Here is a 288,358-nt window from a genome sequence, read left to right as displayed (position 1 = left end):
TAACAGGTGCTGCTGCTACCTGCGAATCAATACTTTAGTTATCAACCTGAGATCATTTTGGCTGTAATTGTAGGATGCTGACCAGGCTGATACCTGGGATGGCAGGAATGATGTATGAGGAGAGATTGGGTCGATTGGGCTTATACTCACTGGAGTTTAGAAGAATGAGAGGGGATCTCATTGAAACTTATAAAATTCTAACAGGACTAGACAGACTAGATGCAGGAAGGATGTTCCCGATGGCGGGGGAGTCCAGAACCAGGGGTCACAGTCTAAGGATAAGGAGTAAGCCATTTAGGACTGAGATGAGGAGGAATTTCTTCACCCAGAGAGTGGTGAACCTGTGGAATTCTCTACCACAGAAGGCAGTGGAGGCCAATTCATTAAATATATTCAAGACGGAGTTAGATATATTACTTAAGGCTAAAGGGGTCAAGGGATATGGGGAGAAGGCAGGGACAGGGTATTGAATTTGGATGATCAGCCATGATCTCATTGAATGGCGGAGCAGGCTCGAGGGGCCGAATGGCCTACTCCTGCTCCTATCTGCTATGTTTCTATGAATAAGTATACACAGGGCTCTCCCCCGAAAATTCTCAGGTTTAGTCTGTTCCAATAGTGCTTCAACAACAACTTATAGAATCATAGAACAGTACAACACAGGAGGCCTTTCGGCCCATCATGCCTGTGCTAGCTCTTTGGTAGAGCTATCCAATTAATCCCACTCCCCTGCGCTTTCCCCATAGACCTGTAATTTGTTCATGTTCAGGAAGAAGTCTCAAAGTGCTTTGCATTGAAGAGGACCGAACAGCGAGAGGGAAAAGGGAAAACCGAAGAGGGTTATGACGGGGACAAAAGGCACGGTGGAAGAGAAGGATTTTGAGAGGCTTTTGAAAGCAGTGATGGGAGGCGGCAAGGCAGAGCGTTCCAGAGGGCAGTCGTGTAGCGGCAAATGAACAGGCACCAGTAGGGGAGCGGAGAGAACAGAGGACAAGAAGACGCCCACTGTTAAAGGAGCAGAGGACACAGCCAGGGGCATATGGCAAGTGGAAACCTCTCTAAGGCAAGGTGGAGCAAGGCAATGGAGTGGCCTGAATGTGAGGATGAGATCTTTAAAGTCAACTCACTGGGGCATGGGGTCAACGGAGCTTGGAGCGTGCGGGTGACGTGCTGCAGCATCTTGAATGAAGTGAAGCTTGTGGAGGCTTGAGGCAGGGGGGATGTTGGCAAGGCGGGCATTGGAGATGTTGAGTCTCAAGATGATTACATCATGTATTAGGGTTTTTAGCAGCAGATAGGGGAAGAGGTGGGCAATGTCAAAGAGGTAGAAGAAAGCAGTCTTGGTAATGGAATGAATGTGGGGAAGAAGTTGAGCTCAGGGTCAAGCAGTACGCCAGGGTTTCCCATCACCTGACTCAGCCTGACACGCCATCAGAAAGTTGATGGATTTGAGGCCAGAAGAACATTTTTTTTTTAAATTCGTTTATGGGATGTGGGCGTCGCTGGCAAGGCCAGCATTTATTGCCCATCCCTAATTGCCCTCGAGAAGGTGGTGGTGAGCCACCTTCTTGAACCGCTGCAGTCCGTGTGGTGAAGCTACTCCCACAGTGCTGTTAGGGAGGGAGTTCCAGGATTCTGACCCAGCGACGATGAAGGATCGGCCGATATATTTGCAAGTCGGGATGGTGTGTGACTTGGAGGGGAACTTGGAGGTGGTGGTGTTCCCGTGCGTCTGCTGCCCTTGTCCTTCTAGGTGGTAGAGGTCGCGGGTTTGGGAGGTGCTGTCGAAGAAGCCTTGGCGAGTTGCTGCAGTGCATCTTGTAGCTGGGACACACATAGGTGTTGGCAGCAGCCAAAAATGGTGCCTTTGATTTTGCACCCTGTCAATTTAGCTTTTATTATATGTCATAAATGAAAATACTGGAAATGCACAGTGGATGTGCTTTTTTTTCTCTTCACATTATTGATTGTCCCGAATGGGTTTCAACCTGTTTTTATGACCGCCAAATTATATATTTAAACCAAAGAGGATTTGTTGTTTTATTGTGATTCATAATGAGTGGCACTTGACAGGTCTGCCTTAGACATGAAATTTATGATCACAAAGAATGAGAGAGATTGTGAAGCCTTATAAGAAAGTGCAGCTGTGCTCGTTTCTTTGAGCACCATGCCTTAAGATGGTTACGTTCCCAAACCAAACTGAGCAACTGTCACTCCTAATGATTGAAGCTTAACAAATCTACTTTTCAAATGGCTTTCCCAGAGAGTAAGAAGCCACTGTATTGCCAGGGCCTCTGCATGTTATATACCGTTCCTTAACTGTTTATTTGTGTTATTGGACTTATAAGAAAGAACTTGCATTTATATAGTGCCTTTCACAACCTCAGGACGTCCCAAAGCTCTTCACAGCCAGGAGGTGGTGGCGTAGTGGTTATGTCACTAGACTAGTAAGCCAGAGGCTCAGTCAAATGCTCTGAGGATATGGGTTCAAATCCCACCACGGCAGCTGGTGGAATTTAAATTCAATTCAATTTAATTCTGGAATTAAATGTTAGTCTTAATGGCGACCATGATACCATTGTCGATTGTTGCAAAAACCCATCTGGTTCACTAATGTCCTTTAGGGAAGGAAATCTGCCGTCCTTACCTGGTCTGGCCTACATGTGACTCCAGACCCACATGATGCGCCATCAATTACTCAAAAGACTGAAGTTGAGCGAGTAACAATCAGGCTTTTATTAACTAAAGAATGAAGGTCTTGTCTCGAGTGGTCGACCCGTCCAGAATACTAAGGGACTGGGAGGTAGTCACTTATATACCTGGAATAGTGGGAGGAGTCAGCCGAGGCATGTCCAGACCTGTACCTAGTGGAATACACATACAGACACAGACAGGTATGACAGTGGTTTACCACATTCACCCCTTGTTTAAAAATGAGTCCGGCGGGGTGAAGTGTATTTAAAAGTTCGTGTATTGGAGTCTCTCCGGAGGTCTTGTCTGCCGCTGTGATCGACGTGGCGACGGCAGGGGTGGTGGAGCTTCCGGCGTCGCGTCCCGTGTAGGCTGGGGCCCTGGAGTGTAGTCCTCATGGGTGACGGTCCAAGGCGAGCCGGCTGCTGGGGTTGGATATCGGGTCGTGGGGGGGGGTGGTAATGGGTAGTGGGTTACAGCGGTCCCCGAGGGTGCGAGGTCTCGTATGGAGACTGTGTCCTCCCGCCCGTCCGGGTACGCAATGTAAGCGTACTGGGGGTTGGCGTGGAGGAGGTCGACCCTCTCGACCAGGGGGTCCGTTTTATTGGCCCTCACGTGTCTTCTCAGTAGTACCGGCCCTGGGGACGTCAGCCATGGCGGTAACGATGTCCCCGATGTGGACTTCCTTGGGAAGACAAACATTTTCTCGTGAGGGGTGGCATTGGTGGCAGTGCAGAGAAGTGACCGAATCGAGTGGAGCGCATCGGGGAGCACCTCCTGCCAGCGGGAGGTCGGAAGGCCCCTAGACTTTAAGGCTAGTAGGGCAGCCTTCCAAACAGTTGCATTCTCTCTTTCCACCTGTCCGTTCCCCCGGGGGTTGTAACTGGTGGTCCTGCTTGTGGCTATACCCCTAGCGAGCAGGTACTGGCGGAGTTCGTCGCTCATAAACGATGAGCCCCGGTCGCTATGGATATAGCTGGGGAAACCGAACAGGGTGAAGAGGCTGTTCAGACATTTAATGACCGTGGCACTGGTCATGTCCGGGCAGGGGATAGCGAACGGGAACCGGGAGTACTCGTCAATGATGTTGAGGAAGTACACATTGCGGTCGGAGGAGGGGAGAGGCCCTTTAAAATCGACGCTCAGGCGTTCGAAAGGGCGAGTGGCTTTTATCAGGTGGGCTCTGTCTGGTCTATAAAAGTGCGGTTTGCACTCAGCGCAGACTTGGCAGTTCTTGGTCATGGTCCTGACCTCCTCAATGGAGTAAGGCAGGTTGCGGGCCTTGATGAAGTGGAAGAACCTGGTGACCCCCGGGTGGCAGAGGTCATTGTGGAGGGCCCTCAGCCTATCGATCTGCGCGCTGGCGCAGGTGCCACGCGATAGGGCATCTGGGGGTTCATTGAGCTTCCCAGGCCGGTACAAGATCTCGTAATTGTAGGTGGAAAGTTCGATTCTCCACCTCAAGATCTTGTCATTTTTGATTTTGCCCCTCTGCTTGTTGTTGAACATAAAAGCAACTGAACGCTGGTCAGTGAGCAGGGTAAATCGTTTTCCGGCCAGGTAGTGCCTCCAATGACGCACAGCCTCCACGATAGCCTGGGCCTCCTTCTCGACCGCGGAGTGTCTGGTCTCCGGGCCCTGGAGGGTTCGTGAGAAGAATGCCACAGGTCTCCCCGCCTGATTAAGGGTGGCGGCCAGAGCGAAGTCGGACGCATCGCTTTCCACCTGGAAGGGGATGGATTCGTCCACTGCGTGCATGGTGGCTTTGGCAATGTCTTCCTTGATACGGTGGAAGGCTAAGCGGGCCTCTGCCGTCACGGGAAAAGAGGTGGACTTGATCAGCGGACGGGCTTTGTCTGCATAGTAGGGGACCCACTGAGCGTAGTAGGAAAAAAACCCTAGGCACCTCTTCAGAGCTTTTAGGCAGTGGGGCAGTGGGAGTTCCATAAGGGGACGCATCCGGTCCGGGTCGGGACCGATGACCCCGTGTTCTACAACACAGCCAAGGATGGCGAGGCGGTCTGTGCGGAATATGCACTTCTCCTTGTTATATGTCAGGTTCAGGAGTTGGGCGGTGCGGAGGAATTTCTCGAGGTTTGCGTCATGGTCCTGCAAGTCATGGCCGCAGATGGTCACATTATCTAGGTAAGGGAAAGTGGCCTGCAGCTCGTTTTGATCGACCATCCGGTCCATCTCCCTTTGGAAGACGGAGACCCCGTTGGTAACGCCGAAGGGAACCCTAAGGAAGTGATAGAGGCGGCCGTTTGCCTCAAAAGCAGTATACTGGCGGTCTTCAGGGCTGATGGGGAGCTGGTGGTACGCTGATTTCAGGTCAATGGTCGAAAAGACGCGGTACTGCGCGATCTGGTTGACCATGTCAGCTATGCGGGGGAGTGGGTAGGCGTCCAGCAGGGTGTAGCGGTTTATTGTTTGGCTGTAGTCGATGACCAGGCGTTGTTTCTCGCCGGTCTTAACGACCACAACCTGGGCTCGCCAGGGGCTGGAGCTGCCCTCAATAATCCCCTCCTTCAGGAGCCGTTCCACTTCGGTTTTGATGAAAACCCTGTCCCCGGCACTGTATCGCCTGCTCTTTGTGGCGATGGGCTTACAGTCGGGGGTGAGGTTAGCAAACAGTGGGGGGGGTGGGACTCTGAGTGTGGAGAGGTTGCATCTAGTGCGCGGCGGGCAATTTGGAGGCTGCTGGCTGCGGACTGTGAGTGGGGGGAGGGGGCCACCGTACGCCATCGTAACGCTTTTGAGGTGGCACTGGAAATCCAACCCCAGTAGAACGGCAGCGCAGAGGTCGGGCAGGACCAGGAGTTTAAAATTATTGAACACAGTCCCGTCTACTACTAGTGTCACCACGCAGTAGCCGCCAATGTCCGCTGACTGGGACTCGGAGGCCATAGAAATCCGCTGGTGCGCAGGCAGGACTGGGAGAGAGCAACGCCGCACCGTGTCGGGGTGGATGAAGCTCTCTGTGCTCCCGGAGTCAAAAAGGCAGTTTATTGCATGGCCGTTTACCTTAACGTCCATTTTGGACCGAGCTAGCTGGTGCGGTCTCGTTTGGTCCAGCGTCACAGAGGCCAGCGTAGGGGTCGGTGTGTCGCTGCGAGTATCAGATGGGGGGGGGTTGGCGGTCTGCTGCGTCCCGGCTGGTGTCCAAGATGGCGGCGCCCATGATTCCCATGTGGCTGGAGTCGTCCAAGATGGCTGCTGCTGCGGTGGTTCGCACATGGCTGGGGAGGCCCAAGATGGCGGCTCGCACGGCCCACACGCGGCGCTGCTGGCGTTCGGGGTGGCTTTGGCCTTGCAGACGCTGGCGTAGTGTCCCTTTTTCCCGCAGCCCGAGCAGGTTGCATTCTTCGCCGGGCAGCGCGCTCTGGGGTGTTTGGCCTGGCCACAGAAGTAGCATTTCTGGCCTTGGGATACTGCTGTCTGGCTTTGGGACACTGCTGCGGTAGTTGGGCCGTTGTTGGGCTGTGGCTGGGGTGGCACGGTGCTATGGGGCTGTCCTACCGTGTCCCAGGTTGTCGTTCCCCGCGGCGTCCACGGTGCAGAGGAGTAGGCATCCATGCCCCGGAAGGCTGCGTCCAGCGTTAGTGCGATGTCGGAGGCTTTGTCGAGGGTGAGGTCACTCTGCTCCAGCAGTCGCTGTCTGGTGTAGTTGGACCTGTGGCCCGCTACGAAGGCATCCCGGATCAGTTCCTCCGTGTACTTAGTGGGCGTTACCGCCTTACACCCACAGGCCCGGCCAAGCACGGACAGTGCTTGGAGGTATTCCTCAGTCGATTCCCCAGGTTGTTGCTTGCGACTCCCCAGAAGGTGCCTAGCGTATACTTCGTTCACAGGGCGCGTGTACTGGGTCTTGAGGAGCTGGAGGGCGGCTGTGTACGAGGTCGCATCCCGGATGACTGAGTACACTCGGTGGTTCACCTTGGAGAACAGGACAGACAGTTTGTCCGCATCCGTTTCGACCGCAGTGGAGGCAGTCAGGAATGTCTCGAAGCACGTGAGCCAGTGAGCAAACTTGGTGGAAGCGTCCGCTTCCCGACTGTCCAGGTCCAGGCATGCTGGTGTGAGGATCTTCTCCATTATAAAAAATTTAGTTAATAAAATTGATGCGCCATCAATTACTCAAAAGACTGAAGTTGAGCGAGTAACAATCAGGCTTTTATTAACTAAAGAATGAAGGTCTTGTCTCGAGTGGTCGACCCGTCCAGAATACTAAGGGACTGGGAGGTAGTCACTTATATACCTGGAATAGTGGGAGGAGTCAGCCGAGGCATGTCCAGACCTGTACCTAGTGGAATACACATACAGACACAGACAGGTATGACAGTGGTTTACCACACCACAGCAATGTGGTTGACTCTTAATGCCCTCTGAAATGGCCTAGCAAGCCACTCAGTTGTAAACAACCGCTACGAAAAACAATAAGAATAAAACCGGACGGACCACTCGACAACGACAACGGCAAACCCAGCCCTGTCGACCCTGCAAAGTCCTCCTTACCAACATCTGGGGGCTTGTGCCAAAATTGGGAGAGCTGTCCCACAGACTAGTCAAGCAACAGCCTGACATAGTCATAATTACCGAATCATACCTTACAACCAATGTCCCAGACACCACCATCACCATCCCTGGGTATGTCCTGTCCCACCGGCAGGACAGACCCACCAGAGGTGGCGACACCATGGTATACAGTCGGGAGGGAGTAGCCCTGGGAGTCCTCAACATTGACTCAGGACCCCATGAGGTCTCATGGCATCAAGTCAAACATGGGCAAGGAAACCTCCTGCTAATTACCACCTACTGCCCTCAGCTGATGAATCAGTACTCCTTCATGTTGAACACCAATTGGAAGAAGCACTGAGGGTAGCAAGGGCACAAAATGTCCTCTGGGTGGGGGACTTCAATGTCCATCACCAAAAGTGGCTCGGTAGCACCACAACTGACCAAGCTGGCCGAGTCCTAAAGGACATAGCTGCCAGACTGGGTCTGCGACAGGTGGTGAGGGAAAAACCTACTTGATCTCGTCCTCACCAATTTACCTGTTGCAGATGCATCTGTCCATGACAGCATTGGTGGAAGTGACCACCGCACAGTCCTTGTGGAGACAAAGTCCCGTCTTCATGTTGAGGATACCCTCCACCGTGTTGAGTGGCACTACCACCGTGCTAAATGGGACAGATTTCGAACAGATCTGGCAACTCAAAACTGGGCATCCATGAGGCGCTGTGGGCCATCAGCAGCAGCAGAATTGTATTCAACCACAATCTGTAACCTCATGGCCCGGCATATCCCTCACTCTACCATGACCATCAAGCCGGGAGATCAACCCTGGTTTAACAAAGAGTGCAGGAGAGCATGCCGGGAACAGCACCAGGCATACCGAAAAATGAGGTGTCAACCTGGTGAGGCTACAACACAGGACTACTTGCATGCCAAACAACGGAAGCAACATGCGATAGACAGAGCTAAGTGATCTCACAACCATTGGATCAAATCAAAGCTCTGCAGTCCTGCCACATCCAGTCGTGAGTAGTAGTGGACAATTAAACAGTTAACAGGAGGAGGAGGCTCCAAAAATATCCCCATCCTCAATGATGATGGAGCCCAGCACGTAAGTGCAAAAGACAAGGCTGAAGCATTTGCAACTATCTTCAGCCAGAAGTGCCGAGTGGATGATCCATCTCGGCCTCCTCCTGAGGTCCCCAGCATCACAGATGCCAGTCTTCAGCCCATTCAATTCACTCCACGTGATGTCAAGAAACGGCTGAAGACACTGGATACTGCAAAGGCTATGGGCCCTGACAACATTCCGGCAATAGTACTGAAGACTTGTGCTCCAGAACTAGCTGCGCCCCTAGCCAAGCTGTTCCAGTACAGCTACAACACTGGCATCTACCTGGCAATGTGGAAAATTGCCCAAGTATGTCCTGTCTACAAAAAGCAGGACAGATCCGACCCGGCCAATTACCGTCCCATCAGTCTACTCTCAATCATCAGCAAAGTGATGGAAGGTGTCGTCGACAGTGCTATCAAGCGGCACTTACTCAGCAATAACCTGCTAACTGACGCCCAGTTTGGGTTCCGCCAGGGCCACTCAGCTCCTGACCTCATTACAGCCTTGGTCCAAACATGGACAAAAGAGCTGAACTCAAGAGGTGAGGTGAGAGTGACTGCCCTTGACATCAAGGCAGCATTTGATCGAGTGTGGCATCAAGGAGCCCTAGCAAAACTGAAGTCAATGGGAATCAAGGGGAAAACTCTCCATTGGTTGGAATCTTACCTAGCACAAAGGAAGTTGGCTGTGGTTGTTGGAGGTCATTCATCTCAATCGCATGACTATTGCGTTTGCAAAGATAATCCAGAGACTGTCAGTGAGTTCAGTTCATGCTGCTTTTTATGGGCCAGAAATTCCAGAACGGGGCTTGCAGCGCGTGCAAGCCCCGTATTTGCACTTACCCCGCGCTCCTGCCGATCAGCTCCAGGGACGCCTGCACTTCCAGAAACTAAAGCAAGAATCCCGGGCAGCGTATGACGTCACGCCGCCCAGGAGCGCAGCCAGCGCGGACCCAGGAGCGTGCAGTGTAAGTGAGACACGCCCCTTGAGGTCTCAGTTTCACTGGACACGCCCCCAATGTTTCTGTCAAGCTGCTTTGCTTTTTTACATGCAAAGCAGCAGTTTAAATAGGTTTTTGGAAGCTTTTTGCAGATTTTGGTAACTTTTATAAACTTTTTAAAATGTTTACATTATTTTGAGTAATCTGAAGTAGTTTTAAAGAGAATTAAAGCAATTTAAAGACTTTTAAAAGCCCTAAAAGAATTTTTTTAATTCCATTTATTTATTTAGCAATGTCGTCGCCATACGTGTCTTCACACTGTTCCCTTTGGGGAACTGTATGAAGTGGTGGAAGGATTTATGGCCGTGATTAACGCTCATTCCGTGACCGTAACCATCTTTGAACCAGCCATTAGGGCGGTTAGTCCTATGGCGGGAGGGTTTTACGGGCTCCCACAAGCTATACAAGGAGGGGGGGCCACCCACACCCACGGACGCAAATATCCCACTGGATGTCAACCCAGAATTTAGAGCCGGAGCTCCGACTCCACTTGCCGGGACTGTCTGGAGCGGGGTTCGAAACCCTACCCTGATCTGGCCCAGCGGCAGGGATCCTACCGCTATGACAAAGGCCCAATCCGATTAGCAACGTGAAATGGCAGCATAGGGCTCCAGTCACGGGGAGGGAAAAGGCACAGGAAACGTATGGGTGTCACCTTTTGTGCGGAGTGGGCCTTTTGCGTAGCAGTAAGCATCCCCGCCGCTGGGCCAGAAGGAGTAGGGTTTTGAACCCCACTCCAGACAGTCCCGGCAAGTGGAGTCGGAGCTCCAACTTTAAATTCTGGGTGGACATCCAGCGGGATACTTGCGTCCGTGGGTGTTGGTGGCTGCCCCCCCCCCCTCAGATGGGTTGTGGGAGCCCGTAAAACCCTCCCGCCATAGGACTAACCACCCTAATGGCTGGTTCAAAGATGGTTACGGTCACGGAATGAGCGTTAATCACGGCCATAAATCCTTCCACCACTTCATACAGTTCCCCAAAGGGAACAGTGTGAGGATACGTCCGATGATGACCTCTTGCGCAATGCACCTCCTTGGACCCTCAGTCGCAGGTGCGAGGGGGCAAGTGGTGCAAGTGTTAAATTTTTTACTTTATTGACATGTAAAATGTTGGCCCAATAATTCCCTTCCAAATGCGCTAGTACGGTCGGGGTACTTACGCATCTGGCCGGATGAAATGCCGGTTTTCAGCATGCACAGTGCATGTGGGGAAAACCGGCATTTCCTGTCCTCTGAACGAAGGGGTTCAGAGGCAGAACGCGTGCGACTGCACATGCAGCGCGTGCGCAGTATAATTCGCCGCTTTCATTACTGCTTTCAGTGAGGTCCAGTCATTACAACTTACACATGAAAAAAGCATGGGTACAGTTGCTACAGAGGCTGCGGAGGAAGATATTTCTTATCGTGGAGCTTCTGAAAGTATGTATGTCTGTATATATTCCTTTGCGTGTTATGTATACATTCCTTTACTTATGTGTATGAATGTATTATTTAATTATGACTTTCAGAGAAAGTAACTTATTGGAAAATCATAATTAAAAACATACATTCATAGTAAAGGAATATAAAACATACATACATATACGTAAAGGAATATATGTGGACATACATACATAACTCATTCTCACATTCCATTCACACAGCCACAATTGCTCCTTCTACCTACCGTTCTGAAAACCCTTTTAAAAAAAAAAAAAAATTTTAACTTTAAAACTTACTTAAAATTTCTTAAAATAACTTCCCTCCCTTTCCCAAACAAAAATATTGCATTTCAAAAGCTCCACGATAAAATATATCTTCCTCCGCAGCCAATGAACCACTTTACACTTGCTTTTTTTCAGTGTAAGTTCTGAGGACTTACCCTCACGGATTTCATGAATGAAATCCACGAAGTTCACTGCGCAAGCGCTGCCTGTGCAGTCGCACGCGCTCGAGGTCTGGAAATGCCGGCGTTCCCCGCATGCGCTGTTCCTGCTGAACGCCGGCATTTCCAACGGCCAGAAGCGTGAGTACCCCGAGCGCACTCACGCTTCTGGCCTGGAATTTCTGGCCCAATATGGCTGCCACACACACACACTCCCAGGCACAAGCAATCGAATACCTCTACACAATACAATGATCACAGCACTATCAAACTGCATGTGCTCAGGCCAAGGCAATCGAGTACCTATCACCAGATGTCAGACATAACAATGACATCACTGCAGGAGTTCCTCAGGGCAGTATCCTAGGCCCAACCATCTTCAGCTGTTTCATCAATGACCTTCCCTCCATCATAAGGTCAGAAGTGGGGATGTTCGCTGATGATTGCACACTGTTCAGCACCATTCGAGACTCGTCAGATACTGACGCAGTCTGTGTCCATATGCAGCAAGACCTGGACAACATTCAGACTTGGGCTGACAAGTGGCAAGTAACATTCGTACCACACAAGTGCCAGGCAATGACCATCTCCAACAAGCGAGACTCTAACCATCTCCCCTTGACATTCAATGGCAATACCATTGCTGAATCCCCCACTATCAACATCCTGGGGGTTACCATTGATCAAAAACTGAACTGGACCAGCCATATAAATACTGTGGCTACAAGAGCAGGCCAGAGGCTGGGAATTCTGTGGCGAGTGTCTCACCTCCTGACTCCCCAAAGCCTTTCCACCATCTACAAGGCACAAGTCAGGAGTGTGATGGAATACTCTCCACTTGCCTGGATGAGTGCAGCTCCAACAACACTCAAGAAGCTCAACACCATTCAGGATAAAGCAGCCCGCTTGATTGGCACTCCATCCACCACCTTCAACATTCACTCCCTCCACCACCGGCGCACTGTGGCTGCAGTGTGTACCATCTACAAGATGCACTGCAGCAACTCGCCAAAGCTCCTTCAACAGCACCTTCCAAACCCGCGACCTCTACCACTTAGAAGGACAAGGGCAGCAGACGCATGGGAACATCGCCACCTACAAGTTCCCCTCCAAGCCACACACCATCCTGACTTGGACCTGTATCACCATTCCTTCACTGTCGCTGGGCCAAAATCCTGGAACTTCCTTCCTAACAGCATTGTGGGTGTACCTACACCATATGGACTGCAGCGGTTCAAGAAGGCGGCTCACCACCATCTTCTCAAGGGCAATTAGGGATGGGCACTAAATGCAGGCCTAGCCAGCGATGCCCACATCCCATCAATGAATAAAAAAAAAGTACTTTTGCAGTGTAGTCACTGTAGAAATGTATATAAATTAAAGCCATGATCCCAAGGACTCTGGCTAATAATGGACAACATCATCTATAATGTGTGTATCTCAAAGCTTTTAACTTTGATAAAATAAGAAATAGGTGCAGGAGTAGGCCATTTGGCCCTTCGAGCCGGCTCCACCATTCAATAAGATCATGGCTGATCTTCTACCTCAACTCCACTTTCCCGCGCTATCCCCATGTCCCTTGGTTCCCTTAATATCCAAAAATTTATCCCTATATTAAATATACTCAACGACTAAGCCTCCACTGCCCTCTGGGGTAGAGAATTCCAAAGATTCACTACCCTCTGAGTGAAGAAATTTCTCCTCATCTCAGTCCTAAATGGCCAATCCTAATTCTGAGACTGTGACTCCTGGTTCTAGACTCTCCAGCCAGGGGAAACATCCTCCCTGCATCTACCCTATCAAGGCCTGTAAGAATTTTGTATATTTCAATGAGATCACCTCTCATCCTCCTAAACTCTAGAGAATATAGGCCTAGTCTACTCAATCTCTCCTCATAGGACAATTCCCCCCCCTCCCAGGAATCAGTCTGGTGAACCTTCGTTGCACTCCCTCTAAAGCAAGTATATCCTTCCTTAGCTAAGCAGACCAAGACTGTACACAGTACTCCAGATGTGGTCTCACCAGGGCCCAGGTCACAAGCACTGGCTGACGTAATAAAACTCACTGCGCACTTGGTTTGAGTATAAAGCAAGGCTTTAATCAACTTGTTTCAGAACATGGAGGTCTAGTTGTACTTCACTAATTCCTTGTCTTACAAAATGTCCCTGGAAAGCTGGGCCCACGCCCAAGTATTTATACTCTTTGGACGGCGCCACCAGCTGGCTGTCCAGTGTTATTTCATGAGTAGTTTCTTGATGAATGATGAGATTTATAACACTGGCATTAAAAAAAAATCCAAAATTTAAAAAAAAATCCAAATAGTTCTTGCGCTTTGCTGTTAATTGCAGAGCAACAACAACTGACATTTCTATAGCACTTCTCACACACAAAATGTCTCGGAACACTTTACAAGGGAGACAGGTGGCGCCAAGCAGAAAATGGAGCAATTTAGTGAGGACAAACGGAAAGCACAGTGGAAAAGGTAAGTGTTTTGGGGGGCTTTCAAGGAAGAGAGAGAAAAAGGGGACATTTAAAAATAGAGGTGAGGTTGGAGAGTACAGTGGGGGGAGGTTAGAGGAGGTGGGTCGTGATGGCGAAGAGGAGTTTGAGGTTGTCCTTCCCCGCAGGGTGACTGTAGTGTATGTGCCTTTAAGTCAGAACTACTTTTACAGCTCCTGTATACTGTAGTACCGGCAGTGACCACACCTGTATAGAAGCTTTGCGCATGCCTCTGTACCCCCAGTCTTGAGACTACCCTTCTCCAGTAAAGACCTGTTTATTGTTAATGTACAGCATCCGTGTGATTATTTAATAACACCATATCCACTGAACCACGGATCCAACAGTGGCGACGAGTGTCGATTCGAATCTACCTGCAACATAAAAAAAAAAATAGTCGAGGCCAGGAACACGGGCGTCGACCACGAGCAACCGCCCAGCAGTCAGGCAGAGATTGAACTTCGCAGGGGAGGCTGTGGAGAGCCGGGCTTGGTTCCCCAGCCACGATGAGCAGCAAGAGACCGACGACAGGTCCAGCGCAGACCCTTCCCGAGCAGCGGCGGCTGGAGCCGACCGACGGCGGAGAGAAAGCCGAGCAGCGTCGACGGGGTAAGACAGAGGGTGAAGAGCGCAGGGCGCAGCCGGGGGTTGAACACCGAGCGGCGTCGAGAAAAAGAAAACAAACCGGAGAGAGAGAGGGTAGAGAAACAGCCGGGTTCTAGACTGACCGGCTGAAATAAAGAATAGATTTGCCTTCCAAAGCTAGGCTTTATTAACTTTAAAATCAGCAGCATATCTTTCCACATCCAGTTCCAACTAAGCTAGAAAAGGACTGAATTTAAGGTAGCCACAACACATCATGTGATCATCAACTACCAATGAGATTACAACACATATCCCAAGGCAGTTAACAAACAACGAATCACAATACTTTTACTAATCAAGGAATAATCACCACACCGGCGTCGAAAAATATAAAAAGAAGAACGCGCAGAGCACAGCCAGGGCTTACGGGCTGAACAGGGTCCGCGGGGTGAAGAAAGGGGAGTGCGGGAGATGCCATTGAGCCGCGGCGAAGAAGAAAGAGCGCGGGAGACGCCATTTTTAGAAGCCGCAGCGGAGAAGAAGGGCGAGCGCGGGAAGGAAGGAAAGCGCGGGAGACGCCATTTTGTGCCAGCGGAGAAGAAGGGGAAGCGCGGGAGGCGCCATTTTTGACAGTTAACTCACACCCAAGGATGCCGAAGAGTGGCAGTATCTCTACGTTTGACAATGAAGTCGAAGATTGGGCGACATATGTGGAACGTATTGAGGTGTACTGCAGGGTGAATGAAGTGCCAGATGCTAATAAAGCACTGGTTCTGTTAAATTCCATGGGTGCAAAAACTTATGGGTTACTGCGAAATCTAATAACCCCAGAGAAGCCGGTAAACAAGAATTTTGAAAGCATAGTAGAAATCCTACAGGACCACTTAAACCCCACACCGCTGCTGATAGCAGAAAGATAGGGCGTATAAAATAGCCAAAAAAAGCGCCAGAGCGGAAGATTGGGAACAGTTTAAGATAGAGCAAAGGAGGGCAAAGGGCATGATCAAGAGGGGCAAAATAGCTTACGAAAACAAGCTGGCGGAAAATATAAAAACTAACTCCAAAAGCTTTTATAAATATATCAAAAGGAAAAGACTGGTGAAAACCAAAGTTGGTCCATTGCAGTCAGATACGGGGGAATATATAATGGGAAATAAGGAAATGGCAGATCAACTAAATGCATACTTTGGGTCAGTCTTTACGAAGGAAGACACAAAAAACCTCCCTGGGATATCGGGAAAAATAGGGACATTGGCAAAGGAGGAACTGACGCAAATCAATATCTCTAAGGATATGGTGTTAAGGAAGCTAAAGGGATTGAAGGTGGACAAATCCCCAGGGCCTGATAACATGCATCCTAGGGTACTGAAGGAGGTGGCCCTAGAGATAGCGGATGCACTAAGGATGATTTTTCAGAATTCATTAGACTCGGGAACAGTGCCGATGGATTGGAGGGTAGCTAACGTTACCCCACTATTCAAAAAGGGGGGTAGGGAAAAAGCAGGTAATTACAGACCTGTAAGCCTTACATCAGTTGTGGGCAAAATGCTGGAGTCCATCATTAAGGATGAAATAGCGGAGCACTTAGCAAATGGGGACAGGATAGGACAGAGTCAACATGGATTTACAAAGGGTAAATCGTGCTTGACTAATCTATTGGAATTTTTTGAGGGAGTAACTGGTAGAATAGATGGGGGAGAGCCAGTAGATGTGGTGTACCTGGACTTCCAAAAGGCCTTCGATAAGGTCCCACATAAAAGATTAGCATGGAAAATTGAGGCTCATGGGATAAAGGGGAAAGTTTTGGCGTGGATAGGGAACTGGCTGTCAGATAGAAAACAGAGAGTTGGAATAAACGGCTCATTTTCTGAATGGCAGGCAGTAACAAGTGGGGTACCACAGGGATCTGTCCTGGGCCCCCAGCTGTTCACAATTTACATTAATGACCTGGATCAGGGAGTCGGATGCAGCATTTCCAAATTTGCAGACGACACTAAACTAGGAGGGGGGGTGGGCTCAGAGGAAGAGACCAGGAAGCTCCAGAGCGATTTGGACAGACTGGGCGATTGGGCGGATAAATGGCAGATGCACTATAATGTGGACAAGTGCGAAGTTATCCACCTTGGGTGCAGGAACGGGAGGGCAAATTATTATTTAAATGGCAATAGATTGGGAGAGGGGGAAGTACAGAGAGACCTGGGTGTTCTTGTACACCAGTCACTGAAGGCGAGCATGCAGGTGCAACAGGCGGTCAAGAAGGCAAACGGTATGCTGGCCTTCATAGCAAAAGGGTTAGAATACAGGAACAGGGATACCTTGCTGCAGCTGTACAGGGCACTGGTGAGACCACACCTCGAGTACTGTGTACAGTTTTGGTCGCCTCATCTGAGGAAGGATGTTCTTGCCATGGAGGGGGTGCAGCGGCGATTCACCAGGCTGATACCAGGAATGGCGGGAATGACCTATGAGGAGAGACTATGTAGTTTAGGGATGTACACACTGGAGTTTAGAAGATTGAGAGGGGACCTCATAGAAGTGTATAAAATTCTGACAGGTCTAGACAGACTGGATGCAGAAGGAATGTTTCCCTTGGCGGGTGAGAACAGAACTAGAGGACATAATTTAAGGATAAGGGCTAAACCATTTAGGACAGAGATGAGGGGGAATTTCTTCACTCAGAGAGTGGTGAACCTGTGGAACTCATTGCCACAGAGGGCAGTGTACGCCAGCTCATTAAATATATTTAAGAGGGAATTAGATATATTTCTACGGGCAAAAGGGGTTAAGGGTTACGGAGAGAAGGCGGGGACGGGATACTGAATTAAAGGATCAGCCATGATCTCATCGAATGGCGGAGCAGGCACGAAGGGCCGAATGGCCTACTCCTGCTCCTATCTTCTATGTATCTATGTATCTATGTATAAAAGGAACCAACACAAAGACGAAAGCAATGCTGAGTACCTAACGGAACTGCGCAAGCTATCGAAACACTGCCAGTTTGGAGCGGGACTAGCAGATACGTTAAGGGACAAGTTTGTCTGTGGGCTACAAAGTGAAGGAACCCAGAAACGGCTTCTATCAGAAAAGGACCTTACGTTGGACAAAGCTTTCAGTATGGCAGTATCACACGAAGCAGCCGCAAGGGGCACTGCAGAGATACAATGGAGACCGCAAGAATATGGCACCAATGAAATGTCCTATGGAACAGGGAAGTGCTATCGCTGCGGCAGAACAACACATGACCAGAAAGATTGTTGGTTCAAGGACCAAGTGTGCAGACAGTGTGGGAAAGCAGGACACATAGCAAGAGTCTGCAGGTCTGGGAAGAAAACCAACAGTCAGAAATCTCCACAGGAGAAGTACAAAAAGGTACACCAGGTGATGGACAGTGGTTCAGATGAACAGAAAAGTGACACAGACTCCGGAATCAAGGAGCTGGGTTGTCTGAAACTACATAAGGTAACAGAAATGGAGGATCACCAGACTATCTGGGTTACACTCAAGATAGACGGAGTCCAAGTGAAAATGGAATTGGACACAGGGTCAGCTCTAACAGTCATAAATCAAAGAGACTACAAGCGGCTATTTTCACACATACCCTTGAAAGCTATAGAGATTGTCTTGAAGACGTATACGGGGCAAAAAGTCTACCCCAAAGGAAAAATAAGGGTGAAAGTGACATATAAAGGCCAGGAAATACCTAAAATGGATATATATGTATTGCCAGATGGAGGACCATCACTGCTAGGACGTGAATGGATCCGGAAGATACAATTAGATTGACATTCCATACAGGCACTGAAGGTTGAGGCCAAAAAGGATGACGACGTCACACCTGGACGACTGTCAAAAATGCTAACTGACGCAAAAGAAGTGTTCCAGGAGGGACTAGGAACACTAAAAGGAATAACAGCAATGATTAAAATAGAGGAAAATGCAAGCCCAAAGTTTCTGAAGGCCAGACCAGTGCCTTATGTGATCAGACCAGCTGTTGAAGCAGAGCTGGAAGGGTTGGAACGTTCAGGAGTACTGTCCAAAGTGGACTGGAGCGAGTGGGCTACACCCATCATTCCTGTAATGAAGAGGTCGTTGAGTAATACGCCTGGGGAACCAAAGAAGGTCCGCATCTGTGGGGATTTTAAGGTGACAGTGAACCCAGTCCTTCACACGGTACAATATCCGCTTCCACGAATTGAGGATATTTTCGCCTCGCTATCTGGAGGTAAACGCTTCACCAAAATTGATCTAGCCCAGGCGTACTTGCAAATGGAGGTAGAAGAAGTTTTGAAACAATACCTTACGATCAACACTCATAAAGGTCTCTATCAATACAACCGGCTGGTGTTTGGAGTAGCCTCGGCTCCGGCTATCTGGCAAAGGGTGATGGATCAGGTCCTGCAAGGGATTCCAGGGACCCAGTGTTATTTGGATGACATCTTGGTCACGGGCGAAAATGACGGTGATCACCTCGCCAACTTGGAGAAGGTGCTCACCAGATTAAAGGAATATGGGCTACGAGCTAATCGCCACAAGTGTGAGTTTTTCCAGAAACAGACCTCGTATTGTGGCCACGTCATCGATGAAGAGGGGTTACATAAGACTCCCGACAAGATTGAGGCAGTAGTCAACGCTCCAGCACCGGAAAATGTGTCACAACTGAGGTCATTCCTCAGGCTGGTAAACTACTACCACAAGTTCTTACCAAATTTGTCTACGGTATTACACCCACTGAACACCCTACTGCAAACAGGGGTACTATGGAAGTGGGATGACGAACGTAGACGAGCTTTCCAGAAGTGTAAAGAATTGATCACATCAAAAGAGGTGTTGGCCCATTTCAACCCAGCACTACCAATTCATTTGGCATGTGATGCATCACCCTACAGTGTTGGAGCGGTGCTGTCGCACAAATTCCCTGATGGGTTGGAGAGGCCAGTAGCCTTTGCATCTCGGTCACTAACCTCAGCCGAGCGCAACTACGCCCAGATTGACAGGGAGGCCCTCAGCCTAGTATGGGGAGTAAAAAAATTCAACCACTATCTGCATGGGCAGAAGTTCACCTTGCTGACTGACCACCCACCACTTGTCTCCATCTTTAATCCTAAGAAGGGCATTCCAGTGATGACTGCACAGCGGTTACAAAGATGGTCCCTGTTTCTAGGGGCGAATCAATATGAAATAGAATATAAAGGCACGAAACAGCATGGGAACGCTGATGGGCTATCACGCCTGCCACTGCCTACTGTGGAGGAAGCACCAGCAGTGGACCCTATCGAGATATTTTATTCGTCAATAATTGAACGATTGCCAGTAACGAACGCAGATATAGAGGAGACCCGCAATGATCCGACGCTGTCTCGGGTATATGAATTGACGGTGAGGGGATGGCCAACTCATGGCGACTCACTGTTGCCAGCATTCTCATCCAGAAGAGAACAGCTGTCAGTATGCCAGGGGACAGTGATGTGTGGGTCCAGAGTGGTGATTCCACCCAAGTTAAGGGAGAGAGTGCTAAATGAGCTACATGAAGGTCATCTGGGGGGAGTGAAAATGAAAAGCCTTGCTAGGGCTTATGTGTGGTGGCTGGGAATCGATCAACAAATCGAAGACCTAACTAAGAGCTGCTTAGGATGCCAGAAGGTCCAAAATGCACCACCACATGCCCCTCTACACCCATGGGAGTGGCCCTCCTCTCCATGGCAACGGGTGCATATTGATTTCGCTGGTCCATTCATGGACTCAATGTTCTTAATAGCAGTGGATGCTCATTCAAAGTGGCCTGAGGTTATAAAAATGTCTTCAACCACTACAGAGAAAACGATTGCAGTCCTACGGACCATATTTGCCAGAAACGGTTTGCCAGAGTAGATTTGCTCTGATAATGGACCACAGTTTGTGTCCGACGAGTTCCAAAAGTTTGTGAGAAGGAATGGGGTAAGGCATTACACATCCGCCCCGTATCATCCAGCCACAAATGGATTGGCTGAGAGGTTCGTACAAACCTTTAAGAAGGCGATAAAGGCCATGTGCGACGATGAAATTCCGCTGCAGCATAAGATGGACAATTTCTTATTAGCCAACCGAAACGTGACACATGCAGTTACCAACTGTTGTGTATGTAATATGTGTGCTACTTTGAACCTATGGACAGGACTGCACTACTTGTAGGGCGTAGTGATACGCAGTACCACTCCTGGCCATAGGGGTATAAATAGTACTGTGGGTACTGATCTCCCCTCAGTTCCCGCCTGTGGGCATGAAGTAAAGACCTACGTATAGTCCCTACCTCCAACCAGTAAAGACCTGTTTGAGTTATACGTTTAAGTCTTTGTGTTAATTGTTCAATACAATACACATACTTAACACTGGCGACGAGTCAGGTTCTTACCCTGCGGCAGTTGAAGAGAGGTTTCAAACATCACCACCCCACTAGAAGCGACAGGCTTTAGGACTCTGAAGCCTCCATCAGCGACTGAGCACTGGAGTGCAGCAGCCATCCTGACAGCTTCCAGCGACTGACAGAAGTCTTTCTGCAGTTTCCTTGTTCAACCTAGGTGGTGGGGTAAGCCGTGCAGCGTTGGCTGCAAAGACAGGGCTGGGGAAGTTGGAGAAGATAAGGGCGATCACAATCCCTGATAAGAGCCGCGGTGAAACGCGCGAGCGGGTAAGCCAGAGCCCGGGAGGGAGCGAGCAAGAGCCGCTTCGGTCGGGAGCCACTTCGCGATCCAGCGATCGCATCCGCTGATAAGGGCCGCACTCGGGCGATCGCAGCGAAGATAAGGGCCGCACTCGGGGGCTGAAGGGAGACGGCGTCGGGGGACGGGTGAAGACCGCCAAGCGCGGGAAAACCGCCATTTTGTGGGCGGAGGACGACGGCAAGAGCGGGAAGCCGCCATCTTTGATAACAAGTAAACAAAATAAAATCTGAGAAATTGCAAATCTACAATGCCTAAACACGGGAATATTAGCACCTTTGATAGTGACCTCGAAGATTGGGCCATATATGTTGAAAGAGTAAAAAATTATTGTAAGGCCAATAAAATTCGTGACCAAGATAAAGCTCTAACATTATTAAATTTAATGGGTGCGAAGACATACGGGCAATTGAAACACCTGTTATCACCAGATGAACCGGCGGATAAGACGTTCGATGAGATTGTTACTGTCCTGAAAGATCATCTAAACCCCACGCCGCTGATGCTAGCGGAACGATTTAAATTTTACGACAGAAGGCAGCTACAGCATGAAAGCAATGCTGAATATTTGCTGGAATTGCGTAAATTAGCGAAATATTGCCAGTTTGGAACGGGACTGACAGATGCACTACGAGACAAATTTGTGTGTGGTTTATTTAAACAGGATACACAAAAGCGACTGCTCGAGGAGAATGAGCTGACGCTTGAGAAGGCGGTCACTATGGCAGCAGCACACGAAGCCGCAGCGAGAGGCACGGCAGTAATGCAGCTACGGTCACCGGAGCTCAGTGCACACAAATTGGGTGTGAGTTCTGGCAAATGTTATCGTTGTGGAAAGACAACGCATGATCAGAACCAGTGTTGGTTTAAAAACCAAGAATGTAGAACTTGTGGTAGGCTTGGACATATAGCTAGAGTATGCAGGTCAGGGAAGAAGACCAGCAACAAGAAGTCACCGCAAGGAAAATACGCAAAGGTACACAAGGTGACCGAACAGGAGTCCGATTCAGACGCTAGCAGTAATGAACTGGCTAGCTTAAGCTGTAATGAACTGGCTAGCTTAAGAGTACTCAACGCTGGTAAGGGTGCAGACCTCCAGACAATTTGGGTCACTCTTCAGATAGAAGGAGTCCAAGTAAAACTGGAATTGGACACTGGATCGGCATTGACGGTCATAAATAAGAAAGATTACGGAAAGTTATTCCAACATATTCCCCTACAGGATACGGGGATTATATTGAAAACATACACGGGGCAAAGAGTGTACCCCATCGGGAAAATAGAGGTTGCAGTGGTCCACAAGGGCGAAGACAGTCAAATAATGGACTTATATGTGATATCTGAAGGAGGTTCTCCACTACTAGGACGGGAGTGGATTAGGAAAATGAATATGGACTGGCATTTCCTACAAACAATAACGAGTGAGAACTCGGTGAAGATAGTCGGCCCAGACTCTGGAACGGATGATGGTAAGCCCAACTCTGGTGCAAAAGACAAAGTTTCAGCACAGAATTCCACTGAGCAACAACAACATAGTTTAACTGTGGATTCTGAGTCTGGCAAGTCTACTGATGTGCCCATTTCTGAGGGACACCAGGCTCGAACTCAACTCCATTTCAAACTACAACAGCAATTAGAACAAATGCTTCGCCGTTTTGAGCAAGCGTTGAATGCAACGAAAGAGTTCTTTGATATAGAGTTGGAGAATCTGGAAAGACAACAGAAGCAGCTGATGGAGAAAATGGAGCAGGAGCACACAAAACGTCTGATGTCAGAGGAGTTAACGGTCAGCCAACTCCTGCATATGCTGAAGGACAGGACTCTGAAATGGGAAAAACTTGAACACGAACTTCAATATTCAAACGAAAGGGGTTCGGAGCTCTCAAAGGTTATTGGAAGAGCTGAGGTGGCAACACAGACTGAGATGACTGCAACAGAGCAGCCCTTGGATGCCAAAAGTACGCTGACTCACGTCAACGTAGAACAACAGACCGCTGAAACAGCTGCTCCGGTAGAGGGATTGAATAGTCCGATCAATCAATCTCCAAAAGAAGTTGAAGTAGTAAAATCTCAAATGAGGTCATTAGTAAACGACTTGCTGAAAGCCCAGAAAAAGCTGAATGAAGAGGTACGCATGAAGAAGTCTCTTCAGGAAAGATGTCTGGACTTGGAACAAAAGCTGGCTAACGCCCAGCTGGGTATGGAGGAAATAGAAGACCCTCTCACTGGCCTAGATCAGGACGACACCGAATATTACTATGTCCTGTCCTGCCCAACTTGTAACTTCGACTCCCACCATACAGAAATCATGGAGGAGCACCGAAAGTCTACGGAACATCGGGAGAAGGTGGCTCTACTACGGAAAAAGGAGGAAGAGAAGGAGGAACTGCGCATGCAGCTGGCAGCTGACAGTGGAGCCCAGAGAGTCTCCAAGAAGCAGAAAAGGAAAAGTCGAAACAGAAGATGACCCATCTGAACCATTATTACCTCTACCAGATCACACATGTGGTCCCTCCGAACGGAGCCAATTCAGTTCGGAAGTTCAAACTGTTAAATCCATGGAAGGACTATTGAATGAGTCACTCCAGCAACGTGAACCGACTACACCACAGAGATTGAATCTGTGAACTGTTTTCCGCAGAGACTGAATCTGTGATCTGTTTTGACATGAAGTTATCTATGTATCTATGTTATTCTGTTATGTAAACCTGAAGTTATATATGTATATATGTTATTACGTTATGTTAAATGGGGAGATGACTGTAAAGCTAGGAAGGGAGGAATGTTGTGTATGTAATATGTGTGCTACTTTGAACCTATGGACAGGACTGCACTACTTGTAGGGCGTAGTGATACGCAGTACCACTCCTGGCCATAGGGGTATAAATAGTACTGTGGGTACTGATCTCCCCTCAGTTCCCGCCTGTGGGCATGAAGTAAAGACCTACGTATAGTCCCTACCTCCAACCAGTAAAGACCTGTTTGAGTTATACGTTTAAGTCTTTGTGTTAATTGTTCAATACAATACACATACTTAACACCAACCAGACCCCGGCCATGATGTTCTTTAACCGAAGGTTGAGATCTCGTCTGGACTTGCTCAGACCAAATGTGCGAAGAAATGTTGAGGACAAACAATTCCAGCACATCAATGAGAAGCCGCCAAGGAGCTTCAATGTAGGGCAACCAGTCTTGGCCCGTGACTATCGAACAGAGAAATGGCAACCCGGAACGATATGTACAAGGCAGGGGCCATTAATGTACACAGTGGATGTCGGGGAGAACATTGTGAGACGCCACGTCGATCAGATCTTAGCGTCACAGGAACGCGTCAACCCCATGTCTCGAGTACCTGGGGATGAACCCGACATACCGGTAGCATCTACCTCAGACCCAGTAGCAGTGGAACCCGATGAACTACCCGATGAAAAGGGGTCAGAATCGCCTCTGCACCAAGAACAAGAACCTCCGGAAAGGCGCTATCCCGAAAGGGTCAGGCAGCCGCCCCAAAGACTGAATCTATAAATGGACTTTTGTTGTTTAATGTACATGTTGAAATGTCAATTGTTATTTGAATATTAGGGGTACTACTAATCTAAAAGGGGAGGAATTGTAGTGTATGTGCCTTTAAGTCAGAACTACTTTTACAGCTCCTGTATACTGCAGTACCGGCAGTGACCACACCTGTATATAAGCTTTGCGCATGCCTCTGTACCCCCAGTCTTGAGACTACCCTCCTCCAGTAAAGGCCTGTTTATTTTTAATGTACAGCATCCGTGTGATTATTTAATAACAGCATATCCACTGAACCACGGATCCAACAGTGACCCTGAAGTAGTAGGAGGATTTGATGAGTAGGGGGCGAGGCAGTATTCTCTACAGTCCTATTTGAGATGGTCAAGGCAAAACTGGCAGTGGACAGAACAGTCAGACACATGGAGGTAGCTGTGGTATCAGGACAGCATTGGGAATGGAAGACTATCCCAGATTTGGTGTGACCGAGAGCATCAAATGTTGATCAAAAGTTGACCAGACGGTGTTGATGTCAATGTACAGGAAACTCTCGATTTACCGACACCTAAATAACCGGAAATCTCTGTTGACTGGCAAAATTCAGGAGTAGGTTCAGGTAAGTTTTACTTCATATCCGTGGCCGTTCCTGGATCTGTGGCCATGTAACTGGGGTTCCTGCACTTGTTGCTAAGCAACAGGGACGCTTGGTCTGTGGCCGGAGTTCCTGCACCTGTTGCTAAGCAACAGGGAAGCCTGGATTTGTTGCTGTGTACGGAGCTCTCTACCTTTTACTATACCTCTCTGTAATCCGGACTTTTTGATAAACCGGCACCACGCCGGTCCCGTCGGTGCCGGATAAAAAAGATTTTCCTGTAGATGGTTGGCTGGAGGAGAGAAGCCAGCAATTAGCCAGGATGCTGGTGAGGAGTATGGGGATTTTTATTTCCAGGGTGGAGCTGTTAGAGGCAGGCAGGGAGTGTGAATGGTATAAGAAATGAAGAAGCGATTAGAAATGGTATTATTGTGACGTTGTAGGTGGTGAGTTCTCATGCGATAGCATGGTTGACAGATGATTGTGAATATGGGTGGGAGAGTCATGTGGAGGATGGGGTCGGGGGAGAAGTCATTGGAGATGGGGCATGGTGAGTTCAGGTTGAATCCACCAGGGATGAGGAGTCGCTCGGTGCAAAGACTGAGTGAGTACAGGAAGCAGGATAGGCAGGTCGGTGGGGGGGGGGGGGGGGGGGCGGTGGGGGGCGTGGCCTACTTTAAATTCAAAAGTTGCTGCACCGATGATGTTTTTGGGCCGTGATTTTTGAATTTAAAGTAAGCCCCTGCCTGCCTGTAGTGGGAACCTTGGCCGGCTTGAGAGTCGGCGAAGACAAAATGGCGCCGGGCGGGAATGGAGCAACCTCAGTCTGGTAAATTAACTCAGCCTGTTGAGGCTGCCGCGGAACACGAATGGAGGCCGAACCGATCTGAGGAACACATGGCTTTTATTACATTCTCTTGAGAGATGGCTGCCTCAGCTCCTCTCTCTGCTAAACCCGAAAACAGAATGAGGGCGACGCCCACGCTTTTGAGTACACACTGAGGGCGACGCCCGCTCCTTTGTCATGCCTTAAAGGCAGCATGCTTCTTAAAGGCAAGGTGCCCGATTTATTGTCCACGGACGGAAAAGTGGATTGCGCCCGTTTAGGTGGCGATCCGCCACACAGCTCCCCCCAGAATCCGCTTAGGAGGTGTGGACGAGACGGTGCGGCGGTCTGATGGGCCAGCCGGAGCGGCTCTTGTAGGACGCCGGTGGACGTGGAATGGCCGGGCGTGGAGCAGCCGGGTGTACTGGCTTGAGGGCAGGTCGGCCGCATGGCGGTGGACGAGCTACTGGGACCTGCTCACCGGGCTCCGAGTGTGCTGGCTTGAGTCGGTCAACCGACACTTTTTCAGTCCTGTCGCCCACTTGTAGGTCGAAAAATCTGTCCCCAGCCTGTAGCACTTTGTAGGGCCCGTCGTACGGGGGTTGAAGGGGTCCGCGGTGGGCATCGTGCCAGACAAAAACGAACCGTGCCTGGTGCAAGCTTAGCGGGACGTGTGAGGTGGATTCGCCGTGCCGGGCAATGGGCACCGGGGTGAACTGTAGCGCGGGTGAGGCGAAGTCGTGGCGTTGCTGGTCGGCTGACCAGGGTGTCGTGGCGGTGGGCAGGAACTCGCCGGGTACGCGCAGCAGCTGGCCGTACACGAGCTCTGCTGCCGATGCGTGGAGGTCTTCTTTAACCGCGGAGCGCAGGCCAAGGAGGACCCACGGGAGTTGGTCGGTCCAGGCGCCGTCCTGGAGGCTGGCTCGAAGAGATGCCTTCAAGGATCTGTGGAACCGCTCACACAGTCTGTTGGCTTGGGGGTGGTACGCTGTGGTGCGGTGAATGGTCACCCCGAGATTGCGTGCGATGGTGGTCCAGAGTTCAGAGGTAAATTGCGGACCTCTGTCCGACGTCATGTCGGAGGGGACGCCGAACCGTGCGACCCAGGTGCTGACGAAGGCTCTGGCGATGTCGGCGGTGGTGGTAGAGGTCAGTGGAATTGCCTTGGGCCAGCGCGTGGTGCGGTCGACGATCGTCAGCAAGTGCGTGTGGCCTTGCGACGGCGGCAGGGGCCCGACGATGTCCACGTGGATGTGGTCGAATCTACGTGAAGGGACGGTGAACTCCTCGAGGGGTGCTTTCGTATGTTGCTGCACCTTGGCCCGTTGGCAGGCTTGGCAGGAGTTGGCTCAAGTACGCACATCCTTGCGAAGGCCGCGCCAGACAAAGCGGTTGGCTACCAATTTGATGGATGCACGGGCGCCGGGGTGGGAGAGGTTGTGGAGAATCTCGAATACCCGGCGGCGCCAGGACGCTGGGACGACGGGCCGAGGTTGAGATAGGGATATGTCGCACTTGACCGTGACTGCGGTCGGGCCGCAGGCGACGTCGGCCAGGCGTAGCCCTGGTAGGTTGGTAGGTGCGGAGAGCAGATCAGGGTCCGTGAGCTGGTCTGCTGCGAGTTGAGCATAGTCGACTGCCAGGTGTGCGGCGTGGATGGCGGGGTGGGAGAGGCAGTCGGCTACCACGTTGTCTCGGCCGGAGACGTGTTGGATGTCCGTGGTGAACTCGGACACTGCCGCGAGCTGGCGCTGCTGCCTGGCGGACCAGGGGTCGGTTGTCTTTGCCATTGCGAATGTCAGGGGTTTGTGGTCGACAAACGCAGTGAAGGGGTGGCCCTCCAGCAAAAACCGAAAATGGCGGACCACCAGGTACAGCGCGAGCAGCTCGCGGTCGAAGGTGCTGTACTTGACCTCCGGGGGGCGTAGTTGGCGGCTGAAGAAGGCAAGTGGTTGCCAGGCGCCGTCAACCCACTGCTCGTACACGGCGCCGACCGCGTGGTCGGAGGCGTCCGTGGTGAGCGCTACTCTGGCATTGGGCCGTGGGTGCGCGAGCAGGGTGGCATCGGCTAGCGCGGTCTTGGTGGAGTTGAAGGCGGCTGATACGTCTGCCGTCCATTCGACCGCCATCTTGCCGCTCCTGCCCCGGAGGGCTTCATACAGGGGCCTCATGAGGGACGCTGCTTTGGGGATGAAGCGGTTGTAGAAATTCACCATCCCGAGGAACTCCTGGAGTCCTTTGATGGTGGTGGGGCGGGGAAATTGCTGGACGGCCTGCACCTTGGTGGGCAGGGGAATGGCCCCAGCATGGGTGATGTGGTGGCCGAGGAAGTCGATCTTGTCCAGGCCGAGCTGGCACTTGGCTGGGCTGAGGATGAGCCCGTGGTCGCTGAGGCGCCCGAACAGGATGCGAAGGTGTTCGAGGTGTTCCTGCTTGGAGGAACTGGCTACCAGGATGTCGTCCAGGTAGACGAACAGGAACTTCAGGTCCCAAAGGACCGAGTCCATGAGCCGTTGGAATGCCTGGGCCGCATTTTTGAGGCCGAAGGACATCCGCAGGAACTCAAAAAGCCCGAAGGGGGTGATTACGGCCGTCTTGGGGACGTCCGCGGGGTGGACGGGGACTTGGTGGTAGCCGCACACCAGGTCGACTTTGGAAAAGACTGAGCGGCTGGCCAGCCTAGCCGAGAAGTCCTGAATGTGCGGCACGGGGTACCGATCAGGGGTGGTGGCATCGTTGAGGCGGCGGTAATCCCCGCAGGGGCGCCAACCCCCGCCTGGTTTGGGGGCGATGTGGAGTGGGGAGGCCCAGGGACTGTTGGAGCGGCGGATGATGCTGAGCTGTTCCATAGTGGCAAACTCGGTCCGCGCGATCTCCAGTTTGGCCGGGTCCAGCCTGCGGGCGTGGGCGTACACTGGGGGGCCTGTGGTGGGGATGAAGTGTTCCACCCCGTGTTTGGCGACCTCCGCGGAGAAGGTCGGGTTGGTGAGGGCCGGGAATTTGGCCAGGAGTGCCGAGTAGTCATCCGTGGCCTGGGCGTGGCACTATGACGCCATGTCGGCGGGTTGACGGGGGGCCATGGTGCCCAGGATGGGGGACATGGTGTTCATGTCCACGAGGCGGTGTCGAGGGATGTCTACCAGTAGGCCGTGGGCGCACAGGAAGTCTGCGCCGATGAGAGGGGAGAGTACCTTGGCAGTGATGAACTCCCATCGGTAGCGGCGACCAGCGAGGTCAAGGGTGACTGTGCGGGTGCCGTACGTCCGGATGTCCGAGCCGTTAGCGGCAGCCAGCGCCTGTCCTCGTTCGCCCTTTTGGATGTCGAGGGCGGAGGCCGGGATGATGCTGTGCTGAGCTCCAGTGTCGCACAGGAACCGGCGGCCGGTTTTGTCATCCGTGATGTACAGCAGGGAGCCCGCGTGGCCCACGGCCATCGCGGGGGCTGGTACGGGGGCGGACTTGAAGGAGCAGGGAGGTGTGCACCGTTGTGCCCTGGCGCCGAACCGTGCGTGGTAGTAACAGTAGCCCGGGTTTGTGGGGTGCGAAGGCCCCGTGGGCCCTGTGGCTGGGCCTTGTGGCCGCGTGGTGGCCGGTGAGGGGCGCGCCCAGGCTGTGGCTGCCAGGTCCGGAGCGACGTCGCGGCTGGAGTGAGCGGACAGCAGCTTGTCGGCCTCGTCGGCCAGGGCTTCTAGGTCCGTGAGGCCGGACGCCACGATCGCTGGGTGGATGCTGGGAGGTAGCTGGCGGATGAACAGCGTGCGGAAGAGGGACCCGGGTGGGCTCTCATCGGTGAGTGAGAGCATGTGGGAGAGGAGGTCTGACGGTGAGGCGTCACCGAGGCCTGGTAGGTCGAGGAGGCGGCAGTTTCACTGGTATGTCGAGGTCGTAAATTTTTTAAGGAGCGCGACCTTAAGATGTGCATACTTGCCCTCCTCTGGTGAGTTCTGCAGCGCTATCCAGACCTTCGTGACTGTGGAGCTACCGAGTGATGCGACGAGGTAGTCATACTTCGTCCCATCTGTGGTGATGTGTCGCAGCCGGAATCGGGACTCAGCTTGGAGGAACCAGGCTTCGGGCTGGTTTTCCCAAAACTCCGGCAGTTTCACGGAAACTGCGTTCGTGTCCGCCATTGCAGTGCTCGGAATACATTCTGAGCGTCGGGGTCACCAATGTTGAGGCTGCCGCGGAACACGAATGGAGGCCGAACCGATCTGAGGAACACATGGCTTTTATTACATTCTCTTGAGAGATGGCTGCCTCAGCTCCTCTCTCTGCTAAACCCGAAAACAGAATGAGGGCGACTCCCGCGCTTTTGAGTACACACTGAGGGCGACGCCCGCTCCTTTGTCATGCCTTAAAGGCAGCATGCTTCTTAAAGGCAAGGTGCCCGATTTATTGTCCACGGATGGAAAAGTGGATTGCGCCCGTTTAGGTGGCGATCCGCCACAAGCCTAATCTTGACCCCTCCCATGCACCATTTTCACGGGGTGGGGAGTGGGAGGTGGAGAGGTTACAATCGAGGCCTGTGAGTTCAAATCCCACCATGCAAATTGTGAAATGAAATGTAATAAATCAGCTACTTGAAATGGTGCCAGAGTATTGTTTAAAAACCCACCTGGTTCACGAATGGTCCTCAAGGAAGGGAGCCTACCTCCCCTACTTATCCGGCTTAAGCATGACTTCAGTCCTACGCTGCCGTTAACTCTTAATGCTCCCTGAAGTGGCCAAACAAGATACTTAGTTGTTAATAATCACTACAAAGTTAAAAAATAATGGGGGGGGAAAAAAATCAGACAGCCCTGTCTAACACCGTAGTGGGATCAGCATCACCACAAGGACTGCAGTGGTTCAAGGAGAAAGCCCACAGCCACCTTAGGGCAACTGGAGATGGGCAATAAGTGTGGCCTTGCCCACATCCTGAGAACAAATAATAACATTGACTCAAATGGTATGCCAGTGCTTTGTAATTATCTATAGTGATAATAACTATGCTAAGCACAGATATTAGTAACCATGCCAGCCGTGGCTCAGTGGGCAGCACACTTGCCTCTGAGTCAGAAGGTTGTGGGTTCTAAGTCCCACTCCAGAGACTTGAGCACAAAAAGTCTAGGCTGACTCTCCCAGTGCAGTGCTGAGGGAGTGCTGCACTGTCGGAGGTTCTGTGTTAGATTTCAGGAGATGGTTTTATTCACAGGGATTAGTGGAGACCTCGGGAACAGGCTGCCAGCTAGGAGTCCTTCAAGTCCTTGGCGCGTTGGATCCTAAACTGGCTGAGTGGCAGGAGGCAGAGGGTGATGGTCGAAGGTTGCTTTTGTGACTGGAAGCCTGTGTCCAGTGGGGTACCTCAGGGATCAGTGCTGGGTCCCTTGTTGTTTGTGATCTACATAAATGATTTGGATGAGAATGTAAAAGGTATGATCAGTAAGTTCGCAGATGACACGAAAATTGGTGGGGTGGTAAATTGCGAGGAGGAAAGCCTCAGGCTACAGGACGATATAAACGGGTTGGTCAGATGGGCGGAAAAGTGGCAAATGGAATTTAACCCTGAAAAGTGCGAGGTGATGCATTTTGGACGGACAAATAAGGCAAGGGAATACACAATGAGTGGTAGGACACTAGGAAGTACAGAGGGTCAGAGGGACCTTGGTGTACATGTACATAGATCCCTGAAGGCAGCGGAACAGGTAGATAAGGTGGTTAAAAAGGCATATGGGATACTTGCCTTCATTAGCCGAGGCATAGAATATAAGAGCAGGGAGGCTATGATGGAGCTGTACAAAACGCTGGTGAGGCCACAGCTGGAGTACTGTGTGCAGTTCTGGTCGCCTCACTATAGGAAGGATGTGATTGCTTTGGAGAGGGTGCAGAGAAGATTCACCAGGATGTTACCTGGGATGGAGCGCCTCAGCTATGAAGAGAGGCTGGACAGGCTGGGGTTGTTTTCCTTGGAGCAAAGAAGGCTGAGGGGGGACCTGATTGAGGTGTACAAAATGATGAGGGGCATAGATAGGGTAGATAAAGAGGAACTTTTCCCCTTAGTAGGGGGGTCAATAACAAGGGGGCATAGATTCAGGGTAAGGGGCAGGAGATTTAGAGGGGATTTGAGGAGGAACTTCTTCACCCAGAGGGTGGTTGGAATGTGGAACTCAATGCCTGAAAGGGTGGTAGAGGCAGGAACCCTCACAACATTCAAGAAGCATTTGGATGAGCACTTGAAATGCCATTGCATACAAGGCTATGGACCAAATGCTGGAAAATGGGATTAGACTGGACAGGGATGGATGGGCGGCGCAGACACGATGGGCCGAAGGGCCTCTTTCTGTGCTGTAAAACTCTATGACTCTATGACTCTATGAAGAGTAAATTGGGCCTGTTCCTGGCTGGGGTGGAGATCACCTCTTACAGAAGGTAAGTACTGCAGGAAATACAGGGACAGAGTGATCTCCTGGACGAGTTTCGATCGCCTAGATGGGTCGGAGAGGAATTTCCCAGATTTTTTCTCCCAAATTGGCCATTGGGTTTTTTATCTGGTTTTTCGCCTCTCCCGGGAGACCACATGGGTTCGGGTGGGATGGAGAGTGGAAGTAGATTCGAGGTTAGGATCAGATCAGCCATGATCTTATTGAATGGCGGAGCAGGCCGATTGGCCTACTCCTGCTCCTATTTCTTATGTTCTTATTAGGTGCTGTCTTTTGGATGAGATGTTAAACCGAGGCCCTGCCTCCTCTCTCAGGTGAATGTAAAAGATCCTCCGGCACTATTTTGAAGAAGAGCAGGGGCGTTATCCCCGGTGTCCTGGCCAATATTTATCCCTCAATCAACATCACAAAAAACAGATTATCCAGTCATTATCACATTGCTGTTTGTGGGAGCTTGCTGTGCACAAATTAGCTGCTGCGTTTCCCACATTACAACAGTGACTACACTCCAAAAGTACTTCATTGGCTGTGAAGCGCTTTGAGATGTCTGGTGGTCATGAAAGGTGCTATATAAATGCAAGTCTTTCTTTTTTGAGAAAGTACAAAGGCAAGCAACAAAGATGACTTTGGGTGTCAACAAATTCAAGTTATGAAGAAAGGTTGAGGAGGGTGAACTTGTTTTCTTTGGGAAAGAGGAGGTGATCTCATTGAATTTCGCAGGGTTATAAAGAGGATTACAAAGGTAATCCAGGCAAATTGATCACTATGGTGAAGGGTTCAAATACCAGGTTACACAAGTTAAAAATTAGTAAGTAGGAATAAGTAGGGGAGTCAGGTGGAACCTTTTCACTCAAAAGATAATAAAATTGTTGAATAAGTTACTAGGAAGACTATTCAAGCAGACAGTATAAATAGATCATTGTGAATGAGGTCAGGATCATATTCAGCTGTGATGCCCTTGCAGTCGATTAGCCTGCCAATACTGTGAAGGTTCAGACATGAATATTAGCCACATGACCGAGGTGATTCAGGGCAACTGGCACCCGTGAAACTGTATTCCTGCAAGAAATAAATGGAGGGGAGGAGAGAAAATAATTAGAGCCCACTGCAGCAGAACATGGTAGGCACTGTTAATGGCCACAAGGTGGCACCGTTAACTAAAAACTAGTTGTGCTTTGCTGAAATGTTGCTGCAGTTTAGGAGTAACACGCATGTCGTACAGAGAGATTTTGCTACGCTGACCGGTAGTTGTCTTTTCAAGGTCCTGTTACTGCTTTTTAAAAATTCATTGCTGGCATGTGGGCGTCGCTGGCAAGGCCGGCATTTATTGCCCATCCCTAATTGGCCTCGAGAAGGTGGTGGTGAGCCGCCAATTTCAGTGCATTACCTGGAGTGAGCATTCACATGCATAAGTGTAAGGCACACTGGAACCCCATTGAGTTGCACAGTGTAGAGTTATTTTCAAAGAGTGAGAGATATAGAAAGAAGATTCATTTTTCAAAGTTGAAGTTAGTGAAATTCACTTGCGAGTAGTGTAACTTCCCAATGTTTTGTTTATCAGGAATTTTTAAAAATGTCATTTTTGGGATGTGGGCGTCGCTGGCAAGGCCAGCATTTATTGCCCATCCCTAATTGCCCTTGAGAAGGTGGCGGTGAGCCGCCTTCTTGAACCGCTGCAGTCCGTGTGGTGAAGGTGCTCCCACAGTGCTGTTAGGGAGGGAGTTCCAGGATTTCGACCCAGCGACGATGAAGGAACGGCCGATATATTTCCACGTCAGGATGGTGTGTGACTTGTTTTGCAGGTTGAATTCCACTCATGGACTTATTTTTTGGTTATGCAGTGCAAATAAAAGATGCACTGCATAACCAGAAAAAAATAATTTACGTTTATATAAAGTCCTTTTAAAATGCAGTCACTTTTGTTATGCACCCTCTGGCTGTAAACATGGCAGCCAGTTTGTGCACAGCAAGATCCCACAAACTGCAAATGAGATAAATGACCAGTTAATCTGTTTTGCTGGTGTGTGTTGAGGGAGGAATGTTGGCCCGGACACCAGGAGAACTCATCGAAGAATCATAGAAATTTACAGCACAGAAGGAGGCCATTCGGCCCAGCATGTCTGTGCCAGCCAAAAAAGTTATATCCAGCCTAATCCCACTTTCCAGCTCTTGGTCCGTAGCCCTGTAGGTTACGGCACTTCAAGCGCATAGCCAAGTACTTTTTAAATGTGATGAGGGTTTCTGCCTCTACTGCCCTTTCAGGCAGTGAGTTCCAGACCCCCACCGCCCTCTGGGTGAAAAAAGTTCTCCTCAACTCCCCTCTAATCCTTCTACCAATTACTTTAAATCTGTGCCCCCTGGTTATTGACCTCTCCGCTAAGAGAAATAGGTCCTTCCTATCCACTCTATCTAGGCCCCTCATAATTTTATACACCTCAATTAAATCTCCCCTCAGCCTCCTCTGCTCTAAAGAAAACAACCCCAGCCTAGCCAATTTTTCCACATAACTAAAATGCTCTTCTTCAAATAGTACCAAAGAATCTCTAACCAGACTGATACCTGGGATGGCAGGAATGACGAATGAGGAGAGATTGGGTCGATTGGGCTTATACTCGCTGGAGTTTAGAAGAATGAGAGGGGAGCTCATTGAAACTTATAAAATTCTAACAGGACTAGACAGACTAGATGCAGGAAGGATGTTCCCAATGGTGGGGGAGTCCAGAACCAGGGGTCACAGTCTAAGGATAAGGGGTAAGCCGTTTAGGACAGAGATGAGGAGGAATTTCTTCACCCAGAGAGTGGTGAACCTGTGGAATTCTCTACCACAGAGGGCAGTTGAGGCAATTCATTAAATATATTCAAGAAGGAGTTAGATATATTTCTTAATGCTAAAGGGATCAAGGGATATGGGGAGAAAGCAGGGACAGGGTACTGAATTTGGATGATCAGCCATGATCTCATTGAATGGTGGAGCAGGCTCGAGGAGCCGAATGGCCTACTCCTGCTCCTATCTTCTATGTTTCGATGTTTCTAACATCCACCTGAACAGACAGGTGTTTCACCCAAAAACCAACAGTCCCTCAGTACTGGCCTGAAGGGTCAGCCTTGAGATTATGTGAGTCTTGAACCCACAATCTCCTCACTCGGAGGCAAGACTATGATTATTGAGCTATGGGAAACTTGTGTTACTTCCTTACACAATTGCATTAACTGAAACTCTTGTCTTAATGTGTGTCTCAAAGTAGATGTGTAAGCACCACAGGCTGTCTGACTTTTACGTGAGGAAAATCGTACCATGCATCACGGAAAAACAAGTAAAGAAAGACTTGCATTTATACAGTGCCATTCAAGGCGTCCCAAAGCGCTTTACAGCTAATGCAATATTTTTGAAGTCTAGTCACTGTTGTAAGGTATTCTTTCTTTAATCCTGAAAAGTAAGGGGCTTCGTGTTGTTAGTCACTGCAGTAGAAAAAGAGCATAACTTTTTGTTTTCAAATGATTTCTATCGATAATGAATGATGGCAGGCAGTGGAGGAAATGAAACTCCATTAAAACTACAGTGTTGAGGTCTCATGTGGTTGAACAGTGTAATAGGAGTACTGAAGCAGGATGCCGCATCGTGATGCAGGTGTAATCCCCAGTAATCATGTGATCTAGGTGCAACACCCTGTAATTTTTGTTTGGCAAGGGTGTTAAGGGTTACGGAACCAAGGCCGGTAGATGGAGTTAAGATACAGATCAGCCATGTTCTAACTGAATGGGGACCAGGCTCGAGGGGCTGAATGACCCACTCCTGTTCCCACATTCCACAGGTACCATGTAATGGTTGTTAAATGCCTGTTTTGCAATTGCTGCCTCCTGCTTCACATCTTCATTTCGTTGACTACCGAAATGTTATGAGACCACCCATTGTTATTGCCTCCCTCTTCTCTTCTCATGTGATCTCCCACATTCTTACAATTCTTTGTTGATTGCCCTAAGCCAGTTGTTCATGAGGTCCCTCCTTGGAATAACTAACAATGGTACAGTTTCTTGGAAAGCCCTCCCCATTAGCCTACCCTGGATTTACTATTTGCATAGCCGTCAATTTCAGTGCATTACCTGGAGTGAGCATTCACATGCATAAGTGTAAGACACACTGGAACCCCATTGAGTTGCACAGTGTAGAGTTATTTTCAAAGAGTGAGAGATATAGAAAGAAGATTCATTTTTCAAAGTTGAAGTTAGTGAAATTCAGTTGCGAGTAGTGTAACTTCCCAATGTTTTGTTTATCAGGAATTTTTTTAAATTTCATTCTTGGGATGTGGGCGTCGCTGGCGAGGTCAGCATTTATTGCCCATCCCTAGTTGCCCTTGTGAAGGTGGTGGTGAGCCGCCTTCTTGAACAGCTGCAGTCTGTGCGGTGAAGGTACTCCCACAGTGCTGTTAGGGAGGGAGTTCCAGGACTTTGACCCAGCGATGATGAAGGATCGGCGATATATTTCCAAATCAGGATGGTGTGCGACTTGGAGGGGAACTTGGAGGTGGTGGCGTTCCCGTGCGCCCGCTGCCCTTGTCCTTCTGGATGGTGGAGGTCGCGGGTTTGAGAGGAGCTGTCGAAGAAACCTTGACGAGTTGCTGCAGTGCATCCTGTGGATAGGAGACACTGCAGCCATGGCGCGCCGACGGTGGAGAAACTGGATGTTTAAGGTGGTGGATGGGCTGCCGATCAAGTGGACTGATTTGTCCTGGATGGAGTTGAGCTTCTTGAGTGTTGTTGCAGCTGCACTCATCCAGGCAAGTGGAGAGTGTTCCATCTCAAGTAAGTATGTCCAATATTGTACTGATTAAACAATGAGTTGTTAGTACGGGGAGACTTAATTGCTAAAGAAACTCTTGATAAATGGGGGTAATCATGACATCTACCATATATATCCCAACAATCATTCATTTGTTCTTAAATTTTACAAAAATGTTGGCAATACACAGCAGATCAGTCAGGGTGTGTAAAGAGCAAAGACAAATTATGACATTTTAGGTGTAACCATCAGAAATGATGAATAAGACTGAAGCGCACACAGCCGAAACACCATAATCTCTCTTTGTCTCTTTAAAGGTGCTGACTGAACTGAACTGTTACATTTGCAGTGTTTTCCTTTTAATTTTACGAACCTGTTCTGGCCTTATGAATTTGTGATCTCACGCACTAGTGTATGAAAAAGGGAGGACTCCCCGTCAGTGCATCCTCAAGTGAGGCTTTTATGATAAGTTTTTTTTCTTCCAAGAATGCATGCCTGTACTTGACTTTATTCTTCTTGAGAGGTTGTGCTGCTTTAGGACTTTGAAAATAAAGAATTGCGGCCAAGTCCAAACTGAGTTGGCACAGGCTTATTATTATGTCCAGTTTGATTTAAAACAACTCCATCCCATTTTGAATAATTTTATGCTTTGGTGAGTGCTCGCATCTGGATTCAGGGATGAATTCTCGGCGTGTACGGTGTCTCTCGTTGGTTTTTGAAACTTGTGTCTGCACAATTGATAAACTGATCCAAGGCCATTTTGGACCACGCACGCTTCTGTGATTCATGCTGAAGAATTGAAGTGCAGTGTCGCTGCAGTCATTCTGCCCCGGCAATGTCCCACCAAACTGTGGCCATTTAAACCACTGCGAATGGACAATATTTTATTGCCCGTATTCAGAAGTAAAGGATGAAATAATGAGCCGGATATTGCTGGAAAAATAACGGTGTGTTAACAACGCACGCCGTGATTAATGTGCAATCCGGCCAGCAGGTTCAGGGGATTAAGAGAAAGGGCATGAGTTGCTGGTCGATTTACTCCACTCTGCCCTTAGCTTCCCCCTTATTTTTAAGAACTTGCTGGCTTTGTACATTATTTGCCCATTAAACTCGCCGCGGTAAAGTTAAGTCTGGTAATTAAGAGCGTAAGCACCTTTTTAAGAACGTACTCATTGTTAATGCAATGCCAATCAGCCTCTTTGGCCCAGGAATCGAACAATTTAAATGGTGGGGGTCTCATTCCTTCAGGTGGTAAATTGTTCTTTGAGATTTTTAAAATGTCAAGTTTAATTTAAAAAAAAAATTTTTTTGCTTATTTTTCCTTTGTGTCTCTTTTCTTTCTCTCTCTCTTAATCCAATCTTTCTCTCCCTCTCTTTATTTCTCTTTCTGTACCTGAATTGATTCTAATTCACCCGCCTACTCCGTCGTCACTCTGGTTCTTTCTCAATCCTTAAATCGCATGGGTTATGGAGTTCACTGAGGTCCCCGATGCCCCGCTGCCCTCGGTTGTCAGCTTGCACTTCCAGCAAGTTACAGCACAAATCATTTTTGAACTGAAGGGTGCAAAAAAAAAGTCTACCATACACAGTGAGCTCCGGCCCTGGGAGATGGAAGAAATGTGAGATGCCAACAAGCCCTGCTTTCAGTTTTTTTTGTGTGCAGCTGAAACCTAACTGACAGTGTGATTTATTTCACACCGAGGCAACTGGAATTCACGTCCAGCTCACCATCTTCACTCAGCAACCTTTCTTTGTTATGTTTAGCTGCGGTACCAGTATTGGAAATGGGAGAGGACGAGCGAACTACTGTCACTCTGTGAAAACAGTCTGTGGACAAAACAGCCTGAACACAGTTCAAGGCTTCCTACTTTCCGAATTTAATGAACGCATTTTGGAATGGGGGTGGGGCGGTGGTGTTGCATAAGCACTTATGATTGCCGGCAAGATTGGCCATTCACAGCCTGCCAGAAATGCTTACACCCGTAGGCCGCAGCACCAAGCACAGCTCTGCCCCCTACCCTCACCCAGGAATGCCTAGATTCCCAGGATCCGTCCGCCTACACAAGGAATTCAAACCCCAGTGCTCTGCCATTCCCAGCCTCAACCCCAGGAACACCTGAAACCCAGCCCCAGGAATGCTTCGAACCTGGCCTCAGTACAGAAACACCTCTAACTCCTCGTGTCAGGCCCTGGGATCTCCTTTGCTCTCTCTTTTAGAGCCAAGAATGCCTCTGTTCCAAAACTGGACCTCAGGAACACCTCTGTCTGCTGCCTCAGACCCTGGACTTTGCTGCTCCCATGCGCCAGATAATAGGAAACTTATCTCGCTCCACTCCTGATTCAATGTGCACCTCGTGTCCCACTCCAGCTCCCGGTTTTCCATCCTGCTGTGTCCCATGGTCTGTGTTGCATTCCTGATCGGTGCTCCATTCCTTATCCAACTCCTCTACCCTTCAGTCCTAGGCCCCCAGCGTACCTGTGAGCAACACTACCAGCAGATCTACTAATAGCTAATATATATTCCTGATTCTGAGTTAGGACTTGGCTGTCTGAGTGCATGTTCAGCAACGTCTCTTTGCAATGGTTCCGTACATTGGAACACCACAGTAGAATGGTGGACTGCGGTTTTGATACCCTAACTCACTGAGTTTCTAAATTCTAACAGGACTAGACAAACTAGATGCAGAAAGGATGTTCCCGATGCCGGGGGAGTCCAGAACGAGGGGTCACAGTCTAAGGATAAGGGGTAAGCCATTTAGGACAGAGATGAGGAGGAATTTCTTCACCCAGAGAGTGGTGAACCTGTGGAATTCTCTACCACAGAAGGCAGTGGAGGCCAATTCATTAAATATATTCAAGAAGGAGTTAGATATATTTCTTAAGGCTAAAGGGATCAAGGGATATGGGGAGAAGGCAGGGACAGGGTACTGAATTTGGATGATCAGCCATGATCTCATTGAATGGCGGAGCAGGCTCGAGGGGCCGAATGGCCTACTCCTGCTCCTATCTTCTATGTTTCTATGTTTCTATGAGCTATGCTGTAGCAGTTGGCAAGTCCCCACTGAGTTGCTTTCACACACCTCCTGGGCAACTGTCCAAGAGCAACATTAGTGGCGCCTGGGAACATGTTGCTTGTCCTGTCCTCTCAGACATAGAAGGTGAGCGGAAGTTGGAGACAAGCGAGATGAGAAAACCAGGATCAAAAAGAGAAAAGCAAAGCTTCATAAGCCACAAATAAGCTGTGCGTCTTTCCAACTTCCTTTGCATAGTTTAGGTAGTTTGCTTTTAGACCACCAATTGTAGTCTGTTGATACGTTTACATATTAAATGAAAATGTGGACTATTTTTCACTTTCATGTCTTTTCTATTCTGTGCCCGTTTTTCTGAAACAAGACTGCTTGCATTTGCTTTCATCTTCATGTTACCCGATGGGCCGATATGTTTATCGAGAGAGTAGGTGAGTCATACAAGCTCAGAATGGATAGCAACAGGGGACAGTTGTGATCTCCCTAGGTTAGGGAGATGAAAATAAATCATCAACCTTCCACTCCTGATTAGTATTCAGCAAACTCTGCTGGCGTGTGTGTACATCAGGGTGAGGGTGGGATCGGGCTGCGACGTACCCTGTGGTCAAATAGTTTAACACTCATGTCAAGTCCACCCAAAACAATGACCACTTGGACACAGTACCAGAGTGTGATTGGTACCTGTGTAACCATACCTCAGTAGGGAGTCAACACCTGTAGGATAATAGATGAGGGATGATAATTGGTGAAAAAATGCATCTGCTGTTTTAGTAGGGAAATGTTACCCTTTGCTAAACACCTGGTACTAATGGCGTCTCATGATTTAAAATATACCTCACCATTACTATTCACCACAATACATTGCAGACCCTTTTGCGTAAGAAATTGCAACTGCACGTGTTAAAGTAACTGAAAGTGATTAAGGTGTACTGAATTCATTATCCGGGTTTTTCAAATATTAAGCACTTGTTCTTATCCTTTTATCACAAAATAGTTGTTGCGTTTATCAAATGCTTTGTCATGTCTCCCAACATCTCAAAGTGCTTCCTAGACAATGAATTACTTTGAAGTGCATTGACTGTTACTATATGGCTAAACACAGCAGCCATGTTGCATCTGGCAAGATCCTACAAACAATGATGAGATGAATGGCAAGTTAATCTTTTTCTTTTTTTGAATGCTTTGATTGAGGGAGGATTGTTGGTCATGTTGAACGGTGCCATGAGTCAGAAGGTTATGGGTTCAAGTCCCACTCCAGAGACTTGAGCACCAAAATCTAGGCTGACGCTCCCAGTGCAGTGCTGAGGGAGTGCTGCGCTGTCGGGGGTGCTGTCTTTTGGATGAGACTGACGTATGAAAACTACTAGGCACTTGGTCTAAGCGTTAAACAAAGCTTTAATCAACTGTTTTACAACATGGAGGTCTAGTTGTGTCCTTCACTAGTTCCTGTTAAGAATGTCCTGCGCAAGCTGGGCCCGTGCCCGAGTATTTATACTCTCCCTGGACAGCGCCACCCGCAGGCCGCTCAGTTGATTTATGTCGGAGATGTCAAACCGAGGCCCCATCTGCTCTCTCAGGTGGACTTAAAAGATCCCATGGCACTATTTCGAAGAAGAGCAGGGGAGTTCTCCCCGGTGTCCTGGCCAATATTAATCCCTCAACCAACACATGAAAAACAGATCATCTGGTCATTATTACATTGCTGTTAGTGGGAGCTTGCTGTGCACAAATTGGCTGCCACGTTTCCTACATTACAACAGTGATCACACATCAAAAATACTTTATTGTATGTAAAGCGCTTTGGGACGTGCTGAGGTTGTGAAAGGCGCTATATAAATGCAAGTCTTTCTTTCTTTATGGGATCTTGAACATTCACCGAATAGGCAGAAGTCTCAGTCAAAGGATGCCATATCTGACGTGCACCAGTCTCGTAATACTGCGCTGGAGTATCAACTTAGATTAAATGCTCTCAAGTCCTGGAGTGGGGAGAGTGAACCCACTGCATTCTCAGAGGCGAGAGCACCACCAACAGAGCTACGATAACAAATTTAGAAACTGAATGCAGTGTGTGCTGTCGTTGCTTCGTGATTTTTATCCAGACATTGTGAAAAGGTTTCACGAAATAGAAATATGACGCTCTGGGTGAAGATCAGCTCCTTCCCAGGGATTTCGTTTACCCAAATATTAGGCCTGTATTCACTAGAGCTAGGCCTGTATTCACTCGAGTTTAGAAGAATGAGAGGGGATCTCATTGAAACGTATAAAATACTGACAGGGCTAGACAGACTGGATGCAGGGAGGATGTTTCCTTTGGCTGGGGGGGTTCTAGAACGAGGGGTCACAGTCTCAGGATACGGGGTAGGACATTTAGGACTGAGATGAGGAGAAATTTCTTCACTCAGAGGGTGCTGAACCTGTGGAATTCTCTACCACAGAAGGCTGTGGAGGCCAAGTCACTGAATATATTTAAGAAGGAGATAGATAGATTTCTAGACGCAATATGCATCAAGGGGTATGGGGAGAGAGGGGGAATATGGTATTGAGATAAAGGATCAGCCATGATCATATTGAATGGCGGAGCAGGCTCGAAGGGCCGAATGGCCTACTCCTGCTCCTATTTTTTTTTCTATGTTTCTATTAAGGAAGTGGAGAACTAAAATTAAAGTACATTATGTAAATTTAGAGGCTTAGGACAAATGCACAACAATTGCAACATTACCGAGAGGTTTTTTTGTCAAAAGCATAAACCACTACTCCATGTTCTTTAGAAAAACAACCACATATGCACATAATTTATAAGAGTTTTATAATTATCATCCAGCCTTTGTATTATCCTGTTAAAAAGAATTTTGAGGAAGCTTAGAGGGAATTTGTTTGTGTGGAGTGGTGGATAGGTGGCCTCGAGTCCCAACTAAAGCATATAATGCTGCAATGAATTGACACCTTTAGAAGCGTTTGATGAATATCTGGAGTTGAGGTTGTAAGAATATGTAGAAATAAAGATGATTAAACGCTATGTGAAACGTGACATGTCTGAGTTGCTGGGACCTTGTCGATTCCTTCCCAAGGAAAACATCTAGTCAAGTAAGTCTTTACTGTGAATTGAATTTCTAATGATTATTATTTCTTTAAAATAAAATCAAGGTATTAGTTGTCCATTGCTCTATTTATATAAGGTGTCAGCCGTGGCTCAGTGGGTAGCACTCTCACCTTCTCAGTCACAAGGTTGTGCTTTCAAGTCCCACTCCAGAGACTTGAGCACAAAAATCTAGGCTGTTACTCCCAGTGCAGTACCGAGGGAGCGCTGCACTGTCGGAGGTGCCGTCTTTCAAATGAAATGTTAAACCAGAGCCCTGTCTGCTCTTTCACATAAAAGATCCCATGGGATTATTCGAAGAAGAGCAGGGGAGTTATCCCCAGTGTCCTGGCCCAATATTTATCCCTCAACCAACATCACTAAAACAGATAATCTGGTCATTATCACATTGCTGTTTGTGGGAGCTTGCTGTGCACAAATTGGGTGTTGCATTTCCCTACATTATAACGGTAACTACACTGTACTTCATTGGCTGTAAAGTGCTTTAGGACATCCTGAGGCTGTGAAAGGCGCTAGATAAATGCATGTCTTCCTTTTTATTAATTTCTCCTTTCTCCCTGACGTTTATAATGTTGCACAGTATTATCAATTCAGTGGGTAGCACTCTTGCCTCGGAGTCAGAAGGTTGTGGGTTCAAGTCCCACTCCAGAGACTTGAGCACAAAAATCTAGGCTGACACTCCCAGTGCGGTGCTGAGGGCGTGCTGCACTGTCCGAGGTGCCGTCTTTCGGATAAGACGCTAAACCGAGGCCCCGTCTGCCCTCTCAGGTGGAAGTAAAAGATCCCATGACACTATTTCAAGGAAGAGCAGGGCAGTTACTCCAGTGTCCTGGCCAAAATTTATCCCTCAATCAACATCATTGCAAAAAACAGATTATCTGGTCATTACCACACTGCCGTTTGTAGGAGCTTGTTGCCGTGTTTCCTACATTACAACAGCGACTACACTTCAAAAAGCACTTAATTGGTTGTAAAGCGTTTGGGACGTCCTGTGGTCGTGAAAGGCGCTCTCTAAATGCAAATCTTTCTTTCTTTTTTTTCATTAACAAAGCATCACAAATATTACCATTTATTAACAGACTTATACTGAGTTATCGGGCCAGAAATTCGGGTCCCCACGGGTGAGTACACGCTGGGTACTCACCCGTAGGCCCAACGAAAGTGCCGGTTTTGTGCATGCACTGCGCATGCGCGGGAAACCGGAAATTCCGTTCCCTTAAAGGAAGGGGTTCACAGGTCGAACGCATGCGCTGGAGAGGCAGCGTGTACGCCTGGAACTTCCGTTTTTTTTGCAGCTTTCTCCGGGAGGGTAAGTCTCCAGGAGGGTAAGTCTCCAGGAGCTACGCTTGTAAAAAGCAGTCGCAAGGCCTGCTTTTAACAAGGTAAGTGGTGAATTAAGTTAAATTAAAACATTTTTTCCACAGGTTTATTATTTTTAAATACTTTAAAGAAAGGTAAGTTTATTTTTAGCCCCATTAGAAACTGTAATTAATTTTTTCAAAAATTTAAATTATTGTTTAAAATAGTTATTTTATGTAATTTATAGTTATTTTAAAAATGTGATTTAAAAAAAAATGTATTTGACGTTTTAGTGATGTTTTGGGGCTGAATTGTATTCATAGATTTGACAGGTCTTCCTGTCAAAGCTATGAATAGAGATTACAACAGAAAATGCTGGAAAAACTCAGCAGGTCAGGCAACATCCGTGGAGAGAAATTTGAGTTGACGTTTCGGGTTGGACCCTTCTTCAAAACTGGAAAGAAAAGAAACTAGATCGGAGGCAGGGCTGCGATCGGACAAAAGAGTAAAAGAAACAAAAGAAGTAAAAGAGATTAGGAGCTAGACGGTAATAGGCTGGGATTAGGTGTAAAGTGTACTGGCAGGGATAGAGATTCCCTGCTACCATTGGCTCCCTATGGCCCACGTGATCCCAGGGGACGCTTCGAACTAACTGCGCCCCTGGGATACGCAAGCACTGCGCGCCGGCAGTTGGAGGAGGCCCAGGATCGGAATCCCACGCGGGCCCACAGCACAACGGCCAGCGCGCTAGGTAAGTGCAGGTCGGAGGCTTGCACCCACGGGAAGCCTCCGACCTGAATTTCTGGGCTGAACCTGCAACATTGGACAAACGATCATTATTCTACTTTGGAAGATACTGGTTAGCCACATCTTTTTTGTTTTGACAACCTACGACCACCAGAATGGAAACTGTCTCCAAGGATGACCACATGCTATCTAGACTGATTAACAACTCACATCAGCAGATACACAGACTGTGTGAACTACTAGATCAATATCACACAGAAGACAAATGCTGTCACCTCCATTCTGATTCCATGGCAGCTGCAGTGGAATTGACTCTTTTGTAATGCTGTTTCGAACTCTGTTGCTGATTCAGCTCAATAATGAAACTCCAGATCTCCATACTATAGTTACTAATGAAAACATTCCAATATTGAATTGCAGATAAATCAAATTTTTAAAATTAATTTTAGTTAATTCAATGCTAATAGCAGTTGAGATTATTGTTTACTGTATATTCATTTTAAAGACTTTCTTCCTGTTACTAATTTGGCTAATCCTAATGATTATGGTAATTGATCTTTGACGACTATTAAAATATCTGCGTGGAAATGTCTCCGTTAATATAATCAGTAGAAAATTCTGGAAACACACAGCAGGTCTTCCAGCACCTCAAAGCTCTGCAGAGCAGTAGTGATACCCGCCCTGCTGTATGCCTCAGAGACATGGACTTTGTACAGCAGGCACCTCAAAGCACTGGAGAGGTACCACCAACGCTGCCTCCGCAAGATCCTGCAAATCCATTGGCAGGATAGGCGCACCAACGTCGGTGTTCTCACTCAGGCCAACATCCCCAGCATCGAAGCTCTGACCACGCTCGATCAGCTCCGATGGACGGGTCACATCGTCCGCATGCCCGATACGAGACTCCCAAAACAAGCGCTCTACTCGGAGCTCCGACACAGCAAGAGAGCCCCAGGTGGGCAGAGGAAACGCTTCAAGGACACTCTCAAAGCCTCCTTGAAAAAGTGCAGCATCCCCACCGACACCTGGGAATCCCTGGCCCAAGACCACACAAAGTGGAGGAGAAGCATCCGGGAAGGCGCCGAACACCTCGAGTCTCTTCGCCGGGAGCAAGCGGAAGCCAAGCGCAAGGAGCGCAAGGAGCGCACGTCAACCCAAGCACCCCACCCACCCGCCCCTTCAACCACCGTCTGCCCCACCTGTGACAGAGACTGTAGGTCCCGCATTGGACTCATCAGTCACCTGAGAACTCATTTTTTATGTGGAAGCAAGTCATCCTCGGTTCTGAGGGACTGCCTAAGAAGAGAAGATGACTTCAAAGATAAAAGATAGGTTAACGTATCAGGTGATGCCCCTTTGTCCAGTGTCCTGGCCCAATATTTATGCCTCAACCAACATCACTAAAATAGATTATCTGGTTATTATCACATTGCTGTTTGTGGGTGCTTGCTGTGCGCAATTTGGCTGCCGTGTTTCTTACATTACAACAGTGACCACACTTCAAAAAGTACTGCATTGGCTGCAAAGTGCTTTCGGACAACCTGAGGTCCCGAAAAGGCGTTATAAAATTCAAGTTCTATCTTTTCCTGTCAGAATTGGAATAGGGTGGCCCCCTTTATAGGATGGGCTAAAAGGTGAAACACATTGAATAATATAGAATCAGAGTCAGCCTGTGGAAGACATCAGAAAGACAAAAGCTGAGTAAAACAGCTCTAAAATGGAAGGGAATTCAGTGGGTTTAGTGCAGGAGAATCAAGGGGAGAAACTCAGGAGACAGCTGTTCAAACATGTAGACATTCACACCCACATAGTTACGTGCAACCTTCAGTACTTATTTCTAGCCGGTTTGTAAAACCTTCTCACAATTGCGCTCTATACTCTCAGTGTAAGCAGCTGATTTCTCCGGCCTGATTTAAGGTTTTAATCTCAAGTAAATTAGCACAGTCTCTAGCTATGTTTTTATGACTTGTTAGACCCTTTTGATGAGCACCCTTAAATTCTATTTTAACACACGTATATCCATACACATAATTTTTAAAAATTCATTCACGGGATGTGGGCGTCGCTGGCAAGGCCAGCATTTATTGCCCATCCCTCGTTGCCCTCGAGAAGGTGGTGGTGGTTGTGGTAAACCACTGTTTGTATTCCTGTTTGTCCTGTTTGTATTCCACTGTGTACATGCCTGGACATGCCTCGGCTGACTCCTCCCACAGGTCCTAGTATAAAGGTGACTGCTCCCCAGCCCTTGTATCCTGGACCGGTCGACCACTCGAGGCAGACCTCCATTCTGTTGTTAATAAAAGCCTTTAGTTACTCTTCTAACTCTCAGTCTTTTATGAGTAATTGATAGCGCATCAGTGGTGAGCCGCCTTCTTGAACCACTGCAGTCCATGTGGTGAAGGTACTCCCACAATGCTGTTAGGGAGGGAGTTCCAGGATTTTGACCCAGCGATGATGAAGGAACGGCCGATATACTTCTAAGTCAGAATGGTGTGTGACTTGGAGGGGAACTTGGAGGTGGTGGTGTTCCCATGCGCCTGCTGCCCTTGTCCTTCTAGGTGGAAGAGGTCGCGGGTTTGGGAAGAAGCCTTGGCGAGTTGCTGCAGTGCATCTTGTAGATGGTACACACTGCAGCCACGGTACGCCGGTGGTGGAGGGATTGAATGTTTAAGGTGGTGGGTGGGGTGCCAATCAAGCGGGCTGCTTTGTCCTGGATGGTGTCGAGCTTCTTGAGTGTTGTTGGAGCTGCACTCATCCAGGCAAGTGGAGAGTATTCCATCACACTCCTGACTTGTGCCTTGTAGATGGGGAAAAGACTTTGGGGAGTCAGGAGGTAAGACACTTGCCACAGAATACCTAGCCTCTGACCTGCTCTTGTTGCCACTGTATTTATGTGTCTGGTTCAGTTAAGTTTCTGGTCAATGGTGACCCCCAGGATGTTGATGGTGGGGGTTTCGGCGATGGTAATGTCGTTGAATGTCAAGGGGAGGTGGTTAAACTCTCGCTTGTTGGAGATAGTCATTGCCTGGCACTTGTGTGGCGCGAATGTTACCTGCCACTTACCAGCCCAAGCCTGAACGTCATCCAAGTCTTGTTGCATGCGGGCATGAACTGCTTCATTATCTGAGGAGTTGTGAATGGCGCTGAACACTGTGCAGTCATTAGCAAACATCCCCATTTCTGACCTTATGTTGGAGGGAAGGTCATTGATGAAGCAGCTGAAGATGGTTGGGCCCAGGACACTGCCCTGAGGAACTCCTGCAGTGATGTCCTGGGGCTGTGATGATTGACTTTCAACCACCACAACCATCTTCCTTTGTGCTAGGTATGACTCCAGCCAGTGGAGCGTTTCCCCCCCCCGATTCCCATTGACTTCAGTTTTACTAGGGCTTCTTGATGCCACACTTGGTCAAATGTTGCCTTGACGTCAAGGGCAGTCACTCTCAACCTCACCTCTGGAATTCAGCTCCTTTGTCCATATTTGGACCAAGGCTGTAATGAGGTTGGGAGCCGACTGGTCTTGGCGGAACCCAAACTGGGCATCAGTGAGCAGGTTATTGGTGAGTAAGTGTTGCTTGATAGCACTGTCGATGACACCTTACATCACGTTGCTGATGATTGAGAGTAGATTGATGGGGCAGTAATTGGTCAGGTTGGATTTGTCCTGCTTTTTGTGGACAGGACATACCTGGGCAGTTTTCCACATTGTCGGATAAATGCCAGTGTTGTAGCTGTACTGGAACAGCTTGGCTAGAGGCGCGGCTAGTGCCAAATCAAATCAACTTTTATTGTCATTGTTAGTGCACAAGTGCAGTACAACGAAATGTAGGCTTGCGACTCCCGAGAGTGTACATTTAGATTAAGACATTTAAACATTCAACATACATTTGGCTTGTAATACATTAACATAAACATAACCATAATAAAGTGCATTGGCAGATGTGCAGGCTTTAGGGTTTATTTGTGGAGTTCAGTAGGATGACAGCCCTGGGAAAGAAGCTGTTCCTAAATCTGGTCGTACGGGTGCGAATGCATCTGTAGCGTCTCCCAGATGGCAGGAGGGCAAACAGACTGTGGCTGGGGTGGGTAGGGTCTTTGATGATGGACCATGACCTCCGTAAACAGCGTTTCTGGTATATGTGCTCTATGGTCGGTAGCCGGGTGCCGGTAATGCGTTGGGCAGTTTTGACTACCCGCTTCAGGGCTTTCCGGTCATAGTAGCTACAGCTGCCATACCATACTGTGATACAGTTTGTCAGGATGCTCTCTATTGTGCAGCGGTAAAAGTTAGAGAGGATCAGGGGTGACAGGTTACATCCCTTCAGCCTCCTTAGGAAATATAGGCGCTGCTGGGCCTTCTTCACCAGAGAGGAGGTATTGAGGGACCAGGAGAGGTCTTCATGACCCATAAAAATATCAGGACATACCCAACCAGAAACTCTGGATGAATGGAGAGGTCCGCTCGCTGTTGAAAGCACGCGACGCAGCATTTAAATCTGGAGACGCGGCAGCTTACAGTGCAGCTAGGACCAACCTAAAAAAGGGTATCAGGACTGCCAAAAGGAAACAGACACTGCGGATAAAGGATCATTTCCACAACAACTCGGACCCCCGGCGCATGTGGCAAGGCATCCAGTCCATCACTGACTACAAGGGCAAAAACACCAGCCCCCGGTTAGCGATGCCTCCCTTCCGGAGGAGCTGAACAACTTCTACGCTCGCTTCGACAGGGACAACAGGGAGCCGGCTACCAAAGCCTTGCCACCCCCGGAAGACCAGGTGCTCACTCTGTCGACCTCCGACGTAAGGGGTGTTCTATGCGGAGTGAACACACGAAAGGCTGCTGGACCGGATAGCATCCCTGGACGGGTACTCAAGGAATGTGCTGATCAGCTGGCTGATGTCTTCACCGCCATCTTCAATCTGTCATTGGCCCAGGCAGTAGTCCCTACATGCTTCAAGACCGCTACCATTATTCCTGTGCCAAAACAAACAGCTGTGACGTGCCTGAATGACTATTGACCTGTCGCACTCACACCCATCATAATGAAGTGTTTCGAGAGACTGGTCCTGGCTCACATCAAAGCCAGTGTTCCCGCCTCTCTTGACCAACACCAGTTTGCCTATCGTGCAAACAGATCAACGGAGGATGCAATCACAACTGCTCTACACTCAGCACTGAATCACTTAGATGGTAAAGAGACCTACATCAGAATGCTGTTCATAGACTACAGCTCAGCATTCAACACTCGTCCCCAACAAGCTGGCCACCAAACTCCAAACTCTTGGCCTGAACACTTCCCTCTGCAACTGGACCCTGGACTTCCTAACAAACAGACCCCAGTCTGTCAAATTAGGTAACCACACCTCCGCCCCCCCCCCCGACCCTGAACACGGGGGCCCCACAAGGATGTGTGCTGAGACCCCTCCTCTACTCCCTCTTCACCCACGACTGTGTGGCTGTTCATGGTTCCAACACCATCATCAAGTTTGCGGATGATACCACGGTAGTAGGCCAGATCACCAACAACGATGAGTCAGCCTACAGGGAGGAGGTCCAGCATCTCGTGAAGTGGTGCGCCGATAACAACCTGGCCCTTAACATCAAGAAAAACAAAGAAATCATTGTGGACTTCAGGAAGTCTAAAGGCGGAAGTCACACCCCCATCCACATCAATGGGGCTGTGGTGGAAAGGGTGGACAGCTTTAAGTTCCTCGGAGTCCACATCACGGAAGATGTGGACTCCGAGGAACTTAAAGCTGTCCACCCTTTCCTGATGTTCTAGAGCACAAGTCTTCAGCACGATAGCCGGGATGTTGTCGGGGCCCACAGCCTTTGCCATATCCAGTACGCTCAGTTGTTTCTTGATATCACGTTGAGTGAATCGAATTGGCTGAAGACTGGCTTCTGTGATGGTGGGGACCTCAGGAGTAGGCCGATATGGATCATCCACTCGGCACTTCTGGCTGAAGATGGTTGCAAACGCTTCAGCCTTGTCTTTAGCACTCACTTGCTGGGCTCCACCATCATTGAGGATGGGGATATTCATGGAGCTTCCTCCTCCCGTTAGTTGTTTAATGGTCCACCACCATTCACGACTGGATGTGGCAGGACTGCAGAGCTTTGATCTGATCCGTTGATTGTGGAATTGTATTCCACCATAATCTGTAACCTCATGGCCCGGCATATCCCTCACTCTACCATTACCATCAAGCCAGGGGACCAACCCTGGTTTCAATAAGGAGTGTAGAAGAGCATGCCAGGAGCAGCATCAGGCGTACCTAAAAAATGAGGTGGGATCGCTTAGCCCTGTCTATAGCATGCTGCTTCTGCTTTTTAGCATGCATGTAGTCCTGTGTTGCAACTTCCCCGGGTTAGCACCTCATTTTTTAGGTACGCCTGATGCTGCTCCTGGCATGCTCTTCTACACTCCTTATTGAACCAGGGTTGGTCCCCTGGCTTGATGGTAATGGTAGAGTGAGCGATATCACACACAGAATCACACAGAAACCCCACAGTGCAGATAGAGGCCATTTCGGCCCATCGAGCCTGCACCGACACATATCCCACCCGATCCCTGTAACCCCTACACCAACACATATCCCACCCTATCCCCGTAACCCCACGCATTTAATCCCCCTAACACTAAGGGTCAATTTATCATAGCCAATCAACCTAACCTGCACATCTTTGGACTGTGGGAGGAAACCGGAGCACCCGGAGGAAACCCACGCAAACATGGGGAGAATGTGCAAACTCCACACAGACAGTCGCCGAGGCTGGATTCGAACCCGGGTCCCTGGCGCTGTGAGGCAACAGTGCTAACCACTATGCCACCGTGATATGCCGGGTCATGAGGTTACAGATTATGGTGGAATACAATTCTGCTGCTGCTGATGGCCTACAGCGCCTCATCGATGCCCAGTTTTGAGCTGCTAGATCTGTTCTGAATCTATCCCATTTAGCACGGTGGTAGTGCCACACAACACGATGGAGGGTGTCCTCAGTGTGAATAGAGGACTTCATCTCCACAATGACTGTGCAGTGGTCACTGCTACCAATGCTGTCATGGACAGATGCATCTGCGACAGGTAGATTGGTGAGGACGAGGTCAAGTGGGTTTTTCCCTCGTGTTGGTTCTCTCACCACCTGTCGCAGGCCCAGACTGGCAGTTATGTCCTTCAGGACTCGGCCAGCTCGGTCAGTAGTGGTGCTACCGAGCCACTCTTGGTGATGGACCTTGAAGTCCCCCACCCAGAGTACATTGTGTCCTTGCTACTCTCAGTGCTTCTTCCAAATGGCGTTCAACATAGAGGAGTACTGATTCATCAGCTGAGGGAGGTTGGTTGTACGTTCCTTTGTTTGATCATGTTGATGAAAGTAGGCATGAGTATAAAATAGTGAATTAAAATGAGAAAACTGAGGAGCTGGGTTATTTGTTATGATTGCACCTTTGAGATATTGTTGGACATTTTGAAAATATCATACCTACCCCAAAGCTAAACAGCTCGCCCACTGGGAATCCCAGAACAGCCATCTTTGGTGATCTATACATAATTGAAAGGCCTTTATAGATAAATCTTGGCCTTGTGTGTGTATATAACCATTTCAGAATATAATAAGGTATTGTATTTGTCACAAATAAGAAAAAAACAAAAATAATTCAAGATAAGACTCGTGATGGGCATGAACACTAAGTCTGCTAAATTTCTAAGCCCAGAAGCAATTCTGTTCTGGAACACAGTAAAATACATAATTATGCCAGGAGCAAAGTTTCCATCCTGTATCAAATAGAGAAAGTTTCAATGGGCCATATTTTCCGATCGGAGGCTTCCTGCGTGCGGAGGCCTCCGATCTGGAAAAAATCTATGCCCTTACCTGAGGGCTCCCGAGGTGCATATACTTCCGCTCCTGGGCCTCTCCAAACTCGAAATGCGCAGGGCCCACGTATCCCAGAGGCGCAGGCGGTTCGCAAGTGTCCCTGGAATCACGTGGGCCACGGGGAGCCAATAGGAGTAGGGAATCTCCAATCATACGCTTGACAGATAGACTTGTCAAATATATGAATGGAGATCACCCCAAAAACACAGTAAAACATTTTTAAAATTTTAAATCACTTTTTAAAAATGAGTTGAAATTACAATAAATTAAATATGTTAAACAAAAATTTAATTTTTTGAAAAGAATAAAGTTTTTTACGGGGCTAAAAATAAACTTACCTATTTTTAAATTATTTTTAAATGATAAATGAGTGAATTTTTAAAAAACTTTTTTCAACTCTTATGCTGGTAAAAGCAGGCCTCTCACCTGCTTTTACCAGGCGTAAGATTTCTAAGGGTTTTCTGCGGGCAGAGGTTCTGCAGAAAGCGGAACTATCCCCCCGCAGAGGCCCTTCTCCAGGGCAGGCGACCGATCTGTCAAGAGCATTCTTGACAGATCGGAAATGCCGGTTTTCAGCACATGCGCTTCACATGCCTGAGACCGGCATTTCCGATGTCCCTACGGGTGTGTACACAGCTTATACACACCCGTAGGCATCGGAATATACGGCCCATTATTTTTTTGAAGAAATAGAGTTAAGGTGGAAGCTGTCTTTCCTTGTTAAATTACAAGATGGAAATTGGAGCCCAGCTGTCTGCTAGAACATAGGCAAGTACTTTGGTCCATAGACTAGCCAGGAAGTGGATGCTTTGTCCTTTGGGTGCTAATCTTCAAAGCATTAAATGGATATGTGAAGCTTGGTCGAGGCATGAATGCTTCAAGTGATTTTATGCATAGGATGCAAAATTGTATCTTTGAACTTGATCTGTGAGCAGCTCATTATTCAGAGGTGCTCTGGTCTGAAATGCGCTGCCGACTTACCTCAACATCTTTCTATCAGTTTGGCTGAGCTTCTAAAATGGACATTTGGACTCAATAGGAATTGTATCATCCATGTACAAACATCACATTAAGAGGTCGACATAAGACTGTTTCCTCTGAAAGTTTTCCAGATTATCAGACTGTTTAAAGAAATGCATTCTGAAAAAGATTTTTAAGCACATCATTGTTTTTTGCACTACCAATGCCATCAGTAACGTACGTTGTCTTTATGCTTCTGTGTAATTATTTTATTTGTAAATAAATCAGATTATTAGTTTTAGCCTGAATAGACAGCAGCATTGCAGCCATCCCACATGGTCTCCAGTGCATTATATGATAATTAAAGGCTAATTGTTGGTGCTGTGTCATGCTGTCCCATTCACTCCATGAATAAAGTTGCAGGTTTTGGTTACTAAGTCTGCTTACGGAAATACTTTTCTATCATGGACGTAAATAAAAAGTACAAAAAGAAAATACTGCAGATGCTGGAAATCTGAAATAAAAACAGAAAATGCTGGAGATACTCAGCAGGTCAGGCAGCATCTGTGGAGAGAGAAACAGAGTTAACGTTTCAGGTCGATGGCCCTTCGTCAGAACTGGAAAAAAGCAGGAAATGGAACAGATTTTTAAGCAAGTGTAGGGGCTGGGAAAGGGGGGAGGGGATGAAAGAACAAAAGGGAAGGTCTGTGATAGGATAGAAGACAGGAGAGGTTAAGAGACATTAAGAGATATTCAAGGCAAGCGGAGATGGTAATGGGACAGGTAAAGAAACAAAAGATGGCTCTAGATGAAGTGTAAATTGCGCTGGCAGAATGAAAGACAGCTGCCGTGTGGGAGAGAAGAAAAGAAAACACAAACAAAAAAAAAAGTGTGGAAAAAAATATATATGATAGGGGCCGAGGTTATGATCTGAATTTGTTGAACTCTATGTTGAGTTCAGAAGGCTGTAAAGTGCCTAATCGAAAGATGAGGTGCTGTTCCTCGAGCTTACATTGAGCTTCAGTGGAACAGTGTAAGAGGCCGAGGAAATAAAAAGTGTTGGGAGGAAGCCTAATTGTAATAGTCATCTGAACAAAAAGTATGCAATTTATGGTAATTATTACTGAGTGATTAAGGGGATATAGAGCTATTGCATTGTTCCAATGAAGCTCAACGTAAGCTCGAGGAACAGCACCTCATCTTTCGATTGAGCACTTTACAGTCTGCCGGACTCAACATTGAGTTCAACAATTTCAGATAATTATCCCTGCCCCCATTTTTCATGTCGTATGATTTTTGCCACTCCCATTTGCAACATTTTATCTTTCCTGCCTCTTACAAAAGTACAGGATGTTCTTTCTATTTCTTCCTCCCCTCCTAACCCCCCCCCCCCCCCCCCACTGTCTTTGCACCTGCTTAATATCTGTTACATCTCCAGCTTTTTCCAGTTCTGATGAAGGGTCCCAGACCTGAAACGTTAACTCTGTTTCTCTCTCCACAGATGCTGCCTGGCCTGCTGAGTATTTCCAGCATTTTCTGTTGCTTTTTCAGATTTCCAGCATCCACATTATTTTGCAATTATATAGATATAAAATGGTTTTACTTCTGAATTTTCTATTCAGTTTGTATAAATATTTATTGTATTAGTTATAAATGGTCAATTTGACAGTGATATCAATAGGCTGCCATCCTACAAGGTTGACCTTGTTCTCCTGACAACGTAGGTATCAAATGCAAACACAAGTGGTGGTGATTAATGCACTTCATGATATTGCTTCATTCAGACTTGGTTTCCAGGAACCCTCCCTACCTAAGAAGTGACAATGATGGCTGAGTGCAGAAACGTCACCACCAGTTAATAGGCTTTTAAAAAAAAACTTGCCTTTTCAAAATTAATATATTGTAAAGTTTGATCCTGCTGTATTAATTTAAAAACAAAATTTGCAACCATATTTGTTACCCTACCAGGACCCAAGTCTCCTTTAATTATAAATTAATTTTCTCTCTGCCATCTGCATAATTTTTGGTGTAGTCTTATTGTGCAAGCCAATAACTAGAATTCAGGTAGTAGAATTATTCCACAATTTGTTTTCCTATTTTTGGAATTGGATTCTGAAGAAAGTATTGACGTAAGAAAACTACTAAGCACTTGGTTTGAGTATAAAACAAGGCTTTAATCAACTGTTTCACAACCATGAGCTCTAGTTACATCACTAGTTCCTGGTTACAATAACGCCCTGAGCAAGCTGGGCCCACGCCCGAGTATTTATACTTTCCTTGGATGGCGCCACCAGCTGGCCGCCCAGTGTTATCTCATGAGTCATTGCGACATGAATGGTAAGATTCATGACAAGTATATTCACATTTTATGAAGCCACTACACATACGGGTGTTTATACACACATGTATACTTTATGAGACCACAATATTTCAACATATATTGCCACCACTGATGACGTTTCCTTTTGCCAATAACAGTTCTGTTAGAATAAAATTTTGCTGGACAAGATTTTGCTGGAAAAGACACAAACAACAAATTCGCTGACTGGGACTAATTGAATCACTGCACAGTGAGACATGTCACGCTTACGCATGGCTGGAACAAAGTTCATCTCATGTCCTGACTGGGACTAATTGAATCACTGAGGACTAACAAGGTTCACTGGTATCCTATTATCGAACTAATCACTTGTATCCTATTATCGAACTAATCACATTCCGCCGGGGAACAAGACGGAATGAAGACCTGAAGAGGCAGAATTGGCAACACAAGTGTGTAAACTCCTGGCTGGAGGAAAATAACGATATGCGCTAATAAACGAATTGATTGGATGAATGTAAATGATCTAAAACCAACTTCTTGGAATTGTATATAAGCTCGGCACGTACGACAATCGGGGAGAAGGTGCTCTCGCAGACCGCGTGGTTGCAGACGCTTCTCCCAGAGCTCTGTCATTTAATAAAGTTGTCTCTCTTACTCAAAGTCTAGTTTCCGAGGAATCATTCTTCCTACAACAGTTCTATACCCAGGTAACTTGCTGGAACTCAAACCTCCCATCCTTCTTTTTCCCAACTGTACCTAATATACATAAACATTTTTTTTTATTGCTTTATTCACAGGATCCAACCAAGGAGGGAAATATTGCATTACAGGATAGACATTATAAGCTTCCATTTCAATTACAACTTTTAAAATCACAAACTTATAAAAAGAATGTTATTCCAGTAGCACCTTTAAGTTAAAATCTTTTACAATTTCCTAAACAAACCACATTATATTTAATACAATATCAAAATACTGTGGATGCTGGAAATTTGAAATAACAACAGAAAATGCTGGAAATACTCAGCAGGCCAGGCAACATCCGTGGAGAGAGAAACAGAGTTAATGTTTCAGGTCTGGGACCCTTCATCAGAACTGGAAAAAGCTGGAGATGTAACAGATATTAAGCAGCTGCAGAGACAGGGAGGGGTTTGGGGGGAGGGGGGTGGCGGTGGGTAGGAATTGAAGGAATATTCTGTGCTAAGGTAAGAGGCAGGAAAGATAAAATGTTGCAAATGGGGATGGCAAAATCATACAGCATGAAAAATGGGGGCAGAGGCTATGATCTGAAATTGTTGAACTCAATGTTGAGTCCAGAAGGCTGTAAAGTGCCTAATCGAAAGATGAGGTGCTGTTCTTCGAGCTTACGTTGAGCTTCGTTGGAACAGTGTAAGAGGCCGAGGACAGAGAGATCAGAGTGGGAGTGAAGCGGTGAATTAAAGTGACAGGCAACCGGAAGCTCAGGGTCACCCTTACGGACTGAATGGAGGTGTTCCGCAAAGCGGTCGCCCAATCTACGTTTGGTCTCCCCAATGTAGAGGAGACTGCATCGTGAGCAGCGAATACAGTATACTAGATTGCAAGAAGTACAAATAAACCGCTGTTTCACCTGGAAGGGGTGTTTGGGGCCCTGGACAGTGGGAAGGGAAGAGGTAAAAGGGCAGGTGTTGCATCTCCTGCGCTTGCACGGGAAGGTGCCGGGCGAAGGGGAAGAGGTGTTGGGAGTGATTGAGGAGTGGACTAGGGTGTCGCGGAGGGAGCAGTCCCTTCGGAATACTGAAAGGAGAGGTGAGGGGAAGGTGCGTTTGGTGGTGGGATCACGTTGGAGGTGGCGGAAATGGTGGAGGATGATCCATTGAATGTGGAGGCTGGTGGGGTGAAAGGTGAGGACAAGGGGAACCCTATTGTGGTTCTGGGAGGGAGGGGAAGGGATGAGAGCAGAAGTGCGGGAGATAGAACGGACATGGTCAAGGGCCGTGTCAACCACAGTAGAGGGGAATCCTCGGTTGAAGAAAAAGGAATACATGTCGGAAGCACTGGTATGGAAGGTGGCATCGTCAGAACAGACGCGGCGGAGATGGAGAAACTGGGAGAATGGAATAGAGTCCTTACAGGAAGCGGGGTGGGAGGAAGTGTAGTCCAAGTAGCTGTGGGAGTCAGTGGGCTTGTAGTGGATGTTTGTCGATAGCCTATCGCCAGAAATGGAGACAGAGAAGTCAAGGAAGGGAAGAGAAGAGTCGGAGATGGACCATGTGAAGGTGAGGGAAGGGGGGAAATTGGAAGTAAAGTGAATGAACTTTTCTAGTTCAGGGCGAGAGCAGGAAATGGCACCGATACAGTCATCAATGTACCGGAAAAAGAGGTGAGGGAGGGGACCTGAGTAGGACTGGAACAAAGAATGTTCCACATATCCCATGAAACGGCAGGCATAGCTAGGGCCCATGCGGGTTCATCTCCAGCTTTTTTCAGTTCTGATGAAGGGTCACAGACCTGAAACGTTAACTCTGTTTCTCACTCCACAGATGCTGCCTGGCCTGCTGAGTGCTTCCAGCATTTTCTGTTGTTATTTCACGTTATATTTAAGTTGTTTTAACTTGGAGGGTTGATTGGATGGGAAGCTTTGTGGCTTCTTATCCAAAGTATCAGTTCTGAGGAGTCTGTATGTATGTATTTGTAATTAAAAAAAGAAGTTTAACATTTACGTGTCAGCTGTGACTCAGTGGGTAGCACCCTCACCTCTGAGTCAGGATAATAATAATAATAATCAACTTTATTGTCATTGTTAGTGCACAAGTGCAGTACAACGAAATGTAGGCTTACGGCTCCCGAGTGTGTACATTTAGATTAAGACATTTAAACATTCAACATACATTTGGCTTGTAATACATTAACATAACCATAATAAAGTGCATTGGCAGATGTGCAGGCTTTAGAGTTTATTTGTGGAGTTCAGTAGGATGACAGCCCTGGGAAAGAAGCTGTTCCTAAATCTGGTCGTTCGGGTGCGAATGCATCTGTAGCGTCTCCCAGATGGCAGGAGGGCGAACAGACTGTGGCTGGGGTGGGTAGGGTCTTTGATGATGGTCCGTGACCTCCGTAAACAGCATTTCTGGTATATGTGCTCTATGGTCGGTAGCCGGGTGCCGGTAATGCGTTGGGCAGTTTTGACTACCCGCTGCAGGGCTTTCCGGTCATAGTAGGTACAGCTGCCATACCATACTGTGATACAGTTCGTCAGGATGCTCTCTATTGTGCAGCGGTAAAAGTTAGAGAGGATCAGGGGTGACAGGTTACATCCCTTCAGCCTCCTTAGGAAATATAGGCGCTGCTGGGCCTTCTTCACCAGAGAGGAGGTATTGAGGGACCAGGAGAGGTCTTCCGTGATGTGGACGCCGAGGAACTTAAAGCTGTTCACCCTTTCCACCACAGCCCCATTGATGTGGATGGGGGTGTGACTTCCGCCTTTAGACTTCCTGAAGTCCACAATGATTTCTTTGGTTTTCTTGATGTTGAGGGTCAGTTTGTTATCGGCGCACCACTTCACGAGATGCTGGACCTCCTCCCTGTAGGCTGACTCATCGTTGTTGGTGATCTGGCCTACCACCGTGGTATCATCCGCAAACTTGATGATGGTGTTGGAACCATGAACAGCCACACAGTCGTGGGTGAAGAGGGAGTAGAGGAGGGGGTTCAAGTTGTGGGTTCAAGTCCCACTCCAGAGACTTGAGCACAAAAATCTAGGCTCACTCCAGTGCAGTGCTGAGGGAGTGCTGCAATGTCGGAGGTACCATCTTTTGGATGAGATGTTAAACCGAGGCCCCGTCTGCTCTCTTGGGTGGATGTAAAAGATCCCACGGCACTATTAAAAGAATTGGAGAATTCTCCCCGGTGTCCTGGCCAATATTTATCCCTCAATCAACATCACTGAAAAACAGATTATCTGGTCATTATCACATTGCTGTTTGTGGGAACTTGCTGTGCACAAATTGGCTGCCGCGTTTCCTACATTACAACAGTGACTACACTTCAAAAAGTACTTCATTGGCTGTAAAGCGCTTTGGGACATCTGGTGATTGTGAAAGGCGCTATGGAAATGTAAGTCTTTTCTTTCTTTATTTAGGGCCGAATAATGATGCAGGGGGGGTTAGCATACTGCTTTCACCTCAGCTGAATTTGAATACAGTACATGCTGATTTTGGTTTTGACCATCTATAGAAACCGATTACAGTACCATGTCTGATTCTCAAGTTACTGAGAAATTCACATAAACAGAGTTTCTTTGCCCAACATGGAGTACACACTATTTTCTCACTTACCTAAAGCCAGAGAGCTTAGGCACAGGTTGACCAGAGCCAAGACTTGGGGCTCCCAAGTGTGTGTGCAAAGATACTGTTGTTGAGCCAATTAAAACTGTGCAGCTTACCAGCACAGAGCACTAATAAGTTTCCTATTGCTTGTCTAACCAAGTGAGAAGATTCCCAACTCCCAGCAACAGGTTCCATTAACAAACCAGGCTGGCTGGTCAATCATTAGCACTGTTCTGGAGTGCTTCCTTGGCTGCAGTATTGGATTACTGAGTCTCCCACAGAAGGTATTCTCGGTTCTGATCTTCCATTGCCAGGTGTGCCATCGTGGAGCCACTTTGACCCCAAAGAGACCTACTTGGCTCCCCCAGCCTTCAGGTAGGATAGTTAGGAGTCGATCTGCCCATATGCATGGTTAGAAAACATCCTCTATATGCTGGCTGTAAAGACTTTGTGCACAACGAACAGCCTGAACTCCATTCATAGTGAGCATGGGTCCACAGCACAATACTATTCCTAATTTCATAGCAATCTCACTCAGAGGGACCATAGGACTGCTTGTGTGGGAGAAGAAAGTAAGACTTGCGTGTATTTGCGCCTTTCACGACCTCAGGACGTCCCAAAGCGCTTTACAGACAATGAAGTGGAGTCACTGTTGTAATGTAGGAAACATAGCAGCCAATCTGCACACAGCAAGCTCCCGCAAACAGCAATGTGATAATGACCAGATAATCTGTTTTAGTGATGTTGATTGTGGGATAAATATTGGCCAGGACACTGGGGATAACTCACCTGCTCTTCTTCGAAATAGTGCCGTGGGATCTTTTACATCCACCCGAGAGAGCAGACAGGGCCTCAGTTTAATGTCTCATCTAAAAGACGGCACCTCCGAAAGTGCAACACTCCCTCAGTACTGCCTTGAAGTGTCGAGTCTAGATTTTTGTGCTGAAGTCTGATGGAGTGAGACTTGAACCCACAACCTTCTAGACTCGGAGGGCAAGCGTGCTGCCCACTGAGCCACGGCTAACACTGTGGAAAGTATGACTCTATTGCAGTAGTGAGTGCCCTTCTGTGGTTGAGTTTAAGACAGTCTGTAACAGACAGAGCAAAGGTAGCTTTACTTTACATTTATTCGTGTGGTCCTTAATTTGAGAGTGCATACTGTTGACACTAGGCCCAGTAGTGATAACATTCGTCACCTTGACAAACACCAATTCAAAAAAAAAGTGGAGTGATTTAAAATGGTGGATAGAGCACCTGCAGTACATTAAAATGATGAATGCTTTGCCCTCTGGACCCAAATATATAATCATTGAACATTCTAAAGAATTTTATCACCCTAAAGAAATGCTTCAGATAAAATACTGCAACATATTTGCTTATATCTGAAGTTGAAGTAATGATCTAAGTTACATTTTGATCTCTCTGTTCCTAAAGACTGTTGGATTAAGGTCGCACACATGTCAGTTGGCCTCTTGAACATTGCCGAAGTAACCGTTTTCTTTCATGGGCAAGCCTTAATAGCAAGTGTCGGCAGAGTGTTTGACTGGAAGAGGCAGCAGGGATCACAGCCCAAGCTCGATTGTGTTCTGACCCACTGAACCACACCATAAGTCACTGGATTGTGATTAGGAACAGGATCAGGATCCCCTACCTTAGTTTTCCTCTCCTGAAGGAGAGGGGACGGCTCGGGGGGGGGGGTGGGGGTGCTGCGGCCAATCGTAGTGCCCCTACCAATACCCAGCTGAGATCAGCTAGTGCAGCATCCAACCTGGGACCTTCCTACTCTATTGTATCACAGTTATTATGTTTACTCCTACAAAGCCACCCCTTTTTTTTGCATAACAACAGTCATTGCACGTCAAAGTAATTAATTTTAGCTAAAACCATTGAGATGTTTCAGATCGACTTGATAAGGCGATGAATGTATGCAAGCAATGTTTCCTTTAAGCTGCGCAGCTGCTCTCTGGACCTCCCGTGCAGCAGGCTCGCCAGCTTTTCAATGTATTTTGAATGGGCCGCGCACCCAAAAACATTGTATGCAAGCCTCTTAAATGTGTAGGCACTGCTATATAGGCCCACTTTCGTCGTTCACCTCGCGTACAGACTTTTAGTGGGCTTGTCAGCGGAAACTTCCAATCATCATCCACCGTTTGTTTAAATTTGGCACCCTCTACAGGGAATCTGTGGCGTCCGTGAGCAGGTCAAGCAGCAGGGAGTCTTCTCAACCAATCGGATCGAAGAATTCTCAGAGAGAGACACACAGACAGCAAAGCAGGAAGTAAAAAACAGGAATTATAAATTACATTTAAATCATTGTACAGACAGCGAAATAAAGATTGGGACATACACATGGCATTAAAGGAGAAACATTAAATAGGAAAACAGAAAAACTTTAAAAAAATTATTTACATTTAAAAAAAACTGCAACATTAATTTCTTCTGAGGCAATGAGACTCCACACTTGAGAAATTACATTTTCAAGACGAGAGAGGTTGTTCAGCAGTAATTCTCATTTACTATGCCGTTAAAAACGCAGTTACTCCTGATTCTACAAGCGCTAACTTTTCCATCTATCTGTAGAACGAGAATAGTGGGCAATTAGCCTAAGTTCATGCCATAACATTAATCTCTGTGCAGATTCCTTCATCGAGGATTGCAACAGCGTAGCCTGAGGAGGAGCAGCGTATCACCGATTGCAACGTCCGGATTTCTGCCTTTAGCTGCGCATGTGCGGATGCCAGAAGCTGCTGTCAGTTTTAAAACCCGGGCTGAAAGTGGAAACGGGCTTGTCTCTTTAAACTCTCAGGGATATATGGATGGGGTTAATTGCGCTAGGCACTGGCGGGGTTCAGTTTGGAGACGAGTGGTCTGGAGGTTCCGCAACTTAGCGACCGCGCAAGAGGCAGCGGCTGAGTGGGAGTTGACATGAGGGGTAGAACCAGAGAGCGTTAGGAGCATAGAAACATAGAAGATAGGAGCAGGAGTAGGCCATTCGGCCCCTCGAGCCTGCTCCGCCATTCAATGAGATCATGGCTGATCATCCAAACTCAGTACCCTGTCCCTGCCTTCTCCCCATATCCCTTGATCCCTTTAGCCTTAAGAACAATATCTAACTCCTTCTTGAATATATTTAATGAATTGGCCTCCACTGCCTTCTGTGGTAGAGAATTCCACAGGTTCACCACTCTCTGGGTGAAGAAATTCCTCCTCATCTCAGTCCTAAATGGTTTACCCCTTATCCTTAGACTGTGACCCCTGATTCTGGACACCCCAACCATCGGGAACATCCTTCCAGCATCTAGTCTGTCTAGTCCTGTTAGAATTTGATAAGTTTCAATGAGATCCCCTCTCATTCTTCTAAACTCCAGCGAGTACAAGACCAATCGACCCAATCTCTCCTCATAAGTCATTCCTGCCATCCCAGGTATCAGTCTGGTGAATCTCCGCTGCAGAGTGAGGGGGAGAATCAGAGAGCGTTAGGAGTCGCACAAGGGGGGGAAACTAAAAGAAAAAGACATGCATTTTTACAGTGCCTTTCATAACCAATGGACTTCCCAAAGCGCTTTACAGCCAATGAAGTACTGTTGTAACGCAGCAGCCAATTTGCGCACAGCAAGCTCCCACAAAACAGCAATGTGATAATGATCAGATAATCTGTTTTTTTAGGGATAAATATTACCAGATAATCTTTTTTAGTGATATTGATTGAAGGATAAATATTGGCCAGGACACTAATGACTCTTCTCTGAAATAGTGGCATGGGATCTTTTATGTGCACCTGAGAGGGTAGACGGGACCTCGTTTAAATGTGTCGATAACCGCACTGCGCTGGAGTGTCAGCCAAGATTTTTGTTCCGAGGTCTCTGGAGTGGGACTCGAACTCACAACCTTCTGGCCCTGGAGGTGGGAGAGCTACTGCGAGTCTGATTGGAGAGCGTTGAGAGCGAATCAGAGCGAGCGGAGGCCCGGGGCCGGCAGCGAATCAGAGCGAGCGGGGGCCCGGGGGCCGGCAGCGAATCAGAGCGAGCGGGGGCCCGGGAGCCCGGGAGGTCTCTGGAGTGGGACTCGAACTCACAACCTTCTGGCCCTGGAGGTGGGAGAGCTACTGCGAGTCTGATTGGAGAGCGTTGAGAGCGAATCAGAGCGAGCGGCAGCCCGGACCGGCAGCGAATCCGAGCGAGCGACAGCCCGGGCCGGCAGCGAATGAACGAGTGGCAGCCCGGGCCGGCAGCGAATGAGCGAGTGGCAGCCCGGGCCGGCAGCGAATGAGCGAGCGGCAGCCCGGGCCGGCAGCGAATCAGAGCGAGCGGCAGCCCACGGGCCGACAGCGAATCAGAGCGAGCGGCAGCCCGGGTCCGGCCAGCAGCGAATCAGAGCGAGCAGCAGCCCGGAGGGAGGGGGGCCGGCAGCGAATCAGAGCGAGCGGCAGCCCGGGTCCGGCCAGCAGCGAATCAGAGCGAACCAAACAGCAGCGGGTGGGCGGGAGCTCGAGAGGAGCTGAAAGACAAGAACAACCTGACGCCTCGTTCGGCCTGAGCCGAGCTGAGAAGACGCTTTGAGTTTTAAACGGGGCTGGGAGAAGTCGCCTAGGCGAAGGGACACTCGGCGCATAGTCAGCCAAAGCGGCAGGACAAGTCGATAGCCCGGCGGCCTGTGCCCGTACCCCCGGAGCGATGGAGGAGTTGCGGCCTAGCGGCTCGGGTATCGCCGCGCTGCTGCCCCCGGGTCTGCGCGCCATCTACCAGGAGTGCAGGAGGCTTTACTCGGACCAGCCCAATCCACTCCAAGTCACCGCCATCGTCAAGTACTGGTACGTTACCCTCGACATCAACATCTCTTCCACTTCGGGTCGAGCCCGTGTCTCCGAGGCCCCACATCCGACAAGCATTAAGTTACTTCAAATCAAGGCAACGCAACGGTTTTGATTTGAGGAATTTAAATGCAGACTTTTACTTTTTTTTGTGGCTTGCAAGGTCGTTCTTTACATCAGATTTTTCCCCCAATTTATTCCTTTTTGTAGTGTACAGATTTCTTTCGATTCCCTTTTTTAAGTGCACAGATTTATTTCAATTCCTTTATTTTTTAACTGCACAAATTTCTTTGTTAAAGTTTATCGCTGCTTCTAAAAGTTTGCAACTTTTAGTTAGTTTCTGAACGCATCACTAGTCTGATATGGGGGCGGGAATTCATGATGTTTACCTTTTTTTTAGTTTCAATTATTTACATCTAGACGAAAGTTCCTACAACCATCAATTTGAAAGGAATGTGGATCTTTACCATCGCCACGGGGCTTTACATCAAACACGCACTTCTATTTGTTTATAAACAAGCTGTTGTAATGTTACATAAGTATCTGAAGCATATTATAAAATTTGATTAAAAAAAAAAATTATTTGGAAGAACTTTCGTTTGCACCATTTGAATTTATTTCGACGTGAAGTAATCTTGTAAAGCAATAGTATCCTAATAACCAAAAGGGCTATGGGATTTTCTAGCCAATTTTTCTATAATAACAGTGCTTTCAATGAGTGGATAAAGTGACTTTTCTGTGTTGTTAAATTTTTAACCACCATCCTAATTGTAACAAAAATAAGTAATTTGTAAATTAGTAGTTTAAATATGGATAATTGTTAGTAATTAAAAACAATCCTCTTCTAAAGAAGTTAGTCCCAGTTTAAGAACTTTCAGTCAAAACTGGTAAAATTACAGCAAAGATCACTAATAGTTTTATGTTTTTAAATGGCAGATTCATATCACAAAATTTAACCTGCTTGAATTAAGATTATTGGGCAATGTGCCTATTTACCTGGTGTGGTAGTAATTTGGTCATTTTTAATTCTATTGGATTCAGTTATAATCTGGAATCCATTCACAGGATTAAGAATAAATTGAGATTTCATAAAATTGGTTTTGAATTCTAAACTGCCGTGTATTTTCACTGACACTGCAGTTGTATAGATGTTATTTTAACACCAATTTATACAACATTATTATTAGAAAATAGCATACCCATATAGTATATTATACTGCACTTTTGAAGTTGACAGGGAAAGGTTCTGATGCATTTGAATAGGTTGACTTTTAGTGTAAGGGATCACTTCTGGGTTTAGGTTTGGGACACATCTCCCTATGCAGGTCAACAAAGGCATGTCCATGTGATGATAATCTGGATCTCTTGAGGCATTCCATTTTGAATTTCATTGTTCTCATAATAAGACTTTCTATGCAGCACATTTCTTACTCCTGTAGTTTTGGGTAGTCTTGCCTTTTATAGACAGGAGTGTGAATACAACCAAAAAAGGTTGGGAGATTTTGATTATTTTGGAAACATGCTGTTTTCACAACGTTATTGTTGAATGTATACAAGAAATATTGTGATGGAAGGTTCTAACCTAGTAACTTTTTTTTTACATGTTTTTGCATCAATTCTTTTCTATCTGATTTTCCTCTTGCTGCTAGTGTCTGCTTTGTCTTTATCTTTAATGCTCTGTTTCCTTTTTCTCTTACCTCAAGGCCTAGAATGAGCACCTAGCTGCCAGACACCAAGGTCTTCCAGGTAGGGTAGCATAGATGAAAACCTTTCTCATTCAAGAGATAGTTAGATGACATTATGGGGCATTGTAAGTTTTTCTGGATGGATGAGCTAAGATGGGCTGAATGACCTTCCTGGTCTTATTCTTCCTGTGTTGGGTGTGCAATCTGTATGCGGCTACAAGCTGCTGAGATTTTTGAGCAGAAATGAGCAAGATCATGAATTTCCTTAGAAGTTTTGCTGTTTATGTATGGAGAGGTCTTAGAAAGGCCACACCAAAAAATGTGTTGCAATATCCAATTAACTACCTCGTTTTAAAAGGGAGAATAATGGAAAGCACAAGTTTGCCAGTCTGGTGAGCCATTTCTTAAGGGAGGGGAATGGGTGGCAAGAAAGAGGTTATTAAAGGCCAGTAACACCAAAAATGCATTGCTAGCTTTCATGGACAACGGATAGGTTAACTTACCCGCAGCCACACTGCAAAATGGCAATCTAGAGGATACAATACAATCACAATGCAACTCAAGGAAAGACATGATGAATGGTTAGGAGGAGGCAGTTTGAACTATCGTTTATGTCCAAGGGTTTTAATTTTTTTTTTTAGATTTTCTTAATTGAGGAATCGGGGTATGGCCATAGTGCAGAACACCAAGGTTAAAAAGAGTAAAAGGTGAGGTAACTTGGGAAATAGTGATCAGGTGATGCCAAGCTTATGTTTTAAAAGGCTAAAGATTGTAAGAGGAACGATGGTCTGAGGGACGTGAGGAGTTTCACAGTTTTGACGTCTTTGAGAAGAATGAGTGAGTAGAAGACTGTGATGAGTAATATCAACACAGTGATGATTTAGGGAGAAGGAAGCGCATGATTGATGCTTCGAATGAACGAGAAAGGAAAGCTCAGAGGATTACTAACTATATAATGAGGATTTTGAAGTTCAGTATTCATGTTGCTGATCTGTACTAGTGAGAAGTGTTGTTCTACAAGGATTGGCACTGTTCACCATTTACATAAACAATTTGGACTCTGGAATCAGAAGTACAATTTCAAAATTTGCAGATGACACCAAATTAGGGGGTTATAGTTAATACTAAGGAAGACTGTGACAAAATACAAGAACACAAGTTGCAGAATGGGTGTACAATTGGCAAATTAATTTAAATATAGATAAGTATGAGGTGGTTCATTTTGGTAGGAAGAATAAGGAGGCCACATACTCCTTGGAAAATACGAGTCTAAATGGAGCAGAGGAGCAAAGGGATCTAGGGGTACAGATACGCAAATCACTAAAAGCAGTGACGCAGGTTAATAAGGCCATTCAAAAAAGCAAACAAAGCGCTGGGGTTAATTTCTAGAGGGTTAGAATTGAAAAGCTGGGAAGTTGTGTCAAACCTGTATTGAACCTTGGTAAGACCACACTTGGAGTACGGTGCACAGCTCTGGTCTCCACATAATGAAAAGGATACAGAGGCACTGGAGAAGTTGCAAAAAAGATTTGCAAGGATGATCGCAGAACTGAGAGGTTATAACTGTCAGGAAAGATTGACCTGATGGCGGTCTTCAAGATTATGAAAGCATTTGATAGGGTAGACATAGATGAAGTTTCCACTTGTCGGGGAGACCAGAACTAGGATATAAATATAAGATAGTCACTAATAAATCCAATAGGGAATTCAGGAGCAACCACTTTACCCAGAGGATGGTTAGAATGTGGGACTCGCTACCACAAGGAGTAGTTGAGGCGAATAGTATAGATGCATTTAAAGGGAAGCTAGATAAACACGAGGGAGAAAGGAGTAAAAGGTTATGTTGATGGGGTTAAATGAGGGGACGGGAGGAGGTTCACGTGGAGCATAAACACTGGCGTGGGGCAGTTGGGCCGAATGGCCTGTTTCTGTGCCATACATTCAATGTAATTCTAAGTCTTCGCAGTCGTCCCGCCTTTTACTTTTCTTAGTTGGGTTAGAGAGGTGATTTGGTAAGGAGGAAGGGGAGCATCACAAACCTGCCATGAGTGAACACTATGATGAAGGGCCCAGGAGGACGTTGCTCTTTAAATCTTGCATGCAGACAGGAAAGCCAGAGCTGGCAGCTGTTCAAGGACAATTTAAAAATAAAAACGTAATTACTATTTGTGCAATTTGTCTGTTGAGTAAATGTTGCAAACCACAGCAGTGAGGCCCAGAACCAAATCTTGTGCATTGAAGTTTGAACAAAAAGTGGCAATTTTCAGATTAAAGTCAAAATAGTTTATAAAAAAAATAATAATAATAATGTAGACACATGGCTGATGATGGGGTGGGGGAGAGAAGAACCAGTAGAACAATTGAACAATTAATACCTAGATTGGTTCAGATCTACATTCAAGTCGATCTTCCTTAATGTTTGTTATTTGGTATGTTGTGCCACCTTTTAATGCAGAGTATAGTTTATTTACTTTTATCTCATCTTGGAGCAAGGGAAAAACTTTTAATTCATTGTATGGTCTTAATTTATGAATGCTATACTTTAGTTTTGTAACTTTTATTTATGTGCATTATTAGAACTAAGTTTTTAAGCTATAAATCACTCATTTTACCTTGTTATAGATGAAACACATGGTAGCGCCTGCTTCATAATCTCAGGCTATTTGATTTGTATGAGTGGTTTCTGCAGAATACATGTCTTCAATTAAGACTGTTTATTTTTCTATGCAATTTTTCAGCAATTAAAATCTTACTAGTATTTCTGTCATAATTCTGGGCACTTGATAAAACTGGTTATTGTGGTTCCAAAGATAGTTGTGCAATCAGTGAAGTCTCTAACTCAAATTAAATTTGCAAGCACGGATTTCAAATCGCAAGCACAGATCTGAGATTTTTAGATGCAAGTTTTGCGGTTTGATATTTTAATAAAACTGTAATTTACATCTGCTCACTATTGGCCTTTACAGATTCCATCAGTACTAATGAAAACCAAAGTGATGCAGCATTTACGTTGAATTTTTTTTTATAGTTTCGGCATAAACCAATCAACATGTGTGGCCATGTCCAGCAATGAATTGATTCAGAGTGGCAGCTCTTTGGATTCTGTCATTCCAGCCTCATTGAGAAGCTAGCATTGTATGGTGCTTGTGATTAATTTTGTGTACGTGTCAGTCTGGTGTAATACATTATCAGATCACGATAAATCCATGCTGATCCAATTCTCCACCTGTTCAAGAATCTCTGATTTCCATTATTTAATGGAAAAAGTGATTTTTCTTGCTGATAACCCCATCCCCTCCTGTGCGGTTAATTCCATAACGTGACCATTGACTCATTGGCAAGAGTGTTCTCCAAAGACTATCTGTATTTTACGTATGTTCCTGATGTTGATGCAGTTAAAGCTGTGCAGACCATTAGATCAGATGAAGATTGTCTATTCTACACCAGATTCCAGGTTTTCCTGCTTTTATTCAACAATCTATAACATTTGAGGGATGTACAGGAAACTCTCTTTCTTAACCGGCGCCTAAATAACCGGAAATCTCTTAACCGGCAAAATTCAGGAGTAGGTTCAGGTAAGTTTTACTTCATATTAGTGGCAGTTCCTGGATCTGTGGTTGTGTAACTGGGGTTCGTGCACTTGTTGCTAAGCAACAGGGACGCTTGGTCTGTGGCCGGAGTTCCTGCACATGTTGCTAAGCAACAGGAAAGCCTGGATTTGTTGCTGTGTACGCAGCTCTCGTACCTTTTAACTATACCTCTCTGTAATCCGGACTTTTTGATAAACCGGCACCACGCCGGTCCCGTTGGTGCCGGATAATAGAGTTTCCTATAGTTAGACTATTAGTGCTCCACAACAGGGATGTCCTACAAGTTGGAACAGTGGACTGGATGTGTCTTCCACACCTAGTAAGTGGACGACGTGGGACTGATTTTGGTTTCAAGCACCGAATGAAATTGAGGCTCCCACTTCCCATGGTCAACTGTATTCATGTTAAAGTCCACTTCAGTCATAGCTCACGACACCAAAGCAAACACTTTCTAGGGTGTAGTTAGCGAAGGAGGGAGGGTACCTGTGCAAGATTGGTACATGATGATTGGGCTTACGAATAATGCAATACCAAGTCATCAGAATGTTTAATTGTAGTCTACTTTTGTAGAATTTGTAAAATTGCCAAGAAGCTACTTTTTCCTGTTCGTTTTTGTGTTCTGTTGTTTTAAGACTTTCAATCGGTAAAATGAAGAAAAGTTTACTTTGTTTTGGTATTACGTTTGTATAATCAAGTTATTTTGTTGTAAAGTTAGCAAAATGAACTTAGGAAGTACTCAATGCTGTGTTGGAGCAGATCCATATCTTAACCAAGCTCGATTGGGGAAAACCGGCCAGTGCCATATCTCATCATGGCAGCGTGCAATCCTGCTTCGTTGCAGCCTATTGCCCCACATTCTCCATCATGGGGAAAGAAATTGCACCCTTCTACATACAGGAAACTCTCGAATTACCGGCACCGAAATAACCGGAAATCTCTGTTAACCGGCAAAATTCAGGAGTAGGTTCAGGTAAGTTTTACTTCATATTAGTGGCAGTTCCTGGATCTGTGGCTGTGTAACTGGGGTTCCTGCACTTGTTGCTAAGCAACAGGGACGCTTGGTCTGTGGCTGGAGTTCCTGCACCTGTTGCTAAGCAACAGGGAAGCCTGGATTTGTTGCTGTGTACGGAGCTCTCGTACCTTTTAACTATACCTCTCTGTAATCCGGACTTTTTGATAAATCGGCACCACGTCGGTGCTCGATAATAGAGTTTCCTGTATTTATTCAGTTGTAATACAAATAAATGGCCATAAGGGGTCACATAGCTCAGAAAACACCTGCTTGCTCTCTCCTGTATTGGCGTTTGTGAATGAAGAGTGAAATACTTCAGGGGCCAGTCTGATGTCCAGCACGAGTCTGCTCTTGTATCCAAGTGGAGAAGCAGCAGTGGGACTTTGTGTGTGTGTCTGTGGAAAAACAGTGGGACTGGTGAGAAGAATTGAAAACTTGAATATGCCACTACCTCTATCGCTGCCCAGTTCAAACTGCAGCCTCATCAGCTGGTGTGTGTAACGGGCTGAGAGAGTACGGTGTGGTGGGGGGCGGGGGAGCAATTTGTTGGGAGTGAGGACCCGTGGGCTGCTTTGTCTAAGGCAACAGCAGTCCAGCTGAAATAGCCAAGTGGAGTGAATTGGACCTGCGGGCTGCTGCTGCACCTGAACATTCTGCAGTAATCAAATAATTCAATGTTGAAAAACAAATGTCAAAGTTCTGCAATAGTTTTTCTGTTTCTGGAACACTTCCAGACAGCCTCATCATCTGAAACTCTACCACTTTGCATTTTGAAGTTCTTATTTAACTACAGTTGTTGAAGCAGCAATGGCATGTGTCCAAACTAAGGCTTGTGATTCCCTTGTGCTCTGGCCTATGTAGCCCAGGGAGCTCATTTGTTATTTGAACGTATTTCTTGATCACTGGTTTGTCTTGTTTGAATGTTGAGCCTGGAGGATTGGAACAGGCAGCTGTTAATGCAATTGTCTCATTAGTGGAGCATATCCTAAATCAGAACACCAAAATCTGTTGCCTGCAGTTAAATACATATATAAATTAGTGGGATATTTTACGTGGTCTGAGAGGTTCTGTAGTCGGCATGTAAGTGGCCCATGAAAGCGAAAAGCTTTAACACATCTCCGCCACCCCCCATATCTGCAGGATATTTCTAGTATGGCTTTTGGTGTCTTTATGGCATTTCATTGTGCTTCTGGATTGAAAATGTATCTGGGTTAAACTGATGTTATTACAGTTGCTTCTTGCTGTAACCTATATGTTAGAATTTTTTTGTATACAATAGCTATCAAAATAAGTACTTCTGGGGCAGATTTTTTTCTCCTCTTCCTTTCCCCAGCATTATGAATTTAGTGTTGGGTGCAAATCTTACTGAATAATTAATCTATTATATAGACTAATTGAAACTATTACATAATAATGTGTTATTCACAGAATCACAGAAACCCCACAGTGCAGATAGAGGCCATTTCGGCCCATCGAGCCTGCACCGACACATATCCCACCCGATCCCCGTAACCCCTACACCAACACATATCCCACCCTATCCCCGTAACCCCACGTATTTAATCCCCCTAACACTAAGGGTCAATTTATCATCGCCAATCAACCTAGCCCGCACATCTTTGGACTGTGGGAGGAAACCGGAGCACCCGGAGGAAACCCACGCAAACACGGGGAGAATGTGCAAACTCCACACAGACAGTCGCCCGAGGCCGGATTCGAACCCGGGTCCCTGGCGCTGTGAGGCAGCAGAGGGGCTATTGTGATTTCGTTAAGCTTTGACCTTCATAAAATTTGCCTGAATAGGCATAACCTCAGCATAAATTACTTTCTATTCACCCCCGAGCCAGTCTCTTTTTTTGGTCCTGGTCTCTTTCTCGGCCCCCCCCCCCCACTTCCCAACCACATCAGCAATCAGTCAACATTTAAACTTGAAAATTGTGTCTACTGCTACAAAAAAACATTCTCATGTGTTTTTTTTTTCCTCTGTAGGTTGGGCGGACCAGACCCACTGGACTACATCAGTATGTACAGAAATCCAGGCAGCCTAACACAGGACGTTCCAGAGCACTGGCATTATATCAGCTTTGGTTTGAGTGACCTGTACGGTGACAATAGAGTCCACGAGTAAGTACCATAAAAGAAAAATCGCAAATACTAGAAATCTAAAATAAAGGGAAAATTATTGCGGGTCCGATCCAAAACATTAGCTCATCTTGCAGCTGCTGACTAACCTGTTGTCCCGTTCCAGTATTTGCTATTCTTGTTTAAGTGCCATGATGGATTAGAAATAGGGAAATTTTGCAACTGATTCTTTTTTGGAAGAACAATCCTGCATACATACTTTAAAGATGGTCAGTAACACAAATGTATTTTTGACACAAACTAATTTGATATTGATGATGTGTATGCAGCTATGAAAGATCCCAAAAGTGATTAAGCAGATTGGCATATTTGGTTGTTCTATCAAAAGTTGCTCCAGTGAAAAGACTTCAAATCTGATTTGTACGTTGCTGATTTATGAGGAAGTGACAACTTGAATGTAACCTGAGCATCAGCTCCTCATGTCTGAGGTGACTTATGGAATGGGCTGCCGCCAAGTACAGTGGATGTGACCTCTAGAGGGGCTCAAAAACAAATGGATCAAGACTTAGTGTAACTCAGACTTGACATACTGGATAGGAGGAAGATGAAAACGGTCTGAGTATAGATTCACTCGGGGTGGTGAACCTGTGGAATTCTCTACCACAGAAGGCAGTTGAGGCCAAGTCACTGAATATATTTAAAAAGGAGATACAGGAAACTTTGTGTTATCCGGAGGCTAAGTGTCCGGCAAGCTCGAGCCACCGGCAAAAATCAGGAGCCGTTTTGTTAGGTTTTTTTTTTCTTCTCGTGGCTTTTTTTTTCAACAGTCAGGCTCTTGAAAGTCTCTCTGAAGCTGTTGCTAAGCTACAGAGACGCTTCCAAGGTACGGGCCGACTGTTTAGAAGCTGTTGCTAAGCAACAGTGTTTGTTGTCAGATACGGAGATGAAAAGCTCCGTATGCTTCAACATTAACGCTGGTGTGTCTGGCAGTTTTGAGGGAACGGCAACAGCTCGGTCCCGTCGCTGCCGGATAGCGCAAAGTTTCCTGTAGTTAGATTTCTAGACACAAAAGGCATCAAGGGGTATGGGGAGAGAGCAGGAATATGGTATTGAGCTAGAGGATCAGCCATGATCATATTGAATGGTGGAGCAGGCTACTCCTATTTTTCCATGTTTCTATCACGCATGAAGTTGAAAACGTGCTCCGATAAAGGGCCTCCTTTTGTCTGTACATTCTTATATTGGCTCCTCTGGCCTAATGAAATGTGTGTTGTGATACAGGAAGGAGAAATTAGAGGTTACTGTTGGATGGTTTTTAGTTTGTCTTTCCTAGCTCCCCCACCCCCAATACCCCCAAAAACTCTGCTTAGATGAGGCCAGAAATTTACTTTTAATTTTTTTTTTCTCCGCTTCTCTGCCAAACAGACAAGTATTCCGGTTATCAAAACATACTAAATTCCCTAGTGTGTGTGACACAGTTTCAGCCGTCTTATTGCCTTGTGCCTGTTTGTTTGGTTTTGAAACTCATTTCCGATAACCCCATTAGGATTCCTTTTTGAGCCAGAGAGATTTGCAATTGGGTGTCGTCACAAATTAAAAATCTAACGGTATAACGACGACAATACGTATTCAGTTGTGTTTCTGCGAATTTTGCTGCAATCCATACGGCTATGAGTGAGATCATTGACTTTTCTACTTGCGTTGGTAATTCATGGCCGCCCTGAATTGCAACGCTTTTAACAATTTGATCACTTTCTTCTCTCCAGAAGAGGCTGATTCTTGCTGAAATCTAGTTCCATGACTGTGTTAGGTCTTTGGGTACCCACATAACATTTTTTCACGAGTGAGTCTGGACAGTGACTGTTGGAAAGCTGATTCACTGCAAAGGGTATTATGGCTGACCCGGATTCTATCCCAATCTGACGATCACATGCACGCATTTTCCAAGAGGAGTCACAGGTTAGCAGTCTGGAATGGGAAATTTTTTAAACTCCCCTGTCCCCTCCAATTCCCTTTCTTAATAAGGGGCACTGAAGCAAATACAGGGTTCCCAATTGAAATCAGCAAAGCAGGGAAAGTTAGAAACATTAATAACTATGATGTTGTGGCAAAACCACTAAGTGACTTACATAATTGTCTGTAACCAATGTTATTACCTCTAGCATTAATTGTCTGTAACCAATGTTATTACCTTTCAAGTTGGCTCTGGTTAAACAGAGCTAGATCGACAACATCGCGATCTGACGCGATGACGTCATCACGTGGGTCACGTGACGTCCCCTTCGGCGGGAGACGTGATGATGCCATGACATCAGAGGTAGAGGGCGGGACCAGCCAGTCCTCGTGTGGATTGAAAGAGAAAAGACCTGTTTTGAGCTTCTCCTGTAGTTTCTTGTTTTGTAAAGTTCTTAGACAATAAATTCAGTTGTTAACTTCCAGTAAGTTATAGATTCTTTGTTAGGAGTGCAGAGACTCCTACAATGTAATATAATATAACTATAACAGACATGTCTTCAGTTTGGGCAGGGAACTTAATATTCCTACCTATAACATTTTCAGGGCCAATAGGTAGGTAGGGAAAACAAAGTGGGACGGTGTGGTAGTAGTGGTCTAGGATTCGAACAAAAGGATAGAACATAAGGATGTGTTAAAACTGAATCCATACAGAATCATAGCACAGAAAGAGGCCATCGTGCCTGTGCCAGCTCTTTGAAAGAGCTCTCCAATTAGTCCCACTCCCTTATGGTTTCCCCATAGCCCTGCAAATATTTCCTTTCAAGTATATATCCAATTCTCTCAAGTTACTATTGAATCTGCTTCTACCACCCTTTCAGGCAGTGCATTTCAGATCATCATAACTCGGCATTAAAAAAAAAAAAAAATTCTTATCTCCCCTCTGGTTCTTTTGCTAATTACCTTAAATCTGTGTCCTCTGGTTACTGGCTCTCCTGTCAGTGGAGCCTGTTTCTCCTTGTTTACTCTGTCAAAAAACCTGTCATAATTTTGAACACCTCTATATTAAATCTCCCATTAACCGTCTCTGCTCAAAGGAGAACAATCCCAGTTTCTCTAGTCTCGCCAGATAACTGAAGTCCCTCATCCCTGGTAATCATTCTACTAAATCTCCTCTGCACCCTCTCCAAGACCTTGACATGGAATGGATTTAGTTAACAAAAAGGAAGGTAAATGGTACAGTTTTTGGTGAGTATTATAGGCTGCCAAACACTGGAGATGAAGTAGAGGTGGCGATCTGCAGATAGTTGAGAGATATGGAAAAAGACTTTAATTATCTCAAAATCGACTGAAGTAAAGATAATGCAATAAAAACAGAAAATGCTGGAAATACTCAGGAGGTCAGGAAGCATCTGTGGAGAGAGAAACGGATGACGAAAAGTCATCGACCTGAAACGTTAACTCTTTCTCTCTCCACAGATGCTGCCTGACCTGAATATTTCCAGCATTTTTTGTTACTTCAAATTTCCAGCATCTGCAGTATTTTGCTTTTCTAAAGGTAATAATGCATATGGTCAAAGTAAGGATTTTTTTTTTTTAGATAGCTTCCCAGATCATTGTTTCCAGCTCAACAAGGAAAGGAACATTGCTTGATTTAGCTCTAAGAAATGAAGTGGGGCAAATAATTGAGAGGAGGAGAATGGGGGAATATTGACCACAATGTAAGTTCGTTATAAGAATAGAAAAGGATAATGAAGAGTTAAAAGGTCACTGCGCCATCGGTGTTGGCTAGAGTTGGACTGTGCACTTTAGATGCTAAAGTCTGCTTTTTGATGCCAGTTTCAGAACCACCGTGTGCAGTAGCGCTCAGCACGCTTAAGTACATAAATTTGGTTCTGCTGCTCTTTTGTGCTTTAAGGGGCGATGGGGGAAGGCTAAATCAGGTGCTTGATTTAGATGCTACTTAGCAGTGCATGTGTTTAACTTAGTAGAAAATTAGGCTAGATGAAGTAACTTTGTATTTAATGAAATGCTGCTGTTGGTGATATGCCATTTCCTATGCCTCTAGTGCAACTATGTGATTACTGAAAGCAGCAATTAGTTGGGACAGGGAGTAATGCAGAGGTGACCTTATTTCCTTCGTAACCTATCCTTCTGAATCCAAATGCTGTGATTCTTGCGAGATCCCAGTTTACAATATTGATGTTGCGTGATCAGATTTAACTTGTGATCGGAGTCAAAATCTGTACTTTGTGCCATTTAAACCAAAGAACAAATTTGAGCCAAATAAAAAATGTGGAGTATTGGTTGGGGCTGCCATGATGTATGCAAAATGGCGAAGATTCAGTGGTGCCTAAACACTGGTCAAAAGCTGGCCTAATCTTGTTCCCCGCAATCTGTTCATAACAGACAAAGCATCCAAGTTATAATATGAAGACGAGCAAATTCTTCATGGCTTTGTAGCTGCAGAGTGGGTTAATTGAAGTCACTTCAGTTTTGATTACAGTATAAAATTGCAATGACCTGCCAACCATTCATTTAACGGCATAGTTGTAACAGAAGTCTTTTGTGATTGTCCTATTGATCCAGACTCTGGGGGTGAGCTGTATGACAGTCCTATTTTGCATTAAACGATTGTAAGAAACCATTGAACAGAATATAACTTACATTTTTAAGAGTGTAAAATATGTAATGATCTAAATCTTTGTCTTTCATTATAAAATAATTGCATATTTAAATGTATCTTTTTGGATTATTAAGTTTCAAGTTAAAATATTCAAGTTAAATATGCATTCGTGGGAATTTGTTTGTATCTACTGAAAGAAGAGGCACACATTTGGGTTATGTTCTTCCAGGATGTTTGTTCATTGCCAAACTAATAATTGGGAGACGTAAGAATATATTTTAATCTTGCTTGTGTGCCATCAAAGTGAGACCAAATCACTGAAAAAGGATTTAAACAATTCCATTAAAACATTCTGTAATTTACCCACACAGCAGGCTCAATGACCAGTACAATTACATTTCTGGATGACAAAGATACAGAAGGAATGTCGGCTTGTGGGTTATTTTGACTTTTTATAGTGTTCTTGTTCATGACAAAATCGTGCAGTTTTTTTAACTACTAGCTGTAATAATTATAATAGTTGCAGTTTAAGAATTTTTTGTGTTACCTTCAATGCCAGGATTGTGGTAATTTAAAAAAAAAAAAAAAAAAAAAAAAATTCCCCTGGTTTCCTTTTTAAGTAAACTTTCTCACTGATTGCAGTAATGTGCCTGTTGCACTGTACACCCTAGAGATCTTGAAAGGATGTGCACCTGCTTAGTGTCTTTCTTTGCAGCTTTGTTGGATGTACATCTGCCTTGCAAAGTTTTTCATTATATTGAATCCCATGTGGAAGGTGTTTTGTTTGAGTAGTTTGACGAACCTGTTAATGGTATATTGTGATGTATGGGTGAAATTCAGCTTCCCACAAAGTAGCTTGCATTGAACAATACATTTCGAACCTTAAAATCATAGAATGGTTACAGCATAGGAGAAGGCCATTCGGCCTGTTGAGCCCGTGCCAGCTCTCTGCAAGAGCACTGCAGCTAGTCCCACTCCCACTCCCTCGCCCTTTCCCCGTAGCTCTGCAATTTTTTTTCCTTCGGGTACTTATCCAATTCCCTTTTGAAAGCCACAATTGAATCTGCCTCCACCGCCCTTTCTGGCAGTGCATTCCAGATCCTAACCACTTTCTGCGTTTAAAAAAAAAAAAAAGTTTTTCCTCATGTCGCCTTTTGGTTCTTTTGCCAACCACCTTAAATCTGTGTCCTCTGGTTCTCGATCCTTCCGCCAATGGGAGCAGTTTCCCCCTATCTACTCTGTCTAGACCCCTCATGATTTTGAACACCTCTATCAAATCTCCTCTCAGCCTTCTCTGCTCCAAGGAGAACAACCCCAGCTTCTCCAGTACGATAGCAAAATACTGCAGATGCTGGAAATCCGAAATAACAGATAATGCTGGAAAAACTGAGCAGGCCAGGCAACATCTGTGAAGAGAGAAATAGAGTCAACGTTTCAGGTCGAAACCCTTCATCAAGACTGAAGAAGCACAGGAAATGAAACAGAGATTAAAAGGCCAGTTTGGGGGCTGGGAGAGAACAAAAGAGAAGTGAAGAGACATTAAGAGGTATTCAAAACCAGACGAGATGGTAATAGGACTAGTGGAGACAAAAGACGGCTCTAGATTAGGTGTGAAATGCGCTGGCAGAATGGGAGACAGCTGCCATGTGGGAGAGAGAAAAAGGGGAGGGCCAAAACAAAGGTGTGGATAAAAAATATATAAAAATGTAATGGGGGCCGAGGTTATGATCTGAAATTGTTGAACTCAATATTGAGTCCGGAAGGCTGCAACGTGCCTAATCGGAAGATGAGGTGCTGTTCCTTGAGCTTACGCTGAGCTTCCGTGGAACAATGCAAGGGCCCGAGTACGGTGAGGTCTGAGTGGGAATGGGGCGGTGAATTAAAATGCCAGGCAACCGGAAGCTCGGGGGTCAACCGTACGGACTGAACGGAGGTGTTCCACAAAGCGGTCTCCCCAATGTAGAGGAGACCACATCGTGAACAGTGAATACAGTGTACTAGATTGCAAGAAGTACACGTAAATCGCTGTTTCACCTGGAAGGGGTGTTTGGGGCCCTGGACAGTGGGAAGGGGGGAGGTATAAGGGCAGGTGTTGCATCTCCTGCGCTTGCACGGGAAGGTGCCGGGGGAAGGGGTGCTGGGGGTGATTGAGGAGTGGACTAGGGTGCCTCAGAGGGAGCTGTCCCTACGGAATGCTGAAAGGGGAGGGGAAGATGCATTTGGTGGTGGGATCACGTTGGAGGTGGCGGAAATGGCGGAGGCTGATCCGTTGAATGTGGAGGCTGGTGGGGTGAAAGGTGATGACAAGGGGGAACCTTATTGTGGTCCCGGGAGGGAGGGGCAGGGGTGAGGGCAGAGGTGCGGGAGATAGAACGGACACGGTCGAGGGCTGTGTCAACCATGGTAGAGGGGAATCCTCAGTTGAGGAAAAAGGAAGACGTGTCGGAAGCACTGGTGTGCAAGGTGGCATCGTCGGAGCAGATGCGGCGGAGACGGAGAAACTGGGAGAATGGAATAGAGTCCTTACAGGAGGCGGGGTGGGAGGAAGTGTAGTTCAGGTAGCTGCGGGAGTCAGTGGGCTTGTGAATGTTGGTCAATAATCTATCCCCAGAGATGGAGACGGAGAAGTCGAGGAAGGGAAGAGTCAGAGATGGACCATGTGATGGTGAGGGAAGGGTGGAAATTGGAGGCAAAGTGAATGAAATTGTCTAGTTCAGGGCGAGAGCAGGAAATGGCACCGATACAGTCATCAATGTACTGGGAAAAAAAGTGAGGGAGGGGACCCGAGTAGGACTGGAACAAAGAGTGTTCCACATATCCCACAAAAAGGCAGGCATAGCTAGGACCCATGCGGGTACCCATAGCAACACCTTTGATTTGGAGGAAATGAGTGGCGTCAAAGGAGAAGTTGTTCAATGTGAGAACAAGTTCAGCCAGGCGGAGGAGGGTGGTGGTGGATGGGGACTGGTCAGGCCTCTGTTCAAGGAAGAAGTGGAGTGCCCTCAGGCCATCCTGGTGGGGGATGGAGGTGTAGAGGGATTGTACGTCCATGGTGAAAAGGAGGCGGTTGGGGCCAGGAAACTGGAAACTGTTAAAGTGGCGGAGGGCGTCCGAAGAGTCGCGGATGTAGGTGGGAAGAGACTGGACAAGGGCAGACAGCTTCTCCAGTCTATCCAAGTAACTGAAGTCCCTCATCCCTAGAGCCATTCTCGTAAATCTTCTCTGCACCCTCTCTAAGGCCTTCACATCCTAAAGTGTGGTGCCCAGAATTGGACACAATACTCCAGTTGAGGCTGAACCAGTGTTTTATAAAGGTTCATCATAACTTCCTTGCTTTTTGTAGTCTATTTATGAAACCCAGGATCCTGTATACTTTTTTTAACCACTTTCTCAACCTGCCTGGCACGCCACCATCAACGATTTGTGCACATATACCCTCAGGCCTTTCTGTTCATGCACCCCCTTTAGGATTGTACCCTTTAGTTTATATTGCCTCTCCTCGTTCTTCCTACTAAAATGTATCACTTCGCACCTTTCTACATTAAACTTCATCTGCCACCTGTCCGCCCATTCCACCAGCCTGTCTGTCGTCTTGAAGTCTATCGCCGTTCACTATACAGTACTTTCAAGTTTTGTCATCTGCAAACTTTGAAATTGTGCCCTATACACCCAAATCCAAGTCATTAATATATATCAAGAAAAGCAGTGGTCCCAGTATCGATCCCTGGGGAACACCACTGCGTACCTTCCTCCAGTCTGAAAACCAATCGTTCACCACGAGTCTTGTTTCCTGTCACTTAGCCAATTTCATATCCATATTTGTAGCCTATAATACTTAAAACAAGATATATATAATCATGATCCACGTTTTTGCAACTGTAAATGTGTGGAGAGATCGTACTTGACGACTGTACATCAGTCTGTACTATTCATCTGATTTGGCACTATTTTCCCTGTAATTAGTTTAATCAAGACTGATTTTAGATCAGATTCCTTGTGTTTGATGACTTGTTAAAGCAACAAAATAAATTATAGTTCAGAACTGAATCTTTGGAATTTTTATTGCATGCCACTTAAAACAAGATTGCTTGATTTTATTTTTAAAGTCTAAATTACTTTTGGATGATTTACTAAAGTTTTTTTTTCAGTTGTCTTTGTCTTCAAAAGTACTGGCCAGAAAAGGATCACATTTTTGGATCAAAATATCTCACTGCATTATGTATACTGTGCGAACAACAAAAATCGCTGGGATTTTTAGCCCATTAAGCATCATTTTAAGGGAACCAGTTCTGTGCTCGATGTGCCCTTACTATGCACGTCGATTAAATGCCAATAGCTGTTCTCTTATTTTTGAATAGAACTGTTAAATGGGTATCCTCTACGTTGTGCTGGAGCATAATGTTCTGGGGAAATTGCTGGTAAAATGGCAGCACATGGGTTCACTCTGTGGTCCCATACGGCTGAGTCCTTTATCTTAGGAAAAAACAGCTTTCCTACGGAGAGGAAGGAGCATTGTTGCGGATCTGTGCTCAAATACTACTTGGAGGTTTTGAAGGACTCCCAGCTGATCTCTTTTGTTTGTTTGCTGAGGCTAAGGGAAAAGAAAGGAGAAAAACTGAGCAGTAATAAATACCCTTTCCACCCCATCCTATTTAAATACAAAAAAAACCCAAGTTGTTGTATTTAAGGGCTGAATCAGGAAGTCGTGAACAGGTAACGCTTAGCTTAGCTTTTAAAAGCCTGAAGATTGTAGGAGGAAGGAAAGGCTTAGGGTAGTAATGAGTTCCACAGTTTTGAGGTTGTGGGAAAGAATGAGTTAGATTAACGAGACTGATTCTTGACTTCAACACCATGTGGATCTAAGGAGGCAGAGGAGTGTGTAGAATTAATAGTTGGTGCTTGGGAGGAATGAGGGGCAAGTTCAGAGGAGCATTGACAATAGCAGTCACTTGGAGGTTAGAACAAAATAAAATAGCCTCATTGGTTTCAAATATTTGCAAATAATTTTACAAAAATGTTATGCCATTAAGTACTTAAATATATTGAAAGTATTTGGGGGATTCCTAGGTTTATAAGACCTTGTGTTAAGAGGTAACATTTTGAATTGTATGAGGGCTTTGGACACTTCAGTGCGACTCTTTTAAAATTTAATTTGTTTAAAGGACTCATTATTTTGACTAATGAGAGCATATTTCAAATAGAATACAAATTTTCTATTCTACTGATGGGGGAAAGACTTTCCAATCATGCAATTGTCCACTTTGTTGTGTATTGTAGTTACCAAGTTGTTCTAGCTGGCTCTACTACTTCAAGGAAGCCTACTTAGAATCAAGTTTTTCCACAACAGTGACTACAGGAGGAAGGAAAGATTTTCCTGACCCTGCCCCCTTTTTAGGAAAAAAAGAAAGACAGACTTGCATTTATATAGCGCCTTTCACAACCACTGGATGTCTCTAAGCGCTTTACAGCCAATGCAGTACTTTTTGGAGAGGAGTCACTGTTGCAACGTAGGAAACACACACGGCAGCCAGTTTGTGCACAGCAAGCTCCCACAAACAGCAAAGTGATAATGACCAGATAATCTGTTTTAATGATGTTGATTGAGGGATAAATATTGGCCAGGACACCGGGGATAACTCCCCTGCTCCTCTTCGAAATAGTGCCATGGGATCTTTTGCGTCCATCTGAGAGAGCAGACGGGGCCTCGGTTTAACGTCTCATCCGAAAGACGGCATCTCCTACAGTGCAGCACTCCCTCAGTACTGCACTGGGAGTGTCGGCCTAGATTTGTGCTCAAGTCCCTGGAGTGGGACTTGAACCCACAACCTTCTGACTGAGGCGAGGATGCCACCACAGGAAGAAACTGATGGTTACCTTGGAACTTTTTGAGATTTTGGCAAATGTTAATTTTCTTGTTCACATGGATGCTGTCAAACAGGGTTGTCCTCCCTGCTGGTTTGCTGTGGTGATGTCTGTTATGGGGAGCTTTGATTGAGTGACTGAACTGCCTTTATTAAAAAATAGTGGGGGAAGTACAACATCAAACCAGCCAAGTGCTGCTTCAGAGCTACCTGTGCCCAGGAAATTGTTACAGCTGGAAATTCAAATTTCACAGTTTGTAGTATAGTTTCCTGGGTTCAGGTGACACGGAGTGGTTTCAAGTCATGTTTGCATTGGAGTAATAGCAGGATGCTCCCTGTAATTGATACAATTGAAGCAGCTTTGCAGGGAGGAAAACCTGGTTTAATGATTCCCATGTTAACCAGAAAACGAACGAGTCACAAACATTAAGGTAGGTATCATTTTCCTTTATGAAAAGAGTACTTTAAATAATGTAAATCTTCTTCATTTTTGAGTCTCTATAACTACAAACGGTAACGAGTTGTATTTTGATTCTTTTGTGGAATCTGTGTGTATGTAGTTGATTTAAATTTGAAAAAACTTTCATTATTAAAACATTTGAGAAAAATCTGAAAATGAGTGTGACAAGAAAGCTGCAAATGACATTAAGGCTTGAAAAGGTTAGCTTTAGTTTGTGTTCTGGAAAAGGAACAGCTCATCAGTTAGATGCAGATAATTTTCCAGGTCTTGCTTCGTACTCTAATACTGACTTGTGCCTTAGATTCGTGCTGTTCAGGTTAGGGGGTGAGGAAATAGTTTGAAGAACCAGTTTCTTCCATTACAACCAATGGAACCCAATCACATTTTCATCGTTACAAGGGGGCACATTTGAGCAACATATAAATTAATTAAGAAAGAGAAACTTTCCTTTTTTAATATTTTTATGATGATAATTTGAGAGCCTTGAGTCGTCTGGGTTTAATTGTAAACTGTCGGTATATCTGGATAAATTGTGTCCTGGTTTTCTGTCTCTATAGTCACCTGACATTCGATTACTGCATTTTGATAAATTTAGGCGGTTATTGGGGAGGCAGTGCTTTAACTCCTCACTTGGTGAGGGAGAAGGAATGGCAAATATTTTTTTAATAAAGAACTTCCCTCTGAGCCCCAAAGTAACTTTTTGAAGCAGATACATTTTAGATTTATACAATGGCTTTTCATTGTCCTTGGTGTTTTCTCCGATGGTATATTGGAATTAATTTTATGTTTTGTGGTTTGTCTTTTTATGTATTCGGTTGTCTGAGTGGATTGACAGCTGCCCAACCACAGCCTATCCTTATGTTCTGTAGTAGGCTTGAGTGTGGCGACATAATCTATTGCTTTGCCGATCGGGGATGAAGCAAGACTACTACAGGAAACTTTTTTTTTTATCCGGCACCGACGGGACCGGCGTGGTGTCAGTTAATCAAAGTCCGGATTACAGAGAGTTAGAGTTAAAAGGTACGAGAGCTCCGTACACAGCAACAAATCCAGGCTTCCCTGTTGCTTAGCAACAGGTGCAAGAACATAAGAACATAAGAAATAGGAGCAGGAGTAGGCCAATCGGCCCCTCGAGCCTGCTCCACCATTCAATAAGATCATGGCTGATCTGATCCTAACCTCAAATCTTCTATCACTCTGCATCCACCCGAACCCATGTGATCTCCCGGGAGAGGCGAAAAACCAGATAAAGACCCAATGGCCAATTTGGGAGAAAAAAATCTGGGAAATTCCTCTCCGACCCATCTAGGCGATCGAAATTCTTCCAGGAGATCACTCTGTCCCTATATTTTCTACAGTACTTACCTTCTGTAAATGCGATCTCCACCCCAGCCAGGAACAGGAATAAAACCATCTCCTGAAATCTAACACAGAATTAGAACACAGTAGGAGCAGAACAAGGCTACACGGCCCCTGGGCCCACTCCACTACCCACAGGGCCATGACCATTCCGAACCTAGACTCGTGTCCAATTTCCTGCCCGCTCCCCATAACCTTTAATTCCCTTTACTTCTAGGAAACTATCTATTTCTGTTTTAAATTTATTTAATGATGTAGCTTCCACAGCTTTCTGGGGCAGCAAATTCCACAAACCTACCACCCTCTGAGTGAAGAAGTTTCTCCTCATCTCAGTTTTGAATGAGCAGCCCCTTATTTTAAGATTATGCCCCCTAGTTCTAGTTTCACCCATCATTGGGAACATCCTCACCGCATCCACCCGATCAAGCCCCTTCACAATCTTATATGTTTCAATAAGATCGCCTCTCATTCTTCTGAACTCCAATGAGTAGAGTCCCAATCTACTCAATCTCTCCTCATATGACCACCCCCTCATCCCCGGGATTAACCGAGTGAACCTTCTTTGTACTGACTCGAGAGCAAGTATGTCTTTTCTTAAGTATGGACACCAAAACTGTATGCAGTATTCCAGGTGCGGTCTCACCAATACCTTGTACAACTGCAGCAATACCTCCCTGTTTTTATATTCCAACCCCCTAGCAATAAAAGCCAACATTCCATTGGCCTTCTTGATCACTTGCTGCACCTGCATACTAACTTTTTGAGTTTCGTGCACCAGGACCCCCAGATCCCTTTGTACTACAGTACTTTCCAGTTTCTTGCCATTAAGATAATAACTTGCTCTATGATTTTTCCTGCCAAAGTGCATAACCTCACACTTTCCAGTATTGTATTCCATCTGCCAAATCTCTGCCCACTTACTTAGCCTGTCTATGTCCCTTTGCAGGTTTTTTATGTCCTCCTCACTACTTTCCGTCCCATCTTTGTATCATCTGCAAACTTTGATATGTTACACTCGGTCCCCTCCTCCAAATCGTTAATATAGATTGTAAAGAGTTGGGGACCCAGCACTGACCCCTGCGGCACACCACTAGTTACTGGTTGCCAATCTGAGAACGAACCATTTATCCCAACTCTCTCTGCTTTCTGTTAGAGAGCCAATCCTCCACCACGCCAGAATATTACCCCCAATCCCGTGATTTTTTATCTTGAGCAATAATCTTTTGTGTGGCACCTTGTCAAATGCCTTTTGGAAGTCTAAATACACTACGTCCACTGGTTCCCCTTTATCCACCCTGTATGTTACTTCCTCAAAAAACTCAAGCAAATTTGTTAAACATGACTTCCCCTTCATGAAACCATGCTGAGTTTGTCCTATTAAATTATGTTTATCCAAATGTCCCATTACTGTCTCCTTAATAATGGACTCTAACATTTTCCCAACCACAGATGTTAGGCTAACAGGTCTATAGTTTCCAGCCTTCTGCCTACTACCCTTTTTAAATAAGGGTGTTACATTAGCAGTTTTCCAATCTGCCGGGACCTTTGCTGAGTCCAGTGAGTTTTGGAAAATTATTACCAATGCATCCACAATCCCTATCGCTACTTCCCTCAAGACCCTAGGATGCAAGCCATCAGGTCCAGGGGATTTATCCGCCTTGAGTCCCATTATTTTACCAAGTACCACTTCCTTAGTGATTTTAATCGTATTTAGTTCCTCCCCCCCCTAGAGCCCCCTGTTTGTCCAGTGTTGGGATATTCTTAGTGTCCTCTACTGTAAAGACTGATACAAAATAATTGTTCAGTGTTTTTTCCATCTCCATGTTTCCCACCATTAATTTCCCGGTCTCATCCTCTAAGGGACCAACATTTACTTTAGCCACCCTTTTTCTTTTTATATAACTATAGAAACTTTTACTGTCTGTTTTTATATTTTTTGCTAATTTACTTTCATAATCTATCTTCCCTTTCTTAATCAATCTTTTTGTTATTTTTTGCTGTCTTTTAAAGACTTCCCAATCTTCCATCCTCCCACTAGATTTGGATACCTTATATGCCCTTGTTTTTAGTCGGATACTATCCTTAATTACTTTACTTAGCCACGGATGGCTATCTTTTCTTTTACACCCTTTTTTCCTCAGTGGAATATATTTATTTTGGAAGTTGTAAAATAACTCCTTAAATGTACACCACTGGCCATGTACCGTCTTACCCTTTAATCTATTTTCCCAGTCCACTCTAATTAATTCCGCTCTCATACCTTCATAGTCTCCTTCCAACCTTCTCACCCTCTAATTGAATATGGAATTCAACCATGTTATGGTCACTCATTCCAAGGGGATCCTTTACTAGGACATTTTTAATTAATCCTGTCTCATTACACAGGACCAAATCTAAGGTTGCTTGCCCCCTGGTCGGTTCAGTTACATACTGCTCAAGAAACCCATCCCTAATACACTCAATGAACTCTTCCTCAAGGCTGCTCTGCCCAATTTGATTTGTCCAGTTAATATGATAATTAAAATCCCCCATAATTATAGCTGTTCCCTTATTACAAGCCTCAACTATTTCCTGATTAATACTCCGTCCAACAGAGTTGCAACTGTTCGGAGGCCTATGGACTACACCCACTAGTGTTTTTTTCCCCTTATTATTCCTTATCTCCACCCAAACTGTTTCACTATCCTGCTCCTTTGACCCAATATCGTTTCTCTGTATTATAGTGATTCCTTCCTTTATTAACATAGCCACCCCACCTCCTCTCCCTTCCTGCCTGTCCTTCCTGATTGTTAAATAACCTGGTATGTTTAATTCCCAGTCATGGTCACCCTGCAGCCATGTTTCTGTAATGGCCACAAGATCATACCCATATGTCATTATTTGTGCCGTTAACTCATTCATTTTGTTACGAATGCTACGTGCATTCAGATAAAGAACTTTCAAATATGTTTTGTAACACTTAGTTCCTGTTTTTTCCTTTTTTAGTACTTTACTTTTTACTCCATACCTTCTGTCCCTTCCTGACACATTCTGTTTTTTAATTCCCCCACTGCTACCTAAGTCTATGACCTCTGTTTTCATTTCTATTATTTGCTCTCTAGAAACCTCCCCCCCACTAATTAGTTTAAAGCCCTCTCTACAGCCCTAGTTATATGATTCGCCAGGACTCTAGTCCCAGCACTGGCCAAGTGGAGTCCGTCCCAACAGAACAGCTCCCTCCTGTCCCAGTACTGGTGCCAGTGTCCCAAGAAGCAAAACCCATTTCTCCCACACCAGTCTTTGAGCCACGCATTTAACTCTTCAATTTTATTTATCCTAGCCAAATTCGCTCGTGGCTCAGGTAATAACCCAGAGATTATTACCCCGGTTACACAGCCACAGATCCAGGAACGGCCACTAATATGAAGTAAAACTTACCTGAACCTACTCCTGAATTTTGCCGGTTAAGAGATTTCCGGTTATTTAGGTGCCGGTAAATCGAGAGTTTCCTTTACTTGTATTGTTCTGTTTCACCTAACTTAAACTGTGGTAGTCTTTTGAAGAAAAAACCCTGATCTTGAGTTAAGTATAGCATATGTTTTGTACTGTTGTGTTGTCAATACAGGTACACTATCCCTTATCCGAAAACCTTGGGACCAGCCGTGTTTCGGTTTTTGGAAATTTTCGGATTTCAGAAGGTATTATTTCAGACTGGGAAACTCTGAACATTAAATTAATTTGGTAATTAGTATTTGTATTTAATATAAATTTTAAAAGTTCAGGCTACCTCTTGCGACTGTTCCGTGTCTCATTCCCCTTCCTGCTTCTCTGCTGCCGCTCCCAGTCTGTTTACAGCTCCCCCTGCTCTGTATCTGAATTCCTTGACTTAGCGGGGGTCTGGGGCTCGACTACCGCCGCCAGTTGTGGGAAAGCCGGATATCGGCTGACTCCTACGCTAAGCTGGCCCGCAAATCAGGTCAGAAAAGCATCGGCCGCGTCGGGTCATGTTTGGCGCCACTTGGGTTATGTCGTACGCACGACTTACGCTCCACAAAAAAACTTTCGGTTTTCAGAGGTTTTTGGTTTTCAGAAGTGCGGATAAAGGATAGTCTACCTGTATATGTATGTATAAATGTGTACGGTGTGCTGGCCACATGTGAATTACCCACCGTAAGTTTCTTAAGTTGAGCAGAGATTTGATTCGGGACATGTTTTTTAAGCCACTTTCTTAGTTGTGACTCTAGTTTGAAATATTTGCATATCCATGCTTTTAACTGTTATTGTTGAGCATCACGAATGCAGAAATTCAAATTGGAGCAGCCTGGTTGAGCTGTCTCCCAGTGTACGTAAATGTTTTCTTTCCAGAAGTTGCTTGTTCAGTTGCATTTTTGTGCGGGTTGCCCTGAGGAGCAAGGTATGTACATAGTCTGAAGAAAATTTCTCGAACCAAATTAGTTACACTGAAAGCAATTTTGGTGCTGATTATGTAGATGTATATTTTTCACATTTGTGGATAACTAGTTTCCATGAGTGGAATATTTCACAAGGCAAGACTTGTGTTTTTGCAATCATTTTCACGTTGAAGATATTTGTCCAGACCATCTAAGCTTACGCAAGTTTACATTATCAGTTCATGGTTTAGGTTTTGTGTTTTGCACTCGGAATTAGAAATGTAATCATCATGTGTGGGATTAAATTAAAAACAGAATATGAATTTGGCAGTGTTCGAATCTTTGTTATTTGGGCATCTTGTGTGTTCTGCATGAGGCTCATGCCACGATGGTCTTTATTTTTGGAGCAGGAAATGTGTAATTTTTGGATTTTGCTGCAAGCCTGTAGGTTTTTTAGATTCAAAATCTAGAAATTATTTTGCCAAGTATTTGTAGCAATAGAAAGGTTTGCAAACTAACCTTTTTACAACTGGTATTTGGAAAAATGTAATTTTTAATACAAAAATGAACACATTCCAGTACACTACTACTGCTGTCCACTACTATATACAGGAAACTCTCTTTACCGGCACCTAAATAACCGGAAATCTCTCTTAATCGGCAAAATTCAGGAGTAGGTTCAGGTAAGTTTTATTTCATATTAGTGGCCGTGTAACCGGGGTTCCTGCACCTGTTGCCATGCAACAGGGACGCCTGGATCTGTGGCTGTGTACGGGGCTCTTGTACCTTAGTAATTATACCTCTCTGTAATCCGGACTTTCTGATCAACCGGCACCACGTCGGTGCCGGATAAGAGTTTCCTGTATCTGCTTTATATGCAGTAATAATGTTGCTGAGTGTGATGGGCACCAAGCACAAATTTTATCCTTTTGCAGAATGCAGGGTCAAACCAAACTCTTCAGTGAGAAGTTCCATTCCAAGGAGTATGACATTGCTTCTGTTCTTTTCTTGACATTTTCTCAGCCCAAGGTTAAATTACACTTAATAAAGCCAACTTGTTCTTTACATATTAACTTGGAATGTTCTCATCATCTTGTAATCAACATTCAGTAATGTTGGATCAGATTCTTCCCCTGCCTCAAGATGGGCAAGTGGGCTTATTTCAATGACCTATCAAGTTTCTTCTTCAGCCATATTTGAATTGTGTTAAACAGTTAAGTTCTCAAAGAATTTGATCATCTTTCCCCTGATGCTGTACCATCTTTTTGTGTTTCTAATCGGCCTTTTTTTTATATCGGTCCTAACATTTGGCAACCCTGCCTTGGGTCTGAAGCAGTGTGATCCCCCTCCATTTCCGAACTATACCATTTTTGGTAGTATCTGCCAAACTGTTCAGTAATGTACAGTATATGAATCTGATTGATGTGTAATGAACATTTTTTCCATTCCCTTGTCCTGAAACCAGTAACTCATCCTGGCTTACAGTTCCACAGATGGCAATTATTGAGCCGACACTTTGAAAGCTCTCTGTTGCTCATCTGTGGAGCGGGGACCCATGGGTGACACAGATTGCGTCTATGCACCTGCATTTTTCAGCTCTGATCACTTGCTCAGGATCTGAAGGACGAGGAACCCAGTGTTTTTCTACTGCCTCAGGATCACCAAACCAAAACTGTAGGGTGCCATTTCGATCAGTAAACTCAGCACAAACCAGGAATTGAATGACCAGAGCCACAATTATCCTTCAAGTTATCAGAGGGATTGTTATTTCCTGGGATCATGGTGGCAGTCTTCGAATATATACATAGCTGCTAAATTTTTGCTGAAAAGTTTCTTCTTCCCTGAATGAAGCTGCATGACCTACTTAGTGCAGACCCTATTCCGTCAGTACTTTACACCCAGTATTTATTTCATTAATTTTTAAAATACTATGCTTTGTTAAACTGTGCGGACCCTATTCCGTCAGTACTTTACACCCAGTATTTATTTCATTAACAAAGCATAGTATTTTAAAAATTAATGAAATAATTACTGGGCGTAAAGTACTGACGGAATAGGGTCCGCACAGTTTAACAAAACATAGTATTTTAAAAATTAAACTGCGGACCCTATTCTGTCAGCACTTTACACCCAGTATTTATTTCATTAATTTTTAAAATACTATGCTTTGTTAAACTGTCAGTTTCAATCTTAACTGATGGTCTGACCACCTGCTGTTTTTCAGAAAACAATGGAGTTCTCCGAGGTGTCATTCTGGGTCAGCTGGTCAGACAGAAAGACGGCAAGTTGGGTTAGGTGAGGCAGAGAGTCTGAATGTGGCAGAGCAGGAGAGAGTGATCCGTGTGTGTGTATATAAAAAAAAAGGGAAGAGAGCTAAAAAATAAAAAGTAGAAAATGGGGCTGTCAAGCGCATAAAAATAATCGTGGTCGACGTGGCCCAATAGTCAACAGAAAGCAATCGAAAGAAGAAAAGGTACCGGTAAACTGAAGGACTTGTGAATGTTGTTTTTAAAGCTGTTTAGTTCATTGGATAGATAGAAAGACAATTAATTGTAACTGTCAAACTGAGCTCCAATTTCACAGAAGTACTTCATCATAAACCGTTCAGTTTGAGTTTTTCTATATAATTCTGTGTAATATCAGTGTAAAATAAACTTGAATTAGAATGATGCAGTAATCTCATCAATTAAATATGCAAATAAAACCAAGTTTCCTACATTACAGCAGTGACTACACTTCAAAAACTACTTCATTGGCTGTAAAGCACTTTGGGGTGTCTTTTTTCTTTTATTAACTCTGCTTGAAATTTTGAATCAAGAAATTAATCGGGATTAATATTTTAATTGTTTGACAGCTCGTGTGCGCGTGCGCAGATGTTGCTGTGATGCCCTCCACAGTTGGGAGACCGGCGCCAAGGGAACTACATAGTTTGGGAGTCCATGCCAAGAGGATAAAATGGGAATGGGAAAAGAAAAGGGAGGAAAAAGTTGTGTATGTTGTCAATTCAACTGATAGTTGGGAAAGATGTTAAACCTTTCGTTTCATATGCCTCCGCACATTGCTGTCCTGGACCACTTATTATTATTTCCTGATCTGAAAATGCCAGCAGCTTGAAAAATGGCTACAGGGATTCACATGGAGACACTTTATGCTGTAATGTACTGGGGTAAAAATTTCTGCTAAAATGTTTGCTGACCATTGAATAATATGTTTTTTAAGTTGCGTTCTTTAGGGCCATGTTCTCGCCTATTTTTCATGCTGTAATTTCTCCTTTTCAATTCTAAATATTTCCCTACGCAATGGTTTCTGCTTTATTCTCCTCCTCCCTGCCCTTCCTCTGTTATTAAAACCAGGCAAAGTAGTGTTGTTTCCAATACTGGTTCATGCAATTTGGCCATATGGATTCTGCTCTTTCCTATTGTACAGCTGTGCTGTGAAGCCAGGCACTGACTGGCCTGTGACTGCCTAATAAAAACCCCAGAGATGCAAGAGGAGAAGTGCCTTCCTTGTCGGGGCTTTTTTTCTGCTCAGTTTATTTGGTCTGACTTTTGCTTTAGCCTATATTCATTCAATCGTAATCTTGTGGTTTAGAGTTAAGCTTGTGAGTTTAAAAAATGTTTTAATGAAGTACAATGTCTGTAGCCTCAGGAACGCTAAGGCTTTGGAGCCATCAGTCACGATGTCTTGTGACTTCCCATCCCAAAATAGTAACTTGGGGAAGGATAAAAAGAACTGTTCTGGGTTTCACGGAGATTTTGTAAGTTTGAAAATTTCACTGCTTAAACTTCAGTAAATTGTTTTTGGAAATCATCTAATTTTCAGAAGCATTGTGGGAGTATTCCTTCGACAACATGCACTTGGGAGATCTCTACAAATTTTTTGGAAAAATGCCAGGAACACTCATTTATTCTTCACTTCCATGTGGTCTACCTTTCTTGCAGTTTCCCCTATTCTATGAGTCGCACAATCTCTGATTTTAGTTTTTACATTTTCATTGGTTTTGCTTGGGGCACGAAATAAACTGAAGTAACATAACCCAGTGGACCAACTCATTGAGCAGCTGCACAGTACAGACCAGAAAGGTCCCAGGTTGAATCTTCGATGTGTGCCAAGTTAGCTGATCTCAAAAGTTGATGGTATATCCATAACATTTTGCTTCAGTATGACGGGAAAAGCTTCTAATGGGATGTCTTGTTTGGCTATCCATTCAATGGCCTCCGGAGATGCTGAGTGGATAAATTAGGTGCCTCCCGCAACAGATCTTCGTGGGCAGGCTGATGTGATGTGTTCCACGGTCTGGGACTCCTGGCCACAGTCTCACCTTTGGGTCGTCCCACATCTTCCACTGTGGAGCAGATGGCCGCATCGTCTGTGCCCTGGGCGGATTCGGTTGAGCGCTGTCCAATGTCTTCGAGGGCGGATGTTGGGTCAGTGATGAGATGTTGGTTCTTTATGTTGCATGGATCCCACGATTCCGTCCATCTGGATCGTGGGTTGATACCAGCTGCTTGAATAGTGGCTGCTGTTTCCCAGAATAGCTGGCGTGATTTTAAGTACTTTTGTGGTGGGTTTTTCAAGCCTTCATGAATGGGAAGGTCGATGTTGCTCATGATTTTTTGCATTTTACAGAGCACAGTGAGTCGCTCCTGGGTTAGGGAGGTGAAAATTGGCCAGGATTTCCGCTTCTGATCACAATGCAGTGACCCCCCCCCCCCTGCTGTTTTGTGGGAATTTCCTCCATTAGGTGTACAGTCTACTCAATTCATAGGATATACGGTACGGAAACAGGCCATTCGGCCCAACCAGTCCATGCCGGCATTTATGCTCCACTCGAGCCTCCTCCCGTCTTTCCTCATCTAACTGTCGCATCACCCTCCCTATTCCCCTCTCCCTCATGTTTATCTAGCCTCCCCTTAAATGCATCTATCCTAATTGCCTCAACCACTCCCTGTGGTAGCGAGTTCCACATTCTCACCACCCTCTGAATAAAGAAGTTTCTTCTGAATTCCCTATTTGATTTCTTGCTGACTATCTTATATTGATGGCCTCCAGTTATGCTCTTCCCCACAAGTGGAAACACTCTCTCTGTATCCACTCTATCAAAACCTTTCTTAATTTTAAAGACCTCTATCTATTAGGTCACCCCTCAACCTTTTTTCAAGCGAAAAGAGACCCAGCCTGTTCATCCTTTGCTGATGGGTATAACCTCGCATTTCTGGTATCATCCTTGTAAATCTCTGCACCTTCTCCAGTGCCTCTATATCCTTTCAATAATATGGCGTAAGAGGCCATCCAAAACTTGGCTACTCGCACCAAGTCCCGTTCACCCATCACCCCCTGTGCTCGCTGGCCTACTTTGGCTCCCGGTCTGGCAATGCCTAGATTTTAAAATTCTCATCCTTGTTTACAAATCCCTCCATGACCTCACCCCTCCCTATCTCTGTCACCTCCTCCAGCCCTAAAACCTCCTGAGATCTCTGCGCCCCTCCAATTCTGGCCTCTTGTGCATCCCCAATTTTAATCCCTTCAGCTGCCTGGGCCCCAAGCTCTGGAATTCCCTCCCTAAACCTCCACCTTGTGCTCCCCCTCTCCTCCTTTAAGATGCTCCTTAAAACCTACCGCTTTGACCAAGCTTTTGGTCACCTGTCCTAACACCTCCTTAGGTGGCTCAGTGTCAAATTTTGTTTGATAAAGATCCTGTGAAGTGCCTTGGGAGATTTTACTACGTTAAAGGCGCTATATAAATGCAAGTTGTTTTAACATAGCTTGATGTATCTCACAAGATCGCTGCAGATGAGGAAGGCCTTGTTTTGTTTTCATCCTCCCAGAATACCAGCCCTACTGCTTTGTAACGGAGTCTAGAGCTCTGACACAGATTTAACACAAAATAACACATTTTTTGACACCGTGTATAGTTGTGATCTGGAATGCACTGCCTGAAAGTTAGGGAACGGGCAGCAGAGTTTTGGATGAGCTCAAGTTGGTGGAAGGTAGGAGGCTGACCACGAGAACATTGGAATAGTCAGGTCCAGAGGTAACAACGGCATGGACGAGGGTCTCAGCAGCAAATGACGAGGCAAGGGCCGAGACTAGCAATGTTACAGCTTAGATTAAACATGGCTCCACCTTGGACTGCTTTGCTTAAGACAGTCCTTTCATGTCTATTAGGAAATAACTAAAGATGTAAATACTCCTTCATTATATAATAATACATTGTGTTCTACATGGCTTAATGCCCGTCATTGCACAACACTGCATCCTGCAACTTACTGTGAGCAACTCTATGATCATTCTGCTAGTAATTTGTAATTACGTTCTGTGTCAGGCATGCCTCATGATACAACTATTTGAATCTAGCAACGTCTTGCCTATAAGGTGTCTCGTTCCCCTCAATTCTGTTGCAGAGTCTTTATGACCTAGGATCATAAAGAGAATGAAGTTGGTACAAGGATTCTCCCATATTTACAGAAGGGGGAGGTGGGCATGTCGGAGGACCACCTTGTGTGGGTCTGCTCCTGGGCAAAAACAACCACCCCCAGGTCCAGGGTGCGTGGGACCCATGGGGGAGGGTTAATTCAAAGGTGCTTAATTAAAATTAACAATCCAATTTATTAAAATACAAAATTCACAGTTTGCTGCTTGTGTTGCACATTGTGGTTCCAGGAAGACTTGACTAGTGGGCATTATGAATTTGTACTTTACAAATTGGTTTACAATTTCTCTATTAGCACATAGAGAAAATCATCTTTTTCTCTGCATCCCCAAAGGTATGGAGAGTATCTTGCTCAGCTGGGATGCAACCCTGCAGTTGAATATCTGACTGCCACTCAATCTTTGCGTCACCATGGAACCATGTACTAGCAAAAAAGTTATATTTTTGGGAGGGTAGCTGAGAAAGTTGTGGGTAAAAAGAAAAATGGTTTTGTGAAGAAAATGCTTTTTTTTTTTGGATTGTTCAAATAGTTGAAGAAACAAGACCCTGTATACCTTAAGAAAATGGCTGTTTTGGGACCTCGCCTACTTTCATGATGTGAATTACTGGCAGGGTCAGGAGATTTCTATGGTGATTTCCTTCACTGAGAAGTGTTGCAGGCTGGCTTTGTGGCCAATCTAGCACTGCCCAACCCTAGATAAGTGCACAGCTTTTGGAATTGACAGCTTGGCTCAGTTGGCAGCACTATTATATATGTGTGTGTGTATATATAAGTATAATGGCAAGGGATTTGGATAATGAGCCATCACAGTTAGTGATTTTTTTGAAAGGAAACTAGATAATGCTATTCTGCTTTGGGAGGCCATTTGATGGTAACATGTTCAGAAGAGGTCCAGACCTATCAAGTTTTGGAGATGTCCAAAGTGGAATTCGAGGTGTGTATCAAGGCAAAGATGATCATCAGTGGAATGGCCAAGCTGAAAATGATACTGGCTATGGAGTCGGCTGTAACTCTTAACTCCATCACTTTGATTATTAACAACAGCTTCCATACAATTAGAAAGCACCTACATAAGGACGTAGGGTGGAAAGTATAAATAGGATTACTTTGCTTAGAGATAGGGTGCATATTTACAAAGAGAAGGAAGTATGGACCAGGAGTAAGAAATGGAACTGGATCGGGCAAAGTTTGGAGGCACACATTTTGAAGACAAAGGGAGCGATACTATCAGGGCCAGAAGTTGGAGTCTGGTGAACAGACAGATCCTGTAGGGATAAAACTTTATGTTGGTCAGGCAGTATTTTACTGAAGTTGAGAAAAATGAACCAAAAAGGACAGTTTTTGTTGGAAGAGCTAGCAACTGTACTAGCAGGAGGAGATTGGGGGTGAAAAGGAGGATCCATGTAAGTTATGAGACTCTGCTGTGGCAAGAGACCAGAGAGAATGGCTGTTCGAGGAGCAGAAAGGTAGTAGGTGACTTTTTTCTTTTCAATATTTGCATTCAGTGAGCCTAATGGTATATTTACAGAATTTATAAACTGAGTTAGTTAGCTCTGGATGCTGCAGATTCATTTTTGGTTGCGATGAACAGAGGTTTTGAGACGGCAGAATGATTTGAAAGCATCAGATCTGTCGAGAGGGAAAGAGTGAAGTGTGAATTCTTGCATTCCAGCTACAATAACACGTTACTTCAGAAGAATGAAAGCAGCCGTTGGCTGATATACTAAGCAAGGTGGAGTTGGCTTGCAGTGCATGGTTTGTTGCAGAATATCGCCTAAAATGAATATGGAAACAGTGGTCAGAAGAGGTTAGTGTTGATGAGACAGATGATAGTGGAGGTTTGGAGGCGAAGAAAAGGTCTAGAATTACTAGAATAATCGAGGATATGGGTAAGCTGATTGCTATCCTAAATTATCTGAAACAACTTGGCCAAGAACTTGACATTAATGCTGGCCTAATCTGTGGGAGAGCATCGGAAATAACTCAACCTATAAACATTTGAAGTTCCAAGAATGGTGAGTTCAGCAGAAGGGAAGTTGAGAGTTGATTTAATTAAATTTTGCTTGACAAACAATTCATTCTGAAGAATGATTAAGGTTGGATAGACGCCAAAGGAATTTAGTGAGGTGAGGTGGAAAGATTTTTTGGCCACCAGAGATTGAAGTCAAGTGACTCAATGAGTTAAAGCAGCTGGAAGGGATGTTAAAACAAACAAACGTATACCTCCTTTGGATGTCGTTGTGAAGCTTCAGGTTATACTTTCATGTTGATGGAAGAAAATCACTGGCACCATGCAACACGAGAGAGAGAAATTGACTGATACTATATATTCCATGTAGAATCATAGAATTTTTACAGTATGGAAGGAGGCAATTAAAGTCACTGTGTCTTTGCTGGCTCTTTGAAAGTGCTACCAGTTAGTACCATTACCCTACCCTTTTCTCATGCCCTTTTAAATTTTTCTTCAAATATTTATTTACTTCCCTCTTAAAATCTATGGATTTGGCTTCTACCACTTTGTGGTAGTGCATTCCATAAGCTAATAACCCTCAGTGTAAAAATAAATACATTTCTCCTAATAAAACAAGAAACAAAACACTGGCCAGTGAAAATAATTTTTCCCTTATCATTCAAAACCCTTCATAATTCTCAACACCTCTATTGGATCTTCTCTTCACTTGCCTCATGAAAAGACCGAGTTTCTCCTCATAACTAAAGCATTTTATCGCCGCTTTCATCCGAGTGAATTTCTTCTGTAGCCTTGGACATGTTTACATGGTGAAGAGACGAATCTAGCTGTGGACCGGCTGAGAGTCGGGATAAATGGGTCATTTTCTGGTTGGCAAACAGTAACTAGTGGGGTGCCACAAGGATCAGTGCTGGGGCCCCAACTATTTACAATCTACATTAATGACTTGGATGAAGGGACCGCCATCGGGAACATCCTTCCTGCATCTAGTCTGTCTAGTCCTGTTAGAATTTTATACGTTTCAATGAGATCCCCCCTCATTCTTAACTCCAGCGAGTATAAGCCCAATCGACCCAATCTCTCCTCATACGTCATTCCTGCCATCCCAGGTATCAGTCTGGTGAATCTTCACTGCACTCCCTCCATGGCAAGAACATTCTTCCTCAGATAAGGCGTCCAAAACTGCACGCAATACTCGAGGTGTGGTCTCACCAAGGCCCTGTACAACTGCAGCAAGACATCCTTGCTCCTGTACTTGAATCCTCTCGCTATGAAGGCCAACATACCATTTGCCTTCTTAACCGCCTGCTGCACCTGCATGCTTACTTTCAGCGACTGGTGCACTTCCCCTTCTCCCAATCTATTGCCGTTCAGATAATCTACCTTCCTGTTTTTGCCACCAAGTGGATAACCTCACATTTACCCACATTATACTGCATCTGCCCAATCACCCAACCTGTCCAAATCATACTGGAGTTTCTCTGCATCCTCCTCACAGCATGCATGCCCACCCAGCTTTGTGTCGTCTGCAAACTTGGAGATATTACATCTAGTTCCCTCGTCTAGATCATTAATATATATTGTGAATAGCTGGGGTCCTAGGACCGATCCCTGCGGTACCCCACTAGTCACTGCCTGCCACTCGGAAAAAGAGCCGTTTATTCCAACTCTCTTTGCTTCCTGTCTGCCAGCCAGTTCTCTATCCAAGTCAGTACCTTGCCCCCAATCCCATGTGCTTTAACTTTACACGCTAATCTCTTATGCGGGACCTTATCGAAAGCCTTCTGAAAGTCCAAATCCACCACATCCACTGGTTCTCCCTTATCTATTCTACCAGTTACATCCTCAAAAAATTCCAGTAGATTAGTCAAGCATGATTTACCTTTTGTAAATCCATGTTGACTTTGTCCGATCCTGTCACTGTTTTCCAAGTGCTCTGCTATTATATCTTTCATAATGGATTCTAGCATTTTCCCCACTACCGATATCCGGCTTACCGGTCTATAATTCCCCGTTTTCTCTCTACCACCGTTTTTAAATAGTGGGGTTACATTAGCCATCCTCCAATCCATGGGCATTGTTCCAGAGTCTATAGAATTTTGGAATGTGAACAGCAATGCATCTACTATTTCTAGGGCCACTTCCTTAAGTACCCTAGGATGTAGATTATCAGGCCCTGGGGATTTATCGGCCTTCAATCCTGTCAATTTCCCTAACGCTATTTCCCTACAAATATTGATTTCTTTCAGTTCTCCTCTCTCATTAGACCCTATGTTCCCTGACATCTCTGGGAGGTTATTTGTGTCCTCCTTTGTAAAGACAGAGCCAAAGTATGTGTTTAATTGGTCTGCCATTTCTTTGTTCCCCATTATAAATTCCCCTGATTTTGACTGCAAGGGACATACGCTTGACTTCACCAATCTTTTTCTCTTCACATATCTATAGAAGCTTTTACAGTCAGTTTTTATGTTCCCTGCAAGCTTACTCTCATACTCTATTTCCCCCCCTCTTAATAAATCCCTTTGTCCTCCTTTGCTGAATCCTAAACTGCTCCCAATCCTGAGGTTTGCTGCTTTTTCTGTCCAATTTATATGTCCTCTCCTTGGATCTTATGCTATCCCTAATTTCCCCTGTTAGCCACGGTTGAGTCACCTTTTTTGTTTTATTTTAATGCCAAACCGGGATGAACAAATTCTGTAGTTCATGCAGTCTTTAAATATTTGCCATTGCCTATCCACAGTCAACCCTTTAAGTAACATTCCCCAATCGATCCTAGTGTACTCGTGCCTCATACCATCGTAGTTTCCTTTATTTAAATTCAGGTCCCTAGTCTCTGAGTCAACTACTTCGAATTCTTCATTAAAATGGAGTGATATCATATTATGATCGCTCCTCCCCAAGGGGCCTTGCACAACAAGATTGCTAATTATTCCTTTCTCATTACATAATATCCAGTCTAAGATGGCCTGATCTCTAGTTGGTTCCTCGACATATTAGTCCAGGAAACCATCCCGTATACACTCCAGGAATTCCTCTTCCACAGTATTGTTACTAATTTGGTTAACCCAATCTCTATGTAGATTTAAGTCACCCATGTTAACTGCTGTGCCCTTATTGCACGCGTCTCTAATTTCCCGTTTAATGCCATCCCCAACCTCAGCATTACTGTTTGGGGGTCTGTGTATACGACTCCCACTAACGTTTTCTGCCCCTTGGTATTTCTCAGCTCTGCCCATACAGATTCCACATCATCAGAGCTAATATCCTTCTTACTATTGTGTTAATCTCCTCTTTAACCAGCAATGCTACCCCACCTCCTTTTCCTCTTTTCCTGTCCTTCCTGAATATTGAATACTCCTGGATGTTGAATTCCCAGCCTTGGTCATCCTGGAGTCATGCCTCCGTCATCCCAATGATATCATATCCGTTTACATCTATTTGCGCAGCTAATTCATCCACCTTATTATGAATGCTCCTCGCATTAAGACACAAAGGCTTCAGGCTTGATTTTTTAACACTTAGTCCTTTTAGAATTATTATTTACTGAAGCCCTGTTTGATTTACACCCTTGATTTCTCTGCCTTCCAATTTTGCTTTTCTCTTTCCTGTCTTTTGTTTTTATCCTTGCCTCCCTTTCTTTTGTCTCCCTGCACAGGTTCCCAACCCCCTGCCATTTTAGTTTAAACCCTCCCCAACAGCACTAGCAAACACTCCCCCTAGGACATCGGTCCTGGTCCCGCCCAGGTGCAAACAGTCCAGTTTTTACTGGTTCCACCTCCCCCAGAACTGGTTCCAATGTCCCAGGAATTTGAATCCCTCCCCCTTGCACCATTCCCCCAGCCATGTATTCAGCTGGAATATCCTCCTATTTCTACTAGCACATGGCACTGGTAGCAATCCTGAGATACTACCTTTTGAGGTCCTATTTTTTAAATTTACCTCCTAACTCCCTATATTCAGCTTTTAGGATCTCATCCTGTTTTTTACCTATATCGTTGGTACCTATATGCACCACGACAACTGGCTGTTCACCCTCCCCTTCCAGAATGCCCTGCAGCCGCCCCGAGACATCCGTGACCCTTGCACCATGGAGGCAACATACCATCCTGGAGTCTCATTTGCTGCCGCAGAAACGCCTATCTATTCCCCTTACAATAGAATCCCATATCACTATAGCTCTCCCGCTCTTTTTCCTCCCGTCCTGTGCAGCAGGACCACCCATGATGTCAGGAAGTTCTGCTGCTGCCTTCCCCTGATAAGCCACCTCCCCCAACAATATCCAAAGTGGTATATTTGTTTGAGGGGGATGGCCACAAGGGACCCCTGCACTACCTGTCTGCGCCTACTACTCTGCCTGGCGGTCACTCATTCCCTTCCTGCCTGTGTAGCCTTTACCTGCGGTGTGACCAACTCCCTAAACGTGCTATCCACGATGTCTTCAGCATCGCAAATGCTCCAATATGTATCCATTCGCAGCTACAGTGCCGCAATGTGGTCTGCCAGTAGCTGCAGCTGGATACACTTCCCGCACACATGGTCGTCGGGGACACAGGAAGTGTCTCTGATTTCCCACATTGTGCAGGAGGAGCATGCCACGGGGCCGAGCTGTGCTGTCATGACTTACCTTTTAATTAATTCAAATTAAATTAAATCAATACCACCAATTACACTACAATTAAATATACTCAAGGGCCCTTGTTTACTAGCACACCCCGCTACACAACAGAGACCGTACAAACTATAACCACAAAAATTAAGACCGTCTAATCTTTATAATCTATTAATCTTAACTGTCAAACTATAGAGTAGTATAAATACTCACCTGGCCGTACTCACCCAATCAGCTGCTTCCTCTTGCCCGCGTCACTTTTTGAATCGTGGCGTGGCTCTAGAACGCTGCCGCCGGTCTGAGAGATTGGCAAGCCTCTGAGAAAAGCCCGTGAAAGTGAGTTTAAATACTCACCGGCTTCTCCCGACATGGCCTTGTTTTGTGTCTGTCTTCACGGAAGAAGACGCAAAAAACTTCCCGGAAATAGTGGAGAACCAAGGGTCTAGCGAGAATGAGGAACTGAGAGAAATGAGTATTTGTGATAAAGTAGTACTGTACAAATTAATGGGACTGAGAGCCAATAAATTCCCTGGACCTGATGCCCTACATCCTAGGGTTTTGAAGGAGTTAGCAATAGAGATCGTGGCTGTATTAGTTGTCATTTTCCAAAATTCTATCGCTTCTAGAACGGTTCCCGCGGATTGGAAAGTGGCAAGTGTAACCCCACTATTTAAGAAAGGAGGGAGAGAGAAAGCGGAGAACTACAGACCAGTTAGCTTGACATTAGTAGGGAAAATGCCAGAATCTGTTAAGGGCGTGGTAACAGGGCACTTAGAAAATAAGATTGGGCAGAGTCAACACTGATTTATGAAAGGGCAATCATGTTTGTCTAATCTGTTTTTGAGGTTGTAACTAGCAGAAAAGATAAGGGGGAACCAGTGGATGTGGTGTATTTGGATTTTCAGAGGGCATTCGATATGGTGCCACACAAGAGGTTATTAAACAAAATTAGGGCTCATGGGATTGGGGCAATATACTAGCATGGATTGAGGATTCGCAAACAGTAGGAATAAACAGGTCATTTTTGGGTTGGCAGGCTGTAACTAGTGGGGTACCATAAGGATCTATGCTTGGTCCTCAGCTGTTCACAATCTACATCAATGATTTGGATGAGGCGACCAAATGTAATATATCCAAGTTTGCTGATGATACAAAGTTGGGTGGTAATGTAAGTTGTGAGGAGGATGCAAGGAGGCTTCAGGGGGATATAGACAGGCTAAGTGAGTGGGCAAGAACATGGCAAATGGAATATAATGTGGAAAAATGTGAAGTTATCCACTTTGGTAGGAAAAATAGAAAAGCAGAGTATTTTTTAAATGGTGAGATTTTGGGAAATGTTGGTGTTCAGAGGGACCTGGGTGTCCTTGTACACAAATCACTGAAAGTTAACATGCAGGTACAGCAAGCAATTAGGAAAGCAAATGGTATGTTGGCCTTTATTATAAGAGGATTTGAGTTTAAGAGTAAAGACGTCTTACTGCAATTATATAGGGCCCTATTGAGACCACACCTGGAGTATTGTGTACAGTTTTGATCTCCTTACTCAAGGAAGGATATACTTGTCATAGAGGGAGTGCAACGAAGGTTCACCAGACTGGTTTCTGGGATGGGGGGATTGTCCCATGAGGAGAGATTGAGTTGACTCGGCCTATATTCTCTGGAGTTTAGAAGAATGAGAGGTGATCTCATTGAAGCATAGAAAATTCTTACAAGGCTTGACAGGGCAGATGTCGGGAGGATGTTTCCCTTGGCTGGGGAGTCTAGAACCAGGGGTCACAGTCTCAGAATAAGGGGTCAGCCATTTAGGATTGAGATGAGGAGAAATTTCTTCACTCAGAGGGTGGTGAATCTTTGGAATACTCCACCCCAGAGGGCTGTGGAGGCTCAGTCGTTGAGTATATTCAAGATAGAGTTCGATAGATATTTGAATATTAAGGGAATCAAGGGATATGGGGATAGTGCAGGAGAGGTAGAAGATCAGCTATGATCTTATTGAATGGCGGAGTAGGCTCGAAGGGCCAAATGGCTTACTGCTGCTCCTATTTCTTATGTTCTAATCCTTGTGTGTCAGAAGTGAACAGAATTAGCCTGGTAAGGCCATTAAAGTTTAAATATTTGCTTGGATTTCATAACTTTATTTTTAACGCCAAAAGTGGGAATATTTTTAACGCCAAAAGTGGGAATAGCACAAGTGGAAAAATGGCCAAACATTAAAAATTGTCAAAAGAAAATGTTGGCCAGTCTAGTTATAGTTTATAGCTGCGACAGGATGGGTACTGCCAAATTCAGTTACAACAAAGATTTCCTGTAATCATTTTGCTTTAGATTTCAGTTGTCTACCCATATACCAGAACAGCTGAGTATTCTGAAACATGTGTGTGTTTTTTGTGCTGAAGTGCTGCAAAGAAATTTTAAAACTGCATATTGCCCACTGATTTTTCATTTTCAAGGTCTCTCTTGACACAAGTCGTAAGATTGAAAGTCTGCTGCCAACCTTCTACTTATGCCACACTGTTGGAATGTGACATGACTGGTTATGATTTTCTTTCCTCTCCATAACATCATGGCTAATGAAAACTCAAGAATGGGGGATTGAACCTGTGTCTGACGACTACTATTGCAGTTAGCATGTTGAAGAACCAATGGCTGTGTTGTCAAGAATATGAATATAGTATTTTTATAAGCTGTTGTTTCTTTTCTCATTATTAGTGAGATACAACTGGTCATGGTCCATTAAATACTGTTCACTTGCTTTCTGATTTGCTTGATTTTTTTTGTATTCGATTTCCACCCCCTCTTTTCCCCCCCCCCCCCCCCCCCCCACATATTGTAGTTTTATTTGGAGCGGAGATGTTTCATGCCATATTTTGCCTGTGCAGAGATAACATGGTTGACTAGCTCGCTAGGACAATAGGAGGCACATGGCCAGGATCTTTCTGGAAATTACTGTGAAGTGCTTGTGTAATTTGCCACGCCTTGACTAAAGGGTTCGGATATTCACAGTTCATGCTATCTAATGACTTTTGAAGTGTTCTAATGATCCTGCTTCGTCGTCATCACATTATTCAACTAAATGATATGGTTTTCTTCCTTTATCTTTCTATTCTTGTATAGACTGAGCGTCCAAAATCCGGAATGTTCTGCAATCCGGACTCCGGAACGATTGGTGGCAGGGTCGTCCGGAACCATAAAATGTTCCAGAATCTGGACACCCTGAGGGAGGCTTACCAAAAACCGGAAATATCGCAACCTGGGCCCAGACATTTCCGGACTCGGAACGTGTTTCTGATGTCCGAAGACTGGAAATATCGCAACCTGGGCTCGGGCGTTTCCAGACTTCTGACATCAGAAACACATTCCAAAGTCCGGGAAAACCGGCTCGGCCTCTGTCCCGAGGTTGTCTGATTTGGGATGCTCAACCTGTACCTTTTCCTGATGGTCTTGATGCATCTAGTCTCCAGACCAAGGTGGGTGAGTCTCGCTGGAGGAGGGAATCTCCCTCCCCTTCAATCCAGAGTCGGGCTGAGCCTAGAATGTAGTATAACTTGGCATTGGTGCAAAATAAAACCGCCTCGCACCAACACTGCAGTTCTAGTGTAAATGTGGTATTTTTGGGTTCTTTTTCAGTAGGTTAGCAAGATTGTTGGAGTATTAGACAGTATAGGCATATGCTTTATATACATGATGAAGCGCAGTGATGATCTCATTCTTCCCTCCTTTTAATTCTAATTCACTCCTTGAAGAGAAAGACAACATATGGTGAATAATACTGTGATGGCTTTTGCATATTTTTTGAGTGCAAACCAGTAGACTTGACTGTACTTGTTTTGACAATAAATGTTACAGAAGAGATTACCATATGGTACTTAGCTGCCAAATACTTCTGTTTTAAGATGATGAGGTAGAAGTTTTCTAAGAAGCATTTTGGCTAATACAGTATTAGTTCCTGAAACCTGTAATTGGTGTAAAAATAGAGTTGGAAAGTGAGAGCTTTCCCTCAAATTAACTAGCGTATTAAGGAATTGACGATGTGAATATTCAGTCGCATCTTGCTGGAAAAATAATGGTACGTTAACTATGCAAGCTGTTATTAATGCACAAATCGGCCAGCACATTCAGGGAATTAAGAAGTACGCTATGAGTTGTAATTCTCCAGAACTTGCTGGTTGATTTACATTGCTCCACTGTTTGCTTCGCACAAGCGGCATCTTGCCCTTAGCCTCTGTTATTTTTAAGAACTTGCTGGATTTGCACATTAATTGGCCATTAAACTTGCTGCAGAAAGTTAGGGCTGGAACTTAACAGAGTAAGCACCTGTTTAATGACTTGATAATGCAATGCCAATCAACCTTTCTCGCCCAGAAAGGGAACAATTTAAACTGTTCAATCTCATTCCTGCAAGTAGTAAATAGTTGTTAGAGATTTTTTAAATGTCAATTTTTAATTTTTTTTTCTTGCTTTTCCTTTCTGACACTCTCGCTCTCTCTCTCGCGTGCGCTCTCTCGTGCTCTCTCGTGCTCTCTCGTGCTCTCTCGTGCTCTCTCGTGCTCTCTCGTGCTCTCTCGTGCTCTCTCGTGCTCTCTCGTGCTCTCTCGTGCTCTCTCGCGCTCTCTCGCGCTCTCTCTAGCTCTCTTGCGCTCTCTCGCTCTCTCGAATCTTTATTTCAGTCTTTATATTTCTCTTTCTGTACCTGATTTGACTCTAATTCACTCGCCGTTTCTTTCTCAATCCTTAAATCTCATTGGTTAAGGAGATGCGCTGTTGGTCTCGTCGTTCACCAAGGTCCCAGATGCCCCTTTGTCCTCTCCACGCCGTTAGAAACTCTCACTTCGGACAAATTGTGCAAAAAAATTTCGAGTTGCAGAATGCAGGAAAAATTCTAACAAATGGCATGCGCCACGAGATTCCCTGCTCCAGCAAGACTTCAGTGGGGAAGAGGAAATAGTGGTGATTAGCGTGAAGGGGAAACAGAAAAGATATTGCAGTGGGGAAAAGGAAAGCAAGCGACCAATTATACACAGTAATACTTCATTTTATATTCTTGACACATAGGTTAGGACACGGCAGAGTTTTTTGTAACTAAAGCTGTTGGAACTTGTTTCACAACTGGGAGTGAATTGACCTTGAATAAACAGAATAGCGTATAACCCCGCAAGGAAAAAATATTAAGAACATATGTAATTGCATTTGAATTTTGGTTTTGGAATCTGCTTCGGGGCAGGAACTTGGTTGGCTATCGCTTGCGTACCACTGAAATTATATTTCAAACTGGCAGAAATGTTGTTGTTGGAGAAGTAATTTCAGGGCAGTGGGATTAGTTTAGGATTGCTGTAGCGTAGGGCTGGCACAGCCACACTGGGCCAAATGGCATCCTCCTTTGCTGTTGATTTCAGTGATTCCAATTCATATGTGAAATCTGGCAGCAAGACAGCAGAACTTGAGGCTGGTCAGGTTTCATGTCCCTTATCGTAATCGTCATTAGCATCAACCTGTATTTATATAGCGCCTTTAACGTAGAAAAACATCCCAATGTGCTTCAGAGGTGTAATCAGAAAAATGGATTCTGAACTAGAGGAGGAGATAATGGGAAGGGTGACCAAAATGGTTGGTCAAAGAAGTGGGTTTTAAGCAGGGTCTTGCAGGAGGAGGGAGTGTTTTAGGGAGGGAATTCCAGAGCGTGGGATCTAGACGGCTGAAGGTCCAGCTGCCATTGATGGGGTGAAGGGAGGTGGCCAAAATTGGAGGAGTGAAGGGTGGTTGTAGGCCTAGAGCAGATTAGAGACCGTGATGTGCTGAGCTAAGCCATGAAATTATTTAAAGAGGAAAAAAATATTAAATTTGAGGTATTGGGAGACTGGTAACCAATGTAGTTCAGCAAGGGAGTGATGGGTGAGTGAGATTTGATGTGGGATAAGAACTGGGCAGCAGAGCTTCGCATGAGCTGAGGTTTATGTAGTGTGGAGGATGGGGAGTTCACCCCAAGAGAGCATTGGTCACCTGCAGATGCAACAGTACTTCAATGTATGGATGAGAGTTTCAGCAGCTAGTATTCTTTTCTGTTAATAGCAAGGTCTGATTTGAACTGTTCGGCTCTTCATCCACTTCAGCATGTGGACGTCCCAACCCGCTAAAGGCATGTTCCTCATGACCATGGAATTTTTTTTCTGGGTTAGTGGCAGAGGATGGAGTGGATGCATCCCAGCACACATGCTGGGAAGCACCCCTTCTTGACTCACTGCCACCCCCCCCCCCCCCCCCCCCCCAACCACCACCACCACTGATGTTTCAGGATCCTGGCACAGGAAACTTTGTGCTATCCGGCACCGACGGGACCGAGCTGTTGCCGTTCCCTCAAAACTGCCGGACACACCAGCGTTAATGTTGAAAGATACAGAAGCTTCTGAGCTCCGTATCTGTCAACAAACCCTGTTGACAGCTTCTAAACAGTCCAAGCGTCTCTGTAGCTTAGCAACAGCTTCAGCAGACCTTGCAGAGCTTGACTGTTAAGGAAAAAAGCAACGAGGAAAAAAAAAAACTAACGAAAACGGCACCTGATTTTTGCCGGTGGCTCGAGCATTCCGGACAGTTAGCCTCCGGATAACAGTTTCCTGGTATTTAGCAGCACTGGTGGGTGGGAATGGGCTTTGCTGCACATGGAGGCAGCAGTCCTTGGTATTAATAGTGCTGGGAGATGTTCCTGGGCTTTGTTGGCATTGAGGAGTTAGGGTTTGGTAGAACTGTGGCAGGTGAGCCCAGGGTTTGGCACAACTGGGGGTTGAATGTGAGGTTTGGCTCTCTAGTGGGTTCCTGGTATCTGTCAGCAATGAGGAGTGGGGCAAAGCATGGGGCTGACAGTTTGAGGAGAGGGGGTGTGTCATGTCTAACACTTATAAATTTTGAAATTTTCTGTAAACATTTAATTTGGTGCTTTGGTTCCTATATGTCTGTTATACGAAAATATAAATAGTCTAATTACTATGGCAAAACACAGGTGGTAATTAGAGCATTCAATTACCTTGTTTGTTTTTGGAAATTTAAATGGTTTCCCATCTGTTTCTGATAGCTGTCAGAAAATGTAAACATTGCTAAGTGCTAACAGTCCACATAACCGGCGACATGATTAGAGACCAATGTTCCCTGTAATTGTTTTTGGTGCACAGCCCATTCAAATTTTTGCACATGCGTGATTTCTTGCATTGAAGAACCGGTGAGTGGCCTGCGCGGGACCTCCAGACCGTGGCTGCGCAGCTTAGCGGGAACCTTGTTGGAGACTGCTCCAAAATGCAACTTTTTTTCTTTGCAAACATGAACTCCAGTACAATGAGGAAAATGCTGCAGTTAACGGTAGTTTATAGAACAAAAGAACAGAAGCAGCAGCTGTTAGCTGTATTTTTTCTCTCTCAGCCTCTGCTTTAAAATTTAATTAAAATTTTTCCTCTAGCTTTTCTTCAAATACATTTTGAGCTGAAATATTCCATCAGTGTAGCTGACTGGTGCTAATGCATCCTATGAAATCAGGTGCACTGCAACTGCTCCGACTGCAAAGTCTAAATGAAGCTCACAGTCACCGCTCGTGGCAAAAGCCCAAGCTTTTGGAAGAGGCTGAGGACTTCAAGTAAACTCATTAATAACGGCATTAAAAGAAACACTGGCAATTCAGTGGATACGTTTAATCATGTTACAGGAAACTCTCGTTTAAGCAGCACCGAAATATCCGGAATTCTCTATTAACCGGCAAAATTCTCACTCCGAAAACACCTCAATAACCGGCAATGTTGCCGAGTCAGAGTCTCCCGCGGTGGCCGAGTTAGTCGTTGGGGGTAGTTCTCCAAACTGCCACTACTCGGTTTCTTGGCGCTGTCGGAAGTCGGAACACCTCAATACCCCTGTAACAGGAGTCTGACTCTCCCGCGCTGCCGGTAGTCTCTTCTGATCCGCCATTTTACAGGGGCACTGTGTGTCTCCCACGCTGCTGGTAGCCATTGCATTGCATTACCCTCAACTGGCAGTACTGTACTTAATCCAGCATCTTCCACCATCCATTTAACACAATATTCTGTAGGTGAGTACCCAATTACTGTATACTGCACATTTCTTGATTTTTTAAAATTTTTCTTTGTTAAAAATAGCCTCGGTAGATAACCCTCTCCGTCATCCGGAATTTTTGATCAACCGGCAACACGTCGGTGCCGGATACCAAAGAGTTTCCTGTATTGTGAAATATGCAGTTGAATTTTTCTTCTTTTGTAAACCTATATTTTGTATACTAGAAATTTCAGTTACTGAGGTGGGGGGAAAAATATGAGGAAGCATTTTGAGCTACTTCTAGGAACCCAGTGACCAAATTGTTATACTCTCACTATAAAATAGCAGCTAGTGTCAGTCGGTTTCCACATGTAAGCTGACGACACCCAACTTTACCTCCCCACCACCTCTCGCGACCCCTCCACTGTTATCTAAATTGTCGGACTGCTTGTCTGACATCCAGCACTGGATGACCTGAAATTTCCTCCCAACTAAATATTGGGAAGACCGAAGTCATTATCTTTGATTCCCCCCGCCACAAACTTTGTTCCCTAGCCACCGACTCCATCCCTCTCCCTGGCAGTTGTCTGAGGCTGAACCAGACCGTTCGCAACCTTGGTGTCACATTTGACCCCTAGGTGAGCTTCCGACCACATATCTGCGCCATCACTAAGACTGCCTATTTCAACCTCTGGAACTTCGGCGGACTCTGTCTGTGCTTCAGCTCATCTGCTGAAACCCTCATCCATGCCTTTGTTATCTCCAGACTTGACTATTCCAACACACTCCTGGCCGGCCTCCCACGTTCTACCCTCCGTAAACTTGAGGTCATCCAAAACTCTGCTGCCCGTGTCTGAACTTGCACCAAGTTCCTTCTCTCTCCATGGATGCTGCCCTGACCTGCTGAGTATTTCCAGCATTTTCTGTTGTTGTTTCAGATTTCCAGCATCCGCAGTATTTTGCTATTATACCATTCATCTATCACTGTGCTCACTGAACTACATTGGCTCCCGGTTAAGCAATGCCTTGATATTATAATTCTCTTTTTTTTTTTTCCAAATCCCTCCATGGCCTTGCCCCTCCCTATCTCTGTAACCTCCCCCAGCCCTACAACCCTCCCGAGATATCTGTGCTCCTCTAATTCTGGCCTCTTGAGCATCCCCAATTTCAATCACTTCGCCATTGGCGGCGGTGCCTTCAGCTGCCTAGGCCTTAAGCTCTGGAATTCCCTCCCTAAACCTCTCCGCCTCTCTCTCTCCTCCTTTAAAACGCTTCTTAAAACCTACCTCTTTGACCAAGCTTTTGGTCACCTGTCCTAATCTCCTATGTGGCTCGGTGTCAAATTTTGTTTTATAATGCCCCTGTGAAGCGCTTTGGGACGTTTTACTGCATGTTGTTCTTGTGCGATGGGGAGTTGTGACACCTTTAACATTGAAAATCCTGTAACAGTGCCACCTACATGCATAATGGGCACTTCCGGTATTTATAATGACTTCAATGCAAGGTGCACCCTATGTACCAGATTTAATTTTTAACTGATTTATACGTGCACAATAAAGACATTTTAATCTATTTTGGAGATTGCTAGCTGGATTCTGGATAACGTGTGTTTTTTTTATGGCTTCCTGTGGCCAATTTGGGACGTTCGAGGGTTGCCTATTTGTTGAAATATAACCCTGACTTTGTTTTCTTATTTATTTCTTTGACACACTCTCCACCTTGTAACTCAGCTGAGTTCAGCAAATTGTAGCCTGGCGCCTTTCCTACCTCAACTCTTACACAAATGCCAGCAGCGCCTCGGTGTTAATTGACTTTCTCTTCCTCCCTTCCAGCCCCGGTTATAACAAACTTTGCGATATTGGGACAGTTGGAACTTGAGAACATTCACTCGGCGGATATTGGAAAATATAAACACTGACTGGCCAATAATTCTCACGCCCAATTATTGACTGTCAGTTTATTTTTCATTAAAATCACTCTACCAATCTCTGTGGTATAAAACGAGAAACACTGATTTTTATAGGTTAAAGTTAATTCCAAGATCGCATCATGGCTTTGTTCTATTCGGGAGAGTGGCTACCATGACAGAGAACTGCATACACCATGGTTGCTGTACATTTTGAGCTCTCAATGCAGACAAATGCCCAGGACTTGATGGCCTACATCGTAGGGTTTTAAGAGGTGGCAACAGAGATAGTGGTTGCATTGGCTTTGATCTTCCAGAATTCCCTGGATTCGAGAACGGTCCCTGCGGATTGGAAGGTAGTAAATGTAACCCTGCTACTCAAGAAAGGAGGGAACGAGAAAAGAGGGAACTATAAGCCAGTTAGCCTGACATCAGTAGTAGGGTGAAATGCTGGAATCTATTATTAGGGACCTGGTAATGGGGCACTTAAATCATAATCTGATTGGGCAGAGTCAACACTGATAGGGAAATGGTGTTTGACAAATCTTAGTTTTTTGAGGTTGTAACTAGCTGGGTAGATAAGGGGGAACCAGTGGATGTAGTGTATTTGGATTTTCAAAAAGGATTTGATAAGGTGCCACACAAGGATATTACGCAAAATTAGGGCTCATGGGATTGGGGGTGATATATTACAGGAAACTTTCTGATATCCGGCACTGACGGGACCGAGCTGGTGCCGTAACATCAAAAGTGCCGGACATACCAGAGTTAATGTTTAAACATACGGAACCGAGAAGCTCCGTGTGAATCAACAAACCCTGTTGCTTAGCAACAGCTTCAAAACAGTCGGCTGCAGCTGCAAGCGTCTGTAGCTGAAGCTGTTGTTATAGCTGCAGACCTTGCAGTGCTTGACTGGGGGGAAAAAAAGCAACGAGAACTTAAAAAAAAAAAAAAAAAAAGAAAACGGCTCCTGATTTTTGCCGTTAGATCGAGTATTCCGGACATATAACCTCCGGATAAACCAAAGTTTCCTGTAACATGGATTGAGGATTGGTTAACGGACAGAAAACAGAGTAGGAATAAATGGGTCATTTTCAGGTTGGTAGACTGTAACTAGTAGGGTACTGCAAGGATCAATTGTATCCAAGTTTGCTGATGATACCAAGTTAGGTGGGAAAGTAAGTTGTGAGGAGGACACAGAGGCTGCAAAGGGATATAGACAAGTAAATGGTGAGATTGGAAATTGTTGCTATTCAGAGGGACCTTGGTATCCTTGTACATGAATCTCAAAGTTAACATGCAGGTACAGTAAGCAATTAGGAAAGCAAATGGTATGTTAGCCTTTATTACAAAAGGTTTGGAGTACCACACAGATTGCAGCAGTTCAAGAAGGCGGCTCATCACCTTCTCTAGGGCAATTAGGGATGGGTAATACATGCAGGCTTTGCTAGTGATGCCCACATCCATGAACAAATTCAAAAAAGAAAATAAGGAAGTGGGCCTTGGTGAGACCACACCTATGGTATGGTGCACAGTTTTGGTCTCCTTGCTGAGGAAGGATATACTTGCCTTAGAGGGAGTGCAACGAAGGTTCACTTGATTGATTCCTGGGATGGGGGGATTGTCCTAGGAGGAGAGATTGAGTAGACTAGGCCTATATTCGCTGGAGTTTAGAAGACTGAGGGGTGATCTCATTGAAATGTATAAGATTCTTAAGGGACTTGACAGGGTAGATGCAGGGAGGATGTTTCCCCTGGCTGGGGAGTCCAGAACCAGGGGTCACAGTATCGGAATAAGGGGTCGGCCATTTAGGACTGAGATGAGATTTATTCACTCAAGGGTTGTGAATCTTCGGCATTCTCTACCTCAGAGGGCTGTGGATGCTCAGCTGTTGAGTATATTCAAGACCGATCGATGTATTTTGGCAAACAAATGAAATTTTTGAAGTATCTTTAAAAAAAAAAAAAAGGTTTTTCTCATTAGCAATTCTATATGAACAGTTATTCTTGGTATTGTCTGCTGAGAAGCAGTTATATCGTTTCACCAATGTCTGTAGATTGCAGTTAAACAGCACTACTATGAGATTTGCTATTATTTGGTGTTTTTGTAGACATGTAAATTTGGAAATTCACTGCTGGGCTGATCTGGTGATAAAACAAACTGAGAGTATCCCCATGCACCCTGGAGTGGCTCCATAGTGCAAGGGTAACCAGCTTTTGTCTTTATGGGCTATATAGCTGCATACTGAGAAGCCTCAAGGATCCTGTGCACAGGGTCAATCAGTGCTCACATTAACTGTTGCTGATAATGAAGCTTGTTCTCATTTAGGATTTATTCACCAATGAGGTAATGACATTTAAAAGCAGCCCTTTCCCAATTTCTAGATCCAAAAAATTGAATACGAATAAGAAATACAAACACAAACACGACTGAGTTGCCTGGGATTTGGGGGTTGGATTTCCAGAACTCATTCCTACTATCTCGAGCAGTTTAAAGTGTGATTTCTTTACAATGCCGGTCATTCCCTATCCCCGTAAGAAATTCCAAACCAGTTGATAACAAGTCTCGAGTAAGTATTTGAACAGGGTCACTAAGTTGTGAATGTCATAGGCTTCCAGGCTCCAAGCGTAGACATTGGCATGTGTAATTCCCTTCATCTCTCAGCACTGCCTTAAAAGAAAAATGGGTCTCGCACTGTCCTTGTGATGGGACACTGACAGTGGCAACTCAAGGTTACTGTCTCTCTGTTTAGAAATAAGGTTGGCTTTGATAAACCATCCGTGTAAACACTGTACACCGAAAACGCACCCATGCCACAATAGCAAGAGTGTCAGACAACGGTCTCTGCTTTAACCACTCAAATAAGTAACATGCAAATTGTGGCAGTTAAGCTTTAACTATTTAGATGAGCTTTTGAATGGTTCCACATTTTTGGAATTAACGTGCAATATTTAACTGCTGTTAATGGATTTCTTGTCCCGCACCGCATTGCTGGCCCGCTCTAGGATCCTGGCTGTCAGGTTACAATGGCCTCCCCCTATAGTGGGCAGATTGCATTCGCATGAATGCACCCACTATAACCGGTGGGGACTGTATTAAAATGGGCATCATTTTCCCTGGATGCCACTGTGATTACAAGCAGAAATGTTGCAATATTACTTCACTGGCATTTGTTATTTGTTCCCTCTTCCTGGGAAGAGAATATTGTACGATGTGCACACTTGTAGTGGAATCGCCACCGTTAAATTTAGTGCGCTTTTACTGATGTAAAAGGTGTTTTTAAAAAAATAATAAAATGAAGCCGCGCCTAACATAGTTCAAATGATCAGTCCATTTTTCTTAAGCTCATCGAGCCCACTACACCTCAAATGTAACCATAAAAATAATGGTTTCTGTAACTATCACTGTTTCAGGATCTTTGTGTTAAATACAGGGAAATTTTGTCTTGGGTAGCATGTATTTTTTTAAAGCTTTCAGATGTCTTTGAATACAACTTGGTGAATGTCCATATTATCTTTATAATGTAGTAGTCGTAATGAGCAGATGCGTGGTACAGAGAGAATTAAGGATTTTTTTTCAAGACCGTTTTTGTTGTTGTCTAGATTTACAGGTCTGGAAGGACCAAGCGGCTTTGGTTTTGAACTGACCTTCCGGCTAAGACGAGAAACTGGGGAAACCGCACCACCGACGTGGCCAGCTGAGCTGATGCAGGGTCTGGCCAGATATGTATTCCAGTCAGGTAAAGTTCTTATTATTGTTCATTTACTAAATTCTGTGTAGAAATTAAGCCAGATTTTGCTTCTGACAAAAAAGCCATCTTCTACAGCTTTGACCGCTTGTATTGCATTGACGACCCAATGCAGTACTATGTGGCAATCTTTTGAACCACATTGCATTTTTTTCCCTTGGTATTTCCTATGGATGGGTCTTTAACATTATGTGGTCTGCTTTCTCCTGTAAGAAATGAAACCGGGATGAGGAATGTAGAATAGTGAGAAGTGACATTGAAGTGGGGCTTGTAAGAGAGAAGCATTTCTGGCAGACGAGGAAGCATTATAGTTTGGTGTCTTCTAGCAGTAGATATACTTGTACATTCAGCTGTTTGACATTTTGTTTGCCCGATGCAGGGTTACAGTCCTGCCTTCTGCCTCTCCACAGCCTGCCACAGTACTCCCATGATCTCCTCGTCAAACTACGGAGCCATTTGCCTTCCTCCTAGTTGTTGCCATCCTCTCCTGCCAGAGGAGCAGAAAATTAATATTAAAAACAACAAAGAGCACTTAAATGCCAGGGCAAACTTCACAGCAGTTTTAACAAGGCTTTCAGGCACTTTTTAAAAAATGTTGAAGACTTTAAAAGTATTAAAAGCAGCCAAAACACACGCACTCGCTTTCTTCCAGGAACTTAAGGCCGTGAACAACAATTTTGCTGCAGTTCTTTGAATTTAGCTTCCTGATGCTCCATGCCTCTAAGAAGCCTTGAAGGCCCAATGTGCTCCTGAACTTCGTCATCTGGGTGCTCTCCACCACATACGCGCCTCGATATGCGCTTGATGTCTTCCCTCTGTGTTATCGGGAAATCCTGACGACGCCATTTTGCCCAAGGCTCCAAGCCCTTCCAACACGCTGAGTACACAATGTACCTGATCACCTGCACAGAAAAATCAACTTTTATTTAATTATCTCAATTGTTGCTACTTGGATTAATTAGTTTTACATTTTTCATTCTATCCCATAAAACCAAAGATGTTTACAACACAGAAGGAGGCCATGTGGCCCATCTGGTCTGTGCTGGCTTTTTGCTAGAGCAATCCAAAACTAAGCCGTCTGCCCTAGATTCTCTTGCCTTGTATCTTCCTCTTTCAAATATTTATCCAGTTTTCTCTTGAAACAAGCAATGGTCTGGGCTTCAACCACTCAATGTGGCAAAGCATACTGGGCTCCAAGAACCCTATGTGCAAAGAAATTTGTTCTAACCTCTCTCCTCACACATGGTGATTTTAAATTGATGACACTCGTTACTGTCTCCCCAACCAAATGAAATTGTCTTTCCCTATTCACTCTGTCAAACTCTTCCTAATTTTAAAACCCTCCATTTAAATATTCTCTTGGCCTTCTCTGCTCCAGTGGGCATAGTCCCAGTGTCTCGAGTCTCTCCTCATAGCTATTTTCCCGTTCCCTGGCATTATCCTGGTGAAACCATGTTGAATGCACTTTATGGCTGTAATTTCCTTTCTATAATGGCGTGCGCAAAACTATACACAGTACTCTGCAGCCTAATGAATGTTTTATATAAATTCATCATTACTTTTTTACTTTTGTACTCCAGACCATATTTATAAAAACATCTTGGGCCGTAAGTTGCGGCTCCAATGGTGCGTACAAGGTGCGCAGGCGCCCAAAGGGGCCGCGCAAGTTCCAGGTTTAGACCGGCGAAGTGCATGCGCTAAAACCCAGAACGTGCGATCTGTCGAGTATTCTCTTGACCGATCGCACATATCCCCAGGAGCAGGGCCTCCGCGGGCGGATAGTTGTGCTATTTGCCCAGTGAATGACCGTGAAATTCTTACGCCTGGTAAAATATTGTTTTTATTTTATTATGTTAAATGTATTTTTAATGTCATCCCCATTCATGCTTACGGAGGACCCGTACAAACGGAATCCCCATAAGCATGAATGGGGATTCCCTTCAGTTGGTTGGGCCAGCCCACGTGATCCCAGGAGCGCCTGCGAACCGCATGCGCCCCTGGGATACATGGGCCTCTATGCAGGCCTACGCGGAGAGGCCCAAGAGCGCAAGTCTCCGTGGATCCCGTGGCAGAAGGTAAGTTTGCAGATTTTTTGCTGGTCGGAGGCATTCGTCCGCGGGAACCCTCCGACCGCAAATTCAGGCCCATTGTATTTTGTGATTTTTGGATGTTTTTTGACTTTGTTGTGTCTACTGTAGCTCTGGCAAAACTGATTCATTTTTTTTGATATTGTATTTTTAACCTTGTCTTTTTGTATTGCTGGAATCAGCATGTAAGGGGGTAAAAATAGCATCGTGCAGATATTTCACAAAGGGAAACGGATCAATTCCAGTGAAGCTGTCTCTGGGGTTCTTAAATTCAAATTGGTAAACCTGAGAATAGGAGAATGTTCCAGGTGCCTATTGACGGGAATTGCTACATTCAGTAAGTAGCATCTTGGGCCATCAACAGAGATTGCCTTCATTCAATATTGCTGAATTGGCACGTGGTTAAATCGTGAGGTTTATTGTCTGCTGCCTTTTTGTTTCAGGGTCTGCGGGGGTGGCGGCGGTGTTGATAAACTATTTGGCCACAGTTCAAGAGGGTAGTCCCTAACCTGAGGTAGTTACTTTGACAGCTGTTGCTGAGACCAGTGGGCTAAAAGGGCTGGAGCCCTCTATGATGGCTCTGTGTCGGCTGAAACTTCATGCTACAGATTTAGACTGGCAGTCCGTAGTCAAGCAGCGAGAGTCAGTGTTTAAAATTCACAGCCCAAAAGCTGCCAACTTAGCTTGTAGCGATTGCTCGAGCATGTTTACAGCAAGTGGTCATCTGTTTAAAGGTCCAGGTTGCATCGTTCTGACAGTAGCATTGAACTATAACTAAGTCATATTTAGTGACACATTTGGTGGTTTTGAATGATGCATTTTCTTTGCAATCTTAATTATAAATGATTATAACAATATATCAAATTAAGCTGTAAACTTGTAATGCTGAATACTAAGTTATAAAGTTAGAGAATAGATTTCCTCAATGATACTGTCCTCAAGTGAATAATTGTAACCCGTTCAACTCTTGGTTTTTGTAGCAAAATTAAGTGTTAAAATACTCCAACCATTTACTTAAAAAAAAAATGTCACCTGCATGCTGCCAGACCTGGGTATTGTTTTCAATATCTTTAAAATGGTGGCATGCGACTGATCAGTTTCCTTAAGGATTCAGTGATTAAAATTAATCTACTGTCAATTCTTTTCAAAAAGAGTTGCTTGCTTGCAGCAATCTGTTTTCTGATAAGAAGTAACCTTTTTGTCTTAGCTCGATCCAGTTTCTGTTTGTGTGAATGTTTTGAGTGTCCTAGCAGGTATTTCATTTTGCATGTTTCCAGCTCAGATTTTACTTTTGTCTGACACTTGTGGTGGGGGGCAGGGCTGGAATCCAGGCACCTCTGTTAAGTATCTTAAATAATTTACTTCTCACTATGTGATCTTTGATGTTAGAAGTGTTGTGTTTTTTGCCATTTCTGGATATGCAAACTGACTACCAACAATTCTTAAATTAGTGCACGCAGTTCCAACAGTATATGTATGGGCTATGCAGTTCCAACAGTATATGAGCTTAGTAAAACTGTGCATCTTTCCTGTAGAATTGCTTTTAAAATCAACTGATCTAATGTTCCTTCCATCCAGCCATTAGTACATTAAAATCATCATCCAAACAGCTAATCTTTGAATTGTTCATGATGCACAGAGAAAATAATTGCATTAGAATTTGTTCTGGTAAGAAGAACTCGGATAGTATAAAGCAATTATAATCAAATAACAACAGAAAATGCTGGAAAAACTCAGCAGGCCAGGCAACATCTGTGGAGAAAGAAATAGTCAACGTTTCGGGTCGAAACCCTTCGTCAGGATAATCAAATGCCTGGCTTCAGATTGTTAGGAATCTGGTGGACTGCAACTAGTATCCGTTCAGCCCGTAAGGATGACCCCGAGCTTCCGGTCGCCCGTCATTTTAATTCACCGTCCCATTCCCACTCTGACCTCACTGTACTCGGGCTCTTGCATTGTTCCACAGAAGCTCAGTGTAAGCTTGAGGAACAGCACCTCATCTTCCGATTAGGCACTTTACAGCCTTCCGGACTCAATATCAAGTTCAACAATTTCAGATCATAACCTTGGCCCCCATTACATTTTTATTTTTTATCCCCACTTTTGTTTTGGCCCTTTTTCCCCCCCCCCTTTTTTTTCTCCCACATGGCAGCTGTCTCCCATTCTGCCAGCACATTTCACACCTAATCTAGAGCCGTCTTTTGTCTCCACTAGTCCTATCACCATCTTGTCTCGTTTTGAATACCTCTTAATGTCGCTTCACTTCTCTTTTTTGTTTTCTCCCAGCCTGGCCTCTTAATCTATTTCATTTCCTGTGCTTTTCCAGTCTTGACAAAGGGTTTCAACCCGAAACGTTGACTCTATTTTCTCTCCACGGATGTTGCCTGGCCTGCTGAGTTTTTCCAGCATTTTCTGTTGTTATTTTGGATTTCCAGCATCTGCAGTATTTTGCTATCGTACTAGTATCTCTTGGAATTTGCCAAACTACAGTTGCAGGGATACAAAAGTGAATTTTTCCAGCTTGCTTAAGTTCACAACTGCAGCAGTGTGCATAGGACAGCACAGTATGTTTTTCTGCAATGTTCTGTATCCTTTGAGTGGTAAGATGTGGGTGTGACAGAAACAGAGCCTCAAACGGAAGGTTTTCTGTATATAGATTTATGATTTTTGGTGGACAGGGTAATTGTGAATTTAAAATTGACTCCAGTTAGCTGACACAGAATTTGCTTGTCTTGTCAGGAGGAAAGTCATATCAACTGTGGGTGCATTTGGGCTATCGGCTTTGTAATTAGGTTGGTTAGGAATACCTTTTACATTCTAACGAGTATTTGATGAGCATTTGCACAGTTGATAAATAGTCACTGCCCATGGAACAAAATTACTCAATACATGGAAATGTGAATTGATTGTATCATACGTAAGGACACACTCATAAAGGACTTGCACTGGATACCTGTAATGGCCAGACTCCAGTGAATTTTTGTTATACGGGTTGAACCCCGGTAATCCGACACCCGACGGTCCGGCACCTTCAGTGGTCCGGCACGAGGAAGGTCCTGCTGTCACATTCCCTCCCTGGGATGGGTCCGGCTCGGGTCCCGGGACCGCCGCCGGGTCGGGATCAGCGCCTGGACCGCGCAGCATCACCGACGGCTCGGCAGAGCGATCGAGTCCGAGCAGCCCATGGGCAGCGGGGTCGGTGGCGGCACAGGGAGGGCAGCAGCAGGAAGAGGAGGAGCAGGTGGTGGCGGTGTTTGTGGTGACTTTCGACACCTTCAGTGGTTCGGAATTTTCAATGGTCCAGGTCCCGAGGGTGCTGGATTACCGGGGTCCAACCTGTATGACCATTTAGCCAGTGAAAATAAAAATTGACCATCCAACACAAATCTGTTAAGTATTCTGTTTAATCTATTTTTAAATGATTGGTGTTAATTGTAAGATGGGTAAATGGAGATCATCAGTGTGAAAGTGGTTATTTCCACATTCTTGGACTGCATGGATGTTGCAAAAAAAATACTTTTCACTTGAGAAATGAGACTACTGAGATGGAGAGTGTGTGAACCTTCCAGAGAAAGTGGTTACAAGATTTAACTGTTGGCGCTAGTGGAGTGATTCTTCATTAACTATCGATCTCCCTAAGGGGGAGATTTATGTATTTTGCTGCCCCACTCTCTCGTTTCCTTACAGCTGGGATCATTCAAGATCCAAACAGTGGACTGGTTATTCTTGGTAATGCACTATTGGCTAAGGAAGATGTGATCTAGTGTTTGTTAACTACCGGATCTACAGACTCTGGTGTAGATCCAAATATAGCACAGCGTTCCCAAGAACATTCAGCTGATGGGATACCTGTTCAGAGGGAAAGCTTGGTGAAATAAGGTTTACGGCAAACATTTGTAACTATACTTTGCCCAGAAGTTTCTGACTGCTTATAATATTGGATAAACGAGCTTGGTATATTGGTGCTGGAATATCCCAATTATTCTGTTATAATATTGCCAGTTCAAGAGCGCCACCCTTCTTGTTGCAGATTCATACTGAGATGTTCTCCTTTTGGCAAGAGTGGCATTTGGGCAAATCTGTATAGTACAGGTAGACTACCTTTTATCCGAACTTCCGAAAACCGAAACCCTCTTAAAAACCGAAGGTTTTTTTGTTCAGCGTAAGTCGTGCGCACGACATGACCAGAGTGGCGCACGACCCCAACCCCCGCCGCCGACCCACCCCCGACAAATTTCCCAGTCTTATAAAATACCTTCCGAAATCCGAAATTTTCCGAAAACCGAAACACGGCTGGTCCTGAGGTTTTCGGATAAAGGATAGTCTACCTGTATTTTCCTATGTAGCTGGGTCTAAAAGTTTGCAATCTAGGCACTGTTTCTGTGAGAAAACAGTGATTAAACCTGTTACTAAACAGTTTGTGAATTGAGCAGTAAAATCCATCCCCTGAGGTCTTGGAGGTGGAATCCGATGGGAAAACCAGAGTCTCTTCTACAGAATATTGACTCCTTCTTGAACTATCATGGTGCGTCTCCTATCTGTAGGGCAGCTACCTGAAGTAATTTGCAAACTTTTGCTAAGCATTGTCTTCGTATTGTGCCTCCAAATAATACTCAAAGTACAAACGACATGTGTTGTCTTTTTTTTGCTGTTCAGCGTATCACTACCTGTATTAATTCTGCTTTCTAACATGGAATCTCTTCTTCAAGGCATTCTTGGCATTGACACTAAAGTTTGCTTGAGGTATGACAATCAAAATGGAAGTGTTTCCGCAACATGGTTGATCTTTATATTGAGTTGGGATGCCATTATTAATGCAGTATTGAATAATACTGTTCATCAAAAGCTTGCTCGGGCATTGTTGAGAAAGTGGAAATACATTCCTTGAGCAGGTATAAAAAGTTAACTACAGAGAAAATAATGTAAATAGGAAAAGTGATATCTCGTCTATCTTCATAGAAATTGGACAATTTTGTGTGGCAGTCTGAAATTTGTATATCCCTGCACAGGAGTAGTGTAGCTTGAGTAGTTTTGGGTTTCTGCTAACTTGTCTGAAATGTGAGGACTGCTGACAGCTGTCAAAGTTCTGGAGCCATTGCCTGAATAGAAAGAACATTTCAATTATTCTACATAGTCCACATTGTGCCATCTGTTGGAATTTGATGACTTGGAACTCTGCAAGACTTGGAGACTGTCATATTTCAGAATTTGCTAATCTGATCTGTATGCATTTGTACCAGAATATTGATTTCAACTCTCCCATTATTTTGTCTTAAACATTTGGTGTTCTGCATCAAACATTACCTGGCAGCTGCATTTACTGCAGCACTTCTCCACTTCGATGCGTGACCAAAATGACAAGTGATTAAAGTGCACATAAATGTGTAAAGTCACTTGTTTACAGATTCATAATGGATTATCTGCTCATCGAAGGCTGAATCTTTATAACTGAAAATAGATGTTAGAATCTTAGATTCATTTAGTGCACAAAAATACTTCCCACAGTTCTTTACAATATATTTTATTTTAAATCTAATATACAGCAGTGGAGAACCCAACAAAATGAAGTCCTCTATTCTTATTGAACACAAACTGTATGATAACTGTGATACTTGTGACTGATTTGACAAGCCTTTCTCAATTAAAACTGCTTTAATATCCTCTCGTAAATCAGATTCCAGGAGCCAACTCCCACGATTTCAACTGTTAAATTTAGTCTCCATAGATTAGCAGCAATTTTATAACAGTTTTTCACTGTCAGCCACCAGTCTATGGAAACTGGATTCAGCAGTTTAAACTCTGAGCGGCTCCAGAATCTGACCTAAAAAAAATCAGTAACTTCTTTTTGTTTTGTGGAATTTATTTTCCTTCCTACTAGACATCAGTACGGAACAAAATTAATAGGACAATTATAATTGCTTGGCTTCTAGATATTATTTCTGGAAACTTTAGAAATTTTAATCTTGTGACAATAAGTGGATGGGCACAGGGACATTCTATAGAGTCAGCTTACTTTATAGCACCTTTTGCACAGATGATTGCTAAATTATATACTTGGACTTTATCATTCAATGCCCTAAGGTTTGAAACTGAACCTGTGTTATCCGTGGCTCAGTGGATAGCGGAGGAGTGGTCTTTTGGATGAGACGTTAAACCGAGGCCCTGTCTGCCCCCTTCAGGCGGATGTAAAAGATCCCATGGCGCTCTTTTGAAGAACAACAGGGGAGTCCTCCCCAGTGTCCTGTCCCAATATTTATCCCTCAACCAACATCACGAAAACCGATTATCTGGTCATTATCTCATTGCTGTTTTGTGGGAGCTTGCTGTGTGAAAATTGACTGTCGAGTTTTCATTGTTTGTGAAGCGTTTGGGATGTCCAGAGGTCGAGAAAGCCGCTGTATAAGTCTTTTTTCTCTTTTTCTTTTCTCTTTTTTTCTTTTCTCCCTCTTTCCCGCATTGCAACAGTGACTCCATTTCACAAGTACTTAATCGGCTGTAAAGCGCTTTGAGACATCTGGTGGTTGTGAAAGGCACTGTATAAATGCAAGTCAGTCTCTCTCTCTCTCTCTCTCTCTCTCTCTCTCTCTCCCTCTCTCCCCCCTTTTGCCTTTCCTTTGTTTTGCTTTCCTTTCCCTTTCCTTCCCTCCATTGGACCTACTAGCAACTGGCTTTGGTCACTACGGGCAGGAGCTTTGGAGCATGTAGCCTACTGGGCTAGCAAGATTGTCAAGTTATACTTAAACTACTTGACTTCGAGCTGTGCTAGCAATGTATTACTGGTGAGTGGATGCTGGCTAGCAAAACTGAAACTGGCCAGCTAGCTAACAAACATCAAATTTGTGTCTTGCTTTTGGAATTGTGGAAGGTGGCAGCCTCCCTGCTCGCAGTCACATTCAGTATACTCGTAAAATGTTGGGATGCATCAGAAATGTGTTATAAGAACATCAGGAGCAGGCCATTTGGCCCAGAGAGCCTGCTCTGCCATTCCATGAGATCATGGCTGATCCAATTTTGCCTCAACTCCACTTTCCTGCCCGCTCCCCATAATCCTTGACTCCCCTGTTGCTCAAATATCTGTCTATCTCGGCCTTGAATATATTCAATGACTCAGCTTCCACAGCTCTCTGGGTAAAGAATTCCAAAGATTCACAACCCTCAGAGAAGGGGGGTGCAGTAGTGCATTGCAGGGATCAGTCACCATAGAATCAAGTTAACGTTTGACGTGCATAATATCCTGGCATAAAGACAGGAGCCAAGAATGGACTCTGTTGCTTTACATTTCATGATAGCGAGCTGTCAGGGCTATTTTATCAAGTGTACAATTTTTTTTTTATTTTTTATAAAAAGGCTGTAGTTAGGTTGATTTGCTGTACAAGGCATGAGAGAGGAATATTCATCATTCTTTTGGACTGTGCTTGTTAGGCTGCTGTTGACTGACATTGCTATTTCTATTTGTGAACTTTGTGCTATTCCCCAGCTTTAAGAATGTAATGAGAACGGTTACCCCATAGCCTTTTAATATTCTAGTATGCTTAACTGGAACAGATTTTGTTTTTGTTGGTCTTCAAATTTTCTGAGCACTAAAACCTGGTGAACTCATTAACAACATTAATTAGGTATACTTGGAGCTTTTCCTTTGATCTTAGCCTGTCTTGTTGTAAGTATTCTACCCAGCCATTTAAAAAAAAAAAAAAAAAATATGCACTTGTACAGTAGATGGATGCTGAGAAAGCATTTGACAAAGTGCCACACAGGAGGCTTATTAAGAAGATGGAAACCCATGGAATTAAGGGAAATGGGGTGGTGGTATGGATGCAAAATTGGATCAGTGACAGGAAGGAAAGGATGGTGGTGGATGGATGTTTTTCAGATTGGGAGATGCTTTGCAGTGGTGTTCCCCAATGGTCAGTTTTGGGTCCATTACTCTTTGCAATTTTTATCAATGATCTAGACTCTGGTGTAGGGAACAGCATTATAAAGTTTGCAGATGATGCAATACTTAACAAAGTAGTAGATAGTGATGAGGATAGTTATAGGCTTCAGGATGACGGACAGGATGGTGAAATGGGCAGAAGCATGGCAGATGGAGTTCAATGCAGGGAAGTGTGAAGTGATGCAATTTGGGAGAACTAATCTGGAAAGACAGTATACTATGAATGGCACGATTTTGAAAAGTGTAGATGAGCAGAGGGACCTTGGTGTTCATATACACAAATTCTTAAAGGTGGCAGGGCAAATTGATAAGATGGTTAAAAAAGCATAGGGTTACTTGGTTTATAAATAGAGGAATGGAATATAAAAGCAGAGATCATGCTAGAACTTTATAAATCACTGGTTAGGCCTCAGCTGGAGAATTCCAGACAATTCTGGATATCACACTTCATAAAGATGTAAAAGCCTTCGAAGGGTGCAGAGGAGGTTTACCAGGGATGAGGGACTTCAGTTCTGAGAAGAGGTTGGAAAAGTTCGGACTGTTCTCCTTGGAACAGAGACGGTTAAGAGGCGACCTAATCGAGGTTTTCAAGATGATGAGCGGTTTTGATAGAGGAAAAAATATTCCCTCTGGCTAGTGGGTCAATAACTAGAGATCATCGATTTAAAATCATTGGCAAAAGATCTAGAGGGGAGACGAGAATCTTTTTCACTGAGTTGTCAGGGCCTGGAACGCTCGACCTGAAAAGGTGGTGGTAGCTGATTCCATCAATAATTTTAAAAGGGAGTTGGGCAGATACTTGACGATGGGGGACTTACAGGGTTATGGACAAAAAAACGGGGATGTGGGGCTAAGCAAGACTGCTCTTTTCAAAGAGCTAGCACAGGCACGCGGACTGAATGGCCTCCTTCAGTGCTGTAAATTTCTATGATTCTATGTTCTCATGTTTGGACAAAAATGTGTTTCTAAAACCCCTTATGGTAAACAGGTGCTTTAGAATGGCTGAATCCATTGTGCAATCGAAGTACAGGAAACTTTGTGCTATCCGGAGGTGAGCTATCGGGCAATCTGGAGCCACCGGCAAAAATCAGCAGTTTTTTATTCTTTTTGTTTGTTTTTTTTGCTTTGTTTGAACAGTCAAGCTGTGCAAGGTCTGTAGCTATCGCAACAGCTTCAGCTACAGAGCTTTAGGACCACACCCGAGTGTTTAGAAGCTGTTGCTAAGCAAGTGTTTGTTGTCAAATACGGAGATAAGAATCTCCGTATCTCTCAACATTAACTCTGGAGAGTACGGCACTTTTTAGGCAACGGCAGCAGCTCGGTCCTGTGGGTGCCGGATAGCACAAAGTTTCCTGTAATAGAGAACAAGATTGTCTTTTACAGGAACTCTCTTTTAACCGGCACTTAAATAACCGGAAATCTCACTTAACTAGCAAAATTCAGGAGTAGGTTCAGGTAAGTTTTACTATATATTAGTGGCCGTGTAACCGGGGTTCCTGCACCTGTTGCCGTGCAACAGGGACTCCTGGATCTGTGGCCGTGTAACCGGGACTCCTGCATCTGTGGCCGTGTAACCGGGACTCCTGGATCTGTGGCCATGTAACAGGGACTCCTGCATCTGTGGCCGTGTAACCGGGACTCCTGCACAAGTGCTGTGTAACCGGGGCTCCTGCACCTGTGGCTGTGTACGGGGCTCTCGTACCTTAGTAAGTATACTTCTCTGTAATCCGGGCTTTTTGATCAACCGGCACCACGCTGGTCCCGTCGGTGCCGGATAAAAGAGATAAGGGAAGAGAAGAAGTATTTCCACTTGCAACTCAGTGACCACATTAAACACTCAAGTTGTTTTATAATATGTGCTGCTGACTCCTAACTTGCAGGCCTTGTGCAGCTAGTGACAACCACAAGCTAAAGTTATTGAGGTGGCTAAGAAAACCCATTAATTTTTTTAGCACTGTTGCCTCACAGCGCCAGGGACCCGGGTTCGAATCCGGCCTCGGGTGACTATCTGTGTGGAGTTTGCACATTCTCACCGTGTTTGCGTGGGTTTCCTCCGGGTGCTCCGGTTTCCTCCCACAGTCCAAAGATGTGCGGGTTAGGTTGGTTGGCCATGATAAATTGACCCTTAGTGTTAGGGGGATTAAATACGTGGGGTTACGGGGATAGGGTGGGATATGTGTTGGTATAGGGGTTACGGGGATCGGGTGGGATATGTGTCGGTGCAGGCTCGATGGGCCGAAATGGCCTCTATCTGCACTGTGGGGTTTCTGTGATTCTGTGATCACAACTGCTGCCAGTCTTCCTGGGTTCAATAAATGTGCTGATCCAATGCAAAATCACATCAGTCTATAGAAACAAACAGTGGCTCATTGTTATGACTTGATGGTACAGTACAATGTAATGAAGTCAGCACGTGCTGCAACACCAGTCTACACATGCGTTATATGTTAGAATTTACTTTGCAGCAGGTTCACAGGGACCGGGTTTCTCATTCTAACAAATACGGGAAAGGAGTGCATTTTTGGCTCTCCCAAAACATGGGTTACACTATAGAAGTTAAATCAAGGATGATGACTGTAGTCATTGTTAGTTATAAGATTCAGATTTTAGGAGTCCAGCACTGGATTCAAGGAGTCACAGCAGAAGATAAAGTCAGTAGAGTAATGTTCTGCCCCTAAATGAAATATATTGTGAATTAAATAAGCTTTAGTGTTTACTATATGTGTTTGTAGTAGAATATTTTGTATTGTGCCTAATGAAAATGATTATAGGATGCCTGTTTTAGACACCTACTGATCCCTACTGTGGTACCTAGTTAAAATATCAACTGTCTATTGGACACTTGAACATATGGCTAGATATAACACTTTGCAATTACTTTTTGTGGCAATAATCTAATTTAAGAAGGTTCAGGTTATATTCTAACTATCAAGAGCCAACCTACTGCTAAGGGACATGAAGGTGTGATGAGTTTGTATGCTGGCCTTTCACTTTTGTGACCTGATCTAGATTGATTCCAATACCACTATTACAGAATATTCTGCCATCAGCATCTTGGAAGTCAACGTTGACTAGAAAGGGATCTGGATCTGGGCAGAGACTCTACTCTGCGATGAGTGACTCCCCTTCTCGCCCCGCAAAGCCTCTCCACCATCTACATGGCTCAAATGAGTGATGATTATATACTTGCTACTCTTTTAGACATGCAGCTGCAACAATGCTTAAAGCTTGACCCCATCAACTGAGCAGTTGACTTGATTGACACCCCTGCCACTGGACTTGGTATCCACCTCCTCCATTGTGGGTTCATTTTGGCAACAGTATGCATGATCACAGAATGTAGTTATTTGGACAGCACCTCCTTCTCCCTCAACCTTTAGTGTGTCTGATGTATACTGTTATATATAGGTATACTGTTTCATCCCTTTTCCACCTTTCAAAACCTATATTATTTAAAAGAAAAATAATTAGGGTTAAGATGGCACGTAAGCATACAAGTTCTTTAAAGCATTAATTTAGTCTCTGGGTTATGCTAATATTCATAAACTACTTAGTTTACCTTTTTGAGTTTCTTCTCTGGTTTTGGTCATCTGTCCTAATATATCCTTATGCGGCTGTGTCCGATTTTGTTTGATAACCCACCTGTGAAGCGTCTTGGGACATTTTACTACGTTAAAGGAGTTGTATAAATGCAGGTGGTTGTTGTTTTAATTTAAACAACATGGGTGTTTGTTTGCGTATCTGTGCAACACATACCTGCAGAGCATGCTCACTGAGTCGACCATTGTTTCTAGTATGAGAGTATTTGTAACTGCGTGTAGAATTTGATTTTACATTGCTAAATACTGTTTTAAAACAATACATCCAAAGCTGCGTGAGAATTTCCTTGGACAACTAGGACATATATTCTTACAGTCCGAATTGTTTTTCAGTTTTCAAAGGGTTAAATTATTGTGACAGCATGTACCAGGAGGTTTGGTTCCTGGCATTCAGTCTTCTAATTAATGAAAGCTATTTTTCGTTGCATGCTTTAATGCAATTCTGTCTCGCTATGTTGCATCTGCTCTGCATAGATTCAAAGTGTTACAGAAACTATTTCTGTGTCCTGTTGAGATAAAATTGCTTCAAGTCTAGCCAATGATTCATGGGAGCCAGATTTTCAATTTGGCCTGAAATCAGCAAAAAGGATTGAAAATATTAGGTTGCAGAACAGCATTGTTATATTTTTGAGTTTCATTTTACTTTTTTTTATTTTACTCTGGATATTTTTAGCTCCAGACTATTCTCATAGTTAGCTACCTATGGCCTTCATTTGCCCTGATCTAAGTTCATCGTGTAAGAATGCTGGGTTTCAGTAGCCTGACAAATATGCCTCGAACCAGACAGATCCTTAATTTGCCCGCTTTAACTTCTCACTAAGGGATTGTCTGGAGTTTTACCTCCCAACAAAGGTCTAGGGATGAATGATGCCTGACTTGGCACGCCAAACTGTCTTGCATTAAACCCAATTCAGATCAAAATGAATTAAATTTATTAACCCTCGGTTAGGTTGCTCTCAAGCTGCTGAGTGAGTGAGTTAACTCTTCCTTGCCAAATCATTGAGGAAGAAGCCATGCACTAAACACTATTTATTGGCTACAAATCGCAACTTCAAGGTGGGTACACAAACGCATAATAGACATAAGTGTAATCAGAGTTATCTAGCAACAAATCATTAATGGACAATTACTTAATAAAACGAGTAGCAACGGTTACACTGGCAATTCAGTGTATCACTAAATCGGCACAAAGGGATGCTGAGCATTAACTATAGCAGCGACCAGAGTCTGATGTGATCAATTGGTGAGATTACTTTAAGAGTAATTCCTCAGATAGCTGACAAGTTAATGGCTTTGAACAACCAGCCTATCAAATAGCTCAAGGTTATGTATGTGATCAGCAACTTTCAGAGCTTAACTACCTCATCTTTGAGTGGCATGGTTGCCAATCTCCTTCTCTGGGTCACAGGCGATGGCTTCTTGAGTGTTGAGCTGACTATCCCCCCTTTTGGCTTTGGGGGCTACTCCTTCCACTTGGATCTTCGATTCTAACTGAACCCACCTTGTGCTCTAGTGATCATATCCGAGCTGGCTTCACTTTCACCCTTCTCTGATCTCAGGCACTTCTAAAGTTAAGTGACGCTTTTTTTCAGCCTGCAATTCGCTGCAGCAGCCTCAAAAGCTAATTTGTCATTTTATTCTCCTTCCTAATATGCAGTAAGGCACCTTTCTGCATCTGCTAGGTAAAGATTCTTCTAGATTGAAGGTTGTGAATCTTTGGAATTCTCTGCCGCAAAGCGCTGTGGATGCTCAGTCGTTGAGTATATTCAAGGCTGTGATAGATTTTTGGACTCGAGGGATTAAGGGATATGTGGATAAGGCAGGAAAGTGGAGTTGAGGTTGAAGATCAGTCATGATCTTGAATGGCGGAGCAGGCTCGAGGGGGTCGTATGGCCGCCTCCTCCTAATTCTTGTGTTCTTAAAGAGGACCTAATTGAAGAGGACTTAAGTGAACTAACAGAGACTACTACTACTTCTAAGACACAGACAGCTTGCTCTCTAGAAAAAGGTTACGACAGACTGTCTACTGCTATTGACTTGCAATTGTCTTAACACTGATCGACCTGAGGGGTGCAGTGCACTCTATTTTTATACCTTAATTTTTTAAAGGAAGGACTTCCTACATTCATGTGCCAATCAGGATGAAGCTGGTGCCAGAAAGTCTCAATCCCCCTTCCCTACCCCAGAAATATTTTTTTCCTCAATTGTGAGAGACTTGGTGCTATGGAGGAGCAAAGGGATTTAGGTGTGCATGTACACAACTCGCAAAGCTACAAAAAGGATAATGGAATGTTGGCCTTTATCTCATTCAGAATCAATCCTTCAGTTCTACAGAGCCTTGGCCAGACCCCACCTGGCGTACTGCGATCAGTTTTGGGTACCGAACCTCAGGAAAGAAACATTGGCTTTGGAATTGGAACATCGCAAATTCACCAGAATGATACCAGAGCTTAAAGGGTAAAATTGTGAGAATAGGTTGCATATTCTTAGCTTGTATTCTCTTGAGTTTAGAAGGTTGAGCGGTGATCTAACCAAGGTGTTTGAAGTGATAAAGGGACTTGATACAGTAGATATAGAGAAACTATTTCCTCTAGTGGGGTACAGGAAACTTTCGATTTTACCGGCACCTAAATAACCGGAAATCTCGGTTAACCGGCAAAATTCAGGAGTAGGTTTTACTTCATATTGTATTTGCCTCCTTCCATCTGTTGCTGTGCAAGGGTGTGGCTGCAGCTGTTGCTAAGCTACAGAGACGCTTGGAACTTGTGGCCACTGTTCTACAGTTGTTGCTAAGCAACAGGGTTTGTTGCTTTATACGGAGCTGTCAGCTCTCCCTATCTTTTACTATAGCGTTCGGTTATCCGGAATTTTTGATGAACCGGCATCACGTCAGTCCCGTCCGTGCCGGATAAAAAAAAGTTTCCTGTAATCCAGAACAAGGGAGCATAATCTTTAAACTTAGAACTAGGCCATTTAGGAGTAAAATCAGGAAGCACTTTTTCATGCAAAGGGTAGTGGAAATCTGGAACTCTTTTTTTCTCTTCCTCCTCCCACCACCACCTTTCTTCCCTTCCACCCCCCCCCCCCCCCCCCCCAACAAAAGGCAGTGGATGCTGGGTCAGTTGAAATTTTCAAGACTGAGATGATGTGAGATCGATATAGTTTTGTTAGGTAAGGGTGTCAGAGATGGGTAAATGCAGTTGAGGTACAGATCAGCCATGATCTAATTGAATGGCAGAACGGGCTGAATGGCCCACTTGTTCCCGAGTTTCTACGTTCCATGGAAGTCCATTCTTACAGATTGAAATAATCTGTAAAAGCTGCTGAAAATTCTGCAAACACCATATGAATTTTCCTTTCAAACTTGGCATGTCTTTGTGTCGCAATGTTTCTAAGAGTTGTGATAATTGAGTCTTGCTTTTCAGTTACTTCAAGCCACTTATCCTGATTGTCTTCTACCACTACATATGTAGCCTGGCGAAATGGAGCAGCACAGGACACGAACTTTCGTTTTTGGGTTTTTTTATTCTGTATTAATAACTTGGGTCTAGGTTTAGGATGAAATTGTAAATACATAAAACACAGTCGACAAAATACGGCAGTGGCTTGCTGCAAAACAGAACATGAGGCAAACCACAGGTGAAGGCAGTTAATTAACTAACAATCATTATACAAAACAAAACATATCATACCATACATTCGTATGTCCCGTTATCACTTGTCACCTCTTACAAGCAAACAGAAAGTATTAAACTCGTTCGAAACGTAGCCCCAAGGACTCAACAACAATTTTAACAAAGGTTAACACCAGCACATGGTGGGACAATCTACAAGCATCCCCGTGATATCGAGTGATTTGGGAAACAATATCACTTTAAAACTATGTCTGGCTGCACTAAATGCTGTTTTAGTTGTACTTTACGCAGACTAAGTTCATTTCAAAAGTCATATTCACCCCAACTCTCCTCAGAGCACACCCCCCACGCTGGATCTAGAAAATGGAGGCTGTGAAGAAAGGGGAGGTTCCTTTGGCATCACATGGCCTTACCCATAACCCTTTTCTCCTTTTTTCAAATTCTAAAGGGGAAAATGAACCGCGCCATCTAGTGGACTTAAATATTCACTGCATTTTCCCACTTGGCTACACATAGAAGATAACATTGTATTGTTCCAAAAAAAAATTAAGCTTCAGACTCCAATAAACCAAAACATGCTACTCAATATTATTGGGATGCCGATTGATGTTTAGAACCAGCCAATTGAAGGTACAGCTCTCAAAAATCAGGCACCAGTTTTCAGCTGTACCTGCCACCTCTGCCTGAACTCATATTTATGTTATGGTCATCTAATTTAGCTGTCTTTTGGATGCCATTAAATAAGTGACTGGAATGGATTCTAAAGTGCTGAATTGTAAAAGCACCAATCTTTGTAGTAAAGGCTCCATTTGAAATCTTGGGTTTAATTCATTGTGGAAAAATAATAAAACAATGGGATTAAATCATTTAATACAATAGCAAAATACTGCGGATGCTGCCTGGCCTGCTGAGTTTTTCCAGCGTTTTCTGTTATTTGGGATTAAATCATTATTTTGTGTTTCCAAACTCCATGCTCATGAGCCTCCTCTTCAAGCATTACTCACTGAAAGCTGTCAGCATTTTGAGGCTGAGGATGTGTTGAATGCCAAATCTACTGCTTCACTGTCTAGTTATTGAAATGCAGCGAAGATAATGGTGCTGATCAGGAAGGGCCAGGCACTTTTTTTTTTGAATTACATTTTGAAGCAAACTTTTTCAGATAAATAATTTGGAAGAGGCAGAGGGATAGTTCAGGCTCTCCTGAGTGTGTGTGTATATATATTTCTTTAAAAAATCTGAATGTTACCTGCTACTCATGCATACAATCAACCAAGAGCAATAGAAAATGAAGTATAATGTGTTTCACTTTGAACTCTTTTTGTTACCAGAGAACACATTATGCAGTGGTGACCATGTCTCGTGGCACAGTCCCTTGGACAACAGTGAATCCAGAATCCAACATATGCTGCTGACAGAGGATCCACAGCTGCAACCTGTGCATACACCCTTTGGAACAGTTGCATTCCTCCAGGTACTGGCTCAACCAAATAATTTGTTCTAATATTGGCCCAGAAATTCAGGTCCCCACGGGTGAGTACGCACTGGGTACCCACGCGTAGGCCCAACGAAAGTGCCGGTTTCGTGCATGCATGCACGGGAAACCGGCACTTCCGTTCCCCTGAAAGAAGGGGTTGACAGGTGGAACGCGTGCGCCGGAGAGGCAGCGTGTGCGCATCGAACTTACGTTTTTTTTGCAGGTTTCTCCGGGAGGGTAAGTCTCCAGCAGTCACACTTTTTTAAAAAGCAGGCGCAAGGCCTGCTTTTAACAAGGTAAGTGGTGAATTAATTAAAATTAAAACATTTTTCCACAGGTTTATTATTTTTAAATACTTAAAGAAAAGTAAGTTTATTTTAAGCCCCGTTAGAAAAGGTAATTAAAAAAAAATTTACATTTTAAATTATTGTTTAAAATAGTTATTTCATGTAATTTAGTTATTTTAAAAATGTGATTTAAAAAAAAAAAAAAAATGTATTTGAAGTTTGTGTTGTTTTGGGGCTTATAGTATTTATAGGTTTGACAGCTCTTCCTGTCAAACTTATGAATGAAGCATTCCCTGCTACCATTGGCTCTCCATGGCCCACGTGATCCCAGGGGACGCATCGAACTAACTGCGCCCCTGGGATACGCAAGCACTGTGCGCTGGCAGTTGGAGGAGGCCCAGGATCGGAATCCCACGCGGGCCCACAGCTCAACGGCCGGCGCGCTAGGTAAGTGCAGGTTGGGGGCTTGCACCCGCGGGAAGCCCCCGACCCGAATTTCTGGGCCAATGACTCTGCAGCTCCAAATAGCTGTAGATGTTTTAATAACATACAGGTAGACTACCTTTTATCCGAACTTCCGAAAACCGAAACCCTCTAAAAACCGAAGGTTTTTCGTTCAGCGTAAGTCGTGCGCACGACATGACCAGAGTGGCGCACGACTTACGCTGAGCAGAGGGTCAGCGTAAGTCGTGCGCACGACCCCGACCCCCCTGCCGACCCCGACTCCTGCCGACCCCCACCCCCGACAAATTTCCCAGTCTTATAAAATACCTTCCGAAATCCGAAATTTTCCGAAAACCGAAACACGGCTGGTCCCGAGGTTTTCGGATAAAGGATAGTCTACCTGTAGTATGTCTTCAAGAAGATTATGAATGATTTTTATATACTCCTTTCTTCACCCCACCCCACCCCTGTGTGGTTGCAATACTTAAACTTCTTTTTGAATTTGAAGTTCATGCTTCAGTTGAATGCTTTGTATGAAACCAATTGTGCCAAAACATGTGACTTTCCAAAAATTTGAGAAAGCTGGAACAGCTGCCAGCATTGCGTTTCTGAGATCACTGAGATTCTGTCCATTCTTTTCTGTGTTCCCTTCCCTTCTCGCCATCAACTTTCAGAAAGAACCTGGCGATTTGAATTGTATAAAATAATTATCAGAACAAAAGCTTTTGGTTTCCGAAACGTCTCACGGAGGAATATTGATCTGAGTTCTAATTGACGTTCATTGTGGTGGTTAACTAATGTGTTCAGTTATAGAATCCTAGATATTTGTTTTCCTTTATTTGCCACTTTGATATATATTTTAAAAGCCAAGCTTTTTTGTCAATTTTCTTGCTGTGGTGTATTCCACTCCACACCCAGATGGTGTGCAGATAGCCTAATGACAATAACTTGGATTAATATACTATTTTTAATATAGATAACGTCCCACGGTGACGTGGGGTATTGGGAATAAATAAATGGAATAACTGAACTGACACTAAAGTATGGTAGATGACCAAAAACTTGATCAAAAAGACCCCTGGCACCTTCCTGTGCAAGTGCAGGAGGTGCAACACCTGCCCTTATACCTTCCCACTGTCCAGGGCCCCAAACACCCCTTCCAGGTGAAACAGCGATTTACTTGTACTACTTGCAATCTAGTATACTGTATTCGCTGCTCACAATGTGGTCTCCTCTACATTGGGGAGACCAAACGCAGATTGGGTGACTGCTTTGCGGAACACCTCTGTTCAGTCCGTAAGGGGGACCCTGAGCTTCCGGTCGCCTGTCACTTTAATTCACCGCACCACTCCCCCTCAGACTTCACTGTCCTCGGCCTCTTGTACTGTTCCACGGAAGCTCAGCGTAAGCTCGAGGAACAGCACCTCATCTTTCGATTAGGCACTTTACAGCCCTCTGGACTCAACATAGATCATAACCTCGGCCCCTATCACATAAATATATATTCTTTTTTTATCCACAATTTTTGTTTGCCTTTTTTCTTTCTTTCTTCTTCCCTCCCACATGGCAGCTGTCCTTCATTCTGCCAGCGCAATTCACACCCCATCTAGAGCCATCCTTTGTTTCTTAACCTGTCCCATTACCACCGCCTCTCGCCTTGATATCTCTTAATGTCTCTCAATCTCTCCTGCTTTCTATCCTATCACTGACCTTCCCTTTTGTTCTTTCATCCCCTCCCCCTTTTCCCAGCCCCTAAACCTGCTTTCCATTTCCTACTTTTTCCAGTTCTGACGAAAGGTCATCGACCTGAAATGTTAACTCTGTTTCTCTCTTCACGGATGCTGCCCTGTCCTGCTGAGTTTTTCCAGCATTTTCTGTTACTTCTGTAATCTGTCACCTTACTGATTTCTGGTGCTGAAAATATTTCATTCATAAAGCCTCTCAAACGTCAGGAATAGCTTTATTACACACTATTAACCCAAAACTGTTGAATTAAACACTTAAAACATAACTTTACATAATAACCTGCCCTTTTTTCCCCTTCCCTATCGTCTTTAATTTTACTATTTCTTCATCTAACTCCCTCTTTATTCAGCAGGAACAATACATATATTTTAAGTTACTACAGTTTTATTGCATTGTACTAGTACATATTGTTGTCCATTTGGTTGAGCACATGCTGGGAAGTAAGCACTTTTGGGGATCATGATGGTTTGGAGGCACCCCTGGGTTCTCTTGATCATTGAGGTTGTCATGGAATTTTACAACATAGAAGGAGTCTATTTCACCTGTGCTGGCTCTCTGGAAAAACTCATCCACAGTCTCGTTTAAGAGTTATACCAAAATAGGGATCGAGCAGGGTTTGGGTCATTGTGGGTTTTTTTGCATTCCTTTGACAGAAGAAAATTCTTATTGGATTGTGGCCATGTTCTAGAGTTGGCCTTTTCTTGCTTTTGGAGACCGTTTGGGGTAATGTCGGCTTCTAGGTAAGGACTCGGATCTGCTGGTCAGAATGAGTAATGTACAGCATAGAATATGTACATTCTGATTAACATGTCCCAGATGTTGTGGGGACGGAAACACTTCGCTGGCTCAGTGATTAATGCATTAGCTTAATGTTGCCATAAGGCCATGTGCTGTAGTGGATATTTTCAGGAGGCACGTGGCTAGGTCTGCAGCACGGAGAGTGCCATTATGTACTTTGTGGCTTTTAGGACTGGTCTCCAAGTTTCCAAGACTAGGGACATATTAGGAGAGGTGACCAAAAACTTGGTGAAAGAGGTAGATTTTAAGGAGTATTTTAAAGGAGGGGAGCGAGGTAGAAAGGCAGATGGGTTTAGGGAGGGATTTCCAGAGCCTAGGGCCTAGGCAGCTGAAGGCACGACTGCCAATGGTGGAGCGATGAAAATCGGGGATGCTTAAGAGGCACCTCCTCCAGACCTACAACCCTACGAGATCTCTCCACGCCTCCATTTCTGACCTCTTGCGCATCCCCGCTTTTCATCGTTCCACCATTGGGGTCTCCCCAATATAGTTGGAGGAAATTTCTGCTCATCCAGGACTGGAAGTGTGACCAATCAGAAACAGGGGAGGGGTTGAGCGAGGCAGTGATGAGGTAGACCTGGCATATAATAATGTTGGAAACGTATAGCCGGTGAGTCTGGATCTGAAAGAGAATTCTAACCAAAAATCTACACATGAAATTGTAACCTATCTTTTCTATCTGTATGGACAATTGTAAGAAGTCACACAACACCAGGTTATAGTCCAACAGTTTTATTTGAAATCACAAGCTTTCGGAGCGCTGCTCCTTCGTCAGGTGAAGTGAAGAGATGCATAAAGACACAGCTTATATAGTCAGAGAATAATGCCAGATGATTACAGAACATACAGACCCCAGCATCTGCAACATTTGACCCCTTGTGACCCCACCTCATTGTTCTTTGATGTAATGTTTTCCTGACTAACTTGTTTGGACACCATTCACACCTTTGATTGCTGTGATTATCTCTCTGCCGAGGTGTGATAAATGGCAGTTAGAAAGATTACCTGTAATCATCTGGCATTATTCTCTGACTATATAAGCTGTGTCTTTATGCATCTCTCCACTTCACCTGACGAAGGAGCAGCGCTCCGAAAGCTTGTGATTTCAAATAAAACTGTTGGACTATAACCTGGTGTTGTGTGACTTCTTACATTTGTCCACCCCAGTCCAACACCGGCATCTCCACACCATGTATAGATAATGGTAGGCCTGCTGTATATTTTCAGGATATCTACTTTTGGGTAGTCTGCTAACTCGTGCATGGATTTTAACTTTCAAGTGAAGCCAGGCAGTATGGGAATAACAATCAAAGCTGTAAACTTACCATTGGTTTTCTGCCCCGGTGCCATCTTTCTGCCATTAGTTTGTTAGGTGGTGGAGGTGCCCACCTGACTTGGTGGGAGCCTCGTAAATATATTTTGCTGGGTGGCCTCCAGGCTCCTCTAAATTGCACTGGTCCGAATCCGGCGAGCTGCATTGGGATTCCCGTTTGGGACAGACGTGGTTCTATGTAAATGAGATCTGGCACTCGAAATAGTCCAGGCCTCCTGTGCGGTGGGCTGTTCTGTTGGCCGTCTGCTCAAATGATAAAAGACCCCCCTGCAGTGTCGAGCGTTTTAGGAAGCTTACTAAACTTTCCGGCCTAATTGATATTCCTATGTCCGGTTGCCAGGTACCAAAACTACATGGAAACTCTACTATTGGCTTAAAATTTAAGTGAAAGATGCTTTGTGGCTGAGGGTTTAACGTGAGCATATTGTGAACTTGTGGGATTAAGCGTGTTTTGGCTCCTTTTTCTGTAAGGTTTATTTTGTTGGTTTGCGTGATCAAGCATATGAGGGAGAAGGGAATAGAGGGTTATGCTGATAGTTAGATGAGGATGGGAGGAGGCTCGAGTGGAGCATAAACGCAGGCATGGACTGGTTGGGCCACATGTCCTGTTTCTGTGCTGTATATTCTGTGTAGTTCAGAGTGTTGAAGCAGTAATGCATAGCACCACAGAGTGGTGAGATGTGGGTTTTACATCTGTGACCTTGTGTTAATACAGGGAAGCAGACAGAGATCAGAGGCTCACTTGGAGGGGAGTGGGAGCCAGAATGGTTCTCAAACACCCAACTGCTGACAAATTTTGATGCTTGTATTTGGATGGAGCAGCAGAGGTTTATTACCAGTTTCTATTATTGGTATGCTTTCAGGAGTTGTCTTTGTTGAAAATGTCCTTTTGCACTTTATGGGAGGCTATATTAAAAAAAAATGCAAATATGAATTTAAAAACTGTAAATTTTAATCTTTAAGTTCCTTTTGTTGAATTTTCTTTTGTTTTAAAAAAACTAAGTAACTGGATTAAGCTGTACTTAGTAAGAAATGGTTATGGTGTAGCTAAAACCTTTGGAGCTGTGCTAATCTAAGTGATGAGAAATTCTTAGCTCCATCTGCTGTTTTAAGAGTTGTGAAACAAGGACTGTCTTTTTAATTCCTAATAAATGTAATTATTTTTAAATAGCCACATTTGATCACCTGTCTGTTTGAGCAAAATGTTGATTGCTCCAATCCCATAATGCCCTCAATTGCATGCAAATTAACTCCTCTCTCTCTCTCCTCTCTCCTCTCTCCTCTCTCCTCTCTTCCCCTTCTCCCTCCCCCCCCCCCCCCCCCCCCCCCCCCCCACCCACTTCCTCACCTTCCCTCCCCCAATTGAGGGAAACAGTTTGGTTTACTAGTGGTGCAATTGTCCTGATTTAATACTTTGTAAGTGATGACCTAGTTAGGGGTTCACATATCTTTGGGCCAAAGTCCAATTTACTGATTGTAGCACTCTACTGTGTGCTGTACACAACATGTATTTTTTTTAAAGAGTTCTAATGAGTGTTCTGTAGGTACTGTAACAACCTGCTGCAATTTGCAATCTTCCTGAAGGTACAGGGAAAGGAAAAATTTATTACTGTACATGACTTATTTTAAAGGTTGCTTCTGACTCTGGAAATATATAATTTCATAAGAGCATTATAAAAATTAGTTTTAAAAATAGTGAAACATTATGCTTTTAATTAAATTGTTCTACTGTTACCAAATAGTTTGAATTTTTTTTCAGCTGCCTATGTTTTTGGCATGTCATTCATGTCAGTCTGTGGTCAAAAATCAGTCACCTATCTACAAGTGTAATTCTACACTACACTTTGAGTTTTTAAAAAAGAGCATTATGATCCAAGATACTGATTCTCAAGAGCATTTTTGAAATTGAAGTCTTTTTGTTTTCCGAGAATTTTCTTCAAATGGTCTTCAGTCTCACAAAGTCTATATAATTATTTTTGCTAAAGAGCCCAGTCAGATTGTCTGGGAGCAAGACTGATGACATTGCTGGGGTTGAATTTCCTCAATGTATTGTTAGTGAAATTTGAGTGTATTTAAATGTTTGCTACAGCCTCCCATGTTGCACTTCTTGGATTAAAAAAAAAGTATGTTTATAGGCCTAATGTTGCAACAAGTGGCAGATTTGCTTAAATTTAGATTAGGAGGTAAAAATTCAAAATATTCTTATTTGTTGTTAGCAATGGCCATTCCAGAAATGTTCCTGCTAATGTCCAGCAATTGATTAGCATTTTGGTCATTCTGATTTGAGAATATAATTTAATTTTGCCTTATTTATATGTTCTTGTACAATGACGTGCTTGTCTCATACAATTTCTCAGTAAATAATTTAAAAAAAATTTCCAATCCTCATCAGATTGTTGGAGTTTGCACAGAAGAACTTCAAGCAGCACAGCAGTGGAATGGCCAAGGGATCTTGGAGCTGCTCCGGACTGTTCCTGTGTAAGTGACATTGTAAAACTTACTTGCAAAATATACTATACTGAGCCAGAGAAAAGTGAAATGGCTTCATGTTGGATCAATAGATAGGAGCAGGAGTAGGCCATTCAGTCCCTCGAGCCTGCTCCGCCATTCAGTGAGATCATGGCTGATCTGCAACCTAACTCCACATACCTGCCTTTGGCCCATACCCCTTTATACCTTTGGTTAACAAAAAGCTATCAATCTCCGATTTAAAGTTAACAATTGATCTAGCATCAATTGCTGTTTGCAGAAGAGTTCCAAACTTCTACCACGATTTCAAGATTATTTTATTGCCATATGTAACTGGTACAATGGAATGCTTACTCCCCACTCACTCCCACAATATAAGTATAATAAATATAAAAAGCAAAAGTAAAAACAAGTCTAAATATAGAAACAATAAGCAAATAAGTGTAGAAGTGTTTGTGTGTAGAAGTGTTTCCTAATTTCACTCCTGAAAGGTCTGGCTCTAATTTTTAGACTATGCCCCCTAGTCCTAGAATCCCCAACCAGCGGAAATAGTTTCTCTCTATCTACCCTATCTGTTCCCCTTAATATCTTGAAACCTTCGATCAGATCACCCCTTAACCGTCTAAATTTTAGGGAATACAGCCCTAATTTGTGTAATCTCTGCTCGTAACTTAACCCTTGAAGTCCGGGTATCATTCTGGTAAACCTACGCTGCACTCCCTCCAAAGCCAATATATCCTTCCTAAGGTGTGGTGCCCAGAATTGCTCACAGCACTCCAGGTGTGGTCTAACCAGGGTTTTGTATCGCTGCAGCATAACTTCGACCCCCTTGTATTCTAGCCCTCTAGATAATACAGGCCAGCATCCCATTAGCCTTTTTCATTATTTTCTGTACCTGTTCATGACATTTTAATGATCTGTGTACCTGGACTCCCAAGTCTCTTTGGACCTCCACTGTTTTTAGCCTTTCACCATTTAGAAAGCACCCTGTTCTATCCTTTTTTAGGTCCAAAGTGGATGACCTCACATTTGCTTACATTGAAATCCATTTGCCACAGTTTTTCCCATTCACTTAAAATTACAAAGGGATATTGATAGATTATGCTTCTTTCTACACTGCCTACAATTCCACCGATCTTTGTGTCATTGGGAAATTTGGATATATGATTTTCTATGCCATCATCTAAGTCGTTAATAAGTACTGTGAATAGTTGAGGCCCCAACACCAACCCCTGCGAGACACCACTCGTCACCTCCTGCCAATTTCAGTACCTGCCCATTATCCCTACTCTGTCTCCTGCCGCTCAGCCAATTTCCTAACCAGGTCAATAATTTGCCCTCAATTCCCTAGGCTTCTACCTTAGTTAAAGTCTCAAATGCCACTGAGATCAACAATGTTTTGGACACCGAGAATCGAGGGCTATGGAGATCGGGCGGGAAAGTGGAGTTGAGATAGAAGATCAGCCATGATCTTATTGAATGGCGGAGCAGGCTTGAGGGGCTACTCCTGCTCCCATTTCTTATGTTCATTGAAAAGTGTCAGTGATTTTTAGAAAGCACGTTTACATATTCTACATATTTTGTGCCAAAATAAATTTGGTTCCGTATTTTTATTTAAGTAAATTCTGTAAACAAATTTGTTGTATGCGTATTCTTTTTTTAGCTTCTACCTACGGTTCACCATCTGTAAAGGAGGTGGGTGACCAGAAGAATGCGTTTCATATAACGCTCTCCTTTAAAGAACCTTGTGAATTTTGAGCACACTCCCACTCTTGTATATGAGGCCTTGTTCTCAAGAGCACCATTCCATTTATACACACTTTTTTCCCACTGTTTTTGATCTATTTCTGTGCTGTAAATCTAGCAGTTTTAAAGTGTACAATTCTGGGAATTCTGTAAACAATTTTGAAATTTGATTTATATTAATTTAATATGTTACTGCCATCTTCTTGGATGATGCAGATTTTATGGGCTAAAAATTGAGTTGCGCCCCATTTGGGGTGCTAACTTTGACGGGGCGCTACTTTTGGCGTCCCCGCGCCGGAAATTGAGTGGTTGCGTCCCAAGAGGGAAGCGGGGTGCTACTGGAAGCGCCCCGCATCCCTCTTGGGGCGCTGAGTCCATATCGTGGCGCTGTATTGCAGGCCTTCCTCCGCTTCTTAAAGGGTGTGGGGCGTTCAGGAGGCCGGGGATGGGAGCGCAGGCAGGTGCTGGTAGGCGGCCAGCAACAAAAATGGCTGCCCCGCACCTCGCCTTTAAATTGCGCCTCCCCAGCCGCAGGTAGGGCCCGTCAGACATGGCATCCAGCGGTAAGTCGGGGCACGCAATTTAAAGGCTGAATTTCGCAGGAGGCATGGGCGGCGACGCGCCTGGGCGCTAGTTGCTTTGCGCCCCATTAGGGCGCTAATGAGAGGCGCAAAGCAACCCAATTTTTCCCCTTCTATTTATTGGCACCTCATTATTGGCCCACTGGGCGGATCTGTGACAGTGGGCGGATCTTTGCCTTCAGTGGATACCAGCTCCCAGATTCAAGATCTATATTGAATATCCTGCATCCTTCCCAGTGACAAATCAGCACAACACCTGTTAGTGTTATCTTTCTCTATCCCGGTGCTGAATGCAGCTATTAGTTTCAAATTCATGCAGGTAATATTTCTGTCATTGCCATATCTTGTCAGAAAACTTCAGAAATAATGTAACCAAGTGGAGTGACCATAATAGTGCAAATGGTGCCAACTTCATGAAGGGATTATGTTCTTCAATGATTTTTCCCTGTTTAAAATTCTCATCTTTTGTGTTTAAATCCCTTTTTATGGCCTTGCTCCTCCCTAACCTCCTCCAGCCCTACAACCAGCCTCTTTCTTCCCCTCCCCCCACCCTGAACTCTGCATTTCTCTTGTGCATACGCTCCCTCCCTTCGCCCCCACCACTGACTAGGTCCTACGCTCTGGAATTCCCTCCTTTAACCACTCTACCTCCTTTAAAACCCTTCTTAAGACCCATCTATTTGACCAAGCTTTTAGGAACCCCTCCTAATATCTCTCTCAAAAGCTCAACAACCATCTCTGTCTGATTATGCAACTTATGAAGTGCCTTGAGATTTTTATGTTAAAGATGCTATACAAATGCAAGTTGTTGCTATGATAACATATCCTGATTTTATGAAGAGATCATACTTCTTTCAAAGAATGAAGAACACCATATCTATATTGGATAATCTAACATTCTGTATGATTTTCTACATATCTTTAATTTCAAATCACTCATTCAGTGCCTATTACATTCACCAATTTGCTCTTATTTAACTAATACTGATGCCAGTATGAGGAATATATACTTTGGTTTTCTTTCATTAAGACGTTCAACCTAGTGGCTCATACAGCCCTCAAGAAGAAGCTGTAAATTATGGGTTTACATGGCCAAATCTTGCATTTCAACTATTGGGTGTCCACCAGCTCCAAGGCTAGATGAGGCATTCACTGAACTTCTTTGAAAGAAGAGGCGAGGTGAAGTTGTCTATCACCCATCCTAATCCATGTCTTTATCAGTGATGTATTGGACAGCATTTTAAGGGGCAGGGAGCCTGTTTTTGGAAGTTCTGAATTATTGATACTGTGGTACTGGTGGACTCGCCTGAGAATCTAGTGCACTCTTGACAATCTTGATCAATGAGCAAACCAGTGGGATCTGGTGGTGAAAGCAGTACTGTACTACTGATTTACACAGCTGAAGATGGGATCTTGAAGTCATTCATTGGATGACGCAAGGGGCATTTGTCTCAATTGTTTCATTTCTGGTGGTTGCTAGCTTCAGCCTGGACATTCTCCTACAAAATCCATCTGTTTTTCTCTTTTTGCAACAATATATTGCATTGTGTTAAGTGCTTTGTCAATTTTGTGCTATGCTAAAGGGTTACCGTCAATATATAAGAGCACAGCCAACAGCAAACCTACAGTATAACCAATTCAACGCTTTTGCCCTCCGAGTCAGCAGCAACTTCCTAGAACAGGATTTTCACTTATCACCTTCAACTGAAAGTGGCAATGGTAGCAAATATAAACCGTGCCATGTAGGCCATGTTTACCCTTTTTGGGGTCTAGCTGTAGTTGGACTGAATTTGTCAACTGGAAGATCTGTGGCTAGACTGGCAAAAAATGTATTTACAAATCTAACACATGCAGTTCCCTTTCGTTGCCAAATATGCAGCATAAATGGCGCAAACTGAGCTGCTTCCATTGGAGGGGGTATAACGTACTGTATTGGCATGAACAGAAATATTTTTTGAATTGGTTTTTAATTTACTAAGATGTAAAATGGAGCTTTGGGAATACGTACTATTTATACTGGCATTCTGGTTTAGTTTACCATTCTTTCATCATATCAGGGACGTGAGCACATAAATCTAGGTTGACACTCCAGTGCAGTGCTGAGGGAGTGCTGCCCTGTCTGAGGTGCTGTCTTTTGGATGAGACGTTAAACCGAGGCCCCGTCTGCGCGCTCAGGTGGACGTAAAAGATCCCATGGCCACTATTTCGAGAGAAGAGCAGGGGAGTTATCCCTGGTGTCCTGGCCAATATTTATCCCTCAATCAACATCACTAAAAAGCAGATTATCTGGTCATTATCACATTGCTGTTTGTGGGAGCTTGCTGTGTGCAAATTGGCTGCTGCGTTTCCCACATTACAACAGTGACTACACTCCAAAAAAGTACTTATTGGCTTTAATGCACTGTGAAAGTCGCTATATAAATGCAAGTCTGTCTGTCTTAAAATTGAGGGCAATCCAATCTTTTATTAACATTCTGAAGTTTAACATGTAATAGATCACATTTTGGTATTTCTAGTGTGAAAATTAACAATCACTTTTTGATGGCCTGATAGCTAAAGTATTTTAACCCCAATAAATCAGTGTGTTAATGAAGTTGATAGGCTCATGCTGAGGTCCGGGCAGTTTACACTGTTGCAGATCTTGGACTCTTGAAAATGCAATGATTATTGGACAAAGGACACCACTGCCTTGATTGTGTCAACAAAATGATGTCCCATGGAGTTGTCTGGGGACATTACTTAAGAGATTGTGGTGATTCTGTCCAATCATGGTTCTATTTATACTATTATCCTATCCTAGCTCATAGCCAAATTGGTGAGTGTTTATATGATGGTGCCAGTATGAGAAGTGGGCAATCAGATGTGGGACAGGCTGCATACTGGAGTCATTGCAATATGCACTTGATATAGTACAGTATAAAGGCAGGTTTTACAAAGTGATTTGAAAAACTTCACATTGTAATTGTTATATTTTGCTGTTTCACTGAATCAGTTTTAATTAATTTGTTAATTTGTCTGCTTTTGAGTATTGCAATAAACATGGGATAGATACCAAGAGATTCAGTATGGATGCCCTAAAGTATTATGTATTGTCTTACAGAGCAGGTGGCTCTTGGCTAATCACAGACATGCGAAGAGGAGAGACTATATTTGAATCTGATCCCCACCTTCAGGTAACTACTCGCTTGTACCGGTTCTATTTTTCCTCTTTCTCTGCTGCTACACCTGCCCAAAAAAACGTTTGTTTGTTTGTTTGTGTGTAAGCTCTTTAATTCAGAGCTAGTATACACTACCCCCATTTAAAGTGGCAATTTAGTTTTATTTTTTAACTTGTGAATCCAGGTGTGCAACCATAATTTGTTGAGAAATCCTACCTCTGACCAAAACTGTTCTCAACAGAAATAGTAACATTCCTTTATTTAAGTGGTAAATATGCTTTATTGGCATTGCTTTGTTTCCACTCATTGTTTACCTACAACAGCTTAAAAAAAAAACAGATGGCAAGCTCTCCACTGTCTCCCTGTACTGGTACAGTTCCGATGGGAAGAATTGTGGGGAATCACGGGAGCCATTCTGTGTTCATCATTTCGTGATGCAGTATGTTGGATCCGAGCATCAACCATAAATTTATGCTTTTAATTGGGATTTATTTTTATGATTTTATTAAGTAATCCATCCAGATGATTCACTAAATCAGCAAAGGATATTGTATTCAATCTGATTAACTTTTTTCTTTTGGGGGAAAAAACTAGGTTGTTTTCACTTTCTAAATGTGACCATAATTTGGATAAAATACTCACTTTTTATTTAGGAGTAAAATACACTGATGTGCAACAAATTTAATATGTAACCAATAACTTTTCAGAGCCATTGTTTTGTAATGAATCATCTTAACTCAAAACACATTAGAACTTTTATGATTCCTGTAACTAATATTATGAAACATCTGACTGAAATTCAGTTATTGTGATTCATATGATTAGAAACACATATATATTTTGCTGCTTATATTAATCTAAAATTTCTTTTGACTTCTTTTTCTTCCCCTTTTGTAGGAAAGAGTGGACAAAGGCATAGAGACAGATGGATCAAACCTGAGTGGCGTGAGTGCAAAATGTGCATGGGTGGATCTAAGCCGCCCCCCAGAAGACGAAGAAGATAGCAGGAGTATTTATCTCGAGATGCAGCCACGCCGTTTGTCAGATAAAGGTAAATCTTGAGGTAGCATTATCTTACTTTAGCAAGGTGCACAAATGTTTCACGTTGGACAAGATCCAAAGTTGGCGTACTTTTCTTTCCACCTTTCATTCTTGGGATGAGGAAGAAAAAGCTCCAGAAGTTTTGGCTAATTTCACACTTTCCCTTTTGACTTATGCCACATGTTGCAGTCTCCATTTGCTAAAAAAAACACCATGAATGTTTTTTGTTGAGATGTATTTTTGCTTCTGAACTCTTGCAATTTATTAATTCGAAGGGTCTTGCTGTTTTGTAATATGCGAGTGTTGCATATCTTGCAGCTATTTAACAGCATACGATGCAAAGATGTGATTTGCCATACCTGACATTGTTTCCTATTTCTCCATGGCCCCTGGGTTCGTCTCTCTGAAGTGTACCTTAAATTAAGCATGCGATTAGAATAGTAGATTTATCAGCTCGTTGCAGACTTTTTTTTAAAAAAAAAGTGTACATATTGCAGGAAGACGACTTGCTAGATTGACTCAAAGCTGAGCAATTTCAGGTACGATAGATTTACATCGTCTACTTTGGATAATTCAGAGTTAATTCTTGTTAAATAATTGGATAATTCAACTTTTTTTAAATTAAGATAAAATAACAAGATGGAAATTTAGTGCTTAAAGAAATTGTATCATTAGATCATTTTAATGAATTTAATGAGTAAACTGTGTAACAGTCACTGAGTGACTGGGAGCAGTGAAGTGAATGAGTCAGTAGGTTCTTGTAAATAAAGTTGCCATTTGGTTGGCACACAACTGAGACTTCTTGATTACCCAGAAAGGAAAAACCACATGTAAATTGAGTACTGTGTTTTTGAACTGTATCTCTGCATATAGTTTTAAAAAGGTGCCGAAACAAAAACCTTCTGTGTTTTGCTCAGCCAGAAAGGAGAAGAAAAGATTTAAAGCAATATTTTATGTTCAAAGTACTCGCTTGGGGAAAAAAATATATTGGCCCAGAAATTCGGGTCGGGGGCTTCCCGCGGGTGCAAGCCCCTGACCTGCACTTACCTAGCGTGCCGGCCGTTGAGCTGTGGGCCCGCGTGGGATTCCGATCCTGGGCCTGCTCCAACTGCCGGCGCGCAGTGCTTGCGTATCCCAGGGGCGCAGTTAGTTCGATGCGTCCCCTGGGATCACGTGGGCCATGGGGAGCCAATCGTAGCAGGGAATGCTTCATTCATAAGTTTGACAGGAAGAGCTGTCAAACCTATAAATACTATAAGCCCCAAAACATCACTAAAACTTCAAATACATTTTTTTAAAAATCACATTTTTAAAATAACTAAATTACATGAAATAACTATTTTAAACAATTTCAATTTTTGAAAAAATTAATTGCATTTTCTAACTGGGCTAAAAATAAACTTACCTTTCTTTAAAGTATTTAAAAATAATAAACCTGTGGGGGAAAAAATGTTTTAATTTTAATTAATTCACCACTTACCTTGTTAAAAGCAGGCCTTGCGCCTGCTTTTTAAACGTGTAACTGCTGGAGACTTGCCCTCCCGGAGAACCCTGCAAAAAAAAAACGTAAGTTCGATGCACACGCGCTGCCTCTCCCACGCACGCGTTCGACTTCTGAACCCCTTTCAGGGGAATGGAAGTGCCGGTTTCCCGCGCATACGCAGCGCATGCACGAAACCGGCACTTACATTGGACCTACGGGTGAGTACCCCGTGCGCACTCACCCGTGGAGACCCGAATTTCTGGGCCAGTAACATTTATATCTGTTACCGGTGGTGGTACCATGATCCAGGTAGATGCATTAAAGTAGTAGCTTTGGATCCTAATGTCATCTCTTGATAGAAATCACCCCCACAGAGCCCAGCAAGTTGAGTTCTGGGGCCTAGGAGGCTTCATTGTTTCCCCATCTCCTTGCTTGTGGCCCACTTCTCAAACCCACCAGCACAGAGTTTCCTGCTGCAGTCTCCATCAGCAACCCTGCGCAAGGAAAATAAAGTAAGTGCAAAATCGCCAATGGTATTGCACTTGCCCCCTTCACATAAGCCACAGGATCTTCCAGTGAGTAAACACACAAACTTGCTGCTTGATATGTGGACAGAACTTTCAGTGGTGTTGGCAGGAGTGCTGATTGAAGCACTCGCTCTGCTTGCCTTACCTGCCTACTGTGCCTTGCATTTAGAGAGATGAATGCTACTGCTGGCATGTGCTCAGCCAGGAGGATCCAACCTGCAGCTCCAAAGGTTCCTTGGAAATTGAGCTTCTGACTGCTCTTCTACTAAGCAACAGCAACAACTTGCATTTATATAGCACCTTTTTAATGTAGTAAAACATCCCAAGGCACTAACAGGAGCGTGATCAAACAAAATTTGACAACAAGCCACATGAGATATTTGAACAAGCAGAGGTAGGTTTTAAGGAGCGTCTTAAAAGGGGAGAGAGGTAGCGAGGTGGAGTGGTTTAGGGATGGAATTCCAGAGCTTAGGGCCTCGACAGCTGAAGGCACGGCTGTCAATGGTGGAGCCATGAAAATCGGGGATGTACAAGAGGCCAGAATTGGAGGAGTGCCGAGATGTTGTAGGACTGGAGGAGATTACAGAGCTAGGGAGGGGCGAGGCCATGGAGGGATTTGAAAACCGGGATGAGAATTTTTAAAACGCGCTGTTGCTGGACTGGGAGCCATTATAGGTCAGCGAGCACAGGGGCGATGGGTGAATGGGACTTGGTGCGAGTTAGGAAACGGACAGCAGTTTACGTAGGGTAGAAGGAGCTGAAGGGGTACTTCTGCAACTGGAAATAAAACACATGGTCGTTCCCCCCTGTTGTGTATGTAACCGTTTACCTTTAAGGGAACTATAGAATGTAACCGTTCGCCTTTAAGAGCACTACTTTAGGGTGGCACTATCTATTGGCTCATGTATACTGTAATACCGATAGTGACCACACCAGTATATAAGGGTTGTGATACGTTAACTAGGGCAGAATCGCCCGAGCCTCTGAATAGTAAAGACGTGTTTTATTTTGTTAACAGTGGAGTCTGTGATTATTTATAATACAACCCACAGACTTAACATTGGCGACGAGTCAGGATTCGAACCCTGCGGCAGTTGTTCCACGGCGGCTTCGTCCGAAGACAGGACGTTGAAGAGAGGTTTCAATCCTCACCAGTCTGGAACCGACAGGCTGGAAGCGACAGGCATTAGGACCCTGAAGCCTCCATAACCTCGTGGGTAAGCCGCAGCGTTGGCTGCAAAGACAGGGCGATCGCAATCCCTGATAAGAGCCGCGGTGAAACGCGCGAGCGGGTAAGCCAGAGCCCGGGAGGGAGCGAGCAAGAGCCGCGCGAGCGGGTGAGCCAGAGGCCGGGGGCCGCTTTCAAGTGCGAGGCGCAGCCGGGCCATCGATCGCATCCGCTGATAAGGCCCGCACTCGGCCTGAAAGTCAGCGTCGGGGAACGGGTGATAACCGCCATTGAAGTGGGCGGAGAGCGCCGAGAAGCGCGGGAAAACCGCCATCGAAGTGGGCGGGGAGAGCGAGAAGCGCGGGAAAGCCGCCATTTTTCGCGGGGAAACCGCTGAAGAAGAAGGAAGAAGCGGGAAACCGCCATCTTGGAAATTATTAAGAATTTCAGGAAAGTAATAAGATTTTTCAGAAAGGCTGGTGTGTTCTCAAGAAGAGAGGGAAAATAAGTATAAGTACAGCAATACTTGTGGTGTTCTCAAGAAGAGAGAAGAAAATTAATTAGAATTTTCAGAAACAAGAAATAAGTAAAGCAATACTTGTGGTGTTCTCAAGAAGAGAGAAGAAAATTAATTAGAATTTTCAGAAACAAGAAATAAGTAAAGCAATACTTGTGGTGTTCTCAAGAAGAGAGAAGAAAATTAATTAGAATTTTCAGAAACAAGAAATAAGTAAAGCAATACTTGTGGTGTTCTCAAGAAGAGAAGAAAATTAATAATAAGTAAAGAAATACTTGTGCTGTTCTCGGAAAGAGAAGAAGATGCCTAAGCGAGGAAATATTAATGATTGTAATGCTGAAATAGAAGACAGGGCCACGTATGGGGAACGCATAGGAATATATTGCGTAGCCATATACGCCAAGGCAATAACTTTGTTAAATTCGATGGGAGCAAAAACATACGGGCTCTTGAAACATCTAATAGCACCAGTTAAACCAGTGGACCAGACCTTCGAAGAGATCGTAGCAGTGCTGAAGGATCAAATTACTGCAAGCATTTCCAAATGCTACCGTTGTGGAAAGACAACGCACGACCAGAATCAGTGCTGGTTTAAGAATCAAGAGTGCAGGAAATGTGGCAAACTGGGTCACATCGCGAAGGTATGCAGGTCCAGAAAGAAGACCAACAAACAAAGGAAGCCACCACCACAAGAAAAGTACAACAAGGTGCATCAGGTGGCTGAAAAGAGTTCAGACGAACAAAATTCAGACTCAGACCCAAACAGCCAGGAGTTGGATAGTCTGAGAATCCACAATGTGGGTGAAGTAACTGATCTACAGACGATCTGGGTCACACTAAAAATAGCTGGAGTCCAAGTACGAATGGAGCTGGACACGGGATCAGCTGTATCAGTCATTAACCAAAAGGACTACCACCGACTATTCTCTCACATACCCTTAAGAAATACCAAGTTCGTATTACAGACATACACGGGGCATCGCGTATACCCTATGGGGAAAATAAGAGTCAAGGTGAGAGATAGGGGTAAAGTACACCCAAGAATGAATTTGTACGTACTACCTGAGGGAGGACCACCACTTCTCGGACGGGAGTGGATCAAGAAAATAGACATGGAATGGCACTACCGACAAGCAATGACGAGTGAGGACTCGGTGCAGACAAGCAGCTCAGACTCTGAGCCGGAAGACGATAAGTCCAGCTTATGTATGAAAAACAAGGTTAACATTAACTCACGGACTAAGGTTGGAAAATCGATGGCGTGCATAAAGACAGAGAATTCTGAGTCTGTTCAAGCTACAGACATATGCATTACGGAGGAACACCGGGCTCGAACTCAACGCTATTTCAAAGTACAACAACAATTAGAACAATTAAGTTACCGCCTCGTACAAGAGATGAAAACAATGAAAAAGTTCTATGACACCGAATGGGAGAGTCTGGAAAGACAACAGAACCTACTGGCTCAAGCAGAGAGCGACCGTAGAGCCATCGTGACCAATTACCGATCACATCTCCCTGATGATGTTCAGGGGTTAGAATATTTGCATGATCTAGAGATACAGCAGAAGGGCAAATCACGCTGCACTGAGGATTTTGTTCTGCAATTAGAGACGGAGCTAGTGCAGGCAAAGTTAAGAGAAGTTGAATCACAGGGTGCTCTTAAGGAGATGCAGAAACAAATCTTGGACATGGAAAAGAGAAACGCTTCTTTACCTGATGAGAATAATGTGGCCATGTTGCAAGAGGAGCTTATAGGGGCGAAACTGAAAGAAGTTAAGCAAAGGATGTTGGAACTTGAAGCGCAGAACCAAATCAGCGGTAATCAGCTATGTCAAGCAGAGAAGGAGTGCAAGGGTCTACATGAGAAGGTGCAATATCTCTCAGCCCAAAATAAGGGACTACTCACTCAGTTAAATGAAAGTAAACGGGAAATGGCTGAGATGGACTGCAAGAATAAAGAAGAGTTGATGGCAGAGAGACTTCGAGAGGCAGATAGCATAGCAGCCTTGGCTGAACTCCAACAGGAAATTGCGAAAGAAACAAATGAAGAGGAATCTTCAGGAAGCCAGGATTTTATTCCAGTTCTTCTCTACGACTCCTTACAAGCAGAGTGCGAGAAGTTGAAAAAACAGTATGAACAGGCCCAGACTACAATTCTGGAGGGGGTTAACTCAGCAACCTCCGAAAAGCTAGTTTCGTTGGAAGTATATGAGCAACTAAAGGTTGAACATGAGCAAGAAGTCCAAAGGCTGCAGGAAATTCTTGAGGAGCTCCGGGCCAAGACAGACTCATCGGTAGAAGTTCCATACATAGATGAGGATGTAGAGGTGAAAGACATGGCAGAACTCATAAAAATATGGAAGGAAGCCCAAGACAAATATGAGGCGGCAATTACCGAGGTTGACCGACTTGAAGAACAGTTTCAACTGGGAATGGGCCCTGAACATGAGCTAGAGAGCATCGAGGCGCAACTTCTCCAAGCACTGGAAGCCAAAGTACAAGAGGAAGAGAAGATGAAAGCATTGGAGAAAATGATGGATGAAATGGAGGAGTACGCTGAATTACGTCCAGGGGAACAGGAGAATGGGGAAACAGCTACTTCAGTAGAAGGATTAAATAGCCTGATAACGAAATCCCTGAAGGAAGGGAAAGGATTGAACGCACAAATGAGGCCAGGAGGGAAGGAAGGGCAGACATCCGAGGAAGAGCAGGATGAATATGATTGCTTGAAGAAGGGTTTTGACCTGTTGAGTGACACCGAATGTTATGAGGATGTGGTCTGCCCAAATTGTGATGGGAACTCCCAAAGTGCTGAAATCCTGAGGAAGCACTTAAGGTCTAAGGAACATAGAGAGTTGGTGGCGCTACAGATGGCAGCCGGGAAAAGAGCTCGGAGAGTTTCAAAAAGGCAGAAAAGAAAAAGAAGAAGCAGAAAATAATAACTGTTTAAAATATTATTACTTCTACTACCTCAGTCCGAACACTGCTGGTTCAACAGGACGAAAGTACAAGCTGTTAAAAAAAAAAAAAGCTATGGAGGATGCTGTCTGGAACGAATTAATACCAGAGACTGAATTTATGAACTGTTCCCACAGAGACTGAACCTGTAAACTGATTCCACTGAGAGTATGTTTGTAAACTGTTATATGACGTTGACTCCATTGAGAGTATATCTGTAAATTGTTATATGACGTTGACTCCATCGAGAGTATATCTGCAAACTGTTTATATAAAGTTGAAGATTGTATGTTTAACGGGATTCTGTAAGTAATAAGCTAGGAAGGGAGGAGTGTTGTGTATGTAACCGTTTACCTTTAAGGGAACTATAGAATGTAACCGTTCGCCTTTAAGAGCACTACTTTAGGGTGGCACTATCTATTGGCTCATGTATACTGTAATACCGATAGTGACCACACCAGTATATAAGGGTTGTGATACGTTAACTAGGGCAGAATCGCCCGAGCCTCTGAATAGTAAAGACGTGTTTTATTTTGTTAACAGTGGAGTCTGTGATTATTTATAATACAACCCACAGACTTAACACCCCCCACCCCCCATCAAAGCTTTAGTACAAGACCCCACAATCACAGCCTATGTAGAGGTATTCTCTTTCTCCTCTTCCCCCCCCCCCCCCCCCAATCTCCCATAGAGCACCTCATAGCGCACAGAGTGACAAACTCATAATTTAGCACCAACACCCTCAACTTTCCAATGCCTGTACAAGCAGCCACAATGGCACAAAGCCCAACATTGCCCATAGGCAACTAGGCCCTGACATCATTTAAAAGATGACAAACCTGAAGGCAGCGACAGAACAGTGTAGCTGCCTAACAAAACTGCCTCCAATCAAAATCCGACACCCACAAAATACCACTGACCTAAAGACGAGTCAGAAAACTGAAAATTCTGTGACCGCCATCCAAGCTATATGTATAGAGTTCTGCAGCACAACCTCCCAAATGCAGCAGGAAATAAAACAACTGGGTTTCTGCTTTGTTGAAGGCAATGAAGTGTAAGCTTAAATGGCCCATCAACTAGGGAGGGGCTGGGATATAGCCAGCAAAATTGACAACTGGGAATACTGCAATAAATCTGTATTTTTAGCATTTTCGAAGGTGCGGCGAGCAACAGTTTATGGGAAGGGGTCCTGTGTCCCTGAGGGGCTCGGTTCACTGCAGTGGAGGCCCATGTTTTGGTTCTAGCAGCGACTTGATTATGGGTCTAGTACATGCATCAACAAGCTAGACCGACTCAATGGTTCCATACTTTTTCACCCACCCCTTGACAAAATGGCAGTGTTATGCTGCTAATTGCAGCCTAATGGCTTTGTTTGAATACTGCTCGAGAGAAGCAGCCAAAATCATTAGTCAATTCCTTCACCTTTTTTTTCCCAAAGTGATAAGGTGCAGCCTAACCACAGTAGGTTATGTTTTATCTAATCCTATATACAACATAGAACATCTAGAAACCAAAAATATAATAATGAATAGTCAGCATGGATTTCAAAAGGGAAAATCTTGCTTGACCAACCTTATTGAATTTTTTGAAGAGGTAACAGAGAGTTGACTGGTAATGCAGTAGATGTAATTTATCTGTATTTTCAAAGACCTTCGATAAGGTACCCCATGATGGACTGATGAACAAGGTCAGAAAATGCGGTGTCAGGGGGCAAGTAACACAATGGATTGCTGGCTGGCTGGCAAGCCTACATTTCATTGTACTGCACTTGTGCACTAACAATGACACTAAAGTTGATTATGATTATGAGTAAAGGGTAGCTATTCACAGTGGCAGAAGGTGGGTAGTGGTGTTCCACGAGGATCAGTGTTGGAACCACTGCTGTTCACAATTTACATTAACGATTTAGACTTTGGAATCAAAAACACAATTTCTAAATTTGCGGACGACACCAAATTGGGGGAAATAGTCGATACTGAGAGGACTGCAACAAATTACAGGAAGAAATGAATGAACTTGCAGAATGGGCATAAAATTGACAAGTGAAGTTCAGAACAGATAAATGTGAGGTATTACATTTTGGTAGGAACAATAGGGAGGTCACTTATCACTTGGAGGGTGCGATCTCGGTGGGGTACAGGAACAAAGGGATCTCGGAGTACAAATACACAAATCACTAAAGGTTGCGACACAGGTTAGCAAGGCCATAAAAAAGGCAAACCAAGCACTCGGGTTTATTTCTAGAGGTATAGAATTGAAAAGTAGGGAAGTTATGCTAAACCCGTATCGAACCTTGGTTAGACCACACTTGGAGTACTGCGTACAGTTCTGGTCGCCATATAAAAAGGATATAGAGGCACTGGAGAGGGTGCAGAGAAGATTTACAAGGATGATACCAGAAATGCGAGGGTATACATATCAGGGAAGGATGAACAGGTTGGGGGCCTCTTTTTTTTTTCCTCTCGCAAAAAGGCTGAGGGGTGACCTAATAGAGGTTTTTAAAATTATGAAAGGTTTTGATAGAGTGGATACAGAGAGAATGTTTCCACTTGTGGAGAAGAGCATAACTAGAGACCATCAATATAAGATAGTCACCAAGAAGTCCAATAGGGAATTCAGAAGAAACTTCTTTACCGAGAGAGTGGTGAGAATGTGGAACTCGCTACCACAGGGAGTGGTTGAAGCGAATAGTATAGATGCATTTAAGGGGAGGCTGGACAAGCATATGAGGGAGAAGGGAATAGAGGGTTATGCTGATGGAGTTACATGAGGAAAGACAGGAGGAGGCTCGAGTGGAGCATAAACGTCGGCATGGACTGGTTGGGCCGAATGGCCTGTTTCTGTGCTGTATATCCTATATGTAACATAATCTTGCGCCGTCAATGATTAGAAACTGGTAATCTCGCTCTTCAGGATTCCAACCTCTGATGATCACTTGAAGCAGGGTCTTTTTCTAATTTCAGATACGGAGCAGATCAGGGAGGTTTTGCGCAGGGGCCTTGAAATGAACACCAAGCCAATCTTGCCACCAATCAGCTCCCAGAAACCACAGCAACAGAATGGAATGAATCATGACCGAGCACCGTAAGTTCTTTTACAACTTGCATGAATTTGTCTTTCAAGCAGTCCACAGTCATTGACGATTGTATGAGTTTTTTGGGGTGGGGAGGGAATGAGTGTACTGCATTGTTAAAATTGTTGAAACCTCCCATTTGACATTCCTCAATCCTGATTCTGCTTAGTTTTTCTTTCTGAAGCTTTGGTCCCTAAAATAAAAAGTATTTCTGCTTTTAAGATCGATTTATTAGTGCAATATGTACTGTTTACAACATTAGCAAAAGCTTAAATAGAGACAAATCTTTGGGGATAATGTAACTAAAGCTGGTTTAATGGTAAACTAGAATGAGCAAATTGCCTTGTAAACAAGACTAGGTGGGGAATGAAAGCTAAATTCTATTTAAAACAGTTTTGATTTCCTTTTCTTAAATATACCAACTATGTGGACTTCACAACAACCTGATTCACCGTGGTGCCCCATACAAGGGGAATGCACTCATCTGAATTAGCACATAATGCACACTGTTATGAAGGACTATGTGTGCCTATCGGAGGCAGCTGGGAAGCAGATGTTACAAAAATCCCTTCTTCAGTGACCTTATGAAGTCAAGAGAATTTTCCACAGGCTTCCATCTCCAGTTGTGATGATAGATGGGGGATTCAGTAAAGAAAATCTGCTCTTGGGCTGCTGCCTCTCGAGCAGTATTCAAACGATAAAATAGTAGAACGAGGTAAAATTAAAAAGCTCCAATAAGTTTTTAGGTAAAGGAATTGTGTGGCTCATGCAGAGGGGCCCTTTTTTATGGTGAATTATTTCCAGAACAAAGTTACTGTTTCACCTATTTGACAGAGCATCATCAATAATTTATAATGGAGAAGTTAGTGCATTGTTGGCCCAACTGCCGGACGTGTTATACCAATGCATGATGCTGTGGGACATTAAAACGTGGGCTTGTATTTTCTGTTCTTTTCACAACAAGCTGTTGATTTTTTAAAAGAAAATGTGTTAAAATAAAACAGAAGCTGTTGGTTAAACGCAGCAAGCCAAGAGTAACTTGAAGACTTGCATTTATATAGCGCCTTTCACGACCCCTGGACCTCCCAAGGCGTTTACAGCCAACGAAGTACTTTTTTTTGAAGTGTAGTCACTGTTGTAATGTGGGAAACGCAGCAGCCAATTTGCACACAGCATGTTCTCACAAACCGCAACGTGATAATGACCAGATAATCTGATTTTTAGTGATGTTGATTGAGGGATAAATATTGGCCCAGGACACCAGGGAGAACTCCCCTGCTCCTCTTCAAAATAGTGCCAAGAATCTTTACGTCCACCAGAGAGAGCAGACGTCTCGGTTTAGCGTCTATCCGAAAGAGAAAGAGAGGTAAACATTGTGCTGCAACGCTTAGCAGAACGTGTGCTCTTTCAGGTGCTGGTCAAGCCTACTGTGCACTTCCAGCATTTAAAATTCTCAATCTTGCAAGCGACTTGGACAAGAAGCTTCTTTGGAGGGAAGGGAGGAAAAATCAGAAAGCAAATTAATCCTTGGTGCACATCCTACCAGCCAGTTCTCATTATATTGTCAGCTTCAGGTTGTTTGATCTGAATCTGAATTCGTACTTTCAAAAGGAGTCTGGTCTAAAGACTTGTTTTCTTCAGTTTTATTTCAATGTTGGCATTTGAAGGACTTGAGGGTTCCAATCCATGCTCAGGCAGGTTTAAGCACATTTTAGAATACTGTAGTTTCTGTCTGGGCCTTATTCCACTATTATTTATGGGTTTAACTATGTGAACAGAGAGTTTCACTGTTGCAAGGGTGGTAGTCTATTCAGTTATATGGTAAATCTAATTAGGGCACTGGATATGTTTCCACTATGTCTTGAATTTGCACTTTATATAGCAACTTTCACAACTTCCAGATGTCCCAAAGCACTTCAAAGACAAGAAGTACTTTTTGATGTTGTAATGTATGGAAACAGGGCAGCTAATTTTCCCTTGGCAAGGTCCCACAAACAGCAGTGAAATAATGACCAGATAATCTGTTCTATTGATGGTTGCTGAATAAATGTTTGCCAGGACACTGGAAGAAATCTCCTCTTCGAGCAGTGCCATGGGATCTTTTACATCTACCTGAGGTCTGGGATAGGATACAGGCAGCAGAGTTTTAGATGAGCTGGTCTAGAGGGTGGAGGATGAGAGGCTGGTCATGAGAACATTGGAATAGTCGAGTCTGGAGGTGACGAAGGCGTGGATAAGGGTTTCAACAGCAGATGGACTAAAGTAGGTGCAGAGTCGGGTATTCTGCATGTTGAAGTAGGCGGTTTTTCTGATGGAGTGGCTATGTGGTAGTAATCTCCGCTCGGCGTCGAATAGCACGCCAAGGATGCAAACAGTCTGGTTCAGCTCTGGACTTTGGCTGGGGAGGAGGATGGAATTTGTGGCAAGGGGATGGAGTTTATGGAGGGCGCTGAAGATGATGGTTACGGTCTTTCCAATGTTTAGCTGAAGGAAATTGTGTCCAACATCCAGCCTCCGATGAGCCAAACCGTCTTGACAGCGTGGAGGCAGTGAAGCAGTTGAGAGAGAGGTAGAGCAGGGTTTTGTCGGCGCCCCATGTAGAAGCTGGCCCTAAGGACATCTTCTGACTGATAGTGGTGTAATAGCCCTCCTCTACCTTTTTGCAGCCTTTGTCACTGTCGACTAAAGAAACAAACAACTTGCATTTGTGTAGCACCTTTCGCGACCTCAGGACATTTCGAAGCACTTTACAGCCAATGGCGAACTTTGAAGTGTAGTCACTATTCTAATGTAGGGAACCGTGGTAGCTAATTTGCACACAGCAAAGTCCCACAAACAGCAATGCTATAACTGGCCAGATAATCGGTTTTAGCAAAATTGGTTGAGGGATAAATGTTGGCCAGGACACTGGGCGAACTCCCCTGCTCGTCCTCATGGTGCCTGGGATCTTTTACATCCAACTGAGAAGAGCAGATGGAGCCTTGGTTTAACATCCCATCCAAAATACATGCAAGGAGAATTCAAGGCTGGGGTTTCAGCAGGAGAGTAGGAAAGCAGGGGGTTAGGGTCGGGATTGGGATGAAAAGAGCCAGAGAGGGGAGAAATGAAAGGTGGCATAGCTGGGTAACAGGAATGGGAGGACAGAGGAGTGAAGAAACATAGAAACATAGAAGCTAGGAGCAGGAGTAAGCCATTCGGCCCCTCGAGCCTGCTCCGCCATTCAGTGAGATCATGGCTGATCATCCAAACTCAGTTCCCTGTCTTCTCCCCATATCCCTTGATCCCTTTAGCCTTAAGAAATATATCTAAATCCTTCTTGAATATATTTAATGAATTGGCCTCAACTGCCTTCTGTGGTAGAGAATTCCACAGGTTCACCACTCTCTGGGTGAAGAAATTCCTCCTCATCTCTGTCCTAAATGGCTTACCCCTTATCTTTAGACTGTGACCCCTGGTTCTGGACTCCCCTGCCATCGGGGACATCCTTCCTGCATCTAGTCTGTCTAGTCCTGTTAGAATTTTATAAGTTTCAATGAGATCCCCTTTCATTCTTCTAAACTCCAGCGAGTATAAGCCCAATCGACCCAATCTCTCCTCATACGTCATTCCTGCCATCCCAGGTATCAGTCTGGTGAATCTTCGCTGCACTCCCTCCATGGCAAGAACATCCTTCCTCAGATAAGGCGACCAAAACTGCACACTATACTCAAGATGTGGTCTCACCAAGGCCCTATACAACTGCAGCAAGACATCCTTGCTCCTGTACTTGAATCCTCTTGCTACGAAGGCCAACATACCATTTGCCTTCTTAACCGCCTGCTGCACCTGCATGCTTACCTTCAGCGACTGGTGCACAAGGACACCCAGGTCTCGTTGCACTCCCCCTTCTCCTAATCTATTGCCGTTCAGATAATCTGCCTTCCTGTTTTTGCCACCAGTGGATAACCTTGCATTTATCCACATTATACTGCATCTGCCCAATCACCCAACCTGTCCAAATCATACTGGAGTTTCTCGGCATCCTCCTCGAAGCACACACACCCACCCAGCTTTGTGTCTGCAAACTTGGAGATATTAGATCTAGTTTCCTCGTCTAGATCATTAATATATATTGGGAATAACTGGGGTCCTAGCACCGATCCCTGCGGTACCCCGCTAGTCACTGCCTGCCACTCGGAAAAAGAGCCGTTTATTCCAAATCTTTGCTTCCTGTCTGCCAACCAGTTCTCTATCCAAGTCAGTACCTTGCCCCCAATCCCATGTGCTTTAACTTTACATGCTAATCTCTTATGCGGGACCTGATCGAAAGCCTTCTGAAAGTCCAAATACACCACATCCACTGGTTCTCCCTTATCTATTCTACCAGTTACATCCTCAAAATTCCAGTAGATTAGTCAAGCATGATTTACCTTTTGTAAATCCATGTTGACTTTGTCCGATCCTGTCACTGTTTTCCAAGTGCTCTGCCATTACATCTTTTATAATGGACTCTAGCATTTTCCCCACTACTGATGCCAGGATTACCGGTCTGTAATTCCCTGTTTTCTCTCTACCACCTTTTTTGAATAGCGGGGTAACATTAGCTACCCTCCAATCCATGGGAACTGTTCCAGAATCTATAGAATTTGGAAGATGACCAAGCAATGCATCTACTCTTTATAGAGCTACTTCCTTAAGTACCCTAGGATGTAGATAATCAGGCCCTGGGGATTTATCGGCCTTCAATCGCGTCAATTTCCCTAACCCCATTTCCCTACAAATACTGATTTCATTCAGTTCCTCCCTCTCATTAGACCCTATGTTCCCCGACATCTCTGGGAGGTTATTTGTGTCCTCCTTTGTGAAGACAGAACCAAAGCACAGGAAACTTTGGTTTATCCGGAGGTTAACTGTCCGGAATGCTTGAGCCACTGGCAAAAATCAGGAGCCGTTTCGTTAGTTTTTTTTTCTTTTCGTTGCTTTTTTTTCACCAGTCAGGCTCTGCAAGGTCTCTCTGAAGCTGTTGCTAAGCTACAGAGATGCTTGCAAGGTACGGCCGACTGTTTAGAAGCTGCAACAGGGTTTGTTGCCAGATACGGAGCTCAAAATCTCCGTATGTTTCAACATTAGCGCTGGTTTGTCCGGCAGTTTTGATGGGACGGCAACAGCTCGGTGCCGGATAGCACAAAGTTTCCTGTATGTATTTAATTGGTCAGCCATTTCTTTGTTCCCCATTATAAATTCCCCTGATTCTGACTGCAAGGGACCTACGCTTGACTTCACCAATCTTTTTCTCTTCACATATCTATAGAAGCTTTTACAGTCAGTTTTTATGTTCCCTGCAAGCTTACTCTCATACTCTATTTTCCCCCTCTTAATTAATCCCTTTGTCCTCCTTTGCTGAATCCTAAACTGCTCCCAATCCTCAGGTTTGCTGCTTTTTCTGGCCAATTTATATGTCCTCTCCTTGGACCTTATGCTATCCCTAATTTCCCTTGTTAGCCACGGTTGAGTCACCTTTGTTTTATTTTTATGCCAAACAGAGACGAACACATTCTGTAGCTCATCCATGCGATCTTTAAACGTTTGCCATTGCCTATCCACCGTCAACCCTTTAAGTAACATTCCCCAATCCATCCTACCCAACTCGCGCCTCATACCATCGTAGTTTCCTTTATTTAAATTCAGGAAGAGTCCAAAGGGCACCAAAAATGGGGGCTAGCATAATCGGCTCAGATCTGGAGCAGCAGCCAAAATGGGCACGTGAATGGACATAAGAATTTGGGTTACATAGGCATGACCGAGATTAAGGGAGACCTTTCCAGGTGACGTTATGAAACAAAGCTAACATCTGAGGTCATGTGGTTGGATGGTCAATTTGTAGATAGTGTGGCGTCAGCTTTGAGCGTCCATGAACCATTGTGGGGAGAGGGGGATGGATCCAGGAGTCCTTCTGTGAGGCGATGTATCAGCTGGTGTGTCAGCAGAGGTTGTCCAGAGGGCCAAGGAGTGAAGCGCCGACAATCAGCCAGCTAAGGTTGACCCTAGGCTCTAGTGGAGGTGCATAGTGTCCTCTGATGTTGGCATTGCACTTCAGCGGCTCCAGTAGACGAGCCGAGGAGGAATGAGAGGAGTGGAGTATGGTATAAGCAAGTGGAGTATAGAAAATGTAGAGGAGAAGCAAAATTGGAAATTAGAAAAGTTGAGAGGGTATGAAGAAAGACTGGCAGGGAACATGAAAAATAATACATTTTGTATTTCCCTCGTCTTAGGCAGTCCCTCGGAACCGAGGATGACTTGCTTCCACATTAAAAATGAGTTCTCGGGTGACTGATGAGTCCAATGTGGGACCTACAGTCTCTGTCACAGGCGGGGCAGACAATGGTTGAAGGGGCGGGTGGGTGGGGTGCTTGGGTAGACGTGTGCTGCCTGCGCTTGGCTTCCGCTTGCTCCCGGCGAAGAGACTCGATGTTCGGCGCCTTCCCGGATGCTTCTCCTCCACTTTGTGCGGTCTTGGGCTGGGGATGTTGCACTTTTTCAAGGCGGCTTTGAGGATGTCCTTGAAGCATCTCCTCTGCCCATTTGCCTAACAAGTAAAAGACTGGCTAAAGAAAGGGAATTGTCCAATTAAACAGAAGAGGAAATCTCATTAAGGTATAGCTGAGGTGCTAAATGAGTACTTTGCCTCTCCTTTCACAAAAGTAGGAATAAAAGGGAACCAGGAGAAGTACAATTAGATATGATAATTAGAAGAGATGCTAGATTTTGTAAATGGTTGCTAAAGGAAAGTAATGCCGACCTATATAAATCCTTGATTCGCCCTAAGTTAGAACATGGCTGCCATACTTCAGGACAGATGTCCATGCATTGGAAGAGATTTAGTAAGGTGATACCAGGGATGAAAGGCTTTGCTTATGAGGAGAGACTAGAGAACCTGGGGCTCTTTTCATTGGGTTAGGAGCTCTGATAGGTGTTTAAAATGATGAATGATTTTAAAGTAAATGGGGGAAAAACTATTTCCACTGGTTAGTGAGTTAGTAATTAAAGGTCTTGTGTTTAAGATCATCACCAAAGCAACAAAATTAAAGTTTAGGAAAAAAATTTACGGCAGAGTTGTTAACTGCATGGAATGCCCCATCAGAAACTGCACCAGAAGCAGCTAGAGGTAATGGCTTTTAAAAGTGAAGTGGATAAATATTTGAAGAAGAAAAAAATTATAAGGAAAAGGCCGTGGAATGGGATGGAGAGTAGTTCCTGGAGTGCTAGCACATGCACAGTGGACCGAATGGCTATCTTCTGGGCTGTAAAATTCGGATGAGGTGGAACGTTACATGACCTAGTGGCAATATATTTTGTGACATTATTAAAGTCTTTTTTGTGTGGCCCTGTAATGCAGCCTGCCGCAAGAGTTACAAGGCCACTTACATTGTATAAAATGAATTTGGATTAAATGTTGTGCACTATCCACATTGTTTCAAGGCAGAAACACATTAAAAGAAAGACTTACATTTATACATCGCCTTCCACGACCGGGTGCTCCGGTTTCCTCCCACAGTCCAAAGATGTGCGGGTTAGGTTGATTGGCCATGATAAAAATTGACCCTTGGTGTTCGGGGGGATTAAATACGTGGGGTTACAGGGTTACGGGGATAGGGCTTGGGTGGGATGGCTGTCAGTGTAGGGACCGGGTGCTAGGGTTTGGATGATCAGCCATGATCTCGTTGAATGGCGGAGCAGGCTCGAAGGGCCGAATGGCCTACTCCTGCTCCTATCTTCTATGTTTCTATGTAAAGCAACTTACAGCCAATGAAGTACTTTTTGAAGTGTAGTAATGTAGGAAAATCAGCAGCCAATTTGCACACCGCAAATCCCACAAACAGCAATGTGATGATGGCACCTCCAACAGTGCAGCACTCCCTCGGTACTCCACTGAGAACTCATCCTCTCCACCACCCCTCGATCCCTCAACTACCTCCATCAGCTTTACTATCTTGTACCGCAAACTCTGTCCCCTGCCACTGATTCTATCCCCCTCCTTGGCTACTGTCTCGGGCTGAGCCAGACAGTTAGTAACCTCGGCATCCTTTTCTACCCTGGACTGCACTTCAGCTGTCTTACCCTCTCTATCATAAACACCATTTACTTCTACTTCTGCAACGTTGCCTGCCTCTGTCCCTATCGCTGAATCCATTATACCTGCCTTTGTCACCTCCAGATGTGACTAATCCATTGCTCTTTGCTGGCCTCCTGCTGTCTATCCTCTAAACTCTAACTTGTCCAAACCTCTTCTGCAAGTATTTTGATCCACTCACTGATCTGCATTGACTCCCTGCCCCCAACATCTTAAATTTAAATCCTTGTCTTTAAATTCTTCCTTGGCCTTGCCCAACCTTATCTTGACAACCTTGTGCAGCCCTATGCCCCTCCCCCTCTAATATTATGTTCCTCTGATTCTGGCCTTTTATGCACTCCCCCTCTTGCCTTCACTACCACCATTGGCAGTAGAACTTTCGGTTGAAACATAGAAGATAGGAGCAGGAGTCGGCCATTCGGCCCCTCGAGCCTGCTCTGCCATTCAATGCGATCATGGCTGATCATCCAAATTCAGTACCCGGTCCCTGCTTTCTCCCCATACCCCTTGATTCCTTTGCCTGGGTCATGCTCTCTGAAATTTCCTCTCCACCTCTTCTCTCCTTTTTTAAAAACCTCCGCAAAACTTCTTTCATTGACCAAGCTTTTGGACACCCCTGCTCATCTCTCGGTTTCTGGCTTTGCATCCATTTTCCATATGCCTGTCTGTGAAGCACTTTGGGACATTTTTAAAATTAAGTGCAATATGTAAATGGAAGTTGTTAGATTGTGGTTGGACATTCTGGCTGTTATTTCACTACATTGATCTTATCCTCTTTAGGGCAGAGGGCTGTATGGAGAAGCTGCTTAGTGAAGATCCTTCTTTAAAGGAGGAAATTCAAGGGGTAGATCAGTCCTTGCTACTCTTATATACCCCCTAGTGGCTACAGGGCAACATCAGCCAAGGACTGGGAATAGATTACTTATCTGTTCTTATATTTTGTGCATGGGGAAACCTTTCCTAAATTTTTTTTGAAAGGGTATAAATGGGATTTTAAGAATTGACAAGATGGCATGGATGTACTGTAACAATATGTAACATGCCTCTTAAAATTGTGATCTCCAAACAGTAAATACCAAATACAGGTGCCTTTTGTAGACACTTGCTTTGCATACTTGTCAAGATAGCCTTTTAGAACGAGCTTCTCCTCGCTGCTTATGAGACACCATGTTCAATATTGCTACTTTTTTTCTAATCTTGAAGTGAGGGTCAGAGAATGCTACTGGGAGTTGCAGCCAATCAGCCTTTCTGGTGATGAGAAACTACTCTATTCTGTTTCCAATTCCTGCATCAGACATCCTTTCGGGTTGCTTATTTATATCAAATTACGGGTAATTCTGTGTTATGGACACGTGGCCTCCAGGAACTCATTTGCGAAGGCCTTAAACTCATTTTGTATAGCACCCATCCAATTGTCCAAGTAAGGTGACATTTATCCCATTAGTTTGGACAGAATCCAATCCCAGATCCTAATGTGCAATCCTGCTATGGTGCTTCATGCCCTTATCCACTCATTCAGGCACGTGGAACTATTGAGCTGTCAAAGGGCATGTGCTCCAAAATGTTTAATGTGCCTTAAATGGGTGAGCTGTCTTGGGAAACCGGTAAGTATGGGAAGAATGTGGGCTTAACAATGAACGAGTGTGGCCTTGGGTAAGTCGCCACATTTTTATTGTGAGCTTGGTAAAAGAAAATACTTGTTTTAAAAAAATGTTTTAAATGCAAGAATTGGTTAACCTGGGCTTCAAATGGCTTGAAGCAATTTCTCATTTGCATCTACTTGAATATCTTTTAAGGCTCTGAAACAAATATGATCTGTGCTAGCTAATAGTAATTTGGCTGAAAGAAGTTAAAATTTAGCTAGTAAAACAAATGTTATAATGGTAGGTTTTGCCGGCAAAGTCGGAGCTCTTTAAAGGTTAAGAGATCAGGTTTTTCAATGGGCTAATCAAATTCATTCTTTACATAAGCTCCTTTCCTCTTAAATGTTTGTTCCTGCTTTCATAAGGCTTTCAAAGTTCAATTTTAGAGAGATTTTTGTTTTTAAAAAAACATGCTTGCTTGGCTTCTCAGAAGAGAAGTTAAGTGTTTGGGGAATTAATACTTTCATTATTGTACTCTTTTCCTAAAATATCTACCGTTAGAAGATATTTGCTGTTCAGTTATATTTCCCAGTTACATGTAAATCCACCATATTGGATTTTCAGACTTGCTACAGAGTTGCTTCATTGATGTCTTCAGGCTTGGGTGCTCCCTGATTTGTGATCTTTCTGGTCTTGAATGTAGCTACTTGCTGACTGGGCAGATAGCTTATCTTGGCTGAGTGATTCTGCCATGAGTTCAGAGATTAGAAAGGGCAGGTCTCTATGGAGCTGGGGGAAATTGTACTAAATTGCAAATAGACTTAAAAAAATAACAACTGGAGGGGAGGGAGAAGTTACTCCATCTACATTTTCGTTTTCCTTTTAAGTTTGCATTAATTATTGCTGAACATTTGTTCTTTTTACTGCAATTTGGTTGCCAGTGAATTTCAAAAGGGGTGTTTTGATTAAAAATATTTGTCTTAATCACTGTTGATAATACTCCATATTAAAAGGGTGCCAAGTGTTCTAATTTGGGTCTTAGAATTCACTCCTTTAACTTACTAGCTAAATTATTGGCTTTGCTCATAAGTTACTAAAATTTGTGTTTGAATGCTACCATTATCTGAACTCTTATTAGAGTGTAGTTATTTAGCATGGGGCGCGCTCACTTGTTACACCAACTAAGGATATCTGCCGCACAACACAAGTGGGTTATAACAATATTCTAGAATCAGTCTAGTGTTGCAATGAACTAACTAACATTAAAGTTTAAAATATCTTTGATATCAAAATGTGCCAAGGAATGCAGTTTTGCAATTTGTTCCAATTAAACATTAAGACCAGAGCCATTGTCTTCAGCTCCCGCATGGGTATTGTGGTGTAGTGGTTATGTTACTGGACAGAGGCCTGCACTAATCCAGGCGTGATTTCAAATTCCACCATGGCAGTTTCAGAATTTTTAATTCAGTTTATATTTTAAAAAAAAAAAAATAATAATCTGGAAATAAAAAGCTGTCAGATTGTCGTAAAAACCCAACTGGTTCACTTTAGGGAAGGAAACTTGCCGTCCTTACACGGTCTGGCCTATATGTGACACCAGTCCCAGACCAACATGGTTGACTCTTAACTGCCCCCTAAAGCGACAGTTGTACAAGGGCAACTCGATGGGCAATAAATGCCGGCCTTGACAGTGAAGCCCACATTATTTGAGAATAAATGAGCAGAAAAAAATCTGTTGCCACACCACTGATTCCATGGCCACTGTTTTTGGCTGAATCGGACTGTTCACAACCTCGGCGTTTGATTTGACTCTGAGCTGAGTTTGGAACATCATAACCTCTCCCATTACAAAGACCGCCTATTTCCACCTCTGCTCGTCTCTGCCCCGCTTCAGCCCATCTGTTGCTGAAACCCTCATCCATGCTTTTGTTACCTCCAGGCTTAACGATTCCAACGCTCTCTTGGCTGGAATCCCAACTTCCACCCTCGATAAACTTGAGTTCATCCAAAACTCTACTGCCTGGCTCCTAATCTGCAGCAAGTCCCGCTTGCCCATTAACCCTCTGCTCGCTGACCTATATTGGCTCCCGATCCACCAGTGCCTCGAATGTAAAATTCTTATCCTCGTGTTCAAAATCCCTCCTTGGCCTTGCCCCTCCCTATCTCTGTAACCACCTCCAGCCCTACAACCCTCCAAATTCTCTGCATTCCTCCAACTGTGGTGTCCCTTCTGCACACCATTGGCCGTGCCTTCAGCCACCTAAGCTCTGGAAGTCTCTCCTTCTGCCTCTCCACACCGCTCTCCTCCAAGACCCTCTTATTTATATTAAAAAAAAAAAAAACTACTTTTGATGAGCTTTTTGTCACCCCTCCTAATATCTTATCCTTTGGCTTGGTGTCAGTTTTTTGCTGTTTACATTCATGTGAAGTGTCTTGGAACATTTTCCTACATTAAAGGCGCTATCTAAATGCAAGGATTCAAGGGAAAGCCTTGATGAGGTCTGTCTTGTTTGAAGATGTATGCTGGCCTTGTAACCCCATTTCCTGACACTTTTCACGTCTTTGTAGTTAAGTGAAATTGTTACTGAAACCATAAAATTGCATTCAAAGTAGGCATAGTGTCATGATGTTTGTACATGGTAGAAGTGAGGAAAAAAGGGGCATAGATATGATTTAAATGTAAGAAGTTTAAGACAGAGCAGGCGAATCTTTGTATGGAGAGGACTGAGACTAAACATACAAGGGTATTTGACAATTGGGAAGGACAGACAGGAAGGAAAGGGAGGTGGGGTTGCTGTGTTAATCAAGGATGGAATCACTGCAATAGTCAGAAATGATATTGGGTCAAAGGATCAGGATAGTGAAACAGTTTGGGTGGAGATAAGGAATAAGAAGGGGAAAAAGTCACTAGTGGGCGTAGTCTATAGGCCTCCTAACAGTTGCAACTCTGTTGGTCGGAGTATAAATCAGGAAATAGTTGGGGCTTGTAATAAGGGAACAGCTATAATCATGGGGGATTTTAACTTTCATATTGACTGGACTAATCAAATTGGGCATGGCAGCCTTGAGGAAGAGTTCATAGAGTGTATTAGGGATGGGTTCCTTGAGCAGTATGTAACTGAACCAACCAGGGGGCAGGCAATCTTAGATCTGGTCCTGTGTAATGAGACAGGATTAATAAAAAATGTCCTAGTAAAGGATCCCCTTGGAATGAGTGACCATAATATGGTTGAATTCCAAATTCAGTTTGAGGGTGAGAGTTGGATCTCAAACCAGCATACTAAGCTTAAATAAAGGAGACTATGAAGGTATGAGAGTAGAATTGACTAAAGTGGACTGGGAAAACAGATTAAAGTGTAAGACGGTACAAGAGCAGTGGTCTACATTCAAGGAGATATTTCACATCTTTCAAGATAAAGATATTCCACTGAGGAAAAAGGGGAGTAAAAGAAAAGACAGCCACCCGTGGCTTAGTAAAGTAATAAAGGATAGTATTCGACTGAAAACAAGGGCATATAAATTAGCCAAATCTAGTGGGAGGATAGAAGATTGGGAAGCATTTAAAAGCCAGCAAACAATAACTAAAAGATTAATTAAGAAAGGGAAGATAGATTATGAAAGTAAACTAGCAAAAAATATAAAAACAGATAGCAAGAGTTTCTACAGCTATATAAAAAGAAAAAGGGTGGCTAAAGTGAACGTTGGTCCCTTAGAGGATGGGACTGGGAAACTAGTGGTGGGGAACATGGAGATGGCAAAGACGCTGAACAAATATTTTGTATCAGTCTTTACAGTAGAGGACACTAAAAATATCCCAACACTGGACAAACAGGGGGCAATTTGGGGGGGAGGAGCTAAACACGATTAAAATCACTAAGGAGATGGTACTCGGTAAAATAATGGGACTTAAGGCGGATAAATCCCCTGGACCTGATGGCCTACATCCTAGGGCCTTGAGAGAAGTGGCGGTAGGGATTGTGGATGCATTGGTGATCATTTTCCAGAACTCCCTGGACTCAGGAAAGGTCCCGGCAGATTGGAAAACTGCTAATGTAACACCCTTATTTAAGAAGGGAAGCAGACAAAAAGCTGGAAACTATAGACCAGTTAGCCTAACATCTGTGGTTGGCAAAATGTTGGAGTCCATTATTAAGGAAACAGTATCAGAGCATTTGGATAAACATAATTTAATAGGACAGAGTCAGCATGGTTTTACGAAGGGGAAGTCATGTTTGACAAATTTGCTCGAATTCTTTGAGGATGTAACATACAGGGTGGATAAAGGGGAACCAGTGGATGTAGTGTATTTGGACTTCCAAAAGGCATTTGACAAGGTTCCACACAAAAGATTACTGATCAAGATAAAAAATCACGGGATTGGGGGTAATATACTGGCATGGGTGGAAGATTGGCTGTCTAACAGAAAACAAAGAGTTGGGATAAATGGTTCGTTCTCGGGCTGGCAATCAGTAACTAGTGGTGTCCCACAGGGATCAGTGCTGGGACCCCAACTCTTTACAATCTATATTAACAATTTGGAGGAAGGGACCGAGTGCAACATATCCAAGTTTGCCGACGATACAAAGATGGGAGGGAAAGCAGTGAGTGAGGAGGACATAAAAAACCTGCAGAAGGACATAGACAGGCTAACTGGGCAGAGATTTGGCAGATGCAATATAATGTTGGAAAGTGTGAGGTTATGCACTTTGGCAGAAAAAATCAAAGAGCAAGTTATTATCTAAATGGAGAGAAACTGCAAAGTGCTACAGTACAAAGGGATCTGGGGGTCCTGGTACATGAAACACAAAAAGTTAGTATGCAGGTGATCAGGAAGGCCAATGGAATCTTGGCTTTTAGTGCAAGGGGGATGGAGTATAAAAGCAGGGAAGTCTTGCTGCAGTTATACAGGGTATTGGTGAGGCCACACCTGGAATACTGCGTGCAGTTTTGGTTTCCATATTTGAGAAAAGGTATACTTGCTCTCGAGGCGGTTCAGAGAAGGTTCACTCGGTTGATTCCAGAGATGAGGGAGTTGACGTATGAGGAAAGGTTGAGTAGATTGGGACTCTACTCATTGGAGTTCAGAAGAATGAGAGGCGATCTTATCGAAACATATAAGATTGTGAGGGGGCTTGATCGGGTGGATGCGGTGAGGATGTTTCCACTGATGGGTGAGACTAGAACTAGGGGCTGCCCTTTCAAAACTGAGATGAGGAGAAACTTCTTCACTCAGAGGGTAGTAAATCTATGGAATTTGCTACCCCAGAGAGGTGTGGAAGCTGCAACATTAAATAAATTTAAAATGGAGATAGACATTGTCCTAGCAGATAAGGGAATTAGGGGTTACGGGGAGAGGGCAGGGAAGTGGACGTGAGTCTAGATTCGGATCAGCCATGATCCTATTGAATGGCAGAGCAGGCCCGCGGGGCCGTATGGCCTACTCCTGCTCCTATTTCTTATGTTCTTACGTAGAATGCACTACCAGGATTAATGATTGCAGCAGAGACCATGTCGACATTTAAGATAGGTGGTTGAAGGAAAGGGGAATATGGGAACAGAACGCACACGAGATTAGGAATACTACTCCATGGCGGATAAACACCAACACGGATTGGTTGGACTGCATGGTCTGTTTCCATGTTGTAATTTCATCACACTAAACATCTCCATGATTGTAAAGTGTATCTTGCCCCTGCTTATGCTGTTCTTGTGCCTTTTTCCACAAAATGTATTCCCCAAAACTGACGTATCCACCAAGAATGTAGAAAAATATGGTCTTTATTTTCTATTTTCATTCCCCAAAACCTCTTCCATGTAATGTGTCCCTTGGTTTCTATTAAGCTAATAATTTTCTCAAAAGAGCAAGGAAACTATAGTCCAGTATCTAATCTATCTAAGTGTATATAAACTAGCTGTGTTTCTTCTCCCCCCCCCCCCCCCCTCCAAAACCTTTTGTATTCCACTACTTTGACCTCATGCAATGTAACATTCTGTAAATTAGGTTATTTAGGAATCTTCCTGTACTGGTATGAATAAGAGGCTGCATTCAGTTACTCTCTCATGCCATTCATATGGAGACCAACCATAATATTGTGGATGAGATGTATATTGTAATCAAACATGAAAATGTTACTGCGTTTCTGTAATTTTTGGCACGTGATGGTCAGTGCCACGGTTTACGATTATGCTGCATTTGGTTTACCTGCTTATTTGCCAAAAATTCCTACCTTCACTTCATTTTAATATTAAGCTGTAAAGATAATAATGGCTAAACTATGCAGAATTTTGAAAGGATGGGGATGTCGGTGTGTGGGGTTCAGGTTCTATTGATATTGTGAATGCAGTTCATTGGGGAGGGAGAGAGAGAATATATTTGTTTTAAAAAGTTGTGTAGGAAGAAATGTGATCTCTGCTGGATGTGGGGGTGCCACTGTTCTGAAATCTGTAGAAATATATTGCTCTCATTTTCCTGAAAAGCTTTTTGATATACTAATGACCTCAATTAACCCCAAGTGAAATGAGAACTTCTCCCATGAATTGTTCCTGCTTGTTGAAGTACAGCTTTTCATTTTGTATTTTTATTGGATATATATTGCAGTATACATGCCTAATGTTGTCTTGAAATTTACCATCCACTCCCAACATTGCATTTAACAGTTCTGTAAAATAAATATTGCACTGCATGAATCATGTTTTTATCCTTTTTTTTTTCTTTCAGGATTTAAGGCTGATTATCTAAATTCAAATAATCTTAAGGGAAAAAAAATAGAAAATGTTTTAATCCCTGGTAATGTTTTGGCACTCAAATCTACAGAGTAAAGTCAAATTGAAAATACCAAGTCTGAGACTCAACTCCAAGATTATAATTCTGTTTGTAAATCTGAGTCGTTTTGTTTTTAAATTATGATGATTGTGATATTTTTGGTACAAATCTACCCATAATTTCTCCATAGACTAGTGCAATCAGTGGGCCATTTCCAGAGCAAGCAGTCTGAAAGGTAAGAATATCATGCACCGTTCATCTTACCCCTTCCTGGTCTCGATGGGTTCGTGAAGCCCAGATTGTACTTCTATGAAAATTCCTCTCTCTTGTGTCTGTATAACTCCTGGCTAAAATGAAAACTACTAAATTGAGAACTTTCAAATCGGTTTTTTGCAGGGTGCACGTACATTTCCTGTAAGAATTCTGTATTACTAAGCCAATAAGGAACATTTTTTTAAAATGTAATAAAGCATTGTCCGCAGAGTTGAATTAGAAATAGCGAAAGGCTTGCCATTCTAGCCCATTTCACACTGCTGCAATTGACAAGTCAGCCCGTTGAATTTGCTTGCAGTTTCGGTGCAGTCGTCATTTCAGTGGTTCTGCTTGTAAAATTAGATTGGCTGCAGTTATTGCTGCATAGTTTGTGCCCACTCTGTAAATGCCACCCGATAGACGGCATCTTTTTATTGGTAATTTGAACTGACTTTTAATGATGTTCAATAGTGGCTATTTACCCATGTCTCAGGAACACTTTTGAGATGTTGCTAATATTTGAAGTATGACTACATTTTAAGTTAGCAATGCAAAGTCTTCAAACCATTTTAGAAGAAGCTGTTGCCAAGTGTGATGTTTGCTTTACTCCCATTGTGATAGAAAGCTAGAATGATTACTCTGGGCCAGAGGTATATAAAAAAAAATTACAGTTGTAATGAATGGAACAGACTTTGTGGCACCCTTAACATTCTTTAACTATTCCTTTACAATTGTACGTATGAATAAAAGGTAGGTTCAGTATTTTTACAGCAGTTTTTAAATTTTAACTTGTTTGCTTTAATTTATTTAGCATATAAGTGGGCCACTGCAAGGTTCCCTCAGTGGGGAAAAATGCACTGTTATTTGCAGTGGAGTCATACAGACCAAGATGATCCCTGGTTTGCACTGAGTAAGCTGATAGTCATTGTAGCAATGGGAATGCTGGAGTTTACCTCAGCCTCCCTGGTTTAGGAAGGTGAATGCTTAGTTTGTACTTTTAATTAGGGTTAGTGCATTAGAAAATCAAGTGATACCACGTGATACCATCAGAGAACCTGCAACACTCCAATCACACTCACATTTAAAGAGTGGAATAAAGTGGAATTGGATAGAAAATAAACACTCTGCACTAGTCCTAATTGTGTGATTGTGTTTATACACTGAGATGAGTGTGGTATCCTCCTATTTCCACATGTCTCTGTTTAAAGCGCAGGCTTAAAATTGGAATTTCAAGCTCCTGGTGCAAACTCTAATGACATAGATTCATTTAGACTCATAGACTGATGCAGCACAGAAGGAGGCCATTCGACCCATTGTGCCTGTGCAGCTATTTGGTTGAGCTATCCAACTAGTCCCACCACACTGCTCTTTCCTCATAGCCCTGCAAATATTTTCTCTCCAAGTATTTATCCAATTCCCTTTTGAAAGTAACTATTGAATCTGTTTCCATCACCCTTTCAGGCAGCACATTACATAGAAACATAGAAGATAGGAGCAGGAGTAGGCCCTTCGAGCCTGCTCCGCCATTCAAGGAGATCATGGCTGATCATCCAAATTCAGTACCCTGTCCCTGCCTTCTCCCCATATCCCTTGATCCCTTTAGCCTTAAGAAATATATCCAACTCTTTCTTGAATATATTTAATGAACTGGCCTCCACCGCCCTCTGTGGCAGAGAATTCCACAGGTTCACCACTCTCTGGGTGAAGAAATTCCTCCTCATTTTCAGTCCTAAATGGCTTACCCCTTATCCTTAAGACTATGATCCCTGGTTCTGGACTCCCCGGCCATCAGAAACATCCTTCCTGCATCTAGTCTGTCCAGGCCTGACAGAATTTTATAGGTTTCGATGAGACCCCCTCTCAATCTTCTAAACTTCAGTGAGTATAAGCCCAATCGACACAATCTCCTCATATGTCATTCCTGCCATCCCAGGTATCAGCCTGGTGAATCTTCGCTGCACTCCCTCCATGGCAAGAACGTCCTTCCTCAGGTAAGGTGACCAAAACTGCACACAATACTCAAGGTGCGGTCTCACCAAGGCCCTGTACAACTGCAGCACGACATCCTTGTTCCTGTACTCGAACCCTCTTGCTACGAAGGCCAACATACCATTTGCCTTCTTAACCGCCTGCTGCACCTGCATGCTTACCTTCAGCGACTGGTGCACAAGGACACCCAGGTAAGTCCGGAGAGCCAAGGAAGATTCGCATCTGTGGGGATTTCAAGGTGATGGTGAACCCTGTCCTTCACACAGTACAATATCCTCTTCCAAGGATAGAAGACATCTTCGCCTCACTGTCTGGAGGGAAGCGTTTTACAAAAATTGACCTAGCACAAGCATATTTGCAGATGGAGGTTGAAGAGTCCTCTTGAAAGTATCTCACGATAATCACTCACAAAGGTCTTTACCAGTATCATCGATTGGTATTCGGAGTAGCATCGGCTCCGGCGATATGGCAAAGAGCGATGGAACAAGTCCTGCAAGGGATTCCCGGGACTCAGTGTTACTTGGACGACATCCTTGTAACAGGTGAAGATGACAGTGAACACCTTAACAACCTAGAACAGGTGCTCACTAGACTACGGGAACATGGGCTGCGAGCCAACCGCCCCAAGTGCGAATTTTTTAAGAAACAGATATTGTATTGTGGCCACGTGATTGAAGAGGGGTTACATAAGTCCCCTGACACAATTGAAGCGGTTGTTAAGGCCCCAGCGCCTGAAAATGTGTCGCAACTGAGGTCATTCCTCGGATTGGTGAATTACTATCATAAGTTTTTGCCGAATTTGTTGACAATTTTGCACCCACTGAACGCCCTGCTACGAACGGGGGTAGCATGGAAATGGAGCGATGATTGTAAGCGTGCGTTTCAGAAGAGTAAGGACTTAATCACTTCAAGGGAAGTATTGCCTCACTACAACCCAGCACTGCCGATCAGACTGGCGTGTGATGCGTCTCCCTACGGCATTGGGGCGGTACTGTCACATAAGTTCCTTGATGGGTTAGAGAGGCCGATAGCTTTTGCGTCACGCTCGTTAACTTCTGCCGAGCGTAACTACGCTCAGATTGACAGAGGCCCTCAGCCTAGTGTGGGGGGTGAAGAAGTTCAATCACGACCTGCACGGTCAAAAATTTACTCTACTAACCGATCATCAACCTCTTGTCTCCATTTTCAACCCTCAGAAGGGCGTACCGATAATGATGGCACAACGGCTGCAGAGATGGTCCCTTTTCCTAGGGGCACACCAATATGACATCGAGTACAAAGGAACTAAACAGCATGGAAATGCTGATGGATTGTCACGCCTACCGTTGCCGACGGTGGAAGAAGAAGACCTTGCAGTGGATCCAATGGAGTTATTCCACTCGACCAGAGTCGAATGTCTCCCTGTGACGAATGCAAACATAGAAAAGGAAACACGGAATGACCCGACACTATCACGGGTCTATGATTTAACGGTGAAGGGATGGCCAGCACATGGCGAACCACTGCTGCCAGCATTCTCACCGAGAAGAGAACAGCTGTCAGTGTGCAGAGGGACCTTGATGTGTGGATCCAGAGTAGTAATTCCACCTAAGTTGACGGATAGACTGCTCAATGAGCTTCATGAGGGTCATCTGGGTGGGGTAAAAATGAAGAACTTAGCCAGAGCATTTGTGTGGTGGCCGGGAATCGATAGAGAAATCGAAGAGATGACCAAGAGCTGTGCAGGATGCCAGAAGGTCCAAAACGCCCCACCACAAGCTCCTCTGCATCCATGGGCGTGGCCCTCATCTCCATGGCAACAGGTGCACATTGATTTTGCTGGTCCCTTCATGGACTCGATGTTTTTAATTGCAGTGGATGCATATTCAAAGTGGCCAGAGGTAATAAAAATGTCCTCAACCACCACAGAAAAAATTATCACAGTTTTGCGAACCATATTCGCCAGGAATGGGCTGCCTGAACAGATTTGCTCTGACAATGGACCACAGTTTGTGTCTGAAGAGTTCCGGAGGTTCTTAAAGAACAATGGTGTTAAGCATTACACATCTGCATCATATCATCCAGCCACTAATGGATTGGCCGAGAGGTTTGTCCAAACATTCAAGAAGGCTATCAAGGCAATGTGTAATGAAGATATACCCCTACAACACAAGGTGGACAACTTCTTGTTTGCCTACTGGAATGCGACACATGCGGTTACCAACCAAACTCCAGCCATGATCTTCAATCGAAGACTACGATGCCGCTTGGATTTGGTTAAGCCAAACGTCCGAAGAGATGTGGAGAACAGGCAGTTTCAGAATATGAATGAAAGGCCGACCAGGAGTTTTAAGATAGGTCAACCAGTTTTGGCCCGCGACTACCGCACTGAGAAATGGCAGCCAGGAACGATTTGTACACGACAAGGACCTCATGTATACCGTGGACGTTGGGGAGAGCATTATAAGACGCCATGCTGACCAGATTCTAGAGTCACTGGAAAATGTCAACTCTACACCTGGTAATGAAATTGACGTTCCAATTGCAGCTACCGCAGAACCGGTAATATTGGAAGCAGATGAACCAAACAAAGACATTGATCCCGACGCAACATTGCCAGAAGAACCTGATACCCCAAAGAGGCGTTATCCAGACAGAATCAGGAAGCCTCCTCAAAGACTGAATTTATAATTGATTAACTTCAGCTAATGTATATAGCAACTGTAATTGTGATTGTAATTCGTTATCATTTAGTTGTTAAATGAATGTTATGTACTGTTTATCTAAAAGGGGAGGAATTGTTGTGTATGTACCTTTAAGAGAATAACTGGTCTTGGACTGCAGTACCGGCAGTGACCACCCCTGTATAAAAGGCGCTAGAGAGCCTCTGTTTGTTAGTTTCACTATTGACTTCCACCAGTAAAGACTTGTTTGTTTTCTCTCCTGCTGGTCCGTGTCTTAATCATTCACGGACGTAACAGACACAATCTTCTCTCGTACGTCATTCCTGCCATCCCAGGTATCAGCCTGGTGAATCTTCACTGCACTCCTTCCATGGCAAGAACGTCCTTCCTCGGGTAAGGCGACCAAAACTGCACAAAATACTCAAGGTGCGGTCTCACCAAGGCCCTGTACAACTGTAGCAAGACATCCTTGTTCCTGTACTCGAACCCTCTTGCTACGAAGGCCAACATGCCATTTGCTGCCTTAACCGCCTGCTGCACCTGCATGCTTACCTTCAGCAACTAGTGCACAAGAACACCCAGGTCTCTTTGTACTTCCCCTTCTCCCAATCTATTGCCATTCAAATAACCTGCCTTCCTGTTTTTGCCACCAAAGTGGATAACCTCACATTTATCCACATTTTAGTGCATTTGCCATGTTTCTGCCCAGTCACCCAACCTGTCCAAATCGTACTGGAGTTTCACGACATCCTCCTCACAGCATACCCTCCCACCCAGCTTTGTGTCGTCTGCAAATTTGGAGATATTACATCCAATTCCCTCGTCCAGATCATTAATATATATTGTGGACAGCTGGGGCCCAAGGACCGATCCTTGCGGTACCCCACTAGTCACTGCCTGCCACTCGGAAAATGACCCGTTTATTCCAACTCTCTGCTTTCTGTCTGCCAACCAGTTCTCTATCCAAGTCGATACCTTGCCCCCAATCCCATGTGCCTTAATTTTGCACGCTAATCTCTTATGCGGGACCTTATCGAAAGCCTTCTGAAAGTCCAAATACACCACATCCACTGGTTCTCCCTTATCTATTTTACCAGTTACATCTTCAAAAAATTCCAGTAGATTAGTCAAGCATGATTTACCTTTTGTAAATCCATGTTGACTTTGTCCAATCCTGTCACTGCTTTCCAAGTGCTCTGCTATTACACCTTTTATAATGGACTCTAGCATTTTTCCCACTACCGATGTCAGGCTTACCGGTCTATAATTCCCTGCTTTTTCTCTACCACCTTTTTTGAATAGTGGGGTAACATTAGCTACCCTCCAATCCATGGGTACTGTTCCAGAGTCTATCGAGTTCTGGAATATGACCAGCAATGCATCTACTATTTCTAGGGCCACTTCCTTAAGTACCCTGGGATGTAGATTATCAGGCCCTGGGGATTTATCGGCCTTCAGTCCCATCAATTTTCCTAACACCATTTCCCTACAAATACTGATTTATTTCAGTTCCACCCTTTCATCAGACCCGATGTTCCTCGGCATCTCTGGGAGGCTATTTGTGTCCTCCTTTGTGAAGACAGAACCAAAATATGTATTTAGTTGGTCTGCCATTTCTTTGTTCCCCATTATAAATTCCCCTGATTCTGACTGCAAGGGACCTACGCTTGACTTCACCAACCTTTTTCTCTTCACATATCTATAAAAGCTTTTACAGTCAGTTTTTATGTTCCCTGCAAGCTTACTCTCATATTCTATTTTCCCTTTCTTAATTAATCCCTTTGTCCTTCTTTGTTGAATCCTGAACTGCTCCCAATCCTCAGGATTATTGCTTTTTCTGGCCAATTTATATGTCCTCTCCTTGGATCTTATGCTATCCCTAATTTCCCTTGGTGGCCACGGTTGAGTCACCTTTTTTAAATTTTTATGCCAAACTGGGATGAACAAATTCTGTAGCTCATCCATTCGGTCTTTGAATGTTTGCCATTGCCTATCCATTGTCAACCTTTGAGTGCCATTCCCCAATCAAACCTACGCAACTCGCTCCTCAGACCATCGTAGTTTCTTTTATTTAAATTGAGGACCCTAGTCTCTGAGTCAACTACTTCATTCTCCATTTTAATGAAGAATTCGATCATATTATGATCGCTCTGACCCAAGGGGCCTCGTACAACAAGATTGCTAATTAATCCTTTCTCGTTAAATAATACCCAGCCTAAGATGACCTGATCTCTGGTTGGTTCCTTGACATATTGGTCCAGGAAACCATCCCGTAAACACTCCAGGAATTCCTCCTCCACAGTATTGTTACTAATTTGGTTGGCCCAATCTATATGTAGATTAAAGTCACCCATGATGACTGCTGTGCCCTTATTGCACGCTGCTTTACTTTCCCTTTTAATGCCATCCCCAACCTCCGCCTTACTGTTTGGAGGTCTATATACCACCCCCACTAACATTTTTTTCCCCTTGGTATTTCTCCATTCTAACCATACAGATTCCACATCATCAGAGCTAATATCCTTCATTACAATTGTGTTAATCCCTTCTTTAACCAGTAATGCTACCCCACCTCCCTTTCCTTTTTGCCTATCTTTCCTGAATATCGAATACCCCTGGATGTTGAGTTCCCAGTCTTGGCCATCCTTGAGCCACGTTTCTGTAATCCCAACCAAATCATATTCATTTACCTCTATTTGCGCAGCCAATTCATCCACCTTATTACAAATGCTCCTCGCATTAAGACACAAAGACTTCAGGCTTGTTTTTTTTAACGCTCTTAGACCTATTAGAATTATTATTTACTGTGGCCACGTTTGATTTAAACCGTTGATTTCTCTGACTGCCACTTTTGTTTTTCTCCTTCCTGTGGCGACACGCCACCACTGGACATAATCCGCTCACGGCGGCACGGACAGTTTAAGCAGACGCCCCCAGCCGGGGGCCCTTTCCTCCAGCAACTTGTTTCCCGCAGGGACAGGCTGCCGGGAGCACTTCCTGTCTGGGGAGTATTTAAGTGGTTGCGCGGGCTTTTCCAGTTCCTCTTTGCCATGAGGTTGATTAAAGCAGTTGTGTTTCACTAACTCTGGTCTCGACTCCCACGTTTGCCGCGGTATCTCAACACTGGTGACCCCGACGCTCAGGACGAATCCTAAGCTAGCATGGCGGATACAAACGCAGTCACGGTTAAACTACCGGACTTCTGGGAGAACCTGGCCGAAGCCTGGTTTCTTGAAGCCGAGTCCAGATTCCGGCTGAAAAACATTACAGTCGACGCCACGAAGTACGACTACCTCGTCGCCTCTCTCACCTACGCCACAGTCCCCAAGGTTTGGGCAGCGCTGCAGGAGCCACCAGTGGAAGGCAAGTACGAACATCTGAAGGCTGCGCTCCTTAAAAAATTTCAAACGTCCTCTTAGCAGCGCAACTGCCAACTCCTCGACCTCCCCGGCCTTGGTGACGCTTCACCGTCAGATCTGCTTTCCCACATGCTGTCCCTCTCGGACGACAAAAACACCGGTGCCCTCTTTCGCACGCTTTTCATTCGGCAGCTCCCCGCCAGCATCCGCCCGCTCATTGTGGAATCTGGCTCCACGGACCTGAATGAGATAGCCGAAAAGGCCGACCGGCTGCTCTCTGCGCAGTCCGCCCGCGACATCGCGCCCGACCTCACGGCAACGACCACGCAGTCTTCCCGGCCCACTAGGCCCGACCGCACTACCACTCCGGGTCACTGCTACTACCACACCAGTTTTGGCACTAGGGCCCAACGCTGCACGCCACCGCGCACTTTCAAAGCCCCCCCCCCCCCCCCCCCGCACCGGCCCCCACGATGGCCGCGGGGCAAAAGGGGCCTCTACTGTACGTCACCGACGACAGCACCAACCGCCAATTTCTGTGCGACACGGGCCCAGCACAGCATCACCCCCGCCTCCGCCCTCGAAATCCAACGCGGCGCACGGGGTATCACGCTGGCCGCAGCCAATGGCTCTGACATCCGCACATATGGCACCCGCATTGTCACGCTCGACCTCGCAGGCCGCCGCTACCGCTGGGAGTTCCTCACAGCCAGGGTCCTCTGCCCACTCATCAGCGCCGACTTCCTATGCGCCCGCGGCCTCCTTGTCATTCCGAGGCACCGCCTCGTCGACATCAACACTATGGCCCCCATCCCTGGCGCATTCACCCCGGCCCGTTCGGCCGGCCTGACGACCTACTGCCTCGCCAGAGCCACGGACGACTACTCGGCACTTCTAGCCGAGTTTCCCGCCCTCACTAACCCGACCTTTTCGGCCAAAGCCGCCAAACACGGTGTGGAGCACTATATCCCCACCACCGGCCCCCCCGGTTTCTGCCCACGCCCGCAGACTCAACCCGGCCAAGCTGGAAATCGCGCGGGCCGAGTTCACCACCATGGAACAACTCGGCATCATCCGCCGCTCCAGCAGCCCTTGGGCCTCGCCCCTCCACATCGCCCCCAAGCCCGGCGGAGGCTGGCGCCCTTGCGGGGACTACCGCCGCCTCAACGACGCCACCACCCCCGACCGATACCCGGTGCCACACATCCAGGACTTCTCGGCCCGACTGGCCGGACGAACCGTCTTTTCCAAGGTCGACCTGGTGCGCGGTTACCACCAAGTCCCCGTACACCCCGCGGACATCCCCAAAACGGCCGTCATCACCCCATTCGGCCTGTTCGAGTTCCTGAGGATGCCCTTCGGCCTCAAGAATGCAGCCCAGGCTTTCCAGCGCCTTATGGACTCAGTCCTTCGGGACCTGAACTTCCTATTCGTCTATCTAGACGACATTCTCGTGGCCAGCTCCTCCTAACAGGAACACCTCGAACACCTTCGCATCCTGTTTGGGCGCCTAGCCCAACACTGGCTCATCCTCAGCCCGGCGAAGTGCCAATTCGGCCTAACCGAGATCGATTTTCTCGGTCACCACATCACCCCTGCTGGGGCCGTTCCCCTGCCCAACAAGGTGTAGGCCGTCCAGCAATTCCCCCGCCCCAAAACCATCAAGGGCCTCCAGGAGTTCCTCGGGATGGTGAACTTCGACAACAGGTTCATCCCCAGAGCTGCAGCCCTCATGAAGCCCCTATACGACTCCCTCCGAGGTAAACCCGGCAAGATGGCCGTAGCCTGGACCACTGACACGTCAGCCGCCTTCGACGCCATCAAAAACGCGCTCGCCGACGCCACCCTGCTCGCGCACCCGAGGGCCGATGCCCAGGTCGCGCTCACCACCGACGCCTCCGACCACGCGGTCGGAGCCGTGTTCGAGCAGTGGGTCAATGGCGCGTGGCAGCCACTTGCCTTCCACAGCCGCCAACTGCGCCCTCCAGAGGTCAAATACTCTACTTTCGACCGCGAGCTCCTCGCGCTCCACCTGTCGGTCTGCCATTTCAAGTTCCTCCTGGAGGGCCGCCCCTTCACCGCGTACGTGGACCACAAGCCGCTCACATACGCGATGGCCAAGCACACCGAACCCTGGTCCGCTAGGCAGCAACGCCAGCTCACGGCCGTGTCTGAGTTTACTACGGACATCCAGCACGGCTCCGGTAGAGACAACGTTGTCGACGACTGCCTTTCCCGTCCCGCCATCTGCGCGAATCACCTCGCGGTCGACTACGCGCAACTAGCAGCGGCCCAGCTCACGGACCCAGACCTCCTCTCGGCGGCTACCAGCCTGCCAGGGCTATGCCTAGCCAAGGTCGCGCACGGGCCCGAAGCCACGGCAGTCACTTGCGACGTCTCACTCGGCCAACCCAGGCTGGTCGTCCCTGCAACCTGGCGCCGCCGCATCTTCGCGCTACACGCGCTCTCCCATCCAGGTGCCCGCGCATCCGTCAAACTCCTCTCCCAGCGTTTCGTCTGGCGTGGCCTCCGCAAAGATGTTCGGACTTGGGCCACCTCCTGCCTCGCCTGCCAACGGGCTAAGGTACAGCTACACAAAAAAGCACCCCATGGAGACTTCAAGGCACCCAGCCGCCGCTTCGACCACGTACACGTCGACATCGCAAGGCCAAACTTATCTCCTCACGATCGTCGACCACTACACACGCTGGCTCGAGGCAGTGCCGCTGCCCTCCACCACCACAGCCGACATCGCCAGGGCGTTTGTTAACACCTGGGTCGCAAGGTTCGGCGTACCAGCCGACATAACCTCCGACAGAGGCGCCCAGTTCACCTCCGAACTCTGGACGGCCACAGCACGCAACCCTCTGGGTGACGCTCCACCGAACCACGGCGTACCACCCGCAGGCCAATGGGCTCTGTGAACGCTTCCACAGGTCACTCAAGGCCTTACTCCGCGCCGGCCTGCAGGACAGTACCTGGACTGACCGCCTACCATGGGTGCTACTAGGCCTACACACCGCGGTCAAGGAAGACCTCCAGTCCTCGGCAGCGGAGTTACTCTACGGACAACCGCTGCGCGTCCCAGGCGAATTCCTTCCGGAGGCTACCACGCCTTGGTCGGCCGAACAGCAGCGGCTCAACTCTTTTTTTTCTCTTCCGCTCAACAGTTCGCCCCACTTCCGGTCAACCGACACGGCGAACTCGCACCTCACGTCCCGCCAAACTTACAGCAGGCACGCTTCATCTTCGTGCGACACGACGCAGACCCCTGCGACCCCCGTACGACGGACCGTACGAGGTACTACAAACCGGGGACAAGGTCTTCAAGCTGCGACTCGGTGACAGGGTCGACACAGTCTCCATCGACCGGCTCAAACCAGCACACACAGAACCAGGGGAACAGGTCCCCGTGGCCCGACCTCCAACTAGAGGCCGTCCTGCCAGCAAGCCAGCACAGCTGGCGGCGAACCGCCCAGCCCCACCAACTAGACCGGCGACCACTAAGAGCCGCTCCGGCAGAACCGTTAGACCACCGTCACGACTCGTCCACTCCTCCAAAGCGGATTCTGGGGGGAGCTCTGTGGCGACACGTCACCACTGGACATAATCCGCTCACGGCGGCACGGACAGTTTAAGCAGACGCCCCCAGCCGGGGGCCCTTTCCTCCAGCAACTTGTTTCCCGCAGGGACAGGCTGCCGGGAGCACTTCTTGTCTGGGGAGTATTTAAGTGGTTGCGTGGGCTTTTCCAGTTCCTCTTTGCCATGAGGTTGATTAAAGCAGTTGTGTTTCACTAACTCTGGTCTCGACTCCCACGTTTGCCGCAGTATCTCAACACCTATCTTTTGCTTTTATCCTTGTTTCCCTTTCCTCTGTCTCCCTGCTCAGGTTCCCAACCCCCCTGCCATTTTAGTTTAAACACTCCCCCACAGCACTAGCAAACACCCCCCCCAGGACATCGGTTCCAGCCCTGCCCAGGTGCAAACCGTCCGGTTTGAACTGGTCTCGCCTCCCCCAGAACCGGTTCCAATGTCCCAGGAACTTGAATCCCTCCCCCTGGCACCATTCCTCAAGCCACGTATTCATCTGAAGTATCCTTCTTCTATTTCTACTCTGACTAGCACGTGGCACTGGTAGCAATCCTGAGATTACTACCTTTTGAGGTCCTGTTTTTTAATTTATCTCCTAACTCCCTATATTCCACTTTTAGGACCTCATCCTACTTTTTACCTATATTGTTGGTGCCTATATGCACCACGACAACTGGCTGTTCACCCTCCCCTTCCAAGATGTTCTGCAGCCGCTCGGAGACATCCTTGACCCTTGCACCAGGGAGGCAACACACCATCCTGGAGTCTTGTTTGCGGCCGCAGAAACGCCTATCTATTCCCCTTACAATAGAATCCCCTATTACTATAGCTCTATCCCTCTTTTTCCTCCCGTGCTGTGCAGCAGAGTCACCCCTGGTGCCAGGAAGTTGGCGGCTGCTGCTGCCTTCCTCTGATAAGCCACCGCCCCCCCCCCCCCCCCCCCCCCCAAACAGTACTCAGTGGTGTATCTGTTGGAGGGGGGGATGGCCACAGGGGACCCCTGCACTACCTGCCTGCGCCTAGTACTGTGCCTGTTGGTCACCTGTTCCCTTTCTTCCTGTCCAACCTCTACCTGCGGTGTGTCCAACTCTCTAAACGTGCTATTCACGATGTCCTGAGCATCGTGAACGCTCCAGTATGCATCCAATCGCAGCTCCAGTGCCGCAATGCGGTCTGTCAGTAGCTGCAGCTGGATGCACTTCCTGCATGTGTTTTAAAAAAAGTTCTCCTATCACCTCTGGTTCTTTTGCCAATCACCTTAAATCTGTGTCCTCTGGTCACCGACCCTTCTGCCACTGGAAACAGTTTCTCCTTATTTACTGTATCAAAACCATTCAAGATTTTGAACACCTCTCTCAAATCTCCTCTTAACCTTCTCTGCTCGAAGGAGAACAACCCCAGTTTCTCCACATAACTGAAGTCCTTCATCCCTGTTACCATTCTAGCAAATCTCTTCTGCACCCTCTCCCAAGGCCTTGACATCTTAACTAAAGTGTGGTGCCCAGAATTGAACACAATACTCCTGCTGAGGCCTAACCCATGTTTTATGAAGGTTTAGCGTAACTTCCTTGCTTTTTGTCGTTGGAAATATATTGGTATGGGCTGTAGAAGAGTGGCCCCAGTTGACGGCTCTTGGCTTACTCTCTTCCCTTCTCCCAGATATGGGATGGCTCAAGTAGTATTCTGTATCATTGTATGAAAAATCCATCATTGTGGATCAATGTCCTACTGCTCCTTAGTGTGGTACATTTCCATTTTAACATCCTTAGCTGCTAAGGGTGCTAAAATGTGGCTTTCCTTGTTCTATTTTTTTCCCCAGGTTGCACTCCCTCTTCATTATCCATTTTAACTTTGCACATTTCCAGTCACTAAGATGCTTTAGATTCTGAAGCCAAACATAAAGGAATTGGTAGTTGGCTGGAAATTCTTGACCTGAAAGAGGGATTTTAGTGTGATCCTTATGTCCTGTATGTGTTAATTGTAGTAGATCTTAAAACAACTGGGAAGATGCTGCTTACTGAAATAATGTGGGTTGTGAAAGGAGTGGCAATAATCGTAACGGGGTGACGGTAACTTCCTAACGTGGTAATCAGTCACTGCTCCGATATCTTTTGAGAAATAGTATATTTATATATTATGACATGCATGTGGTTTGAGAAAATAGGATTCATTTGTATTTTGTGTTCTTGAAAGTAGTACTGATTTATATTATGATTTTATGTCGTTTTGGATCATGGACATGATCAGCGTTTCTGCTACTTTTGATTACAAAACTCGAGTAATTATTTATTGCAGTGATAAACGTGTGAAGTAAATTTCCACTCATTGATTTAACATGTTGATTTTCTGGCTACCATGGAAACAAAATCCATGTGACCCACCTACTTATTTTCCCCCTCAGCTCAGTTATAGATCAGATATATTTAATACCTCACAGATGTAGGATGTTTCAATTCAAATTGACAGCATATTGAAAGCTTTCACAATTCTTGATTTCTACTCACCAGTGAATTTAACAGAATCAGCTAGGGTGCAGTGTTTAATGTCTCTATCTTCACTTTACAGACCACTGTTTAGAATATTGGCCCTGATGCTGTAACATTTACCAATGAAGCTCAGCATATTATTATCTCTCTCTCTCTCTCTCTCTCTCTCTCTCTCTCTCTCTCTCTCATTCATTCTCTCTCCCTCTCCTCTCCTCCCTCTCCCTCTCTCCCTCCCTCTCTCCCTCTCCCTCTCTCCTCTCTCTCATTCTCTCTCTCTCTCTCTCTCTCTCTCTCTCTCTCTCTCTCTCATTCTCTCTCTCTCATTCTCTCTCGTTCTCTCTCTCTCTCTCTCGTTCTCTCTCGTTCTCTCTCTCTCGTTCTCTCCCTCTCTCCTCTCTCTCATTCTCTCTCTCTCATTCTCTCTCTCTCATTCTCTCTCTCTCATTCTCTCTCTCTCATTCTCTCTCGTTCTCTCTCTCTCTCTCTCGTTCTCTCTCGTTCTCTCTCTCTCGTTCTCTCCCTCTCTCCTCTCTCTCATTCTCTCTCTCTCGTTCTCTCTCTCTCGTTCTCTCTCTCTCGTTCTCTCTCTCTCGTTCTCTCTCTCTCGTTCTCTCTCTCTCGTTCTCTCTCTCTCGTTCTCTCTCTCTCGTTCTCTCTCTCTCGTTCTCTCTCTCTCGTTCTCTCTCTCTCATTCTCTCTCTCTCTCGTTCTCTCTCTCGTTCTCTCTCTCGTTCTCTCTCTCGTTCTCTCTCTCTCTCTCGTTCTCTCTCTCGTTCTCTCTCTCGTTCTCTCTCTCGTTCTCTCTCTCGTTCTCTCTCTCGTTCTCTCTCTCGTTCTCTCTCTCGTTCTCTCTCTCGTTCTCTCTCTCGTTCTCTCGTTCTCTCTCTCGTTCTCTCTCTCGTTCTCTCTCTCGTTCTCTCTCTCGTTCTCTCTCTCGTTCTCTCTCTCGTTCTCTCTCTCGTTCTCTCTCTCGTTCTCTCTCTCGTTCTCTCTCTCGTGTTCTCTCTCGTTCTCTCTCTCGTGTTCTCTCTCTCGTTCTCTCTCTCGTGTTCTCTCTCTCGTGTTCTCTCTCTCGTGTTCTCTCTCTCGTGTTCTCTCTCTCGTGTTCTCTCTCTCTCGTTCTCTCTCTCTCGTTCTCTCTCTCTCGTTCTCTCTCTCTCGTTCTCTCTCTCTCGTTCTCTCTCTCTCGTTCTCTCTCTCTCGTTCTCTCTCTCTCGTTCTCTCTCTCTCGTTCTCTCTCTCTCGTTCTCTCTCTCTCGTTCTCTCTCTCTCTCGTTCTCTCTCTCTCTCGTTCTCTCTCTCTCTCGTTCTCTCTCTCGTTCTCTCTCTCTCTCTCGTTCTCTCTCTCTCTCTCGTTCTCTCTCTCTCTCTCGTTCTCTCTCTCTCTCTCGTTCTCTCTCTCTCTCTCGTTCTCTCTCTCTCTCTCGTTCTCTCTCTCTCTCGTTCTCGCGCGCTCTCGCTCTCGTTCTCTCTCCCTCTCTCGCATACACACGGAAGGATATTGTCCACTTTCATGTGTATCTGACCTTTCCACTGCCACCCTTGATTGTCCTGCTGTTGGACAGGCATCAAGTTGTGGATGAGCAAGACCAAAGTCATCCTTTCAGCCCCACCAGAAACTACGTGCTCTTGCTTCTGGTCTCATCCTCCTTCCCAGATGGTGCAACCTGAGGGCACACGAGCTCTGTCCTCCTTGACCCTGAGCTTTATTCCAAACTCCAGATCCATTCCATCTCCTGAAACTTTGCCCGTCTCCACCCCTACCTATCTACCACAGATGCTGAATCCCTCCTGTATACCTTTGTCACCTCTTGACTCACATTTTCCACGCTCCTCTTCACTGTCCTCCCAAGCTCCACCTTGCATTAAAAAAAAAAGCCAATTCATTCAGATTTTTCTGCTCACGTGCTATCTGCTCAAATGTTGCCCTAATCCTTGATGATCTCCAATCTTTCAACACTTTGCTTTCAGTATCTTTATCCCTGACTTCAAATTCTTCCATACCTTGTTTGTCTGCTCCTGCTTTTACCATCTCCTCCAATCCTATGACCCTACCTGTACCTTCCACTCTTTCAGTTGTGGTCTACTGTGTTTTCCCCCTCCCTGTGATCTGCCATTAGTGGCAGAGCGTCTAATAACTATGCCTTCACACTGTGGAGCTCCCTAAATCTCTTCATATTGCCACATTTGTCCCCCACCTTCAAAAGCCTCCTTTAAAACGCAACTCTGCATCTATACTTGGTGGTCTCCTCTAACCACCCCCTTCCTTCCTTTCTTCCTCCTCCTGCCCACATCTGATGACGAGCCTTGTGACATTTTACTACAAAAAAGGCACTATATAAATGCAAGCTGCAGTGGTATGGCAGTTGGGGTACGACAGAGGGCCTCATCTGCCTAGGTTGGGGCTAGAAAAGTCAGCCAAGATTGCTAGTTCTGATCAATACCCAGCTGGACCCGCTGAAAATGTATATTGGGGATAGAATTGGGTTTGGTTACGATGCTTCCTGACGTAATAAAGACTCACTACGCACTTGGTTGTACATAAAGCAAGGCTTTAATCGACTTGTAACAAAACATGGAGGTCTAGTTAGTAGTCACTAGCTTCCTGTTTCCAGACTGTCTCTGGCCAAGCTGGGCCCACGCCCAAGTATTTATACTCCTCGGGTGGCGCCCTCAGCTGGCCGTTCAGTAGTACTTCCTGAGTTACTTCTTGTAGAAGTTGCGATTTATGACACTTCCCATGGTAAAACAGCCCAATGACAACAACTGCCAAGCACACAAATGAATAATGTACCAGAGGAAATGGTGCTTTCAGGAGAGGAACGGGAGAAAATAGTAACAAATGAGAGCACTGACCAGTTTAAATAGGAAGGTAGGGCAGTCAGTTCAGAGTAAGGATGTTAATGCATTGAATCCTTTTTTAAAAGAAATTATTTGGGACAGATTACTTTAGAATTGTTGCCTCCGAGAAGTAGCTACCAAGGCCTTTTAAATGTTTTATAATTGTATTATGAATAATAAAATTTGTCACACTGACCTAATTCATATTATCGTATTGCAGTCTTTGCATTCAACATTGCACATGCAGCTGGTTATTTTGTTTGCGCTCCCACTTCAAAATGACCCCAATCTTCCATAAAGAACAATGTAATAAACTGACTCTTAATAACCGGCATGTTTTGTGTTTTGCTGTTCTCTTTGTGGGAGGGGGGGGGGCAAGAGATTATTCAATTTAGGTTGGCATTTCAGTTCTGTTAAATTTGGCCATTTTTATTTCTCTTCCCGCCCCCCCCCCCCCCAAATTTATCCAAATATAGCAATATGGTAGTACACGTGACACTTCAGGCAAACCATCTAAAGCACATTTCTGTATTTGACTCGCACGGTGGCGTTCTGCATAAGCTTTCATAATCTAGTTGCCCATGAGGTTAAGTGCTGATTCTGATTCCTGACTCTTAATTCCTGTAAATGTGTAAACTGAGCCTGTTAGTGAGACATGAGCTGGAAACTTGAGGTTTGGTTTGGCAGAATTCAGTTTATCACGCCTAGCAGTTTATTTAAAAAAAAAAAAAAAATGTTACTCAAGGGAAGTGAGAAATTTATGTATTTAACACTCAATTACATATCAGAACGCGTGCTTTTTCAGGTAGATGTTATGCAGCGCATTAAACCAGTGAGAATTGTGTTCTGCACTCCAACTGCTCTAATTGAGTAACTGCTGGACAGAGTTTGGTTATTTGGAGGTGATATCCACATGCACTGCAGTCCAGAAACTTCTCGTTTTAGTAAGTTGTTTCTGGTCTTCTGCCACTGAATGCATGTCAGAACCCCAGAATGTCTGAAATATAATTGGGCTCAGTTCAAAGTTTAGACTTGTAGCAAATTGAAATGAGTTTTTAATATTTTCTTTAAGTTTTTGTTTTTTCTTTAAATGTTTCTCATGAGTTTTAATTTGTTTCCCTGTTCTGTTTTCTAGGACTAGGAAAGATAGTTTGGAGAGTGAAAGTTCTGCTGCTATTGTTCCTCACGAATTGATCCGTACCAGGCAGCTGGAGAGTGTACACCTTAAATTCAACCAGGAATCTGGAACTCTTATTCCACTGTCACTGAGGTGAACAGTTATTAAGTTTTGCTGGAAAAAATGAAATCCAGAAAGCCTTAGTTGTGAAAATATGAATCTTCTTTGTGCTAGTAATGACCAGGATCAGAGGAAATATCGGTAATAAATGCGTAGAAGTATTAAAATGCCAGACTGTAGCAACAAAGTGTGATCAGATGTTAGTTCTCAATTCCAGCCATTCTGAGGTGGAGGCTTTTCCCCACAGGCTGGGAAAATTGGAGGACCAGTCACTCTCGTAACTAGTTGTATAGTGACTAGGCAAAGACTTTCCAGTCTATTATCTACATCCCAGAGAGCTGTGGATGCTCAGTCGTTGAGTATATTCAAGGCAGATCGATCGATTTTTGGCTACTAAGAGAACCGAGGGATATGGGGATAGTGCGGGAAGGTGGAGTTGAGGTAGATCAGCCTTGATCTCTTTGAATGGCGGAGCAGGCTTGAAGGGCCGAATGACCTACTCCTGCTCCTAATTCTTATGTTGTTATTATTTCTACTCGGACAAGGTATGTTGCATGGGGACAGTCCAACAACATAAAAGGAAAAGAAAATGGCATTTACAAAGTGTAAGTGGAGAAGATAAAAGCTCAAACGCTGGAAATGCACAGCAGATCAGCATCTGAAAGGAATTAATGTTTCAGCGATGTGATCCTTTCTCTGAGCTCCCAACACATTAACCGTTCTTTCTCTCTTCGCTGCTAATTGACTCTGCATTTCCAGCATTTTTTTTATTTACAGGATAGTAATTTGACTAATGTACTACTTCATGAGCCACACTAACATGCATTCTACCTTCAGTGAAGCAATAAAGAATCATTTTAATTAATCTTAGCACTTCCTGTTACATAATGGATCGGACGGTGATTTGTTGGTCTGTCTGCTACTTTTTATAGAATATTGACGACAATGGTATAGAACTTTTAAAAAACGCATTAATACAATTGGCTGATGATCACGATGACCATTTTAACTTTCCTTTTAGATCTAAAGTAATTGGTAGAAGGATTAGAGGGGAGATGAGAAATTTTTTCACCCAGAGGGCGGTGGGGGTCTGGAATTCACTGCCTGAAAGGGTGGTAGAGGCAGAAACCCCCATCACATTTTAAAAAGTACTTGGATATGCACTTGAAGTGCCGTAACCTACAGGGCTACGGAACAAGAGCTGGAAAGTGGGATTAGGCCGGAGAGCTTTTTTTTGGGCTGGCACAAACATGATGGGTCAAATGGCCTCCTCCTGTGCTGTAAATTTGTATCATTTGGAGAGGAGAGGTACAATGTGACAATTAAGGTAATTAGACATAATTGCAAAGCAGCAAGTCTGATTTTTGCTGCAGGTTTCATTCTGAAAATGTAAGAATTATAAGGAGTGAAAACATGCTGGTTAATATAACATTTGATTTATGAAATTAGTTTCTTCCCTATTTTAACAAGTGTTAACAGTCTGAAGTAGCATTTGTCTGTTGCTATTGGGTAGCACAGTCTTGCCTCACAGGATTTTAATGAGATTTGCATAATACTTGTATGCATTCAGAGTTACACACAATCCTTGAAGGTTCTGCTCTACTGGATTTCCATTGACCCAAGCCATTGCTGTGCTCTGCGTTTTCCAAAATTAGGTTAGAATGTTAGTGGCTCCGTATGCTTTGTAATATATAGCATTCAGCCTTAAGTTGTTGAATTCCATCCTTCCGGAAAAAGTAGTGTAATTCCTGTTTTTTTTTTTTTTAAATACAATTTGATCCAGAAAGGTTCAAACATATTCCATTAGACTGTTGGTAAGCATGGTTAATTGTTCTGTGATTTTTCAGCTCATTCACTGTGATGCTGAAAGTACGAGCATCACACAGTACTAAAGCTACTCGAACATCAAATACCTTTCTTGCTGTAATACAATGCTAAAAAAATGAAAACACTGTTTTATTTAAAATTAAACACTTCACCTATGTTTGCCATATCATCCAGTTCTTCCCTTTTTTAATTTTACTTTTCTCTACCCAATATAGCTTTCTCTCCCTTCCCTTGGAAGCAAAATGTTCAATCATTTTACTCCCTGGTTTACTTCTAACTCCCGTCCACCCCTTGGAAATGGAAGCAAGGTTTTTTTTTCCACCCAAAAGGATTTTTATTGGCTGAAGATTGGCCTTTAATGTAAAGGTTGGCCTGGTAATAATCAGCAAGGTCTGCCAATGTGTGCACTTGTCATCGGCTCCCAAGGCCTGACAGCTCATCCACAACACTAAAAGAATTAAATGCAGAGACCTGTTTTCCAATCCCAAGGGAAACGGGTCAGTGTGCTTGTGCGAGTGCTCCACAATTGTTTGAACTTGAGAAACTTGTCTATTTGAAAACAAATGCAGTGAGAGCCAGTGATGTTGAAGAAGAAATATGCTTGTTCTTTTAGAGGTAGATTGTTACACGGAAGGCACTTTACTTACAAAAGCATCACAGGAGATACAGCAATTACATTTGTTTCCACTGGAGTTGAAGGAGCGTTTGCGACAGAGGAGCACCCATACGCAGCTCATGGTCCATGGCTACAGGTGGGCACCTGCTTTCATTGCCTTGTCTTCGTTTTGCTCAGTATGGGCAAGCAACTCACCAGCTGCTAGCATGCAAATAGTACAAAATGGGTAAATTGCTTTCTTTTTGAAAAGAAAGCAAACTATCAACAGTGTTCTTAAGTGTGTCTGCTCAAGTGCATTAGTGAAGAATATTCAATTTCAGAATCTTAAAATCTAAAGAACCCCCTCAAATGTTTTCTGGAGTGATTTATTGTGTTTCCTTCTAAATGAACATTCTAAAATCTCTTGTATTTTTGCGTTCCCCTTACACCAAAGTGCTGCTGTAACTTTTTGCTGGGCGGCTTACTTCAAGCTGCTCCATTAATGCAAGTGCTGTGTTTTTTTTTAAAAAAACACAAAGCAATGTTTAATTACAAAAAATGGTCTTCACAGATCATATGTCCTTAACCTTCTGACATATCAGGCAACATCTATAGTACAACATTTATGAATGTGTTTTTAGAATCCTGTTCATTTCCATTTTTTAAAATTTGATAAATGTTACATTCCCCTAAGAAACTCTTATTAGAAATTGCAGCACAGGAAGAGGCCATTCAGGCCGTCACACCTTTGCCAGTGCTAGCTCTCCAAATAGAGCTATCTGCTCTAATACTCTTTCCCCCTATTCTTTTATATTCTTCCTTTCAAATCCATATCAAATTCCCTTAATTTCTGCCTCGGTGGGTACTTGTGGCAAAGCATTCCATGTCTAAAAAAAACCTCTGAATTTTTTTTCGAACCTCCCCTTCAATCTTCTAGTGATAATCCTGAATCTATGCCCCCAAGTTGCTAAGCTGGCAACTGGTGGAAGCAATCCCTCACTATTTACTGTCTCAAAAGTATTTTGGTTTGAAAATTTCCATTTAGATCCTGTTTAATCTTCTCTGTTCAGGGAAAAAAACCCATAATGTTTTAACTAGCCTGGTGTCATTCTAGTGAACCTTCATTGTACTACAGCCGAAGCAATGTCTTCAATCTCTTATACATGTTATCATCCCCTCCCCCTTGCAAAACTGTAATGCAAACTTTAACTAAAAATGTAAACTTATTTGTTTTATTCTTGTTCTATTCTCCTTTTTCAGCTATTTTATCCCATAACCTCTGGAACTCCCTCCCATGTTTTACTGCCTTAGTATCTGTGTGAAAGTGGCACTGTCACATCTACATCAGAAGGTATTGGTTCAAGTTCCATCACTGGCTTGAGCACGTCATCTAGGCTGACACTTCAGTGCAGGACTGAGAGTGTGCTACATTGTTAGAAGTGCCATCTTTCAGATGACACATTAAACAGCGACCCCCCCCCCAAACACATCTGCCTACTTGGGGTGGAAATAAGCGATCCCATGGCACTACTCAAAGACCAGAAGGTCTCCCGTGCAGTGGCCACCATTCCTTCAACTATTGCAATCAAAAACAGATTATCTGGTGATTCATTTGTTTGCTGTGAGTGGGATCTTGCTGTGCCCAAAATATGCTGCTCCATTTGACTATGCAATGGTGATTACATTTCAGAAGCAGTTCACTGCTTGTAAAGTACCTTGGGACATTGATGATATAATGTACTATATAAATGATTTCTCTCTTTCTTGAGTTTTGTCAAAACTCTCTTGTTCAACTATGCTTTTGCCCTGCCCCCGTCCCTTCTGTTTACTCTTTTTCTCCTCCTTGCTTCTTGTCTCTTTCTTCTCCCCGTCCAAACTGCTCTTTCTGTACATGAGCATGATACAACACTGTCCTAATTTACAGTTTTATGTGAAAAGTTACTGCCATCTAGTTTAATTCGCATCAGCTGTTTTCTAGTTTTATAAATCATGGATAACTTCAGACCTGATCAGGCAGATGCTTCTACCTGTGTTTAAAAATAGGATTACATGCTCGTAGCTGAGAATCGCACAATTCTGCTAGCAACTGAAGCCACTTTTTAGAGGAGGGAAATTAATTTAATTTTTTTTGGTATTTTTAGTGGAAGTGATGTGTCAATTCAGCAGTGACTCATGCTGAGAATTGGTTTAAGAGGTGTCAGTACCACACATGTATTCTTCTTGAGAGTCTAGACAGTGAGCATTAGTAAACTATTCCTCTGTAGAAGGCCTTGCCTAACCCAATGCTGTTCTTGCCCAATCCTATTGTCATCTCGCATCCACACATCCAGATTTGCCGGCAGTTCCAGTGGATGGTGATCAGTGGGAGTCCCTGATTTCACCCCGTCCCGTCCTGCCCCATTCCAGTAGAAACCCCAGCTGTAACACCCAACTGCTTCTCCAACTGGGATCAGCTTACACTCCCATGAACCTGGAGCCTTCTGACTTTATGCTATAGCAGGCAGTGCCTTTAACCAGTAGGCCAATGGGGAAACGAATCTGTAACTTCTATCACCTTCATTACTCGTGGAGTCAAATGTCCCCCCCCCCCGCCAAAGTTACACCTGCCCTTGAAGGCATGTAACTTTCTAAACTATATTCTTTTGTTTTTTCCTCATTAGTCATGCCCCTCCAGCAGCTGAAGAGGGGGGGGGGGGTTTGTGACCTTCTCGGCCTTTTCCTAACTATTTGCTTCCAGTGAATAATTTGCTTTCCTATTGTAAACATAGACTGGAAGGTGCAACTTATACACCCGCCCTTGAAATAAAAAGATGGATAAAATATCTTTAACATTGGCTAATTGTCCAGGCCTCTTTTTTAATATAAGTAGAGAATAGCCTGACTTCGGCAAGTATGTGCTTGTGTTAATTATGCTAAAAGATATGCCGTAGTATTGCTCATTTTTGGAATGGCTAATACCTTGATGTACAGAAATGGTTAGTTTACATAGGCAATGTCCAATGATTGGGTCAGTGGAGAATGATGTCCAGTTTTATCTCTGTTGCCAAAGTTGTTGCACACTCTCCATATAAACTATTCCATTGGTTGATGTCCTAAATTGAGCAAAATAGTGAGTGGGCAACTGGCTGAGGTTCAATCCATTACACCAGTGGAACAATCTATTTAGAAAACAGGGTATCGTGTAAACTTGGCATATCAATGGTATTGATTTGGGATAGTTATGGGGCTATCACTGTCTGGATGTAAAGGGAAAAACAATCTACTGCTAACTTAAATTAAGGATTTACTTGAAAGTCCTGCTGTATTATTGTGCTTAGTTGCCAAAAAGAAAGTACGCAGGAAGAATTCCAATGGTAGAACTTTGAATGCTTTAGCGCTCCTTGTATTTTTAGGTTAGCTGTTGTGTGTCTTTGTTTTTAACATTTAATGTTTATTGAATTAGTTACATGCAGGAGGACTGTGGGGTGGGGTTTCAAACGAGCATCTTTTGCAGAAGTGTGTGGGAAGATTTAAGGGTGTTCTTTGTTACAAGAGATCAGTAATAAATAACCATTACTAGACTTGGATAAATATTCTGTTCCAAAGGTGTTCATGATGTTCACTAAATTGTTTCCGTTATATAGAATTCAGCTTTCAGTTAATTTCGGAAGTAGACATTATAAACATTTTCCTTTGGGCTTTGGGGAAATTCCAAATACTTGGTGATGCTGAAGAAATAAAATTGATACGGAAAGTTTTGTAAATGTTTTCATTATGCTGGGAAAGTCTCTTGTATTGTGTACTGTCCTCCCTACGTGTATGTGCCTGTACGCAGTTAGACAGCCAGCCAAACTCCTTTCAATAACGACATGGGAGTCAGGATGTAGCGTCCAAGCTCCGGTGTTTAATAATGCCACACTTGCATGAGGTCAATGAAACAATACAAATCAGTTGCATTGGGTTGGAGTAAAACTGAGAAAGAAAAAAGAAAGAAATGCACCATGTCACATACATGAGATATAACTAACATCTAAACATGAATATGTAATGAAACCATTCAACTCGCAGGCAATGCTTTCGAAGGCGTAACAATGTAAGATTACAGCAGATTAACTTGCAGCACGCTCCATGCTGATGTGACCTCTTTGTTTGCTATCACTATACTACTTCCTGTTGAGTGACCCTACTGGCCATTTCCATTTACTGCCACCTACTGGCAGCAACAAAACAAAACTCCTGCAATTGTAAGGCAGAACACTCCCCGCCTGGCGTCTATTAGATGCCACTACTTATAAAACATACAGAACTGTGGAATCAATAACACTCAGTCCTCCTTAGGTAAGAGGAGTACGACCTCTGAGATGGGTCTGAAGAACTTTTTGACCGTCCCTTGAACAGTGGCCTTCACCTCTATCTTTCGCACCCTGTCGTCTTTGCTGGGGAAGACAGAGGTGACACGACCCACAGGCCGCTCATTGCGGGATACTTGGCTTTCTTTCAGTAAGACGATGTCACCTTCTCGGAGACTCCGACGAGCCTCATTTCACTTCCGCCGGCTTTGCAAAGTGGGAAGGTACTCGGTGCGCCAGCGGCTCCAGAACTTACTGGCCAAGGCTTGTACTCTTCTCCACTGGCTCTTCAGGAGGTCTTTGTCAGTGAAGTCTCCAGGAGGAGTGGGCACACAGCCCTTCTGTGTGAGTAACATGTTTGGAGTCAAAAGGAATGCTGAATCTGGATCGGAAGAAACAGGAACAAGGGGCCTCGCATTAATGATTGCTGACACTTCAGCCATGAAGGTGCACAGCACTTCGTGCGTCAGCTGAGGTGGTCTGTTCTGTCGCAACATTGAGTCCAGAATGCGCCGCGACACTCCAATCATGCGCTCCCACGCACCACCCATGTGTGAAGCATGTGGAGGATTAAATTCCCATGTGCAACCTTGCTGGCTTAGGTATGTCAGGATGCTTGGCCTTTGGTTGTGTTCGTTCCCTAACTCTAGCTCTTGACAGGCTCCAATGAAATTTGTTCCACAGTTGGATCTTAACTGCTTTGCTGGCCCGCGGATGGCGAAGAATCTTCGTAATGCATTAATGCAGCTGGATGTGTCCATGGACTCGATCACTTCTATATGCACAGCTCTTGTGCTCATACAAGTGAATAGCATAGCCCAGCGTTTGCTATGAGCGGCGCCTCCTCTGGTGCGGCGAGTAGTGATAGCACAAGGGCCAAAAACATCCAGGCCAACGTATGAAAATGGTGGCGATGAACTAAGTCGTTCCGGAGGCAGATCAGCCATCTTCTGCTCCTCCGTTCTCCATCTGAGCTTTCTGCATGTGACGCATTGGTGTAAGACAGATCCAATCAACCGTTTGCCGCTGACAGTCCACAAGCCGGCTGCTCTAATGGCTCCCTCAGTGAACTGGCGGCCCTGGTGTTCTATCAGTTCATGGTGGTGTCTTGTGAGCAATGTTGTGATGTGGCTTTGATGTGGCAGGACAACAGGACTCCTTTCTTGCAAGTTCAGTTCTGCATGCATCAGCCGTCCTCCAATTCTGATGAGGCCGTCATTCAAAACTGGATTCAGTTTCCACAGTGAACTGGTCTTGGTAATGGTTCTTTTTTCAGCAAGTGCTCTGTACTCCTCAGAATACGCCTGAACTTGAACTGACCTGATGATAATGTTCTCAGCTGCAGCCAACTCGTCTGGGGAACGAGGCTTCCTGCACCAGTGCCAACCTCTGCATTTGTTTGATGAGCTGCCAGGATCGGACTTGAGAGCGAGCCACATGGATTAAGAAAGCTATGGCTCTAATGAGCGATCGCCAGGTTGAAAAGCGTTCAAAGCTCTCACAGGTAAGTAGGCTCCCTTGGGTGTGAGTCATTAAGCTGATCACATGAGGACGGACCTCCACATCTGGATCTGGGCTGACGAGCTTGAATGATTCTTGTGCCGTATGGTCAGGTTTGTGTAAGAAAGGTGGCCCGGTAAACCACATTGTATTGGAGAGCTGGGAGGCAGGCACTGACCTGGTGGCGAGGTCAGCTGGATTCAGCTCTGTGGGCACATAGTGCCACTGGTCGGGGCATGTTGATTGTCTTATTCGCTGAACTCTGTTGTGTACATATATGAAGAATCTCTTTGACTCATTGGCGATGTAACCAAGCACAACTTTGCTGTCACAGTAGAATTTCACTGCATCAAGCTTGAAATCTATCTCATCCAGGATGAGATCCGCTATCTCCACCGCCAATACTGCAGCGCATAACTCCAGGCGTGGTATGGTGGGCTCTGGTCGGGGTGTCAACTTCGCCTTTCCCAGGACAAATCCCACGTTGCTTTGGCCCTCATCATCTAGGGATCTCAGGTAGGCTACTGCGCCAATAGCTTTCTCGGACGCATCTGAGAATACACACAACTCGGTGCGTTTGGATTTGGAGTGTGTGTCTGGTGAGTAGGTGCATGGGATATGAAGATTTTTTAGATTTTTGAGAGACTTTCTCCATGGCTCCCATTCTGTTAACCTGCTTTTGGGGAGTGGAGAGTCCCAGTCGCTCGTGTCTGTGCAGAGTTCTCGTAGTAGGGCTCTTCCCTGAATAGTCACGGGCGCCACCATGCCGAGAGGGTCAAAGAGCGAGTTGACCGTTGACAGCACTCCACGGCGTGTAAATGGCTTGTCACCTACAGACACTGCAAAGGTGAAGGTGTCCGATTCAATTTCCCAACGTAAACCAAGGCTTAGCTGGGCTGGCATGGTTTCGTCGCTGAGGTCTAAGTCTTTAATGCCCTTGGCGAGATCCTCAGCTGGAAAGGCCTTCATCACTGCTACACTGAGGCAATTTTGTGCAGCCTCAGGTTGGACTGTGCTCATGAAGCTTAAGTTCGCTTCAGCAGGTTGATGGCTTCTGCTTCTGAAGGTAAGGATATGAGGCCGTCATCAACATAATGTCTCTCCACAAACTGTCTTGTGTCTTTTCCATGTTCGTGTTCTCCCTCTTTGGCTGCACTTCTGAGCCCATAGATGGAGACTGCAGAGGAGGGGCTGTTACCAAAAACGTGGACCCGCATCCTGTATTCAGTGATGTCCTTTGACATGTTGTTGTCGCGATACCAGAAGAACCTCGGATAGTTCCTATGGTCCTCTCTCGCCACAAAGCAATAGAACATCGGTTGGATGTCTGCGGTTACTGCTACGAGCTCTTTCCTAAAGCGAATCAGCACGCCAAGGAGGGTGTTGTTTCGGTCTGGACCCGTGAGCAGAACGTTGTTGAGTGAGATGCCACAGTGCTGAGCGCTGGAGTCGAAAACTACTCTTATTTGACTAGGTTTCTGGGGGTGATAAACTCCAAAAATCGGGAGATACCAGCACTCTTTTCTTCTTTGAGTGGAGGTGCTAATTCAGCATGGTTACTCTCGAAAACCTTTTCCATGAAGGCAATGAACTGTTCCTTCATTTCGGGCTTTCTATCTAATGTGCGCCGCAGTGATGCGAGGCGTGACAGTGCCTGCTCGTGATTGTTAGGCAGAAGAAGCCGGGGTACCTTGAAGGGGAGAGGCGCAACCCAGCTCTTCGCCTCATCTTTGTGAAATTCTTTCTCCATAATATTCATGAAAGCTTCGTCTTCGAAGGAGAGAGCACCTTTATTGTCATCTTTTGTCTTTTCAAACACGGTGTGCCCCAGTTTGTCGACAGCTCTGGTGTCAGCCGAGCACCCCCATGCTGTGTGCGAGAAATCACCTTGTTGCTCCCCGCCATAGTTCGCGCTCTCTTTCAGGTGGATGTGACTTGGGCAGGGAGTGAGGAAAGAGGGTCGTCCGCTTTCTAACACGTTGGTCTTAAAGGTGCTTACGTTGGGCTTGTGAGCTTGGCCTAGGCACACTTTTCTCCCACGAGCACCCAGCCTAAGTCGAGTCTTTGGGCAAAGGGGGCATCGTGTGGTCCATTAACTTGCTCTCTCACCTTATGCACCCTCACCACATCTCTCCCGAGCAGGAGGAGAATCTGGGCCTTTGGATCCAATGCTGGGACGCGTGATGCTATGGACTTTAGGTGGGCATGGTGAAGTGCTGTCTCGGGCATTGGTATCTCTGATCAGTTGTTCGGGATTTCACTGCACTCTATCAGTGGCGGTAAGTCTATGCTCACCCCTTCACTCACTACCTCGGCACAGAACCCGTCTGCTTTCCTTCCTGCCATCTCCAAGAGTCCGGCACAGGTTCTCGGTGAGTAAGGGACTGGGCTACTCTCGACGCCAAATATGTCAAAAAAGTCTGATCGTGCGAGTGACCGGTTACTTTGGTCATCGAGTATTGCGTATATGTTAACTGAGCGGTCGCGCTGTCCTTGTGGGTAGACTCTTACAAGGCATATTTTGGAACACTATGTCCTGTGAGGCCTTGGCCACACACCTCAGTGCATATGGAGCTCACCGTTGGTGCAGTGGTAAGGGTTCCCTTTCTCTCGTCTCCGGGCTCAGAGTCTTTGATGGTTGGCTTTTCCGTTGTAGGGGTAGGACCTGGGTGCATAGCTGTGCTGTGGCGGTCACTCTCGCACTCCCTGCATCTCAAGGCTATCCTACAGTCTCTTGCAGTGTGGGAAACGGAGGCGCAACAACTAAAACATATCCCATTATCTTTGAGGTAGGCTCTGCGTTCATCTATGGTCTTGTTTCTGAAGCCTCTACATTTTGCGAGCGGATGAGGCTTATGATGGATGGGGCAGTGTTTTCCGGGATCGTCTTCATTCTTTGCTGATGTCGGTCTTTGCAGTGACATCCGTCTTATGCACAGATATAGGCATTCTTGTGCCTACGTACTTTGACATGGGCTTCTCATACTTTGAGGGTCCACTACAGTAGCTGGACAGGGCAAAGCTTGGATCATTTCTAATTCTGGCCTCTCTGCAGATAAAGTTCACAAAGAAGGAAAATGGGGGAAACCACATGTGGTTGTCTTCTTTGAATTTTGAGCCTACGTTGATCCATTTTTCTTGGAGAGGGTGGGGCAACTTCTCCACTATTGGGTTGATGCCGCGAGCAGTATCTAAATAGGAGAGCCCAGGTAAGTATCCGTCTGTTTTGGCTGCCAGTAACTCCATTAAAAGGTCTCCGAGTTCTCTAAGCTTAAGGTAGTCTCTGTTACCTATTTTAGGAAAGTTTTCCAGCTTACTGAAGAGGGCTTTCTCTATCACCTCAGAGCGCAGTAACACTCCCTGAGTCTTGCCCAGACCATTCTAAGGGCTGTGCTTGGGTCATTTGTGTACACAAACCGGATCCTATGGGCATGTTCTGACGATTCTTTGCCCAGCCATGATGACAATAAATCCAACTCCTCACTAGCACTCAGGCTCAAGTCGCCAGTGGCATTAAGGAAGGATGACTGCCATGCTCTAAAACTCTCTGGCTTGTCGTCAAATTTTGTGAGACCTGTCCTTACAAGTTCTCTACGTGCCAAATATTGGGCAATGCCTGTCATATTAGGAGTCTGTGCATGGGTTGCCAGAGTATGATCGCATCGGAAGGGCTGCGATTGGATGGGAGACTGCCATGCCGGGTGACCTGTTCTAACCTTTGAAAAGGGTTCTTTTTTGATGTGTGGAACTTTGGCATAGTACCTTCCAAGTGGTTGGGAGCGGCGGATTGAGGCACAGGTTTCTTCGGGAGCGCTGCAAACTCTCCTTCGTGTGACCAGTCGTCAATAACAAGGAAGGGGTCGTCATCAGTGTAGCGTGAATGATCCACCTGAGTGACCTCATGTTGGGCTGGTGATGGCGATTCCGTGTTCTCGTGCAATGGCTCAAAGTTTGGGAAGGAGGAGATGTCTGTGCGTGTCCTAGCCTGCTCCTGGACATAGTCGCTTGTCTGCCTCTCGGTGCTTTGAAGTGATGCAGGACGAGCAATGCTGCGGTGCTCTCCCACCTCTGCTTCTAGTGCTGCTTCCCATATCTCCGCCTCAGCAGTAGCAGCAGCTGCTTCTTTCTCAATGTGTAGTGCTTCCAGCGTGGCGTCCAATGTAGTAGCCTCTGCTTGTAGGCGGACCTTCTCTTTCTTCACAGCCAGTTCCTGTTTAGCAAAGGTCACGCGAGCCTGTGCCGCTTTAGCTTTAGCCCAGGCTCTAGCTGCTGCTACACTGGCTGTTGATGATCTAGATGAGCGTGTACTTCTTGAGCTGGTCACAGATCTCTGCTCGTCTTGGAAGCTCTTACCGTCCATGATTGCACCGTGCTGCACTGCGAATGTTGCTTGTTGCGCTAGCTGATAACTTGCCTTTTTATTGGACTGTCCTCCCTACGTGTATGTGTCTGTACGCAGTTAGACAGCCAGCCAAACTCCTTTCAATAACGACATGGGAGTCAGGATGTAGCGTCCAAGCTCCGGTGTTTAAAAGTGCCACACTTGCATGAGGTCAATGAAACAATACAAATCAGTTGCATTGGGTTGGAGTAAAACTGAGAAAGAAAAAAGAAAGAAATGCACCATGTCACATACATGAGCTATAACTGACATCTAAACATGAATATGTAATGAAACCATTCAGCTCACAAGCAATGCTTTCGAAGGCGTAACAATGTAAGATTACAGCGGATTAACTTGCAGCACGCTCCATGCTGATGTGACCTCTTTGTTTGCTATCACTACTACTTCCTGTTGAGTGACCCTACTGGCCATTTCCATTTACTGCCACCTACTGGTGGCAACAAAACGAAACTCCTGCAATTATAAGGCAGAACATATTGCTTTAATTTAAAATGTATACATTTGTTCTTGAAACTCTTAAGCATTTCCAAGAACTGAAAGTGTTAATGAACTGTTGTATTCTCAGCTTGGTGGAAAAATTCTGTATGTAGCCAGTTCACGAACTATTGACGTGCCTTTAAAAGAGAGTTATTGCTATTTTATAGAATGAGCCTAGAAGAGCTCAGTGTCGCTTCAGTCACAACGTTCTTGTAGTGCTGAGATGTTGCCCTGGCTTGAAGGATGGATAATAATGGCTTAATTGTAAAGAGCAGAAAAAAATCTCCCCAACCACTTTACAGGTGTAATGATACCCATTTTAAGGAAAATAACATCTAGCGGGAGTCCCGTAAACTTGCTCAATGCGCTGTGGTATGACGAGTGGTGTAGAATACAGTCCAAAAATGACATCTGCGCAGCATAAATAATTTTTTTTAACCATCCTCAGATTCTGCTGAATGAAGAGTTTGTGGAAAAAATGCTAGAGGATTTAGAAGACCTGACCTCTCCAGAAGAAGTAAGATTTCTCAAACAAGTTATCAGGAATTCAGAGAAGCTTGTTCTTCAGATTTTTATATGCGTGTGTGTGTGTATAGAGAGAGATGTATGTCTTCCTTGAAGGCCCAATTAGTAGCGTAGGAATTTTGCAATATATGACACCCAAGAGTCACCATTATGTTCCATTTTGGTTGTTTAATATATTTGCTATTTTGGAATAGTGTGTGTATAGTGGGTGTAAATGAGTAGCACAATCCAATAAGGTATTTGGGCTTACAATTGCAATTTTCTTTGGCCACTTAAACTTTGCTTTCATTTGCACCAGTTAGTCAATATTGGCACTAGCGCTAAGTAACCAGGCCTTGAACAATTTTATTAAATCTTTGTTTTATGAGCATTTTCTTCCTTTACACTGCAAATTTACATTTAGGAGCTGAAATTGACCTGTGTGCTGATTACTACTGTAAATAACGTATTACTTTGCAGTAATAAAAATACTCTTTTTAAATCTAAGGAGTAAATAGGGAAGAAAAGTCTTTTTTTCTAGCTCTAAGTAATTGTAGCAGCCTCTTCACTTTACATTTGTGCTCAAAGCAGTTTTTAAAAATGGTACTTTAGGGAAATTAGGTGATGCAGCAAGTTAAACACTGGCCTTTCATCTCTGGAAGCTGAGATCAGATCCACCCAGACTCATGGGATTAAAATGTTCTCTGTTCTCTCCCGCTGGGAAATGGTCTCACAGCACTAGTATTAATTGGCAATCAAGAGGTTTCAGTAAACTAGTGTGGGAAATGGATTTATTAAAGGTGTACTTCTGAGGTCAAGACTGAGTTGTTGGGGTAGAGAAGAATCATCTTTGCTCTAACTATTATATCTGAGCTGGGAGTGCGTGATGCTAACTTAAATGCCAGAAATAAGAGAGCGGTCCATTTTCCAGCACTTATGTCCCTTGCTGTGATTACAAAATTCACCAAAAAAAAGGCATTAGCTGGTTATGATGTTTGTTATAATAATACGTCTGTGTTCTGGTTTTATAAGTGAACCATAGTTATAATTGTGAACAAAAGTAAGATATATATATATATATAATGACTATTACAATCAAAAGTGAAAGAAATTGCTTCCCTGTCGTATTATTTTTGCAAGATGTGCAGTACTGCCCATAAGTATGATATTAAAGCAGTTAAATGATCAGACTGGAGTGATGGTCCTGCTAAACTTTCTCTGTTCTGCTAAAACAGTTTTGTATCACACAAATGTTTTTGTATTTAATTGTTTTCCCGTGATGTTGCACATGGGGAGTCACGACTGAGTGTAGTCTTCAGGTGAAGTTGGGTTATAAGGCAGGTGATAATCAGACCAGAACATGCGGATGTAATTAACTCCCATTTAAAAGTGATGCATTCTGCCCTTATCTTTGTCTTTCCATTCCCATGTCCATATTTATAACGGGAAGTGCCAGCACCTCCCTGGGGAGAGGATGTAATTATAGCCTGTACAGTTTGCCTAGGCAGTCCCCATTATAAATGTGGATACAGGAATTTATAATGGCAAAAGTTAGCAGGAAGTACATGCAGACGCAAGATTTTATATCGGAATGCACCGTAGGTCCTTCAGGATCTGAAAAGAGAGGAGATGCATTATTCTATCTGATGTAAACCTTTTTTGTCAGAACAGCTCGCCCTCTTAAGCATTGGCCCAGAATTTGCTGGTGTGAGGCATCACATGGCGCGTTCCGTTAGTCAGACTTGTTCCTGCCCCCTTCAGCTCAAAAATATTTTTGCTCACAAAGCTGCTGGAAGTGCGAGCTGACGACGGCGCGGCGAGAGCAACAGGGCACCTGGGACCTTGGTGAACAACGGGACAAACAGTGTACCTCCTTAACCAACGAGATTTAAGGATTGAGAAATAAACAGAGGAAGAACTGAGAACGAGGGTGAATTAGAGTGGGTGAATTCAATGCCACATCAGGTATTGAAAGAAATAAAGAGCGAAAGATTGGATTAAGAGGGAGAAAAAAGACAAAGGAAAAGTAAGAAAGAAAAAAAAATGCATTTTAAAAAGCTCCAACAATTCACTACCTGAAGGAATGAGACTCCACACTGTTAATTGTTCACTTTCTGGGCAAGAGCGGTTGATTTGCAGACATTAACAATTATCATGTTGTTGGAAGGGTACTTGCGCTATTAATTACTAGACTTAAATTTCTGTGGCGAGATTATTGGGCAATTAATGTGCAAATACAGTAACTTTGTGAAAATCATGAGGCGGTTAAGGACGAGATGCCGTTTTCGCGAAGCAGATGGCGGAGCGACGCAAATTGGCCAGCAACTGCTGGTGTTTTGCAATTCACAGGGTATCTCTTCCTCCCCCAGTTGCTGGCCAAATTGCACATTAATAATGGTGTGCATCATTCACATGCCGTTATATTTTTTCAGCACGTTCTGGACCATTTACATTGCAGTTCTCGCTTCATATGCTAATGGATCTACTATTTGTGGAATTTTATATTTTTATGCCATTTACAGTTTGTTTTTATCTCTGAATATATATTTACTGTTTAACTTTTTTATTTTAGGTGAAACTGCCAAAGGAGTACAGCTGGCCAGAGAAAAAACTGAAAATCACAATATTACCCGAATCAGCATTTGACAGTCCTCTGCAGTAGCCAAGAATACTAAGATTAAATGTTATCTATGTAAAAATATCTTGCATTTACGTTCCACTTCTAAGCTTGCAAAAGGAATTTTGCAGTACATAACAGTTTTAGAAAGGCTGGCTACATAGTCGTCGTAGCTTAAAGCTGTACAAGAAGTAACACTTATATTAAATCCATTCCAATTAAACTGGAGACTGTGTATTTTAGCTCACCATACCTAGTATATTAAAGTCAGTATTGAGGGGGGAAAATCAGTTGCACATACTTTCAGTGTTTTTTTTTGTAGCTTATCGTGCCTGTCTTATCTCTGTTGACTGAAGTACTGACCGAGTACTGCGTGCCTAGAATTGTATTTGTCCTGTTGATGTGAGGATCATGCCAAAGATGTATTCCACTGGCAGGTAACTTATTTTCTGTTGGTTCAAATTAGTTTTGTACTTTTGTATCTTTTCCCCAGAAGATCGATTTTTTTATTTTTATTAAACAGACGGGTGGGGAGCAGGGGGGTGGGAAGGCAAGGAGGTAACTGTTTAAAAGGGAGATGTTCAGATATTTATGCTGTTTTAACATTTTCCTTTCATGTCGGTGGCAAATCAACTTTATAATTGTTGCTCTGTTTAAATACACATTTGGAAGTATTTTGCATTAGCTGCTTTTGTTTACATGTATGAAATGGTAGTTTTCTAAAGGTTAATTATTAGCAGTTTCAATCTTTGATATTTAATTTTCCCCACTGCATAGAATCCTAGAATTTAACAGCACAAAAAGAGGCCATTCGGCCCATCGTGTCAGTGCCGGCTCTTTGAAAGAGCTCTCCAATTAGTGCCACTCTTCACCTCCTCTTCCCCCCCCCCCACCCCCCTGCTCTTTCCCCATAGCCCTGCAAATTACTCATTTTCAAGTACAGGAAACTTTGGTTTATCCGGAGGTTGAATGTCCGGAAACCTCGATCCACCGGCAGAAATCAGGAGCCGTTTTGTTAGGTTTTTTTTCTTCTCGTGGCTTTTTTTTTCAACAGTCAGGCTCTGCAAAGTCTCTCTGAAGCTGTTGCTAAGCTACAGAGACGCTTCCAAGGTACGGGCTGACTGTTTAGAAGCTGTTGCTAAGCAACGGTGTTTGTTGCCAGATACGGAGCTGAAAACCTCCATATGCTTCAACATTAGCGCTGGTATGTCAGGCAGTTTTGATGGATCGGCAACAGCTCGGTCCCGTCTGTGCCAGATATCTCAAAGTTTCTTGTATATATCCAATTCCCTTTTGAAAGTTACTGTTCAATCTGCTTCCACCGCCCTTTCAGGCAGTGCATTCCAGATCATCATAACTTGCCGAGTAAAAAAAATTCTCCTAATCTTGTCACTGGTTCTTTTGCCAATTATCTTCAATCTATGCCCTGTGGTTACCGACTCTCCTGACTCTGGAAACAGTTTCTTCTTTATTATTCGATTAAAAGCCCATCATAATTTTGAACACGTTTATTAAATCTCCCCTTAGCTTTCCCTGCTCTAAGGAGAACAAACCCAGTTTCTCTAGTCTGTCCAAATAACTGAAGTCCCTCATCCCCGGTGTAATTCTGGTAAATGTCCTCTGCAGGGCCTTGACATCTTTCCGAAAGTGTAGTGTCCAGAATTGGACACAATGCTCTAGCTGAGGTCTAACTAGTGATTTATAAAGGTTTAGCATTAGCAAGACTCAAGTTTCTGAAATAATTGGGAAATAGTTGAAAAAAATAGGGCAAAGGATGAAACGTGTCTTTCTAGCCATTTTGATTTAGTGGCTATTTCTTTTTTAGTAACCGGCTATTTTTTTAAAAAAAGACACATGTTCTGCTAAACGGAACACTCGCCTAAGATGGTTAGTCAGTAAAATTGTCAGGTCATGGTTGAGTATACACCTATGTCTGTCTTCAGTCACTATTAACTGCCTTAATCATTTAAAGAGTACGTTGCCTTGAATGATCTTTTCAGGACAAAAGCCTATTTGTAAATACAGATGTACAGGATGATCCTGTATCAGTTGACCACTGTTTGAGCAACAGTTTTAACAGTTCTCCTGAACAAAACAACGTGGAAGCTGGTGTGATGTTATCATGATAAGTGGCAGTTCAAACTGCACTTCAGCGGGTTATTGTGGCTCTGTTTCTGTAACTGATTTACCCCATGGCAGTCCTTGATATGCAGTCTTTTAAAGATTAGGTTGATGACAAAATCCAGTATTGTCACCTGCATTCAAAAGGCGATTTGCTTCAGGATCACAACTGAGAAATGAATTTAGTCACCAGTATCAAAGGAAGTTTTGATCAGTCCTGTATTTAATGTGAGTTTGCTGGCGTTGAGGAAAAACCCCGACACTATCCTGCCACTAGAACATAAGACTTAGGAGCAGGAGTAGGTCATTTGGCCCCTCAAGCCTGCTCCGCCATTCAATAAGATCATGGCTGCTCTGATCTTGGCCTCAACTCCACTTCCCTGCCCGCTCCACATAACCCTTGACTCCCTTATCGTTCAAAAATCTGTATCTCCACCTTAAATCTATTCATTGACCCAGCCTCCACATCTCTCTGGGGAAGAGAATTCCAAAGATTCACAACCCTCTGAGAAGAAATTCCTCCTCATTTCTGTTTTAAATGGGTGCCCCCTTATTCTGAAATTATGCCCCCTAGTTCTAGATTCCCCCACGAGGGGAAACATCCTCTCTGCATCTACCCTGTTAAGCCCCTTCAAAATCTTGCATGTTTCAATAAGATCCCTTCTCATTCTTCTAAACCCCAATGAGTATAGGCCCAACCTTTCTTCCTAAGACAACCCCTTCACCCCTGGCATCAACCTCGTGAACCTTCTCTGAACTGCCTCCAATGCAAGTATATCCTTCAATAAGGAGACCAAAACTACACACAGAAGTGGTTAAAGCCAGTTCTCACAACAGGCTAGTTGAAAATACAAGACTTCAATTCACTACGATAGTAGCATGCAATCAACATTCTAGGTGAACATTTTTGTAGTTCATCTTTTCTTTTTGTGTGCAGTGTTTGTTTTCATAGAATCTTGAGTCACTCTACAGATTTGATTTGAAGACCCCTTCAGAACTGCGGTGTAACGCATGGTTTTTAGATACTTTTTTAAAATGAAGATTGCTAGCACAGGTTTTTTAAAGTTTTTATTGTAGTTGTCTAATGTAAATTTTTTACCTTGTGTGTAGTGCGGCTTGGCTTGCACTTGACTTCTGTAATATTTTTGTGAATCACTAAACTGTTCCATCATTAATCTCTAAGTGCATTAAAATAATTTACTTGATAATTCAAGCAGTTTGATTTGTTTTCTGTGTATATGTTAATCCATTTACCTACAAATAAAGGTTTACTCTACATAACCATATTTAACACCTTTCTCACTCCCTGAACCTTTGCATTGAGGATTTTTATCTGATCAGTGCACGGAGTGGAGTTTTGCTTTTCATCTGTAGAATTACTACTTCCACCGCTACTAAAACACAAATTCTAGTTTGGCCTGTTTTCATTTTTTTTTTCCCCCTCTCATTCTGAGAACAGAATTAGGATTTCTTGCTCACTGTATGCTTATGCCAATGGCAGTCAGAAGAGCCTGGATTGCTGCCCTGGGGCTATTTTATGTGCAGTTCATGATGAAATTCCCCCCTGAGATCTCTCGTAAAAGAGCAAGACATGACCATCTATCTCTTTCTCTCATCTACTTGGCATGGTAACCTTACAGGTGGAGTCGTAAACCTTGATATTTAAGAATAATGACTACTAGACTTAGAAGTCAGTATCTGCATTTTTCACCTTGTGATGGCACCCAGTTACCATCTTGTGTTGGGTTATTTCAGTTACACACTGCAGCAGTTTGGCTCTTATTTTTGTTTTGTATGCTCTAACCTAGTGGAAACTAGAATCCAACTCCTGGAAATAATTTCCCTCAATAGATATCATATAGGAGAACTAGGTCTTCGGACTGCTGACTGAGCCACCCATTGTGGTGACTTAGCACCTTTTTTAATGATTTAAAAAAAAATTTAAACCTTTGTTCTGAATGGATTTGTTTTCTTTTTATTTAACGGAAATAAAAATGTTTCCAGCACTTTTCAGCTGGACGGTTTTACAGCTTGACTTCTTTACCACATGGTTCACACAATCTGTCTTGAAAGTGTTACAAGTTATGAAACATTTACAAAGCATTTGTTTACAGGGCAAAATTAATCTCTCTACCATACATAATTATCCCATTTTTGAAGTCGAAGGCCAACCACATTCAAACCACTGTACCTCTTCCTTTGTTCTTCCTATCCTTAGAACTTAATGCGGTTTTGATCCTCCCTCTTTTCAACCTCTCAAATGTTTGTCTGCACAATTTCCCCGTCCCCCCCACCCCATCTGCCTGTTTATTTCGCTAATAGCTGCATCTATATATGCAAATGTTTTTAAGGCAGTAAACCTGTTTGTAGCAGTAGAATTCTACAAGCCATTCAGGTCAGAATAGTAATGTGCAGTTGTCTGTCCTGCCTTAATCTCATGTCCTGCTATTCCTTGTGTACAATGCAACATAATTTATAACAAAAACAGAAGTACTGTAGCTGGAAACACCTGGAGTCAACATCTGTGGAGAGAACACGGCCTACATTTTGGTGCGCACACTTCAGAACTGAAAAATACTCTATTGTGCCTCTCAATTTCTTAATAGACTGTGCATCCAAAATGGGGGCTCATCTAAAAGTCACGTGCATGTGAAATCACAACCTCGTCAGTTGGTAGGCGTGTGAATCACGAGTATAAAACTGTTGACAAAAATCTTATTTTAAAAAGTAGATGCATAAAGGCCGTGATAGTTGACATGAATCAGTCATTCGTGAAAGAAAGACTTATGAAATAATACTGAGCGGCCTACGGGTGGCGCTGTCCAGGGAGAGTATAAATACTCGGGCACGGGCCCAGCTTGTGAAGGACACAACTAGAGCTCCATGTTGTAAGACAGTTGATTAAAGCTTTGTTTAACGCTTAGGCCAAGTGCCTAGTAGTTTTCTTACATCAACAGTAATGTAATTAAGCATGCATTATTCTTCTGTGTCAAATAACGATTCATCATTCAACAACAAACAAACTTTGCTTCCCCCACTTTGATCACTCTTTGAGCCAAGATTTTCGAGATATTTGTTAAATTTATTCTTCATTAATTTTATTTGTCCTCTGGTAACAACGTGCTGTGCTTACTTTACCTGTGCCATTTAATATTTTCTATACTACATGTGTTCAATGTACCAGCAGTGGCGAGAAAGTGCCAACAATTACTGATGGTCCAACGAGTACAGGCTGCCATGGAGTAGTACTAAGTCATATAAGTGCACGGGTTTGTGTTCGCTTATCGCAGGAAGGTAGTTTTGGAGGGGGTGACTAATGGGCCTGACGTGCCTGGACTAGGAAGGGCAGGGGGAAGCTAGTCATTGTTTCCACTCCTGATTGCAATCCAGTAAACTGGGAAGAGTATGTGCGAGAACAATTGAGCTCAGCTGTGATCCTCTCCACAGCCGAATGGCCTGTCCTTTGTTTAAAATCACCCTGCAGAACGGCCAATTGTAAGGTACCAGAGGGCTGACACGCTCATTGAACCATATTCTTGCACAGGATGTCCAAGCTGCAGTCTCGTGATCCACCTAGGTGCCTAAAAGGAGCCTCAAGGGTCACACACACAGCTTGAATCAATGTTCCCATTAATTTGCCTATATCACAAATTGGTGATACGAATGGATCTTAGTGGTGTGATTTAGAACTTATCCACAAATAAGAACAGCCTTTTCCAAACACACAAATTTAAAACCGCGCAAACCAGCAAATATGAAATGCAAGCACAAATAGAACTTCGTTACTTGCACTTCGAGGGATTGCCAGAGCTCAGGCAGCTGCAGGTTGGGCACCCAAGCCGCAACAGGAGTTGGCACATTCAGGAGAATAGGGGAGAAAGGATACAATCAGAAGGGAAGAAAAATGAACGTATAATGTTATGTGGCCAGGACTCGTCCACTGGACTGCTGGAACTGATTCTCTCCTGCAGCTCCAAAAACCATCAATGTTGGAGAAGGGTTAGGGCTGAGATTTACTGTATAATAATGAATGTGGTAGTTTGATTTATGGTGCTTTTTCTTTGACTGATGTGAAAATAAATTACATTCTTACTCCACAGGATGGCATGGAACTGATGAAAGCGCTTTGTGCCCCGGTTCCACTTTTATTTTTAAAGTGAGGAAAGGGAATTCAGTTTGTTGCTTTGGCTCCAACCATAAACGGTTGCCACTTGCTTGACACGAAACAGGAGATGGCACATGTGCAGGCAGAAAGTCGTTTTTACCTCTCCGCCAACAAAAAATCGTTTGAGTCAGCGTGCTCTTTTGCAAATAAATCATTCAGGTATTTGCAGATTATCTAAATTGCTCACCAGGTTTTAATTTAAAATCCTACTGTTAATCTGGGTATTTAAATTGCATTTTGTATGTTTTGCTCCCCTCTTTACCTGGAGTTTTTTGGGTTTTAGTGCTGCTGGTCAGAGATGGTGTGGGACTGACGGTTTGTGTAGAATTTCCCTTCTGGATGACATCAACAGGGAGACCTGAATCCAGCTAACTGTGCCAAAGTGAGTTCCAATACTCATTTGTGCCAAGCAGGGGCAATTCTATGCATTTGATCAGCAGTTTCTAAGCGTAAAACTCTAATAAGGAAGGATTAATAAGTGTAATAAATGTGTATATATATTCCGCCTTTAACATTTAGCATTGCGTGGCAATTTGAGTGACTCCCCTTCCTTTTTCATCTGCATTGCACTGGTGCAGATGACGTGTATGCAAAACAAAGGGGTAATCGCACTTCAAATCGATTATTCATTTAACAAGTTTGTCATGTGATGTGCATTACCTGCCGTGTAGGAATAAGAGGATCTGAAAGAATCCATTTTTTTTTTTACAGTTCTCTATGAAAGCAGATGTAACTTTTTTTAATATAAATTGTTTCCCATCACGCGATGTACTGTCCCCAGCCAAGAATACCTAGCAGACACCTGCTGCCAGGATTCTGTTGATACGTGCTGCAGCTGGCAGCTGGAAGTTGGATGAGAACAGTGTGACCTCCCCTTCCTCCGCCAGCCTTCCAACGTTTTAAAACCCGTCCTGGTATCTGCTCAGTTTTTCTCTTTTTTCCCCCCCCCGCCCCTGCCGTCCCACTTCCCGTTCCCTGCCTCTTTATTCAGTACCATGGCCAAAATCAGAGCCTCACTGTGTTGGAAGTCATCTTTGTAATTGGAGTACCATGACTGCCCAAAGATGCCCATTTATACACAAATGTCCAGTTTATGAAGAGCTTCGTAAGAAAAAAGTAAAGAACTTATAGTGCCTTTCAGGACATGCCAAAGTGCTTCACAGCCAATTAACTACTTTTTGGAGTGTGACCTAGGGAAATGCGGTAGCAAAGTTGGTGCATGGAAAGGTCCCACAGAAAGCAATTTGATAAATGAAGCAGTTTTACTCGTGTTGATTGAGGGCTAAATGTTGGCCAGGATACCTGGAAAACTCCCCTGCTCCTCTTCAAATAGTGCCCCGGGATCTTTTACGTCCATCTGAGAGGGCTGGTCGGACCTCACTTTAAGGTCCCATCTGAAAGGCACCTCTGAGAATGCGACACTCCTTGATTTTTTGCACAAGTCCTGGGGTGTGGGCTTGAATGTACAACCTGCTGACTCGAGCGAGACCGAGTGCGCCATCACAGCCAAGTGACACCCATCTTTGTCGTAACAGCCATTAAAAGTTGAGACAACTCATCAGGGGCTTGATGGGGTGGCAGCATGATTTGTACTCGTCGCAATCCATTTGAGATTAATGGGACCCTCATTTGGTTCTGTTGTCCACAGTCATAGAAACATAGATACATAGATACATAGAGATAGGAACAGGAGTAGGCCATTCGGCCCTTCGAGCCTGCTCCGCCATTCAATGAGATCATGGCTGATCTTCGTCTGAGATCATAGCTGATCTTACCAGTTCAGTACCCCGTCCCCGCCTTTTCTCCGTAACCCTTAATCCCCTTAGCCTTCAGAAATATATCCAATTCTCTCTTGAAAATATTTATTGAATTAGCCTTCACAGCCCTCTGTGGCAGGGAATTCCACAGGCTCACCACTCTTTGAGTGAAGAAATTCTTCCTCATCTCTGTTTTAAATGATTTGCCCGCTATTTTTAGACTGTGGCCCCTGGTTCTGTGCTCCCCGGCCATTGGAAACATTCTCTCTGAATTCAGCCTGTCCAGGCCTGCCATAATTTTATATGTTTCGATGAGATCCCCTCTCAATCTTCTAAACTCCAGTGAGTACAAGCCCAAACTATTTAATCTCTCTTCGTAGGTCATTCCCGCCATTCCAGGTATCAGCCTGGTGAATCGCCGTTGCACTCTTTCCATGGCAAGAACATCCTTCCGCAGATGGGGCGACCAAAACTGTACACAATACTCCAGATGCGGTCTCACCAGCACCTTGTACAGCTGTAGTAAGGTATCCCTATTCCTATACTCGAACCCCCTTGATATGAAGGCCAACATACCATTTGCCTTCTTAATCGCCTGTTGCACCTGCATGCTCTCCTTCAGTGACTGGTGCACAAGAACACCCAGGTCCCTCTGCACTTCCCCATCTCCCAATCTATTGCCATTTAGATAATAATCTACCCTCCTGTTTTTACCCCCAAAGTGGATAACCTCGCATTTATCCACATTATAGTGCATCTGCCACGTATCCGCCCATTCCCCCAACCTGTCCAAATCACACTGTAGCCTCCTGACATCCTCATCAGAGCCCACCCCTCCTCCTAGTTTAGTGTCGTCAGCGAATTTGGAAATATTGCATCCAATTCCCTGATCCAGATCATTTATATATATTGTGAACAGCTGGGGTCCCAGGACAGATCCTTGTGGCACCCCGCTGGTCACTGCCTGCCACTCCGAAAACGAGCCGTTTATTCCAACTCTCTGTTTTCTATCCGCCAGCCAGTTCTCTATCCACGTTAATACTTTGCCCCCAATCCCATGAGCCTTAATTTTGCATGATAATCTTTTGTGTGGAACCTTATCGAAGGCTTTCTGGAAGTCAAGGTACACCACATCCACTGGCTCTCCCCCATCTATTCTACCAGTTACCTCCTCAAAAAATTCCAGCAGATTAGTCAAACACGATTTACCCTTTGTAAATCCATGTTGACTCTGTCCGATCCTTTCCCCATTTGTCAAGTGCTCCGCTATTTTATCCTTAATAATGGACTCTAGCATTTTGCCCACAACCGATGTAAGGCTTACTGGTCTATAATTCCCTGCTTTCTCTCTACCCCCCTTTTTAAATATTGGGGTAACATTAGCTACCCTCCAATCCACGGGTACTGTTCCCGAGTCAATGGAGTTCCGGAAGATGATCCTTAGAGCATCTGCTATCTCCAGGGCCACCTCCTTAAGTACCCTAGGATGTAGTTTATCAGGCCCTGGGGATTTGTCGGCCTTCAGTCCCCTCAACTTACCCAACACCATATCCCTAGAGATACTAATTTCTGTCAGCTCCTCCCTCTCATTAGTCCCTATGTTTGCCGATATTCCTGGGAGGTTATTTGTGTCCTCCTTTGTGAATACAGAACCAAAGTATGAGTTTAATTGGTCTGCCATTTCCTTATTCTCCATTATATATTCTCCCGAATCGGACTGCAAGGGACCGACTTGGGATTTTACCAGTCTTTTCCTCCTGATATACCGATAAAAGCTTTTGCAGTCTGTCTTTATGTTTGCTGCAAGTTTACTTTCGTATTCTATTTTCCCCTTCCTGATTAATCCCTTTGTCCTCTTTTGCTGTATCCTGTACTGCCCCCAATCTTCCGGTCTGGTGCTTTTTTTTGCCAGTTGATATGCCCTTTTTTTTGATTTTATGCTGTCCCTAATTTCCCTCGTTATCCACGGTTGAGTCACCTTTTTAGGTTTATTTTTATGCCAAACCGGTATAAACATGTTCTGGAATTCTTCCATTCTATCTTTGAATGCTTGCCATTGTCTATCCACTGTCAATCCCCCCAGAAACACCACCCAATCAATCTTACCCAATTCCCGTCTCATACCCTCGTAATTCCCTTTATTTAAGTTCTGGACCTTAGTCTCTGATTCAATTTCCTCACTCTCCATCTCGACTGAGAGCTCGATCATATTATGATCGCTCTGACCCAAGGGGCCTCGTACAAGAAGATTGCTGATAAGTCCCTTCTCATTGCACAATACCCAGTCTAAAATGGCCTGATCTCGAGTCGGCTCCTTGACATATTGGTCCAGATAACCGTCCCGAAAACATTCCAGGAATTCCTCCTCCTCAGAATTTTTACTAATTTGGGTAGTCCAATCAATATGTAAATTAAAGTCACCCATGATGACAGCTGTGCTCTTATCGCACGCTTCTCTAATTTCCCTTTTTATGCCTTCCCTCACCTCCATATTACTATTTGGAGGCCTATATATCACACCCACTAACGTTTTCCTCCCCTTGCTATTTCTCATTTCTACCCATAACATAGAAGATAGGAGCAGGAGTAGGCCATTCGGCCCTTCGAGCCTGCTCCGCCATTCAACGAGATCATGGCACTAAGGGCCAATTTTTTATCATGGCCATTAAACACCCCCTACTTAACCTCCACTCATCTCAGCCCCTCCAATGCTGAAACCCTTGTACATGCCTTTGTAACCTCCAAACTCAACTTTGCTAGCCACCCCCATTCTGCACCTCCATGAAATGTAACATCTCAAACTCTGCAGCATATGTTCTGTCCTGCCTGCCCATAGCCCCAGGTCTTGTTGACCTGCATTGGATCCCCGTTCCCTGAGGCCACAGGTTTAAAATCCTCACTTTGTTTTTGTTAAATCCCTCCATGGCCGCACCCCATCCTATCTCTGCACCCTCCTCCAGCCTTAAACCGCACCCCCATCCCTCCCCCAGCAAACTCTCTGTTCCATTGAATCTGGCTTCCCTTTGCCCCATCATTGGAAACAGAACCTCTTGCTGCCTGGATTTTACTTTCTGTAATTCTGACTCTTAAACCCGTCTCGCCTTCTCTCTTCAGTCCACATCTCCTGAAATTCAAACAAGTGGTAAAAGCATATAGATTACAGAATATAATGCTCTCAGATTATTAATCTAATTTTTGATAATTGCAGGATTATCATTTGTTCAACCGGGCAAAGGTTAAGCTGTTTCTGTATTAGTTGCACATTTTTTTGGTATAAATCGGAGGTAGCAGAACTCATGGCACTCGGTGGGTGTAATTAGTCATGTTAGTTACTTAGAGTGTAACTTCACGTGAAATTCCAAAGTGTTGGGTGTGCACAGCAGCACTTTGTGGCTGAGCATTGTGTTCTATCTGAGATTTCCCGAGGGTTGTACTAACTGGAAAAATGGTGTAGATAAGTTATTGGTAAGAGATTATTTATTCTGTACTACGAGGATGCACAGATACAGAATAATACAAAAGCAAAGTACTGCGGGTGCTGGAAATCTGAAATAATACAGAATACAGCTGTACTTAAAAGCAAAACTAGAGTTCGCACTGGTGCAGTAGGGGAGCACCCCTTTTGCGTTTTGGGGCTAAATCAGGTTTTTTGAGACAGAGCAGAGGGAACTTCAGTGCGACTAACCCAGGATTTCTCAAAACTGAGGATGGTGAAATGTGTTCAGTTACCTGGTGCTGATCGTTGCTCACGTTCAACGTCAAAATGAAGGGAAGAGCAGCAACTTGCTGTGCCACCGAGAAGTCTGTAGGTTTGTGACTGCATTTCTCTGCACAGAGAGTCCCTGGTATCAGTGGGGGGGAGGCCTCATTTGCAGGCCAGAATCTGCTCTATTTAGAGAGTGAGCAAGTCACTCCTTGCACATCTGGCTTCCAGGTTTTAAAAGGCTAGGAGCAGGCTGCTTGGCGTCTCGGCAGCGAGTGGCACTTGGCAGGAGAAAAGCCCAAAGCGGGGAGTAGAAGTGACAATCCACATAATTGATAAAACCAGGCAAACTATTCCAGCAGGCAGCTATATCTGGGAAAGTCTTCTATTGTACAGGAGAGGAAAACTGGCCTGCCTTACTGCTTTGTAATGTGTCTGAAACATTTGCATTCCTTCTCATGTGAGAGACCATTATAACTGTGCACGAGTTAGGGGGGTTCACACTCAAAAAGACTTGCCATCATCGGCAAAATATGCTCTATTTAAATAGCAAGGCACTTACACTATGTGCAAGAATTTTATTTTTAAGTAGCTTTTGAATATTGCAAAAATAGACTCATGACTAAAAATTATCGTGATTTATTAAAAATTCATCATTCACTGCACTGTACAGTTTGGTGTGGAATATATACCGAGGTGAAAGATACTCAGCAAGTGACTTGTAAATTAGATTTTCCATTATAATCCATCAGCCTTTAATGATGAGACATTAGTGGGCATGTTCATCAGTGGTACTGTACTTGTAAAGAAATTCCAAATGCAGAGAGGGGGGCGGAATTGAAAATAAAATTCAGGTTCCTATGGCCAGTACCAGAAGCGAAATCATTAATCAAAGGATATTTTATTTGCTGAAATTACTCCTTGCAGTAGCCTTCCAACTCCATTGTTGCCGTTTAAGCACTTCACTAAATTTGTGGACTTGTATAAACAGTATAGTAGAACAATATAAATAGCATAGCGGTCAGTTCAAATCTCACCATGGCAAGTTGTGAAATTAAATTCAATAAGCTAGCACCAGGATAACTTGCCATAAAGGCTGCTGATTGTCATAAAAGCCCAACTCGTTCATTCATGTACTTCAAGGTTGAATCTTGATGCTCTTTGAAGTGGCCTGGCAAGCCATTCAGTTGTACAAACATATCTGCGCCATCAATAAGAACGCCTATTTCCACCTCCGCAACATTGCCCAACTCTGCCCCTGTCTCGGCTCCTCTGCTGCTGAAACCCTCATCCATGCCTTTGTTACCTCTAGACCTAACTATTCCAAAGCGCTCCTGGCTAGCCTCTCACATTCCACCCTCCGTAAACTTGAGGTCATCCAAAACTCTGCTGCCCGTGTCCTAACTCGCACCAAGTCCTGTTCACCCATCACCCCTGTGCCCGCTGACCTACATTGGCTCCCGGTTAAGCAGCGCCTCGATTTTAAAATTCCCATCCTTGTTTTCAAATCCCTCCACGGACTCGCCCCCTCCCTATCTCTGTAATCTCCTCCAGCCCGACAATCCCCCCCACCCCGCCCGAGATATCTGCACTCCTCTAATTCTGCCCTCTTGAACATCCCCGATTTTAATCTCTCCACCATTGGTGGCAGTGGCTTCAGCTGCCAAGGCCCTAATCTCTGGAATTCCTTCCCTAAACCCCTCTACACCTCTTTCCTCCTTTTAAAACAGTCCTTAAAACCTATCTCTTTGACCAAGCTTTTGGTCATCTGCCCTAATATCTCCTTATGTGGCTTGGTGTCAAATTTTGTGCGATAACGCGCCTGTGAAGCACCTTGGGACGTTTTACTACGTTAAAGGCGCTATTTAAATTGTGGTTGCTCAAAAAGATGCCTTGCCACCTTCTCAATGTCGCCTTGTCATCCTGAGAATAAAAAATTCATATTCGGGCATATAAATTGGAAATTGATCATTCTTGGGTACCTTTTTACTAACTTCTGATTGATCATGTAGATGCCATCAATTTTAGATTGAGTGACATTTCCTGTGCACCAAGAATAACCTTCATTATGGCCACTAATTATGGAACAGTATCCTGGTGTAAACAATATAGAAATGAGCAGTGCCACTCATCTTGCTCATCTCCCAGGCCCGGTTTTGGACGACTTTCAATTTTCTCCTGCTTCAAATTTACATCTCTTCACTCTTAGGAATCGGGGATTGATCTAAAAAATTTTTTCGATGCTTCAATTCAGTCCGTATTTACTGTACTAGTTGGTAGTCTGCACCACAAGTCAGTGAATCTGCATGTGAAGAAACTTGTTCCTGAGGAGAGATTCCTGTGGTTTCTTTGGCTTTATAGTCATGTCCCAGTTCTTCTATTGTTGCCAAAAAAATACATTATGGATTCCTTTTGTTTTTTTAAATCTGGATTGGGTGTGTATCAGTATCACTTTGTTTGAATTGTATTCTGTGGGCCAACTTTTGCACCCCAATATTTTATTTGTCTTTTGACGTTATGCTTTCAATATTTGGTCGACTATTACATCGCGATCCATTTCTTGATTCAAGTTACTTGACAATATGTTAACATTTTTAAGGCCAATTTGCTCCTAGATTTTTAAATATGAAATTGTCTTTCTGATTCACCTTCCAAGTTGCTCAGTCTCTCCAGATCTCTGCGTGTTAGCCCTTTCCTCTATCCTGCTTCCTGCACAAGTTGGTGTCGAATGCGACCTCGTACATTCTCTCAACATCTTGGATTATTTAGACAGACAAGCCGATCTCGCATGGTGAGTCAAATGATGCTGGTGCAGAAATGCCCATCTCCAATGAGAGGATGTAGAAAGTTTGTGAAGGTTCACTCCAGATACAATGATGTAAGTTTTTTTTTGATTATTCAATTTACTGAAACCAATGTTTTCCTTATCAACTGCAGGTAGATAAAATAAATACCACCATGTAAATAAATCCCTGCAGATAATATGAAGGAGCACTTCTTTATTGGCCATCTTTTTAGGATGTGACTTTTTAATACTGATAACTTTAATCTTATTTGCAACTTTCCTTCTGTACCAAATATCTCTGCAACAATGCTTGGTGTATTTAAGCTGAATCTTTCAGTAAAACATTTTAAATTCAAAACTTCCTTTCAAATGTGATGAAAGGTACAGTAGTTTCAGAAGTTGTTACCTGTTTATATGAATAATCATTGTTTCGGAGTTTAATATATATGAATCTGAGAGGCTGCTGCTGTAGTCATTTAGAATGCAGAATATAAAGTTTCACTTTGAACTTTATCATTGTTTAAAGATTCACATGTTACACGTAGAGTTGCCAACTCTGGTCGGACGCATTCCTGGAGGTTCGATCACATGACGTTTGATCACACATCTGATCGCGTCACACTTTTCCACGGTTTGCAAATGTTTTTGCATTTACCTTGTAAAGGTTGGGTGCCCTGCAATGTTCCCTGTCAGCTGTGCTTTGTTCTGCATGGCCTGTTTCTTTTACTGCGCGATCCCTTTGCATTTCTGCTCATGCTCAGACTTGAGCACAAAAATCTAGGCTGAGGGAGTGCTGCACTGTCTTAGGTGCTGTCTTTCGGCTTAGACATTAAACCGAGGCCCTGTCTGCCCCCTCCGGTGGACGTAGATGATCCCATGGCACTACTTTGAAGAAGAGCTGGGGCGTTATTCTTGGTGTCCTGGTCAATATTTATCCCTCAATCAACATCACTAAATCAGATTATCTGGTCATTATCACATTGCTGTTTGTGGGAGCTTGCTGTGAGCAAATTGGCTGCTGCGTTTCCTACTTTACAACAGTGACGACACTTCAAAAGTACCTCCGGCATTTCCGCTACCTCCAAAGTGACCCCACCACCAAACGTATCTTCCCCTCCCCTCCCCTTTCAGCATTCCGCAGGGACCGCTCCCTCCGAGACACCCTAGTTCACTCCTCTATCACCCCAAACAGCCCTTCCCCTTCGCCTGGCACCTTCCCGTGCAAGCGGAGGAGATGTAACACCTGCCCCTATACCTCCCCCCTTCCCACTGTCCAGGGCCCCAAACACCCCTTCCAGGTGAAACAGCGATTTACTTGTACTTCTCGCAATCTAGTATACTGTATTCGCTGCTCACGATGCGGTCTCCTCTACATTGGGGAGACCAAACGCAGATTGGGTGACCGCTTTGCGGAACACCTCCGTTCAGTCCGTAAGGGTGACCCCGAGCTTCCGGTCGCCTGTCATTTTAATTCACCGCTCCATTCCCACTCGGACCTCACCGTCCTTGGCCTCTTGTATTGTTCCACGGAAGCTCAACGTAAACTCAAGGAACAGCACCTCATCTTCCGATTAGGCACTCTGCAGCCTTCCGGACTCGATATCGAGTTCAACAATTTCAGATCATACGCTCGGCCCCTATTTCATTTTTTCTTGTAATTTTTCCACTCCTTCCCCCCACCCCCCCCCCCCCCTTTCCTTTTGTTTCTCTCTCACACCTGGCAGCTATCTCTTGTCCTGCCAGTACACTTTACACCTAATCTCAGCCTATTACCATCTCGTCTAGCTTCTAATCTCTTTAACTTCTTTTGTTTCTTTTATTCTTTTGTCCGATCGCAGCCCTGCCTTCGATCTAGTTTCTTTTCTTTCCAGTTTTGAAGAAGGGTTCGACCCGAAACGTCAACTCAAATTTCTCTCCACGGATGTTGCCTGACCTGCTGAGTTTTTCCAGCATTTTCTGTTGTTACTTCAAAAGTACTTCATTGGCTGTAAAGTGCTTTGGGACGTCTGGTGGTCATGAAAGGCGCTATATAAATGCAAGCCTTTCTTTCATTAATGGCTTCAGGTCAAGCACAGACAAGGAAACCTCCTGCTCATTACCACCGACTGCCCTCCCTCAACTGATGAATCAATACTCCTCCATGTTGAACACCACTTGGAAGAAGCACTGAGTAGCAAGGGCACAGAATGTACTCTGGGTGGGGGACCTCAATGTCCATCACCAAGAGTGGCTCGGTAACACCACTACTGACCGAGCTGGCCGAGTCCTGAAGGGCATAGCTGCCAGTCTGGGCCTGCGACAGGTGGTGAGCGAACCAGCATGAGGAAAAACCTACTTGACCTCATCCTCGCCAATCTACCTTTCGCAGATGCATCTGTCCATGACCGTATTGGTAACAGTGACCACCGCACAGTCCTTGTGGAGATGAAGTCCCATCTTCACTGAGGACACCCTCCATCGTGTTGTGTGGCACTACCATCGTATTAAATGGGATAGATCCAGAACAGATCTAGCAGCTCAAATCTGGGCATCCATGAGGCGCTGTGGGCCATCGGCAGCAGCAGAATTGTATTCCACCACAATCTATAACCTCATGGCCCAGCATATCCCTCACTCTACCCTTACCATCAAGCCAGGGGACCAATCCTGGTTCACTAAGGAGTGCAGAAGAGCATGCCAGGAGCATCACCAGGTGTACCTAAAAATGAGGTGCCAACCTGGGGAAGCTGCAACACAGGACTACATGCATGCTAAAAAGCGGAAGCAGCATGCTATAGACAGGGCTAAGCAATCCCACAATCAACGGATCAGATCAAAGCTCTGCAGTCCTGCCACATCCAGTCATGAATGGTGGTGAACCATTAAACAACTAACTGGAGAAGGAGGCTCTATGAATATCCCCATCCTCAATGATGGTGGAGCCCAGCATGTGAGTGCAAAAGACGAGGCTGAAGCGTTTACAACCATCTTCAGCCAGAAGTGCCGAATGGATGATCCATATCAGCCTACTCCAGAGGCCCCCACCATCACAGAAGCCAGTCCAGCCAATTCGATTCACTCAACGTGATATCAAGAAACGGCTGAGCACACTGGATACAGCAAAGGGTATGGGCCCCGACAACATCCCGGCTATTGTGCTGAAGACTTGTGCTCCAGAACTAGCCGCACTTCTAGCCAAGCTGTTCCAGTACAACTACAACACTGGCATCTATCCGACTGTGGAAAACTGCCCAAGTATGTCCTGTCCCCACAAAGCAGGACAAATCCAATCTGGCCAATTACTGTCCCAACAGTCCACTCTCAATCATCAGCAAAATGATGGAAGGTGTCATCAACAGTGCTATCAAGCGACACTTACCAATAACCTGCTCACTGATGCCCAGTTTGGGTTCCGCCAAGACTACTCGGCTTCCGACCTCATTACAGCCTTGGTCCAAACCTGGACAAAGGAGCTGAATTTCAGAGGTGGGGTGAGAGTGATTGCCCTTGACATCAAGGCAGCATTTGACCGAGTGTGGCATCAAGGAGCCCTAGTAAAACTGATGTCAATAGGAATCGGGGGTGGGGGGGAGAAATCTCCACTGGTTGGAGTTATACCTAGCACAAAGGAAGATGGTTGTGGAGGTTGAAGGTCAATCATCACAGCCCCAGGACATTGCTGCAGGAGTTCCTCAGGGCAGCGAACTAGGCCCAACAGTCTTCAGCTGCTTCATCAATGACCTTCCCTCCAACATAAGGTCAGAAATGGGGATGTTCGCTGATGACTATAGTGTTCAGTGCCATTCGCAACTCCTCAGATAATGAAGCAGTCCATGCCCGCATGCAACAAGACCTGGACGACGTAACATTCAGGCCACACAAGTGCCAGGTAATGACTATCTCCAACAAGCGAGAGTCTAATCACCGCCCCTTGACAATCAATGGCATTACCATTGCCGAGTCCCCCACCATCAACATCCTGGGGTCACCATTGACCAGAAACTTAACTGGACCAGCAACATAAATACTATGGCAACAAGAGCAGGTCAGAGGCTGTGTATTCTGTGGCGAGTGTCTCACCTCCTAACTCCCCAAAGTCTTTTCCCCATCTACAAGGCACAAGCCAGGAGTGTGATGGAATACTCTCCACTTGCCTGGATGAGTGCAGCTCCAACAACACTCAAGAAGCTCGACACCATCCAGGACAAAGCAGCCCGCTTGATTGGCACCCCATCCACCACCTTAAACATTCACTCCCTCCACCACCGGCGTACCGTGGCTGCAGTGTGTACCATCTACAAGATGCACTGCAGCAACTCGCCAAGGCTTCTTCGGCAGCACCTCCCAAACCCGCGACCTCTTCCACCTAGAAGGACAAGGGCAACAGGTGCATGGGGAACACCACTGATGTAAGAAAAAGGAGTCTTACCATCAAGTAACTTTAAAGTAAGCTTTAAGTAACTTATAAACACACTATATACAAGAGAGGTCTTTACCATGCCTCTGGTAGAAGCCTCTTACAATACTGAACAGACCAGTATTTATACCAGTCCAACAGGAAGTGACATATGACAGGAAGTGAGGTATGTACACAGTTCATAGTTCACAGTTCACAGGAAGTGATGACATAACTTCCCGGAAGTTATTATTATTATCACAACCACCATCTCCAAGTTCCCCTCCAAGTCACACATCATCCTGACTTCGAAGTATATCTCTGTTCCTTCATCGTCGCTGGGTCAAAATCCTGGAACTCCCTCCCTAACAGCACTGTGGGAGCACCTTCACCACATGGACTGCAGCGGTTCAAGAAGGCGGCTCACCACCACCTTCTCAAGGGCAATTAGGGATGGGCAATAAATGCTGGCCTTGCCAGCAACGCCCACATCCCATGAACGAATTTTAAAAAAAATTAAAAAATTGGTAATGAACTATGTTGCCAGTAAACCTGTATTCTAGCATTTCCCTGTCATACATTTTGTTTTATTCTAAACTCTCAGCTCAGTGGCAGACACTGCTCCAACATGTCATAGCAACCAGTGCTCTCTCGTGTATAAATGCGGACACAATTTATAATGGGGGGGAAAAAACCTGACAGAAAAAATATGCCAAAAAAGTGATAACAGGAAGTAAGGTTTTGTGGGCAGGAAGTGCAGGTAGAGGTGAGATTTTGAATATAGATTGTGAATAGCAGAGGTGGCGGGAGTCGGGACTGATCCCTGGGGAGCTCCGCCTGTCTCATTTGTCCAATGTTGATCATTACCCTTTGTTTCCTGTTGTTCAGCCAAGTTATTACCCATTGTAAAACTCAACCCTGCATACCAAGTGCTTTCACTTCAGCCACAGGTCTCTTGTGAGGCATTTTGTCAAATGTCTTTTAAAAGTGAAGACTCCACATCCACCACATTATCATCATTTAGCAATTCTGTTCTATCCCCAGCTACCAGTGAGTTGTTGCAAGTACTTTGCCTTTTATGCATTTATGTTGACACGAAATTACTGTCTCTTGCTGTTGAATTACTTCCTTTATAATCAGACTCTAATGTTTTTCCTATTATATGCTAAGGTAACAGGACTATAATTTTTCAGGATTATGCACCTGAACATTTTTTTTTCAACCACCCCCCCCCCCCCCCCCAAAAAATATCAGCTACTTTTCAATCATCCTGGTCCTATCCCTGTAATGTAAGTTTAAAGATGTATCGCCACCCTTCATTTTGTTCAGTGTTCTTGGATGCTTTCCATCTGTTCCTGCCACCTTATTATTATTGAAACCCTGTTTTAATTGACCATTTCATTACGTACTTCGGTTTTCTGTATGATCTGCACTGCACAAAGGATAGATTGCTCTTCTGTAGTGAAAGCACTTTTTGTAAAGGGATGTTTCAGCACTCTCATTTCCCTCATTATTTCATCTCTCTGATCTTGCAAGGTGCTTTACTTGATCTTCAATAACTTGCCAATCATCACCACACCTCCCAATACTTTTTGTAATTCCTCATTATTCATTTGAGTTTCCCTGTTTCAATTCAACCAGCACTGCAGGGTTGGAGAAAATAAGAACGTATGAAATAGGAGCAGGAGTCGGCCATACGGCCCCTCGAGCCTGCTCCGCCATTCAGTAAGATCATGGCTGAACTTCTACCTCATCTGCCCTATCCCCACATCCCTTAATTCCCTTAGTGCCCAAGAATCTATCGCTCTTTGTCTTGAATATACTCCATGACTGAGCATCCACTGGGGTAGAGAATTCCAAAGATTCACAACCCTCACATAATCTAGGCTGATGTTCCAGGGCAGTACTTAAGATATTGCTGGAGATGCTGTCCCTTTGGCTGAGACGTTAAACCAAAGTTATGCCTTGCCTGTTCAGGTGGACATTCAAGATCCCACGGCACTATTCAAAGAGGAGCAGGGGGTTCTCCTGGTATCCTGTCCCACATTTATTCCTCAACCATTTCCTTGCCTTTTGTGGGATCTTGCTGTGCACAACATCGTTGCTGAGTTTACCTGCATAACAGACACTGCACTTCAAAGTAATTGAATGCGCAACACTTCAAGACATCGTGAGGCGCTGTATAACTTGAAAGTATTTCTTCATTCTTTGTGGCTGGGGTAATTCGCTGGATTTAGTTGCAACAGTATGAAATAGGGAGTTTATAAATCCTGAACACACACGTTATACGCTCAATTAAAAATTAGTGTTTAGGTGGGCAGGGTGAGGCCATGAAGGGATTTGAAAATGAGGAGGCGGATTTTCAAGTCGCTATACTGGGTGACGGAAAACACCGTTGGAGGTGATGAGGCTGAAACTTTCTGTAGACTTGTATTCTGCTATTCTATTAGCTTTTTAATTTTTTAACTACATTGGATATTGAAAGTGACGTAACTAATACTCACAGGTCCCTTTCACCCTATAATAATTCAATTCCACTCATTGTATACTTATGACTTGTAATTTGTAAACCTATGTGAAATAATTTACACTCATCAATATTAAATTTCTTTTCAAAAATCATTCTCTGGAAAAGCCAGGAATTATTGTCCATCCCTAATTGCCCTTGAGAAGGTGGTGGTAGGCCGCAGCCTTGAACCACTGCAGTCTGTGTGGTGAAGGTACTCCCACAGTGCTGTTGGGGAGGGAGTTCCAGGTTTTTGACCCAGTGACGATGAAGGAACGGCAATATATTTACAAGTCAGGATGGTGTGTGACTTGGAGGGGAACTTGGAGGTGGTGGTGTTCCCATGCACCTGCTACCCTTGTCCTTCTAGGTGGAAGAGGTCACGGGTTTGGGAGGTGCTGCTGAAGAAGCCTTGGCGAGTTGCTGCAGTGCATCTTGTAGATGGTACACACTATAGCCACGGTGCACCGGTGGTGGAGGGAATGAATGCTTAAGGTGGTGGATGGGGTGCCAATCAAGCGGGCTGCTTTGACCTGGATGGTGTCGAGCTTCTTGATGTTGTTGGAGCTGTACTCATCCAGGTAAGTGGAGAGTATTCCATCACACTCCTGACTTGTGCCTTGTAAAAGTGATCTAAGTCCTTTTGCAAACCTCTTGTGTCCTCTGCCTCTACTGCCCTCCCTTTTTTTTTAAATGTCTCCCACAAATTGACACCTCCTACTCTTGAAGTCTATGAATTATGCTTGTGTATTGCTCTATAATGCCAGCAGCTGGGTACTTCACCCAAGTAACCGTTCTTCACGTGTGAGTCTCAACAATGAGTGGCAGTGGGCTATTCCACCATTGGGGTTTCACATTTAGAATCATAGAAATTTACAGCACAGAAGGTGGCCGTTCGGCCCATTGTGTCTGTGCCGGCCGAAAAAGAGCTCTCCAGCCTAATCCCACTTTCCAGCTCTCGGTCCGTAGCCCTGTAGGTTACGGCACTTCAAGTGCATGTCCAAGTACTTTTTAAATGTGATGAGGGTTTCTGCCTCTACCACCCTTTCAGGCAGTGAGTTCCAGACCCCCACCACCCTCTGGGTGAAAAAAGTTCTCCTCAACTCCCCTCTAATCCTTCTACCAATTACTTTAAATCTATGACCTCTGGTTATTGACCTCTCTGCCAAGGGAAATGGGTCCTTCCTAGCCATTCTATCTAGGCCCCTCATAATTTTATACACCTCAATTAAGTCTCCCCTCAGCCTCCTCTGCTCCAAAGAAAACAACCCCAGCCTATCCAATCTTTCCTCATTGCTAAAATTCTCCAGTCCTGGCAACATCCTCGTAAATCTCCTCTGGTACCCTCTCTCGTGCGATCACATCTTTCCTGCAATGTGGTGACCAGGACTGTATGCAGACAGGTCCTGCCCTCACTGGACATCCAGGTGGAATTGTTTCAGATTTTTCCCACAACTGAAGCATCATTTCCAGCTCCTTCTTGTGACAATTTTTGAAACACATACAGGTAAGTGAAGATCAGAGCTTTATTTCTTGCCTTTATAGAAAGCAGAAGAACTTCCTTCATTAATGATTAACATGGTCTGGAAGTATCTCTAATGCTTGATAAGTAGGAGCAAATACTTAATTCCGGACATTAATTTTAATTCAACTTCCCCTCCAGTTCAGCAGAGGAAGTCGATTATGTTGAGTCTCTCCATTATGAGTGAATCTCTTCAATAGGCTGCTAAAGCTGTATTGCATCACAGTTTTTCATTAAAAATTATTTCTCCTGACAGACTACTAGGAGTTAAAGATCACAACCTTTTTAAAAAAAAAAAAAAAAATTTAAAAAATCTTTTAACTGGCCTGAACCCTTCGAGATACTTATTGTAAGAGGATCAAAGGCCGAGATGTGAAAATCCCAATTTGTGCCCTTGTACCGTGGAATTCTGATCTTCACTCCTAAAATTCAGCCACCCTCCTTGAGAGAGCGCTCTATGTAGCTGAATTGATGTCCAGTACAAAAAGGGTTTTAGATTGACTGTTGGTAGGTGGAAAAGGCATTGGCCTAGAAATTCAGTGGGCTGCGCCACCCGTTAGCGCCTTAAGAGGGCGCTAAGTGGGTCAGAAGCCACTGGCCACGCCTCCCGCTAAACTCAGCGGGACGCTAATGGCGGCGCTAGCCGTTAGCGCTGCGCCGCTACCAATGACGTCATCGGTGTGCGCAGTGCCCCGCTGACGCCCCGATCGCGATATTTAGATGCGCCCCCTGCTTTAACGCCGGACGCTATGTGCGGCCGGTTCAGGGGGGCCTACCTGCGGCGGTAGAGGCGCTAATTAAAGGAGAGGTGCGGGGCGGCCATTTTTGTTGCTGGCTGCCTGCCAGCACCTCTGTGCGCTGCCGTCCCCGGCCTCCTGAGCCCCCCCCCCCGCGGAGTGCCGACTGCGTTCCAAGAGCCCGGCACTTCTCCTCGGTGCCGGGCTCTTTTGCCGGCACTCGCGATCCTCGGGGGCCCAGCTGGGCCCCAGATCACGCTGCACAAGGCCCCTCCCCTTTAAGAAGGGGAGGAAGGCCTGCAGTACCGCAGCGCGCCATGTCGCAGCGCGTCGTGCCGCAGCGTGTGGCACTGCGGCACGTTGCGCAGCGATATTCAGTTGCAGCGCCCCAAGAGGGATGCGGGGCGCCTCCACTTGCGCCGCGCTTCCCTCTGGGGCGCTCCAGCTGAATTTCCGGCGGGCGGCCGCGACTGCTTCCGGGGCACTACTTTTAGCGCCCTGGCGAGGCTGGTGCCCCAAACGGGGCTATAGTGAATTTCTAGGCCATTGTTCTTTTCTCTCTAAAGAGAACTTTGAAGAGAACTAATTTGCAGGGTTGTGGGGAGAAAGCTGGGGTGTTGGGACTAAATTAGAGAGTTTTTCAAAGAGCCGGCACAGGCACGGCAGCCCAAATGGCCCCTTTCTGTGCTGCAAGATTCAATGATAATCTCTCCTACTCTGCTAAAGACACACCACCTAATGCTGGGGTACAGTCCCATGGGTGCCTGCCATCCTCCAATACCTCGCCCAAGTTGACTGCTACATTGAACTACAGAGGCAGTGAATGGCAGCGGGCTAATTGAAAGTGAAACATGTCACGGTTGAGCGCCTGATCATAGGAGGACGAGTATTCACTGATTATTCTTTGGTTGCCTGGTGATGCTGAGGTGGATTTTGGGGGGGCGGATCACAGACCAGTTGACTGGGTTGAACCTGGGTCTTCCTTGGTCTTTATGGCTCAGTGCCACACCTTAACCAACTGCGACATCGGGAGCAAGAGAAAAGAAAAAAATTCATTAACCACTACCATTACCTTCAACTGAGATGTCAGAAAAATGTACGGTGGGAGCATTGAAAGCCTTAACCTCTTCAGTGTCCAGAGTGGGCACTACTTATATCTCCAAGTGTTTCATTTCCTTCTAATAAAAGAAAGAAAGACTTGCATTTATATAGCGCCTTTCACGACCACCGGACGTCTCAAAGCGCTTTACAGCCAATAAAGTAAAGTCACTGTTGTAATGTGGGAAATGCAGCAGCCAATTTGCGCATGGCAAGGTCCCACAAACGGCAATGTGCTAATGACCAAATAATCTGTTTTTTTGTTATGTTAGTTGAGGGTTAAGTATTGGCCAGGACACCGGGAAGAACACCCCTGCTCCTCTTCGAATTAGTGCCATGGGATCTTCTACGTCCACCTGAGAGAGCAGACGGGGCCTCGGTTTAACGTCTCATCCGAAAGACGGCACCTTCGACAGTGCAGCACTCCCTCAGCACTGCACTGGTGCATCAGCCTAGCTTTGTGCTCAAGTCTCTGGAGTGGGACTTGAACCCACAACCTTCTCACTCAGAGGCGAGTATGCTACCCACTGAGCCACAGCTGACGCAGTCCATTTTAAGTCAATAAAGGCCACTTATTTTCCACTGAGAAAAGAATGGATGTGTTCTGAACATTGTTAAAAAAAATCCTGCAATTCCATGTAGTAATAATGGAATTTAGCACATTCACTCACTTGTAGCAGTGACCCTGCTCGTGGATTACAAGTTACTTTGATGGTAATGCCTTCTTTATTTCATGCTGAGAGCAGGAGCCAGGGCGAGAGAGAGCCGGAGGATGGAGTCAGGGAGTGGAGACCTGGAGTAATACACAGGTTATCAACGCTTCACAAGATGGCGGCCAGTGACCCAGCTCACCCAGGCAGTCACTGACCGGGCCTGTAACAGGGGCAAACACTGGGCCTGTGGGCTCTTATTCAGGGCTTCAGGCCTACACCAGGTGTTTGAGACTCAAGAGTGAGGACGGGGGCAAGGACGGGGCCCGGGGGTGAGGACGGGGCCTGGGGGCGGGGCCCAGGGGCGGGGGCGGGGCCCAGGAGCGGCGCAGCGTGGACCAGCAGCGAGGTCGGGGCCCAAGGAAAGTTCAGCACGGGCCAACAGCGAGGTCGGGAGGACCACACTGCATCCTATATGAAACCCAGGCAGAGAAGACCTGCGGGAAGGAGGGGAGGTGTGTGTGTGTCGACCAGGAAATACCAAGTCTGGTTCGATAAGAATGACCAGGAGATCCAGGAGCTAATAAGCCGCAAGCGCAAGGCATTCCTGATCTGGAAACGGCATCACAACTCTAGAGCAAGAAAGCCGCTCTACAGACGCCTGAAGGCCGAGGTCCAACAAAGAACAGATGGTGGGTGGAGAAAGCGCAGGAGATCCAGCAGCTAACCGACAACCACGACGTGCGTGGATTCTTTAGCGCAGTCAAGACCATTTACGGCCCAAGCACCCAAAGTCCTACCTCACTGCGGGCCAAGAACGGAGAGGTACTCATCAAGGACAGAGAGGCAGTCAGTGCCCACTGGAAGGAGCACTTCGAAGATCTCAACCAAGACTTCATCTTCGACGCGAGTGTCCTCAACTCCATCCCGCAGCATGCTACCCCGCCACCACCTCAGCACAACCCCAGCCCGACATAAGGTTGAAAAAGCCATCCGACAACTGAAGAACAACAAGGCCTCAGGAGCAGATGGAATCCCCGTCGAGGCGCTAAAACATGGCGGAGAAGCACTACTGGTGCGAATACATGAACTAATTTCTCTTATTTGGAAGGAGGAGAGCATGCCAGGGGATCTCAGACACCGTAATCGTGACCATCTTCAAGAAAGGTGACAAGTCCAATTGCGGTAATTACAGAGGAGTCTCCCTGCTGTCTGACACGGAAAGCCATCACAAGAATCCTCCTCAATCGCCTTCTCCCAGTAACTGAAGAGCTCCTCCCAGAGTCGCAATGCAGATTCCGCCCACTAAGGGGCACAATAGATATGAACTTCACCGCGCGTCAATTGCAAGAGAAATGCAGGGAACAGCACCAACTGCTGTACATGCCACCTTTGACCTCACAAAGGCCTTCGACACTCGACCTTGAGGGATTATGGAGTGTCCTCCTCAAATTTGGCTGCCCTCAAAAGTTTGTCACCATCCTCTGCCTGCTTCACGACGACATGCAAGCCATGATCCTGACCAATGGATCCACCACAGACCCAATTAACATACGGACCGGGGTCAAGCAAGGCTGTGTCATCGCACCAACGCTCTTCTCGATCTTCCTGGCTGCAATGCTCCATCTCGCTCTCAGTAAGCTCCCCGCTGGAGTGGAGCTAATCTACAGAACAAACGGGAAACTGCTTAACCTCTGTCGCTTCCAGTCCAGATCCAAGGTCGTCCCATCCTCTGTCGTCGAATTACAGTATGCAGACGACGCTTGCGTCTGCACTCACTCGGAGGTCGAACTCCAAACCATCGTCAACATCTTCACCAAAGCATACAAGAGCATGGGCCTTACATTAAACATCCGTAAGACAAAGATCCTCTACCAACCTACCCCCGCCACATAATACTGCTCCCCAATTATCAAAATGCATGACGAGGCTTTGGACAACGTGGACCACATTCCATACCTCGGGAGTCCACTGTCAACAAGGGCAGACGTCTGACTAAGTCCAACACCGTCTTCAGTGTGCCAGTGCAGCCTTCGGTCGCCTGAGAAAGAGTGTGTTTGAAGACCAGGACCTCAAACCCAGCACCATGCTCATGGTCTACAGAGCAGTAGAGATACCTGCCCTCCCGTATGCTTCAGAGACATGGACTATGTACAGCAGGCACCTCAAAGCACTGGAGAGGTACCACCATCAAAGCACAAGATCCTGCCAATCCATTGGCAGGATCGGCGCACCAACGTCAGTGTTCTTGCTCAGGCTAGCATCGAAGCTTTGACCACGCTCGATCAGCTCCGATGGACGGGCCACATCGTCCGCATGCCCGATACGAGACTCCCAAAGCAAGAGCTCTACTCGGAGCTCCGACGTGGCAAGAGAGCCCCAGGTGGGCAGAGGAAACGCTTCAAGGACACCCTCAAAGCCTCCTTGAAAAAGCGCAACATCCCCACCGACGCCTGGGAATCCCTGGCCCAAGACCGCACAAAGTGGAGGAGAAGCATCCGGGAAGGCACTGAACACCTCGAGTCTCTTCGCCGGGAACAAGCGAAAGCTAAGCGCACGTCAACCCAAGCACCCCACCCGCCCGCCCCTTCAACCACCATCTGCCCCACCTGTGACAGAGACTGCAGGTCCCGCATTGGACTCATCAGTCACCTGAGAACTCATTTTTAGTGTGGAAGCAAGTCATCCTCGGTTCCAAGGGACTGCCTAAGAAGAAGAGATGATTTCATGCTGCATCTCCCATATACAGATATATAACCAAAATCATAAAAATCAGTGGGACTGAGCTCAATAGCTTACCTATTAATAATAAGCCATCAATTTTTGAGATGGTGCCTGACACTTTGGGGCAATCCATTTTTTTTTTCCCCTGTAAAATGTTACAGGGATTCAGGCAGTCAGTTGTGTTTAACGGGCTTTGTTGACAGGTCCGGGTGATTTTCATTGTATAAATAGTTTATTCTTATTTCCAAAGTTAAATTAACTCCTGGGTCTCTGGATTGGGATAAAAAAAAGAGGAAAAAATTGACTCTTCAAACTGCACAACTTCCCAAACCCGCGACCTCTACCACATAGAAGGACATGGGGCATGGGAACACCGCCACCTCCAAGTCTCACACCATCCTGACTTGGAAATATATCGTCCGTTCCTTCATCGTCGCTGGGTCAAAATCCTGGAACTCCTTCCCTAACAGCACTGTGGGAGTACCTTCACCACATGGACTGCAGCGGTTCAAGAAGGCGGCTCACCACCACCTTCTCAAGGGCAACTAGGGATGGGCAATAAATGCTGGCCTTGCCAGCGACGCACATATCCATGAATGAATTTTAAAAAATTATCCCAACTGTTGGCAGGTGGAAAAGGCAATATTCATTCGTGCTGTCGTGCCTGTGTTGAGTCTTTGAAAGAGCTGTCCAATTTCGTCCCTAAATTGAGGCCTTTAGGCTTCTTAAGACACGTTTACACTGAGCAAACCCTGTCAATACCAAAGGCTTGATCTCTTGTCGGCCTGACCTGGCCCAATGGCATCAGACAGCCACAACTCCATGTGTCTCACCAGCCCGGGAGAAGCAGGCCACCACACGTGGAGCCGAGCCGGCAACAGTGAGGAGGAGGAGGCCGCAGTGACTAAGAGGACGGAGCGGCTGAGAAACATCGTGCTCCCACTGCCACTGGATGCCAAAGAATTGACTTTCTGAACACGGCGCTGTAAAAATAGCTGACGTGTCCCAACGGGGAGTAAGCATTCCATTGTACTAGTACATATGGCAAATAAAATTGAATTGAATATGCGGAGTTGGATTCCTTCTCTTTTTTTCAGCTACGGCAATTAGGGTGGGTCCACACTCCAGCCTCCAACAGGTCTTGATTGGAGCAGTGGCAGGAAGTGAGTTAAATCAGGGAGAGTGGTGTGCAGAGGTCACAGGTCTTTGCGCGCGCTTCCCCGAGTCCACTTAGGGCAATGTAAACTGCCTTTTGTGGCCTGTAGCAAATTGCTTTTACACAGGGACTTGGAAACATAAAGCCTGGCTGTAGAAGCTTCTATTTATACGCGGTAATCCTTTCCTATAACAAATTCACAGCCTCTGATATAACCTGCATTGTTCTGGCTTCCTGTTTGACAGAGAATGCACACAAAGAACCTTCATTAAGCTGCCTTTCACTAAAATCTGGTTTCATATAACTCCTGAATGGAAGGTTGGAATGAAGGGTTATGGGTTTCTGTTTTACATGCATATATAAGAAAAAAATCAGCCTTGAATAGCTATGGTGTGATGCTGATTTCAGTTTACTTCCACTAAATGTTCGAAATGGGTAATATACTAACATGGATTGAGGATTGATTAACAGACAGAAAACAGAGAGTAGGAATAAACGGGTCATTTTTGGGCTGGCAGGCTGTAACTAGTGGGGTACCACAAGGATCAGTGCGTGGGCCTCAGCTATTTACAATTTATATCCATGATTTGGATGAGGGGACCAAATGTAATATATCCAGGTTTGCTGCTGACACAAAGCTAGGTGGGAATGTAAGTTGTGAAGAGGCTGCAAAAGGATATAGACAGGTTAAGTGAGTGGACAAGAACATGACAAATGGAATATAATGTGGAGAAATGTGTAGTTATCCACTTTGGTAGGAAAAATAAAAAAGCAGAGTATTTTTTAAATGGTGAGAGATTGGGAAATGTTGGTGTTCAGAGGGACCTGGGTGTCCTTGTACACGAATCACTGAAAGTTAACATGCTGGTACAGCAAGTAATTAGGAAAGCAAATGGTATGTTGGCCTTTATTACAAGAGGATTTGAGTATAAGAGTAAAGACGTCTTACTACAATTATATAGGGCCCTGGTGAGACCACACCTGGAGTATTGTGTACAGTTTTGGTCTCCTTACCTAAGGAAGGATATACTTACCATAGAGGGAGTGCAACAAAGGTTCACCAGACTGATTCCTGGGATGGGGGTATTGTCCTATGAGGAGAGGTTGAGTAGACTAGGCCTACATTCTCTAGAGTTTAGAAGAATGAGAGGTGATCTCATTGAAACACACAAAATTCTTACAGGGCTTGACAGGGTAGATGCAGGGAGGATGTTTCCCCTGACTGGGGAGTCTAGAACCAGGGGTCACAGTCTCAGAATAAGGGGTCGGCCATTTAGGACTGAGATGAGGAGAAACTTCTTCACTCAGGGTGGTGAATCTCTGGAATTCTCTACCCCAGAGGGCTGTGGAGGCTCAGTCGTTGAGTATATTCAAGACGGAGATCGATAGATTTTTGGATATTAAGGGAATCGAGGGCTATGGGGATAGTGCGGGAAAGTGGAGTTGAGGTAGAAGATCAGCCATGATCTTGTTGAATGACCGACCTCCTCCTATTTCTTATGTTCTTAAGCATAATTTTAAAATGCACTTTTCTTCACTGTCTGCAGTTAGCTTGTACTGTAGTGGTTTTTATTGGCGTCACAACGGAAAAAGGTTTTGTGGCTGAAGGGAATTACGTCTTAAGTATGTATTTTCAGTAGTCATTAGCCAATAGAAATCCTTGTTTAAGGGCAGTGTATTGGCACAGTGTATTGATATAGCACTGCACCATGGAATGAGTTTTACAGCTGATGATTCCTTATGCGGCAAGTTCCTGTTTTCAACCAGATCATATGGGGAAATGCTTGCTGACTATATGTGACGGGAAGGGAGAAAGTCAGTTCAAGAGACAACCTAGCTCATGTTTCCATCTCCTAGACTTTGATGATGCGTCTGGGGTGTCATAGAGAAGGGTGTGCAGCATGGGGACTATCTAAAAGAGGGGTGGAAAACTAACAGCAAAAAAAAATGGTGCATGTAAGGAAGAAATTGTTTTTATGGAGTACAAACGCAAGGAAGTTATGCTAAACCTTTATAAATCGCTGGTTAGACTTCAGCTAGATTATTGTGTCTAATTCTGGTCACCACACTTTAGAAAGGATGTCAAGGCCGTGCAGAGGAGATTTACTAGAATGGTACCAGGGATAAGGGAATTCAGTTATGTGGAGAGACTAGAGAAACAGGGATTGTTCTCCTTAGAGCAGAGAAGGTTAAGGGGAGATTCAATAGAGGTGTTCAAAATTATGAGGGGTTTTGATAGAGAGAATCTGTTTGCACTGGAAGGATTGTCAGTAACCAAAGGACACAGATTTAATGTCATTGGCAAAAAAGCCAGGGGGGAGATGAGAATTTTTTTTAGTCAGCAAGTTGTTATGATCTGGAATGTGCTGCCTGAAAGGGTGGTGGAAGCAGATTCAACAGTAACTTTCAAAGGAAATTGGATAGCTCTGAGAACCAGCACAGGCACGATGGGCCGAATGACCTCCTCCTGCACTGTACGAGTCAATCTAATTTGCATTAAACACTTCCTTTGTGATGCTCCTTGTTTAGCTGGGTTTCCAGCCTCTCAGGTGTTCCTTTGTTGAGACCAATTGCCATTGTTAAGTCTGATCATGTCACAAACCGCTCTTGCTGACTAATCCACAGGGGCAGTGCGGGTGTGCCAGAAATGGGAGAATCTGGACTCAAGTGGGTTCTCTTCCTCGCTAGAGTGGAACAGAATATCGTGGCGATTTCAGCTGTCTAAGAGACATTTCTTTTAAAGAATGGTAACAAATAGTAGTAACATTTTAAAAACGTTGTCCGCATTACAACAGTGACTGCACTTCCAAAACAGTACTTCATTGGCTGCAAAGCGCTTTGTGATGTCCTGAGATCGTGAAAGGTGCCGTATAAATCCAAGTCTTTCTTTAAAATGAGAAGAACCAAGCAAGTCTTCCCTCGGGCACGTGCATGCGCAGTGGTCGGGAGGTCCTGCGCAGGGCGCGCACCAGCTGTTCCGCTGGCAAAGATGACGCGCATGCGCAGCCTCGCACTGAACATAAAAACTGGAGAAAACATTGGAACCAAGGTGTTCATAGAAATAGGAGCAGGAGTAGGCCATTCGGCCCTTCGAGCCTGCTCTGCCATTCAATATGATCATTGCTGATCCTTTATCTCAATATACCATATTCCTGCGCTCTCCCCATACCCCTTGATGCCTTTTGTGTCTAGAAATCTATCCATCTCCTTCTTAGATATATTCAGTGACTTGGCCTCCACAGCCTTCTGTGGTAGAGAATTCCACAGGTTCACCACCCTCTGAGTGAAGAAATTTCTCCTCATCTCAGTACTAAATGTCCTAACCCGTATCCTGAGATTGTGACCCCTCGTTCTAGACCCCCCCCCCCCAGCCAGGGGAAACATCCTCCCTGCATCCAGTCTGTCTAGCCCTGTCAGAATGTTATACGTTTCAATGAGATCCCCTCTCATACACCTTTATTACATGTAATGCATTCATGCTTACATTCCTAGCTTTACAAATCTTGGGAGTGGATTACAAAGTTAGCGTGTGGTAATTAATTTACAGGAATGGCTCTTGAAAATATATTTTATGGTGCATTGTTTGTGTTGCTTCTCTCCCACAGTTTTTCAATGTAGAAGGTGGGCAGGCAGCCTTGTACCTTAACCAACCAGTTCACTAATACCAATCTGCAACTGACACTAGAAGGTTGGCTGGGGAGGGAACGAGGGAAACAGGAGTGCAAAACTTTCCCCTTACATTTTTTGTTTTTCTTTTATTTTCTCGCCATGTTAGCGAAGTGCTTAGCTCTTCCTGATCACTTCCCTTGATTCCAGGTCATGATCAGGAATTCCCAGCATGGAGAAGCATTGGCAGCAAACAGGTCAGTGGGCATGGGGGGGGTGGGGGGCAGTGTCCTGCTCACTCACGCCATTTGCTAAAACCTGCAGCTTCATGACCATGATGCACAATGCTGCATAACATATTCTGACTACAGGAAACTCTCTTTTTACCGGCACCTAAATAACCGGAAATCTCTCTTAACCAGCAAGATTCAGGAGTAGGTTCAGGTAAGTTTTACTTCATATTAGTGGCCGTGTAACCGGGGTTCCTGTATCTGTGGCCATGTAACTGGGGTTCCTGCACCTGTTGCTATGCAACAGGGACGCCTGGATCTGTGGCCGTGTAACCGGGGCTCTCGTACCTTAGTAAGTATACCTCGCTGTAATCCGGACTTTTTGATCAACCGGCACCATGCCGGTCCCGTCGGTGCCGGTAAAAAGAGAGTTTCCTGTATTTTGAGCTGCGGTATGTTGCTGATGACCAACCCAGCCACCAGTACGTGCATTAACTATTCCACATTCTTAAATCCTAGTGACTTGGTGCGGCCTTAGTAGGGGTAAATTCCTCTTTGAATTGAGAATTAATTTTTGTCCGTGCTCTTACACTTCTTTACAGGTCGGAGCAATTTTAATGCATAACAACAACAACTTGTATTTATACTTGTATTAACGTAGTAGAAACATCCCAAGGCACTTCACAGGAGTGTCATCGGACAAAAATTAACAACAAGCCAAAGAAGGAAATGGGCAGTTGACCAAACATTTGGTCAAAGAGGTAGGTTTTAAGCAGAGTCTTAAAGGGGGTGAGAGAGAGGTGGAGATGCAACGAGGTTTGGGCCGGGAATTCCAGAGCTTAGGGATTAGACAACTGAAGGCACGGCCGCCAATGGTGGAGTGAAGGAAGTGGGAGATGCACAAGAAGCCAGAGTTGGAGGAACGCAGAGTTCTCCGAGGGTTGTGGGGCTGGAGGAGGTTACAGAGATGGGGATGGGACGAGGCGAGGCCAAAGAGGGATTTGAACATGTAGCTCCTGCATCAGTGGTGCTTTTGATTGTTAAGGATCTTTGGCCTAAATAGCTTCACCTTGACATTTAATGGAAAAGATGCATATGGCTTCTGTTCAAGAGCTGCTGTTGGAACAGTGGAAGGAATAGAGTCATAGAGTAATACAGCACGGATAGAGGCCCTTCGGCCCATCGTGTCCGCGCCAGCCATCAAGCCCTGTCTAATCTAATCCCATATTCCAGCATTTGGCCCGTAGCCTTGTATGCTATGGCATTTCAAGTGCACATCCAAATGCTTCTTAAATGTTGTGAGGGTTTCTGCCTCCACAACCCTTTCAGGCAGTGAGTTCCAGACTCCAACCACCCTCTGGGTGAAAAAGTTCTTTCTCAAATCCCCTCTAAACCTCCCGCCCTTTACCTTGAATCTATGCCCCCTAGTTATTGACCCCTCTACTAAGGGAAAAAGCTCCTCAGCATCCATCCTATCTATGCCCCTCATAATTTTGTACACCTCAATCATGTCCCCCCTCAGCCTCCTCTGCTCCAAGGAAAACAAAACCAATCTGCCCAGTCTCTCTTAGCTGAAGCGCTCCAGCCCTGGTAACATCCTGGTGAACCTCCTCTGCACCCTCTCTAACGCGATCACATCCTTCCTGTAGTGTGGCGACCAGAACTGCACACAGTATTCCAGCTGTGGCCTAACCAGTGTTTTATACAGCTCCATCATAACCTCCTTGCTCTTATATTCAATGCCTCGGCTAATGAAGGCAAGTATCCTATATGCCTTTTTTACCACCTTATCCACCTGTTCCGCCGCCTTCAGGGATCTGTGTACTTGCACACCCAGATCCCTCTGACCCTCCGTCTTGCCTAGGGTCTTTCCATTCATTGTGTATTCCTTTGCCTTGTTAGTCCCCCCAAAGTGCATCACCTCGCACTTTTCCGGGTTAAATTCCATTTGCCACTGTTCCGCCCATCTGACCAACCCATCTATATCGTCCTGCAGACTGAGGCTACCCTCCTCGCTATTTACCACCCTACCAATTTTTGTATCATCCGCGAACTTACTGATCATACCCTTTACATTCATATCCAAGTCATTAATGTAGACCACAAACAGCAAGGGACCCAGCACCGATCCCTGTGGTACCCCACTGGCCACAGGCTTCCAGTCACAAAAACAACCTTCGACCATCACCCTCTGCCTTCTGCCACTAAGCCAGTTTTGTATCCAACGTGCCAAGGCACCCTGGATTCCATGGGCTCTTACCTTCTTGACCAGTCTCCTGTGCGGGACTTTATCGAAGGCCTTACTGAAATCCATGTATACCACATCCACTGCGTTACCCTCATCCACACACCTAGTCACCCCCTCAAAAAATTCAATCAAATTAGTCAGACATGATCTTCCCTTGACAAAGCCATGTTGACTATCCCTGATTAATCCTTGCCTCTCCAAGTGGAGACAAATTTTGTCCCTCAGGATTTTTTCCAATAATTTTCCTACCACTGATGTTAGGCTCACTGGCCTGTAGTTCTCCGGTTTTTCCCTACTACCCTTCTTGAATAATGGTACTACATTAGCGGTTCTCCAGTCCTCTGGCACATCCCCTGTGGCCAGAGAGGTCCTGAATATATGTGTTAGAGCCCCCGCAATCTCCTCCTTTGCCTCACACAGCAGCCTGGGATACATTTCATCCGGGCCTGGGGATTTATCCATTTTTAGGCCAGCTAAAACCGCCAATACCTCCTCCCTCTCGATGTTAATATGTTCGAGCATATCACAGTCCCCCCCGCCCTATTTCTATGTCTACATCGTCCTTCTCCATGGTGAAAACGGATGCAAAAAATTCATTTAGAACCCCTCCTACATCTTCCGGCTCCACACACTGATTGCCACTTTTGTCCCTAATGGGCCCTATTTTTTCCCTAGTTATCCTCTTACCCTTAATATACTTATAAAACATCTTTGGATTTTCCTTTATTTTGCTCGCCAGTGTTATTTCATGGCCCCTCCTTGATCTCCTAATTTCTTTTTTAAGTATCCCCCTGCACTTTTTGTACTCCTCTAGGGCTTCCTCCGTCTTTAGCCTTTTGTATCTACCAAAAGCCCTCCTTTTTTTCCTAATCCATTCTCGTATATCCCCTGACATCCACGGTTCCCTGTGGTTTTTGGAACCACTCTTGACCTTTACGGGAACATGTTGCCATTGTATGATCTCAATCTCCCTTCTGAAAGCCTCCCATTGCTCCGATGTGGATTTTCCTACAAGTAGCTGATCCCAGTCCATTTTGGCCAGATCCTGCCTTATCCTATTAAAATCGGCCTTCCCCCAATTTAGAACCTTTATTTCCAGCCCATCCCTGTCCTTTTCCATGACCACCTTAAATCTTACCATATTATGGTCACTATCACCAAAGTGCTCACCTACTAGCACTTTTTCCACTTGGCCGGCCACATTCCCTAGAATTAGGTCCAGTACCGCCCCCTCTCTTGTAGGACTTTCTACATGCTGGCTCAAAAAGCTCTCCTGGATGCACTTTAAGAATTCTACACCCTCTGAGCCTTTCACACTCTGACTATCCCAGTTAATATTGGGGAAGTTGAAATCCCCCATTATTATTACCCTATTATTTGCACATTTCTCTGAGATTTGCCAACATATCTGTTCCTCTATCTCCCCCTGGCTGTTTGGAGGCCTATAGTACACTCCCAGCAAAGTGCTTGCCCCCTTTTTGTTTTTAAGCTCCACCCATATGGCCTCATTAGAGGACCCTGCTAATATATCATCCCTCCTTACTGCAGTAATTGACTCCTTAATTAATATTGCGACACCCCCTCCTCTTATACCTCCCCCTCTGTCTCGCCTGAAGATTCTGTACCCCGGAATATTGAGCTGCCAGTCTTGCCCCTCCCTCAACCATGTCTCTGTGATAGCAACAATATCATACTCCCATGTGTTTATCAACACCTTCAGTTCATCCACCTTATTTGCAAGACTCCTTGCATTAAAATAGATGCCATCCAGCCTTGCCCTTATATATTTGCCCTGTCTACCAAGCTGACTTGTTTTTTTCTCTATAATTGGCAGCACATCCCCCCCCCATTTCAGCTCCCCTCTGTATCCCATCCCCCTGCCAAGTTAGTTTAAACCCCCCCCCCCAACAGTGCTAGCAAACCTCCCCGCAAGGATATTTGTCCCGCTCTGGTTCAGGTGCAACCTGTCCGACTTGTACAAGTCCCACCCTTCCCAGAAGCAGGCCCAGTGATCCAGGAAAGTAAAACCCTCCCCCCTACACCAACTCTTTAGCCACGCATTCATCTGCTCTATCCTCCCATTCCTATACTTACTAGCACGTGGCACTGGGAGTAATCCAGAGATTACAACCTTTGAGGTCCTGCTCTTTAATCTGTTACCTAGCTCCCTAAATTATTGATGCAGGACCTCATCCCTCTTTTTACCTATGTCGTTGGTACCAATGTGGACCACGACCACTGGCTGTTCACCCTCCCCCTCCAGAATGCCCTGCAGCCGCTCAGTGACATCCTTGACCCTGGCACCAGGGAGGCAACAAACCATCCTGGATTCACGTCTACGGCCACAGAAACGCCTATCTGTTCCCCTTACTATAGAATCCCCTACCACTATTGCTCTCCCACTCTTTTTCCCCCCTTCCTGGGCAGCAGGAGCACCCCCAGTGCCAGGAAGTTGGCTGCTGCTGCCTTCCCCTGGTGAGTCATCCCCCTCAACAGTATCCAAAGCGGTATACTTGTTTGAAAGGGGGATGTCCGCAGGGGTTCCCTGCACTACCTGCCTGCCTTTGTTGCTCCGCCTGATGGTCACCCCCTGTGCTGCCCTACCCTGAGGCGTGAACAACTTGCTAAACGTGCTATCCACGAGCCTCTCAGCATCGCGCATGCTCCAAAATTCATCCACCCGCAGCTCGAGCGCCGCAATGCGGTCTACAAGTAGCTGCAGCTGGATGCATTTCCCGCACACATGGTCGTCAGGGACACTGGCAGCGTCCCTGATTTCCCACATGGAGCAAGAGGAGCAGAACACGGGTCTGAGCTCTCCTGCCATGACTCACTCCTTTAATTAATTTAAAAATTTATTCAATACCCCAGTTACAGGTATACTCTAGGGCGCTTCATTTACCAACTGTCCCCACTACACCAGAGACCCTAGAAATTTAACACCACAGAAGTCAAGCTTGTATTGAAAAGAGAGAAATACTCACCAACCAATCACTTACCTGCTCCCTGGTGACGTCACACTCTGATTACTTTTTACCTCTCTCCTCTGCTGTTGATTTGGTATGCCTCGGCCTTCACGCCGGTTTTTAAGCCGGGCTCCTCCTCCGCTGCTGCTCTCCCCCGAACTGGTCGGGCCTCGGCCTTCACGCCGGTTTTTAAGCCGGGCTCCTCCTCCGCTGCTGCTCTCCCCCGAACTGGTCGGGCCTCGGCCTTCGCGCCGGTTTTTAAGCCGGGCTCCTCCTCCGCTGCTGCTCTCCCCCGAACTGGTCGGGCCTCTGCCTTCACGCCGGTTTTTAAGCTGGGCTCCTCCTCCGCTGCTGCTCTCCCCCGAACTGGTCGGGCCTCTGCCTTCACGCCGGTTTTTAAGCCGGGCTCCTCCTCCGCTGCTGCTCTCCCCCGAACTGGTCGGGCCTCGGCCTTCGCGCCGGTTTTTAAGCCGGGCTCCTCCTCCGCTGCTGCTCTCCCCCGAACTGGTCGGGCCTCTGCCTTCACGCCGGTTTTTAAGCCGGGCTCCTCCTCCGCTGCTGCTCTTCCCCCGAACTGGTCGGGCCTCTGCCTTCACGCCGGTTTTTAAGCCGGCTCCTCCTCCGCTGCTGCTCTCCCCCGAACTGGTCGGGCCTCTGCCTTCACGCCGGTTTTTAAGCCGGGCTCCTCCTCCGCTGCTGCTCTCCCCCGAACTGGTCGGGCCTCTGCCTTCACGCCGGTTTTTAAGCCGGGCTCCTCCTCCGCTGCTGCTCTCCCCCGAACTGGTCGGGCCTCTGCCTTCACGCCGGTTTTTAAGCCGGGCTCCTCCTCCGCTGCTGCTCTCCCCCGAACTGGTCGGGCCTCTGCCTTCACGCCGGTTTTTAAGCCGGGCTCCTCCTCCGCTGCTGCTCTCCCCCGAACTGGTCGGGCCTCTGCCTTCACGCCGGTTTTTAAGCCGGGCTCCTCCTCCGCTGCTGCTCTCCCCCGAACTGGTCGGGCCTCTGCCTTCACGCCGGTTTTTAAGCCGGGCTCCTCCTCCGCTGCTGCTCTCCCCCGAACTGGTCGGGCCTCTGCCTTCGCGCCGGTTTTTAAGCCGGGCTCCTCCTCCGCTGCTGCTCTCCCCCGAACTGGTCGGGCCTCTGCCTTCGCGCCGGTTTTTAAGCCGGGCTCCTCCTCCGCTGCTGCTCTCCCCCGAACTGGTCGGGCCTCTGCCTTCGCGCTGGTTTTTAAGCCGGGCTACTCCTCCGCTGCTGCTCTCCCCCGAACTGGTCGGGCCTCTGCCTTCGCGCCGGTTTTTAAGCCGGGGGGCGGGGGGGTGGGGGGAGGGAGTTATTAAAGTGAGCTGACAAGCTAAAGATGTGGGTTGAAAGAAATGCATAGAGCAGCAAAGAGATTGTAGAAAATCCCAGACTGTTCTGTTGGGAAAGTGCTGCATGTGCCACCAATACCCCTTGTGAGGGCCTAGGGCATGGGCTACCATTGACGTTAAGACCATCATTTGTGTTCCTGCAGTGCACCATATTGGCACGTGGAAAGGCAGAACTGAAGGGTGAGTAGAGCACAAAACTATGTGACAATGTTAACTTTGGATCGAATGGTTGCATACACAGGTTCAACATGGGTACAGTAGTGCAGTGGTTATGTTACTGGACTAATAATCCAGAGAATGCTGAGTTCAAATCCCACTATGGCAGTTTGAGAATTTGAATTTAGTTTAAAAAATCTGAAAAAATAAGAAAAACCAGAGGAGGCTGAAGAGAGACTTAATTGAGGTGTATAAAATTGAGGGACCTAGATAGAGTGGACAGGAAGGACCTATTTCTCTTAGCGGAGAGGTCAATAACCAGGGGGCTTAGATTTAAAGTAATTGGTAGAAGGTTTAGAGGGGAGTTGAGAAGAACTTTTTTCACCCAGAGGGTGGTGGGGGTCTGGAACTCACTGCCTGAAAGGGTGGTCGAGGCAGAAACCCTCATCACATTTAAGAAGTACTTGGATATGCACTTGAAGTGCCGTAACCTACAGGGCTACGGACCAAGAGCTGGAAAGTGGGATTAGGCTGGAGAGCTCTTTTTCAACCGGCGCAGACACGATGGGCCGAATGGCCGCCTTCTGTGCCGTAAATTTCTATGAAAGCTGGTATCAGTAAAAAGTGACCATGAAGCTGTTGGATTGTCGTAAAAACCTAACTGGTTCACTGATATCCTTTAGGGAAGGAAACCTGCCGTCCTTACCCAGTCTGGCCTATATGTGACTCCAGTCCCAGGCCAACATGGTTGACTCTGAAGTGCCCTAACAAGCCACTTAGTTGTATAAGAAATAGGAGCAGGAGTAGGCCATACGGCCCCTCGGGCCTGCTCCGCCATTCAATAGGATCATGGCTGATCTGAATCTAGACTCGCGTCCACTTCCCTGCCCTCTCCCCATAACCCCTAATTCCCTTCTCTGCTAGGAAAATGTCTATCTCCATTTTAAATTTATTTAATGTTGCAGCTTCCACAGCTCTCTGAGGTAGCAAATTCCATAGATTTACTACCCTTTGAGTGAAGAAGTTTCTCCTCATCTCAGTTTTGAAAGGGCAGCCCCTTATTCTAAGATTATGCCCCCTAGTTCTAGTCTCGCCCTAGTTCTAATCTCACCCATCAGTGGAAACATCCTCACCGCATCCACCCGATCAAGCCCCCTCACAATCTTATATGTTTCGATAAGATCTTTTCTTAAATATGGAAATCAGAGCAACTTGGGGTGGACAATAAATGTCAACCTTGCCAGTAACGCCCAGGATGAATAAGGAAAAATGCCACTAACTAGTCGGCTGAAATTGACTGCACCAGTTGCCATTCTACCTATTGGCACAACACGGTTGAATTTTACTTTTCCATACATTGCAGCCATAAAAATGGTGGACCCAAAAGGTTTGCCTGAACGTCAGGTTGTGATTTGTCAAGATGACTGCCTTTGAACTGAGCACTGCAGCTGGCTGTTAGTACTGCAAGTTCGGGAATACTTGAATTCTCTCACTTTTTCATTACTTTTTATATTAAAATAACAGATTTATAATTATCAAGATTATCCAAAGCTGATATGGCATGCCCCTATGGTATTATTTAATTACATTTCCTGTGAATAGTGCTGTATCATTTTGTACTAACACATCCCTTCTGTTGAGGCATGTTTTATGATTTCATTCTGATGGGTCTGTAAAATTGTACAACTGTTCTATCAATTGATGTGAATATATCTTGTAGATGATGGGACCCATATGAAAAAGGCAGTAAGGTGCATTATTTAATTAAATTATTATTTTACCACAAGGTAACAATTTTTATATATGAGAAATGAAATGATTGCCATGACAGCTTTGAGCTTCTCGCTTCAGCTACTTGTGTTCTGGAGAGACTGGAGAATCTGGTGTTCTCCTTAAAGCACAGAAGGTTAAGGGGAGATTCAATAGAGGTGTTCAAAATCATGAAGGGTTTTGATAGAGCAAATAGGGAGAAACTCTATCCATTGGCAGGAGGGTCAGCAACCAGAGGACACAGATTTAAGGTATTTGGCAAAAGAACCAGAGGGGAGATGATTTTTTTTTTTACGCAGCGAGTCGTTGTGATCTGGAATGCGCTGCCTGAAAGGGCGGTGGAAGCAGATTCAATAGTAACTTTCAAAAGGGGAATTGGATAAATACTTGAAGGGGAAAAATTTGCAGGGCTATGGGGAAAGAGCTGGAGAGAGTGGGACTAATTGGATCACTCCTTCAAAGAGCCGGCACAGGCATGATGGGCTGAATGGCCTCCTTCCGTGCTGTATCATTCTATGATTCTGTGATACCTCTGCTTTTGACAGAGCCAATCCAAGGGAAAAGCATTAGCAGTATGGGCACTGCACATATGAGCCTTTTCAGGTTTGAGCCCACTGAGTGCGTGGTCAGTAGCTTAACAAGTGGCTCAGCAGCATTAGTGCCGGTGTGTTCTGAATCGCTCCTCGGTTGTACATTAGTTGTAATGCATCTCTTCTCGCAGCGCACGGGGTAAATTAGCACACTCTTGTGAATGTGACTAAAAGTGCCTTTAGCACACTCTCAATGCACTAAGGGTAAACGCACCCTCTGTGTATATTAACCAGGAAAGTGGTCTGGTGTTAACAGTACTTTGTCTTAATTTCCCATCCTCAAGACCTCCGAACAGGAGCTCCCCTAGCCTCCTTTCGTCATCTTTCCCTCCTACAATCTACAAGCTTCTAAGGCCCAAATTGGCCTCCCTTCTTCCTGATTTACCTTGGTGTCCCTCCTAATCTTTCCTACGGCCTTGGGCCTCATGTAGATTTCTCAATAATTTTAAGGACAAATTTAAATTGCGTTGTGGGCTAGATTTATTTCTTTGTAAATGTTATCGGCGTTCTGAGATTTTATTTTTTGGGGTGGGAATAAGGAGGGAAATTAATGTTTTCTATTTGTTTGAGACGGTGAGGCTTCAGCCAATGTTGCTTGGCGGGTAGTGTCTAGAGAGTGTAAGAGAGCAGCCTGACTCCTCATCAGATTCCCCCACATCCCTGTGAAAAAGTACTTCCTTCTGTTTGGCATCTCCACTAGTGGCATAGCCAAGGTTGCGAACACACCAGTTTTTTTTTTAAACTTTTCTCTCTGCACTATTTTTAGTGCAGCCATTAACACAAACTCCTCTCTGTACTACTTTAATGTCGTTGTTAACCCATTAAAATTTTATAAGAACGCCTGCAAACACATGAAACGGGGACAGGAGTAGGCCATTGACCCTCTCAGGCCTGGTTTCCTGGTTACAATACACTGAAAGGGTGAGTTTACCCTTAGTGCATAGAGAGTGTGCTAAAGGCACTTTAAGTCACATTCACAGAATGAGCTAATTTATTCACTGGTCCCTTTGAGCATCTGCATTCCCCAATTTTTCACCATTTAGGAAATACTCTGCCTTTCTGTTTTTTCTACCAAAGTGGATAACTTCACATTTATCCACATTATATTCCATCTGCCATGTTCTCGCCCACTCACTGAGCCTACTTTGGACGCAAGTTGAATTTCTCGGCCGTTGTTGTTCCACGCCCACTTTTTTTTTCTGGATTTAGATTTCATTGCCTGATGGTGCTAATTCCGCAATGTATTAAAAAAAAAATGCAGCAAATGTAGAGATGCTGACTCGAGGTGGAACTGACTTTTGATGGTGGAGATGTGTAAATATTTTCTGTGAGCAAAGTCATACTGGAGCCTGAAGCAGAGATTCCAATGTCGCACGCATTTCAACAGAGATTTGGCTGTGTTCGGCCAAGTCCAATTGGAAATAGTTGCAGCTTGACGTGAAGCCCAAAGGAAAGCATCAAGAAAGTTGAGCAAACCTGACTCATTTCCTGCACATAGTGTCTGTCTTACTTTCGCAACTGAGAACAATCACAGAACTGGAAATGAAACAAACCAGAATAAAAAGGTGAAAATAATCTTTTATGCTCTCCAAATAAATTCTGGGCTATTTCATATTTTTTTTTTAAGAAGTAACTCGGACAACCTCCACTAGGAAACACTTGAGAATAAACTGAGGGCTTATGCTCAGAAAAAGGGTGTGGAAGGATTATAATCCATGGGCTGGATATTCCGCCTGGAGGCGGGATGGTGGGGGGTTCGCGGTCCCACTCCCGGTTGCAGCCGCTCTCCATTGATGATTTTCCCGAGATTGGCCTCATTGGGCCGGCTAGCGCGCACGTCTGCTTTAATCGGTGGGTGCGGAACGGCTGCTCGCGCTTGATGATGCGCTGGGAGCCTGGATATTTAAGGGGGCCGTGTCCCCTTGGATTTTCACTTGCTTTCTTCTGCTTGCGAATTCTGGTTGCTGCAGGCATGGCAGCTCAACGGTCCAAGGCTGCTCCCCGGTGTGGTGATGATTCCCTCCATGCTCTTGTGGATGGAGTAAGAGGACGCAAGGAGGTCCTCTTCCCTTCCGATGGACGGAGGAAGTCTCCTCAGCACACAAAGGCAGCCTGGCTGCAAATTGCTGAAGAGGTCAATGCAAGGTCGGTCTGTGTACACACACACACACCTGGGTGCAGTGTAGAAAAAGATTCAATGATCTGCGCCCAGCAAAAGTGAGTATAACATCACACTTACCTTCAATCTGTTCCCCATCTCTTCTCATCCCCCCATCACTTTGCATTGGCAACCTACTCCTGCACATCCCAACTTAACCTAACATTCCTTGCACCGTCACCCATCCCTCTCTGCACAGAATCACCTCACCATCCCACTATGCACCCTTCACACTTGATCTCACTGTTATGCAATGACAACAACTAACGACACACAGGGAGGGACCTTGGTATTGGCACCTCACTCCATTTTTGTCTCCCTCTAAACATCTATGTTATCCATTCTTTACACTCACTCCATCAATCTTGCTGAAACTCCACCTGTGTCCCTCATTGCAGGAAAAGAGAGCCCACAATAAGAGGGAGAGGGGGAGGACAGGAGGAGGCCCACCATCCATGGCACATCTAACGAACGCTGGGAAGGCAGCTCTGGAGATTGTCAGAAGGGCAGAGGAGCTGGAAGTGGGGGACGGAGAGACGGGCACAGTACAGCAAGCTGGTGACAGAATTGAGTTGCAACCCTGTGATTTTTGCTTTCCTGAGTGACTGAAATGGCATCTGATGCTCATAGAAATTGAATTCTGATCATCTGCACACTGGGATGTGTCTGCTACCTAAATATCACATGTCTAACTCATGCCTTTACTCCCCCACAGGACCATCGAGAGCCCCCCTCCCCACTGTTCAAGAGGAAGAGCCGGAGGACTCCTCAGAGGAAACTGCAGCCTCTGAGGGAGCAGCGTCAGCAGAAATGAGCGCATCCAGCACCAGTGCAGAGACTCACACCTCGGTGGGTAGTTTGTGAGATAGAGTAGTGTTGTCACCTGGTGTATCACAGCTCACAAATGAGCATCAGCAGATGGTGGAGACAGGGACAGCAGAGGAGAGTCCTCGTCAGAGGGTGCGGGATGCTCCTAGCTCTGCTCAGCTGCATGTCGACCCTGTGCCTCGGGCCATCCAGAAAGAGAGCAGTGCTGGAGCTTCAGGAACAAGTGCAGGAGTCTCTGACTGGGTTTGCAACCATGGTAACTGCAAGTGTGCAGAGAATGGAGGAGTCCATCTCGAACATGAGCAATGCCATGGTGCACGCATTGGAGAATGTAGCTGTCACTGGAAAGGATGGCAACCTCCATGGAGGACATAAATTGGCAGACTCAGGAGAACGTGGTAACACTTCTAAATAGATGGTCATCTATGGAGGTTTAGATAGATGGGCATCTATTGAGGAGAGAAACCAGAGGTTCGTGGACTTCCTTGTTTTGAGGAATGTCAGCACAGAAATGGGTCCTCATGGCCCCACTGGTGTGCAGCAAGGTTTTCTCCAGCTACTTGCTAGCAGTGAAGTGTGCGTGACCCATGAGCAGGATGGTGGTGGTCGATAACAAGCAAGTGTGGGCTCTTCTCCAAACGCTCACATTCCCATGCCATTGCAGAGCCCCAGATGTCTCACCCAAATGAAATGGCCGTCTCTGCCCCTGCACAGCCACAGGAGGAGCAGACTTTTGCGGAGCCCTCCAAGGCTTCCAAACCCAGAGGACGACCACCAAAGGTGTCTAAGCAGGGAAGTAAGCAAGCTGCCTCTACATCTGCTGAAGCCACAGGGGAAGCACCACGTAAAAGCACGCATAAGAGAAAGCTAAAACACACACAGTCACAAAGGGTCATCACTTGGGTGATTTCATATTATACCAATTTACGTTTGTGATCTTTATTTCTAGTGTATTAAAGTTATGCAATGTCAATGATTCAATGCGTTGCCCTATGTGTGCTCAGAATTGGAACTGGCACGCTGAGGGTGCCTTTCATCTGCAGTGATGGTGGGGAGAGTGATAGGAATGCACAGTTCATTATTCAGATGCTGTGTTGTGTGGAATGGAGGTCCTGCCAACCCTCAAGTGCATGTGCCAGCCATATGTATGTGCAGTGTAAAGTTACGCGAATCTGGCATGGATTAGTCCATCCCTTGCCTCACTGCCAGCAATGAGCTCGCGTGCTGGTAGCACTGGGACAGCCGCTTCCGCCAGGTGTTCCTCATCTGCAGCCTCATTCGGTTCTTCCTCCTCTTCTGCGGAGGCTGTGCGATGAGCCACTTGTTCCTCGGGCAGCGGTAAGCCACGCTGCAGTGCGATGTTGTGCGGGGCACAGCAGACCATGATGATTCTGGACACCCTGGCTGGTGCGTGCTGCAGGGCTCCACCAGATCTGTCCAGGTATCCGAAGCGCATTTTGGGCAAGCCTATGGTTTGCTCTATGATGCTTCTGGTGGAAATGTGGCTTTCACTGTAACGCTCCTCAGCTTCGTTTGATGGCCTGCTCATCGGTGTCATCAGCCACATCGTCAGGGGATAACCCTTGTCTCCAAGTAACCATCCGGAAAGTTGGGTTGGTGGATTGAAGAGCTGAGGTACAGTGGACTGCCGCAGGATGTACGAGTCATGGCAGCTGCTAGGGAACTTTGCACACACATGCCATAATAATGTTTTTCCTATGGTTATATACCAGCGGCACGTTAAGGGAGTGGAAGCCCTTGCGGTTGACAAATACTGCTGGGTTCTGATGGGGTGCCCTGAAGGCCACGTGTGCAGTTGATGAGGCCCTGCACCCTTGGGAACCGCCGTACATGGTATCGGTGACCTGCGTTATGCATCAGTGTGCGGCCAACTGGGAGATGGCGCTGATGTCTGCAGATGATCCCTGGAATGACCCTGACGCAAAGAAGTTGAGGGCGGTGGTGACTTTGACGGCCACTGGTAAGGGGTGTCCACCCGCTCCTCTGGGCTCCAGGTGTTGGTGCAGCGAAGTTGAGGGCGGTGGTGACTTTGACGGCCACTGGTAAGGGGTGTCCACCCGCTCCTCTGGGCTCCAGGTGTTGGTGCAGCATTGTGCAGATGTCTGCGACTATCTCTCGCGAAAGTCTCAGCCTCCTTTGTCACTGCTGCTCAGTCATGTTGAGTAAGCTCATCCTCTGCCTGTAAGCCCTGTGTTGGGGGTATCTCCTGGGGCACAGTGCATCCCTGCACTGATACCCTCTGCCCTGTGCAGCATCAGGTGGCTCAGGAGAAGGTTGGCGCTGGTGTGCCTGGTTCTGCTGTTGCCGTGGCTGCTCGTCCTCTGATTCTGAGGACCAGGGTGAGAGAGTATAAACGGTTCCCATTCTGCTGGTAAAAATTCACTTGAGGATGAAATGTTATAAGTGCTCAGTCAATGTGGAGAGAACTTATTCCAAGGCGGTCACAGTGTACATAGATCTCACAACACACACTTACAACCTCAATACACCTGAAAAATGTCTTCCAAATCCTGAAATCGGAAAGTTCTGGCTTTTGAAATTGAACTGATGTGGCAGGTTAGCTTTAATGCTGCACTTGCAGCTGTGAACTATTCAGCTTGTTGGAACACCCGACACAATCAGCTGGCGTGTTTCTGGAACGCCGTGGAACACGCTGAAAATGTGGCAAAATTGAAAAGCCCTCTCAAAATCCCATTGAACAGGTAGTTAACAAGCTGTTAATTACCTTAACTGCCTCTCCCGCTGCTTGGTGTCGGGTCTGATCAGGAGTTGCAGACCCGACACTTTGGAAAGTTGCGTGGAGGTGGGTTCGCGGCGGGTCTGCAACCCACCGTCTATCATTTTGGATTTAACTCCTGACCCACCCCCAAACCCGCCTTCTGAGCACCGGCAAAATCGCGGCCCTTGTGTTTTAAAAGTACATTTCTCTGACTAAGATCCCTTAGAGGCACGACAATAGTATTTCAAGCACAAAAGGGTTAGACTCATTCCCCAGGGGACAGGCTGTAGCTCAGTTGGTTAGCCCAGTTCATGCTGAACAGGACCACCATGTCCACAAAATACATTGGCCCGTAATTTCCGATAGGAGGCTTCCTGCGTGCGAATGCCTCCGATCGGGGAAAAATCTACGCCCTTACCTGAGGGCTCCCGAGGTCTGGCCGTTTCCGATTCTGGGCCTCTCCATAGTCAAAATGCGCAAGGCCCACATATCCCAGGGGCGCAAGCAGTTCGCAAGCGTCCCTGGGATCACGTGGGCCAGGCGAGCCGATGGGAGAAGGGAATCCCCCTTCATACTTTTGACAGGTAGATAGACCTGTCAAAAGTATGAATGGGGATCACTGAAAAAAGACATGACAACATTAAATAAAAAAAATTTAAATCTCATTTTTTAAATGAGTTAAAATTACATTAAATATTTTAAACAAAAATTAAATTTTTTGAAAAAAATAATTAATTTTTTTATGGGGCTAAAAATAAACTTACCTATTTTAAAAGTATTTTAAAATTATAAATGAGAGAACTTTTTTTTAACTTTTTTAAACTCTTATGCTGGTAAAAGTAGGCCTTACGCCTTACTGCTTTTACCAGGCGTAAGATTTCTAAGGGTTTTCAGCGGGCGGAGGTTCTGCAGAAAGTGGAACTCTCCACCGGAGAGGCCCTTCTCCAGGGCAGGCGTGTGATCTGTCAAGAGGATTCTTGACAGATCGGAAATGCCGGTTTTCAACGCATGCGCTTCACATGCCTGAGACCGGCATTTCCGATGTCCCTGTGGGTGTGTACACAGCCCGTACCCACCCGTAGGGATCGGAAAATACGGGCCATAGAATCATAAATAGTACCTCCCAGAAGGAGGCCATTTGGTTCATTGAGTCTGCGCCGGCTGTTTACAAAGAGTAGTCCAGTTAGTCCCACTCCCTTTTGAAGGCTACTATTGAATCTGTATCCACCGCCCTATCAGGCAGTGTATTCCAAATCCTGACGACTCGTTGCGTAAAAAAGTTCTTCCTCATGTCACCTCTGGTTCTTTTGCCAATCACCTTAAATCTGGGCCCTCTGGTTATCGACCCTTCAGCCATTGGAAACAGTTTCTCTCTATTTACTCTATCTAAACCCTTCATGATTTTAAACACCTCTATTATATCTCCTCTTAGCCTTCTCTGCCCTAAGTAGAACAACCCCAGCTTCTCCAGTCTATTGGGGTTTAAGAAAACTATAGGACTCTTTCCCCCACCCCCCCCCGCCCCAATGGCCCAAGTGCTTCAGACCTATGCCGTACAAACTAGAAAAGATCCAACTTCATTCCCTGATGAGTGCCGAGTTAGCTCATCACTGAAGGGCACAGAAGTATCCCCAGGTAATGTGGGCCAAATAAGAAAATCAGCCAGGTTTCCCAGTCTTGATCGCTAGCCAGTGAAACTCAGTGGAGAAGGCAGGTGTGGGGGCATTGGGTAAGGACTACTGTGACGCTCCATGGTGTTAATGCTCACACACGAACAATGGGTGAGACACCAGCAGCATGTATCTGTGGAGCCACATCCTGTGAGAGTCAGTGCTCACAGGAGAGGTTTAGGGATTGAACCTTCTCAAGAAATCTCCTTATAACAACAGCAACTTGCAATTATTTAGTGCGTTTAACATGGGAAACGTCCCAAGACACTCCTGTAGACACTTGCTCACATGGGATATGATTCCATAGGTGCAAGCTACCTAGAGGCATGGAAAGCAGACTTGAAGCTTGGTCAAAGATGGGTTTAAGGAAATTTATAATGGAGGAGGGAAGGTTGGGGGACTAGAGGGAGGGGGTTTCCAGAGATTGGAAGCCAGGTGGCTGGTGACGACCCTCCCTGACCAAGCTTTGAACAAGCCTTTGGTCAGCTCTTCTAATCTCTCCTTTCCCACTAAGGTGTCTGCTTTCCATACATCTAAAGAGTCAGAGAAGCGGTGATGGCTGGTGACATTTCGGATTAGTGTTGTCTAATCAAGGCAGCGGGGCCTTTGCTCATGCACTTATATCCTGTGCCACTGTCCAGGACACAAGCCAGTAATCTGTCTGCCATTTTCAGGTAGTTGTCACAATGAAATGACAAAAAAGAAGGATCCGATTGAACTGGGAGTTACCTGACCATCAAACTGTCAGCCAGTCTGACTGAGACACAACCACAACTTCTGCACTCCAAGTCTAGGTCAGTGCTGTGCAATAGTAATCTCTGACTGGCCACAGGTATGGCTATGGCAACGCTGAGTTAGCCACAAGCACTGATTTTAGTAGAAAACGCCTTAGGCATACTCACGCAATACAGGTAAATGTACTTCAGGTGTGTATGTTTATGTAACAAACATTTATCACCATTCAGTAACCAAGGAATGAAAGCACTCGAGCATCAAAAAACATGCACACACTCTGCTTTTCATTTTACCAGCAAACACACAAATAGGGTAAAGTTCATATGCACACGTCGTGCGACTGAGTATTGAAATCACATGCCCAACAACAGTGTCTATTATTCATTTTTCATTTGGGAATCAGAACTGCAATGAGTCGCATCTGGTTTTTTGAGTATTGGGCCACACTGGTCGAGGTGAGGCGGTGTTTCCTCTGTTGAACCTCCTCTGCGGATAAGCAGTCTGGCGGTGCGGAGGCATTTGAGGGATCTGGAGCAGTGGTTCTCAAAATTCTCTGGTTGAAGGACCCCTTTTCAACTGGATTAGTAATCACGGACCCCCATCTAAATTATAATCCTCATAATATGAAAGTGCTGTGAAGTGTTTTAATAATGCTGTTAAGAAAACCGGTATTTACTTACAGATATCAGGGTGTGCCACGCTACCATCGATCAACTTCTTGGCGCCCACCACCAGCCTTGGTAACTGCGAATCTACCTGGCGCTCTCGGCGCTCCTCCATGCACAGAGCCCTCCTAGGTGAGACAGCCAGCCCACTCTCCGCTGCACATGTTGCAGCCGCACACTGCTCCTGCAACAAGCCCACCTCCGGCCACCGCTCATTCGCTTACTCTTGACCCCCCCCCCCCCATTAAGGCCAGCCCTGCTTGGTACACTCATTATTTTGTGGACCCCCTGGAAAGTCTCTACGGACCACTGATCTATAGCGGTGTACCTGTAAAAGCTCACCCAGTGTCTGCGGAAGATGTCGCCGAGGAGCAGCCTATAGACGTGAAAGATTAGAAGGCTAGGATAGAGCGCTGGGGGAATCTGGCGGTGGCAAGGTAGGCGTCGGGAAGAAAAGCCATTGTTCTGTCTACATTCGAATCGGTACGAATGGAACCATGCAAGGGCAGTCCCATGGAGCTGGACAATGGAGAAGAGGTGTTGGAGGAGGACGGAGAGGGACAAAGCACCATGGTCACAGTCACAGAGGATGTAGTTGCTGACATTAGTTAGCGTTTGGTTACTCCTTTCGTTTGTCCCTCTAATTTCCAGTTTGATTTTTCTCCCCTTATCCGCCCCCTCCTGCAGGGATTGACTCATATTGAGGTTTGCTTCCTTGGGTACTAGTGGCTCACCCATAACTTGCCCAAGTAGTGAGAACCTAGGTGTTATAAATCTCATCATTCATCAAGAAACTTACCGTGAAATAACGCTGGACGGCCAACTCGGGCGTGGGCCCAGCTTGCCAGGGACATTTTGTAAGACAAGGAACTAGTGAAGTACAACTAGACCTCCATGTTCTGAAACAAGCTGATTAAAGCCTTGCTTTATGCTCAAACCAAGTGCGTAGTGAGTTTTATTACGTCACTAGGATTGGCAGGATATTTGATTGTGAAGAGAAATTCAGCCAAGTTCATCATCCTGCCCTCACCCAAAGGCCCCTGTCATGTTTTGGGATTTCTGACCATGCTGCTGCGGAAGGACCCTGTGTTTTTTTTATTCATTCACGGGATGTGGGCGTCGCTGGCAAAGCCAGCATTTGTTGCCCATCCCTAATTGCCCTTGAGAAGGTGGTGGTATACAACTGAGCAGCTTGCTGCGGATCTGGAGTCACACATACCGGCCCAACCAGGAAAGGACGGCAGATTTCCTTCCCTAAAGAACATTTAGTGAACCAGATGGGTTTTTACGACAATCCGACAGTTTCATGGTCACCGTTACTGACACTAGCTTTTTATTCCAGATTTATTTAATTAACTGAAATTAAATTCCCCAGCCGCCGTGGTGGGATTTGAAGTCACGGCTCGGGATCATTAGTCCAGTAACATAACCACTATGCTAATATACCCAAAGTATGTTAAAAATGCGACTATTGAGTTACGCTTAGCTCTCGAGGGGTTAAATTTACAGTAAAGCATGGCTGGGAGATGTAGATCAGAGTATACACATAGAATCTACAGCACAGAAACAGGCCATTCGGCCCAACTAGCCTGTGCCAGTGTTTATGCTCCTCCATGGGTCTCCTCCCATTCTATCTGCCTCATCTCGGCCTGTTAGCTTATCTTTCTATTCCTTTTTCTCTCATGTACTCATCTAGTTTCCTTTTTGATAGGGTGTTTGCTTCGACAATGAAAGTTAATTTTGCCATTTCAACGATCATTGGCGCTTATTCCGGTTGAGATGACTCTATTCAAGTGAGCTCTGCAGGGGTAGTTGCCAGGGTAGTCTGGTGATGTCTGGTAAGCATGCAGGTGCAGCAGGCGGTTAAGAAGGCAAATGGTATGTTGGCCTTCGTAGCAAGAGGGTTCGAGTACAGGAACAAGGATGTCTTGCTACAGTTGTACAGGGCCTTGGTGAGACCGCACCTTGAGTATTGTGTGCAGTTTTGGTCGCCTTGTGGCGTACCGATCACAGAAAAAAGGACACAATCCGCTTTCCGGTCCGTAGACTATAAATCAGGCGTCATGCCTTTAAGAAGGATGACACCTTTAAGAAACTCGATCTGCAACATAGTTAAGCCCAGAGCGGGGGAAGGGCAGTCGAAGCTGTGCACTGATGAAAGGCAGTCGTACTTTGTGTAGTCTCTGACTCCATTTTGTGTTCAGCATGCAGCCTCAACAATTAAACCTTTTCTGTTGAACCTCTCCGAGTTCAGTATTTTTTGCTAGGAGTACGTAGACTCCTACATTGGTGACCCCGACGCTCAGGACGACTCCTAAGCGTCACCATGGCTGACACAAACGCAGTTTCTGTGAAGCTGCCGGAGTTCTGGGAGAACCTGGCCACGGCCTGGTTCCTTCAAGCCGAATTGCAATTCCGACTCCGCGGCATCACCGCCGACGCAACGATGTACGACTACCTCCTCGCCTCCCTGGGCAGCTCCACAATCACGAAAGTCTGGACAACACTACAAAACCCTCCGGAGGAAGGCAAGTACGCACATCCAAGGCCGCGCTCATTTAAAACATTCACAGCCTCCCAATTCTTGCGCAACTGCCACCTCCTCGACCTCCCGGGCCTCGGTGACTCCACGCCGTCAGACTTGCTCTCACACATGCTTGCTCTGACCGACGAGAAACCGCCCGGCTCCCTCTTCTGCACGCTCTTTATCCGTCAACTACCTCCCAGCATCCGCCCAGCGATCGTGGCATCCACCCTCACGGACCTCTCGGCCCTGGCCGATGAAGCCGATACGCTCCTGTCCGCCAGCTCCAACCACGCCGTCACCCCCGACCTGGCCTCCGCAGCGTCGGCGCGCGCTCAACCCTCTATCGCGCGGCCATACAGCTCGGCCACGAGGCCCCCCAGGTCCCCCAAGCCCTCCGACCCAGGGCTACTGCTACTTCCATACCCGGTTCGGCGCACGGGCACGCCGCTGCAGCCATCCCTGCACATTTCCAACCGTCCCCACACCGGCCTACACGATGGCCGTGGGGCAAGCAGGCGCGCTGCTGTACGTTACGGACAGCGCCTCCGGACGCTGTTTCCTATGCGACACGGGCGCGCAGCGCAGCATCTTCCCCGCGTCCACCCTCGAGATCCAGCGAGGCGGCCGCGGCCCTGTGCTGGCTGCCGCCAACGGCACCGACATCCGGATGTACGGCACCCGCACCGTCACCATCGACCTCGCAGGCCGCCGCTACCACTGGGAGTTTATCACCGCCAAGGTGCTCTCCCCGCTCCTCGGTGCAGATTTCCTGTGCGCCCACGGCCTGTTGGTCGACATGCCTCGGCGCCGCCTCGTGGACATGAACACCATGTCACCTATCCCGAGCGCCATGGACCCCCCCAACCCGCCGAAATGGCGTGGTAGTGCCGCGCCCACTCAATGGACGACTACTCAGCAGTCCTGGCTGAGTTCCCAGCCCTCACCAACCCGACCTTCTCCGCGAAGGTTGCTAAGCATGGGGTAGAACACTTCATCCCCACCACAGGCCCACCGGTGTACGCCCACACCCGCAGGCTGGACCCGGCCAAGCTGGAGATCGCGCGGGCCGAGTTCGCCACAATGGAACAGCTTGGCATCATCCGCCGCTCCAACAGCCCCTGGGCCTCCCCACTCCACATCGTCACCAAACCCGACGGGGGATGGCGCCCCTGCGGGGACTACCGGCGCCTAAACGACGCCACCACGCTGGATCGGTACCCCATACCGCACATTCAAGACTTCTCGGCTAGACTGGCCGGCCGCTCAGTCTTCTCCAAAGTCGACCTGGTGCGCGGTTACCATCAGGTGCCAGTCCACCCCACGGACGTTCCCAAAACAGCCATAATCACCCTTTTTGGGCTATTCGAGTTCCTCCGAATGCCCTTCGGCCTCAAAAATGCGGCCCAGGCCTTCCAGCGGCTCATGGACTCGGTCCTCCGGGACCTGAAGTTCCTCTTTGTCTACCTGGATGACATCCTGGTAGCTAGTTCCTCCAAGCAGGAACACATCGAGCACCTCCGCACCCTGTTCCAGCGGCTCAGTGAGCATGGGCTCATCATCAGCCCAGCCAGGTGCCAATTCGGCCTCAGCAGGATCAAATTCCTCGGCCACCACATCACGCAGGACGGAGCCATTCCCCTGCCCGCCAAGGTGCAAGTCGTCCAGCAGTTCCCCCGGCCTACCACCATCAAAGGCCTCCAGGAGTTCTTGGGGATGATCAACTTTTACAACCGCTTCATTCCCGGAGTGGCCTCCCTCATGCAGCCCCTATACGAAGCCCTCCGGGGTAAGAAAGACAGAATGGCGATCGAGTGGTCGGCGGACATGTTGACCGCTTTCGACTCGACAAAAAGGCGCTCACCCACAGCCCAACACCAGGGTGGCCCTCACCATGGACGCCTCCGACCACGCGATCGGCGCCGTGTACGAACAGTGGGTCGACGGGGCCTGGCAACTGCTGGCCTTTTTCAGCCGCCAACTGCACCCCCCCGGAGGCCAAATACAGCACCTTTGACCGCGAGCTCCTCGCACTGTACCTGGCAGTCCGCCATTTTAGATTTCTTCTGGAGGGCCGCCCCTTCACCGTGTTTGTCGACCACAAACCCCTGACATTCGCGATGGCGAAATCTGCGGACCCGTGGTCAGCCAGGCAACAACGGCAGCTCGCCGCGGTGTCCGAATTCACCACGGACATCCGGCACGTTTCCGGTCGAGACAACGTTGTGGCCGACTGCCTATCCCGCCCCGCCGTCCACGGCGCCCACCTGGCAGTGGACTATGCTCAACTGGCAGCGGAGCAACGCACCGACCCCGATCTGCTCTCCGCGCCCACAACCCTCCCAGGGCTGCGACTGACCGACGTCGCCTGTGGCCCGTCCGCCGTCACAGTCAAATGCGACACCGCCTTGGCGCAACCCCGTCCTGGCGAAAACGGGTGTTCGACATCGTCCACGGCCTCTCACACCCCGGCACCTGCGCATCCATTAGACTGGTGGCCAACCGATTTGTCTGGCGCGGCCTGCGCAAAGATGTGCGCGTCTGGTCCAGATCCTGCATAGCTTGCCAGCGTGCCAAAATCCACCAGCACGTCAAAGCCCCACTCGAGGAGTTCACCGTGCCAGAAAGAAGGTTCGACCACGTCCACATCGACCTCGTCGGCCCCCTGCTGCCATCACAAGGTCACACGCACCTGCTGACAATCGTGGACCGTACCACCCGCTGGCCCGAGGCCATTCCACTGACGTCCACCACCACCGCCGACATCGCGAGGGCGTTCATCGGTACCTGGGTCGCTCGGTTCGGCGTCCCCTCCGACATGACGTCGGATAGAGGCCCGCAGTTCACCTCTGATCTGTGGGCCGCCATCGCCCGAAACCTCGGGGTGGCAGTTCACCGCACCACGGCTTACCACCCCCAAGCCAACGGACTGTGCGAGCGATTCCACAGGTCCATGAAGGCGTCCCTCCGCACCAGCCTCGAGGACGAGGCTTGGATCGACCGCCTCCCGTGGGTGCTACTCGGCCTACGCTCCGCGGTCAAGGAAGACCTGCAAGCCTCGGCGGCGGAACTCGTGTACGGCCAGCTGCTGCGCGTACCCGGAGAGTTCCTGCCCACTGCCACGACCCCCTGGTCGGATGACCAGCAACGCCGCGCTTTCGCCAACCGAGCACAACAGTTCGCTCCGGTACCCACCAGCCGGCACGGCGAACCAGCAACCCGCGTACCACATAGCCTGCACATGGCCAAATTTGTTTTCGTGCACCACGACGCCCACCGAGGACCTCTACGGCCCCCATATGACGGACCCTACAAGGTGCTCCAGACGGGGAACAAGTTATTCCTCCTCGAAGTGGGCGGCAGAACTGACAAGGTGTCGGTCGACCGGCTCAAGCTGGCGCACCTAGAGCCCGACGAACCCGTTCAAGTCGGCCAACCCCCACCGCGGGGCAGACCGCCTAAGAGCCCGACGCGTCCGACCGCCCTGCTCCCAACACCAACCACCAAGAGCCGTTTCGGCCGTGCCATCAAGCCGCCACACTGGTTCGTACACTCCCTACTAGCGGATTCTGGGGGGAGCTGTGTGGCGTACCGATCACAGAAAGGACACAATCCGCTTTCAGGTCCGTAGACTATAAATCAGGCGTCATGCCTTTAAGAAGGATGACACCTTTAAGAAACTCGATCTGCAACATAGTTAAGCCCAGAGCGGGGGAAGGGCAGTCGAAGCTGTGCACTGATGAAAGGCAGTCGTACTTTGTGTAGTCTCTGACTCCATTTTGTGTTCAGCATGCAGCCTCAACAATTAAACCTTTTCTGTTGAACCTCTCCGAGTTCAGTATTTTTTGCTAGGAGTACGTAGACTCCGACAGCCTTACCTGAGGAAGGACGTTCTTGCCATGGAAGGAGTGCAGCGAAGATTCACCAGGCTGATACCTGGGATGGCAGGAATGACGTATGAGGAGAGATTGTGTCGATTGGGCTTATACTCACTGGAGTTTAGAAGATTGAGAGGGGATCTCATCGAAACCTATAAAAATCTGTCAGGCCTGGACAGACTAGATGCAGGAAGGATGTTTCTGATGGCCGGCGAGTCCAGAACCAGGGGTCATAGTCTAAGGATAAGGGGTAAGCCATTTAGGACTGAAATGAGGAATTTCTTCACCCAGAGAGTGGTGAACCTGTGGAATTCTCTGCCACAGAGGGCGGTGGAGGCCAGTTCATTAAATATATTCAAGAAAGAGTTGGATATATTTCTTAAGGCTAAAGGGATCAAGGGCTATGGGGAGAAGGCAGGGACAAGGTACTGAATTTGGATGATCAGCCATGATCTCATTGAATGGCGGAGCAGGCTCGAAGGGCCTACTCCTGCTCCTATCTTCTATGTCTATGTTTCTATGTTCTATTTCGGGGAGGTCACAATTAACAATGAGAGGAAAAGCCTCTGTTTGGGGTCATTTGGGTCAAAGGTTGCGAGAATGGAAGGTCAAGGCTTGAGCTGAGAATTAAGGTAAAGCAGGTGGGGTTTTTTTTCCCCAGATAGAAGCTGACGCAAGAGGAAATAAAACGACAAGTGACTATTCAGTGAGCCGGATAACGCAACGTGTTTTTCTGTTATGGGACGTGCTGTCGGAGAAGACTAGAGCTGCATATATTCTGCAAAATAAACCAGCTTGCTGGATTTGTCATTGCCCTTACCAGACTGTTCATCAGTACTGCCTGTTGAAAGGTTGGAGAAGCACATGTGGGAGTTTGTGGCCTCCCGTTCATATGGCAAGGGGAACGGATTGTTACAACCCCTGGGTTACACTGTTGTTAAAAAGTAGATATTGGGCAGTGCAAGTTAACTGAGGAATGTAGGATGGGTGATGTCTCCCACTGAGCCTGTGAGAATATCTACAGTAGACCCGAAATTTGCAACAGCCACGGACGCACAATTTCCAAATGACCAGTTTTCACCATATAATCAGTACAAGACAAAATGGCTCAATAGTTAAGTGCAGTGCCCAGTGCGGTACGGAACCATACAAACCAGAGATTCACCAGTTCAGTTCAAGCTGTGTTAAGTCAGCTGATCTCAGCAGGGTGGCAGTAGTCAGTGGGTGCTTAACACCACCGGGCTAGAGTGGGGGGAAAAAAAACAGCCCGCTTTATGAATGCTCTCCAATCATCCCTGTTGGAAAAGGCATGCATGCGCCAAAGCAGGATGGCCATTACAGGTGACTGTCTACTACGGTGACTGTCTATCTTTAATCCAAATCTCAGTGGGAATAACTCAATAAAGAAAAAAAACTTTTATTTCTGAAGTGCCTTTGACAACTCAAGCATCCCAAAGCGCTTTACAGCCAATGAAGTACTTTTTGAAGTGTTGTCACCATTGTAATGTGGGAAACGCGGCAGCCTATTTGCGCACAGCAAGCTCTCACAAACAGCAATGCGATAATGACCCAGATAATCTGCTTTTTTAGTGATGTTGGTTGAGGGATAAATAGTAGCCAGGACACCGGGGATAACTCCTCTGCTCTTCGCTATAGTGGCCATGGGATCTTTTATGTCCACCTGAGGGAGAAGACGGGGCCTCGGTTTAATGTCTCATCTGTAAGATGGTACCTTCGACAGTGCAGCAGAGGCCTCAGCACCGCACTGGGAGTGTCAGCCTAGATTTTGTGCTTAAAGCCTCTGGAGTGAACCAAGAACCTTCTGAGTCGTCTTTCGTGTGGTAGTAGCAAATCAAATGTCAGTATCAGTCCGAGGTGAGAGTGCTATCCACTGATACCTATGTGTAAAAAACTGGCATTAGATTAGCAATTTCACTCGGAGCCACTGGATGGCTGGTATGGGAAATACCATACTGGTGCAGAGGGAGCTCTCCTCTGAGGCTTGGGCTGAAGGCTATTGTTGGACAGAGTTGCAGTTTTACTCTGTATCTAATCACAATATAGTTGACCTTGATGTTAACAGCGGTTTCCGATTATTTTAAAGTGTCCCATACTTGCATCACTCACTGAGATAAACATAAATTTCATTAAAAAGTTATAATATAAACCTAGAATTTGTTGAAAGACTTAATAAATAAACAAGTTATGTGCCTTATTTGTTAAAAATGTAATGAACCCACGTCAGTTTTAAGAGAACAACACCCAAAGATGAGTCACCAAACTTCCCCTGGGGTTTTGTTCCATATTTCTGTGGGAAGAAATAATATTGACTGGTGAACCTTAACTGAAGCAAGTTGCTTAGTGATAGGTGAAACAACTAAAGAAACAGTTGTAAATAGTGGGGAAACGTCAGGTGTGTGACTATATACATAAGACAGGCAATGAGTCAGTCATTATTATGGTTGGCTGCCAAACACCAGGTCTGGAGCCTAAGGCCCCAAGGGACAACTGCAAGGGGATGAATTTCACCGAATACTTTAGGAGGTAAAGAGGTGGCCAAGGTGGGATCTTAAATTGAAACACTGGCTTAGCCCGCGTTTAGCGCAAGACACCATCTTGGTAAAGGAGTTGAAGGCAGCGCTAGGAGGCAGGCTTGTTAAACAGCCGATTGCCACTTAAAATGCCTGCTAGAGCTAATTAAAGAGGCTGCAAGACATTTTGGTGGCTAGTTGATGTCAATTTCAAGCACCACTTAAAGGGGTACTCAGAACTTAAAGGGATACTCACCATTTCACAATCATTGCCGCTGGAGCTGTGCAGAGGACCTCTGAAACGCAGTGGGAGATTTTCTGGGAAAATTTGTCAAGACTTCAACATTCGAGCAAAATTTATTCCATAAATTCTGAAAACTTCATCTAAAATGTGTAAGTACTGTGCTACTCCACCTTATTGGACACCTTTATAGGAGTCATCAGGAGAAAGGGAGTGCTTGGTCATAGGCATCCCCCTCGTCGGGGTCCCCCTTGGTCTGGACGAGGAATGGGACGAGGACATGAGGTCAAGCAGAGCAGCACCAGCTGCTGCAGGAGAGGGGGACAGGAGGGGGGCAAGGTGGCATCCTTTCCCCCCCCCCCCCCCCTGTGGGTACAGGCCATCTCTCCTCCTGTGGACCTCCTCCATCAGGACCTCCAGTGCCGCATCTGAGAACCTGTATGCCCTCTCACTCAGTCCCTGAGCCATGCTGCAACGTGCCACTGTGTGCCAGCCAGAGTTCTAACATTTTTGCTCCAAAGAGTGGCCAAGATGGAAGTTTGTAGCAACGATTCACCATACGTCGAGTTCCCTATCTCAACCAGGCTGCAGTGGGGAGGAGTCAAATGGAAGCCAATTGCTTCCCCAATAAAAGAAAGAACTTGCATTTATAATGGCACCTTTCACACCTTCAGGACATCCCAAAGTGCTTTACTGTCAATGAAGTACTTTTGAAGTGTAGTCATTGTAGTAACGTAGGGACCTTGGTTAAATGCTTACTCCGAAAGGCAGCACCACCAGCAGTGCCGAAGTTCTGACTCAGAGGCAAGAGGGTCAGTTGAGATTATGTGCTTAAATCGCAGGTGGGGCTTGAACCCATGCCCTTCTGTCTCCGAGGCAAGGGTGCTACCACTGAGCCAAGGCTGACTCCCTAAGAAAGGGGGGGATATAAAGGGCGATAGCAAAATACTGCAGATGCTGGAAATCCGAAATAACAACAGAAAATGCTGGAAAAACTCAGCAGGCCAGGCAACATCCGTGGAGAGAAAATAGAGTCAACGTTTCGGGTGAAAACCCTTTGTCAAGACTAAAGAAGCACAGGAAATGAAATAGATTAAGAGGCCAGGCTGGGAGAGAACAAAAGAGAAGAGGCATTGAGGTATTCAAAACGAGACGAGATGGTGATAGGACTAGTGGAGACAAAAGACGGCTCTAGATTAGGTGTGAAATGCGCTGGCAGAATGGGAGACAGCTGCCATGTGGGAGAGAAAAAAAGCAGGGGGGAAAAGGGCCAAAACAAAGGTGTGGATAAAAAATATAAGTAAAAATGTAATAAGGGCCGAGGTTATGATCTGAAATTGTTGAACTCGATATTGAGTCCGGAAGGCTGTAAAGTGCCTAATCGGAAGATGAGGTGCTGTTCCTAATAAAGGATATAAAGAGCAGTTGATTCTAAAGGGCACTTGATTCATACACCTTTAAGCAATAAGGCATGTAGCAGAATTAGTTTTAGACTGATAGCTGATCTCTCATCTTATCAGAAACTACTTAGTGCAGGGGGAAATAGGGGAGACGAAGAAAATGAATTATCCTCCCTCAAAAGAAAATTGTCAAGACTGGGCCCAATGCATTAGACGTGGCTGTGACAAATAAGGAGTGTTGGTCACATATACAAGTCTACGGGGGTGAAATTATTCTTCCGTGGTAGCGCTAAACAGGTGATAGCGAATCCACAGGCCGTTTTACACCGCCGCACCCCCCCACCCCCGATTTTCAAAAGAAAGCTGCCTCTGGGGTGGAGAAATTATGGATATCAAGAATTATAAATGGCATCAAATCTACATGGAGTCAAGAGGTAAAAGAGTTCAACCCACTGCACTGATCGTCTGATGGCCCTTAAACACTCGCACAAGAATTTTCAGGAAGCATGCTGGTCTCTGTTTTTCATGAAGAGATGATCTAGCATACACAAGCCAGAACTCATCCAGCAAGTTCACTGAATAATAGTTTCTGCATCCAACCAATTCTTTAAATCTCTATTCAACTCATTTATCATCGCCGGAGAACGAATTGGACCAACAATTTGAAACAAACTCTTGTAGCCCTCAAAAGATGTAAGGATAGGATGGAAAGCTTCTTTGCTTTGATCAAGGTAACCGTGGTGAGTCAGGCAATGCAACTGGGGAAAAATGTCAGGCTTCCTAAATTTTTTAAATACAGAATCCCATCGAATCCACATTTAAACCTGAGGACCCTATACATCAATGATGGGAAACTGGACACAGGGTGTCATCTACATCAAACTCAATGTAAAAGGATGCCTCAAGGCTCTCGCTATCACCTTTCTCTTCCATTGACTGTGACACCAATGTGTTGACCAAAAGATGTGAGGACAACACCTGTGAATCTTTTCCGTCTGGATCAAACTGAGTTTATCAAGGGAATAAAATCAGTAGATCATTTCAGGAGGCCTTTGAAGGGAGGATCGTGTGCTCTGATTGGATGACGGAAAGACTTTTGGCGATTTTTGTCCTTCAAGGGATTTGGATTTGTGGAGAGTTTTTTGACGCTGGCTTCTGTTCTTTATTCAAACGTGTAATTGGAACAATAGTACATCATTGTCTTTATGTGCGGGCAATAGTTAGGGGACTCTTCTGCCCTTTAAGTTGCTTTCATATTGGTCTTTTTTTGGATTCCAAAAGTCAGGAATCCTGGAATCCAAATTTAGAAAGTCCAATATAAAAGGCTTTTAAATTACTGCCTGAGCCTTTAGTAATGGAAGCGTGTTGCAACCAATGTTCCCTCTAAGCTGCGCACGTGCACGGCCGCGCAGTAATCTGCACGGTACCGCGCAGGCCACTCAAGCTTTTCCATTTGAAATACAGCGCATGCGCAGAAATTTAAAGGGACCGCGTTGAAATAAACAGGCCACGCACAACAAAGACAATTTAGATGGAACATTGGTTCCGACCTGAACATTGTCGGAGGGAGACACGTACGGACAAAAGTATGAAGTACCTGACGATCAGTGCTACCGATTTTATGGGGAGAGAATGAGTTAAATTCCCTTTTTGCTGCATGGGATTCTGGGAGTTTTACCAGTGTTTCGGTGATCCCATTCCACCAATTCCATTAATTTATAATTAGGTCCACTGGTTTAGAGTGACTAAATAAATGAGATTATTCTGTAATCCAGACCATTTTTCTGTGGAAAATTATAAATCAGTGGCCTTGCTGATGATATTCTACTTAATATCCGCAAGCCTATGGCCTAACTACCCAATGATGGATGAATATGGCAGAAATATTTATTACAAATTTAAATAAAACCTTTAATGTAAAACATATGGGGCGGGGGGAGGGTAATTTTTAACAGGTGGCAGTGTGTTCCTCGACCAGCAGTTAATAATATTGGGGGAAACACCTCAGGTGACCCACTCACGCCCAAGGCCCGTCGGACACAATTTTCAGGTGGGCATGTAAATGGGTAAACAGCACGCCTGCCTGACTTGGGCTGTAGGCTGACAACAACATCATCCTGCATTTATATAGTGCCTTTAACGTAGTAAAACATCCCAAGGCGTTATCGAACAAAATTTGACACTGAGCCATGTAAGGAGATATTAGGGCAGATGACCAAAAGCTTGGTCAAAGAGGTAGGCTTTAAGGAGCATCTTAAAAGAGGAAAGAGAGGTAGAGAGGTTTAGGGAGGGAATTCCAGAGCTTGGGGCCCAGGCAGCTGAAGGCACAGCCGCCAATGTTGGAGTGATTAAGGTCGGGGATGTGCAAGAGGCCAGGATTTGGGCTGGAGGAGGTTACAGAGATAGGGAGGGGCGAGGCCATGGAGGGCTTTGGAAACAAGGATGAGAATTTTAAAATCAAGGTGTTGTTGGACCGGGAGCCAATGTAGGTCAGCGAGCACGGGGTGATGGGTGAACAGGATTTGGTGTGAGTTAGGATACGAGCAGTAGAGTTTTGGATGAGCTTACGTTTATGGAGGTTGGAAGATGGGAGTCTGGCCAGGAGAACATTGGAATAGACAAGTCTGGAGGTAACAAAAGCATGGATGAGGGTTTCAGCAGCATATAAGCTGGGCAGCTTGTGTTCTAAGCACACTGCGCTCATTCATACCAGGTAGTGAGCAGACTAATCAGCCTGTCCTTAAAGGGAATGTGCTGTTGGCACCACAAAAAAGATTGTGAAGGGGTTGGATCGGGTGGATGCGGGGAGGATGTTCCCGATGATGGGTGAAACTAGAACTAGGGGGCATAGTCTTAGAATAAGGGGCTGCTCTTTCAAAACTGAGATGAGGAGGAACTACTTCACTCAGGGAGGGTGGTAGGTCCATGGAATATGCTGCCCCAAAAAGCTGTAGAAGCTACATCATTACATAAATTTAAAACAGAAATAGACAGTGTTAAGTCTGTGTGTTCCAGTTATATTTAAGGTCAATTACTGACACAGACTACAAGAATAACTTTTCAATAGGTCTTTACTATTCGGAGGTTAGGGCTGTACTACCCAGCAAATTACTACACAGCACTTATATACCGGTGTGGTCACCACCGGTATTACCGTATACAGCAGCCAGAGAAAGTAGTACATCTCTTAAGGTGGAACAAGTTACATACACCACAATCCTCCCTTTTTAGCTTAACAGTTATATCCCCATTTAACATAACATAATAACATATATACATATACAACTTCATGTAGAAACAGTTCAAAGGTTCAGTCTCTCAGGAGGCCTCCTGATTCGAGTTGGATAACGCCTTTCAGGGGTCTCTGATTCTTGTTGCTGAGGTGACTCCTCTAGTTGGTCTCTTATGTCTTGGATATCATCATCAGGTACATTCACTGCCGAGGTAGATGCTTCAGGTTCACTAACTTCTTCCACGGTTGTCTCTGCCGTAACCATGGGTTTGACCCTTGTTCTCGATTCTACCAGTTGGTCAGCATGACGCCGTATTACATTTTTACCAACATCTACCGTGTACATCAGGGGTCCTTGTCTGGCCCGAATTGTTCCGGATTGCCATTTCTCGTTTCCATAGTCCCTGGCCAACACTGGTTGTCCTACCTCGAAACTCCGAGTGGTCTTGTTATTTATATGCTGGAACTGTTTGTTTTCAACTTCCCTCCGCACATTTGGTTTTAACAAGTCCAACCTGGACCGCAACCTCCTGTTATAAAACATCATGGCAGAACTTTGGTTTGTCACTGCATGAGCGGCGTTTCAATATGCCAGTAGAAACTTGTCCACCTTATGTTGTAGTGGAATCTGATCTTCGCTCATGGCCTTTATTGCCTTTTTGAATGCTTGTACAAATCTCTCGGCCAACCCATTTGTAGCCGGATGATATGGGGCAGAGGTATAATGTTTCACCCCATTCTTCTTTAAGAATTTTTTGAATTCTTCTGACACGAACTGTGGTCCGTTGTCGGAACATATTTGTTCTGGCAATCCGTTCCTTGCGAATATCGTTCTTAACACCGCAATTGTCTTTTCTGAAGTAGTGGTAGTCATCTTGATCACTTCTGGCCATTTAGAATGTGCGTCCACCGCAATTAGAAACATGGAGTCCATGAATGGACCAGCAAAGTCAATATGTACGCGTTGCCATGGGGCTGAAGGCCATTCCCATGGATGCAGCGGTGCAATCGGAGGTGCATTTTGCACTTTTTGGCACCCTGAGCAGCTTTTCGTCAGCTCCTCTATCTGTTGGTCGATACCCGGCCACCACACATAAGCCCTAGCAAGGCTTTTCATCTTGACTCCCCCCAGATGACCTTCATGCAGTTCCTTTAGAACTCTTTCCCTTAACTTAGGAGGAATAATCACTCTCGTTCCATACATCAATGTTCCTTGACAGACGGACAGCTGGTCTCGTCTTGCCGAGAATGCCGGTAACAGAGAATCACCATGTGCTGGCCATCCCTTCACTGTCACCTCGTAGACTCGGGACAGTGTCGGGTCGTTCCTGGTTTCTCTTTCAATACTTGCATTGGTGACTGGTAAACACTCGATGATGGTCGAGTGAAATAACTCAACAGGGTCAACCTTCGTTGTCTCCTCTTCTTCAGGTAGTGGCAGGCGCGACAGCCCATCAGCATTACCATGCTGCTTTGTACCTTTGAATTCTATCTGATATTGATGTGCCCCTAGGAAAAGGGACCATCTCTGGAGTCTCTGTGCTGTCATCACCGACACACCCTTCTTAGGGTTAAAAATGGATACCAACGGCTGATGGTCTGTCAGAAGCGTAAACTTTTGGCCCTGCAGGTAATGATTAAACTTCTTTACTCCCCACACAAGGCTGAGAGCCTCCCTATCTATCTGAGCATAGTTGCGCTCAGCGGAGGTCAATGATCTGGATGCGAACGCGACTGGCCTCTCCGTGCCATTTGGCAACTTGTGTGAGAGTACTGCCCCAATACCATATGGAGAAGCATCACAAGCCAAACGAATAGGCAGTGTTGGGTTGAAGTAAGCCAACACTTCCTCTGAGGTTATCAATTCCTTGCTTTTGTGAAAGGCCTTCTTACAGTCCTCGCTCCACTCCCATGGTACTCCCTTCTGCAAAAGAGCGTTCAGCGGGTGCAGTACCGTGGATAAATTTGGCAGAAACTTATGGTAATAGTTAATCAATCCTAGGAACGACCTCAACTGAGATACATTAACCGGAGCGGGAGCCTTCACAACCGCTTCGATCTTGTCAGGAGACTTATGAAGTCCCTCCTGGTCAATGACATGGCCACAGTACGAGATCCGCTTCTGAAAGAACTCACATTTCTGCCGATTAACTCGAAGTCCATATTCTTTCAATCTGATGAGCACCAGTTCCAAATTTGCGAGGTGTTCCTCGTCACCATCTCCTGTAATCAGAATATCGTCCAGGTAACATTGTGTGCCTGGAATTCCCTGTAATACCTGCTCCATGGCCCTCTGCCAAATTGCTGGAGCCGATGCCACTCCAAAAACCAGTCTATTACACCGGTACAAGCCTCTATGCGTGTTGATCGTGAGGTACTGGCGTGACTCTTCCTCAACTTCCATCTGTAAGTACGCCTGCGCCAGGTCTATCTTGGTGAAGTGTTTCCCGCCCGACAATGAAGCGAAGATATCCTCAATCCGCGGAAGCGGATACTGCACCGTGTGAAGCACCGGATTAACAGTGATCTTGAAATCTCCACAGATGCGAACCTTCCCTGGTTCTCCCGGCTTGTTGCTCGAAGGACATTTCATCACGGGAACAATGGGCGTAGCCCACTCACTCCAGTCTACCTTAGACAGTACTCCTGAACATTCTAGCGCTTCCAGCTCCGCTTCCACAGCAGGTCGTATCGCATAGGGTACCGGTCTGGCTTTGAAAAATTTTGGTTGTGCATGTTCTTCAATCTTGATGTTTGCCGTAATTCCTCTGTGTTCCCAGTCCCTGCTGGAACACCTCTTTAGCATCATCCAATATTCTGGACAATCGTTTAGGTTTGACATCTGTTTCCCTGGCATCTACCGTTAGTGCTTTTAAGGAATGCCAGTCCATATTCATTTTTCTAATCCACTCCCGTCCCAGTAGTGGTGGACCTCCTTCAGGTAGCACATATAAGTCCATTCCTCGGCTTTCTTTGCCCTTGTGGACCACCTTTACCTCTATCTTTCCGATGGGGTATACTCTTTGCCCCGTGTATGTTTTCAATACAATCTCCGTATCCCGTAGGGGAATATGTTGGAATAACCTTTTGTAATCTTTCTTATTCATGACCGTCAATGCCGATCCAGTGTCCAATTCCATCTTCACTTGGACTCCTGCTATCTGAAGTGTGACACAAATTGTCTGGAGGTCTGCTTCCTTACCAACGTTGTGTACTCTTAAGCTACCCAGTTCATTACTGCTGGCGTCTGAATCTGACTTCTGTTCGTTCGAACTGTTCTCTGTCACCTTGTGTGCCTTTCTGTACTTTCCCTGCGGTGACTTTTTGTTGCTGGTCTTCTCTCCTGACCGGCATACTTTAGCTATGTGACCAAGCCTGCCACATTTTCTGCATTCCTTATTTTTGAACCAGCACTGGTTCTGATCATGCGTTGTCTTTCCACAATGATAACATTTTACTGTACCCAAGACCATTTGATTTGTGCTGAGTTCCGGTGACCGTAGCTGCATTACCGCCGTGCCTCTCGCTGCGGCTTCGTGCGATGCTGCCATAGCGACAGCTTTATCAAGCGTCAGCTCATTCTCCTCAAGCAGTCGCTTTTGTGTCTCTTTTAACAATCCACACACAAATTTATCTCTTAGCGCATCTGTTAGTCCTGTTCCAAACTGACAGTACTTTGCTAGCTTACGCAATTCAATTAAAAATTCAGCATTGCTTTCATCTTTCAGCTGCTTTCTGCTATAAAATTTAAATCGTTCCGCTAGCATCAGCGGCGTGGGGCTTAAATGATTTTTCAGGACGGTAACAATATCCGCGAAAGTCTTATCCGCCGGTTTCTCTGGTGATAGAAGGTGTTTCAATTGCCCGTATGTCTTCGCACCCATTAAGTTTAACAAGGTTAGTGCTTTCTCCCCATCTGGTATCTTATTTGCTCTACAATAAACTTCTATGCGTTCTACATACGTGGTCCAATCTTCGATGTCGCTATCAAAAGTATTAATGTTCCCATGTTTAGGCATCTTTGCAATTTTTTTTTTCCAAAATGGTGGCTTCCCGCGCTTGGCGGTCTTTCCCGCGCTCGTCTTCTTCACCCGCTGGCTGCAATGGCGATTGCTGTGCTGCTGCCGGTCTCGCCTCCCCAGTGGTTAACAACTCCCCCGACGCTGTTTCTACTCCACCGCGGTTCCCGTGGGCATTCGCGCTTCCCTGCCGTCGCGCCTCGCAGCCCTTCTTGCAGCCCGGTTATGTGCACCCGCTGCGTTCGAATTCACCGCGGCTCTCGCGCCTTCAGCTGCCCCAGTCGCTGCGCCTTTCGGCCCGAATGCGGCCCGGCCCTTTTCACCGGCCGCGGTCGATTTCACCGCCCTCTTTCCTCTGTCTTCCCTCCCCTTCGCTACAGCCAACGCGGCCGACTTTCGCTGATTGGCTTACCCACCACCGTGGTAGAAGGAAGATAGCTGTCTGCCGCTGATGGGGGCTTCGAGTTCAGAATTTCTCTTCTTCACTCCGGGTCCTCGATGCCTCCCGCGCGACGTGCTGTTCAGCAGGATGATGAGGGTGGATGCCTCTTCTCGACGCCCGTTCTGAGGACGAAGCTGCCGTGGATGTAAACTGCCGCAGGGTAAGATCAGAATCGTCGCCACTGTTAAGTCTGTGTGTTCCAGTTATATTTAAGGTCAATTACTGACACAGACTACAAGAATAACTTTTCAATAGGTCTTTACTATTCGGAGGTTAGGGCTGTACTACCCAGCAAATTACTACACAGCACTTATATACCGGTGTGGTCACCACCGGTATTACCGTATACAGCAGCCAGAGAAAGTAGTACATCTCTTAAGGTGGAACAGGTTTAAGTTCTCTTAAGGTGGAACAAGTTACATACACCACAGACAGTTTCCTAGAAGTAAAGGGAATTAAGGGTTACGGGGAGCGGGCAGGAATTTGGACATGAGTCTAGGTTCGGATCGGTCATGGCCCTGTGGGTAGCGGAGCGGGCCCAGGGGCCGTGTAGCCTGATCCTGCTCCTATTTCGTGTGTCTAATTCTGTTAGATTCAGGAGATGGTTCTGTGATAGTGGATTGGCGGTTAGGATCAGATCAGCCATGATCTTATTGAATGGCGGAGCAGGCTCGAGGGGCCGATTGGCCTACTCCTGCTCCTATTTCTTATGTTCTTATACTGCAGCCAACTTCCGGCCTGTGCTCGACACCTGACTTGACACTTGCCTTGGGGGCGTTGCGGGGGCGTTACCAAGCCAAAAACCTGCCAGTTAGCTCAGCCTGAAAGTCGGCTGATCGCCCACCCTCCCACAATTGCCGAGCTGCAATGGAGCCGGCTACATTCAAATAGGGCCCGAAAATGGTTCGGGCCTCCTGACGTGGGCTTTGGGCGGGAAGCCTAGCTGCTCCGCGACTTCAGTCCTGTTTATGGGCGGAAGTCAAGAATCTGCCCTGTAGAGTTCTGACCAGTTTTTATATCAGATCGCTGATTTCCCCAACCCCACCTCCACAAGCACAATTTTCAGGCTCGCTGAAGTTTTCCGTAGGACTGTATTTTTGTTTTTAATACTTTCTAATTATATGTTGATTTGTTCCAAAGTACTGGATAGATACAGCTCACAAATAATGCAGTTTGTTCATCTTTATTAGATACATCAATCTCCTCATCAGCTAACAGGAAGGAAACTTTATATTTCTGCCCGCAAGCACTATTCGATAGGTCATAGTAAACCATCCTACTTGCATCAGCAGGAAGTTTAAATCATGCAAGTGAACGGTGCCCATTTAAGGTTTCCTGCTGGCAGATACTAGTTCCATTTCCTCTTACTGTTGACTATTAAAAGGCTTCAATTACCCAGGAGTTGATAGCGCCCCAATACATCATCCAGAAAAAAGGTCTTTCTCAAGTTAAACCTACCTTGCCGGCCTGTATCGACATGAGCAACTATCATAGCCAGGATTTATGACTTTTTAGTGTCAGCTGTAGCTCAGTTGGTAGCACCCTCGCCGCTGAGTCAGAAGGTTGTGGGTTCAAGCCCCACTCCAGAGACTTGAGCACAAAATCTAGGCTGACACTCCAGTGCTGCACTGTCGGAGGTGCCGTCTTTCAGATGAGATGGTAAACCAAGGCGCCCCATCTGTGGTGGATATAAAATGGCCCTATTTCAAAGAAGAGCAGGGGCGTTATCATTGGTGTCCTGGCCAATAATTAATCCCTCAATCAACATCACTAAAACAGATGATCTGGTCATTATCAGATTGCTGTTTGTGGGAGCTTGCTGTGTGCAAATTGGCTGCTGTGTTTCCTACATTACAACAGTGACTACACTTCAAAACGTACTTAATTGGCTGTAAAGCGCTTTGGGACGTCCGGTGGTTGTGAAAGGTGCTGTATAAAGGCAAGTCTTTTTTCTTTAAATGTTCTCCCTCTAATGTACTCCCCTTCTCTCCGATGCAGGGATGCACTTCAGCACACGTGGCCCAGTCCCACACCCGCGAGGCCATTCATGCATCAGCCTAAACAGCGAATGTTGGTGCACTATTTTACCATACCGGATAATATACCGGACTGGTGCGCAAGGACACCCAGGTCTCATTGCATTTCCCCTTCTCCCAATCTATTGCCGTTCAGATAACAATCTGCCTTCCTGTTTTTGCCACCAAAGTGGATAACCTCGCATTTATCCACATTATACTGCATCTGCCATGCATCTGCCCAATCACCCAACCTGTCCAAATCATACTGGAGTTTCTTGGCATCCTCCTCACAGCACACACGCCCACCCAGCTTTGTGTCGTCTGCATACTTGGAGATAGTACATCTAGTTCCCTCGTCTAGATCATTAATATATATTGTGAATAGCTGGGGTCCTAGGACCGATCCTTGCGGTACCCCACTAGTCACTGCCTGCCACTTGGAAAAAGACCCATTTATTCCAACTCTTTGCTTCCTGTCTGCCAACCAGTTCTCTATCCAAGTCCGTGCCTTGCCCCCAATCCCTTGTGCTTTAACTTTACACGCTAAGCTCTTATGCGGGACCTTATCGAAAGCCTTCTGAAAGTCTAAATACACCACATCCACTGGTTCTCCCTTATCTATTCTACCAGTTACATCCTCAAAAAATTCCAGTAGATTAGTCAAGCATGATTTACCTTTTGTAAATCCATGTTGACTTTGTCCGATCCTGTCACTGTTTTCCAAGTGCTCTGCTATTACATCTTTTATAATGGACTCTAGCATTTTCCCCACTACCGATGTCAGGCTTACCGGTCTATAATTCCCTGTTTTCTCTCTCACCTTTTTTGAATAGTGGGGTAACATTAGCTACCCTCCAATCCATGGAAACCATCCGGGAAGGCACCGAACATCTCGTGTCTCTTCGCCGGGAGCAAGCAGAAGCCAAGTGCAAGTCAACCCAAGCACCCCACCCACCCGCCCCTTCAACCACCGTCTGCCCCACCTGTGACAGAGACTGTAGGTCCCGCATTGGATTCATCAGTCACCTGAGAACTCATTTTTAATGTGGAAGCAAGTCATCTTTGGTTCTGAGGGACTGCCTAAGACGACGACGATGACTATTTTACCATACTGGATAATATCCTCACCCGATATTCCCACACATCCCCTATCCAGCAGGGGTCACAGGACAGCAATTAAGAGCGGGAACTCTGGCAGATTTTTCTCTCCCTAAACCAGGTGAGCTGGGGCCAATTGTAGCACAGTTGTGCGCAGTATAGTTCAGCACACCAATGTCAGTGTTCTCGCTCAGGCCAACTTGCCCAGTGTCGAAGTTTTATCCACACTTGATCAGCTCCAATGGACAGGCCACATCGTCCGCATGCCCGATACGAGACTCCCAAAGCAAGCGCTCTACTCGGAGCTCCGACATGGCAAGAGAGCCCCAGGTGGGCAGAGGAAATGCTTCAAGGCCACTATCAAAGCCTCCTTGAAAAAGTGCAACATCCCCACCGACACCTGGGAATCCCTGGCCCAAGACAGCACAAAGTGGGGGAGAAGCATCCGGGAAGGCGCCGAACACATCGAGTCTCTTCACCGGGAGCAAGCGAAAGCCAAGTGCAAACAGCGGAAGGAGCGCACGTCAACCTAAGCACCCCACCCACCCGCCCCCTCACCTGTGACAGAGACTGTAGGTCCCGCATTGGACTCATCAGTCACCTGCGAACTCATTTTTAGTGCGGAAGCAAGTCATCCTCGGTTCCAAGGGACTGACTAAGATAGAAGTATAGTTCAGCTACATATCGGCCCCAAAATTCCATGTGGTGAATTGCATCAATGAATCATGAGTTGCCCCTGCCGATACTCTACAGAGCTGCATCTGCCAGAATTTTGTGGGGCTGCTCAATTGCATATCCATTGGAGGATCCATTGATGTAAGACGGGAGCAAAGTGCTGGGGGTGCTTGGAAATTAGAGTGCAACCTTTAAACAGCTAATTCTGTCTCCAGATTGCAGCAGCTGGTAAGAAGCAATGTGTTCAGATCACAGACTTCACTGTCAGCTAGCTACACTGGGTTGCTTGTTTTGTTCCCACATTTATCAAGAATGTCTATCCAGGAGCAAAGGTTCGGTTTGGAGCCCCTACATCGATAAAATTGAGATCGTTAAACTTATAACTCGATCCGCTGACTGACTTGAGGCCCTGTGCAATTGTACGGGTTCCATGGTCCTAACTCCGCCCCTGTGTCTATCAATGGAGAATCTGGCACAGGCAGCCACAAAAGGGCATGCCAAGGAGAAACAGAGCTCATAATTTCAGTGTGCCTAACCTTCAAACCCTTTCTTGAGGAGGTAGCACAGAGGAGAGACAGACTGCTGGGTCCTGCACTGGATGAAACCTCAAAAGGAATGTCGTCGTACCAGGTGGAGGGAAATGCTAATCGTATTGAGTAACAGCTGTTTCAGCCCCAGACCAAAACTCCACAAGAAGTTCAATGACCTGACCAGAGCAGGTAAGGTAGCACAGTGGTGGATCCCAGGCCTTAGCCATGGAATCTCCCAACCTGGGAGTCTTTGCTACCGGGTACCAACCGCTCTGATGCAGTGGAGCATGTCTGGAGCGAGTGGAATGCAGCAGTGTAAACTTGGACTTTGTGTATACAGTTCCAGACAAACTTGCTTTTCTATCTTGGGCACCAGTAAACCTTTCACCCTCTAAAATTAAGAGCTGTACAACTGACATAATGAAGGTGGCAGGACATAGAAACATAGAAGAAACATAGAAACATAGAAGATAGGAGCAGGAGTAGGCCATTCGGCCCCTCGAGCCTGCTCCGCCATTCAATGCGATCATGACTGATCATTCAAGTTCAGTACCCTGTTCCTGCCTTCTCCCCATATCCCTTGATCCCTTTAGCCTTAAGAAATATATCCAACTCTTGAATATATTTAATGAACTGGCCTCCACCGCCCTCTGTGGTAGAGAATTCCACAGGTTCACCACTCTCTGGGTGAAGAAATTCCTCCTCACCTCTGTCCTAAATGGCTTACCCCTTATCCTTAGACTGTGCCCCTGGTTCTGGACTCCCCGGCCATCGGGAACATCCTTCCTGCATCTAGTCTATCTAGTCCTGTTAGTATTTTATAAGTTTCAATGAGATCCCCTCTCATTCTTCTAAACTCCAGCGAGTATAAGCCCAATCGACCCAATCTCTCCTCATACATCATTCCTGCTATCCCAGGTATCAGTCTGGTGAATCTTCGCTGCACTCCCTCCATGGCAAGAACATCCTCAGATAAGACGACCAAAACTGCACACAATACCCAAAGAGCCGGCAAAGGCACGGTGGGCCAAATGGCCTCTCTCTGTGTTGTAGGATTCTATGATTTTACTATTCCAGTAAGGGTTATTTACTATGGTTATCTGTGCTGCCCCCCTCCTCATTCTCTCCAATGCATCGGGGGAATCTATTATTTTATGTGGCTCATATGGTGCTTAAGAAAAAAGGGCTTGCATTTGTATAACATCTTATCATGTTTCCCAGAAACATCTCAAAGTACTTCACATACAATGATTTACTTTGAAGTGCAGTTACTGTTGTTGAGTACAGAATGCTAATGCTTAATATATTTCATACATATTAGCCACATCTTCCTTTCAACACACAAGTTTCAGTAGGCCTTGCGCTCATCATTAGTAATGGCCTGGCTCCCATCCATTTTCTAAGCTTCCTGTGTTCTCAGCCTTGGCTCAGTGACAGCACCTCTTGCGTCTGAGTCGAGAGGTTGTGGGTTCTAAGCCTCACTCGAGAAACTTGAGCACATAATCAAGGCCAGGGATATCGAACTCAATTTACAGGGTGGGCCTGCTTCCGACAACCTGGCATTTGGCCTGGGCCACATTCGGACACACTGGGGTAGAAATTGGTATGCGGTCCGTCTGTTTTTTGGGTATAAAAAAAACAGGCGCTATCTATACCGATTTCTGGGCGCGAGGTCCTGTGCCGGCGGTATAGCTGCCATCATGTTGGTCCTCACTGTTTTTAGGCGTCCCTTGTGGCTGCCTGAAATTAGCGTTGGATCAATTTAAATATGTAAGACGGGTCCTGCGCCTGTTTCAAGACCCATCTGCATATTGCGCGAAATACTAGGATGGAGCATGCGCTGACTAGTTTTTCCTGTTTGACAGCTGGAGGCTGCTGAAGAAATGGTAGGGAAAGTTTTTCTTTTAATATCCCCTTCTTATTTACCAAACTGTCACTGAAACATATTTTCTGTCTGCTGGAACTCCCTTGTGATAATTTCCCAGAAACAAGGGGAAGTGATTAGTCAATGTTTTCATTCACCTAGCAAAGCGTCATCCTTCACTGACTCTAGAAAAAAACAAGCTCTGTATATTGGTGAAGCTTATAGAGGAAAGGTTAGGCCTTGGGGGGAAAAAAATCAGGGATGCCCTTCGTCTGTGCCTAGTCCTCTCTGAAAAGGTGTATCTAGTTCTTTTGGTTGTCACGCCAGGAAGTGAAAATATTAAGCACCTGGCCTGGTATTTGCTGTACCTGCTCAGAAACATTTTCTACCTCTGTAATTCAGATTATGTGCAACATATCAATGGCAATTAAGCTGGTGATAATCATGCACAATGTATGCTGTGAAATTTCCATCTTTTTATGCTGTGACTTGACCGCCTCTCTCTCTCTCTCTCTCTCTCTCCTCCGTTAAGGCGCCCCTTGAAACCTACCTCTTTGACCAAGTTTTTGGTCCTATTATCTTCTTATGTGGCTCGGTGTCAAATTTTGTTTGATAGCGCTCCTGTGAAGCGCCTTGGGACATTTTACTACATTAAAGGCGCTATATAAATGCAAGTCGTTGTTGATTCTCTACAAAAATAAGACCAAACCAATACTGCAAAGCTTTCAAAAAACAATGGATTAGATTTTGACTTTGCGCGATAGTGTAAAATGGGGGATAGCGGGTCGGCAGCCCATTTTACATAACCCCAATTTTATTTCCATGGACTTGAATGGAAGTAAAAATCGGGAGAGACGTGAAACGAGCTATCGATACACTATCACACAAAGTCAAAATCTACCCCAATGACTTTAGCCCTAACAAAGGTCTGCAGTTTCCCTAGTCTGATTTCAACAAGCTTGAGACTCTTTATGGACCTGCTCATTACACAAAAATCACAAGACAATTACGGATGAGGAAGGCCATTCAGTCCATCTTAATTCGGCCATCTGGGACAGATCCTAAGGTTCTCCCTCCCCCATTGTAGGTTTCACTTATTTCTTAAGTTTTTTGTCTGCACTATTCTGTCTGGAAGTCCACTCCACACGTTGAAATATGTTCAGGAAGCTCTTAGTTGGATGATCTCTTTTCCAAACAATTATACTCAAGAGGTTCTCCAGCCAGTCCTTATTTACCTGTACTCAGGTGTACAACTCGAATCCACTGTAACTGCAGAAACAAATCAGTTTTACAAGAAAATCAATTAATATTTATTTACACCAACTCGCCAAACCGTTTGTGGTGGATTATTTTCAAACACAAACATTTTTTTGGCTCCCAGAATAATGAATTCAGAGGGCTAGAAATTCTGCTTCTGTTCTCACCAGCCTGTGATCTTCCCTCCAATAAAGTGAATAGGTAGAAAACTGTGAGCTGGCAAGTTCAGAAGCAGAATGTCTACCCTGTGCATCATACGTGTATTTGATAATGGCAGCGCTTTACATGGTCCTCCATCGCACCAATTATTAAGAGTGGTTCACTGAAGGTCACACTGTAAAAGCTCCTCTGGTCAATGTTCTCTCTCATTCCCATCTTTCTCTGTCAATCCACAATGACAGAAGCATTTCCCAATGCTTTCTGATGCAAGAATCACCAGCCCATCTCAACAACTGCAAGATGGTCTGCATCACAATGCAGCAACTCTCTTCCCCCATGAGAAGTCCCCACATAATAAAGCTATTACGTTCTACTGAGGTTTCTTTTTTTCCATCCTCCGGAACCAACTCCCCCCACCCTCCCAGTTTTCTCCCCTCTTCTCCTGAAATCACCGATTCATTTTGGGCACAGTTCCGCAGGCAGCAATGGCCCTCAGCCAAGTGATGTCATATTGTTGGGTGCAGGCAGTTCAGTTTTGATTAGACACTTTACAACCTTCCAGACTCAATACTGAGTTCAGCAATTTCAGACCATAACCACTGCTCCCATTTTTTTCAGACAGCAGGTGCTGGTAATAATTCTGCTGTTCATTAAATCCCTCCTGCCTTCCACCCAATCACAGACCTTCCCTTTGTTCTTTTCTCCCCTACGCCATTTCCGTCTCTGCACTTGCTTAAAACCTGTTCCATCTGTAACATTGTCCAGTTCTGACGAAAGGTCACAGACCTGAAATGTTAATACTATTTCTCCCTCCACAGATGCTGCCTGGCCTGCTAAGTGTTTCCAGCACTTTTTGTTTATTTTTCAGATTTTCAGCAGCTGTGGTATTTTGCCTTTGGTATCATTCTAGTAAATCTCCACTGCACCCTCTCCAAGGCCTTAACATCCTTCCTGCAGTGTGGTGCCGAGAACTGAACAGAATCTAAACAGAGGAAACTACAAGGGTATGAGGGACAAGTTGGCCATGGTAGATTGAGAGACTACAC

The 288,358-nt window shown here is 45.4% G+C and overlaps 1 protein-coding gene and 1 long non-coding RNA gene across 6 annotated transcripts; both read left to right on the top strand.

The window, feature by feature from the left end:
• Positions 1-65,204: 65,204 nt before the first annotated feature.
• On the top strand, positions 65,205-213,750 carry sufu (suppressor of fused homolog (Drosophila)). 5 transcript variants are annotated; one of them, XM_085994302.1, is made up of 15 exons: positions 65,479-65,540; positions 67,244-67,286; positions 73,817-73,951; positions 117,084-117,220; positions 135,812-135,954; positions 142,958-143,043; positions 148,462-148,534; positions 149,417-149,570; positions 159,180-159,300; positions 175,936-175,980; positions 180,947-181,042; positions 194,062-194,196; positions 196,604-196,742; positions 207,744-207,812; positions 210,372-213,750. In XM_085994302.1, the coding sequence occupies exons 3-15, from the start codon at positions 73,851-73,853 to the stop codon at positions 210,459-210,461; spliced, it is 1,389 nt and encodes a 462-aa protein (XP_085850428.1). In that variant the 5' UTR covers positions 65,479-65,540; positions 67,244-67,286; positions 73,817-73,850; the 3' UTR covers positions 210,462-213,750. The 5 variants fall into 5 exon arrangements, with proteins under 5 accessions (XP_085850426.1, XP_085850424.1, XP_085850425.1 ...); XM_085994298.1 differs by lacking the exon at positions 67,244-67,286 and having other exon boundaries at positions 65,206-65,540; XM_085994300.1 differs by lacking the exons at positions 67,244-67,286; positions 207,744-207,812; positions 210,372-213,750 and adding an exon at positions 197,846-197,930 and having other exon boundaries at positions 65,205-65,540.
• Positions 213,751-242,347: 28,597 nt separating this feature from the next.
• LOC147113345 (uncharacterized) lies at positions 242,348-250,683 on the top strand. Its single transcript, XR_015079133.1, has 3 exons — positions 242,348-242,462; positions 244,154-244,312; positions 250,276-250,683. It is a non-coding gene; the product is annotated as an uncharacterized LOC147113345 (long non-coding RNA).
• Positions 250,684-288,358: the final 37,675 nt, after the last annotated feature.

Source organism: Somniosus microcephalus, chromosome 8 (genome assembly GCF_052327205.1).
Source record: "Somniosus microcephalus isolate GS21.2 chromosome 8, FLI_Smic_1.0, whole genome shotgun sequence".
NCBI classification, from domain to species: domain Eukaryota; kingdom Metazoa; phylum Chordata; class Chondrichthyes; order Squaliformes; family Somniosidae; genus Somniosus; species Somniosus microcephalus.
The sequence above is the reverse complement of the archived record's forward strand: the minus strand, read 5'-3'. Positions and strand labels throughout refer to the sequence as shown.

What these genes read in the sequence shown, in the direction of transcription:
- sufu (XM_085994298.1), top strand. Translation starts at nt 65,404, where the DNA reads ATGGAGGAGTTGCGGCCTAGCGGCTCGGGTATCGCCGCGCTGCTGCCC. An exon ending in GGTGACAATAGAGTCCACGA is followed by an intron (nt 73,952 to 117,083) that starts GTAAGTACCATA and finishes GTTGTTGTCTAG; the next exon opens with ATTTACAGGTCTGGAAGGAC. An exon ending in CTTATTCCACTGTCACTGAG is followed by an intron (nt 194,197 to 196,603) that starts GTGAACAGTTAT and finishes TTGTTCTTTTAG; the next exon opens with AGGTAGATTGTTACACGGAA.